General features: G+C 47.1%; 8 protein-coding genes across 20 annotated transcripts; 2 read left to right on the forward strand and 6 right to left on the reverse strand.

Annotated features, from left to right (window-relative positions):
- Positions 1-17535: 17535 nt before the first annotated feature.
- On the reverse strand, positions 17536-31463 carry LOC308070825 (CMP-N-acetylneuraminate-beta-galactosamide-alpha-2,3-sialyltransferase 2-like). Of its 2 annotated transcripts, none has more exons than XM_080405432.1 (8): positions 30433-30681; positions 28602-28730; positions 28181-28447; positions 27701-27891; positions 27207-27386; positions 26725-26770; positions 26416-26535; positions 17536-25051 (listed from the first exon to the last, which is right to left on the reverse strand). In XM_080405432.1, the coding sequence occupies exons 3-8, from the start codon at positions 28433-28435 to the stop codon at positions 25043-25045; spliced, it is 801 nt and encodes a 266-aa protein (XP_080261558.1). In that variant the 5' UTR covers positions 28436-28447; positions 28602-28730; positions 30433-30681; the 3' UTR covers positions 17536-25042. The 2 variants fall into 2 exon arrangements, with proteins under 2 accessions (XP_080261558.1, XP_080261557.1); XM_080405431.1 differs by lacking the exon at positions 17536-25051 and adding an exon at positions 25749-26306 and having other exon boundaries at positions 30433-31463.
- Positions 31464-33403: 1940 nt separating this feature from the next.
- Positions 33404-73927, reverse strand: LOC308070816 (fer-1-like protein 4). Of its 2 annotated transcripts, XM_080405391.1 has the most exons (46): positions 73800-73927; positions 72679-72829; positions 70789-70844; positions 69939-70027; positions 67735-67834; positions 65370-65461; positions 64708-64749; positions 64436-64597; positions 64138-64198; positions 63131-63262; positions 62906-62968; positions 62497-62581; positions 62074-62233; positions 61673-61856; positions 60382-60568; positions 59806-60170; positions 59072-59180; positions 58112-58310; positions 57249-57369; positions 56499-56599; positions 55841-55928; positions 54420-54536; positions 53233-53385; positions 52798-52981; positions 52253-52377; positions 51720-51854; positions 50340-50513; positions 49982-50098; positions 49466-49627; positions 48985-49144; positions 47820-47923; positions 47292-47423; positions 46624-46672; positions 45766-45872; positions 45272-45403; positions 44557-44667; positions 43986-44113; positions 43334-43504; positions 42403-42557; positions 40487-40665; positions 39368-39453; positions 37623-37868; positions 37248-37489; positions 35135-35418; positions 34322-34422; positions 33404-33802 (listed from the first exon to the last, which is right to left on the reverse strand). In XM_080405391.1, exons 1-46 carry the CDS (start codon positions 73839-73841, stop codon positions 33622-33624), a joined length of 6324 nt encoding a protein of 2107 aa, XP_080261517.1. In that variant the 5' UTR covers positions 73842-73927; the 3' UTR covers positions 33404-33621. The 2 variants fall into 2 exon arrangements, with proteins under 2 accessions (XP_080261517.1, XP_080261518.1); XM_080405392.1 differs by having other exon boundaries at positions 37770-37868; positions 70955-73921.
- A 1289-nt stretch (positions 73928-75216) lies between these two features.
- Positions 75217-119351, reverse strand: CPNE1 (copine 1). The gene is given in 20 exon segments (XM_080405896.1): positions 75217-76388; positions 77154-77196; positions 77198-77398; positions 79127-79260; positions 81678-81729; positions 81806-81860; positions 82518-82575; positions 82578-82620; positions 82624-82650; positions 83142-83306; positions 84450-84548; positions 88452-88541; positions 89030-89113; positions 89795-89866; positions 90088-90162; positions 90890-91069; positions 91563-91610; positions 91612-91692; positions 116494-116576; positions 119293-119351. Coding segments are annotated over 18 exon segments (1611 nt in total). The 5' UTR covers positions 116494-116576; positions 119293-119351; the 3' UTR covers positions 75217-76284.
- RBM12 (RNA binding motif protein 12) lies at positions 107393-119348 on the reverse strand. The gene is made up of 3 exons (XM_080405420.1): positions 119293-119348; positions 116494-116576; positions 107393-112076 (listed from the first exon to the last, which is right to left on the reverse strand). The coding sequence occupies exon 3, from the start codon at positions 112052-112054 to the stop codon at positions 109415-109417; it is 2640 nt and encodes an 879-aa protein (XP_080261546.1). The 5' UTR covers positions 112055-112076; positions 116494-116576; positions 119293-119348; the 3' UTR covers positions 107393-109414.
- A 4363-nt stretch (positions 119352-123714) lies between the features above and the next one.
- On the reverse strand, positions 123715-134609 carry NFS1 (NFS1 cysteine desulfurase). The gene is made up of 12 exons (XM_080405424.1): positions 134287-134609; positions 133212-133328; positions 132645-132728; positions 131836-131988; positions 130702-130795; positions 129790-129924; positions 128221-128378; positions 126694-126799; positions 126448-126529; positions 124944-125027; positions 124728-124817; positions 123715-124095 (listed from the first exon to the last, which is right to left on the reverse strand). Exons 1-12 carry the CDS (start codon positions 134545-134547, stop codon positions 124032-124034), a joined length of 1428 nt encoding a protein of 475 aa, XP_080261550.1. The 5' UTR covers positions 134548-134609; the 3' UTR covers positions 123715-124031.
- On the forward strand, positions 134533-137279 carry ROMO1 (reactive oxygen species modulator 1). The gene is made up of 3 exons (XM_080405434.1): positions 134533-134657; positions 135274-135404; positions 137088-137279. The coding sequence occupies exons 2-3, from the start codon at positions 135274-135276 to the stop codon at positions 137194-137196; spliced, it is 240 nt and encodes a 79-aa protein (XP_080261560.1). The 5' UTR covers positions 134533-134657; the 3' UTR covers positions 137197-137279.
- A 2143-nt stretch (positions 137280-139422) lies between these two features.
- RBM39 (RNA binding motif protein 39) lies at positions 139423-171280 on the reverse strand. Of its 5 annotated transcripts, none has more exons than XM_080405422.1 (17): positions 170987-171278; positions 167612-167674; positions 165714-165763; positions 161911-162105; positions 156656-156721; positions 156504-156554; positions 154988-155105; positions 154233-154385; positions 153562-153699; positions 151883-151948; positions 150756-150960; positions 150483-150560; positions 144831-144863; positions 143611-143686; positions 143339-143444; positions 140512-140590; positions 139423-140423 (listed from the first exon to the last, which is right to left on the reverse strand). In XM_080405422.1, exons 2-17 carry the CDS (start codon positions 167660-167662, stop codon positions 140323-140325), a joined length of 1566 nt encoding a protein of 521 aa, XP_080261548.1. In that variant the 5' UTR covers positions 167663-167674; positions 170987-171278; the 3' UTR covers positions 139423-140322. The 5 variants fall into 5 exon arrangements, 3 of the variants coding, with proteins under 3 accessions (XP_080261548.1, XP_080261547.1, XP_080261549.1); XM_080405421.1 differs by having other exon boundaries at positions 156504-156557; positions 170987-171277; XM_080405423.1 differs by lacking the exon at positions 156656-156721 and having other exon boundaries at positions 156504-156557; positions 170987-171280.
- A 185-nt stretch (positions 171281-171465) lies between these two features.
- LOC308070819 (rho GTPase-activating protein 39-like) lies at positions 171466-238978 on the forward strand. Of its 7 annotated transcripts, XM_080405405.1 has the most exons (11): positions 171466-171798; positions 173906-182556; positions 210066-210464; positions 218810-220202; positions 224321-224867; positions 226227-226316; positions 232486-232559; positions 234039-234238; positions 235117-235208; positions 235773-235942; positions 236363-238978. In XM_080405405.1, the coding sequence occupies exons 3-11, from the start codon at positions 210109-210111 to the stop codon at positions 236555-236557; spliced, it is 3117 nt and encodes a 1038-aa protein (XP_080261531.1). In that variant the 5' UTR covers positions 171466-171798; positions 173906-182556; positions 210066-210108; the 3' UTR covers positions 236558-238978. The 7 variants fall into 7 exon arrangements, with proteins under 7 accessions (XP_080261531.1, XP_080261529.1, XP_080261530.1 ...); XM_080405403.1 differs by having other exon boundaries at positions 171466-182556; XM_080405404.1 differs by lacking the exon at positions 173906-182556.
- The last annotated feature ends 5522 nt before the right edge of the window (positions 238979-244500 follow it).

Here is a 244500-nt window from a genome sequence, read left to right on the forward strand (position 1 = left end):
CTTCGGTACCGGTGTGCTAAAGATGTTGTTTTGTTTACCGGATTCATTGGCTGTCGAAGAGCGAGAGGTAAATGTAAACTTTTCACTCCTAGCACTCACTCGGTGACGTGTACCGACTGAGGTATCAATTGCTTATTGCAGTGAAAAACTGCGGCGTTTCTGTGCAGCGTCTGAGATCGAAAATCATTTCAGGCACTGGCATAACCTATCGTACTAATAGATGACCAGCTTTAGTAACGTCATCAAAAAATCGTAATCTGTGATGGAAAGCAGAGTCTGAGGCGTCTGCTACTTGAGCATGTAACGGAGCTGGTACGAAGCGTATGTTGCCGTGCGTAGGTCGTGTACAAAAGATGTATCTAACAGTCCTTAGAGGAAACCTTATTTGAGGTCTTTTGTTTGATTGTCTGTTTGTCCTGTAGTTTTTGGTTTTCTTTCTCCGGGACCTGTGAATTTTGAATGTGGAGTCCTGCATGCTAAGGATGGGCAGCTTACAGACGAGGAAACGTTCGGCGCCGGTGAGTTTTTCACCTTTGTCTCGGCTGAGGGTTGCCTAAGGTGTTGAGCTTCACTGCGAGTACAAACATGCACGGTCCTGACCCTCTTAGGCTTGGTCTTGGGAGCCTTGAAGGCTTGTATACCAATCGAATCGTTACACTGAATAAACTGTTCCTTTTTTTTCTAGCGGGCGTTCCCAGAATGAAGCGGTGTGGAGCTGAAGGGGACTACGATTTCAAGGTTGACGGAGCCATTTGGACCGAGTCTTGAAGATCTCTTCGGTGTTTGTTCAAGGAAACTTAGTCTCGAGACAGTCCTCTGGCTCGCTGGCGAAACGGTAGGAAACTGCTTTGTTGATCCTGACGGTGCAGTCTGTTGGAAAGTAAAGATTCCTTGAGAGATCAGAACCACGTCCGTTGTTTCTCTGATTTAAAGGTGAACAGGCCTGTGTCGTTCAAGGAAAGACTCAGCGTTGGTTTTGTTTCTCTGAAACACAAAGTGCCCCATCTAAAGTGATTACAGAGTCTGAGTTGATTTTTCAAAAGCAGAGACTTGTGCCGTTTGCAAACCGCCTGTCGCACTGCTCAAAGACAAAAGACGTTCACCCGAGAAAGTTTTTGGAAACGAATGCCAAATAGACGTGGGGAAAGAGCTGGAGAGGTTTCTGTCTTGTCTGTCGAATTACCTTCTCTTTAGTGCCCTTACATTTGACAAGAAAAGGTTTCATTGCCTCTTTTATCGTGAAGACAATGTTGCTGGTGTTTTTATAAGGAAAAAAAAAAAAAAAAGTGTATGCCTGGTCTCTCGAGTGATTCTTTTGTTTTTTCTTTTTTTTTTTTTTTTTTTTTTTTTTTTCTCTTTTTCTCTAGACTGGTGGAATTGAATATGTTCACTGGAAGAAGTTGATCCAGCGAGATGTGAAGCCGGGCGACTTGCTAAGGGGCCGTGGGCAGAGTTCCCTTCTCGCTTCCATTCGTCTAATAAAGGGTGCAGTCTGTTAGGTAGACTGGCTGCAGTACCCAAATTTTTTCGCCAGGCGGCAGCAGCGTGGCCGCCCTGCAGAGTAAGGGCAGCGCATGCGCAGACGGGGCTTGAAGCCAAAGGGGGCGTGGTCTGGGGGAGTAGTCGCGTGGTGATGACGCAATTCCGCTTCTGCGCATGCGCAGAAGAGGTACTGGCAAAACTAAGGGCAGCGCATGCGCAGTGCCGGCTTGAAGCCAAAGGGGGCGTGGTCTCCGGCGACGTCGCATGCGTATGACGCAATTCCGCTTTTGCGCGTGCGCGGAAACGGCTTGCCCCCTAGGGGCGGGGCTTCGGCCTCGCACGTACGGGTTACGCAGACGGCCCCGGAAGTGGGGTTCATTTCCAGCCCGCGCGGCGCGCCGCCGCGCCCGTGGCGGTGCGGAGCCTTCGCCGGCAGCCTGGAAGACTTTCGGGCCGGGACGTGCGGCGGCGCGCTGGGTGAGCGCTCGGCCTGAGGGCGGGCGGGCGGGCGGGCGGGGGCCGGCGGGCAGCGGCCGAAGCGGGGGGGGCGGGGCGGGGGATGCGGCGGGCCGGCGCTCGGCCGCGGCGGGGAGCGCCTGGTGCCGGCGGCGGGCGGGCTGAGGCGGGCGGCCCGGCCCGGCCCGGGACCGGCGGGGCTGCCGGCCGTTCTCGTCTCCCCGGCAGCGACGGTGGTCAGCGGGCTCCTCACGGTGCTGCCTATTTTGGGCTGGGTTTTTTTTTTTTTTTTTTTTTTTTTTTGTCTCTCGGGGCTGCGCCGCTACCTCAGCGAGGAGGCGAGGAGCGGCGGCGGGGCGGCCCCGGTGCTCGCCGCTTGTGGCGGCCTGGCGGGGCCCGGGAGAGGGAGGGGTCGGCCCGCGGCGACCTGCCGCCCCCCCCCCCCCCCCCCGCCGCCTCTGGGCTGCCCGGGCAGCCGCCGCAGCTCTGCGCGGGGCTTTGTCTTTCCCCCAGCCGCCGGCCTGAGCCGCGGCAGCGGGCTGGGACTGGAAGCGCCCTGCAAGTCTGACGGGGGTATCGCTGCCGTGCATGTGGTCTGCCTGTCTACCGATCGTTCCTGCCTCTTGTTCTGCTGGGGTAATTCCTTTGGGTAACGCGTCGGGCTCCGAATGGAGTGCATCCTGACTTCCTCCTGACCCCTGCGAGACGTTACCGGTGTTTGCCTTCCTCGTGTTTCACAGGGCCTCGGCTGTCGCGTGCGGAGAAGCTGTCAGCCTTGTCAGAAGAGAGCGTGTAGCCAGCAAGCGCGTCGTGGTGCTTCGGGACCAAGCTGATACCGCAGGCGTCCCTCTTTTGTTTGCGAAAAGGGATCGCGAGGAAACGTGCCGGTCTCGGAGGGGGAAGAGGTAGGAGGCAGCTTTCAACCGCTTTTAGGCTTAACTCCTGTGTTCCTGAGAACGGTTCTGGGCTTTGAGGGGTTTGCTTTTGGCTTTTTGCCTTAAGCTCGTCCTCCGTCACCGCTGTCGGCGTGCGCCGAGCCGCTGCTTAGGGAGCGGTGGCGGTACAGGCTGTGTGCGTGCCGACCGTCCTCGAGGCTGTAGCTGTATCCTACCCTAAAAAAAGCTCTCCGTAATACCCTGCTTCCGTTAGGACGCAATTTTCTCGAGTTCCCCCCCCACCACCACCTCAGGGTGATTTTCCCACACGCCTGCAGGCAGCAGGACTAACGTCATCTCCTTTTGCCCGCCTGGGCTCGGACTAAAATCCCTTCCCTGGCTGTTCTTTAGCTTGTACAGCCTTTGAGCCTTCCCTCGGGCCTGGCTGATGGTCCTTTGCCATTTCACCCCGTTCACAGCCAGCGTGAGTTTCGGTACCGACTATGTCAACGAATTTCAGCTGCACGACAAACCTGCTTTTTTGTCAATTAAATTAATCTCAGCCTTTTAATTGCTTTCGAAGGGAACTACGGGAGATCCTGTCGGCGTGGTGGCCTAGCGTAAGCGATGATGGAGAGGCGCATCGGATGTGACCTCCGTGTCAGCTCGGTGTGCCTCAGACAGACTGCATTTGGCACTCCGTGGCGTGCTGCGCAGCTCCAGAAATTCACGGTAGGGGAAAAAAAAGGGGCGAAAATGACAGTCACGTAGAAACACGAGTTGGGAAGAAATGCTGTACGTGAGGTCTTTCCGTTGAGCGAGGCAGCTGGTCTTGCTTGTGGATCTTTGGGGTACGAGCCTGACGCCGAGCAGCTCGTTTTTCATTTGACGTGCCTGGAGTTGTTTTCAAAGGGATGGAAGAGAAGCTTATGAAATAGGATAGGTTACCGAGTCTTCCTAAAACGCTCACGACAGTTACGTAGAAAGCCGAAGCGAAGGACGAGGGAATAAAGTTCTGTGCTTCCTAAGTAAATACGGTACGCTTAAAAGTGATCTCCGTGCAGGGTCCTAGTTGTTTCTGTTTTTAAAATCAGAAAGAAGTTTAAGAAGTCTCAGCGGTTAGTCGTGTGGGAAATAAATGGCTCTTCCGCAAAAAATTCCACGTCAGCGAGGCTCTTTGAACGATTCTTCTCGCAATCGATTCCGACTACAGCCAGTTCATGGTTTAATGTCGAGGTGTGTGCTCGCTCTCCTCTAAAGCAGTATTTCGTTTGCATTTCAGTCCTGTGGGTCATGACAAATTTGGGAAGAACCCGAAGGAAACTTTTCGTCCTGGGACACAGAAGGTAGGAGGTGAGTTGTTTTGGGGGGTTTTTTTTTTTGTTTGTTTTGTTTCTGTTTGGTTTTTTTTTTTTGGTTGGTCGGTTGTGGCTTTTTATTCTTCTCTGGAAAAATAAGTCGTTACGTAGAAATGCTAGCGGTTTGTTTCTTTCTGTAGCAGGATAATAAGGAGGAGTAGAGTTACAGGTAGAGAATCGGCTGTCTTTATCAGTTGAAGTGGCTACTTTGAAATTAAAACAAATACAGGAGCACATTAACGGGGGGTTTTGCGCTGTGTCTTCGGTACCGGTGTGCTAAAGATGTTGTTTTGTTTACCGGATTCATTGGCTGTCGAAGAGCGAGAGGTAAATGTAAACTTTTCACTCCTAGCACTCACTCGGTGACGTGTACCGACTGAGGTATCAATTGCTTATTGCAGTGAAAAACTGCGGCGTTTCTGTGCAGCGTCTGAGATCGAAAATCATTTCAGGCACTGGCATAACCTATCGTACTAATAGATGACCAGCTTTAGTAACGTCATCAAAAAATCGTAATCTGTGATGGAAAGCAGAGTCTGAGGCGTCTGCTACTTGAGCATGTAACGGAGCTGGTACGAAGCGTATGTTGCCGTGCGTAGGTCGTGTACAAAAGATGTATCTAACAGTCCTTAGAGGAAACCTTATTTGAGGTCTTTTGTTTGATTGTCTGTTTGTCCTGTAGTTTTTGGTTTTCTTTCTCCGGGACCTGTGAATTTTGAATGTGGAGTCCTGCATGCTAAGGATGGGCAGCTTACAGACGAGGAAACGTTCGGCGCCGGTGAGTTTTTCACCTTTGTCTCGGCTGAGGGTTGCCTAAGGTGTTGAGCTTCACTGCGAGTACAAACATGCACGGTCCTGACCCTCTTAGGCTTGGTCTTGGGAGCCTTGAAGGCTTGTATACCAATCGAATCGTTACACTGAATAAACTGTTCCTTTTTTTTCTAGCGGGCGTTCCCAGAATGAAGCGGTGTGGAGCTGAAGGGGACTACGATTTCAAGGTTGACGGAGCCATTTGGACCGAGTCTTGAAGATCTCTTCGGTGTTTGTTCAAGGAAACTTAGTCTCGAGACAGTCCTCTGGCTCGCTGGCGAAACGGTAGGAAACTGCTTTGTTGATCCTGACGGTGCAGTCTGTTGGAAAGTAAAGATTCCTTGAGAGATCAGAACCACGTCCGTTGTTTCTCTGATTTAAAGGTGAACAGGCCTGTGTCGTTCAAGGAAAGACTCAGCGTTGGTTTTGTTTCTCTGAAACACAAAGTGCCCCATCTAAAGTGATTACAGAGTCTGAGTTGATTTTTCAAAAGCAGAGACTTGTGCCGTTTGCAAACCGCCTGTCGCACTGCTCAAAGACAAAAGACGTTCACCCGAGAAAGTTTTTGGAAACGAATGCCAAATAGACGTGGGGAAAGAGCTGGAGAGGTTTCTGTCTTGTCTGTCGAATTACCTTCTCTTTAGTGCCCTTACATTTGACAAGAAAAGGTTTCATTGCCTCTTTTATCGTGAAGACAATGTTGCTGGTGTTTTTATAAGGAAAAAAAAAAAAAAAAGTGTATGCCTGGTCTCTCGAGTGATTCTTTTGTTTTTTCTTTTTTTTTTTTTTTTTTTTTTTTTTTCTCTTTTTCTCTAGACTGGTGGAATTGAATATGTTCACTGGAAGAAGTTGATCCAGCGAGATGTGAAGCCGGGCGACTTGCTAAGGGGCCGTGGGCAGAGTTCCCTTCTCGCTTCCATTCGTCTAATAAAGGGTGCAGTCTGTTAGGTAGACTGGCTGCAGTACCCAAATTTTTTCGCCAGGCGGCAGCAGCGTGGCCGCCCTGCAGAGTAAGGGCAGCGCATGCGCAGACGGGGCTTGAAGCCAAAGGGGGCGTGGTCTGGGGGAGTAGTCGCGTGGTGATGACGCAATTCCGCTTCTGCGCATGCGCAGAAGAGGTACTGGCAAAACTAAGGGCAGCGCATGCGCAGTGCCGGCTTGAAGCCAAAGGGGGCGTGGTCTCCGGCGGCGTCGCATGCGTATGACGCAATTCCGCTTTCGCGCATGCGCAGAAGAGGTACTGGCAAAACTAAGGGCAGCGCATGCGCAGTGCCGGCTTGAAGCCAAAGGGGGCGTGGTCTCCGGCGACGTCGCATGCGTATGACGCAATTCCGCTTTTGCGCGTGCGCGGAAACGGCTTGCCCCCTAGGGGCGGGGCTTCGGCCTCGCACGTACGGGTTACGCAGACGGCCCCGGAAGTGGGGTTCATTTCCAGCCCGCGCGGCGCGCCGCCGCGCCCGTGGCGGTGCGGAGCCTTCGCCGGCAGCCTGGAAGACTTTCGGGCCGGGACGTGCGGCGGCGCGCTGGGTGAGCGCTCGGCCTGAGGGCGGGCGGGCGGGCGGGCGGGGGCCGGCGGGCAGCGGCCGAAGCGGGGGGGGCGGGGCGGGGGATGCGGCGGGCCGGCGCTCGGCCGCGGCGGGGAGCGCCTGGTGCCGGCGGCGGGCGGGCTGAGGCGGGCGGCCCGGCCCGGCCCGGGACCGGCGGGGCTGCCGGCCGTTCTCGTCTCCCCGGCAGCGACGGTGGTCAGCGGGCTCCTCACGGTGCTGCCTATTTTGGGCTGGGTTTTTTTTTTTTTTTTTTTTTTTTTTTGTCTCTCGGGGCTGCGCCGCTACCTCAGCGAGGAGGCGAGGAGCGGCGGCGGGGCGGCCCCGGTGCTCGCCGCTTGTGGCGGCCTGGCGGGGCCCGGGAGAGGGAGGGGTCGGCCCGCGGCGACCTGCCGCCCCCCCCCCCCCCCCCCGCCGCCTCTGGGCTGCCCGGGCAGCCGCCGCAGCTCTGCGCGGGGCTTTGTCTTTCCCCCAGCCGCCGGCCTGAGCCGCGGCAGCGGGCTGGGACTGGAAGCGCCCTGCAAGTCTGACGGGGGTATCGCTGCCGTGCATGTGGTCTGCCTGTCTACCGATCGTTCCTGCCTCTTGTTCTGCTGGGGTAATTCCTTTGGGTAACGCGTCGGGCTCCGAATGGAGTGCATCCTGACTTCCTCCTGACCCCTGCGAGACGTTACCGGTGTTTGCCTTCCTCGTGTTTCACAGGGCCTCGGCTGTCGCGTGCGGAGAAGCTGTCAGCCTTGTCAGAAGAGAGCGTGTAGCCAGCAAGCGCGTCGTGGTGCTTCGGGACCAAGCTGATACCGCAGGCGTCCCTCTTTTGTTTGCGAAAAGGGATCGCGAGGAAACGTGCCGGTCTCGGAGGGGGAAGAGGTAGGAGGCAGCTTTCAACCGCTTTTAGGCTTAACTCCTGTGTTCCTGAGAACGGTTCTGGGCTTTGAGGGGTTTGCTTTTGGCTTTTTGCCTTAAGCTCGTCCTCCGTCACCGCTGTCGGCGTGCGCCGAGCCGCTGCTTAGGGAGCGGTGGCGGTACAGGCTGTGTGCGTGCCGACCGTCCTCGAGGCTGTAGCTGTATCCTACCCTAAAAAAAGCTCTCCGTAATACCCTGCTTCCGTTAGGACGCAATTTTCTCGAGTTCCCCCCCCACCACCACCTCAGGGTGATTTTCCCACACGCCTGCAGGCAGCAGGACTAACGTCATCTCCTTTTGCCCGCCTGGGCTCGGACTAAAATCCCTTCCCTGGCTGTTCTTTAGCTTGTACAGCCTTTGAGCCTTCCCTCGGGCCTGGCTGATGGTCCTTTGCCATTTCACCCCGTTCACAGCCAGCGTGAGTTTCGGTACCGACTATGTCAACGAATTTCAGCTGCACGACAAACCTGCTTTTTTGTCAATTAAATTAATCTCAGCCTTTTAATTGCTTTCGAAGGGAACTACGGGAGATCCTGTCGGCGTGGTGGCCTAGCGTAAGCGATGATGGAGAGGCGCATCGGATGTGACCTCCGTGTCAGCTCGGTGTGCCTCAGACAGACTGCATTTGGCACTCCGTGGCGTGCTGCGCAGCTCCAGAAATTCACGGTAGGGGAAAAAAAAGGGGCGAAAATGACAGTCACGTAGAAACACGAGTTGGGAAGAAATGCTGTACGTGAGGTCTTTCCGTTGAGCGAGGCAGCTGGTCTTGCTTGTGGATCTTTGGGGTACGAGCCTGACGCCGAGCAGCTCGTTTTTCATTTGACGTGCCTGGAGTTGTTTTCAAAGGGATGGAAGAGAAGCTTATGAAATAGGATAGGTTACCGAGTCTTCCTAAAACGCTCACGACAGTTACGTAGAAAGCCGAAGCGAAGGACGAGGGAATAAAGTTCTGTGCTTCCTAAGTAAATACGGTACGCTTAAAAGTGATCTCCGTGCAGGGTCCTAGTTGTTTCTGTTTTTAAAATCAGAAAGAAGTTTAAGAAGTCTCAGCGGTTAGTCGTGTGGGAAATAAATGGCTCTTCCGCAAAAAATTCCACGTCAGCGAGGCTCTTTGAACGATTCTTCTCGCAATCGATTCCGACTACAGCCAGTTCATGGTTTAATGTCGAGGTGTGTGCTCGCTCTCCTCTAAAGCAGTATTTCGTTTGCATTTCAGTCCTGTGGGTCATGACAAATTTGGGAAGAACCCGAAGGAAACTTTTCGTCCTGGGACACAGAAGGTAGGAGGTGAGTTGTTTTGGGGGGTTTTTTTTTTTGTTTGTTTTGTTTCTGTTTGGTTTTTTTTTTTTGGTTGGTCGGTTGTGGCTTTTTATTCTTCTCTGGAAAAATAAGTCGTTACGTAGAAATGCTAGCGGTTTGTTTCTTTCTGTAGCAGGATAATAAGGAGGAGTAGAGTTACAGGTAGAGAATCGGCTGTCTTTATCAGTTGAAGTGGCTACTTTGAAATTAAAACAAATACAGGAGCACATTAACGGGGGGTTTTGCGCTGTGTCTTCGGTACCGGTGTGCTAAAGATGTTGTTTTGTTTACCGGATTCATTGGCTGTCGAAGAGCGAGAGGTAAATGTAAACTTTTCACTCCTAGCACTCACTCGGTGACGTGTACCGACTGAGGTATCAATTGCTTATTGCAGTGAAAAACTGCGGCGTTTCTGTGCAGCGTCTGAGATCGAAAATCATTTCAGGCACTGGCATAACCTATCGTACTAATAGATGACCAGCTTTAGTAACGTCATCAAAAAATCGTAATCTGTGATGGAAAGCAGAGTCTGAGGCGTCTGCTACTTGAGCATGTAACGGAGCTGGTACGAAGCGTATGTTGCCGTGCGTAGGTCGTGTACAAAAGATGTATCTAACAGTCCTTAGAGGAAACCTTATTTGAGGTCTTTTGTTTGATTGTCTGTTTGTCCTGTAGTTTTTGGTTTTCTTTCTCCGGGACCTGTGAATTTTGAATGTGGAGTCCTGCATGCTAAGGATGGGCAGCTTACAGACGAGGAAACGTTCGGCGCCGGTGAGTTTTTCACCTTTGTCTCGGCTGAGGGTTGCCTAAGGTGTTGAGCTTCACTGCGAGTACAAACATGCACGGTCCTGACCCTCTTAGGCTTGGTCTTGGGAGCCTTGAAGGCTTGTATACCAATCGAATCGTTACACTGAATAAACTGTTCCTTTTTTTTCTAGCGGGCGTTCCCAGAATGAAGCGGTGTGGAGCTGAAGGGGACTACGATTTCAAGGTTGACGGAGCCATTTGGACCGAGTCTTGAAGATCTCTTCGGTGTTTGTTCAAGGAAACTTAGTCTCGAGACAGTCCTCTGGCTCGCTGGCGAAACGGTAGGAAACTGCTTTGTTGATCCTGACGGTGCAGTCTGTTGGAAAGTAAAGATTCCTTGAGAGATCAGAACCACGTCCGTTGTTTCTCTGATTTAAAGGTGAACAGGCCTGTGTCGTTCAAGGAAAGACTCAGCGTTGGTTTTGTTTCTCTGAAACACAAAGTGCCCCATCTAAAGTGATTACAGAGTCTGAGTTGATTTTTCAAAAGCAGAGACTTGTGCCGTTTGCAAACCGCCTGTCGCACTGCTCAAAGACAAAAGACGTTCACCCGAGAAAGTTTTTGGAAACGAATGCCAAATAGACGTGGGGAAAGAGCTGGAGAGGTTTCTGTCTTGTCTGTCGAATTACCTTCTCTTTAGTGCCCTTACATTTGACAAGAAAAGGTTTCATTGCCTCTTTTATCGTGAAGACAATGTTGCTGGTGTTTTTATAAGGAAAAAAAAAAAAAAAAGTGTATGCCTGGTCTCTCGAGTGATTCTTTTGTTTTTTCTTTTTTTTTTTTTTTTTTTTTTTTTTTCTCTTTTTCTCTAGACTGGTGGAATTGAATATGTTCACTGGAAGAAGTTGATCCAGCGAGATGTGAAGCCGGGCGACTTGCTAAGGGGCCGTGGGCAGAGTTCCCTTCTCGCTTCCATTCGTCTAATAAAGGGTGCAGTCTGTTAGGTAGACTGGCTGCAGTACCCAAATTTTTTCGCCAGGCGGCAGCAGCGTGGCCGCCCTGCAGAGTAAGGGCAGCGCATGCGCAGACGGGGCTTGAAGCCAAAGGGGGCGTGGTCTGGGGGAGTAGTCGCGTGGTGATGACGCAATTCCGCTTCTGCGCATGCGCAGAAGAGGTACTGGCAAAACTAAGGGCAGCGCATGCGCAGTGCCGGCTTGAAGCCAAAGGGGGCGTGGTCTCCGGCGGCGTCGCATGCGTATGACGCAATTCCGCTTTCGCGCATGCGCAGAAGAGGTACTGGCAAAACTAAGGGCAGCGCATGCGCAGTGCCGGCTTGAAGCCAAAGGGGGCGTGGTCTCCGGCGACGTCGCATGCGTATGACGCAATTCCGCTTTTGCGCGTGCGCGGAAACGGCTTGCCCCCTAGGGGCGGGGCTTCGGCCTCGCACGTACGGGTTACGCAGACGGCCCCGGAAGTGGGGTTCATTTCCAGCCCGCGCGGCGCGCCGCCGCGCCCGTGGCGGTGCGGAGCCTTCGCCGGCAGCCTGGAAGACTTTCGGGCCGGGACGTGCGGCGGCGCGCTGGGTGAGCGCTCGGCCTGAGGGCGGGCGGGCGGGCGGGCGGGGGCCGGCGGGCAGCGGCCGAAGCGGGGGGGGCGGGGCGGGGGATGCGGCGGGCCGGCGCTCGGCCGCGGCGGGGAGCGCCTGGTGCCGGCGGCGGGCGGGCTGAGGCGGGCGGCCCGGCCCGGCCCGGGACCGGCGGGGCTGCCGGCCGTTCTCGTCTCCCCGGCAGCGACGGTGGTCAGCGGGCTCCTCACGGTGCTGCCTATTTTGGGCTGGGTTTTTTTTTTTTTTTTTTTTTTTTTTTGTCTCTCGGGGCTGCGCCGCTACCTCAGCGAGGAGGCGAGGAGCGGCGGCGGGGCGGCCCCGGTGCTCGCCGCTTGTGGCGGCCTGGCGGGGCCCGGGAGAGGGAGGGGTCGGCCCGCGGCGACCTGCCGCCCCCCCCCCCCCCCCCCGCCGCCTCTGGGCTGCCCGGGCAGCCGCCGCAGCTCTGCGCGGGGCTTTGTCTTTCCCCCAGCCGCCGGCCTGAGCCGCGGCAGCGGGCTGGGACTGGAAGCGCCCTGCAAGTCTGACGGGGGTATCGCTGCCGTGCATGTGGTCTGCCTGTCTACCGATCGTTCCTGCCTCTTGTTCTGCTGGGGTAATTCCTTTGGGTAACGCGTCGGGCTCCGAATGGAGTGCATCCTGACTTCCTCCTGACCCCTGCGAGACGTTACCGGTGTTTGCCTTCCTCGTGTTTCACAGGGCCTCGGCTGTCGCGTGCGGAGAAGCTGTCAGCCTTGTCAGAAGAGAGCGTGTAGCCAGCAAGCGCGTCGTGGTGCTTCGGGACCAAGCTGATACCGCAGGCGTCCCTCTTTTGTTTGCGAAAAGGGATCGCGAGGAAACGTGCCGGTCTCGGAGGGGGAAGAGGTAGGAGGCAGCTTTCAACCGCTTTTAGGCTTAACTCCTGTGTTCCTGAGAACGGTTCTGGGCTTTGAGGGGTTTGCTTTTGGCTTTTTGCCTTAAGCTCGTCCTCCGTCACCGCTGTCGGCGTGCGCCGAGCCGCTGCTTAGGGAGCGGTGGCGGTACAGGCTGTGTGCGTGCCGACCGTCCTCGAGGCTGTAGCTGTATCCTACCCTAAAAAAAGCTCTCCGTAATACCCTGCTTCCGTTAGGACGCAATTTTCTCGAGTTCCCCCACCACCACCACCTCAGGGTGATTTTCCCACACGCCTGCAGGCAGCAGGACTAACGTCATCTCCTTTTGCCCGCCTGGGCTCGGACTAAAATCCCTTCCCTGGCTGTTCTTTAGCTTGTACAGCCTTTGAGCCTTCCCTCGGGCCTGGCTGATGGTCCTTTGCCATTTCACCCCGTTCACAGCCAGCGTGAGTTTCGGTACCGACTATGTCAACGAATTTCAGCTGCACGACAAACCTGCTTTTTTGTCAATTAAATTAATCTCAGCCTTTTAATTGCTTTCGAAGGGAACTACGGGAGATCCTGTCGGCGTGGTGGCCTAGCGTAAGCGATGATGGAGAGGCGCATCGGATGTGACCTCCGTGTCAGCTCGGTGTGCCTCAGACAGACTGCATTTGGCACTCCGTGGCGTGCTGCGCAGCTCCAGAAATTCACGGTAGGGGAAAAAAAAGGGGCGAAAATGACAGTCACGTAGAAACACGAGTTGGGAAGAAATGCTGTACGTGAGGTCTTTCCGTTGAGCGAGGCAGCTGGTCTTGCTTGTGGATCTTTGGGGTACGAGCCTGACGCCGAGCAGCTCGTTTTTCATTTGACGTGCCTGGAGTTGTTTTCAAAGGGATGGAAGAGAAGCTTATGAAATAGGATAGGTTACCGAGTCTTCCTAAAACGCTCACGACAGTTACGTAGAAAGCCGAAGCGAAGGACGAGGGAATAAAGTTCTGTGCTTCCTAAGTAAATACGGTACGCTTAAAAGTGATCTCCGTGCAGGGTCCTAGTTGTTTCTGTTTTTAAAATCAGAAAGAAGTTTAAGAAGTCTCAGCGGTTAGTCGTGTGGGAAATAAATGGCTCTTCCGCAAAAAATTCCACGTCAGCGAGGCTCTTTGAACGATTCTTCTCGCAATCGATTCCGACTACAGCCAGTTCATGGTTTAATGTCGAGGTGTGTGCTCGCTCTCCTCTAAAGCAGTATTTCGTTTGCATTTCAGTCCTGTGGGTCATGACAAATTTGGGAAGAACCCGAAGGAAACTTTTCGTCCTGGGACACAGAAGGTAGGAGGTGAGTTGTTTTGGGGGGTTTTTTTTTTTGTTTGTTTTGTTTCTGTTTGGTTTTTTTTTTTTGGTTGGTCGGTTGTGGCTTTTTATTCTTCTCTGGAAAAATAAGTCGTTACGTAGAAATGCTAGCGGTTTGTTTCTTTCTGTAGCAGGATAATAAGGAGGAGTAGAGTTACAGGTAGAGAATCGGCTGTCTTTATCAGTTGAAGTGGCTACTTTGAAATTAAAACAAATACAGGAGCACATTAACGGGGGGTTTTGCGCTGTGTCTTCGGTACCGGTGTGCTAAAGATGTTGTTTTGTTTACCGGATTCATTGGCTGTCGAAGAGCGAGAGGTAAATGTAAACTTTTCACTCCTAGCACTCACTCGGTGACGTGTACCGACTGAGGTATCAATTGCTTATTGCAGTGAAAAACTGCGGCGTTTCTGTGCAGCGTCTGAGATCGAAAATCATTTCAGGCACTGGCATAACCTATCGTACTAATAGATGACCAGCTTTAGTAACGTCATCAAAAAATCGTAATCTGTGATGGAAAGCAGAGTCTGAGGCGTCTGCTACTTGAGCATGTAACGGAGCTGGTACGAAGCGTATGTTGCCGTGCGTAGGTCGTGTACAAAAGATGTATCTAACAGTCCTTAGAGGAAACCTTATTTGAGGTCTTTTGTTTGATTGTCTGTTTGTCCTGTAGTTTTTGGTTTTCTTTCTCCGGGACCTGTGAATTTTGAATGTGGAGTCCTGCATGCTAAGGATGGGCAGCTTACAGACGAGGAAACGTTCGGCGCCGGTGAGTTTTTCACCTTTGTCTCGGCTGAGGGTTGCCTAAGGTGTTGAGCTTCACTGCGAGTACAAACATGCACGGTCCTGACCCTCTTAGGCTTGGTCTTGGGAGCCTTGAAGGCTTGTATACCAATCGAATCGTTACACTGAATAAACTGTTCCTTTTTTTTCTAGCGGGCGTTCCCAGAATGAAGCGGTGTGGAGCTGAAGGGGACTACGATTTCAAGGTTGACGGAGCCATTTGGACCGAGTCTTGAAGATCTCTTCGGTGTTTGTTCAAGGAAACTTAGTCTCGAGACAGTCCTCTGGCTCGCTGGCGAAACGGTAGGAAACTGCTTTGTTGATCCTGACGGTGCAGTCTGTTGGAAAGTAAAGATTCCTTGAGAGATCAGAACCACGTCCGTTGTTTCTCTGATTTAAAGGTGAACAGGCCTGTGTCGTTCAAGGAAAGACTCAGCGTTGGTTTTGTTTCTCTGAAACACAAAGTGCCCCATCTAAAGTGATTACAGAGTCTGAGTTGATTTTTCAAAAGCAGAGACTTGTGCCGTTTGCAAACCGCCTGTCGCACTGCTCAAAGACAAAAGACGTTCACCCGAGAAAGTTTTTGGAAACGAATGCCAAATAGACGTGGGGAAAGAGCTGGAGAGGTTTCTGTCTTGTCTGTCGAATTACCTTCTCTTTAGTGCCCTTACATTTGACAAGAAAAGGTTTCATTGCCTCTTTTATCGTGAAGACAATGTTGCTGGTGTTTTTATAAGGAAAAAAAAAAAAAAAAGTGTATGCCTGGTCTCTCGAGTGATTCTTTTGTTTTTTCTTTTTTTTTTTTTTTTTTTTTTTTTTTCTCTTTTTCTCTAGACTGGTGGAATTGAATATGTTCACTGGAAGAAGTTGATCCAGCGAGATGTGAAGCCGGGCGACTTGCTAAGGGGCCGTGGGCAGAGTTCCCTTCTCGCTTCCATTCGTCTAATAAAGGGTGCAGTCTGTTAGGTAGACTGGCTGCAGTACCCAAATTTTTTCGCCAGGCGGCAGCAGCGTGGCCGCCCTGCAGAGTAAGGGCAGCGCATGCGCAGACGGGGCTTGAAGCCAAAGGATGCAAATTTAGTGATGCAGGGTTTGCATTTCTTTTGGACACTGTCTTCTTCCAGAAGACATTAATTCTTCTCTTCTATCTCCAGCAATGTGCTGCTGAAAGAGTACGGTAACAGAGTCAAAAACAGCACAAGTTTTTCCTCTGCTTGTGTTTTGGAAGGATGGTTTTGAATCGCTAAGAGTTTTACTGTACTACATGTAAGTAGATGTCCTAGGTTTTCTAGCACAGATCTATACAGTTCTTTAAGTATTTTCCCATGCGAGGGAACAACAAGAAGAATGATTTTTAGGGTGTTTGCTCTCTGACTATAGTAACGGTCTTTTTGGAGGGGAGACTCACTATTTGGTCAGTCTGGTCAGCTCAACGGTCCTTGTGCTACAACGGGAAGTAGCGGGACTACAGGGCTGGAACAGGGGAAACACGAGACAACTAGTTTGCTACTTGCTGAAGCTCAGACATGCTTTTCCCCTGGATTATGGGACGCTAGCCCACACATGGTAGTATACTATGACTCCACTGCTGACTCCACTGCTTGCTTCAGGAGAACAACTTTATAGTCGTTAGCTAACCAAAATGAAGCTTACTCAGCTTCAACAAGAATGTTGGGCTGTTGTATTAGACATGTGGGTTCCTAAGCAGCGGTGGCCTTCGGTGCGACAGTCAAAAAGGGCAGGAGAACCTGAAGGGAGGGAAGTGCTTGGCAGCCTTTCCCTGACCTGCTATAGGCTCGAGACTCACAGTTTTACTCAAAAAAGGACAGATTCCCTGGGGATTTAAAAAGCGGCACACAGAATAGAGATTTGAACTCAATTTCCTTCTTCCTAGGTTAAAAAAAAAAAAAATCTATATGTCTCATAGATGAAAAGAATATGTTAAGGGCAAGGGGTAGAGGGGCAGAATGTCTTGCTCTCTTCCCCCCCTCTCCTAGCAGACGGCGACATCATTCTCGCTACAGATGCATTACGAAATGAACTGCGTTACCTTGACACACATTTTCCATTATGGTTAACACGTTATGCCTATGCACCATTTGATAATATCTCTGTATAACTTACATTCTACAAGCTTAGTGACAAGTGACAAAAGGAACCCTTGTTTTTTGCATCGTCACACTTTTCCTCCGGCCATGATAAAAACTTTTAAGCATTTTGTCCTTGAAGTATCTTCAAAAGCTTAAATGTCCTGATAAATTACTGTGATAGCATCGAGGTGCACCATGACTTAACTACTGCTTTGCTGTAATCTCCCACCGGCGATGAGGCATGGATGGCCCGTTAGGAATTACGAGGTGCTCTCTGGGAGGAGTTAGAGGAGACCCGGCACTGCCTGGGTCCTCATTCACTTGCCGGACCCTGCGGAAGGCCACAGCGGTCACAATTAGAAGGCAACACGTGATGGCTGAAAGGAGGGGAAAAACCCTTTTCCTGATATAATGTGTGTAGAAAATAGAATATGTGGCTCTCACTGTCCTGTCCATCTTACAGCTCTCAGCTTTCTTTCTAGGGCTAGCAATACTTTAAAACACTGTCTAAAAGTTTATTCATGTTAACCATCTCCTCCTTCGCTAACCTGTCTTTTCAGGTCTGTTTGTCTTAAGAGTAAGACACCAGATGTTTATATACATTCATGAGTTTGTAAATTAAGCATAACTGCAAAATCCTTCTAGGAGCTCTGACATCCTGCTGAGTTCTCCTCAGCCACAGTGAATAAATGCCTGCCCCATCCTTCCGGTGACTTTGGCCTTGGGAACTGGTTGGTCTCAGCTGTGTCGGAGTTAGGTACAACAGAGTTACACCACGATGAATCACATAAACCTGGGATGTCTCACTAGACCAGGGGTCCTCAAACTACGGCCTGCGGGCCGGATATGATCCCCCAGGGTCCTCAGTCCAGCCCCCGGTATTTACAGGACCCCGCTGCCCCGCCCCTGCTGGGGGTTGGGGGGGAAACCAAGCAGCCGCAGATGACTTCCTGCCGCGTCATCCATGGGCCAGCCCCCTGTTTAGAGTCCTCAACCTTTTTATATTGTATAAATACCCCACAAAGTATTAAATTTGCCTGTTCTCTGAAAAAGAGTTATTAAAACACTAGAAAATGTAAAGTCCTTTGAGTACCAGTTACTCGTATTTGCTTAAGTATTGTCTAGCTACTACTGAAAATACACAGATCTGTGAATCACCTGGATGAGTTGGAAACTGAGCAAAGTATACCAAAAAAGAAAAAAAATCATGGTAGTTCTCCTTTCTTGGGTAGTACATTATACTGTCATGCTTTAAAATTTGTTTTGGACAGCTCGTTGAAAGTAACAGAGTATGTCTAATTAAGGGGGTTTTGCATCCATTTTATCAGTTGCCACAGTAATGTCTTGTGGTTTTATTCGTTTTGCTTTAGGAGTATTTCATTGCTCAGCTGAGGTCAGATGGAGTTGTTCATCTTCCTCGGCGTGTTACCAATGAAATTACAAATAATACTCAATATGAATTTTACACACAAGGAGGAGTCATCTTTGCAACAAGTCGAATCCTTGTGGTAGGTTTCCTGACTGACAGAATTCCTGCAAACCTTATTACTGGTAAGAGTTTAATGAAATAAAGGTAAGACTGTTCTGTTTGAAAATACATAAAGCTTAATTCTATGTGAAGAGTTCTACTAACCGATACTGACAATTATTCCTTTTTTTTTTTCCCCACAAAGCCTGAGGTAAAAGGAACAAATGTGTAGTTTTTTTCAAATGGTTTTCTTTGCTCCAAACTTGTTTGCCTTATTTAATCATACAATTTGAAAACATCCATGTTATGTTTAGATACTGGATCATGTGTTTTTGTGGCTTTCTGATATCAGTTAGTGGCTAGAAAACAAATCAGCAGTTAAATGATGACATTGACATCGGAAACAAAATTTGGACTGGCTTTCTAAGAACAGTTGATTGCACTTGGTGAAATAGTGTCAGATGGCCTATGATTAAAACTGATTTTAGATGTTGTGTTTTGTCAGCCATGCATGCTATCTATTTTTGGCATTAACAAATCACTCCTGATGACTTTCCCTTCAAAAAGTAGCAATACTTTACTAATCTTTGTCTTGACATGCCTTGGACACTATCTAAATAGCAGTATTATGAAGTAATACTGTTATTATCACTGCAAAGATTTTGGGAATAGCTTGTGGCCTTTTTGGTTTTATGTAGAAGTTATACATGAAAGATGTTAGGTTAGCTTTTTCCTCTCATGTTCTGTTCCCCTTCTGTCCCAGCCACCATTGTTTTTATGTTCTTTTCTAAGCTGGAAACCTTGTTGCAGCCTGGAGAGCTAGTAAAATAGATCTCTAAGAGCCAGGGATGTAAGAATATTTTACTGTTATCTAAATGTTAACATCTTAATGGCTAAACGTCACTGAATATTGAACACTTAGAAGAATGTAAGTTTCTGCTTCAAAAGATGTATCTCCTTCCTTTTCGTCCGTGTAGTACAAGCTGTAATCTGTGAAACATTTTGAATTGTTTTATGCTAGACCCAAAGGACACTAGATTTTGTCAATTCTTATAATTTCTAGGTTTAAAAAAGGGAACACATTTTCTGGGCAGCTATTTTAATTTCTGTTCTTACCCTTGACGACGACTTCTTCTGCTTTCTGCCCTACCACAGAAGGAGGGGGCAGAGAAAGAAAACACACCTTTGGACTTTGTCAGGATGAAAAGAAGAAAGGCGCTAAAGATTTTTAAAAAGTCCTGTCCTATAGTGATCCAGAGCTGTTCCAGGTTTTGGATTGCCACTAGAGGTCAGCGTGACAGCAACTTTGAAGACTTGTGGCTTCATTTTAAAATGACCGGGTAACACCTGGTCATGCTGGAAACATCTGTGTGTGAAATTGCAGGACAAAATCCACAAAAAATTGTAATAGTGTTTCTTGAGGAGTTAACATAGCAAAACTGTTTCTAGGCATTATAAATGCTGTGTATAGAATCGGTGTACAACCACTTGTGAATTAGTATCTGATGAACTCATAAATCCAGTGAAATGAGGATAAGAAATTATCACTAGAGTAAAGAAGAATTATTCCTGGTGGTTCTGGCCAAATAGAAATTATGTACTTAATAGCATGGTAAAACTGATGCAGGTTGGTGTAGTAAACAGTGGCAAATTGTTCCTACCGAGGCTTACACAGCAGTATGGATGCACTTCATAAGCTGACATATGTTGGCTGAAAGTAGGGAAGTATTATGAAAAACACCTAGTCTTGCTGATCTCTTTACAAATTCTGTATCTCCTGTAATGTCCTTTGAGTCACATCTTGACAAACTGGAAGATGCTCAGAAACGAGTATGATCATTATTATGTCTTTAAAAATTTGCTTCACAGGAGAGATGGTAAAAGTATCTAGGTAGAAAAATAGCTTTTAGTGGATTATTCCATGACTCGATCGTGAATGGCTAGCAGTTATTTGGAAGTCTTTTACTTATAGATGCCTTTGCATTTGCAAAGCAAAGGCATATTAAAATCAGTGCTTGGGTGCCGAGTTGAAGTAACTTGTACAAATTAAATGCACTGTACGTTTGTCAGCTTGTGTAGGTACAAGGTAAAACTTGTGATGTTTGATGTCCTTTGCTTCCATTTCAGAAAGGCATTTATTATTCCACTGGAAGTTGCGAACGGTTAAAAGTGCCCCATAGGGCTCACCTCACCAGGGGGAGAGTGAAGAAATATAATGCACTATTTAACACAAGCATCAGGAAGCCATTGTTTTAACAGGTCTTGGCTGAGTGGAGTGTAAATCCCAGAAGTATGCACCTCAAATGCTTGATGTAGTCAAACTATTTTTTCACTTCTCTGTACCAAAATGTGCACGATAAATCTTTTTTTCCCTAATATACCCATAGCCATGAAGAAAGTTGGAGGTGTATTCATACAGTTGGCGGTGGTTTCTATCCTCAAGTGTGAAAATGTATTTCACAAGAGGGGGGAAGCAAAATGTTTTCAAAAGTTCTTTGATTATGTAAATACGTGAACTGTTACGAATGAAACTTACTTGACAGCTCTGTTATTCTAGAACTTCTCTTAACAAAATAATACGAATGTCACAATCTTGAACATACCAAACTTGCTTTGTTGTAATAGCACGTTATGTCTTATATTCACTTTTACTCCTTTTAAAAGGCTCAGGTTCAAATTTTGCCTTAGGACTAAAGAATTTTCTAAGTTATATCCTGCCACTCAAGGTTTGTTTTGGGTTGGTGAGTTTTGGGGTTTTTTTGCTAAAGATGCATCGTGAACCCAGTTCTGTTGTTTGGGGATTCCATGGCACTGAAACTGAGGAATGGCTTGGTTTGAACCCTGGAAAGTTTGTTTACTGTTGCTTTAGAATATCTAAATTTCTATTGTACTCTATTTAAGAAAACAATGTTAAAAGACAGTTTTGAGGAAAAAGCTATATAAAATTGGACCTATTTACTTTTTTGTAACTTGAAAACCTTTTATTCTGCCAGGCATTTTGGTATACAAAGCGCACAGAATCATTGAATCCTGTCAGGAGGCATTTATCTTACGACTTTATCGCCAGAACAACAAGCGAGGTTTCATTAAAGCTTTTACAGATAATGCGGTTGCATTTAACGTTGGCTTTTGCCATGTGGAAAAAGTGATGAGAAATCTTTTTGTCAGGAAACTTTATCTGTCGCCAAGGTAAGGCACCTCTTTATTTCATTGGAGAGTTAAACTTACAAAAAAAAAAAATTAACGGTGTTACAATGGGCTCCTAAAACAATGAGGTGTATGCAGTCACGCTACTAATCTGTGTTTCTTCTTGTATTTCCAAACAAATTTAATTCCTTTTTTGACAGAAGAAGAGTTCTTAAATACCCTAAACTTCTGTATTTTTTAAAATAGACCCAAACTAAATCTATAAGGGCTGAACCTTATGGTATAGCTGTCCTTTTAGCCAACAGAAATCACAGCGGAAAGTGACATTCCTAATAGCTTAAGAAAAACTTTACTGATTAAACAGATTATTTAAGCTGTGAAGTAACAGAAGTACATGCTCTCAGTTCTGCCATTCATGGAGGTATTTGTTTCCAGCTGTAATGAAACTCCATGGGTTTCTTTCTACATGTCATTTTTTTTAATCATCTTTTCCATTTATGTTGTGTATGAAGAATATGTCTTGATGACTGATAGAAACCAAATCGCCAAGATTGTGACGTGCATGAAGTCTTGTAGGAGCAGACCCACAAACAGAATTGGGCACTTAGCTGATCACCCATTCAATGCTCTTGCATTGGGCCAAGGAGGTCTGCTCATTTGTTCCTTTAGTCCGGAATGTGTTTCGCTTTATCTTAATGTACTGTTGCATTGTAAACTCTTAACAGTCTTTCTTTCGGTATCACAAAGTAGAAATGGACATAACTAGGATACAAGAGGTTGAATAGAAGCTCTCTTTAAATTTTCTTCCTTGGCATCTGAACCATGCGGAGACCTGTGGGTGCAGCATGCGGTAAGGGAAACACCTGTTGAGTTTGGGGTCAGCAGACATGGCATTTTTTCAGTCTGTTCAGTTAGTAAAAGTCAGGTAGCATCTCTATACCTGTACAACTGGATTGGCTGTAAGGGCAGTGTGTTAACGAGGACCTGCTGCTTATGATCAGAAGCTAGGAACATCACAGAATCTGCTAGTGGAACCATGTGATTCCAAAGGATTTATGAACCCATTCCAGTTTCTCCCTGACAAGATTTTTTTTTTTTGTTTTACTTTAATATTTGTTATGTGTCATAATGATGTAGGATGTAGTGCGGTAACTTTCTAGATGGTTTTCTGAGGCTCTTCCTGAGATTGCAGTCTTCACATGGGTAGAAACTGATTTTGCAATTAACTTCTTTATGTTTAAAGTAATTGTAGTTTATACAAACTTCTGATTAGTTGTAGGTCAAGCAGACGATATATGTAAATCTTAATAAGCTGTTTTCCTCTTAGACTTCATATAGCGGTGAACTCATTTTTAGAGAAGCATAAACCTGAAGTGGTGGAAATACATGTGTCGATGATGCCTGCTATGCTTGCTATTTAGACTTCGATCCTGGATATTTTGAATGCGTGTCTGAGAGAGCTCAAACGTTACAGTCCAGCTCTTGAATTAGATCTATCTTTAGAAAATGCTATTGATAAACCTTTTGACAAGGTAACCATTTTGATTGTTCAGTCAGTTATTTAAATGGCAACTATAGCAGTATTGACTGGTAAAGGAAAAATGCACACAGACGTGATTACCACTGGGCTTGCTTTAGTCACGACTCAGAGCTGGGCCCCCACCCCAGTGAAAGATTCAAAGGGGAGTGCTGTGGGTAGCAAGGGTCCAAGGGTGGGTGTCACTAGGGAAATTTCTGGGGGCCATTGTTAGGCACTTGGACTTTTGCGCATCTCCATTCTCATCAGGTCCGCAGTTAATATATGCGATAGGTTTGCACGGACATTCAAAGGTGTAATGTAGCATGTGAGCTTGATCCATTGAAGTCTTCCAGGGGAGGGTGTATATGAATGCTAGCAAGTGTCAGGGAGGACTGACATCTAATATCTATATCCTTTTTATATTCCAGGTTAAAATACTAATTACCTTTGTCTTTTGGGGGATTTTGGAGATTTTGGTGGGTTTTTGGGGAGTGTGTGTGTTTGTGGTAAGTTTAGTGCTTTATTTTTGAACGCAGCTTGTTTTCATACATAGGACCACTGTTGTTTATTGCATTAAAGGTTTTCTTACCCTGCCAGCTGACCCTCTCAGTTACTTTCGCCTTCCTTTTTGTGATACCTTTTTGTATTTCCTACAGCAGCAGTTAGTTCCCTCCCAGTAGACTTAATTCCGCCTTCTTCCCATTTTCATGTCCACTAAAATACTCTGCATAGAAAAGTTATCAACATCGGTATGTGATTATGGCTTTCCACATGACTGCCTGTGAGGAAGAGGGGAAATTCGTATCTCTTTTAGGACAGTATTTGCTGGTATTGTCACCCATGACAATGAATTGCTTATTGTCTATCTTACTCAAACAAAAATTTGAAAATCCAACTGCTGGTATTGACTGCTTTATTTATGTAGATTCAGGCCTTTTAATGAAAGATTACTGTCTCCTGCAGGTAGCTGGAAATTTCCACTTTGCACCGGCAAAAAGTTTCCAACAGTCTCATGTACATGGTGAAGTATTTTCTTTTCCTGCTTATTGTGACCTTTAGCTTCCAAGTGTTTCAGACCATTTCCTTTGAACATCTTTGCATTGCTATCTGTGGTAACAGCAGCACTGCTTCAGGGGGGAGGACACTGGTGAGAGATGTTTTGAACTATCAGGAACGAATAGAAAAGTGGTTTTGGAAGGTACTGCCACATGGGTGTGGGAGAACCTGGAGGAGAATGTATCTGGGCAGTCTCTCAGCCTCACTTGTTCTACAAAACTTTACTGCCCTGCTGTAAAACAACCTCAGGTACGGGGTTCAGTCAAGGACCTGAGTATCAGTATCTCTGGAAAGGATATTTTGTAGAAAAGCTCTTGAGAATTTCAAGGCAATTCAGAACTTTCAGAGTAAAATTTCAGTTGTGAAGGACTTCAGCTTCCTCAAGTATATATAAATACACAGTGGCTGGAATGACAGTGGTAGTTTACAGAATCATAGAATGGTTTGTGTTGGAAGGGACCTTTAAAGGTCCCCTAGTCCAGCCCCCCTGCAGGAAGCAGTGGCATCTTCAACTAGATCAGGTTGCCTACAGCCCTGTCCAACCTGACCTTGAATGTTCCCTGGCATGGGGCATCTGCCACCTCTCTGTGCAACCTCTCCCAGTTTCACCACCCTCATAATAAAAAAATTCTTCTCTCTATCTAGTCTCTATCTACCTCTTTCAGTTTAAAACCACTAAGCCTTGTCCTATTGCTACAGGCCGCACTAAAACGTTTGTCCCCATCTTTCTTATAAGCCCCCTTTAAGTACTGAAAGGCCACAATAAGGTTTCCCCAGAGCCTCTTCTCCGGGCTGAACAACCCCAATTCTCTCAGCCTGTCTTAGGAGAGGTGCTCCAGCCCTCTGATCGTTTTTGTGGCTCTCCTCTGGACCCGCTTTGCCAAGGACTCCGGAGCCGGATGCAGTACTCCAGGCGGGTCTCGCGAGATCAGAGGGACAGAATCGCTTCCCTCGACCTGCTGGTCACGCTTCCGTTGGATGCAGCCCAGGATATGGGCAGCTTTCTGACCTGCGAGCACAGGTTGCTGGCTCGTGTCCATTTTTTGACCCACCGGTAGCCCGAAGTCCCTCTCTGCAGGGCCGCCGCTACTCCCTTCATGGCGGATGCGCAGTAGCGTTACTGGCAGCCTAAGGGCAGCGCATGCGCAGAACTGGCCTGACGCCTTTGCGTAGGGGGCTCGAGCCCCGCATGCGCAGAAGCGGCCCGGCGCAGAGGCGTGCAGCTTCGAGGTCCGCAAGGGCGGAACCGTGGCGTTGCCGAGCGACGGGGAATTGAAACCGTGGAGGGGCGCAGGCGCTCCGCAACCCCGAGGTCTTCAGGTGGGGGCTTGACGCTAGGGCTTTGCAGCAGCGAGCACCCCCACGGCGCGTTTGGCCCGGGGCTGCAGCGGCGCTGCAGTTTCGTACTCCCGTGCCGAGCGCACGCTGGCAACGTGCTAGGTGGACGGCAGCGGCGCCTCCTTACGGGGAGGCAGCAGCGGGCACCGCGGCACCACCCCGCAGGCAGCGCGAGATCGCGATACCGTTAATGGCCGCCACGGCCGACTTTCGGGGCGCCACCGGGCATGCGCGGCACTGGGGCTGCAGTACCGATTTTCGGCCGCCAGGTGGCAACAGCAGCGCTCCACCAATCGGGCGGCTCCAGTACCGATGCTGGAGATACTGTATTCTGCTTGCCTCCAGGAATGATGTACTCTGTCGTCATGAGACCTGAAATGGATTGCATTTGCCATCAAATATGCTTTCTAGCAAGACCATCTAGCTTTTTAAACTTTTCTTAAAGAGGTCTCTGACTGTGCTGATGCTGTATGCCAGACCTCTGAAAATGTACCGAATCCCACACACTTTCCTTCCACCTGTTCTGGGCGCTTGGGCTGTGCTTACCGTACCATGGAGCATTGCAGTTGCTCCAGATTGCTGCTCTCGTGAAAAATGCAAGTTGATGTATCAGCAAAAAAAGTGTTTGGAGTCTTAATTGATTTTTAAATCTGGTTATGTTTTTCACTTCCCCTGTTTGTATTTTGAAACAAAGTCTGTCCACTGTGTGTTTTGGTAAAGCATTTAGAAGAATTAAATTATTTAAACTAACCCTGGTACTGAATTGGAAATAATAATTAAAAAAACATACCTAGATTGTGGCATAATATGTAGATACAATAATCATGGTGGGGTGGTTTTTTTCTTTTTAATGATCTATACAAGTGAGTAAAAGTGCTTGGTACATGAAATTATATTAGGAGTCATTTTAAGATACTGAGGAAAAATAAAATACTGTGGAGGCAATACTGAGGCAAAACTCATCACTCTTAAATCTTGGCTCTGGATTTTCTGTGGTATTGACTCTAAACTTGGTCCAAGCAGTTGGTCCAACGCTGCCCAGTGAGTGAGTGTGACGCACAGAATCAGATAGTGCAGAAAGAAAGCTATTTTATAAGTAATACATGCTGCAGGGACACATACAGCAGCAGCTCATGGGCTCCATACCCAGCTCCAGCCCCACCACCCCCCCTTTGTCTCTCCCAGCCAGTGTGGGCAGAGCCACGCCCACCCTGTGTCCCACCAAATGCAGCATTCCTAGTGCTTTGGGACCATGTCACCCGGCAACCACAGCGCCCAGCTCGTGGGGACCAGCATAAGAAGCACTGAGACCCTGGGTGGGGTTCCAGGGTGTGTGAGCCCAGGAGTGTGGCAGTGCTGGCGGGGGAGAAGCAAGCTAAAGAGCCAAGGCAGCTGCTGGCAGCGCAGAGGGCTGTTAGTTCCTGCACTAACGACCTGGCTTCAGTTTCTTAGAACTGCATCATTTGTAGAATAAAATCCTGCCTTCCACTGCCAGTGTCTCAATGAGGCTGAACTCAACATCAGCGTCATGGACCCTTGTCCTGCGAAAGGCTCCGGACCAGCGGTTTTTCTCCCAGTAGTGATGCCAGTTCCCTTCACTGTCTGCTCCAAAGCCAAATACAGAGACCTGCACACACAGCAGAAAGAGCCATCGGTGCACAGGTGCTCAGTCGCCCTGAGGGCACACAGACAGAGGTGGTATGGCAGCAGCACCTGGTCATGCTGTCCACACTCACCTGCTGGCAAGCATGCAAGGCGAACAGCAGGGCAGTGAAGCCAGTGGAGGGATACCGTCCATGGTGCTGTGTCCAGTTGTCGTGGATGTACTTGAGGAAAGCTGGGCTTAGGATCAGCACCTGAGTGGGGAGCGGAGAAGCCAGCAGTTGCTCACTGTGCTGGGAATGGGATGGCCAGCCCCCACCACCAGCACTGCCATCAGCCTTCCTGCTTGCCAGTTCTGTCCCTATCCCACTGAAAAACAAGCCTGGTCTCTGCCCAGAGGAGCCCTGCCTGTCCAGGAGGAGTGGAACCCACTGAACCCTTACCTTGTTTCTGTCAGCTTTGATGAACCGTTTCACTCTCACGTATGTGCTGCAAAAGCCAGAGGATAGCAGTGAGGGTGTGGCGCCCCTGCTGCCGGGGCCTCTCCTTCGGAGGCAGCTGGTTTGCAGAGGGTGCTGCTAGCACCTGGCCCCATGGCACCCCAGCCCCTTGGGCTGGCCCAGCAGTATCCCCTGGCCTGGCTCTGGGAAGGGTCACATCAAGGCCGTGGCCCCACAGTGGGGACAGCCATTCCACCCGTAGGAGTTATGGGACTGCAGGATGTCTGAGCCCTGTGGGGACAGGGCAGTGCCTGCTTCCCCAAACTGTGGTGCGGAGAGATGCCAGAACCCTCATCCAGGGGCCCTTTATCCCACCAGGACCATGACGCCAGGGCCCTAGTGAGGCACCAAGGCCCCCAGAACCACCCCGCACTGTCCCCAGGGTCTCTAGCACAAGAGATGCTGTTGCCCCAAAGCTGACGCACTGCGTGAGCTCTCCAGTGGAGAAGGCACTGGCCACCCACTGCAGGTCCAGTGGCTTGAAGGGGACAAGGATGAGGTGGACACCAGGCTGGAGGTTCACTGCGCTCTCTGGGTACATGAAGTGATGGGTTGTTCTTGTGCCAACATCCAGCTCAAAGCCAGCAATCTTCGCTCTGTTCATCCTAGGGGACAGTGGGAAGGCACACCCCAAAATGAAGCTGCAATGCCATGCCAGTCCCAAGCTGCTGGTCCCACCAGGCAGGGACACCAGGTCACTGTAGCCAGCAACAAAGAGGGAACATGGGCTACCCAGGGCAAACGTGTGCCCCGGGGGGGGGGGGGCTCCAGGGAGCAGGGGCAGCAGTCCCTCTCCTCCACCATCACAGGGCTTGTGTTTGTGGACTGGGGGGGGGGGGGGGGGATATGTGATGGGTGACAGGGGCACGTCAGGGCCCTGGGGAGACAGGGAGGGGCAAAGCCCTTCTGGGGCACCCACCTCAGCACCCAGTCGTGCCCATCGATCTGCAGGCCATGGCCAGACCCCTTCAGCCGCCCCGAGTTCCCCACCACTGCACAAGTCCTGCAGCGAGACGGGTCCCACAGGTCACTGGTTGGGACCCGGAAGACAGTGAAGAGCTGCTGAATTATGGCCTGGACTTGGACACTATTTGGGTGACCCTGCAGCGTCTGGGGGAGCAAGGACAGCAACAGGCAGCATTAGTCCCCCAGTAGTACCCCCAGAGGGAGACAGAACCCCAGTCGAACCAGAAGAGCCCTGGGAAAGCCACAGAAAGACCCAATGAGATAATAGGAAAAGGTTACGGGACAGCCCAGAGAGGTGGAAGCAGTGGTGAGCTGGGGTCCCTGCATCTCCTTCATCCCCCAGATTAAGACAGGCCTCTGTCTCCCTGCCCCACCGCAAACAGATTTGGTGACACTGAGAAGAGCCCTGAGTTGCCACTCATGACCCACTCACCAGCCACCATTGAACCACGTCAGAGGAGAGCTCATGGGCTGTGCCCTTCAGCAGAGGCCTCATGGCCATGTCATAGTGGGTGTTGAACCATGCAGAGCCATTGGCAACAGCAGTGCAGCAGGTAGCGGGGGTGTCGAGGAGCAGCGGAGGCCCAGGGAAGGGGCTGAGGCCATCCGTGGGGGCTCGGAAACATTGCCACAGGACCAGCAGCAGGCACAGGATGAGCACCACCTGCATGCACCTCTGGCCCAGCATTGCTCATGCCACCTGCAGTGAGATGTCAGAGGGAACAGTGGTAGTGGCACCACAGAACCCCTTCCCACCCATGCTCCCACCTCCTGGGACGCCCCTTGGCTGCTCACCAACCCTGCAGGGACCTGACATCGCCTGGTACATGTTTCCTTTTCAACCCATTCAATACCTTTATTGCTGTGCTCTGCTTCTGACGCTGTTACAGTTACTCAGGTCCAGGCAGGGCTGGCTGGCAGTATTCACTGGAGGAGGAGCTGCTCTCTGCTGCTGCAACACCTTCAGGGTCTGCAACACGGTCCTGTGAACAAGTGGCAAAGCACTGTCATCCTGGCCACAAGCCAAACTCCAGCTACCTTCCAGAGTGGCAGATGCCTGCACGTGAAGCAGCCCCTCTGCTGATAGCATGCCCTGCCGCTTTCTCCCCACACATGCTGGCACTGCAGAGTGGCCACTGGGCAGAGGAGCCCCTCAGCCTGTTTGCTGCCACCGAGCCCACACAGACGTCTTGCAGCCAGCGAAGCCAGCCCTCCCCAGTGGCCCCGGGGTTTTGCATCTTCAAGGGCACTGAATCATTGCCAGGACGAAGAAGCAGGAGGTACTAACTGCTGTCCATATGCATGAACCTTTCTTAAATACCCATATTTAAGTGACATTTCTGTTCTCCATCTAAAAGCACTCGAGTAAACCCAAAATCAGAAGGAAAAGGGTTTTCTTATCCTCAGGAAGTTCACAAAGTACTCAGCCTCTTAGGACCTGGCTCCCATGGGGCCAAGGTGAGAGTGAGGAGCAAGGATGCAGGGACATCCTCCATTCATTCCAGGGTCAGAAGCAACTGCGGGAGGTTTGGGATGGGGTCCCCTGTGTACTAGGAAAGATGGAGGGAAAACTGCTCCTGTCCTCACAGGAGCACCCTGTGCTTCCACCAGTTCCCTGGGTGCTGATGTGGGACACCAGCTTAGCTTCTCTACATTAACGATTTTCTGCAGCTCCTGCAGCACAGAAATACCTGCTTGCTGTGGTGTCCAACCAGTTGCACTCAAATCTGACTTGCAGGACATGCACCTGACAGCAAAACTGCTGCTCCTGGGGGTCCAAGCAACAAGCAGAGATGGGAGATGGGAGGTGGGGTGTGGACAATCCCAGGTGGCTGCAGCAGGTCATGCTCCCCTGCAAGCCTGTCCTTCAAAAAGCAACTGAACCATCACACCTTCTTGAAGGGAAGCACAAGCAAGCCACCACCAGCACTCCGGAAACACAGATGTGGGTGTTCCCAAGCAGGAAGCAGCCATAGTATGCTGGTTTTTTGTACCACGGGCTCAGGGAGATCCCAGAGGCCCCTGATGCTCTCCCTGCTGGTGGCTGAGAATCCCTGTAAATCCAGCAAAATGCTGTCCTGCAGCAGCCATGAGCATTTGCTACGATGGAGGCAAACAGTGTCCATCTGACATGCCAGTTGGGCCAGGAGCCAGCAGTCCCCCAGCAGGCTGGTTCAGGCACTTGTGGAGCCTTGGGAGTTATTAAGCTGCAGCCCATGGAGAGGTATGAGCTGGCTGGTGGCTGCATGGCTGGTGCCTGCAGCTCCATTAAGCCCAGAGCCGGGGGACCGAGGCAGCGCAGTGAATACCTTTTTGCAGTTGCCAGTCACTGGGGTGGGCAAGGCTTTGAACAGGCAGAGTAGAGCAGCCCCATCTCCCTGCCAGTGCACACACACATCCCCTGCTTTTGCGTGGGACCTCTCCACCTGTACCCGCACCCCCATGCAGCTGAAACAACACCCCAGCCCTGCACCCAGAGGTGCCCTCACCTTGAGGTCCCCCAGCTCAGCACTATCAACTGCACGACACTGTGTCACAGCCATACAGCCACTGCATCAGGCTGCATTCAGTGGCCACAGACGTGTCCCTGCCCCCACTTAGCCCCAAGAGACACTGCCAGGAACTCCCCAGCCCCATGGCCAAGAAAGAGGCCCTGATGGTGTCACTACCCCGTGGTCCCCTCACCTCCTCAAAGTGCTGCTGAGCACGGCCAGGTGAAGGTCTGCTCCCAGGCTCGGTGGCCTCACCAGTGCTCATTGCAAGCTGCAACGGGCCACCACAGGAAGAGGAAGTGTTGCACTGTGATGTGGGGGAGAACACAGCCTTGCAGCAAGTGGCATGGTGAGGTCAGGGCTGCCATCCTTCCCTCCAATGGTGCCCACCAGCCTGGCATCCCAGCACACCCCTCCCATCCATGGCAGCACCATGGTGGCCACCAGTCCTGCTGGAGCCGAATGCCCTGGACACATTCCTAGGGCCGAATCCAGAAATTCATCATTAAAATGTTCCTCTGAGAGTGGAAGAAGTTGCCTCGAGTGGAACTGCCCTCCTGCCCCCGCAGGTCCTGGTAGATGGCTCTACTTCTGCTGACACTGACACCAGCAACACAACCCATCAGCCCTGTCCTGCCCTACCCAGCCCCACAGGCAGCTGCCTGCCCCATCTCTGAGCACCCACCCATCAAGGCAACATCTGCAAGCTGTGGGCAGTGCTGGTCAGAAAGCAAAGGCGTTTGACCACGTAAGTTTTGCATCGGATGCTGCACTCAGCAGCTGGCTCTCACCCCAGCTCTATGAATTTTTGGATCCACTTATGCATTTGGCCTCCGAACACCCCACATCAGCATATCCCACAGCCTGACTCTGGACAAGTGAGGAAGCCATCCTGCCACCCACAAAAATGTCCTTTTATTTTTTTGTTCTGCTTTTAGTTTGATGCTTGTCTGGTCAAAGGGTTCTGTCCTCTCTCTGCCACGTGCTGTGAGCCTGGTATGACATACAGCCTTCCCACACAAACCTCTCCCCCTTTGCTCTTCTCCCCACCAACTAGTGCCTCTCACCTGACCCCCACGACTCATCATCAGCCTTTGCCAAATCTTTGCTTTGACTGTTTAGCGAACGCCTGAAGATGCTCACACCACTCTCCACTCACTGTGACAAATGATACAGTGATGCTTGAACAAAGGTGCAGATCCTGCAGGACCACGACGTGGATGGCCCACTCAACCCCACAGGCTGCACCCTCGTGGCCTCCCCACCCCTGCTTACCTCCTCCAAGCTGTTAGCACTGGCCTTGCAGCAGCCCACGTGGCTGGTGAAGGCAGAGGTTGTGGGGCGAGCTTAGGTCCTCCTGCACCTGCAGCACGAGGTTGTACACCAAGATGAGGGCCACCATGGTGCTGGAGCAAGGTGGCACCAGGAAGGGGAACTGCTGGAAGGAGCCATGATCATGCTGGGGGTGGGAAGGGGGCTGGGGTCACATTGCTGCCAGCAGCAAGGGCAGGAAGGAGCCCCTCGCCTTGCACATACACACACACAAACACATTGAGAGACAGACACCCCCTCAGTGTGCACACTGACACACCCAGGCACACAGCACAGCATGGCTACAAATCCTGCAATTATAAGCTGAAATATTTTAAGGAAGCCTGAGGCAGACACACTTTGAGACGCAGGGAGCCCCAGCCTGGTGGTGCAGTGGAAAGTGTGGCTAAGCACGGCTGTGAGAGCCAAGGAACTCCCTGGGGATGTGCTCTGGGCATGCTGGGGTGTGCTGAGTTATCTGGCACAGACCAGTCACCTCTGAGGTACACCAGATGGGATGTGCTGGGCACTGTTTGTGAAGGCAACATCCCACTGGACAGGCCCTGCAGAGAAGCTGGGGGTGACCCAGCAATGTCGCACTCCAGGGCCCTGCTCTAGCCCCATGCAGGTGCTCCATGACCTGAGCCCTTTGCCGTCTGTTTCATTCCCCCTGTAGCCCAAGGGTGCCCCTGAGGGGGAGAGAGGGCATCCCCTTTACCATTCTGGGGGCCCCCACACAGAAGCTAACTATGGCCCCCCTGGGGGAGTACCATGTCTGCCCCATGCTCACATCTGGCTTCAAGTCCAGCAAGAGTCCTCACCTGCTCCTTACCTGCCTACATGGCTCTGTCCAGCTAGTTTTCTCCCCAAAACTGGCTCTATTCCTACCCCATTCAAAAGACAATCAGGCAGCCATCTTGACTATAAACCCCATTGTCATTTTATTTCTTTGGAAATGCAGCGCTCCCTCTAAGCACCACCTCCTGCACCAGGAATGAGACCCCTCAGAATCTGTGGTCAAATCTGTGCTGTCAAAATTTAGGATGAAGCACCAGTACTAGAGATCAGAGCATGTCAGGGCTTGTCTGTGCAGAAGATGGGAACCCCAGGGCACCAGAGACATGCTGAGAACAAGTTTCATTTAATGTACATCAGCCCAACACCACAACATAGATTCATGCTGATGACGCCATGCCAATGCCCCAGCGCTGTGCTATCTGGGAGGGAGGGTGAAGGGGCATCAGCGAGGAGTACTTACAGCAGGCTGGCCCCTGGCTCCAGAAAGCAGCTACAAAACACAAGCAGCACAGGAGACAACAGCCAAGGAGCTTTTTTATTCCTGTGGAAATGAAAGCCAAGATGAAGTCTGAAGCAAGCCTGAATCCAACCCAGCACATGCAGGAAAAGCTGTTCAGCAACTTGTAAGGAGTGACAACTAGGAAGCCCATGTCTCAGGGTGTGCTACCACATCCAGAGCCAACTTCAACTCAAAGAGCTTTTCCCGTGCTTTTGGCAAGGCAGGAAGCTCATGGCTACCTTGGCTCGGCCATCCTTCTCCCAGGGGAGCCCCATTCAAAGGTATTCCAGGTCCTACCTCCACCAGGAGCTTCCACCATACCTGGCTTCCCCCTGTACAATGTGTTTTGAGGTCTTCAGGCAAAGGCCTGGGAAGTTCCAAGTGTTGCCTAGCTGGGGCATGGATGCCTTGATGTCCCCATCTCTGCCAGAACCACTCTCAATGGCAAGAACTGGTTTCAGCTGCCAGGTCTGTTGGGACGGACTCAGCAGACCCCATTTTCCCCACCCTCCCATGGCAGTCCCACAATGAAGAAATTTTTTCCCAAAGCTGTGACTGTCCTTCAAGGAGGTTGCCTTATTTAATAGGTCGATTACTTGATTTATTAGCATTTCATGGGTACTTAGCATGAAACACGACTCCCCAAACGCTTCTGCAAGTCTCTCATGCTGAAGGTTGCCTCTACACCTGTAGGATTTCCTTAAACTTTGTGGTCCAGTCTCAATTCCTGAAATAATCACCCCCGCCTTTGAGTAGTCCTGTGCTGGAGAGCATTTATCCATTGATGATCTTCTCACTGATGTATCCAGGCATGGTGTAGACCAAAAGAACCAGGAAGATAGTCAGAACAGCGACAATAAATAGCACAATGATGTATTTCTTGTACCGCTTCCAGATAAAGAACACAAAGGTCTTCATGGGATTCACAAACCAGTTGAAAGAAGTTTTTGGCCGGCTGGAACAGGAAAGGAAGAACAGACAAGCACAGGCTCAATCCACAGAGCAGCACACTGGCCCCTCTGTGCTGGTGCCCTGCCACCCTCATGGGTCCGCAGCTCTTCCTGCCACTTCCAGGCAAGATCAGCCTAGGGGCTGCAATAATTACAGTGCCTGTTGCAAGTGCTGGAAACAGGACCTGAGCCTCAAGATGGCCCCGCAGAGCTGTTCTGCATCCATGTGGCCAACGCATTGCGTTCATGTGGTTGAACCAGAGCTGCCCTTTTTGAACAAGCAATGTTACAGCATAGCTGCCTTCAGCACCGAGATCAGCCCTGGCCCAGCTGCTGCAGCCACAAGTCCTGCCAGACCTACTGAAGCTCTGGGAAGCCCTGGCAGCCCCAGTCCCATAGATTCCCACCACCAAGGGCCTCACTGATTGCTCTCAGCTTCCTGACAAGCAGAAGCTGCTCCCTGTCCCCATGCAAACAGCTGCTGAAAACACAGCACGGCCCATCCATGTAACACACATACTCACTTGGGCTTTTCCAGGGGTTCAGGCTCTTTTCGTCCCAAACCAACAGGACTCTTCTCAGCCTCCTCCACAGTCAGCAGCTGGAACTCTGCTTCCACCTTACCCTGGAGGGGGAACATGTCTGAGCCACAGCTGCACATGTTGCTTCGCAGACCAGTGTGCTAACCACACACCCTGCCAAGACTGGGTATTTTTCTCCCAGTTCCACTTAAAGATGCTCAGAGCAATTAACTTTTCTCTCCAGGCATTAGCTACAGTCTCACTCACTTCACAGGCAGCAGAAATTGGACTGGCCAGAAACTGTTTTGCAACCAAGGCACTGTACTGTAATGCACCCCCCCGCATATGGATTTCTTGGCAGTCTCCCAGTCTGGCACTGAGCAAAAAACTTACCCCTGGGGGCAAACAGCGGTCCACTAGCAAGGTCAGCAGCAGCCAGTCTGCCCTGGAACAGTTGGCACCTGCCCGTCTGAGGTAGGCAGAGACCCTTGGACAAGCTTTTGCTGCTGTCCTGTCTGGCTGATGGGGAGCCATGTGCTTTTTGCTTTGCTCCTCTCACTGAGCACTGCTCTATAGGAAGCTCAGAGGAAGGCATGAAGTTGAACACCCCCGCACGCCACTGCAACTGACACTTGTGGGTAGATGAAGTGCTAGGTTTGCAGAAGGGACAAGTCTGCAGGACCTTGCACAAAGTCCTGGCCAGCTAGCTGGGTCATTGCTGCATCTGTAGGTTATGTACATGCCAGACAGGTTCTCACGTTAAGGCAGAGGCAGAACACTGGCTCTCTGCCCACCTGTGCCGGCACCCTGCCTTACCGTCAGGAGGTACTTGTTGCCACTGGAGTCTGTGAACTCCATGTCCTCTGGTTTGACTGAGCGGCTCCCCTTTTTCTTCTTCTTCTTCTTCTGCTTGTCCTCCCTTTCCTCTCTCTCTTCATCCTCTGGATCTTGGAGCTTGATGAAGGGCCACCAGCCCCTCATGCGCTTGTTTCGGAAGATGGAGAAGCGAGGTATTGCATTGTCCTTGGCCATCTTGATGGTGCAATGCTCTGAGCTCTTGGCTGCTCGCACCATGTCATGCAGCTTCAGCTCGATGGAGCCTGCAGGCACAGTGAAGAGGACAGCTCATGGCAAGATCCTGAGGTCAGCCCCATACACCATTTGACTTTCTGTCTCAGCCAATAGGTCCCAGCTGCTGCAATGATCTAACAGAGTCCTGCACATTTACAGGTGGAGAACCTGAAGCTCAGCATAAGAAAAGACTAGCCCAAGAGTTAGAGACAAGAAGCACAAGCCACAGACCTTGTCTCATCTCTGACGTTGCCAGTTCGGTTTGTGTGTGGTACAGTGAGTTATCTTCATGCCTTTACCGTGTCCCACCCTTCTTTCCTCACATGCCCAAGCTCCTCTTCCCAACTCATTCCCGTAAATGTCAATTAAAAACTGTAAAATCTGGGGAACTCTTTTAAAGGTTTCAAGTCTCTCTTACACCTGAAACAGCGTTGGTTTATTTCCCTGCTTGGCCTTACGCCCCTGTCCTCCTTGGAAGGAGGACACTTTGGCACTGAGCCCTTGCAACACATCAGTCTTGCCATGTACTGGTCTGTGTTGGCAAAAGCATAGCCAGCAACCAAGGAGTGTGGGTGTTCTCCTCTGCTCAGCTCTGGTGAGGATGTATCTGCATAGTGTCCAGTTTGGGGCCCTTAACACAAGAAAGGTGTCAGCTAACTACAGAGAGTCCATTGGCTGAGATGGTTGAGGCTAGAGTATGTTCCATAGCAGGTCGGGTTGAGACCCATGCATGTTCAGCCCAGAGAAGAGAGGTCAAGGGAGAGATCTTACTGCATCTCCCACAGCGTAAAGGAAGCTATCGAGTAGACGGAGCTAGACTCTTCTCAGAAGTGGATGATGAAGGCATGCAAAGCAACAGACGTAAGCTGCTGCAAGTTAAAAAACCTGAGAATTATGAGAATGGTGCAGCCAGAAAAAGGGGCCCAAAAGGGTGCTGGAACCTCCATCCTTGGAGATACTCAAAAATCACTCAGACAAGGCCCTGAGGAACCTGACCTACATTACATCTAGCCCTACTTGGAGCAGGAAGTTGCAAAAAGACTGCAGAAGCCCCTTCTTGCCTAGAGGTTCATGGGATTGTACGTGCCAGGAATCGCTGGGATTGCTGTCTAATGCTTTCTTCAGTGCCTGAGCAGCAAGGCTGAACTAATCACCATTGGCAGTGCCTCATGGAGGTAAAGCCCTTTAAATACACCACAGAATGTTGATGAATAAAGAGAATTTTATCCTGCCCAACAGACAGCAGGGAAAAGGGGCTGCTTTTTAATGGGGAGGCCAAAGTTTGGAGAAGGGAGGGACAACTGAACAGAGTTGTTCAGTACAAACTCAGGGATGGCAGAAGCAGGAGAGAAGCAGTACCATTTGTGCTAGCATAGTGTGGGTAGAATCACCACCAGCCCAGCTTTGTCACCAGGCCCTGCTGCATGCCCAGCACATGGTCTCACAAAGGTTGCCAGTCCCTGTGCTCACAAGGTAAACACCTGAGGAAAGCTGCTCTTAGACCAAGTCTTTGAGATCTGCAGGTCTAACTGAGATCAGGGAAAATGAGCACGTTTACCAGAAAGGTTGTGAGGAAGCAGAACCTGGAAGTCCTGCAGTGTGTCAGGCCCTGAAAAAGGACACCAAGGCCCTGGCACAAGTATGCAAACTCAATGTGTCTGTGTAGGAGAGGTATGCATCTCCAGGCTCTGCCTATATCTCCCATGTGAAAAACCAGGCCAGGTGACTGCTGAGCTGAAGACTTTGATCTGATGCTCCTGGTAAACTGTTCTCAGAGAGCTGGGCCCTGGAGGAAATGCTGTACTACTCTAGCAAGGTGAGGGACAGGTCACCCCACTTCGGGCAGGTCACACCATACCTAGAAAGTCATTAGCTGAAATTCTGTCGTAATCCCAGACCTGGAGGACCAGAACAGCCGGTTCCCGAAACTCTGACTCCTCCATGGAGAAGACAGAGTCCTTCTTCTTGTAGGTGATCTCCTTCTCAGTCGGGAGATAGTTGAAGCGGAAGATGAACCTCCAGTTGAAATTGCCCTCCCCGGTCAAGGAGTTAAAGTGAACATCTGTCTCCTGCTTGTTGTGGTCAAGACCCTTTATCCAGCTGCAGGAAAAACTCAGTTATCTCCTACCCCTGTCGGCCAGCCCCAAAGGCACAGCAGAAGGCAGGAGGGGTTGAATGCCATGGGGTAGCAGGAAAGGAAGAGTCAAAGAGCCAAACCAGACCAACAACTGACCAACATCTTTGGGGGTACAGCAGTCCATGCAGGGGACTGGAGTGGGGCACCTCATGCTGAGGCAGGGAAGAGAAGAGGTTCAGAGAAGGTATTGAGGGTGTGGGGCAGGACAGCCAGGCTCTGGCCTCCCTCTGGCTCCCATCAGACCTTTTCACGTAGATGTCACTGGAAGGCTCTCCTGTCACTGGGTTGACATCATCGAGGATCACATCGTCTGTGTTCCAGATAATGACACGCAGCTCATAGCTGTGGGAAGGACACAGGGGTGAGTAGGACACATGCTCTTGCCCCCAGTGCCTGGGAGGACAGGTCAAGCCCATAGTGGCAGAGCAGCAGGACTTGAACCCTCCTAGCACTGTGGTCTCCTGCCAGGGCTCCTTTGGCCAAGCACAGCCCAGCACTCTCACTGCCATGCACAAAGCCCTCTCTGAGGGGCTACAACCCTACAAGGTGGGTTGACCTTGGCTGGGTGCCAGATGCCCACCAAGCCGCTCTATCACTCCCCTCCTCAGCAGAAGGAGGAAGTGATAAGAGAACTTGTGGGTCAAGATAAAGGCAATTTAATGAAGCAATACCAAAAGTTGCACACATGGAAGCAAAGGAAAACAAGAAGTAATTCTCTGCTTCCCATCAGCACGCAATGTTTGGCCACTTCCTGGGAAGCTTTAGTACGCATAGCAGTTGCTCCAGAAGACCAACACCATAAATAACAAATGCCCCCCTTCCTCTGCTTTTACATCCGAGCAGATGTCATATGGTATGGAATAGCCCCTTGGTCACTTTGGGTCAGTTGTCCTGGCTATGTCCCCTCCCAGGACCTTGCCCGCCCCCAGCCTGCTGGGGTCAGGGGGGAAGGTTGGAGAGACAGCCCTCATGCCGTGCAAGCCCTCCTTGGCAGCAGTCAAAGCACTGGTGTGTTATCAGCACCTTCCTAGTTTCCAATACAAGCACAGCACTGTGAGGACTGCTATGGGGCTCAGCCAGACCCAATACACATCCCACAGTCACAACAGGCAGCTTTTGCAAAGCAGATCCCTGGTATGTGGGAAACCCACACAGCACCACTTAGCCATAGGAGCACAGAAAGGCTTAGGCAGGAAGGGACGTCTGCAGTCCCTGCTCCAACCTCTTGCTCTAACTTCATAGTAGCTCAGATTGCTCAGGGCCTTGTCTGCCTGAATTTCAAGTTTTTCCAATGGTGGATATCCCAACACCTCTCTGGGTCACTCTGTTCCTATCCCAGGTAGCTTCATACTCATTGAAATTTGTTTTTCCTTACATCCAGCTGGAATCTCCCTTGCTGCAATTTGTGCCCATTATCTCTTGTCCTTCCACGTGCACTGCTGAGAAGAATCTGGAGCCTCCCTCTCAACAGCCCCATAAGATCACTGAAAACAGCAGATATCCTCCTTCAACTTCACTTCTGCAGGCACCCAGAGGACATCTGCCCACCAGCCAAAATAAAGCTAGATGAGTAGCTCTGAGCTGGGTTTCTATCACCTTCATGTCCAGACTTAAAAGAGATTAACCCTGCCCCCCACATACACTTGCGTAGCTGAAGCACTTACACCCCACCAAAGAGACCATCCCATGGGCAGAGCTGAAGCAGACAGGAAGGCTGCAGCCAGGCTACCACAGACCATCAGCCTGTGCAGGGCTCTGTGGCATATCCCCACAGGCATGGCAAGGGACAGTGACCCTCCATGCAGGCTCACCAGCACCAGCCCCGCTCCTATGGGTGCTACCTGACAGGCAGTCGTGGCTTGATGTTGACAGGCGGCGGTGCGGGGACATCATTTGGAAACATGTCAATCCACATGTGCAAGGAGCCCTATTGAGGTAAGACAGCAGAGAGACTTCAAAGGAGACCACCCTCCAGCTCTTCAAGGAACAAGGGCTTGGTCCTGCAAGGGAAGCTCTCAACAAAAAAACACCGCTTGTCTCTCTCCACCCCCAGCACTTCAAAGTGACATGTGACTGCATTTTAGACAGGGCAAAAATTAAAACTATCAGAAATTGCTTATTTCCCTCCCCACTCTGCTCCCAAGAAAAAACATTTCAGCTCAACTAAATCAGTTTCAAACAGAAGCCAACATGTTCCTCGCTCTTAACAAGCACATGATGATGCAATGCTTCAGCATAATCAAGAATACTAAGAAGTGATGAGTCTTACTCTCCCCTCCCCATGTGCATTTCCAGTGCCGAACAAAGCCAGAGTGACTGCGGAGCTCTGCTTTGTTACAGACCTCTGGTATCTGAGGGAACAGGAGATGTTCAAGTGCAGGACGCTGAAATGGTCAAGTTCAGATTGCTGCACTGCATAAAATGGAGGATGAATGTTTCTCCTCCAGCCAGCAGGGAGAACAGGGCTCTCGCAGGGGTGCAAAAGCAGCCATGACAGGGGACAAAGCAGAGGAAGAGGCAGGGATAGGCAAGGACATTCACCCACCGTGGTGCATGGTGGCAGGGCTTAGAAGGCAGAGCAGGTCCCTTGCCACCCACACAGCATCCTCATCAGAGCACTGCTACACAGCCTGAGAAGACGGGAAGGACTCTGGGCCAGCAGCATTGTGACCACAACATCAATAGACAGAGGTCCCTTAAGGAAAGGGGTGTTCAGAAGCACTGCGAGAGGTCAGAGGGTGGATCTGAGCAAAGGACACCCACGGCCAATACTTCATAGCAGGGCCAGTCACCCACAGACACAGCTCCAGTTGCCCACCCAGGAAGGGACAACGCATGAGATTCATACCATGATGAGGAAATGGAAGGACAACAAGGGATCAGCTAGGGGACTGGGAATCAGCTGCCTGAAGGTCTTTCCTCAGAGCAATGTATAGGCCGGGCAAGGAAACACATCTTACCTGCACAAGTCCAGGGTTCTCCGGGTTGTACAGGGATCGGATCTCCACATGCTCTGGTACCAGCTTGTACCCGTACCCTGGCATCTCTTCCCAGTGCTGCAGGACGTACAAAGCCTTATGTTCATCATCCACTGACCAGTTCTCATCTGACGCTCCTCTCCTGTTCCTCACAGAGGCCTCTGCAGCAGGACACAGCCAGGCAGAAGATGAAGGCATCTGGCCAGCAAGAGCCATGTCAGGACATTAGTCACAGACAGAAGTAAGAGAAGATGATGGACTGGGCAAACAAGCACCTCACCAGAAAAACAAAATGGAGAGAAGCAGGAGAGAAAGGATGAAGGGAATGAGTTCAATATGTTGCAGTGATGAGGAAAACTGTAGGCAGGAAGACAAACAAGCTAAGAGAAGTAAGAGGAAAAGGACAAAAAAGAATTTATTATGGCCCTGGGAAAAGGATGCAGGAGACACTGAGGAGGATGTGACCCTCTGAGTCAGTTTAAGTCCCCATGTCCCTGTGGTAGTGCCAACAGATCCAGATGAGAGGTTTTGCCCTATAAGTGCTCCACTTGGCAGTGACAAGCTGTGCTGTCTGTTAACAGTCTGTGCAATTGACTCATTTGGCACAGTAAAGCCAGGCAGCTCAAGACCAAATCCTGCTGCTGGAGAGAAAAGCAGAAACCAACAGGTGAGGACACAATGACCCACCCCTGTGTTTATGAAAACCACCTGCCCTTTCAGGATCAGTCTGAGACCAAAACGATCTCAAGTGGTCCCTGAGCTCAGCAGATGTTCACGGGGCACCAACTACAGCCACATCTGAACCAGAGCCAGCTTTCAGGGGAACACCAGAGAAGCACCTTGTTTCTCCCTTCTCAGCTACCCAGTGACCTGAGAAAAGGTTAAAAAGGGCTTTTGGAGGCTCCTTGCCCTCTCCCGAGCAAGATTTCTTTCCCCTTCATGACATAAGCCACAGAGGACAGCAAAAAGCTGAGGAACAGCAGCACTGAAATGAACAGAAGGTGAAGTTGGCTGTACACTTAGCTGTCCCCTCTCTGGGCAGGTCAAGCACGGGGATCATCCTTCCTACAGGCTACATAGCATTGCCTTGTAGGGCCCAGCCATCCACAGGTGGGCCACATCTGCTCCATCCTTTCCTCCAGGCTGGATTTGATTGCACAGGTGCTGGCCATTGGAGAGAATGTGCTGAGCAGGACAGACCTGTGCTCAGGGAAGTACTCAATCACTGCTGGTGGAGGGCATGAAAGGTTGATGTGTTCTTGGACATCTGTGCCCCTGGCTCAGGGTTTGTAACGTCAGTAAGGAGGAAAGAAAAACGGCAAAGGAGAAGCAGAAGCTGCCCACAAGGATAAAATCAACAGTCGTGAGAAGCCACGGGGAGTCACCCAATGCACCCAAAGCCAAGAGAGCAGAAAGCATCCCTGAATGACAAAGCCAGCCAAAAACAGGAAAGGAGACTGAACACCCCCCACCCTAAAAAATAATTAAAAAAGGATGCCAGTATCTTGCTCCTGGTGCTCACAAGCAGATGGAGTTAGAGCTTTGTGCCAGCATCAGCCACCAGAATAAGCTACGCCATCAAACCCCTGTGCACATCACTGCTGTGCAAGTGGGTTTACTTAGCTCCACCCGCTGCCCAGGAAGCCACTTTGGGACCTGATGGCCTGGATCATGTCTTCCAGGGCAACATCACTGAAACCAGGCCACTGAGCACTGAGGATGCTTCCCATGGTAACCCAGAAAGCTGGGCCATGCAGGGCATAGAGTGGGGGCAGCTGGACTGGATACTTCAGGGAAGAGAGGCTGGTATGTTCCCAGACCTCTCACCAGCATGTGCACTGCTGAGCACAGACAACTGCTTCAGGGAGCAGTCATTGTGTTCTCCAAGCCCTCTGTACCTTCAGGAAAAGCCTCTGGGGGGACCTTGAATATTTTATTGTCCACTTTGACCTCCTCCCGTCTGTACTCTGGTGCAGGGAGCAAATTTTTCTTGCATAAGCTATCCAAGATCTGTGTGGGTTTGAAAGCATCTCGCCACATGTTGTAGCTGTTCCTGCATGGAAAGGAGAACATCGAGAGCATCTTCAGCTTAGACATGTTTTTTTCCTAGGCTGTGAAATGCCCTGCCTTCCCTACAGCACAGGCAATGCCACCAAATCCCTGCTCAGATTTTCACTGGGAAAACCACGGGGACACAAAAGCTTAATGAATGAAAAGCTTAACAAACTTCTCCTCCCCGAAAGCAAGCCAGGCTTGCACCCCACAGAACCATTAGCTTCAGAGTAGTAACAGGAGAAATTCCAGCCGCAGCTTGGGAGAGAGGTTTTAGCAGTGCTGGGGACTCAACTCCATGCACACAGCTTATTCTCCAGTAGCAGGGTAGGAGAAGTTTACAGAAAGCTGGCCAGCGACACCAGAGAATCGATACTGAATGAGGCCAGAGAAAAACAGATGTCATGAATCTTGCTGCTCACAGAATTAGCTGCTACCAGAGAAATGGCCCTAATTCCTGAAAGAGCTCAAAATCACATCATTGTCAAGGGAGCGCTCTTCTCATAGAACACCAACATGAAAGCATTGAAGAATTTTTTGCTACTGTACACAAAATATGTAAGTCTGCAGTAGAAATGAGAGCTATCACAGGAAGCTGGTAGGAATCTAAAGGAGATGGAGTTATCCATGTAATTTGTAGTCAATCTGTGGAGCACCTGCTCAAAGGATACTGTGGATGCCAGCTCCGTCCTGCAAAACTGGAGGTGCTCTGCTACCCACCCAAGCAGTACATGAGAAGAACGTGTCTTGCGGCCCTAGTGTCACACCGGTACCTACATGTCATACTGAGAAGCCACTCCACAGTTGGCCCTGTGCTTGCTGTAGAATCGATTCTCCAGGTCAATCTTGGTCTCCCCAATCAGATCATCAGATCCAACCAAATCATGGTCAAATATTGCCACAGTGAGTTCTGATTCCATGGGAAAGGACACTGTCAGCTCCACAACTCTGGACAGAAGCAAATGGGGAAAGTACAATCAGCAAAGAGGATGGAAATGAAACACATGCTCTGCTTGGATCATCCTATGCATTTAACAACTGTATTTGACAATTCAAAGATAGAGTTTGGTTCTCTGTAAGTCCAGTGTGTGCAGTTTTCAGTGTGCCTGTTCAGATAAATTAGTTACTTTTCCAGGAACGTATGCCCTTGGATAGAGGTCTTAGAGCTAGGGAAAAAGCTCCCTAATGTTCTGTTGCTGCTTGGCTCGCTACTTTATCTTAATCAAGCCCTTGGGAGTACTCCCTTCCTAACCCAAAACACTTAGGGCTCCTGTGTCAGCTGGAAGCACAAGACATGCCTGGGACCTTTGTGTTACAGCACAAGATTCTCTAGCAGAAAGGAACAGAAGACCACAGATGCTAGGCCACAGCCTGAGCCCAGATTTGTACTATTCCTATTAAACCTGCTAGATGAAAACTTCCTGCATACTCTCCAAACACAGGATTGAGCTGCTTTGGGATGTATCGCTCCTTTGTGTCCTTCTGCTCCTGCCCCACAGTCACCACCACGTAGGGATCTGCCTTGCCATTGGGGTCTGCTGGAGACAGGTTCGTAGCCTAGAATACACAAGAGGTACTGCCATATGTCAGCTGCAGAGAGCAACCTGCACAAGGAACACTGCACAGGCCTGAGACCATCCAAGCCTGCTGCTCAGGTCCCTCCAGCAGCTGCCCCAGAACAGAAACAGTCACGTTTGCACACAAATCCCCACTCAACAAGCTACCGATGTCTTCAGCTGTCGGACCACCTGCTTGCCCATGGACTCAAAGCAGGTAAGCAGAGCCAAGAAACACACATCTGGATTTTTAGCACCTCCTGAAGCTATGCAGCATGGAAAGGTCCCCCTGGACAAGACACAGCTGACTTCCTCTGGGCTGGCAGAGCCTTCAAGCCAGCATCGAGTGTTTCACAGGTGCCACTGTGTATATTTACTGAGCAGAGAATGGCCGGAGGTCCACAGGAAGGGACATCACTGCCACCACCACCACCAGAGACTTACCTTAATGATGTAAACTCTTACAAGAACCTTGATGGGTCTGTTTCTTGGAACGCCCTGGGAGACCTTGGGCTTCGCACCAGCTTCCTCAGTGGGGTAGACATAGAAGGAACCCTGCAGAAAAGACATTGCAAGTAACAATCAGATACAAAAGATAGTATCTCAGACAGGATTGGAGCCACCAAGACCAGCTTCGCCTGCCAAAATGAAAGACTAGAGCCATGCAGACCACAGATACCATGGACCCATGCAGACAGTCCTTTCCAAAGGCATTATCACATCCACATGGCCCAGGTAGTCCCTGTTTGCAAGTTAGGCTGTAGGCTGTCAGACCACTGCCAATGCTGTAAAATCTGAACATTTCCAGGCACACTTTGGACTGCCAAAGGCAGGGGCACCAAAGGTTTTCTAGGGACCTTCTTAAATCAACTTCTGTAGTTGATATTTCAGAGACTTCAAGAGCTCCTGGGTGGGAAGATAGTGCCTCTTTTAAACAAGTCCTTTATGCTTCATGTTTTCTCTTTGCAAGAGCTAAAAAATCTAAATCAACTAACAAAGAACTACAGTATACAACTGCTTCAACAGGTACCAACGGTACCTGGCCATGCTGCACCGTGGCCTCACATCACCTTGCACAAACATGCACTCTCCAAGGCTTTGGTTTTCCTAAGGATTTTCTTACACATGCAGTACATATGTAATTCAAATGATACAGTACCTTGTACTTCCCCACAAAATGTTCATCCTCGTTTCCATCTTCATCCTCACTTGCTTTGCCACGATGAAGGGGGAAAATACACAGCCAGTCTTCAAAATTACCAAACTCACTTTCCAGCTCAGAGTTGTAGATCTGAAATAAGTACAAAGTAATTTTTGGGCCTTTTCCTGCCATCTTAAAGGGGAGGAGAGTCAGAAAGATCATCCTTTCTGCGCTTCAACTATTTCATCTGGTCCTACCTTACCCCTGTATTATTCAGTGCCGAGTGCTATTATTTTCCCTTATCCCCCTAGGTCCCTCCTCACGTACGCACACACATCCCAGCTTGGCTCCAAGGTCTCGCTAGCTGTTTCAAAGCCCAGCAACAATGGGGGCCCAGTGCACACTGCAGGTTCTCCTCCCAGTCTAAATTCCAGTGCAGGGAGGTGAGGACAACAAGGACAAAGAGCCGGGGTTGAAAAAGGCCAGATCTGTCACTCCAATAATCCAACAACCTGAAGGGTGGCGATGAGCTTCCTCTTGGGTCGAGCAGGTTCAGCTTCAATTGCTATCTCATCTTCTGCTTCCACATCTATGGAGTATGCATTTAAATTCCCACCTTCTAGAAATGGCAATAAGAGATTAAGAAATGCTCTGGCCTCTCCCATCATCTCAAGTATCTGTCCATAAAATAACCCCAGCAATAGCTTTTGCTTTCGCCCAGGGCTCTGAACTGCGTCAGGGTAACCAGAGCCATTGCTGTCTAACCAGGTGGCTCTACAGCATCTCAGGTTTCCCAGCAAGGAAAGCCTCTCCTGAAATAGGGTTTACATAATTTCTATACTTACTGTCTCACCTCCCCAGGTCATTCCTAGGTGTGTCACTGCTTACACCTCCACAAACCTGAGCCTGCAGCTTTAACACTGTTCTAGATCACCTGTTTGCTATTACTGTCTTTGTGTTACCTTGAAGTGAATCCTCTAGCCCAGGTGAGTACCCCATGGGCACAGAATCATGTGCAGCTCCTGAACAGTTTTGCCTCTCCACCCCACCTTTGCTTCCTGCTCTCATCTTACCAATCCCATGAGCCTTGCAGCTGATCTTTCTGCGGGTTTTTGCTCACTCAGGAAGGCACTTGCTTCAGCACAATTTTCCATACTTTGCTGAGGAAAGTTTGGTGTTTAAAGTTGAAATAGCCTTTGTTAGCCCTTGCCAATGTTTCCAGTCTCTCTGCTTCCTTTTGTGTTGTTTTTGCTGACTGTTGCAAAGCTGTTGCCTGCTCACATATCATTCCCGCAAGCCCAGCACCCTCTGGGATGGTGCAAGTCCTGACTCTTCCCCACAGAAAAGTTGGATGTTGCTAGAGGACTCACCTGCATCATTCAGGTCATCATTCTCAACATCTTCCTCATCACTGTGTGTCTGAAACACAAACAGTTACCCCACTTCCCTGACAGCAAAGATGTCTGCATCCAAGCACAGGCCTGTCAAAGCTTTCAAGCCAGGAGAGTCAGTAATACCTAGCCTGAGATCATTTAGCATTAACATCATTGCAGGATGGTATCCAGTGAGTGCCTTAATGACTTTTGCTCTTCCCCCAGATCCTCCTGCTGGTTTTTTTGTTGTCGAGATTTAAGGGACACGGGGCAAGGAAAGAAATCTGGGGCAGACCAGCTCCCATAGCACATCCTGGGAAGACAGTCAGGACAGAAAGTAAGCAGCATGAAAGCCCCTGCACCGCAGCTAAAATCAGCAATGTCACATTTTCAGGAGTGCCTCAGTAAAATTCCAGTTGCATTCTCAAAACCACTTGGGCACCTAGCCTCATGGATGTGTCAGCACCCATTGTCTGCTGAAATCAGTCCAGCTGGTGCACGCTTGATACCTGAACACCTCAAATGCGCTTGACACACAAAAGCCCACATCTTCCTGCAGATCCATGCCAGGAGGGCTCCTATGACACTCAGTGCTGTTGAAAGCATGCTCCTCAAGCCAGTGCAGCTACTTTTCCCCTCTGCTGAAAGCTATCACAAAAGGTTACCTGGTTATACAGCTCCTTCAGGGACTCATAGTACTTGGACCACCAATCCAGTTCTTCGAGCTCTGGTTTTTCCTCTTCATATTCATCCTCCTTCTTTACAAGCTTATTGATGCAAATTTTCTTCAAAGGAGCCTCCAAAGAAAGGAGAAAGGGGTTCAGAGGGAGGAAATGACCACCCAGGACACCCATGCACCCTGCTCTAGTACCCTGCGAGCCTCTGGTAGAGGCTCAGCTTTCAGGCAGAGCACAGGAGCTGCAAAGCTACACACAGCCCCAGGTTTGTGCTTTTCTACAAAAGCAGCAGTTTTCAAGGCACTAGGCAATGTAGCTCTCCTCCCTGTGCCAGAGCCTGGACATGCAACGGTGCCAATGAACAGGCAGGAGAGAGAAGTGTTTGAGTCCAGAGCAAAAAATTATGGTTGAAACCTAACTCTGAACTTCTGAACATTATTTTTTGTTTTGAATGCTTGTAACCTTCAGTTTGGCTCTCCAAACTTCAAAATTTGCTGTGTCAAACACATCACTCACCTTCACAAGGCTCAGGGGGTGAGTGCTGGGATGTGGGTCACCAGCTGCTGGGCCAATGTTTACCACAGTCTCAGAAGGAAGATGCTGGGATGAGACTTTCTGAGCTGAGACGAAGAGAAATAGTTTCAAGCTTCCGTGCATTTATTCCTACTTTTTGTCCCGTTGTTATTCCACAGGAAAACCCTCCCTGTTACCTCACTATAGTGTGATTGCTTTGAAAGCCTTTGACAGCAGACTCTACAAAAATATTACAGGAAATACAAGTACAGTGCTGAGACTGGACACCATGATCAACACGCTTGTTGCTGACTCCCAGGAATTCAGATTTATGAGATACACCTTCCGTACTTGGAAATAATCACAGATGTATCAATCCTTTGCTTCTTCCCTTTTGTACTGTATTTATTTGCATACCTCTAGATCAGGAGCTCTGGCTGTCACTATCACAGAACTATTTAGTGAATCCATTACCCAATGAACAGACCCAACGATGGGATGGGAGAGAAGTGTAAACCTTTCAATCCCTGGTCCTAGTGGACCAGCTCCCTAAAGCTTGATGGAGGCCTCACTGGGGACAGATCTCTAGCCTGGCTACACAAGGGGTTGAAACAGCTAAATACAATAGTCCTTCCCAGGCTAAACATCTCAGATTCTATACACAAACTTTCCACAGGGATAAGTTACTGTCTAGTATATAGCCCCAGCTAAACGTCCTTCTGGATAAAGATGTCTTCATGAGCCATTCTCCCTCCTCTACTTTCTACAAATGTAAGGCACACAGTGCCTGGGAAAGAGATCCCAAGGAGGTGCCACATTCACAGATGAACAGTCCTGCCAGTGCGGTAGGGAGCCAAACATTAAGCTAACCTTGGAGAAAACAGTAAGTTGCCCTTTGCCATCCCCAAAGAGGGATGCCAGCCCTTACACAGCACAACTGCTTGGCTGATGCTGCTTCCTGAACACCAGTCTGGAGACAAGTGCTACAGACCAGGATCACAGCCTGCCTCCAGCCCTACCCTGCCCCACGCTGTGCTTTTTCTGGGCATCTTGTGGATCTTGGGAGAGGGCTTTGCTGCCTGGCTAGTAGGGAGTGGAACGGCCACAGATCTCTGCCACTGGCAGAACCTGCCTGCTGCCTCCATGGGAACCTCACCAAGCAGCTCACCTTTGAGCACATATTCTGGCTCCTCCTCCAGCTCTCTGGGAGAGAATTTCATCACATCAGACACAATGTGGGTACCCACCAGCACAGTGCGACCAAACGCCCGCTTCTCCACCACAAAGATACTGAGAGGAGGGTGCAGGTAGACCTGCTCTGGGAGCTCCTGCAAAAGAACCACACATGGGGCTCACAGGAGCAAGGATGATACCCACGGCAGCCTGACCGCAGGCAGTGAGGTCTGATCGCGCACCTTGCGGCACTGCCCAAAAGCCAAAGACTTGTAGTGACAAGTGATGGCTGAGACTGCCCTTGGTGGGCAATTTCATGAAGGTTTTCATGTGCAGCTGAACCACATGGCCACGTGCGAGCAAAACCCAAGGGGCAAGCTCCCCTCCTGTTACCTTGCCACAAGCACACAGGCAGTACATGTGTGCAGGACAGCCACAGCGCACCCTGGCATGGCAGGATCCCCGTTCCCACTCACCACGTCCATGTATTTGACCAGCTCAGTGAAGTTGGGGTTTTCTTTGTAGGCCACAATCACCTCTGACTCCACCTTCTTGCCAGCACATTCAATGATCACCTGGGGCTGATCCACCTCAAACAAGTTCACCCGCTTCAGGTTCCGCAGGCCCCAGAACAGGATCTGAAGCACAACATGAAGCTTCAGAGCTGCTTGAGACAAGCCAGGCATGGCACGGCCATGCAACCTGCAACCTTTCCTTGTGCCGCAACCCACCTCACCTTGCAGGACACAGACCCCAAGAGAGGCATGAGGCAACCCTCCCAAGCCAGCTGCCCAAGGGCTCTGGCTTTTAAACTCCTGAGACTGTTTCTCCCTCATGTCAAGCACCCCCGGTTTTGGCATCTTCTCAGGCCTCAAAGGGACATTTTAGCTCCAAACCCAACTACCCCCCTAAGTCATGCCCTCTGCATAGGCCAGCCGTGCTGTCCAGTTGGGGCAGGCCGGCAGGAGCCAGCCCAGCAGAAGGCAGCGTACCTCTATGCGGAACTCCTTTAGCACCGGGCGGATGCCCTCAGGAATGATGAACCGTCCAGCATGGGGGTCTCCCAGGTAGTCAGGTTCCTTGGGCTCCACGTCCTCAGGCACCGATGGCTGAACAGGTAGAGCCAGAGCACACCAAGTGATGAAAGCCACTTCTACTCCATGCCATGCACCCTCTCCCTCCCCTCTTGATCTGTGCTCACACGCTTTGTCCCTGCAGCCTCCCTTCAGCTGAAAGCCAGATATGGCTTTCACCAGAGAATCCTCTGGTGGGCTGTGCAACAAGCTCCTCACATACACAGCTCTCCCCAGAGAGCTGGCAACCACATGCAGGTTCCTACAAGCCCGTTACCTCCAAATAACCACTGTAATCCAGTTCAATCAGCTCAAAAGTGGCAATGAGCTCTCCCACTGCTTTGGTGCCCTTGTAGAAATCGAAGAACTGCAGGGCAGGTTTGGTGTACGGCTCATCAACCAACTTCACCTGTGGAACGGCAAAGGCCTGGCCAAGGAACTCGGGAGAACCCTGCAGGAAAGAGGGGAATGGGTCAAAGCATCCCTGTGTTATCTCACCACTTCAAAGAAAAGACCACCCCTAATTCCAGCCAACCTGGCACAGTACAAGACTGCTCTTCCACCTTTGCCATCCTCTGATTTCCTCTGCTCCATCCAGAGCCAGAAGCAGATTACATGTGCCTGTAGCAGCTCCTCTTAACCCTCCTGTCCATCTCCATGCAGAACTGGACAAATGGCCTGGGACCATGCAGCAGAGGACATCTAAAGCTAGATCAGGTTTCTCAGTCTCCTCCAGCCCGGGTTTGAATGTCTCCAAGGACAGACAGCCCACAAGCTCTCTGAGGTACAGGCCCAATGTTTTCTGGGTGAAAATTGCTTCCTTATATCAAGCTGGATTTTCTTCTTGTTCCAACTTACATCCATAGTCTATCATCCTGCCCCTGGGTGCCTCCAGAAGAAGTCTGACTTCTCCTTTTCTGCCCTCTCCCATCAGGCAGCTGCAGGCAGCAATAAGACACTGTCTTTGCCTTATCTTCTCCAGGCTGAATATACCCAGCTGTCCACCTCTCCTCACTCTGTCCTGTGCTCCAGTCCCAACCCTCTTGGTGGCCTCCTTTGGACTCACTCCAATATGTCACTGTCTTGCACTGGGACCCAGGAAATGGTCCCAGGAAAGCTGCTCAGGAGAAATCCGGTGTGAGTTACACCGTTTCCCTAACAATAACGAAGGGGGTGCAGGAGAGGAGCGTGACTTCGAAGTACTAATGAAGGCAGACAACAGACTGAGGAGCGATGGAAGATGACACCTGGGAGACAGAGGATAAGGAAGGGCTCCAAGAGCTACATCACCTCCCCTGATTACAAGCCCTCTGCAATGTGAGCCTGCTGAGGAAGTGGGGCAGGCAGCTGGGAGATGTGCAGTGCTTCTCCAGAGAGGAGAGATCTGAGATCCACGAGCACTCATCAAGCCCTGGCTCAGAGCATCTCTGAGCCACCTGCACACTGCAGCCAGCAGCTTCACCCCAGCTTATAGCAGAAGTCTGCAGAAAGTCTCAGCCACAGCCCTCACGACTCACCACCACCAGTGGACCAGGATCAAGCTGCATCATGATCACACCAAACAGAGGTGTGGCTCCTAAATACCTCATGCACACAGAGCTCCTCTGCCTTCTCTGTCCTCGAAAAGACAGCAGGAGGGCAGCAAGGCCATACTTACAAATTTATTGTGGCTGAAAAGGTTGATTATAATGATGGGGGTCTCTGTTTTCAACTCTTCTTTTTTCCCATCAATAATGAGCTGGTCAAACAGAAGTAGCTCATTCCACAAGGGGCTCAGTGTCTCCTCCAGCATCTGCAGACAGACAGGAGGCCTGAGCATACCACAGCCAATGGAAACAAACCACATGCACTTTGTAAAGAGAGTAAGAAAGCACAGGCTGATCCATCCTTCCACGCAGCCACAGGCAGCTGCTGTCTGGCAGCAGGAAAGATGGTTGAAGTGTGAAATCAGCACTTGGGATCAACATGCCAATCAACCTTTGAAACCCTGTTCAAAGACACATGTGTTTTGTCAAGTGTTCCCTGAACATAGTTACACTGCCCAGGGCACACAGATACCCTGTGCCTGGAGATACAAAATTTCCAGGAAGACTGCCCTATCACTGGCCTTCAATGTGTCAGTGAGGACAAGATGACTTTTCTCTTCCCAAGTCCCCAAGAAAGCAGAGGCAAGAGTTCAAGCGGTCTCACCCTGGTGGTCTGGCAATAAGTTGAAAACACCACTCTCACAAATGGATCTGAAAGGCCATTGTCATCTGCAGGGAGTATCCCTCGAGCCTGATACAGATGGGCTCGGAGCTGGAAATAGCTGAAATCTGGCAAGAAAAAGAGAACAGACGTCCCAGTTCCCCAATCCAGCCCTGTGTGAGACCAAAAAACGCATGAAGAAAGAGGGCCAGCCAGGTAGGAGTGGGCACATCCTGCAAGGAATGGGTACCACTTCTAGGGGCACTCACTGTGGTTCTCAGAAGGCCGGCCTATCTCAAAAAGTTTGGCTGAGCAAGACAAGCTCAGCAGGCTCCCCAGAGACCTCTGGTTAGGACATGACATGTGAAATGTGCAGTGATCTGCTGTGAGCACCCTCAGGAGAGCAAATTGGACCTGCTGGTCCCAGTCATGCCTTGGAAATGATAAGCCAGGTCCTGCTTGTTGGACACTGACCCTGGGACAGGCCCTCTCACCCCTCTCCTCTCCTGCTAACAGTGAAGCCATGGAAAAGTGGCATCTGCACTCACCATCCCTGCTGAGCCAGCTGGGAAGACTGTATGCCAAGAGCTGGGCTATCTCCTGTCCACTCTCAGAGAGGTACTTGAACTCCTCAGGCAGCTCCATCAAACAGTTCTTTGCATATTTGGTTACCCCAAGCCACATGTAGATTTCCAATTTGGCAAAGATCTCACCAGTGTGTAAGCCAGGGACCTGGAAGCACAGGAAATTTAGCAGGCTTCCCATCCTATCCATGCCCCCCCTTCAGACCAAGATGATCACCATCAGCCAGTGACCGACCAGAGCATAAGAGACAGAGCACCACACAGGGAGGCAAAACGCAGTGGTGGAGCAAGAGCTGTGTTTCCTTGTGAACTCCCAGATTTCAGGAAGGAAGGCTGGAAGCAAGGAAGGAGAAGCACTGTGAAGCAAGCAAGGGCACACCGTTTTGCTACAAACCCTACCTTCATAAAGACAGTCTGGATCTTTGCACAGTCCTTGCCTTTCTCCTCTTCAACTACCGAGTAGAGAATGTTCTGTGCAGGAATTCTTGCATATGCCACACGCCTGTTGTTGCTGAGCATCCAGACAAGTACATCGGGGAGGGTGCACTGGGGCTGAAGGAAAGAAAGAGAGGAACATCACAGCAGAAGAACAGCACACATCTTGTCTTCCCTCCACTGACGCAGTGAAAGCTTCATCTCCTTGCAGGAAGGACTGCACAGTGCTTTGGAGATCCAGAAGCAAATGGAGGGCCTAATGTTGGGCACATGCTTCTGAGAGTCAGCCCTGCAGGTATCATGGTCTAACACCAGCTGGCAACTAAGCCCCACACAGCCGCTTGCTCAGCACCCTCCCAGTGGGATAGGGGAGAGAATAAAAGTGAGAAAACTTGTGAGTTAAGGACAGTTTAATAGGCAAAGCCAAAGCTGCGTGCACAAGCAAAGCAAAACAAAGAATTCATTCACCATTTCCCATCAGCAGGCAGGTGTTGAGCCATCTCCAGCATGTGTAATAGTTAGTTGGGAAGGCAAATGCCTTGTTTTGCTTTGCTGGCGTGCACGGCTTTTGCTTTACCTATTAAACTGTCTTTATCTCAACCCATGAATTTTCTTACTTCTACTCTTCCAGTCCTCTCCTCCATCCCACTGTGGGGTGAGTGAGCGAGCGAGTGACAGTGTGGGGCTTAGTCACTGGATGGGGTTAATCCATGACAGAGACCTTATTTCAATGCAAGTTTCAATTTGCAGAATGCGTCCAGGGTCAGTCCCTGGTGGGAGTGTGGGTAGCACATGTGAGACTGTTTTCCCAGGCAGACTGCCCACAGTCCCACTGCAGGCACAGCCTTGGGCTGGCCAGGCAGAAAGGGCAGGGAGGCCTGGGTGGCCTGGAGCTGGCCCAGTTCTGCCTCCAGCTCACCACTGAGCTGCTTGGAACCCTGCAGAGCTGCCTAGATTCATCCCTCAAAAGAGCTATTGCATGAAGGAAGGTAACTTCCAGCAGCTGAAACCTGGATTTTACACAGCAAGGAAAGATAGCAGAGGAAAAGCCCCAACTCAAGCTAGCAAGAGCCCTGGCAGCCAGCCCAGAGCCTTCTCCTTGCCTGTACCCTCTCCTGCTCGGAAACAAGGTGCCCTGGGAGCAGCTGTACCTCTTTAGCCATGAAGCGTAGCTTTGCCAGGATCCTCCTTGTCTCCTTAACCTTCTCCTTGACATTGGCTTGAGTCAGCCGCTGCCTCACGCGGAGCCCCTGCTTTGCATACAGGACCTGAACAGAGAGCACAGCTGTCACACAGCCTGTCATGACCCAGGCATGCCACGCTGGCACCCATCATGGGGGCTCTGAAGGGGAGCATCCATGTGCTGATTGTGTCCATCCTGCCCCATCGTGCCTGACCTCCACCACAGCTCGCTTCCCAGCTGCCGAGAGCAAACCTCCATGAACCTGTTAAAAGCCATTTAGTGAAGGGTGCCTAGAACTGGAGACTCCAATAACTCACCAGCTCTGACAATACCAGCTGGTAACAGAAATCCATGGGCTTTTGCATCATTTGGGGCAGAAAGATGTATGAGGAATAAACATTTCAGAAGCTGGTGGTCTAAGGGTCCAGATAGTGCCTGAGGGAGGCTTTGCACAAGGAGCAACTTGGGGCCACAAAAATAGGGGAATACAAAGATGTAGGAAACTGGAAGACGGGGCTAGGCTTTTATGTCCATTAGTTGACAGTGTACACATCTGAGGAAAGACTTTGTGATGAACCAAAACTAATAACATTCCTAAGGAATTCAGGGAGCAAACCCAGTATGGACGGACAAGGCCAGAAACTCATCTCTTCAGCTGGTTCTCTCTTTCAGAGAGTCTCAGACTTAGAAGAGTACCTTCACCATAACTCAGGTGATCTTCAGGGAGGCAGACAGAAGGGAGCTGGGACCCAGACATGCCTAAATTTTACTTCCTGCTGCTGTCATTGCATTTTGGTCAGCTTTTCAAAGGTATGTAGTCTGGCGGGGACTATGAATACAGCCACACTCTGCTGTGTGTGGATGAAAGGTATGTAACTGTGCTGTCATTCAGATAGCTGGTCTCGTCGGCAGGATTACAAGTGCCTACACGTCACCATCCTCAGGCAGATGGATGGCTGTTGTAGATCTTCTGGATGGGTTATCCAGCCTATGGGCTGAGTTTCCAGGGGCAGTGGGTCTCAGTGAGCTTCTGCAAAATGGTCTGCAGTAATAGCCTGTGCCAAAAGGCCTCCAGCAGCCAAATGGGCAGCAACATGCATGTGCTCAGCCACACTGGTCCCACAGGAGAGGAAGGATGGCATCAGAGCACAACAGCATGTGCATAAAACTGGAGGCAGCACGGCCAGTCCCTGCTTCTGTTCCTTGTGCTGGAAGCTGTATTTCTCTGAGCAGAGGTTGGAGATGCTGCAGTAAAAACCTATAACTGATACCATGAGTCTTAGCCCCAACTTTCCTTCCTAGTCTCAGTTCTAGCTGGTCCTCCAGAAGCATTCCCCAGAGTGGGGACTGCACAGGCTCCCACCGCCACCACCAAGCCCCATAGCTTACGATGTTGCGCATCAGGTATTTCATCCGACATCTGTCGAGGTTGTTTGGATGTGCCATTGTTTTTCTCTCTGTGCTGAGTGAATACTGCCTGCAATGAGAAAAGCTGCACAGGCTCTGCATCCCCTGCACCCAGCAAGCAGCACACAGCTCACACAGCAGGGGCACAAGCTCCAAATCCCTGGTACTAATCTGGATGTATCAGAAATCCCCCTCTCTGCAATGCCCTCTCTCCCTCTCCTCTGCAAGCTTTTTAATTCAGAAGGTACACTGGGGATCGCTCAGCACCTGAGGCTCCCTCTCTACTGTCACCATCACAAGGCTGGGGAGTGAAGTGCATATCAGACCCCAGTGGGCAGTCACAGCAATTGAAACACTAGTCCCTTGTCTGTGAAGGAAATGTCCTAACATTTAGGAAACACCCAGGAGTTCAGGAATATGGAGGCTGCATATTCCTGTGACCTCTGTGCTTCCCAGGACTGGGGTCTCCTCTCCAAGCCTGAAGAGCTATAGGATCCTTTCTCCAGGTTGTCCTGGTTTCCTTCTGCTCATCCACCTCAAGAGGACATCCAGAGAGCAGGCTGTGCACAGCCCAGGCAGAACACAATACAACCTCCTAACCTGAAAACAAGAAACCTTAGGAAATCAGGGACATGCTAACCTGCATCCAGCTACAAATTCCTCCAGCACATCTCTGAGCTGCTCTTCTGCTTTAGCCTTTGGCCTTCTCATGAGCTTCTCCACATTGTCCAGCCCCTGCTCCTGTGGGGAAAGCCCAACATTCAGGGAGCTTGTGGCTGTGTGGTGTCAGAGTGAAACATTACAAGGATGCATTTGCCAGAAATTACTTCTGCCTTTCTGCAGAGCTGGGAATTGTGAGAGTGCTGTAGGTCAGCACTGCACAGTCAGGAACTCTCTTGAGCAAGGGGACAGCCTTAACACTGGTTGTTACTCCACCTTCTGTCTCAGTCCTTGAACAGCCACTGAAATACACTTGGCAAGCTCTGTTTTTGCATTTCTAAGCCCAAAAGGGAAAGGCAAGGCTGCAGAAAGAGATCATCCCCTGCCCAATGACAGCCAGAGGCTGAGAGTCTGCTTGCAGCAGCATGTCCCCAGTGCACACCGCAGCTCAGGACTGGCAGCAGAGGAGCTCTTTGTCACAGATACAGTGTCACTCACACCTCCAGGAGCCACTGTCAGGCTGTGGCACAGCATGGGCACTAGCTCTGCACTCACTGCCCTGTCCCACGTGTCTGAAGGGCAGGTAGGACTGAGCCCTGCGAGAGACATGCACTCACACGGGGAGGGTGAGGATGTTTAAGACAAATGTCTTGCAGAGCAACTGCATGGACTACAAGGAAAGCACATCAGGAAGGACCATGCTGCAAACATAACACACTGAACACACTACCAGGCGCTCTGCCAGTTTGACAATCCAGTTGGAAATGCAGAGTCTCCAGGTGTGATCCTCCCAGTAGCTCCACACATACACGCAGGGTTTCTCGTGCGTCATGGGCAGGCAGCTATATGACCTAAGGGCAGCAGACACAGGAGGTTAGAGCTGCTGTTTGCAGAAAGTACACGCCATGTCACAATGCAGCACTTGCACACTCAGCACAGGGAGCAACATCTGGGCACTGTCGTCCTCACAGAGAACCAACTGTTTTGGGCCCTGCACCACCAACATGGTGCAAGCTGCTGGATCTGCCCTTTGCCATCCCAAACTCACACATAGAGCTTGTAGCAGAGAGCAGCACAAGGCTGACGGGAGCATGGGATGCTGCCAAGGTTTCTTACTGCTATGGAACTGAGCAATAGTAGGCACAGGGCTTGCAACACAAACACCAGGACACTGCCAGGCCTGTGGGACAAACAGGCAGCAATCACAGAGCAAACCTATCACCAGAAGAGCCTGTGTATGTGTCTCGCCTGCTCAACATAGGACAGCATATGCTGCAGTACTCCTTCCTCCTCACTAGGCTTGTCCTTAGGATGCTGCTTGTTAACCAGAAAAGGGACCGCTGTTATCAATGTGTCACAGTTTCCCTGGGATCCTGTCCTTGGCCACCTACACACATCAAGCAGACACCATAGGGCCTGTAGGGCTAATGGGCAATGGCAGCCAGCTACGCCATGGCAAGCTGCAGGGTTGCAAAGAGGAGAAACACCTGCACAAGCACTTGCATTGATGAGCTGACTAACATCTGGAATAACCAACCTGGGAAGCTGGGGCAGGACCAGGGCAGGTAGAAAAGAAGGACAAAGAAAACTCACCTGTCATACTCCATGGGCTCTGGTCTCTGGCCTTTTGTCACCGACTTGTTCAGTGCTGCTGAAGCTGGGCCCAAGGCTTCAACATTCAGCTCACCATCTGAACCAGGGTCCAGCAAAGGCTGCTTTTCTTCTTTTGCTTCTCCCTTTTCCACTCTTCTCTGTACTTTGGTCACAACCTCTGCAGCTTTGCCATAGTTTCCTTGAAGTTAAGCATTAAACAGTAAACAAGTAAGTGGGATCACTGTTAAGGAAGTTTGCTAGCTTGCAAAAAGTGCAATCGTCCTGCCAAGAGAAGCACATGAGCATGCACTACTTTTGGAACTAGCAGCTCAGTAGCATCCAACCATCAGAGCATCAGATAGACAATCAGTTCTGAGAGGGAGCCAGGTGATTGCAAGGAAGTCCTTACGTATGCCTTCAAGTTCCAGCAGCTACAGGTGCCTGCTAACTGCTATCTACATCTCCTACACTGGGGTCAGCAGCAGTCACTCAGGAAGATTTCTCAGCATCTCCACCCATCCAGCTTAGCAGGTGGGGGATTGAACCTGCTCTCCTGCAATCGCTTCCCCACCACCCACTGTCATAGCCCCTCAACAAAACATGGCCAACCCCAGTATCCCAGCTTCCCCTCTTTTGCTTTCCTCTTTCTTGCTCCCAAACCCTTCTCACCTCTTATCACCTCACCTTCCCAGAAAAACTTCCAACCACTCTCTCCAAAGAGGCAGTTCATACAAATACTGCAAACGTCCAATCCCATAGGAGAGCATCCAGACTTTTAAAGTAATTAAAGCACTGTGCGCACTCCCTGGCCTCATCCCCCATCCCTCCTGAGCTCCTGTTTTGGAGGCATGAACTGTGGAAGGGCTGGCACCTTAGGACTGCAGTGCTGACTTTGGCTGTCAGAGAGAGATTCACACTGTTCCCATGGTTTCTGGAGACAGGGCCCTAGGGAATACTCACCTATCGAGATTTCAAAGCTGACAAGCTTGGAGCTGAGAGAGGGGTCCATCATAGTGGCTTCAAAGAAGGCAGTGAAGAGGAGGAATTCCTCCTTCCTCCCCAGCGCTTTCTGAACAAGGAGACAGAAATCCACCCAAGAGCCTTGTGCACCAAAACACTGCCTCAGCAAAAATTTGCTGAGCACCAGGCCATGACCAGTGCCTGCCAGTCCCCCTAAGGAACATCAGTGGGATGCTGCTGAGGTCACGCTGGGCTGCCAGACATGGGACAACAGGTCAGTGCAGAGCCACAGCTTCGGCTGATGCTTGCATGAAGCCACTGAGCAGGTTTGTAGGCTAAGGGATTGGTACTGTACCAACACAGCTGCACCTTCCTTGCCTTTCCCAGGCCAAGTAGGGACCCAGAGCCAGCCAACAGCTCCCTGACTCCAGGGGAAAAATAGTACATGCATAAAGGCAGCTGTGTCCCGTGAAGAACACCCACATGTCCTGCTTGTGCCAGGAAGGCAGCGCATGTGGGGGTGCTCCAGCCTTACTGTGGGAGGCAGTTTTGGGGCTGTAGGTGTGGCCTCAGCCATTGCAGAGGTTCAGAAAGCCCTCAACACCCCAGCAATGGACAGGCTGGGTTTGCTCCAGACCGTTACACCAACAACTGATCCCACTGTCTCTTCCCCATGAGGACTGTGTGTGCTACAGGCCAGTGTAGGTCAGCCACACCAGCATGGCAGGACTCACCTCAGGGAGTGGATGAAGCTCTTCCACCTCCACAGTGACCTCCCTAGGCTGCTTGGCATCCTGAGAGCCCCCAGCTTCCTCCTCTCCCTGCAGCTGGTTGAGTTCTTTGGCCTTCTCCTTGAATTTCTTACTTTTCTTCTTCAGCTTCAGTTTGCTTAGGGCACCTTTCATCTTGTTCCCAAGCTTCCTCTCTGCCATGCTGAGGCTGCTGAAGATCTCCACCGTGATGGCCATGAGGATGCGCCCGCGGTAGAAGATCCCCTCACCCATGCCCTCATTGAGGTCTTTGTAGATGTCCCGCAGAGCTGAGTTCTGCGGTGAGCCATACAGGTTCACCCAGGCTGGACCAAACGTCGGGTTAAAGCCTGCAGTGACAGGGACAAGGTCTAATTACACCACAGTGTGCTGCCGCAGAGAGACCTTCCCCCAAGAAGACAGCCCAGGACACAGGGATGTGAGCATGCTTCAGCTACTCCTGCTTGCCACCACCAGGAGACCACCATGGCTGAGCAGAGGGTGCATGGCATGGGGCTTCCCAGGACACCCTGTCCTGCAGGCAGCAATGCCAGGCCTCACCATTCCTGCCAGGGTCTGAGATCTGCTGCAGGTCAATATAGTGTGTAGCAATGGCCACGTCTCCAACACTGGCATCATCCAGGACCTGCACTTTTATCTTCCTGGCCAGAGGTGGGAACATCTCAATAAAGCTGATCTGTTCATTCCACTCAGGCTCAGTGGTGTTGGTCTCCACTGACGTTTCCCCCTAGGAAGGAGAACATGTGAAAGCCATGCAGTCCCTGCTGGTAGCCAGAGTAAGGGATGCCTCAGAGCCTCTCTGGGAATGGCAGGTCCTCCTGTCCCACCTGCAGATGGTGCCAGGCAGGTTCTGGAGGTGGCAGCATCCCTGCTCCTGTCCCTGTACGAGCAACTGCTCTCTGTGCTTCAGTGAAGCCCTTTTAGTAGGGCCTGTAGCAACAGGACAAGGGGGGGATGGTTTTAAACTGAAAGAGGGTATGTGTAGATTAGGTATTAGTAAGAAATTCTTTGCTGTGATGGTGGTGAGGTGCTGGCACAGGCTGCCGAGAGCAGCTGTGGGTGCCCCATCCCTGGCAGCATCCAAGGCCAGCTTGGACGGGGCCTGGAGCAACCTGGTCTAGTGGGAGGTGTCCCTGCCCATGGCAGGGTGGGTGGGAACAAGACAGTCTTTAAAGGTCCCTTCTGACCCAAACCATTCTGTGGTTCTGTGATCAAGGGGACCTGTTACAAAGCCGTGGCCATGCCCTGCACAGCCAAGGGAAATGCTGGAAGCAAGCGGAGAGCACCACCAGATCCAGAGGTGTCACAGGGCCCCCCTGGGAGCACACCCAGGACCACCATGCTGCCCATGCCCAGGGACTGATTCTCATCTTAATGGATGTCACAGGATCTGGAACCCTGGCCTTAGGTGCAAGAAAAAGGCCACTAAAGCTCAGTAAACTCTCCCAAGGGTGTCAGGCTGAGTCCAGGTTTACACAGAGGACTTCTGCTCCAGGATTTATTTGACCCTGTCCTGATGTTCAGGGATATGAAATCTCTGCCTGCAGAGCTAGTAGCTCAGCCAGTGGCTGTGCTCAGGGCTGCAGGTGTCCCCCATGCATATCTCTGCAAAGATAAACATCCCACAAAAGACTTCTCATCCAGACACTGCACTTCCATGGCCACATGGCTCAGGTCACTGCCAAAGACGGTGAGACTTGGGTTCTCCCAGCCTGTCTCCAGTGGGACTGCTGTGTCCCACGGAGGCTCCTGGCAGTCTCAGCCCAGCACATTCTGCCACGCAGCCAAAGGAGGATCAGTCTGGCCCCATGCTGACCCCCAACAGACTCACCTGCTGCCCGCAGAATGAGACCTGCACGTACGGGTCAATAAAGACTTTTTTCTCCCCTATGATCTTGGAGAAACCACCCACGATGCCTGCACTCATGCTGGGCAGGCCCTCAGCACGATACAGCTTGATGCAGACCCTGGCCCAGGGCCTCTCTGCAGGGACTCTCTTAGGCAGCAGCAGGTTCCTGAAAGACAAATTCATATTCTGGCTCTCTCCTGGAGCCCAGAAAACACAGTGCTGGGAAATGCCCTGACTGACAGGAGGTTTGGTTCCTGCCCCATCACAGGTCTCTTTCCCTGGGTCTTTCCACACCAGAAGAGGGGAAAATGGGGCAAAAAATATAGTGCTAAGAGAGATGTGACTGTTTTCCCCAAGGCCACGCAAGACCACACTACACCTACCTTTCAATGTCCTCACCCCGGCTGCTGGAGGAGGTGGGAAGGGAGCCCACAACATCCCCACGTGCAGTGACAGAGATGTTGCACTTCACAAAGCCTTTCACACCTGCCCGGGTGTCCGTGGGGTCACTGATAACAGCCCACTTCTGGAAAAACCTGTGATCTGAGAAGGAAGAGAAGGAGTTCCCTGTGGAGCACCCAGGTTACCATTTCACATCCCAGCTACATCTGCACTAAGATTGCCCTGACCCTGCCTCTGAAGGTGCAGGAAGTGTCACCACCCCTCAGACAGCTGGGAGAAGTGCTCAGATGAACTAAGTGCTTTAAAAGCAGGGCCCTCACCAGACCCAGCAGAGCATGAAGGAAAACATCAGTTTCAGACAAAGCCAAGGTCAGGGAGCAGGTACACAGTGCAGTCAGTCCTACCTGGCTGGCTGTACACTGTTGCAATGTCCATCTTGAACGTTCCTATGCATGTTCCCAGGAATGGTATCTTCTTTGAGTGGAACACCTGCAGACAGCACAAATCCTCCTGAGCACAGAGATGCTTTCCCTTGGTCGAGGAGGATCAGGTTAGAGATCATTTAGGGAAACCTGACACCCACAAATCCATGGGAAGGCAACACTGCCCAGCACTGGCTCAGAGCAGGGCTGGGTCTCTGCTGTGCTGTGGCCACAGGGAGGCCTTTTGGTCTCTCTGCAAGGCAGATGCCTCTGGCTGGAGTACCTGGCTGGTGCTGGTGCCCTTGCTTTGCACATCACTCCCAGCACCTACACACAGAAGCATCTGGCTGTACCAGTCACTGATGAAGGATAAAGAGGAGGACTTACTTACCAAGATCTCTATGAGTCTGTGGAACAAAGTGTCCCTTGGCTCATGGAATTCGAACAAAAAATACTGAAAGAGAAAAGCAAGACAGCTGAGCTCCAGGCTTCCAACATGGCATCACAAGCTCCTCTGCCTGAGAGCAGCTGCATCCTGAGCATTCCCTGCAAGGATGGTCCCAGCCACCTGGGACACTGGTAGGGCAACAACAGAGCCTCTGTCCGTATCACATACTTCATTGTAGAAGGGGCAGTTTGTTGACTTCTGTGTTGCCGTGTGCTTCTTCTCCTCTCCAACCTTGACTACCACAAAGGGGTTAATGTTCACCCCCACCAGCTTCTGCGCTTCAATGATATTAATCCCAACCTACGAAAATGTGGGAGAAAAACCTCTGGATTAGCAATTTCCTCATTTCCAGCTCCATCTTCAGCTTGTTTCAGCAATACCAGTATGCAGCTGGGCAGGGCCCTCACCGCAGGGGTGGATGCTCAGGGCAGGCAAGAGCATGGTAATAGCTTCAAAAAAAGGATCGTAGGAAATTCCACCCCCACAAAAGCTTCCTGCTTGGTTGGCAGGACCCAGCGCTGAAAAGCAGGAGACCCAAATGTGAGTCCATGTTTACTTAGAACAGGGGAAGGATTTAAATCAATAGCTAGGCTGGGAGACCTGCCCTGAAATCCACAAGGCAAAAGATGGGACTGAACTCCATTTCCAAACTTCACAGTGGTTTGAATAAACCCGATGTCAGAGCACTAGCAAGAGCCACAGCTTCATACCAGCCTCCCAGCATCCCCAAGAAAGCCCTTGCAGCAGCCCTCCACCCCCAGCCACGTCCTGCAGATGTCCCTGGGGGCCCAGGTAAAGCCCTGGGGAAGGTGGCAGGTATCAGCTGTGCCTGGGTGCCCTCTGAAGCTCTGCTCAGGCAGTGTTTTTGCAGTAGCACACAGGGCTGGCTGTCAGGCTGATTCTCTTCTCTTGTACATCCATAGCTAGCTACATGGCCCAAAAAGAAACTCTGCTCTGGGTTGGCTGATGCTGGAGCCAGCACTCATGGATGCAATCCATTCAGGGAACCTTACACCTTGCCCAGGGAAGGCATGCAAAGCAAGAAAGTGTCTTCATGCTAGAGGCCTTGCCAGGGTATGTAGCAACTGGAGAAGCCCAGGCCTGCAGCAAAGCCATGAGGGACCAGCTGTGGGGCCAGGGGCAGCTGCAAGGACATTCACCCAATGCTGCATTACCTGGAAACTCTGCGGGGTTGGGGTGGCAAAGAGGTCCCGTGAGAAGCAAAGTCTGGAGCGGCTGCACAGAAAAACAATCTGGGTAAGCAGGTGTCTTCATCTGCATGGACCTTGGAGACTGGAAAACCCTGGCAACAAGCAAATCCCCAGCAGTCCCTGTTTGGGGCCAGTGGAGATTGAAGGTTTCTGACATTCTGCAAAAGCAGAATGCCAAGAGATGCAGGATTTCCCCTATGAGCTAGCACTTTCCATCCCAGGGCCCAAGCAGAGGCAAGAGAGAAGAACACATCATGAATACCTCCTCACAGGGCTGAAGACAATGCCAGAGACCTCCATCTCAGACGCATCATAGAAATCCTCATCCTCCTCTTCCTCGTCAGTCTCCAGGCCTTTCGCTAGCTTCCTGCCCAACACAGCAGCCCTTCTGTCCAGTTCACTTGCTCTTGGACCCTCGGCTGCCCTGCAAACCCCCTGCCATGTCACGCACCACGTCATCAGCCCTGACGAACGGGTTGTGCACTCCCTTCCACCCAGGAGGGTGAGCTGATACACTCAAGTAGGGCTACTTACTGCAGCTCCTCAAATCCAGGATTGTGGATGATTAACTCTGAACTGTAAGAAAAAAAGAGATACTTTTCTGAAAGGGAAAAAAAAAAAAAAAAAGCATGTTGTGTTGTTCACTGATGCATTTAAGTAACAATGCCACAGCCATGCTCCTACTTGACTCTTGGCAGAGACACAAGCATCCTTCTAAGTGATGCTTTTCCACTGTCCTCACTGTACGACTGCTGCTTTGCCTCTGGTACTCCAGAAGTGACGCTCCCTAGACCTTGCTGCTGCCTGTCATCCTGTCTGCTCAGATTCCCACATCTCTCCTGGCTTTGGGCACCACCTGTGTGCAGGAAGCCTGGGGTTGCTGCAGTGCAAAGCCACACTCTGCAACTTTGCAGCCACAAAGTCTTGCTCCCGTCAGCCAGAAAGGCTGCAGAAGTACTCTCAAGTCCAAAAGGACTCCCAGATCACAGAGGATCATTGCACTCATGGGCTGTTTGTAAAGACAAGGTATTTTCTTTGAAAGAGCCCTGCTCATTTATGGCTGCTGTAGAGCAGAGATGCATCATACTGGCCAGAGGTGGAAAGTAAATGAGGCTGGATTGCATCCCAAAGGCTGCCACTGGCAAAAGCACCTACATAAGCGGTATGGAAATTTGTTCCTCACAGGATTTCAATACCTGTCTTTCATTTGATAGACAAAGTCCTCTTCAACCCAGGTTCCAGCAGAGCCATCTGGAGGCAGGTAGCGCAAATCCAACTCAATGTAGATCTACAAACAGAAACTGAAACTGCCTGAGAGCTTGGCAGCCGCAAAACAACTGCAGAAATGTCAGAGAAAAGGGGAAGTGGAGCATGGAAGTAAAAAGGAAGTGAGATGCTGGTGGAAAGAAGGGGGAGGAAGGGGGTCACAACCCCATAAGAGGGCTATTTATACCAGATGCTCCTTGTCTGCCTCCATCAACAAGCTAGAGTTAACCAAACTCCCTCCCCTACAGCTTCCCAAACTCCAGGATTCACTGAAAAAAAGCTCACTCAAGGTTACAAATCTAAAATATACCATGGAGGCACCTCCGAGAGCCACCTCCGGGCATTTTCAACAAGGAAAGTGGGGAGAGCCCTGCAGCAGAGAAAACTAATATGCAGGGGTTTGGAGTGGTCTCTCTGTGGGAGGCACGAGACAGCTGGCAGAGCATCCCCGGGCATGGCAGTTTGGTTTAAAATACCATGACAGCCATAAGCACAGCCAGAGTCTGCATCACAAGACACATCCACTTAGCATTAGTGAGGAAGACAACAGCCAGAGAAGTACGGGGCATGTTGTGTATCAGCACAGCCAGCATGGGTCTGAAAAGATGGATCTGCAAACATGGATCTGCAGGTGACCAGCCTAATCTCAAACCAACACAAACGCACAAGAATTTCCAAGCAGAGGCCAAAATCACAGCCATGAAGGAGGTCACTTCTCAGTAGGCTGAAGGGGATGTACAAGCTGGGTTCATAGTTTAGTCCCTGGGAAAAAAATGTTTCTGGAAGGAGAAATACACACAAAGCAAGCAGTAGCATAGTGGCCGGGAAAGGTAGCAGCAAAGGCTGGATGGATGCAGAAGCCCAAGATAAAGCTGGGTGAATAGCTGAGGCTTGGAAAAAAAACATTCAAACCACTAGGAGAAAAAAGGATGGAAATAACTCAAGTCCCAGAGAAGAATAGGACTTGGAATAGCAGGAAGGGCTTTGTTCCCCCTCTGCTACAGGAGCAGAGATCAAAACATGCCCTTGGGGACATGTCTCTTCCCGGCTATGCTGAGCAAGAGGGCCTCAGGCTGCTCGTGGATGAGTGTCCAGCCTTGCCTGCTCTATTCTGTCCCAGGGCTGCACAATCCAAAACTTAACCTGGTAAAAAAACAAATGTGGTTGGTTTTTCTTTGGAGCAGCTCATCAGCATGAGTGCTGCTGTTAGCGCAAGGCAAGAGGCAGCCAGGGGCAAAGGATTGGGCTACAGAGCAGCTCTGACCTTACAGCAGTGTAAGTGCCCCTAGCTCTGTCCCCTCAAACGATTGCCAGCACAGAGTGCTGCTGAAGGGTGGGTCTAGTCCTTGTCTCTTTGCGGGCATGCATGTTTATGCAGTATGCTGCATCAGGCTAAAAAATCACCCTGGAAATGTTCAGTTTCCACCCAGACCTGCTCCCTGATCCAGCCAGCTCAGCAACATGGGAAAGTTGTGCCTGTGGCACTTGGTCTCATGGTCTGCTGGCCACAGAGCTGCATCCTACATGCCACTGCAGGCGTGAGTCAGGCTGCCCACAAGCAGGGCAAACAGAGGTGCAGCACATTGCAAGACTGCCTGTCTCCGCCTTGCCTCTTCCCAGCCCCACCTGCAGCCCTGGCACCAAGCCCTGGTTGTCTGGCACTTGCTGAACTGTGCCTGCACACACCCAGCTGCCAGGGCACAGCTCGTAATTGTGTTGTGTCCGTTTTCCAGCAGCACAAAGGGCTCAGTGAGCCCCAGTCCTGGGGTGGGAGGAGAGCAGGACTCACTGCACAGAGCAGAGTGGCAGGCAGGTGTCAGAGCTGCTCACACTGCCCCAGCCCATTGTTAAGCTATTCAGTTAGTACTGGTGTTCAACCCAAAAGCTCACTGGGGGTCCCCAAAGCATCCTGCCACCTTCAGCCTCACCCCATCAGCTCCCCTTTGCTTGGCGCCCTGCAGCAGCGCACGTCCACGTGCTGCGTGGTGTAGGAAGCAGGTGAAATACCACCTCCTACATCCATCACCCAGGCTTGGGGAGATTTTACTAAGCCCTTGGCAGGTCTGCAGGACCCCAGGCCCACTCCACACACTTCTGGATGCTTGTAAAATCACTTGATGGATGTCAAGTGGCTGCACCCCCGTGCAGAGAGGGCACAAATGCTGCAGAACTCCCAGGTTCAAACAGCACCTTGGACTCCCCCTCCAGCTCCAAATCCACCTGGGAAGCACCACACAAGGTTTCCCACAATGCCTTCCCGGTTGCTGATAGCTAGGCCACCCACGGAGGACTTACACCAGTGACTCTGTGGTTCCTGTCGACAAGGGCCTCCCGGATGATCAGCCTGCCAGATGTCATCAGGTGCTGAAGGCTGAGGACAAGGGTACCGAGAAGCCTGAGACAAAACCAGAGGCTGCAGCAAAACTGTATATAGCATCAGCACCTACATCATGTGGGAAGAGAGTACCAGGATCTCCGCTCTCCTGCTCACAGCCCCTCCGAGATGCGGCAAAGGCCATCAAATGCTGCAGCACTTTCCATAGGAAGTCTGGCAACCAAAATACCTGAGACCCACTGACCCTGCAGCAGGTCATGCCTCCACCCCAGTCATGCCCAGGCAGCTGCCTGCAACCAAGCTGCCATCAGTGGTTAAAGGCTTGTATGGATCCAGTCTCACGGTGTGTGAGGGAGCTCTCCCCTTCAGCAGAGCTAGGCTTCACAGGAGCCAGCCTGTATGTGGGTGCCCAGCGGAACTGGGGTGACTCTTCCCAGACAAAACTGGGAAGCAGAGACTCCACACAAGGAAATACAGAAATAGGACACAAAGCCATGGCCACAGGGATGTCTGCAGCAAATCAGGCCAAAATTTACCTACTCCAAAAAGGCTTCTGTCTGAGGAAAAGTCATCTGGCTCCCTACCAAGTGGCAGGAACACATGCGGGATCACATTCAGCTGCTCCTAAGCCCACCTTGTGTTACTGCTGTCTGGAACCTGTTTGTATATCGGCCTCCATCTCCCTGTGGCAGTTTTGCCAGCAGCCGAGCTAAGTCCCACATGAAACAGAGCTTCCCATTGTCTGCTGGAAACCACCACTGGGGTGTTTCACTGCCTGCCCAGGCCCATGACAAGAGGAACCATTCCCCAGTCACCTTCAACTGCAAGCTGCTGATCTCTTGGTATTGCCTCTCACCTCTCTCTTTTCTCAGATGCAGGGCCTGCCTGATCCCCTACCCCCAAGGAAGGAATGTCTCCATCATCCCCCTCCTCTTCAGTTTGGTGCTGCTGCCGTAGAAAGGCTGCACACACAGAACTCCAGAGACCATAGATCAATACAGCAAATTTTCTCCTTCTATCCTTCCACAGTCTCTTCCTATTTATTTTTGATCATTCCAGTGCACTGTCCAACTGCTTTTAAACTGCAGCGTCTATTACCTGCCATTACTTTGCTCCCCAGCAGCAGAGGTGTGTGGATAGATGCTGTCAGTGCCTGTCACAAATGGGTCATTTCCCATTGGGCTTCTCTTCTCAGCACAATCAGGTCCTGGTGTTTTGTTACTGTTTGCTTTATTTGTTCTACAGCACTTTCTATTGACATTTCTGTCAGAAACAATTCCTCTAATCCAGCTCCCATAAGGAAAGCATCCAGTAAACAGTGACACAAAGTTCAGCCACATTTTCTGCTCTGGCTTTAACTTTAGGTGTCTCACATGTGCTGCGCTCGTCTGTTTCCTCCACACCCTCTCCGGCAGGGTTGTGATGGTTTTGAAAAGGTCTGCATTATTAGCTGCCTCTAGAAAATTGTTCCTGTTGGTTTTCCCTCACTTCCCACATTTTGCTTATCAGAGCTGACACCTTTCCCTCCATCCTCATGCTTCACTCGTCCTAGAAGGACATGACTCTGCTCCCTTGCTTAGTCTACCACCACTAAATCTGTCCCCTCTACTCTGGAGTCTCCCTGAAGTGTTTTACAACTGATGGAACAGCTGTTGAGTCCACAGCATTGTGCCTGTTGCACCTAGACACATTTTAAATTCTGGCTGATCCTTTAAATTGCTGTAATTTTTAAAGGCTAAACCACACTACCATGAGCTCAGGGCTTTTCCCCACTCGTAGGCGTGTTGAATTTGAGTGCAGCATGGTCAGTCACCACCTAGATCCATAGAGTGAGAGCAGGTCCCCACTTTGCTCTAAGTCTTGCCCTTGTAGCTCTATTTTTTAGGGCTCAATTTTACCTTTGTCCCACCTGGGGGTCTGATCTAGATCCTTACGTAATCTGTTACTGCTGGCACAACTAAATGATTCCACTTATTTAACTTAATATATACAGCACTGCTGCCCCATCAGAACCAGCTCCATCCCTCTTTTATAAAACTTGTATCCTGCTCATCTGCTTCCCATCAGATTTCCAATAAACATTTTCTACTCCCAGTAGAAAATTCAGAGGCCAGTATGTCTCTTACCCCACCTCTGCTTATCACCTGACAACCAAAGGACCTACCTGTTACTGAAAACCTTGCTGCAGTTGTAAACCTTAATGGACAGCACTTCCCCCACGACGAGCTTCCCATAATGAGGCCAGCAAAAGAGCTACAAGCAAACAGAGCAGGAAGAGAGAGTTCATTCCCAGCCACGCTCTCCCATGTTGGCCAATCTCTGCAAAATGACCGAACCAACAAGCATGACAAAAAACTGCTGCAGTGGGAAGTTACGTTCCTGCTGGCCAGGGCAGAAATGGAGGAAGGGTGGGGAGGGGAGCAAGAGCCCCTCCATCAGCACAGAGCTGCAGGTCAGCTACTAAAGAAGTTGGAGCACCATCACCCTGGCTCTTGCCAGGATGATGCTTGTGCCTGCTGAGGTCCCCAAGCCGACAGGTGGTGTGAGACGTGAGACGGGGTGTGGGAAGGTACAGTAACCTGGAGAGAACAGATCACCCAGGGCAGGGAGCCATGAGGCTCAGGCACATCGCCAGGCTGCCCCCTGCCAGGCCGCAATTCACCTGACACACAAACTGGCTGGCTGCCTTGGGGCTGGCAGGAGGGAAATGTCCCTCCTGTCCCCCAGTCCTTCTTCTCCTTTCCTAGGTGACACAGAGGCACCTGGCTGAGACAGGAGACAAGCAATGGGGAGCACCTGCCCGTCTGGCACGGCTGGGCTCTTACAGGGTTCAGGGATGCAACAGCGAAGGTGGGTGCTAGGAGGAACACTTCCCAGCCCACTCCCTGTCCCCGTTACGCCCCTCCTGCCCTACAAGTCATTAACCGAGACGCTGCCATGTCCTGTCCCTGTCCCACGGATGACACTTATGGAGAAGCCCCGGTGCTCCATGCACCCTGTCGGTGTGCTCTCACCTCCCCGAAGGCAGCCTCTGGGCCACAGTGGATCTTCCTCGTCTTCTGAGTGAAGCCTTGGAAAGGAGAGGGGAGGCGTGAGATGCCAGCAGGGCAGCACAGCCCACCCAGCTGCCACAGGGAAAGCAGACCCCATTCCCTCCATCTCTCCCTGGCCAGGGCCCACCTCGGAAGCTGAGTTGCACCTGCCGCTCGCCATGGCCAGGCAGCCAGGAGAGACGCCGGACACCAACGCTGAGCGCCATGGAGCCAGTGACAGGCAGTGCTGCCCAGCTCGCCCTGCTCCGCCTGCCTGTGGTGACTCAGCCGTGACTCGCCCGGCCGGTTTGGCCACCCGCTCCCTGCCCCAGAACCCCACGGACCCAGCAGGGCAGCCCTGGCTGCTCCATCAACCTCAACCCTGGGGCACTGAGCTGGCTCTGGGCCAGGGGACAGCCCCTGCAGGTCAACCAGCCCGAGCCCCCCGGGGCCACAGCACAGCTGGGCACAGGGGAGCACCAAGCCACAGGGGGCTCGGGAAGGCACCTCACAGACATCTGCCCCGTGCCCTGCAATGAACAGACCCTGACGGCTGTCCCCTCATGCTCCGCGGCAGGCACAGGCCTGCTGGAGACAGGGAGCTGGGGCGCACAGCGCTGGGCACTCTCCCTTCCCTGGACCACGAAAGGAAGGAGAAATGAAAATTGCCCAGCGGAGGCCATCACACAGCTGCACTTCAACACTGGACTAATGCCCTATGGGGGTGAGGGCCTTAGAAAGCCAGGACTGGAAGATGCGGGCCCAAGTGCTGCGGCGATGACAGGAGCCTGGCTCTGTTTTTGATCCCCCTCCTCCAGCACAAAATCATGGCTTCTGCAGTTAAAACCCTCCAAAGCAAACAGAGGGAGGGTGGGGAAGGGAAGCTGGCCAGGCCAGCTCCCAGTCTTCTAATGAGGAGGGCTAGGCTTCCTGACAGGAGGAAACAGCGCTCAGGCTGGCGCGTGCTCAGCAGCCTTCGCTCACCTCCCCCCTGCCCCACAGAGCAGCACACCAACACAACGGGTCAGAGCGGCTAAGCTGGTATAGGTGGGAAGCCAGGACACTTTGGGAGACAGAGGCTGCAGCCCAGGTGCTTGTCTCTGCCCTGCAGAGCTGGCATTAAAACCCACAAGCTCCAGCTGCTCCACAGAGCACTGACTCCGGCCCCCCTGCAGCAGCAAGGCTGCAGGAGGGAGGCCTGAGGCACATCATGCCAGGAGCTGGCTGTGCTCACAGCTGCACTCACCAGCTTGGCCTAATCAAGCTCATCTGCATGAGAACTAGTAAATGAGAGATCTGGGAGCCCTTCCAGGCTGGATTCAGGCCAGATTAAAGCAATTGTACAGTCATGAGCTCAGCAGAGTTTGGAAAGCATTTCTCCCTCCTGCAGGACAGCTCTCCCACTTGGTGCCCAGCATATCCATACAGAGCATAAAGGGCACCTTGCAGCAGGCCAGGGTGACTAATCCAGCTCTGCAAACACAGAGAAGTGAATCATGCCTGAGCAATGCCAGGCTGCTTCCAAGCAAGCCCTGCAGTTATTTCTCTCTTACACAAAAGCTTCCTGGAGTGCCAGGGAAGCAGTGCTGGCTGGCGGCAGTGGAAACAAGCCACGGTGCAGAGGATGCCACTTCACAGTGCAGCAACAAAACATAGCAGGCCGGCAGCATTCAGCACCACTTCTGTGAGCCCAAATGAGCAAGCCCATCACCTCAGGGCAGCAGAGAAAGCTCAGTGCACTGACCCCACACGCAGTCACCGCTGGAAGGGGGCAACAGATGTCATTTAGGCTGTTTAATGAGACACTCATACCGAAGTGTGGTACTGATGGGTGGATGAAGTATTTCCTCAAAGCTGATCAAAAGTGATTACCTCCCAATGGAGTCTGTGTCTCTTCCTCAAACACTTGCATGCAAGTGATGTGACTGCTCCACCTGAAGCAGGTGCCTTGTTTTGGTGAAACAGTCCCCGAGGGAATCAAGCATTTCAGAGCTTGAGTAGGGCCCTCAGCCCAACAAGCTGTCTGGGAAAAGGTGGTGGTGGATGGAGCATTATCTCCTATAAAGGACAGAGCTCTGTCAAGTAGCATGGCATAATCCAGCATGAAATGTCACCAGTATTTATTGCCAGGTGTCCTAGAAGCAAGAGGAACCCGCCCTGATGAGCTCCCACGCACAATAGCTTTTGATTTATACAAAGCCCCAAGGCTGAAATATCTTTGGGGACTGCTAGTACAAGGGTGCTTGCTCAATCTCAGCCAAGGCCAGAGTAAAGAGACTTCTGGGGTGTTCCCAGTGCTTACCATGGAGATAAAGCAAAAGTGTGATCTACAACAAAGGAGAGTGTGCACTGCACTGGGCAAGAATCACACGATCTCCTGAAGAAGAAAACCTCAGCTCAGGCCTGAGCTTGTCTACCTCAAGCAACAACCGTGCTGCAAATCTAAATTCCAGCTACATCCAGGGCAGCACATACCTCCCAGCCTCTCACCAAAGCACCCAGCAGCTGCCTTCACTGCCTCTGAAACTAGCAAGATACAAGAATGCAAGAAAATGGGCAAAACTGTGCTGTCCCAGTTCAGCACCTTCCAAGCTTGACCCTCCTCCCATGGCTTTTCACCTGGGCCCACACACATGAAGCTCTTGTTCTCAACTGACAACCACGGGACTTGCACTCCTTTGCTCATTCACATTTCAGCCACTAACCTGCAGGTAAACAGCATCTCCAAATTCTCCTCTGCTCCCACAGGGAGAAGAATTTCCTCAGATTTACCTCTACCATGTCTTGACCTCCTCCTCCCCAAAACAGGGAAGGTCTCTCCTACCATCAGTAAGTCCAGCACCTGGAGACCTCAGCTAGCTGCAGAACAGACAGCGACTCCACTCCTCGTAGTCAGTGCAGAGACACAGGATTCACTCTCTTCGAGTGGCAACTAGTAGAGATTTAAGAAGCAGAGGATTTCCCACTATGCATTCTACTATCTCAGAGCTCACCTTCTGCCCTCTCAAGGCTGGAGCAAAGGGAAGTCCCAACATGCTTTCAGTGCCTTGTCAAAGAAACCATCCACTGAAGCAGAGCAGTACACACTGCCACTGGTCCAAACAAGGGATTGTTGAGCCTTCAGAACTACTGCTGTAAATATTTTTTACAGAAAAAATTATTAAAAAGATAGACATACACAAAGACACTCTCTTAGGTTTTCTTGTACATGTAATACAGGAAAGGAGAGCTCTGCCTACAGGTTGTAAGCAGCTGAAAACATAAGTAAAGGATGGTGTAAACCAAAGTGCAGTTTCTCGAAAGACGAGTTGGCAGTTTTCCTCCCTCTTTTCCACACTTGTAACACATTTTAGTTTAGGCAGCCACTCAAGAACAGAGGTTGCTTAGTTTCCTTCAAGGATCTAAGTGCAAGAAAAATTTGTGCTGCAAGCTAGATGGAGGATTTCAGGAAAGACAGCCCAGCTTTCCCTGGAGGAAGCCATCTGCTGCCTGTGGAACCCAGGAAGACACACTGTGGTCAAAACTAGGTTTGAATAAAAAACTAGCATAAAAATTCATCTTTGCTCAGCAGTAGTCCTAGACCCACAGCCCTTCAAGCACAAGTTACATACTAGTTTGGTGGCAGACACCATCCAGAACAACTAGTCTAGCTGAGGATGTGGATTCAAGTCCAGGTTCTGCTTTCACACAGGTGTGTACCCTACAGTTTCACAGCCTGAATCACCACGGCAGTCTTCCCATGCATTCTCACCATATCCTGGTTTACCTGGTGCAACAGACAAGTTTATTCATAATTTCACAGTAAGAAACAGCTCATCTTACTGAAGGACATACATTAAGCAGTCTTAGTGATTAAAAAGTAACAGAAAAAACGATGATGGAAAATGTGCTCTGCTTCTGCAGCTCTTCACACTCAACCTAGGCTAACTCAGATGCTGAATCACCACCAGGCTAGTACTATAGCTAAGACCTACCATAAACCATAACATCCACATGGCTGGATGTGGATAACTGGCTAGCTGAAAAAGGTCTCATAGTCATAGTTCAGCTGGCTGGACAAAAATGCACATCGCTCCCAGCTTATCTGAAGTAAAGCAAAAATACACTGTCTTTGGCTGTTCTTGTTACACAATAACAGGAAGATTTCGGTGGGAAAAGAATGTTGCAGGTGGGAACAGATAACTACAGAAGAGAAACTAGGGGCGGGCTTGGTATTTAGGCAACTAACCAATAATGAGCTTAACTTTTGTAGTATGTATGAGCTAATTATAAGAAGGCATAAAAGGTGACTGTAAGAGACAATAAACGAAGTCTGCTGATCACTCATATTGAGTGACTGTGTCTTCCCTCCGTCGCAACAGCTGGAAAACAAAAGGAAAAGCACAGAAAGGAAATAAAAGTCCAAACACATTATGTAAGTCAAAGCAGATTATTTATTTACGAAACTGAAATTGATGACCGCTTTGTAGTGCAATGACAAGCACAAGTTTCTTTATCTCTATTTTGAAATGAACCATCCCCTGCCACCTCCCCAAACAATTGTGCTTTGTTACCATGTGATACACACTTCACATTTTTGAGGACAAGGAAGCACCTCTTTGGAGTTCCACAGATAGTTACTTTTTCATTTCATAACTTCTGTGACAAAGAAATAACTCAAATCATCTTTATTTCAATGTTCCTCGTTGCTGGGTTTTGAAAGTCACATTAATGTGACTCATTAATTCCAATCTTGATTAATTAACAATTAATCCTCATTAATCTCCCCACTAATAAGCAGACCGCAGTGTTCTTAAACTGCAACAGTGGCTCCAAGCAAGAGACTATCACAGAAGAAATTTTTGCTGATAGAAAAACGTGATTAAGAAGACTGCAAAGTATGGTCACTGAAATTTAAAAATAAACCTCTGTATACAACAATATACTGGCACTTTATGAGGGCACAACAGGAACTACCGCAGGCATCTGACCAACAGACTTCAGTACCCATCATGACAGAAGGGTCCCTGTTCCCACAGAAAAAAAAAGAAAAAAACCCAACAAAACAAACCATATCAAGGAACACACGGTAAGTATCATTACAGCAAACATGACTGCAGTACTTCTCCTATGAAACTCAGCACAGCAAAGCAGCGTTGCATGAGCAGCCCAGTGCACATGCCCATCGTGATACCATGCAGCAGATGGGCTGTGTCAAGCAATGATGCATGGTATGATGTGTCGCTGTTGCAAGGTGGAAAACCAGCAAGGTCTATTTTTCTGTGACGAACTGCCAGCAGCTGTGGGTTTCTCCTTATATACAGTTCTTCCTATTAGGAACAGGAAAGATCAAAGATACAGAGCACAAGCAGGTGAAAGAATTAGTGTGAATGGTACGATCTTGAGGCACTGAGCACTGACAGTGTGTGCAAGGGAGAGCATGGGTGCAGACAGCTTTCTTCATGTCCGTGATACAGGTGGCCAGGGTCAGGCTGCAATCTACTTCATCATTATTTCTGACCATTTCACAGGTGGCCATCCCTGCCACTTACAGTATGACACCAGCTGCTTAGGCACTTCAGCCAGAACCATCTGGGAAAGTGCTTACTGGGGAGCCCACAAGAACAAGGAGAATAAACCAGAAATACTGCAGAGAAAGGATTTATCAGCCCAGTGACAAGCACTCTTACAGAACGCAGAGCACAGCCCCCACCCCATTTCATCTCACTCCCTGTTGCAAGAGTTCTTTGCTGCCGTTTTAGCACTGCTGACGAAAATCACTTGTTCTCACCCCTGCAAGCCTAGGCTCACACAGCCTTTATATGGCCCTGATCTGGGTGGGGTGCTACCTAGCCACTAGCAATTTCTCTTATTTTGGGTTTTCATTTGACTCCATTCTTCAACCCAATTCACTGTGCAATGTGCATGAATGCTAGAGCCAACAGTGAAAGCAGGGAGGAGCTGCAGAATGACAGGATTGCTTTCAGAAAACAGGGAAGACTTGGCTTAAATCACTCACGGGACTCTCAGCATCAGAGACTGACAATATGATCTCATTTCCTTGCCTAATAAATGTTTTGTATCCCAGGAAAGATATCATCTCATCTACTCCTTTAACTCTGCAATAGCCAAGAGACAGTATATTAAATCAATGATACAAGAGCTCTTTAAGAAAGAGCTGCAAAAGAGCTGTGACTAGGCACACAGTTTCAAACACACAAGCAAACATCCCAACTCTCACTGGTATCAAGCACTGGGACAGCAATTTGAGCATGCAACTTGCTGCCTTGTCTAGACCCATGCTTATTTTTTAGATGTAATTGCTGCATATACACTGGCATCAGGACTCTTCTGAAGTTAAAGATAACTTACATTTTTTAACTGTCTGAAAGGCACAAACTGGACACAAACTGTCTTGTGCAACTGGCTTTCCTGTCAGAGACTTCAAGACACCATTGTCTCCATCAAGGAACTCCACTGCTTTGAAATCAGCTTTATCAACTCCAACAATAATGATGGACATTGGCAGCTTAGAGGCATGAACAATCGCTTGCCTAGTTTGATCCAGGTCAGTGATCTCTCCACCTGTGATGATCAGCAAGATAAAATATTGCTGAAAAACATTAGAAAGCACCCAGTTAGGGAATTCAACACCAAAGCTCACATAACTGAACGCAAATGGGGCAATTTCTTAGAGCAGGAAAGAAATTAGATGGTGCGGCAGATAAGACAAAACCCAGAACATTAAAGAAGCTTATGCTTATTCACATTTTTCATATGCGTAGCACCTTTTATTGTGCACTTAGAATTTCCTCTGTACTAGAAAAAAGGTAGTCTTAAATTTAATTTATGAAAAACAATTACATCAATTGGGAGAAAGTACTACTAAATCAATAAAGCTGCACACAGAATTCACTGATAAGATGCTGTTTTACTCACTGATAACTCAAAAAGGCTAGTATGTAGTATCCCTGCAGTGTAACTCAAAGTCATCTTTTTTTAGTTATCAGTAATTTACATTGTAAGCATTAAAAATCTCAAAATACAGCAGTGACAAACGTCATGACACAAAGACACTCTAGACATAACAAGAGGGGAAGAATACAGGACCTTTTCAAGAAGAAGAAAAAAATACCTCACACCAACAAATATGCACAGTAAAGTGTTTAAAATTTCCCTCCTTTTCCAGAGGGTAATGTTTGTACCTGGTTCTGAAATGAGCAACCACTGTTTTACAGCAGCTATCTATAGAATTCAAATGAAGACAGAAAGTGAGACACGCACAATTAAAATAAAACTGAATTTCCAATTCCAAAACCCAGTTAACACAAGGGTTACTATGGTTGTACCCCATTACTGGTTCTTTATTTAAATAGTTAGGTTTTCATCTGTAAGAAAAAATAGAGATATTTAACATATAAAGAGAAATAAGATTCCCCCAAGTGTTGGGAAGGCTGAATAATACCCTCAGAAATGTAGGAAACTGATTTCCCTAGACCAAGCACCTCACAGTGTGGGAAATTTGACATACACACAAACCTAAGTAGAACCAAAAATACTGGCACAGCTAGACCATAAAGCAAGTATCTGAGGGTACATCCAAATTCTTTCTGATCCGTCTGTCAGAAAGGAACCAGTTAAATCTATAAGGAAATAAGAGTCCTTAAGCAAAAGGATTAAGTTTATAAAGTTGAATTTTAACAGCAGCCACAGCCATGCAAGCACACAAATGAGACATGCAACACAACTGTAGGGTAGCATAGATTCTCTGCAATACAGTTAGCATGCTGATTTAACAGTTCCCAGACTCCTTTGTTAATCCGGTCCTCTAGATAACCCTATTCTGCATGCTATCATGGTGGGACAGATAGTCGGGCCCTCTGGTATTTTTCTTGGAAGCAGTCTTTGTGCACATTCTTAAAAGCAAAATTGTTTGGAATAAAATACACAGGGCCCCTCCATACTGTGTGTACTCCCTACAGGTGATAGAGCTTGGCAAGATTGGTTAGAGGCAATTGCTGACAGAGTCCAACTGGTCTCAAAGCCAACACAGCACCTCTGTATACTTCAATAGTTAAGTGCAACGCTAGCAAACTGTGAAAAAGAGAAATAAACAGCACTTGAGCAATGTAAACTAGAGTCAAATGTCTATCATACAGGTTCATACCAATAGGTATCAAGACAGTACCATTACCCTCTCTGTAGGTTGGTAAGAGAGGACCAAACTTGGGATCCTAAGGAAGGACGACAACACCACTTTACCATTCCATTCTATCCCACCACGAACACAGAAAAACAGAATCAGCCCAACGCAGATCCACAGGAAAGGGCGTGCACTCACTGAAGGAGTTCCCTGTTGTGCCCAGTGCGCTGCAAACCTTGCCACGAGGTTTATAATAGGAGAGAAATCGGTTGGCCCATAGAGTCGAATTTGAGGCAGGATCTGGTGGTAGGCACTCACTATTCCTTGGATCCCTGTAACACAAAAAAGGCAAGCTGCCAGAAGAGCTTCACAAGTTCTGCAGTAATTATTTTGTAAGCACTACTAAATAGTATGGCGAAAGGATAACAACTCTCACACAGCTGTAAACTCCTGAAGGGCAAATAAGCAGCAGGATAACAGCAAACACACAAAGCACAAGGCCGGAACCAGTGGACAGCCGCAGAGACAGGATTTGCAGATTTCTCCCCCATTCTACATCCTTCATATCACTTTGGGCATCTAACATCACAGAACTCATGGAAGTTGTGGGAAAAGTGATCCAGTGAAGGCACTGATCACTATGTTTATGTTGCCCTTTCTACCTTGCATCCAATTTGCCTAGTTTAATTGCCTATAGTCTCACTAGACAACAAGGTCAGAAGTTCTCTGGAACAGTAACTTTTCATTTTCCTCGTATGCAAGTTAGACAATGATCCCTGATTCAGGATTCAAACATTTCTGTAACAGAAATAGCAATCCCTAAGATTTTTCCCAGGTAAGAAGTTTTCCTCAGGTTAACTAAGCAACATATTTTTAAAAGTCTGATTTTAAATGATGCATATTATTCTGTGGATCCATCTAAATTGTCCTATTCCTGGCTTTTATCAATATAGCTTCATTTGCAACAACTGCTGCCTGTGTTGTTCACCATGCAGATTTTACTGCAATACCTCTCAAAACTACCACACAGGGACATTTAAAGAGCAAAGACACAGATCCCAGTGAGGCAGACAAAAATGAACTGTCCGAGGGAACGCTTGGATTTTCACACTGAATCTTGGATTCCATTTTTTGTTGGCCTTAGGCCAGAGGCCAGGTACTTTAGTCCTAAAAGGTCATAATCCGGCTTAGAGAGCAGCCATTAAAAAAAGCTGTGTGGTGGGCTGACCCTGGCTGGATGCCAGGCACCCACCAAAGCCACTCTATCACTCCCCTCCTCATCCGGACAGGGGAGAGAAAATATAATGAAACGCTCATGGGTTGAGGTAAGGACAGAGAGATGACTCAGCAATTATCATCACAGGCAAAACAGACTTGACCTGGGAAAAATTAGTTTGATTTATTACTAGAGTAGGATACTGAGACATAAAACCTAAATCATAAAAGACCTTCCTCCACCCCTCCCTTCTTCCCAGGCTTTACTCCCAATTCCTCTACTACTTCCCCCCACAGCAGTGCAGGTGGATGGGGAATGGGGGTTGTGATCAGTTCATCACACATTGTCCCTGCCACTCCTTTTCCTGCAGGGAGAGGACTCCTCACACTCTTGCCCTGTGTGGGGTCCCTCCCACAGGAGACAGCCCTCCACAAACTTGTCCAAAATGAGTCCTTCCCATGGGCTGCAGTTCTTCACAAACTGCTCCAGCATGAGCCCCACATTGCAGTCAGAAGTCCTGCCAGCAAACCTGCTCCAGCATGGGCTCCTCTGTCCACAGGTCCTGACAGGAGCCTGCTCCAGCGTTGGGCTTCCCACAGGGTCACAGCCTCCTTCAGGCATCCACCTGCTATGGTGTGGGATCCTCCATAGACTGCAGGAGGGTATCTGCTCCACCATGGGCCTCCATAGGCTTTGGGCGACAGCCTGCCTCACCATGGGCTTCACCACTGGCTGCCAGGGAACCTCTGCTCTGGCACCTGGAGCATCTCCTTCCCTCCTGCACCGACACTGGTGTCTGCAGGGCTGCTCCTCTCATATTCCCACTCCTCTCTCCAGCTGGAATTGCTGTTGCACAGCTGTGGGTTTCTTTCCCCTCCTCCTTAAATGCATTATCTCCAAAGTGCTACCACCATCGCTGATGGGCTCAGCCTGGGCCAGCAGTGGGTCTGTTTTGGAGCTGGCTGGCATTGGCTCCATCTGACATAGGGGAAGCTTCTAACAGCTTCTCAAGGAAGCCACCCCTGTAGCCTGCACCCCACCAAAATGTTGCCATGCAAACCCAATCCAGTCTGAAACAATCTCCACTAAAGGAGATGGCTATAAAGAAAATAAGCTTTAAGGACAAGCCTTTAAAAGATTACATTTGTACATAGACACACTGCTGATGAAGTAACAATGGTCTCCAACAGCCTTAGCAGATGGTCACTCTAGAAACATGACTAGCACAGGCACATTGCTGACCTGAATCCACTGCCACCTATAACATACCAGAAGCAACCAAGTTGCAGCAACAAAAATTCCAGCACAGACTAACAATCAAATTAAAACCCAGACCCCTTCACTGGAGCGTATAAAGACCGCACAGAAATCTGCATCAACACACATCCATTTTTGTCCGTATCCAGGTGAGAGTAAATCCAGTTTTCTGCATATCTTGGCGCTGCATATAGTTTTCACCAGTTATGAAAGAAATACAACACTTCAAACATCTGTCCATCTCACAGTGAAGTATTAATAAAGAGGTGTCCTCACCCTGACAACAAGGGTTGCTGGGGTTGAAGTTCAAAGCGAACTCATGAGATACCTAGGAAAGGGGACATTACAAACAGTTACGGAATGCAGACAGACAGAGCAACTGCCCAACGTTGCAAAGGCCCTACCTGCCAGCTAGAAGGAATCTGAGCTCCAAACCCAAATGCAGGAAACAGCTTGTCCCTGAAGAGAAAGGACAACAAGAAATAAGAAAGCAATTTTTCATAACTCACTACTCTGTTTTATTCCCAGAAAGCAGTTGCGGACCAAGGTTCAATTCCTGCCATACAGAATGCACGCACCATCTAGCTCCCCGTGGCCAGTCACCCAAAGGTTTCAGGCTTTGGCTTGACAGTTTCAGCACGTCTTTCAGTGCAGCACCCCACAGGACTCCTAGGAAATTTCAAAGTAGCAAAAGAAAAGCCAACCCAACCACAGCCTGGCTAAAGGACAGAACAGACAAACACGTTCCCACTGAATCAAACAGGGCATTCACGTTTGAAATGCACTGTCAGTAACAAGGGATTAGTGACCAGCTAAAGCAGCATTACAGAGTAACCCAAGGCCATAAAAGGGCAGACCTGGAGGGAGACAAACCAAGCAAATATGCCAATTATTTGCATATATTGCAAAAAATTACAAAGGGCTGCCACTGCGCTCCCTGGCAGTGACAGAAGCAGGAGAAAGCAGTAGCACCTCCTGCAGGCATTTCCCAAGGAAAGGCAGCACTTCAGTCACTCAGACACTACAAGTCAGAAACAAGCTATCAACCCTGATCACTGACACCTGCTGTGACACATTTTTGACACAGTGGCTAGATCAGTTAAGATCATTACATACATGTCATAATCTTGGACTACACTTCCCACACTCCAGATGGCATTCAGGTACTCATTATCCCATCTGGGCTGATGTAGTGAAGAGAATCTGGTGACTTGGGATCTCAGTTGGAGCCAGTGAAGTCCACGCCCACCTAACCAGCCACAATGACAGCAAGTCACTGATGCATCACCATAAGCAAATGAGAAGAACTAACCACACCCAGAAATGGAGGGTTAGACAAGGCCCACAGAGCTCCCCTTCTCCCAGGCACACAGGCAGTCCTACACAGCAGCAGGCAGATAAATCTGTGTACCTTTTCCCACTGGGGTACATGCATGTTTAATAAATACTAATCTTTTCCACTGATAGACTGAACTGATTTCTCAGAAGAAATTTAAGGAAACCCTAGTTCCACTGAGGTTGCTACTTGATCACAAAAAGTAAAAATATAACCTCATTTGGGTTTTGCAGTCTTCATCACTGCAAATAAAAGTACTAATCACAACTTCATTGCTCCTGCCACCTGTCACACCAAGAGGTACAGTGGGGAAACAACCCACTGTAAAGTTAATCTGGTAGCCTCCCATGATGTAGTCAAGAAACTAATATTGTGCCTCAATCCAGAGGAACAGAGTGTTACACCTCCTCCCCACAAGAACAGATTTCATTACAATCAGAAAATAAAAGAGAAAGAAAAAAAATCAACAAAAATCTTCCTACCTTGCAAGATTTTATCCTAATAATGTCAGAGTTTTTGTAGCTCTTTTTCTTTCTGTTTTTCTCAGGATTAATGCATTCAAATTCCACCTACAGAAAGCAAGAATGCAAGAAGCACATTCCCAAATATCTGCATTTACGACAGGGCATATTACTGAAACAGAAGTGTGTCACACATCTCACAGTTACACAAATACTGAGCAGAATTCTGAAACTTAGTATTAAAAAGGTCTGCAACTACTTTGGCTGCTATCTGACAAGTTAAACACTATGCTTTTGCTACTAGCACTGGGCAGAACACAAGGAAAGGCCTCAGAAAATCATTCTCCTCAGCAACGTAACTGTTACTCTATACGCAATTATGAAACAGTGTCAATTTTATCAGAGGGAAAAAAAAGTTGATCACAAATAAGATCATTCCTCTTAACATAATCAGGTTCTTTTTCCGTTAAGGGAAAGGAATGCACTCAAACTGAAGACGAGGCAAAACCTCAGCGTGGGATAGCCTAAATTCACAGGCTCCCAATGGCAGTGTTTCACTTCAATTAGTTCTGATTTCATGTAAGCTAGGGAAAGAGCCAAGAATCTTCCACAAACTTCAGGATTACAACCACAGAAGTCAAGCTGGCAGGCAACTGGAAGCAGTCCTAGGCTATCTGCTGTGTGGGAATTCATCTGTGAATTCTGATGAGACACTTCCACAATGAGAGTTCAGGTGCAGACAAGAGAGAAACTGGCATGACCAGCAAGTGATTCAACTTAGTCTAAACTGGATGCCCAAGACAAGGTAAGAAGAAGAGTGCCCCTGGAAGAGCTGCTTCTCTCTGTCAGCTAGAAAGGCAACCAAGAAAGGGTGACCAGCTCAAGCACAAATGTTACCTGAGACAAGCCCTACCTCTGGGCTCATCCGTTAAAACATGAACAAGCCCTTTTATTTCCACTTGACTCGGCAGAGGCAAAAGCAAGCTGAACTGCTGGCCAAAGTGGCTGGTGGCCAGCAGAAAATGGGCTCAAGGATGTCTTTAGGAAAAGGAATAGTAACAGTACCGAGGCAAGTAATTCCCACACCAGGTTTTATTTTTCCCAGATGTTAGCTTAGTAATACAAAGATACACACAGAAAAATTCACTTTTGGAGGCAACAACTGAAAATGTATCTCTGAGGTCCATATTAAAAAGGATTTCTGAAAGACTGACTTATGGACTGAGTTAGTGGGGGATTGAGAAAGCTCATCGGAGAGGCATCACTGGCTTTGTTTAGCTGAGTCAGGTTAGTTTCAAAACTGCCTATTGAGTCATGTGGCCCATCACTGTCATAATCTGCACACCGTACCTGAAAGGGAAGAGAGCAAGCAATGGGCAAAGTGTACTGCATTAGGGAGAATGGCAGCTGCTCACCACATGATCTCCCATTTCTGACAGCTTTGCAGCGATGCTAGTGAACTCCCCTATCACATCTGAACCAGTGGTGTCATCCATATCACTAACTGAAACCTGATAGTAAGAGACACTCTGAGCGAACTGCTCAAAAAGGAAGAAGTTGAATTGCTCACCCACTGCATACCCATAAGCACGCACAGTGAAAGTTATAATTAAAAGCCTTCCACAGTTTAAATATAAACAAAACCAAAAAAAACCCAACACTTCACAGCCTAGATGTATAAATGCAAGGTCATTCATGACAAGATATGCAGCTGGGGTAATGGGAAGAAGCAATTAAAAATTTCTTATCTAAGCACTTTTTGAACATACTCTTTTCTTCTGCCCAGCAATATCATCGCTTTACAAAGTAATGGCAATTTCCACAGAGCACTAAGTCTTTTTCTGCATCTTATACCAATCAGATTAGAGACAATTAATAACCAGTCACGTTTAAATCAGCATGAAAGCTTCAGAAACAGATAATGCAAGAGAGCAATGCATTTAAAAATACAAAATATGCTAACAGCTATGCCTTAGAGCAAACACAATAAGGCTTATATTATCAATAGATCCCCACAAAATCAACTATACAGGGCATTTATAACATGCAAGATACACACAACTGTAGAACACAATTCCAGAAGCAGTCAACCAAGAAACAGTTGTAAACAGCTGCTTTCTCCCCTGCTGAAATTCACATTCTACACAGATTCAAAGGCTCTCTTTTCCCATGATCTGCCTTTAGCAATCAATAAACTGATGTTAATCCAGTATAAACCACAGTGACAGCTTTTTCCTCAGGACAAAGGGACAAGATGAACCCATGGGTAACACCTGAGTAAGGATGTCTAATTCAATAGCCAGATACCTGAATTTGAGACAGTGTTCTTTTAGGACTACTTTGATTCATCAGGAATATTCCATAGGTATCAGTGGGAAACCTGTACAAAAGTCCGGTGGATTATGGCCTAATCCAGCACCTAAATGGGAAGCACCACGTCATCCTTCAGTCTCTTAACGGGAAAACAAGATCACCTTAGATTCTGTGCCCCACTTCTCCCTCTATCCATCCCAAGCCACTACCTTTCCATTCATCTCTTCTGCATGCTCCAACATGAAGCAACTCTCACCTTCCCGCCTGAACTCCACCCCACCTCTCTCAACAATTCCGACATTTCAACATCACTCAGAAGCACCTGGATTGTGTGAGGGAGGAAAACGAAGGAGGCTATCATGCTGAACCCAGGGTGCAACCTCCTGGTGCAGGGTCTGCTTTGCACAATACACCTGAGAGCTGCAGAGAATTCAGCAGCTGCTGCCTCCATGCACCTCCTCCCCACCCCACTTGCTCCCATTCCCCCTCTCAGCCACTCCAATAAAACTGTATTTAGGACCAGTTTAGTTACTAGTTCACAGCAGGATATGCCTTAAAACAAACCTCTTTTTGCAAAGGTTTTCTAAAACTGGCCGAGAATCACTGTACACAGCCCAAAGAGTGGTGCTGCTCCAAACAAAATCTTAGCAATACTGCTGGACACTGTATATAGTTATTTAATGATTAATTAATCCTTCGTAAATGAACTATCCAATATACACTATAAGCCTTCAAATACAGTCAGCAGGTAAAATGCCCCTTTCATCTACAGGAGGAGCTTCCTCACAGAAAATGGATGTGCCTTTACATATATGCCATCAAGCACTTGGACTGGCAGCTTTAGTCTCAGTACCAACACCCACAAATTTCACATTTGCTATTTCCATTTAGATAACTATGGTGGAGATATGCTACTTTCATTTGCCCCTACTGTTAATGAAACTATCAAGAAGATTAGGCTGTGTCACAAATCAAAGCTGCTCTTAACACATAACAAGGAGAACATCACTCTGCATCACAATGAATAAAGAATTACCATTGTTAGTAGCATCATTAATTTGAACCAAAGATTGATGTTCACACATATATTCGGTACAGAATCCTCACACATAGCTGGCAAAACTGATATTTAGGGGATGCATCAAAATGGCTGTTTCTACTGTGCTGCAGTACAAGTTCTCCCTTCACTGAAGACTGTTATTTCATGTAATTGTTCCTATGTAAATTTTTGGAAGCCTCAAACCAGAGGTTCAAAGCAGCAAATGCCATATGAAAAATGAAACACCAGAGTAATATTATAATCTTTAGTGCTGCTAGTGAAACTCCTCCTGTGAGCCTGGATTCCCCTTTCTGACTTCCCTAACTTCTTAAATACAAGAACAGTATAATCCTTTTTTCACAGCTGTGTTGTGAAATTTAATAGATTATTTGCATATGCATCGAGAATTTTGGCTGAAACAAACTAAGAGCAAAAATCTATCTTTTTTTAGAAGCAGTCCATTACAAAACTAATTCCAAAGGACAGAAAGCTTCTGAAAAACAAACCAACCCCCCAAAACAAACCAAAGAGGGAAAAAATCCTTCCCCCCCCTCCCCCAAAAAAATCCACCAACCACTACCACACTAATCTTTTTTGGACTATAGCAAATGCAGCCTCATATAACAGAATGCGTAAAACATGCCATCTCATGTCAGTTTTGACAAATAATAATATGCATCTTTTTGCCTTCTTTTTTCGAGGTCTGCTGCTCACTTGGACCAAGAGGACTTCTTTCTGACCTGAGACTGTTAATTCCCCAACAAGAAAAGCTCACAAACACTACTTACAACACTGCTATGCATCAACAAGTGCAGTAGACCTGAACACCTATTTATAGGTTTACTTTTACTTTTTTTTTTTACTATTTTTATATTGTATTTATAAATTTAGTATTACTGAGGTTAATAATCTCAGTAGTTTTCAAACCCATCATGCTGCACAAAATCACATTAGCACGCATGCTTTTTGCTAAACCTTTCAGATCAAACTTCCAGCATGAGATTTCTTCACAGACAGGATGAGGCAGGAAAATTCTGCAAATGGAAGGCGTTTAGGAGTTGGATAGGCAGAAAGAGGCTATAATCACATAGAACTATCTATACATTTAAATGTGTTTACATTATCAATGCATTTCTTAGAACAGAAATTAATTTGCTATCAGTTTTTTTTTTCTATAAACTTATTAAAAGATGTAATTGTTCTGCTACCACTTCCATTAAGCCAGGTCCAGAGAGAATTAGTCACTGCATGCAGGACCACAAGGAATCACAGTTCTGACTCAAAAACATTAATAGATTGGAAAAGACTTGGGACAAGCCCGCCAGTCTCATGAATGGATGAAACTGACAGATGCATTAATGTCCTCTCTTTGTCAGTATCCTAAGGCACTCAAGCTCGTACAACATAGATTAACTTCTCTGATAATTTAGAAACAGTGCTAGAAAGCCATAATTAAAAAAAAAAAAAAACAGAACAACAAAAACACAAACAAAAAAACCCCAACCAAAAAAACACAAACCACACAAAAAAACCCCACCAAACAAACAAAAAAAAAAAACAAACAAAGGAAAAAAAAACCCCAACCACCACCAAAAGCCAATCTGAAACCCTGGCCAGAATAGTGAAAAAAAGAAAAACAAACACCAAACCAATTATTACTCTTCTTATGACTAATCATTAGAAAGTATGTCACTTCTGCATTTCCTGACTTCTCAATTTGACAGTTCATAATGTTTTAATACAGACTTCAATAGACATATAATCATTTATCTGCCACACTACTATTCTAGAAAGGCAATCTAAAAATTTAAATGTGACCAGACAACCTGATAACTCATAGGTTTAACAGCAACAGAGACTGAATTACTTGTAACAACAAAGAGAATTTCTGAAGGCTGTACCTTGATAGGTTTATTAAAATCTCCGCCACAGAACATCTGCAAGGGAACACTGAATTTCCTCCAGCATGTATTTAAGTTGTTCTTAATCACCTTAAAAAAATTACACATACAAGCACAACATCATGCAAGGGATGCAGTGTGCAAGACACTAAGAAACATAACACAAGGGTTCTGTACAGCTATCTAAGAACAGCCTCAGTCAGTTCAACCCTGACATGCATAGACAGCCAAGCAAAAGCTCTGTAAGAAATAAAAGCTTTTAAGTTCAGGGTAAAGTTTAGATTTTAGAGCCAAGCCAAGCCAATCTAACAGCTCATCACCACTGAAAGGGAGAAAGAAGACTCCTGCCCTGTTCTCACTTGTTGCATGGCCACTCTTCACCGAGCCAGTGTAATCCAGTCACCAGGCAGCAAATAAACAATCTGCTGCCAGGATGGTGAGCAGAATCCATTTTTTAGGACACAAGACAACTTCTACTGCAAAACCGGTACAAAGTGTGAGCAGGAGCAGGACTCCCGCTTTTTTAAGGAATAAGCCGTCTGATCTACTCAAGAAAGACATCAGCATAGAAATACTACCTCTGATCTGTATACCAGCTGCCACATTCCAGCATCACTCTGCTTGTAAAACTCCAAAAATGGATCTGATTTACCTAAGAAATCCTGCAAACAAAAACCCAACAGAAGTAATCAGCTACCTATATTTTACTCAGATGAGAGAAGAGCTGGTTAATCAGTATACAATAAATACTTCAAACAACGAAGTCAAACAAACTGTGCATTTGTTTTCCTCTATTTTACTTTTCTCTTTTAAACTGCTGCACTTTCTAAGTCATCAGAGTTTATTACCTCTGATTCCAAGACCGCCTCCTCAGACCATTTTGGTCACTACAAATCACATCATTTTGCTGACTGAGCAGTGGTGTCATTAAAGCCCTGGATTGGTCTTTGGCTTAAAATAACGTCAAAGCAGCATACCTAAACATTCACCTTTTCTTCCTTAGTAACATTACAGAAAGCTCAGTTCACAGCTGCAATATTCATTGGAGGAAAATATATAAATGAACTGTATTAATATACAGAATATTCCAAAGCCAAAATAATCTCCTAAAACCTAAACATGGCAGTTGAGTTTCTGATTTGACATTGTGGTTTTCAACATGAAATTATGTCTCCAGTTTACTCCATTGTAAGCAATGAAACACAGAGAGCCCTTCTTCATACATGGATTACCTAGCTTAGTTAAACATCTGCAAATAACAGAGATATTCCTGGCCAAAAGGTACTAACTGTAAATATTGCAGAAGCATGCAATAGAGTTTTTTTTAAAAAAAAGATTAGTACCTTTTTGTCCAAGTTTTGGCCTTCCATTTCCAAGTGCACAACCCTGGTATCTTTGATCTCCTCTGCTGAAATCTGTACCACAGAAATTGGGGGTGGGGGGGTGGAGAGGAGTTAAACAAGAAACCCCACAGAGTTCATTGTTCATGAAAAAAACTGTGGTTACAAACACCTAACTTTTCTTGTAGAAATATAGCATCTGAAGATACACTGACAGAAAACCAGAAACGTTACTTGGTCCCGGACAACATATGAAAAATGAGAAACCATTTTTTCCACACAAAAACCTTATTTAGCGTAACAGTCCCCTTTCCAGCTGGCTTCCCCTGCTTCAATTCCAGCGGCCAAGTGAACACAGAGCTGGAAACAACCTAAGATTAAAAGATAGGTAATATATAAATAAGAATAAAGAACTACTCAGGAGCAAAATTTTCAAACTTTCTTAAAAGATTTAAAAATATTTAAATACATTTCCAACAGCAACTGCCATCAGAGTCTGTGCTCCCTAATAGCTGAAAATTATCTCTTCTCACTATCTACAAAACAGTACCCACTACTGTGTCTCCAAACTTAACTTTACCCTCTTGGTTTTGCTACCCCCAAACAAGACGCAATAGGCATTTTCATTATAAGTAGCCAAAAAACGCTAATAAACAACAGAAACCTACTATCAAGTCTTTCTTTAGTAACATGAACCCCACTTTTCCTCTCATACCTAGCTATACAAACTCTTCCCGAGGAAATGAATACAGAATCTTGTATAGCTTTATTTCCCTAAATTTAATGTCTGATGATCGCTTCGCGGAAAGGAAACTCCATCAGGGCTCCCTGCACACCATGCCTTCCTTACTCCTGTACTACTTTCAGTTTTACAAGTGCTTCCTAACTTAAAAAACTAATTGCAAACCATGGACACCATTAACCTTCACTTTGTGACTGACACAATTATTTCTGTAACTAACGCAAGCTAACCTATTCGATGTTTTCAAATTTGAATGTGTTAAAGGATTTGATAAAGCAACCTTTCACCCCATTTATCATAATAATCCCAACACTTGCTACGACTTTGTACATCACTTAACATGCCTCTATGCATACCTGTCCCAGGGTGAACTCGATCCCTCCCAGGTAGTCATCGTCACTTAAATCAAAGCACTTGTTATCAGTATCATACACTCCGAATTTCAGCTTCTGCACTTTCTCAAAGTAGCAGTCCACAACGAGGTTCTTGCAGAAATCCAGGTTTTGGCAGTTCTGGATCCTCTCTGTGCGATCTAGCTGTGCAAACACAGAAGCAAAGCCACTGGTGGTGAGCAAGAGGGGCTGCCCTCGCACTCAGCTTCTCACCCACAGCCCCTGCCCCCAGCTCACCCATGAACCCAGCCACTGCCACCCAGCCGAGCCACAACTTGCCGGGAAAGGGAGTTGCACTGGGCAGCAAAGGGCACCACAGGGAACATTCTGGGAGTTAAGGGAAAAGAGGCTGGTGAAGCGCTATATGCTGGAGCGCGTGCTCTGGGGTACAGGGAAGTGGACAGGCCGTATCACACCAGGGAGGCAAACAAACATCTCAACACAGCTCTGAGCAAACGTGTAAGCAACAACGCCAATAAACGTCAAACCCTAGAGTTTATGAGCATGGACACTGCTTGCTGAATGCAAGCCTGGATTTGATGTATCACACACCTGCTGGGAAAGCCGGTGGGACGGAAAGGGCAAAAACCCAGCGTGTTGGCACCCGAGGGCAAAGCGGGGCCGACATCCGCCTTACCTCAACCCATAGGCCTCCACCCACCTCCTGCAGCAAGACGCAGAGGGGGATCCGACCTGGAGCCCAGGTCCCTGTCGAGGAGGCTCCGGCAAGACACCGACAGCTCCACCCTGGACACGCACCCGGCCATCTGCGGGCAGAGCACAGTGTCACCCGCCGCCCATCGCCGCTCCCGCCCCACAGGTGCTGGCGGAGGCACGGGGGGGCGGGGCCGGGGCGCCTCGCAGCGCGCCCGCAGCGCCGGGGCGGCGGGAGGCTCGGCCCCGCGGCCCGCTCGCCACCGCGCGGGCGCGCGGCCTGCGCGCCGCCGCCATGGGCCCGGCGCCGCTCCCCGCCTCTCACGCCCGCCTCTGCCTCGGGCTCTGCCCGCAGCTCCCAGCGGCCCCGGTTCCCCAGGGCCGGGGCGAAGGGCCCTTCCCTCCGCCGGGCGCGTCTCGCTGCCGCCCTGCGCTCCCCGGCGGGAAACGGCCTTTTAAACGCTGTCGCGTATCGTCGCTTCGCCGGGGCAGCGGCCGGTGACGGCAGGGCTGGCGCGCAAGGCCTGCCCGCGCTGCCGCCGCGGGGAACGGCGGCCTTACAGCCCGTGGGCCGCCCGTGCCCGGCAGGGGCTCCCGACGCGGCGCAAGAACTGCAGAAGCGCCCCAGCCTGCAAGACCTCCCTCCCCGCCAGCCTGACACGATCGGCCACGGCAGCTACCGAGCCCGGCAGCTGCGGTGCTGCCTTCAGGAAAAAACGGTAGCGAGCCTGTCACAAGGGGACAGCTAAGCTTTGTTGGACACCAAGGTGCAGACACTTCTGTTCCAGGAACAGCTACAATGCTCAGAATTGAATTTAGAAGATAAGCCTCCAGGTATCAGAACGCTCGAGAGACTGGACAGCTGCAGAGCTCCAACAACTACTTTAAACATGGCTGTTTGATGGAGAAGCCCTCTCAGGAGCTCAGAAAGCAGGGAAGCAATTGTTTGGTCTTTCCAGTATCCAAGTAGCTACACTGCTTTCTTATACTTACAGGGTGTAAACACTTATCTCAATGAAGAGATGAGCTTTTATTAGACAACATTTAGTCCCTTAGACCTCCCAGTGCAAACTATCCCAGACAGATGTTAACGATGTCACTTAATAAGCTACTGCATGGCACTCAGATACTCCAGTGATGGTGGCAGGGCAAAACCGGTGCTCAGCAATAATTAGCAAAGCTTTAGGCAAAGAGGATCATAGGTCAGCTTTCTACCAAGGTCGTCATCATAATCTGCTTTAATGCCAGCACTTTCAAAGATGCAAGTTTGAAGTAGTCGGGTCAATTGTTCAAACTACGAGTTAGAGCCATCCATCTTCAGCTTCAAGTTGCCTTCAACCCCAGAAGAAACCACTGCCTTTAATACATACATTTCTCCTAAAATCACAAGTCACAGGTATCAGGTTTTTTCCTTTACCTACACATAGTATTCTACCAGACCAGCTTACATCAGTCTCTCATCTGCACGATCTGCAGTTCTACAGACAGCCATTCACATTTGTATGACAAGACAGAAGAGACCAGGACTGCCAGCCTTGGCTCCTGTGCCAACACTTCTGTTTTTCTCTACTGCAACAGGGACTTCTGTACCAAGAAGAGACAGAACCAGGAGCCACCTTTCCTCCCCAATAGAACACAGGACCAGGAAGAGTAAAGTTAACCTCAAATAAACTGCTCCTTGTAAGCTTTAGCATCCCCAAAGAGCAGCAATCCCTTTCTGGGAGGAAACCATTACTACAGGTCTCAAGCTGCAGGCAGGACAAGTCTGTACATATTGGTGTCTTTGTAACATGCAATAAATAAGGAAAAGTTAAAAGTTTGAGATTGGAATTGTTAAACCACACAACAAAGCCAGGAAGTGAAATGACCCAAGTCCTCAAACCTGAGGACCTCCCATCTACTATAAAAATCTCTTCTCCAGATCAGTAACAATGAAATCATGGTAATACTCAACTGTTTCAAGAATTTATCTTTCAATACACTAATACCCTGAAGGGTGTCTCACCCTACTGTTTTGGATTTAGTAATGGCATAGAACTTCCCTTTAAACACAGCCCAGATATTCTCCTGAACTCCTGGCAAGTTACAAACCACAAAGGACCCTTTCCCACTACATCCTCCTGCTGCACCCAGAGATCAAAGGTGCATGTCACAGCCAGGCTGGCAGTGTAGAGCAGCAGAGCAGAAACTGTTCTTCTAACAGGCTGTACTCCCTCCTCACCAACTCGTGGGATAACAAGAAAGCAGGTTTAACAACTATAGATGGAACCCTTATAGAAAAAAGAGGGATAGCTCCTTAACAGATTCAGATTTTAAAAATTCACATTTAATCTGAAAACATCATGTTCAACCTCAGACAGCAATTGTTTATATATTGCTGCCTACAGACATTCTTGAAGAGCCCACACAAAGATTTTTTTCACTTCACAGCTTTCCAAATACGCTGTATGTTCTCCAGTTTTAATCAATTCCTTGAATATTAGCAGCAGAAACTCTTGATCATAGACTAGTCTAGGTGTCCCAGGAGCAAAAGCAAGGAGTAGGTGGTCTGTTAAGACACAACATCCATTTCCGTAAAGCCTGAAGATCTGCTCAACCTATAGGTAAACACCATAACCCAGTTACCCTGCTTGTGCAGTAAGTGGGAGAAGCACGAATCTCTTGAAACCTGCCTGCATCAGAAAAGCTTAAGAAAATCAGCTGCTTAATAATATTTTCACTCCAAACACACACATTCAAAAAAACTGAATGGAGAAGAAAGGAGTTTCTCAGCAATTAGGAAAACTAGGCCCAACTTCAGTTATCAGCTGTTTCTAAACAGGATTTAGAAATGATGAGCACTGGCTCAAATACTCTTTTCCTCCCTAAAGCAAGAATTCTGTTTTTTTTAAAGGATTTTTTTTTTTTATTAAAGGAATTCACTTTCATTCTTCATAGTAAACTGCATTTTACTATAGCATTTCTCTTCCTATTAAAAAAAAGAATAATTGTTTATGTGAAATGTATCAGTTGACTTTCATCTGCACCTCTCTCCACAAAGGCTCTGTTCACTTCCTTCGGCAGGAGTGACAGTCCTGCAAGCTTTGAAAATGCCAGCAGTTGGCACCTGTACTTAGAACAACCCCATGCCTAATACAATGTCTCATCCTGTTTCTCTTTAAGCAGAAGCCTGCAATGCTTTCTCTTTTCTCTTAAGATTCTGTGTTCTGAGCTTTCACACAACCCTGCAGCATCTTCTTGATATTTCATCACTAAGTTTCCAAGCTGACACATGCCAGCTTACTCCCAACCACTGCACCATCAAGTATGGTTTTGAATACCACCAACCAAGCAGTAATGCTTCATCACTTACCAGAGCTGTGTAAAAGACACATGATGAGAAAAAGGTTTTAGTGGTTACTGTGCTCAAGCAGTGCACAAAGGCTCTGATCCCAGGCTATGATTACAGTTTTGTGTAATTAAACTGAAGTAACTTGGGGCTTTATTATTTTCTTAAGAGCCTTCCTTTTTTCCCTGGCATGCACTCAAAAGAACACCAATCTCATTCAGCTTGCAGATTTGAGTCAACATTTCAAAACCAAGTTTCACATTGTTTCACTGAGTTTTTGTAGAGCATACTTATATTTATATCCATTCATACACATAAATTTATCTTAGACTTGCAACAATTAATCTTTACTGTGACAGAGTATTATTTATACTTGTTATGTAACATTCAAATTTTTCTATTTTCCAACAGTTCCAGAAACTCTAAAGATCATTGATTTCTTATTCTCTCCCTCACAACCACTCTTGACATCCATTATTTGGAACTTCTGGTTTACAGAAGACACTGGCTATTTCCAAAGCAAAACCAGCAACTAAAGCAAACTGCTTTCCATAAAGGTATGAAAACACATTCAATTTATAAAGGATTTATTATAGACAGAACCTTAACAGCTTGCAAGGACTACAATTTAATACACAATCTCCCCAATCTACTCACCTCTGGCAGATTAAGTTACAGCATGGTCTGGAAGTCACAAAACTATTCTAAAGCAGAATTTCCGTTTGCCAAGTAGAAAAACTCCCAACTGTAATAATAAATTCAAACTATTTAAAATGCATAAAACAGAGCCACTGGGTGCATCCCAGCATAGTGGGTTCAAGAGAAAAGGCAACATACCAAAGCCACTGGGTAAGTTCTGTTGTTAGAAACAGCCTGTAAAATCGTAACTGATGTTATGTTATACCCCCACAATCTGCAACTTATATTGACAGTAGCCTCACACATCTGACCCAAAGCTCTCGCAACACAGGGGTCTCACTTTTGAGAGTCATCACCTGTGATGTTTCACCTTGAGCTGAATTCTGCACATTCCTTTTGCAAGGGAAGAGTTTCCAACACTCAGCTTCAGATCCATCAGGTACCTACATATTTTGCCTAGAACTGCACATGACAGAACATGACAGTTTGAGGAAAAATAATACATCACCCATGTTATCCCTATGAACGCTAGAGCAAAATACTATCCACAGAGGTCTGTGAGATCCTGAGTGCATGCTTCAGAGAAGTCTTTCACTGCTCAACCAGATGTCACTCCCAGTTATTCAAGCAAAAGACAGAATGGCTCCAGACTAAGTCCGCTTTAAGAAGTGCTGAGACAACTAAACTGAGGTCCAGCTTAAAAAGTCAAAATTATTTCTGCTATGCATACCACTTCTTCCCTGTACAGAAGATCAAAAAGTCCAATAGTTTTGTAATACACATGGAAAGATAAATCTTGTATTTCCAAAGTTGTTCTACACAGAACTGGAAGCGCACCAGTAAAGAAGTTGGTCCTAAATAATCAAACCAAGACCAAAAAAATGCTGCATTCCAGGAAAATCACATAGGAGATCCATGTTACATATTCATAAGAACTACCTTCTTAAGTTTTATATAAGCATTTCAGAAGTTCCAACACTTCTCACATTTTCTACAAAAAATCAATTTCCTTTCATACAGAACATTCCCCAATGTAAACAAAACCAACTCTACAGATAAGTCTGATATTAATTTATAAATATTCTTCAGTGATTCAGCTTAACCAAAGCTTAAAAGCAAATCAGATGTAGAGAAGAAAATACTGTCCACCTAGGCTTGAAGAAAGCTCCAGAACAAGAGTGCTAAAAGATTCAAACAGTCAGAATTCAGAGCTTTGGAGGGTCGGGGGGGGGGGGGGGGGGGCATTTCCCCAAAATGCCACATATAAGTGTCTGAAGCATAAACCAACTCCTCTGTACTTATACCTCTGCAGTAGGAATGCCACCATTTAGTTGACTAAATATCAAGTGTCGGACTCCATAAGGTGAGAATTACTGAATTACAACATTTGTTTTTATAGGCTTCCATACTGCAGTAAGCCTGAAAGCCAGAGGGTCCCCTTTCCCTTTAGGCTGGGGAAGACAGGATGAAGGGCAGCACAGTACGAGAATGGAGGCTGTGACTCAGAGCACCCCAGTATGGCAGATCATGGAACCCATGGAGTCACCCAGAAGACAGGAAAAATCTCATGGCATCAAACACCACCAGCAGTATTTTTAGTAGTGCCAGGAGTTACGTTTTCTGGAGAGAAAATGTCAGCATTATTGCAGTATCCAGTTTGTGGGTCAGCCTGGTTTCACTGCTCCATGTAAGATGGAATATAAGCAAGGATTCAGCACAAGAAAACCTGCAATTTGTTCCTAATCACACTAATAAATTCTCATCAACCACATCACTCTACAGGATACCCAACATGCTGTATTTCAGCATACACCAAATATCACACATTAAGAACTTGGTTAACTCAAGCTCGAGGCTTTAATACATGTGCTTAAGGACAGATGATTTCCAATGAGCTTATTTTGTACCAGATTAATTATAGCTTCTGTCTTACATGCTGCTTACAAACACAACACAAATGCCATCGATCCTGCCAGCAGTATGTACCAACTGAAATTTTCACCATCTTGGCCTTATGTTACCGAACAACTCAAGAAATATATCCAACACATCTAACAGACCATCCCAGTTAACGAATCTTTCACTTCCCAACAACCTAACACAGTCCCCTCCTTGTCCATTGTTTAGTTTAATCCCACATCTTGCAGTTATCACCCTACTTCAAGAAGGAAGTTTCTGCTGTGATCCCTGAATATGCAGGCCATCAGAAGCAATGCTTTCTCTAATTACTAGCTCAATTTTCAGGGGGCAGCCTGTTACATTTCAGGTTTTGATATTATAAAGGTGATGCTGGTGCCAAGGCAGCATCAGCATCACTTTCTAAATGGATCATCAAAATAAAAATTCTCATGTGATCCTACTTTCTTGAACTCCAAAAGGCTCTTAAAAAAAAACCCAACCATAAAACTAGGTTTTATCACTAGATGAACTAAAGAGCATCTTAATTTTAAGACAAGATTACAAGAATCTCACAAGAAAGACCACAGTCCACAAAAATTATTAGTAAATACAGCCTCCTTCCAGCATACCAGCTCTTCCATGAGCCACAGAGCCTCATCCCACAGCCCAGAAGCTCTGCAGGGAATATCAACGGCTACAATTTTTTCTACCATTTTATTATTCCTGGGCATTTGGAGCGGAGATGCTTAAGACCAGCATTACTACAGGCAGATAATAAATCAGTATTCTCTACACCATGTTCTAAAGTTATCTGTCATCATACATTTTGATGGATGAATCAAAACTTTGCGGGAAAGGGGGTTAATTAACTGTTCTTAAAAATTTGATGTAAGACACAAAACAAAAGGCATCTCCTAACTGGTAAAAGAGAATCAGAATACTGAATACTATTAAGAACAACCTTTCTAACCAAACTGCTTTGGAAGCTTGATTAATCCTGGTAAGACGTGTCCATGTTCCATCAGACAGCCTTAATTTCAGGGACAAGAACTCCCAGGGACTCCAAACCACGACCAGCCACCAGCCCAGACACCCTTTTCCAAGCTCTGAACATGACTACAAGCTTTATACAAAGGGGTTATCGACTATTGTGCACCTAAGGCACTACTGAATATGCATGGAAGTTATGGCCTAGCTCTACTCACAGAGTTGTCTGTCTCCACATGAACCCTGAAGCTCCAGTATCACAAGAATTTGCAGGTTTTGTATCTGAAGTCAGCCCATGGGTACAAAAGCTGAGCATGCACTGTGGCAACCTGACCTCCAAGACACTCACAGAAACCAACTAAGAACACAAAGCTACCGTTTATGATTAAAAAAAAAAAACAAGTTTAGGACAGTTAAAAAAACCCACTGAAATAAAGCACAAAAAATCATAAATGAGATTGTGATTTCAGGCAGAAAATGCTAACATGAATTTCAGTCATTTCATCGTATTTACTGTAGCTTCCCCCCTGCCCACGATGAACAAGAGCCAAGTCCCAACTCTAGGGAAACACTACCTTTACTTTTACACTGTTCAACATTCACCTTTAACTTACGCATTACTAATATCCCCCCCTTAATCACAATCACCAAGCTCAAAGAAAGGCCTGTGCATGCCTCTACTATACATATATATATATATTCTTCACTTTTTTGAGAAATAAGTGAACAAACTGATAGGTCAACGTTGATTTAATTTCAAATATTAGTTTGTAATTTATTAAATTACAATTAGGTTCAAAATAGCAATTGAACTTAAACAAAACCTAAGTTACCTTTTCAAGCTCTTCATACAAAAGAAAATGTGTTTCAAAGTTTTTTACATCATTTAGTAGCAGAATAAAAAAAACCAACCAAACAAACAAACAGTTCCTTGAACAACTAAAAGCAGCTTGGGAGCTTTGGAGTCAATTATTCATTTGGCTTAAGTCAAAACAGTAACTGCAGTTCTAGAAGTGGTCACTCATCTCACAAAGTAAAATTTTTTCATTCCTTTCATATTTTCATTCAGCTGCTTCCCCCACCCCGCATGATTCTCAAGTATTTTATTACTGAAACGTAAAGAACTTAATTGAAAAACAGACATAAAAGTTCAACCACACTGAACTTTGTAACAACCCAAAACACACCGTTTTACATTGTAAATCATCTTTGCCTTTCTCAAGTAAGGCCTCACTTTTCCTTAGAACTCTGGAGCTCTTCCCATCTTGGGCACAAACAGCTAAACATTCTGTCCTATGCCTCAGAAACTCTGCTGCCTATGGCTCAGTCCTCCACTTCTCAGTCTGAACTCCTTAACAGAGACTGAACACTACACCATATTCCTCCTCTTTGGTTCTTCTACTACACTGCAGCTTCACCTGCAAGTACCTCAACATACCACTCCTTATTTACACACACCTACAATTTTTGCAGCAACATCTTGGCATTAATTCTGCTGATCCCTTTTGCAACCTCTACCCTGCCCAATGGCTGGAAATCTAAACCATCTTGTACCTACTGCAGAGCCTTCGTGATTATACACATTCCCCCAGACACAGCCATGACATTACACAGGTGACCAAGGCAGAAACTTATTAAGGCCCATCTGTCTAGACCAGTATATACTGTATGAACACCATGAGTTCAGGAGTCAACTTTAAAAAGATATATGCCAGCAACACATTTTACCAATCTTTGCTGTTTTATCAAATGCACATTACACAAGAATTTTGCTGACTACATAGCACCAATAGACACGTAATGAAAAGTTTGCCATACTTCTTGTTTGCCTTGCACTGCTAAATGATCACCAAAAAAAAAGGCTGAGACACCCCAGATGATTTCCTCTGTTCTCAGTTGCCCTGGAGTTACTACTGCACAGTGACAACTCTTGCCAAAAAAAACTACGAGTAAGCAGAAGCAGCCTTTTAAGTTCCCATGCATTACAGAATCACACTCTCTCTCACATTCTATAATTCAGGCTTTCTTCTTGGTGGATTTTAATCTTGAATCTAGCTCCTCATGAAACATGATCCTGGAAAAAATGCCCTAATATTCCTTCTGCAGTACTCACAAGAAATTGATTGGATTTATTCATTGCAAGTTCAGCCCTCCTTATGCCAGTGCTGTCTGTCATTTATTTTTTCTCCTTTCGAGTATTTGCTTCTTTATAAGAGATTCACACCCCCATAATACTTTTCTGCCACTTAATTATTACCACCTGCAGTACGAACATCTTCACTTTTCCATCCTAATCTGTTACAGAATGATGCTTCAAAAAAGAAAAACATATTAAAAAAGGCACCACGACAAAAACCTGACATCAAGGTAGCAGAACAAAGGAAAGGATAGGGCAAGGGATTTTAAAAGCTCTTTTTTCCTCTCCCCTACCCAGACTAACAAAAGTATTTAAAGGCCACAAAACACCACACTGACCTCATGCCCCTTTCCTGTTCTCCTCCAGATCCAACTTCTGCTGCCAGGGTACCTTTCCAAAAGCACAAACCCATTGCTACAACAGATTCAAGCTATTCTGCTTGTCTCAGCACCAAGTGGGCCAAAATAACCAATCTCCCTGCATTAAGGGAGAAGAGATTCCACAACTGCAAACGTATTTTTGAGTGCTTCTTCCGTGTCTGCTATCCACAGTATATGTACTGCAATACTTTTCAACATATACCCTTTAAAAGCCTGTTGTCATTAATTTTGACTTTGCTACAAAAGTATTCCACACCCTTTAGAAAATATACCTCTGCAAGTTCAGAATCTGGAAAACACTATAACCCAATACTGGTAAGCCTCAGATACTCCCACGGTACGCATCCTTATTTTCTCAAAGTCAAATTAACAGTTCCAACACATTTTTAATAAACATGACAAAACAAAGTCAGAGAGAAGTTCTCTGTGCAAAAATCCCTCTGTCGAAAAATCCCGAGTAAATTTAACAGCCATAGAAGCATGAATTGAATTACATTTACTCTAAATAGAGAGACTTGGAGTTATCACCATTAGGTGGAACCTGGAAACTGGTTACAAATAGTACCTTCTCTGTTCAGCACTGCGCTATCTGCAAAGTAAGCGAATAGCTGAGTAACTGTGACAGGCAGCAGTCAGGACCAAGCATTAGACAGGCTCAGCACCTTACCAGTCTGTTGATGACAGATTCTTCACCAACAGGGCTTTTATGTGTACCTAATGCAGTAGCAGAGGGATCTGAAGACCACAAAAGGATTAAAACGTTATCTGGTTTTGTTACACATGTAAGTGACCTTGGGAGTGTGGGCTGCTCTAAAACATTCAAAACAACAGGTTCTTACCACCTTTTCAAGACTAAACAAGATTGAGAGGAAGGTTATATACTATACCACCATACCATGGCTGGTGCAAAACTCTGATAGCAGGGATTCCTGTCACCTTTCACACTAACAGAATTAAATGATGATACTATGGTCATATTCAGCCAAGTCACTGCACTGAAACCAGCTGATATTTCATACAGACAGAACATTGTCCCCAGGCTCATATTAGGATTTTTATTACATTGCTTTATTATCGTTTTTCTTTAAACCAAAGCATTATTGGTTTCAGAAAACTTACTCTTGTTTCTGCTTGAAGTTATTTTTACAGGCACAACTAAGGATAAATTTTAACATTAAAAGTAGCACAAGCCACCCCGCAGAAGGAAAACACTGTTTGCACACTCTCCTTTCTGCTCCTGGAGAAATCAGGGTAGCCAAGTACTACCTTCTCATTCAAAGAAACAGCATGACATACTGCTTGCACTGCAAGGAAGAAATGCCATTTGCATTATCGCCTTAACAAAACCATGGTGTCAGTTACCCAAAAGGAGTGGTAAATGTCCAGATGACAAAAGGCCTTAAAAAAATCCAGGACATTTGAGCAGTATGTCATGGTGGTGTGTACATAATTTTTCAGATGTATTTGAAAAGTTTTTTCTTTAAGAAATGCATCCAGCTTACTCAAAATGTTTTCATATGCATACAGGGGTTATCACTGACTTAAGTGACAACCACCAGTTGTCTTTAAAAACCTTAACACAGACTTGACCATAGAAAGCAACTTTGATTTACAAGGTAAGAATACAAAATAATGTGCAGGGCTCACGTTTAACAGCAAATCATTTAGATCAATTACATCTCATACATTCCATTATTAACAACTGAATTTAAATTTCAGATTAATTTAGGAATTTAACTCACTGTTTTATTCTGCTCCTTTTCACACAAGCTCAACACTGAAGTCTCTGAACCACAAACATTCCTCATTAGATGAGGATATCCCTTGGTTGTTTTTAGTAAAGTTGAAGACTGAAAGTTTGGCCTCAGAACCTTTCAACCTCAACCCTATGCCACTTCACTGAGGTTAATACTGACGTGCCTTTAACATGAGGATGAAAACACTCTCCCACTGGCTTACTAGTTATTCAGAAACAAATGAGCTATACACCACCCTGCATACACACCTCTTAAAAGCACTCAAGTCCACTGATGAAGAGAGCTCTAAGTGCTATAAAACTCATTCCATTTATCCATGAGACTGGACCTATAACACAAGACTGGCTCTGCAGCAATGCTGGAATGTAGTGGGGTAATCCTAAGCAAGTGAATTTGTAATATTTAACTTGCCTCCCCTCCTTAGAGAAGGGGGCTTCCCCTACCTTCAGTCAATGAACTACCAGTGCCTAGTTTTACTTTAATTAGCCTCTTTGCTTTTGTAGCTGGTTGCATTAGTGTTCCTCAAGAACACAGGATTTAGAAATAGTGCCCTTTTATTAGAAACATTTGGCTAATAATGAAATAGTAACCATAATTTTCACTTTTAAGCTGAGCTTCCTGTTCAAACAAGCAAGGACTTCACATTCCATATCCATCCTCCTGTCAAAACAAGCAGCAATGCTTTGGTTATATCGCTGAAAACAAGTGTCTTGTAAAAAGCTTGCATTATGGAGCATCACCACAGCAAGGTAGCTAAGCAAACAGATGCTACACAGAGGTTTGAAATCTTAGTGACAGCGGTCCTGTGAATTTTATCATAAAAACCAAAGTTACCTAAAAGAAATTATTGAAGTTGTTTAGGTTCCGACTATGTTACTGTTTTCCTCTGCAAATCTGAGCGACTAGAAAGCATTTCAAAGCTTCCTACTGTCACACAGAGCAATGCTACATCAACATAGTCACATTTAATGGGAAATGGTTGAAATTAAACTATTTGTTCAAAACTATGAAATAGCTGGAAGTTCCACTGACCTTCAGGTGATCAGAAATCTAGGCAATACCATTCTACCGATTCTTTGGTTAACAATACTATACTGGTCCGAAAAGCCAGGCTACGCCAACCAAGAGAGTTTTAGGCAGCATCAAGTCCTGGTTTCCCTGTGCAAGCCTTCCAAGTCCTAAATTTTCAGTTCTGAACTTTACAGGGGGTTTTATTCTCTAACCACGCACTGTAAAAGCAATCCCCACTCTAACATGAAGTTATCCTGGCTGTGATCTGTTATCAACTGAATAAGGAACTACAGTCTAGTTCACTGGTAGCTCACAACAGAAGACCACCCTAAAGTTGGGGGGAAAAATGAAGCTGGTGTAGGAATAGTAAATACTGAGTTACAAAATTAACTTTGTGGAAATTGGACTCATTAAAAATATATTCACCAGTTCTGAAAGCTTACTTTAATATATCAGGGAAGCACCTAGTAAGACCATTTGAATTTAAGGCTACAGACATGCGAGCATACAAGAGAGAAACAGTCACAAAGGAGTAAGCTTTAACTCTGCAGAAGCAGAAAAGGAACTCGGGTCAGAATTCATCAGGTTGTTTCTCTTCTAAGCTGCCATGCTATGAATACATACTTAAGAAGAATAATAACAAGGGAAGCTGCACAGGAGTGAGCGTCAGCAAGTCAAAAGTCACAGCTAAACCATCCAACACCCACATTCAGTCTGCAGCTATGGACAAGGAACACTTTTAGGGTTGCTCTCTTACATACGGTATTTATACCCACGAGTGAAGAGTATCCCAGTCAAGAAGCTGGAAAGCACACCCTACACAAACACCCCCCAAACATTTCATGTAGTAACAAAGCTCCAAGAAAATTACTGACAAAGTCATCTGTATAGAAAACAAGCTGCAGTATACCTACCTGATCATAAGATAGGGAAAGAGTAGCAGAGTTCAGTACGCAGCCACAAACCTTAAGCTGAATGCATACTACCAACCAACAGATTTAATTCCATGGGAAAGCCCTATCTTTCAACTACAATCACATTCTCACTGCCAAAAACAGATGGGAAGAGAACCCCTTGAAGTTACTCCTCCTGAAAAAGCATTTAACCATCAGTTTCACTTCCACCAGGAGTAAGAGTCATTTGTTCTGTACACAAACTCTAGCTCTGTTTTCCCAAAACCATGAAAGAACATACAGTCACAGAACAGAAGGAAGCATCAGCAAACCTGCAAAAGGGCACACATGAGCAAACATATTTGATACCACTGCTTCCAGGCCCAAGGCACTGTTTCTGAAAAACCTTTTAAAGCAACCCGAATTCAGCATCTTTTTTCTTCTTAAAGACCTGCACAATATCTACAGAAGCAAACTGACATAAAACTGATCTGTGTATGTCTCTAGCTTCAACTTAAATGTCTCCTAATATACCAGTCCAGTTTCAAAACCGCTTCCTTCCAACCAATTATCCTGTCAAAGACAGAAACTAGTCTTCTCCTTGCACTACAGTCTGTATTAAACAGGAACTGTAATCCTTTGATTCAGGGTCTAATCCATACATTTGGATAATCATGCTAAAACAACTGCTCTCAGAGTGGCCCGTTGTCCTGCCAGAGGCTTTAAGTGGTCTATAATAATGTAGTAGTTTCAATTTTGCAGATCAGAAGGCCAACACTGTTCAGAGGCACACACTGCCCAACAACAAGCTGACGACTGACAGCATTTGCTGTAAGAGCAGCAGCTTTGGAACCACCACAGCAGAACCAAGGCGGAACAAAATACAGAAACTGAAATAGTTATTTAGAGTTAATGCACCACTGGTGTGCCTAGGTAACTGGAAAAATACTTTCTACAGTCTGCTGTCTTTAGTGCACCAAAATACCCTCAGCAAAACAAGCTGGTAATTTCACACAGTACAACTTGAGGACAGCCTGAGCAATTTCACAGAACTGACCAGCAGGTACATTGTTTAGATGGTAGACCTTCAGTGTCAACTGGCACATGGCTATAGTCTTCAGTATCGCATTATCTTCCTCTCCACTAACAACAAATTAAGAGCATAGACATTCAAGGAAAACATTAAATGCTATGAAAGGAACATGACTTAGAATAAAAAGAAGTATCCTTCAGGTTTTTTTAAACCTACAAACCTTCAAACCTACAAACCTTCAAGCCTCTCAAATCTACGTTTAGAACATGGCAACAATTCATCAATAAAGAACTGGCTTTAATGTTGTCTGTGACATTACAGAATTAACTTGTGTTGAAAACAACATCTGTGACATTCACGTGTAACTGCTTGAAAACTCAGTAATTTTAAAAGCCACGCCTTCATCTAACCATTGCAGTTCTTCCATATGTCACAAATTTATCATTGAATAATTATATTCATACTTTCTCTTATGAATGGGATGACAAAAATATGTACATTTAACAGAAATCACATCGTGAATGTAACACTTTACCACTTAGTTTTTTAGAAGTGGTACTTAAGACACCAACACTTGAAGAACTGCTAAAAAAACCAACTCAGCCAGTTATATAAACACAAGTACCTTCTTTCCATAACTTGAAGAAACTGGGGACATCAGTGTCACAGACTGTATTGCTCCAACGAGGCTAAGCAGGATGTTAGTTCCTGACACTCAAAACATCAAGGCCAAAACAACTGCAAGTATGAGCAGTGTCCATTAGCTGATTCTTTCTGTTGCTACCTCTTGTTAGCAGCCAGCCTTGAAGTGTGTATGCAAGGGCGGTTACATACCTTTCCACATTGGAGATGGGACCTCAGAGGTCCTACCCCTTATTTTTAAAGCTGTTCATTACTATAGAAATACAAAGTAAGCAATTATATCAAATCTAGCCACAAAGTCTGTTAATGCAACAGTACTCCTCATAATTTAGCACAACATGCAGTTTAAGGCTGCTTCTAACATGAAAGGAAGTTGTTACAGAAAACTTCTTCCATTTCCAAGTTACACTTGGCAATGCACTGCTCTATATAAGCTTTAAAGAAGCAACCGTAACTATTTGGGACAGCAGCTGTACTGCTTACGATACATACAGAAATTCCAAATATGCTAGAACTTCCTATTTTTTCCAAGAGCCTACTCTCAAGAAAGAGCAGATACTTACTAATTTACTACTACTTTATGCTAAAATACATGGAGCATCAACTGCTTGGCAAATAAGAGCCCCTTCCCCACCCCAAATCCTCTACTTAAGCATTCCATCCGTGTCAATGTTCCCAAAACCAATGGCTTTTTGTATAGGTTTGCACTTTTTTTTTTTTTTAAGGTAAGCATTTAAACATCTTTAGACCATACAGGAAAAAAAAAAATAAAAAAAATCAAGAATCAGGAAATGAAAGATTTCCAAAACAAACCTGCACTTTTATAAAAAGTCCAAAGGAACAGGCACACAAGCATGTTTTGCAGCATATGCCGTGTCTAACACAAACACTAATAACCCTGTATCCATTACCAAGAGGATCAAGAGGTGAAATCAAAAGACAGTAACATAGAACTGTGTATCTAATTCCAGACACCTGTAGTAGAAATTATATTTCACAACAAGGCAAGCATTGTTGCGATTCATTTGATCTTGAAAAAACAGTTATCACCAGTGTCCACAAGTCAACACACACTAAAATCTTAAATCAATTCTGTGAACAATGAAGCCAAGTTTTCCTTTTCATTAATTTTATTCTAATGTGAAACATGAAGAAACAAGCACCCAAATAACTCCAATATATATGAAACTTTAATAAAAGCTGTTTAAAAAACAAAGAGTAAAATTTTAAAAATAAACTGAAAGGCTTGACTCCTAATCACACATCTTTCTGACATCAGCAAGAGTACTTTCAGACTTTCAAAGAAAGAAAAAAACAACAAAAAAACAACCAAAAAAACAAATCTGCTGTTGAAACATCACTCCCAAAGACTGTTGAAACGCGTAACATGAAGCTTCAGAGACAGACAGTTTTATTAACAGGAGGCTTAATTTTAAACAGTATATACAAATCACATTACTTTTCCAAAGTTGGGACCACCTAGTAATCTGTCAAAACAAAATTACGCTAATGAATTACAGAAGCATCTGTATAATGCGACCGCCTCTTTATTGAAGTACACCTTTATACAATCCTTCCACATATTCCTGTACTGTGAAATCCTCTCAGGATGCAGCGCTGCACAGGTTTTCAAATCTCTCCTACACACCACATGAATAAAACTGTTGCCACTTGCACCTCTCAATTTTGCCTGACCATACACTTCAGTGTTCCATGATATGCAACACCAAAAGGCACTGTTTTTCTCTGTCCAAAAAACAAAACATTTCAAAGTTTACTATGTTTAAGTACAATGATTTGCAGGGAATAGCAAGATTTTTCAGGCAATGCCCAAGACTTCAAATTTATCATAAACCAAGCAAGGATGAACAAAAAAAAAAAAAAAAAAAAACCCAACCAAAAACACAAACAGAAAGTCTACTTTTCACTTGTGTCATTACTTCCTTTCCAATTCTCTGTTTTTTTTCATGGAAGGTTTTACTGCACAGCAAAGAAAATGGCAACTCTTTACAGACTTTGAATACAACAGCACAACTTTATTGGAAAAATATATTGTAAACTCAGTATTTTCAAGTTTTGGAGAAAAATAAACTCAATCTCTGGATTCACTCATAGCAGTAATTCACGACAGAGTTGCTGAAGTTAAAAGTTTCTTTCATATATAAACTAATTTAAAACTTTAGCTGGACTCCAATCTCCTACTAATCACCACTTTGATTCTCTTAGCAGAGACTATGTAAGGAGTTCAAGAGACACATGAGAAATACAACATCGATATCCAACTAGTGTCAGAGATCCTATGCCAACTGATTCACATAATCCTAACAAATCAAGCTACTTAAACAATAATGAGTATTTTCAAGTTGTTACTTCTACTGCAAATGTTTTATAAGTGTACTGTAAAACTCATAATGTTTGAGGTTAGCTATACTTGTGGCAAAAGTCTTATTCTGCACAGTTATAATTGCAATATATAAATAACTAAAGGTTATTCCACAAAGAACAGCTTGAATTTTACAGAACGATTCTGCTCATACTTATAGGAATTAGTTTGGTAGACACATCAGCAATGGGCATAATTCAACTGTTCATACAGTGAGAATCTTGGAAAAAATAGATACATACACAAAACAATTAATGTGTGTACACTGAGAATTCGTTCAGTTGCAGAGTAAAATCAGGACTTTAAACAAAGCTTTGACCTGTAAACAAAGCAAATTCAGCCAGCTTTTAACCAAATCTAGAAATAGCTATCTATTTTACAATGGCTTACAAGAGCACCCACTGAAGAGCTTCACTGACTTCATCTTTTCCCTTATCCAAAACTATGTAAAACCAATCTAGATTCCTTGATAAGCACGGTGTCCAGTCTAGTTTACCAAACTTCTACTATGAATAACAATCTGTCTAGCTTCTCCACATATTTGTACGGGAAAATCCACTGCACATCTATCCTCACACTGTTTCTTATGTAAAGGCTAACCCAATGCTCCGTGTCTCATCAAAACCAATCTGTTTTACAATTTAAACAATCCACAGGTTCTATCCTGGAAATACTATAAAAACCAATCCAGATGCATTTATCACACCACTATGAATACCTATTCTACAACTACTTCACATTAACAGCTACCCTAAAACAAGTTTTACTTTTCTGGAGCCTATAGGCCTATCATTTAAATCAACAACAGCTGCCATAGCTTCATCACGAGACTCAAATGCAACCATTGCTTCTCCAGTGGGCATGCCTTTTTCATTGTATTTTAAGCACACCGAACCAGGGATCACTTGGTAACCGTAAAAGAAATCCAAAATTTCATCCACTGAAACAGTAAAGGGCATATTTTGCACTTTGATGACAGTTGGTCCTGGCTTCCCAGACCCTGTACCAAAACCTGGGGGTCCACTAATATGTATATTTCCTGGTCCAGGTCCAAACCCTGGAGGTCCACTTAAGTGTCCAAGACCACCAGCAATTCCTGGAGGACCAGCCCCAAAGGCAGGGGGTCCACTTAAATTGCCAGGACCATTACCAAAAGCCTGAGGAGCCCCCGCAAAACCTGCCGGTCCACTCAAATTACCAGGACCACCTGCAAAACCTGGGACTTCAATACCTGTACCAGGTAAACCACTAGTTGCGACTGTAGGTATTCCTGGTCTAGAATCAGGAAAGCCACTTATTCCAGGTGGTGGTAGAGGGGGACCAAATGTGCCAGACCCACTGAAGTTACCAGGGAAATTAAACGGAGGACCATTGCTTGTATCTTTAGAATTTCCCCCCAAGAAGGCATGCTCATCCCCACCAGCACCCTGTGCTCCTGGCACAGTCGCATTTCCTTGTATCGGTATTTTCAGTATCTTTTTCCCTTGAGATGGTGGGTTTCTCTCAATATCTCTCATTTCTTCTACAGTTATCAAACGCAAAACAACATCTCTTCCATTCAGTTTTTTACGGTGCAAACGCTCTGCCTTACGAGCATCATCTTCAGCTTTAAACTGAACCAGCGCTTGTCCTAAACCTTGCCCGTTATTATCAACAAGAATCTGTACAGAGTTTTCTTCTACTGCCAGTCCCTCTAGAAACTGAAGGATTTCCATTTTTGTTATGTTGTATGGAATATTAGATATATGTGCACACAGTTTTGGTGAGCCTGGCTCTCCCTCAGCATTCATGAGGATTTCTCTCTGGTCATAGTTGAAGTTCTGCAGTCTTTTACGAATCATGTCTATCTTTTCTAACATTGCCTTTTTAGTAATTGGATGAACTTGAATAAAGCGATTCCCTATGTACTGCTTATGATGACACAAAGCTGCTTTATAATCAGCTTCATTCCTGAACTCAACAAAACCCTCTCCAATTGCCTTCCCATTAGGTCCATAAGCTATGTAAATGCTGTCCTCAACTATGTCCAGCTTTTTAAAAAAGTCTATCACATGTTTGTTCTCTGATTCAAAGGGGAGACCTTTCAGATAAACACAGAAGCCCTGCTCATGGGGAGATCTTGACCGTGACCTTTTCTGTCCACTAGGAGATTTGGACCTAGAATGAGCCTGGGGAGGAGGAGGGTGAGACGGCCCAGAGGGACCCATGGTTTGCTTGAAAGTTATGTGGCCTCCAGCAGCCACCCACTGTCTCTCTGTTGCAGGACTAACTTCAACATAGCGCTGAATCATCAGCATTCTGTTTCGTTTCAGTGCTTCAAATGTATCTTGAGGAGAAAAAAACTTAACTAGTCCATTTCCATTATTTCGACCTACATGATCCTTCAGCATATGGACTGCATCCACACGGAGCCCAAGGAAAAAGTCTTTCACATCAGATTCTGTTGCAGAAAAGGGCATTCCATGAACGCTGACATACAAATCATCTGGATTGATTGGAATCGGCTTGACACTACTTTGAGAATTCATCTGGATAGGATTTACAGGATTCATGGGACCAATAAACAATGGATTCAAGCCGCTGTTCATATTCACTGCTGCTCCAGACCCATTCATTCCAGTGGGTAAAGGTGCTACGGGTGGAGGATTCATAGGAGGCATTCCTGATATGGGAGGCATAGGTGTCATTGGAGGTACAGGGGGCACAGGGGGTATCGGAGGAACTGGAGGAACAGGAGGTAGTGTGGGTACAGGAGGAGGAACAGGTATTGGTGGAATAGAAGGCATTGGCGGCAAAGTTGGCATAGCTGGGATCGGAGGGATTGGTGGAGGAGGTACTGTGTTCATAGGGGATGCTGTGCTAGGTATAGTTGAGCTAAATGTTGGGCTACCAAAGGTACTCCCAAGATTTGGAGGTGCAGTCCCCATACTGGCAGTAGAAAACGTGGATATGCTTTTATTGCTTTCATGCACAGTAGTAGAAGCGGTTACTACACTAGAGGGATTATTGAAGTTAGGTACAGTAGTAGGTAAGTTAACCCTTCCACTCATTCCAGAACTAGGTGGTGGTCCTGACCTGCTAGCATTTGCTGGTGGCATATCTAGATTGGCAGTTTCAAAACGCCTACGACTGAGTTCTATCATGTTCTGCATTTCAGTTTTACTACTCAGCAATAGCGTTACTTTTGACCCTTTAATTGTACCACCTGTGCGCATCATACCAAGCCTTGCATCTTCATCAGTGGCAAAAACGATGAAAGCCTCACCCAGTTCACCCCCTACAATATGCACGCCCCCATCAGGAATGGTCAATCCAGAGAAGAAGTGGCGAATGTCCATGGTCCCCGCCACAATCGGGAGACCTTGCAAGCGGATGACCACAGCCATGCTGCGCTGAAACAACACACACCTGCAGATGAGAAAAGGCAACGGCTATGTCAGACTACTGTTTATGACACCATGCAATTACCTACAGACACCATCTACTATATTTGTTTATATATACCTAACAACATCCTGCAAACATTAAGCATGCTTATATTCCAAGTTCCTTATTCATGTTTACTTCATACAGATTGAAGTATTAAACATTTACCAACACAATCAGTATACATTTTGCACTAGAAATTCCAAAATAACTGTTAAACTAAGACCCACAAACATCAGTAAAAAAAACCAGACAATCTGAGGAACATCAAAAATCAGAACTATTATATCAGTAGTTGAATATTTAATGGAACATAAGCAAAATGAGTAGTTTAGCCAAACTGAATTTACCATACACTGATATGGTATCCACTGTACCTGGCAAAGTGACTGCAAAAAATTCTGCACACCTATGGGAAATAAACAGTTGTCTTTCATTTGGGGAGGGATTTTACCTCCTGCCAGGTCAAGACAACTAGGAACGTAACAGTGGATTGGTTACAAACAAAACCCCATTATGGACAGCTAGCAACAGTGAGACTCACATGACATCCTGAAAGGGACCATCTAGATTACACTGATCTTGTCTTTTTCTCAAAGCAAAGGGAAAAGGCCTAAGGTGACCATGAAGCTAGCTAACAGTTATAAACAAGCCCCAGACATTTTGTGACCATACAGGCTTCACCTAAAGTATATCCTAGCTAGATACTTGGCCTTTACAACTTTCAAGAACAATGTGTAGTTTCTAGTAGTTGCAGGTGTTCTAAGATTACACCTTCTGTCACGAGCACAAGTAAATGACTTTTACCTCTGCAGCTGAGGTTAATGGACACATCAACTGTTAACAGCTAGATCTTGACAGTTCTCTTGCACACATTCTACAAAACAGCCTGAGGTTTTCTCAGAAGTTCAAGATAAACAGAAAACTAGGTAATCCTCTCTTATTCTTGACAAACCTTCAGTAAAGATTAAAAGCATCATATTAATACTAGCACAATTCAGCAGTTCAGAAGTCAAGTCTCTCACACTAAACCATGAACAGCAGTACCTCATTTCACCTGAGCCACTTAATCTCTGAAACTTTTTGACTTCCTAAGCACAAGCCAGTTCAGTATCTGTAGGGAAGACCTCCAAGGCTCCAAGTAGTCACATACAAATGGTGTTAACTAAACATTTGAAATGAAGAATGAACCAGATCACATAATTGTTCAGGTTGGAAAAGACCTTTAGGATTGAGCCCAACCAGATGATACAATGCATCACCAGACGGCAGTGCACTGAAGACTTCTGGCCACATACCAAAGCTGTGACCAACTACAATCAGTAACTAACACCCAATATTTCACATTCAGCTAAGTATTGTATCCCAGCATATAGTCATGTCTTTAAGCCAGCTGCGTTTGCCTATGTCTCCCAATCACCCTAGAGTAGACATGTCTTGAAAACATCCTTAACGACCAGGTAAAGCCACTATCCAACCACATAACTATGCCAGGTAAGGCTGAATTCAGTACTTAAAACAGGAATAACATTTCTTCTACAGAGGGAGGAAAAAAACAGCAATTCTTTTGTCTGCATGACAGAACTTCAGATTACTCAAATGGGTACTTAAGTATTGTATTGCCCAATAAACCACAGCTAACCCCTTCCATACACTAATGAACTCAGGCAACAAACTGGGGTATTACAGGACATTGGCCCAGATCTAGCTGACACCAGAAAAATGCAGAGAACTTTTCTCCCTCAGGGAAACAGCAGACAAGCCCATTGGCAAAAAGACAGCTCTGCTGCTCTAGCTGCTGCGAATGAACATCTGATTCCTGACTAGACCATCCTGAAAGAGAGACTGGAACTTGCAAAACAAACATGAGAAGGTCTGAACAAAAATTAAAATTCAGCTGTGCATACCACTAAGAAAACCCCTACTCCACCAAGGGACAGCAGCAACAGAAAGCGGGGTATATACTAAACTTCAGGGATCATTTTTTTAAAAAGCAACTTTCCCATCTCCATGGCAAGGTAACAAAAGCAACATCCTTGCATTTCTCTTGCAGTGACACACTTAACTTGAAAATAAGAGTTCACTGCCCAGTCATATTCCAACAGCAAAATATCTCGCCCATGTGAAAAAAAACAGGTCAAACTAAGAACTACGCTATGTACACATCTAAGTAAGTATGTAAGACTTTTTGCACCATTTCTAAAAACAGCAGTATTTCTCAATGATTCTGATTTTAAATTTGCCTAACTTTGATAGCAATCTCTGAAACTAAAGTTAAAACGAAAATTCTGCCTACTTTAATGAAGCCATACCAAATGGTACTGTAAAACTGAAGTTTACTACATTATGCTACAGGACTGCTTCTGAATTAGATTATCCTCAGGCAAGCAAGTGGTATAAAAGCATCCCTGGTTTTCTACCTATACTTTGAAAACTACAATACTACTAATAGCAAATCTTGCTGGGAAGCTTACATTTTCGCTATTATTTATACAAAGAAATGAGTTTCAGAAATTTTCATGCATCAGGAGTTAAGACATTTAAAGTGTTTTGTGCTAAATGGGAGATAACTTTTAGTTATTTCTTTACTTATGTAAAAAGGGTGACAATCTAATAGAGCCATTAGTTGAGGAAAGGCAAGATAAGTCAGCAGGTAAGGTCACAAAGAATTCGTAAGACTTCAAGCATTTGAACATTTACGTAACTTCTAGGATACTGCAAGCATTTCAATCTTGCACTAAATTCAAACTTAATTATAAACACTAAAGGTATCTTTAAGTTTTATTACTAACTAGTCTATTCAGATCCACTAAATCACTACTGTCAAAAAAACCCCAAACAGCTGCTTCGACCTACAGTTGCTAGAAAAGCTAGCTGCAATGAACTTCTGTGTAGTTAACTCCATGCATGATATTAAGCAAGTGCCTGCTATTAGGCAAAAACTAACAGTAATATGAATAAAAAGAATTTGAAGGACTTTACTCATCAAATATTTTTGGCAAAAGAGTACTTTGTCAACTCAGCACATAACTGCCACAATTTTTTCAGGATTTCAGTGCTTACCTGAAGTATTAGTTTAACTTCTGTGATTTAAAGAAAAATCACAAGGACCAAAAGGGCCAATTTTTTCATTTCTGAACACTCACAAGTCTGATTTTTTCCAAAATGCCAATACCCACTATAGGACACAATAACCCACTCACTCAATTTTTCCAACTAATAAAAAAGCAAAGCTTGCCGAAATATTTTATTGTTCATTTGTCAAGATCAATATACATGCAGAGGCAACATCAGCTTCAGACACAGGATGAGCTACACGCCTGTTAAGTGTGCACTGAAGGTTTTTTGGTGAGCTCTTAGCAGTGTTCTCAGGCTGCCTGCTTTTCCCCCTGTACAAAAAGTTACTTAAAGGCAAAAGCAAGTTTTGGTGTCATTTTGCATGTCTGGTATATATATGTCTGTCCTATAGTTGTGCTAAAGACAATCCATCCCCATTAGCAAGATGAGATGAAAAATGGAAAGGGCTGCCAACAATAAATCTGACTCAACTCATCTAATTAACCTTAACAGCATCTTTGTCTTGACTGAAATGTCCTTAAAAACATTGATGTTACATTTGAAAAAGGTATACAAGATTATTTCTTGCACGTATGTGCTAGTCAATAAAATAAGAATAATTTCGATCATATGAATAAATTAATAAAAACACCAGACTAGCCTTTTAAAATACTTGCATTTTTCGAGTTGAGGTAATTTTGGAAGATTCAGCCTAGTCCCTGGAGAGTGTTAAAAGTATAATACCCACACAATACACGCACACACAACATATCTGGCAATTCTTGGACGAAGACTGGGAACTGGAATAACACCAGCATTGTAGGAGGAATTTTAAGTATCCAGGCTGAGACTGTCTAGCAAAAGCTGAAACTGCAGACCACAATTTTGCCTTTTTTTTTAAATCACTTTTAAGAAGGCTAAAAATCAACCTGGTAGATTAAGACAGCCATCTCTGAGCTAATTTGAAACTCTGATCCCTTTAAATGCTGCAAAATCTAATAAGAATCAACTGCTGCACATTTCTAAACTCCCAACAGTTAGAAACATGCAGACCTGTGGCCTGCCGCAAAGTAGCAACATTTTCCAACAGTGCAAAATAATCAGGAGAGTGTCCCAGACTACCACGTGTTGATGAAGCAACAAAACATTAGTTTGGCTGAAAACTGTTTATAGGAACAACACTGCCAGAACCTCTATCAGCGCAGTGGGAATTAAAGAGACTAGCTACATACTACTTGCCCCAAGTGTTCTGATACCAATTCACAGATTCCAAAAGCTTCAAATATTTCTTAAGATATACTCAATATGCATATAAAGAAGTCTTCAATTCAAAGGCTCTTACCTGCAAAGACAGATGTTTTTTTCTTAACAAGTAGCAGAAGCCAAGCCAATCCTGTGGGCAACCAATTAAAACCAACTTTTAGACTGCAATAAAGAATAAATGGAGGCAAAAATCAATGCAGGCAACACAACAGCAGTAACAGTCCACAAAGAACTGTATATATAGAAAGTTCAAACCTGAGACCACCACAAGGCACTGCAACATAGAGCAACCACAGGAGTGCGTTTTCTAATACCTTATCGCTGTGTGACTTGTTGGCAACTGCACTGCACAGGTTTTGTATAGTTTCAAGACATGAATATGCCTTCCACAAAGAAGGTAAGACACCAGAAAACATTCAAAGGATCTTTCAAATTTTCCCATCACCAATAGGCAAACAAATCACTCTTTCAAAGGCAAAAAAAGGTAATTAAATACTTCAAATCCCTGAATTTTAACAAACCCTTGCTCCACCATGATGTTCCCTTCCTCCAAATGCAGATCTTCTTACTTGCATAAAGCAACGTAAGCCAAACTTCAGAAAACCTCCCTATAGCTGCATATGAGTAATTTTTCAGGAGTGACAAAAACCGGTGAAACTAAGTGACATTTCACAGCCACCTCCAGGCACTCACCTCCACAGAGCACACAGTAAGAACTGCCCACCAAGAAATGCCCATTTTTTTCATCCCTCTATAAAAAAATTGTCTGCCTGGGATTACAACTCAACAGAACAGCCAAAATTTTAAGCAGCAACATATGCATTTAGTATTTAAAGAAGGGATGGAAAACTCTTATTCTTTCACTGCTTAGTAAACCACCTCAGACTAAAATTGTGATTCTTTGGAAAACTACCTAGGAATGAATCACACCAAGAACTGTTAACTGCCGCCTCCTCACACAACCCAAACAAGCCATTTTCAGTTATAAACATCATTACCAAAGTGAACTCAGAGAAAGAAGTACTACTAAACCATCCACAAACTCCTTAAGAGAGAGAATTACACCAGATATTCACAGATCTTCCAGGACATTAAGAACAGAGTTACAAGTGAGAAAGATACAACTACACTCTTCAGACTTACATTACAAAGGCAAATTCATTTAAAAAAGAGACGACCTTGGGGCTTTTTATTAGAACTTTAAGAGAAACAAGCAATCCTGTATTAGAAGGAAACAACTATATACTTTCATATATAGTGGTGTCAAACAATAGCTTACAATGCAGGAAAGCATGTAATCACCTGAAAAACAGTTTCATGCAAACACACACCTGCTTCAAAAAGCACATAAACCTGTCATGCACAAGGAACTTTCCATTTAAAAGAAAAACCCAAATAATTTTATACATTTCCAGTACAGCAACCACAGTGTTGCACATGTTCCTCTTCATGACTCTGAAAACAAGCTGAAGATTTGCAGTGGACTAAGACAACATGCTATAATGTGAAACAACATAAACAAAACCAAGCACCATTCTTCAGAAAAGGTGCAAAGCTGCACTCTGCTACGTTTAATCTTTCCACCAAACACCATCTACTTTCGTTTGCAAGTCTCTATTCTCTCAACTTTAAAAGAAAGCCATCCATCACTCTCGTAGATGAAGACATCCCTTCCAATCAACCGATGCGCAAGAGCGTATTAACTAGGCAAACATCGACTTGAGCACAGGTACTCCCCACACAACGCCGACGCCACTCCTCTGGGACTTCATAGGAGAGAATCTCCGCAGCACCCTATCAGCTATACAGAAAGAAGCACCATTCCCTGGAGACAAAACAACTGAGGAAATTACAAAGAGTCCACCCAGGAAACAACCTGCCGACTTTTCTGCTTAACCCCAGCAGATCGAGATGGGTAAGAAAATTACTAGAGGAGTAAATTTGAGTAAAACCAAGGCCAAGAGTTTTTTCAAAAGAAAGCTCACACAGACTCCTGGTAGTACTGGGACCCCCTCCAACACTAGTTTGGGGGGGTGCGTGTTGGTTTTGTTTTACAGAGCTGATTTTTATTAGTAGAGAAGAGCACTGCGTTACGTTACTGCACGGCAACTTCACTGGCTTTTACAGGGTAACCCCAAAGAGCTGCGGCAGCGCCACAGGCCCCAGGGACCTTCTTCCCCACGAAGTGCAGAGCGTTTGCCTCGCTCGCCTAGCCTCCCGGGGCCGGGCGAGCAGTCACCACCGGCGCCCCGCCGAGCGCCCCCCGGGACCGGCCCCGCACCGCTTCCTCCCGGCCGAAGGGCGAGGCGCCGACAACGGGACCGCGCCGCCGCCCCGCCGCTCGGGGCCCGCCAGGTGCCGCTCCCGGCCTGCGCCACCCCCACACCGCCGTCGCGCCCGCCCAACACCGGCCGCCGCCAGCAGAGCCCCCGCGCTGCGGCCCGGGCTCCGGCCCCGGCGCCGCCGCCGCAAGGTCACTCGGCCGCCCCCGCCGGCCGGGCCCTCGGCGCCTGCGCCCGGCCCGCACATACTCACCTGCCCGCGCCGGCCGCGCAGCTCCGCGGGCCGCCGGGCGCGGGCGGAGGCGCGGCGAGAGGGAGGGAAGGAGCGGGCGGCCGGCCGACGGCGCGGACCGGCGCACGGCCCCAGCTCCCCGGCCTCGGCGCGCCAGGCCGCGGCGAGGCGGGTGCGGCCCCCGCTCGGTGCCCCGGGCCGGCAGCGCGGGAGGCGCCGCCCTGCCCGGCCCTTTGTGCGCGGGGACGCGTGCCAGTCGCGCCGCGCCCGCCCGGCCTCCCTCCCCTCGCCTCGCCACGCCGCGGGCCCGCAGCGCGGGGCAGGTTAGGCGGCCCGGCCCGCCCAGGCGCCGCCGCGCTCTTACCGAGGGATCTGTACGAGAAAAAGGGCTAGAACGGAGCCGAATGGCCCCAGGCCCCCCTACGCACCGAGCCCAACGCCAGCGACCGCGCAGGGCCACAAAATGGCCGCCTCGATGCGGCGCCGCCAGGGAGGGGCGGGGCGGCTCGAGGAGGGCGGAGCCCGCGGCTCGCGCAGGGCTCCTGCCGCTCGCGCTGCCTGGGACGCGGCCGGCGCGGGGAGCCCGCGCGCCCGCTCCGCGCCCCGGAAGGCAATGGCACAGCCGGGGGCTGAGGGGAGAGGGGCGGGGGCTGAGGCTGAGGGGAGAGGGGCGGGGGCTCGGCCCGCAGCGGGGCTTTAGCACAGTTGCCTGTGGTACAGCAGCGACACGTTGACGGTTTGAGGCATTTTCTGGAAATTAGTGGTGAGGAAACCTGGACTCCAAAGGAGGCGTTGATCTTCCAGCGAACAAAAAGCCCTGAGAGAGGTTGTGTCGTCTTCTTCACATAGGACCAGGTTGCAGAATTAAAATGAAAGATTACCTTGGGCCAGTGCCCTCTTTGAGTGTAACTGCCCTGCGCTGTGTCTGTCCTTCGTTCGCTTGACCGAGTACATGTGCAGCACAAATGACTGTCCCACACTGAAGCATGGCGATGCACAGCTGGGGAGATGCCCCACCACATTTCAGCGGATGCGGGTGCTGCAGCAGCATCCAATTCCAATGAAAAAAAGAGCCTGCATAGTCTGCTGCAAGAAACTGATGAAAAGAAATCATCACCTAACATGGCAAAATGCTTTTCCAGCAAATCTGGGCGTTCAGCAATTCAGTTTACTTAGTTGTTTTTCACCACTGAACAGAAACTAGGGCTGAGCTGTGTGATGGGTGTGCTGTCTGGAGGCAATGGGATCAGGTCAGGCCTGGGGCTGCTGGGCCCCACAGTAGCCCCCACTCCATGATTTGTTTCCCTGTATATTCCCTGTTTCTACTCTCAAATTCTCCTTTACCACCCACATCCCCTCCCCAAAAAAACAGCCCACGCTTGCTCATCTTCTTCCTATAATCCCTGGGTTTACAGATTTTGTACTCTATTTGGTATTTATGGTAAAGGTGCCCTGAAAATGCATCAGTTCCATCGAGCTAACACATCCTTTCTGTGTTGCAACGTGTGCCACCTGCTTACACATCACACTGATGGCTATAAGTAATATCCAGTAATTTGTAGTTTTATCACACTGGGCAGGGTCAGCTGTCAGCATGCACCCCTCAACATAACTGAGAGAAGCAGGTGACTGAAGTCACCAGCAGTATCCACAGCCAGGCTTGGCCAAGATACACAACTGGGAGCAGGAGCACCTGCAGCTCAGAGCCTCACTCTGCAGCACTTCCCAAGCTGTAATAGCCACGCTGCAGTGGGAAGAAGATATAAGATAACAGAAAAGCAGCACTGGAGTATCCCAGGTCAGAAAAAAAACCTAAGACTTTTCAGCTTTTGAGAACGTGATGAGTCACCACGTTGCTTTTTATCGCTGAAATAAAGTCTGGTGGAGAGACTTGTGACGTTTACTGTGTGGACCAGCAAAAAAGCCAGGACAAAACCACATAATCTTCAGCAGGCCTCTAGCCAGCGTCTGTACTGACTCCACAAAGGTGCACTGAAAAGCAAACCCTGATGCTCTGGACAGCTGCTGCAGATCATCACGTGTCCTTGCACCTCAAGTGTTCTGGTCTATGCTGCAGCTTAGCTGGGGCAGTCTGAAACAAATGTCTGCGACTCAGGTTACCTGCACATGTCTCCAACTGCCTCCTCAGCCATACCCCAATTTTCATGGGAAGTAAATACATAGTTCACTCAAGATTAACAGAAACAGATTTACTGCAGATTGTATGAGGGGGAACAACATCCTGGACTAGTTATTAGGAGCATGCCTAGTGACCAAGGGTACCAAAGAGGAGTTGGCAGCATGATGCAGTTAGGTACCAATAGCAGGGGGAAAAGTGGCTCTGGAAAGCAAAACACTGGTAGGCAGGTTAAAAGACAGGGATCATAGGTAACAGTGTCCAATATGCTCCCCCGTAATATGCACATGGTGGAAGGCAGACAGAATGCTAGAAAAGAATGGGATTTGCCTTTATTAGGTACGAGGAAACTGTTGAGAGAGTGCCAATTTATCTGTCTCCCCCACCTAAACTGAAAGTGAAGCAGGATGCTAAGTACATAACAGGGGGGTAGGGGTGGCGGTGTGGAATTTATACAGGATGCTTTAAAGTAAAGTGTGAGGGAACAAACACCCATTGTGCCACTAAGAAGAACGAGTAAGTTTGAGTAAAACCAAGGCCAAGAGCTTTTCGAAAGAAAGCTCACACAGACTCCTGGTGTACTGGGACACCCTCCAGCACTGGCTTGGGCGGGGTGCATGTTGGTTTTGTTCTACAGAGCTGATTTTTATTAGTAGAGAAGAGCATTGCGTTACGTTACTGCACGGTCACTTCACTGGCTTTTACAGGGTAACCCCAACAAGGCCCCAGGCGTTTGCCTCGCTTGCTTCACCTCCTGGGCCAGGTGAGCAGCCACCACCAGTGCCCTGCTGAGCACCCCCCAGGACCTTGGGTTTACTTCTTTCTGTCATGGAGAAAAGTTATGTCCACTATAAATTTTTCCTCATCTTGCTATACAAGCATTCTCAAACAAACATTTTTTAACAGTGTGAATGAGTTTCCCAAGTCTTTATATATAGAACTGATGTTTTATATCTTAGTACATAAAAGAGGTGGTGAGAATCTTCAGGATCTGGGGCTCCCTCTTCTCAAAATAATCATAAATCTAAACTATTTGAGTTTTTTTTTAAATTAGCTCAGATCAGCCATTGAGTTTGAGAAGAATGACTCATCAAAAGTCAAATGCTGACTTGATGCCAGAGTGAGTTTCTAACAGTGTTCACAGAAAACTCAGGAGTTCTTTCTCTATTCTCTAATAAAAGGCTACACTTTAGCCACTTACTGATAATGCTGCATAATTCAGCCAGAAAGGCAGATCCAAAATGACTGGAAGTAGCCAAGTTTAAGTCTTCTCTATAATTTTTTATCATCCATGAAATACAAAGAACAATTTCACAAACATATAGATCTAAAACATGCTGGCAGTGTTATCAAGTGCTTAACCCAGGAAACAGTACATATAACACCTCTAAAACCTATTTATGCATATGGTAGTTTCAAAAATGTTTTGAAGAAATAGGTGCCAGCCCTACAAAATTAAAACTGCCAAAGCTAATAATTTCCAATAGAACAACTGAGGATTAGCTTTGCGTTATAACCAACCAGATCCATCCCTGGTAACAAAAAAAAAAAGCAAACAAACCAAGCTTTTGTAACACAATCCACCTTGTGAGACTTAGCTTCAGCTTTTACGTTACATGGTTCATCTTCGAGGTAGATACCATCCAGACTGGAGGCTTACTGTCTAAAGGGTATATTAAATTCAGCAGCTAATACAGCATCTGTCAAACAAACTACTTTGAGAGCTGTCAGCTTATGCAACTGAAAAAAAGGCACTTTGTAATGCAGGGTTACGTTTCCTACTGCGAAGACCAACAAAGGTAAGAAAGGAGAAATGATACAAATTAATCTCATCAAACCCTTTTTAACAGACATTCCCCCAGCATTTGCATGGAACAGGAAACGGATTCCCATGCAAGTCTCTAGTGAGACAGAAGTACAGACTGTCATGCAGAGACAACTCCAGAGCCTCACGTTCCTGTCTCCAGGTAAAATATACAGGCTCAACTGGGCAAGACTCCCTAAAGTGATAGAAGCCAACAGCCCACAGGCAAACTCTTGAGTAACAGCAAAGGACTCATTACAAGGGGAGGAAAAAAAACCCAACAAAACAAAAAAACAGACTGCATTAAGACTTTATCTGCTCTCCCCCACCAATCATGTTCCAACCCAACTAGTGCTGCAACTGAAGCTTGCATATTCTGCCTATGCCACTCCCCCAATCATTCAACTTGTCTTTCCTTACTTAGAAAAACATCGCATGGAGAAACACAATGGAGGGGACAGCAAAGTGCATCATCATTGTACATAAACTGTGTAACGCTGAAGAATGTTTTAGATTAATGCACACTGGTCTGTACAAGCATCACCCAAAAAAAGGCTAAAACCAAGGCAAAAAGAACACAAAATACTCAGTTTCGGGTGAGGGAGTTCTTAACTGCACGTACACCTCAACTGTGAAGGCACACAGCCATGCTGAGGCATCCTTTTCCTCTAGAAATGCCAAGCTTCTTCCTATCTGAGAGTTTCTCAGAGTACAATGCATTTGAGCAACACAAAACCAGCGACAGGATGTCCACCTCAAAATAGAAAGAGCAGGAGGCCTGGCAATAGGTCTGTGCTACAAACAGAACAGCTACGCAGGATGTTTTACACGGAGAAACAACCACCTCTCGCCAGGATTCCACTGGCCCAGAAGTAACACACTGATTTAATTTCCTTATTAGAAAATACATTTCCAAATAAATTATGTTTTAGCATAAACTGCTGTGAATCAATATAAACACAGTGGGTGTTATATCATCCTGCCTTTCTTCAGGATAGTCTAAGAAGCCATAAATTAAACTAGTCTTTGTGATCAGAAAGGGTAGTTTTCCAGCCAAACTGCAAGTGTCAAAAACCATAAGTGCTGCATAATTTGTTCAAGAATGTACAGAAAACGCATTTTAATCCACATCTGCATCTAGTCCATGGGTAGTGATGTTTTCTCAGTGCTGACTCCATTTAATGCTTTTGAGGTCAATTCCATCCTGCACCATTTCCCAGAGGGGGCTGTAAAGAAAGGAGAAGAATGAGGACTAAAATGTACAGGACAATATCAAAAACAACCACCAAACAGACAGTTTCATCAACTACACAATAAATTAGGACATACCCATCTACCCATCTTCTTCTGGAGGTCAGGAAGCTTCAGACAATCAGTCCTCAACTGTGTCCTCACCCCAAAATACAAGAGGTGAGAGAGCAGGGCACCTCATTTCCTGCCCCCATTTTAGGCATAAACTACTGCTGTCTCTTAGAGACTGAGCCCTCACATTTGACACTGTCCAGATGAGTCAGGAGTCTTTCAGTTTCACCAAAAAAACCCCCCACCAACCTTATTGATACATAAACTCAGTAATATCACCTCTGGCTTAGAAACTTCTAGGTATTGCCCTACATCCTTGCCCTACTCATATTCTTTCCCTGACAAAGGCAGGATCTGGGAGAAGGTTTGTTACCAGGTCTGTTTCCTTCAAAAATTTCTCACTACTGTTAAAATCAGGCTCACTACCCACTCTGGCAATACCACTCGCTTATATACAGACACCACCAGATTTCTGAAGCAAACAATTATTTTCAGCTAAATCCAGCTCTTCAAATATTACCATACTGAAGTCTTTACATTCAGTAAGATGGCTCACCTCATTTCCCTCAGCCTCCTAACATGCTGTATGCACTTCTGCACCGTATAATCCACTTCTTCTTCTGTAGTGAAACGACCAATGCCAAATCTAAACCAAAAGAAAACCATTAAGGACTAGAATAATGTGCATATGTAAGGGTGGAACAAATCCATCACCTACTGCTAGCAGAAAAGAAGAATGTTTGGAAGCATTAGGGAAGACCACTCCACGCACCTTATAGATGAGTGAGCCAAGTCTTCATCTGTTCCGATAGCCCGCAAAACATAGGAAGGCTCCAGAGAAGCTGATGTGCAAGCACTGGGGACAGGGAAAGCAGGCAAGTTTCAAACTTCTCTTCATATGCAGATGCTACACTGAAATAACACTTCACTAATCTCCAACAAGGAACAGGTCATTTACAGGCATTTAATATTACTGTGACCCTACAACAACCTGTACCAGCTTCCTCAGCCTCTTAGAAACCACCAGTGAATACAAGCAAGAAGAGTGGTATTTCTGCTCCTGAAGAATGGAAGGAGTGGGCATTAGAGGGGAATGAGTGTAATAAAATAGGAGCACAAAGTAAGAAGAGAGAACGCATAATGCAGGAAGAATAAATACAATGCCAAACAGAAGCAGCAAGAATGCAGACTAAGAGGTAGCTGAAATGAAAGCCATGAAAAAAGACAAAGGATCAAAGACAGAATTAGCCAGAGAAGGTAACATACCAACAGAAACATTAAAAAAAAAAAAAAAAAAAAAAAAGGCTTCACAAGCTGTTGTTTTGCAGCAAAACAATTAAATGAAACACAGCGTGCAGAGGAATCCAGAGCAAGATGACCTAGTTATAGTCATCACTAGAGAAAACTTCCATCTTCAAGCAGCAGGCAAAACTGGTTATATGTTGTTACTCAATTTTTACAGGTAGCAACATGCAGCATGAACTGGAAAGCCATTTACAGCTCTCTGGTGTGCAAAGCAGAGCCTCAGAAGAGATTTTTAAATTACAGAAGTGTCTGGCTTCAGAGACAGTCATGTGCAGACTTGTTCTTCCTGTTCACAGTGCCAACATATTTCTAATTAAAGACACACTGACCACTTTGTTCCCAAAGGTTAGGAAAGGAGGGCATCTTGACACTCAGTTACCTTCATCACAACCATCAAGTTCATCTTAGTAACAGAAACATTACTCATCACTCCTGTAGAGCCAACAGAGCTCCATAAAAGCATATTCAATTTTCTTTCTGCTTTTGCATTAAACACAGGTACTAGAAGCTAATTTAATTCAGATATTTGCCCAACCTCACTAGATTCTAGTTACTATCTGCCACTTGTGTGTAATCCTGCTGAAGGACAGACGCTGCTCAAATGCTGGTAGCCTTTAGAATGAAAGCGTCACGGGCAGTTACAAGTCAAGGCTACTCAGGCTGCATTTAACCAGTCTGCAAGGCTAGCAGGTAGGAATTTCTAGGCTGTTATTTTCTGGTGGTTTTGGAGGGTTTTTTTGTGTTTGGGTTTGTTTTTTTTTTTTTTTGCTTTCAGTATGAGTAAATTAGACCTTCATTTAAAATGTGCCACTTAAACACCATCTTAGAATGCAATCAATGTCAGGCTGACTCACTAACCAAATACACAAATACATGGCACAGAGGAGATCACTCCTTACTTTGTACATCCATTAGCAGATGTTATTTTCTCACCAAAATGTACTGCTATCCTCCCACACATTCCACCTTACCTTCCTGAAGACAGAGCCACATCTTTCAAAGCCATCAGAAGACTCTCCCCTTCCACATATGCAAAAGATAAATTGATGCATCCTACACACAAATAAATGAAATAGAAAAAAACTTCCATCAACTGAAATCTAGGGCAAATCCTACCCCACATGGCAGTACTTGCAAAACATGTAGCTGAAGTGCATTATTCAGTCATGGTCATTAACACTGAGGAGCTAAGGGGCTCTGGATCTTGCTAATGTTACCTGGATAGCGATGCTCTCTATCTCCATTCATAAGCACATCAGGAACTTCAGTCATTATTTTTGTAACCAGTCGTTCTGCCAGTTGAGAGATTCGCTTATGGTCGTACTAGCAAAGAAACCAGAAAAGAGACCAAAATAATGAACAGCGTACAGTTTGACCTCACTCGAACTGCTTTGTGTCACCAGCCATGAGCAAACTGAAGTAGTTGGGTTTGTAGTTTGGTTAGACTAGGGAGAGAACACATCTGAAACTTAAAAAGAAACTGTCAAACTTTGCCTACTCTACAGACTGTTTTAGAAGAGAACTACCAGCTTGGTTCTAGCTAGCTCAGCCTTCAAAAATATTCCAAACCATTCAGAAAGATCTATATATACACAAGCTGCCAAACAGGCTTTCACAAAAGCACAGAGTCCTTTACGTTTAAAGACAAATTAGGCAGTGCATAAGATGACACATTTTGCAACAGAAGTGCATCTATTATGGTAAGTGCCCCTTATTTCCCTAGGGGCTCTCAAACTATACTACATAAACACATGGACTCGCAAATTACTGTGAACTCAACTTGGCAATGAGAACTGTCCACGTGCACTGTCTCGTTCCAGACTAAAAAATGAGGTCACTTACACTAAAAAAAACCAGCATTAAGGTACGGTATCAGCTCTGGTGTAGAGAAATGGCTGGATGCACACATGCAATGCATGCTTATAAAAAGAGGCTATCTCAAATGTTACTTGGTGTACAAATGCCAGAACTCTGCAGGCAAGGAATAGAATCCAGATCTGAGGATCATGCAGAATTCAAGCTCTGCAGGCTCTCCAATCTTTAACAAGGCTTCCCTAATCACCCATCTCAGATGGAGATCTCTGCCTGCCCCCCAGGAAGAAGCTTGATCCTACATGTACAGGTATCTGGCTTATGCATCCCACTGGCACTGTATTAGAGGATTTTTACATTCCAGCTGTAAGGAATGGATTGGTGCCCACAAACAGATGTAGCAGCACACAAAGGCTTAGTTAGAGACCAGACCTAGCAAATAAAAACTCTACTGTCCAAGCTAGGAAAAAAAAAAAAAAAAAAAAGTAGTAATTCTTAGTTGCAAAGCTGCAGTAAACTTGAACTTACATACATTTAACAGGTATGATAATGGACTCTGGAATTTTTATTTTTTTCAATATAGATTACACAAACATGGAGTTATACCATTTCAGAGATGCTGCTAATACATGTGCACAGAATGGAGAGATGAGTGTAAGCACTTAAAGCTGTATTTTACTAGAACTGTCAACAATAAACCTGTTGTAGAAAACCATGATTCAAACCATTTCAAGTAAAAAAGAAACTTAAGAAAGAACTTCCAATTACCCAAAAAATCCTTGAAAAATGCCAAAACATTTACTTAATGTTACAACACGAAAATCAAATTTAATTCATGCACATGGACACAAAAAGACCTAAAGAATCTAAGACTTAACTGGCCCTCTAATATTCTTTTCTGGAATCCAAAACAAATATCTCCTCCCACATACCTCCATCTCTTCCTGTGCCACTTCACATGCTGCCCCCAGGCCCACTGCCAAAGGAGTAGGCACAGTCCCAGACCGCAGTCCTCTCTCCTGGCCTCCCCCACTTTGCAGGGGTTCTAGCCTGACGCGCGGTCGACGGCGAACATAGAGAGCACCAACCCCTTGAAAACAAGGAAAGCTGTTTTAGTATGCAACCACCATTCTGAAATTATGCAAAGGGACTCCAAGGTTTGGAAACATTCCTTATTTCCACAGCAAACACATATTTGGACACCTCACTGGAAGAAAAAAAAAATTAGTGAACATATACAGAAGCACAGTATTTTCTAGGAAATGCTGTTCGTCCCCATCATTCGCATTTCTCTTTGCTCAGGCTCCCAGAGCTTTAGCCATGGGAGAAGCTCAGTTTCCACCAGCATGCTTCAGCCACCTAAGGAGTCCGTACTTCCCTTACTTCTCAATTCCTGTGCACAGCTGAAGTTCATCCCTTTGCACTGAAGTTTTTATGTGCAGGTATTTCATTCATATATGTTCCCTTACTGACTTCCAACTGAAAGCTCTAGAAGAACTCCTTTCTCTGGTTTACCAGGCCACCACTAGTCCCAGTTCTCTCCCATCCTTATTAGGGAGACTAATCAGTGGCACCGATTTCCAACAGGCAGATTAGATATGCCAGCCAGTTCCACTGTCTACTCTCCTCATCTGTGAACTTGATTTCCATGTCTTCACGTGCCTTGGCATACCTAACAAGTAACTGTCACCACATGAAGAATGTTTGCAACTTCTGTTCATAACAAGTTGTGAAAATTTATGTCTGTCACCTGCTCAAAGTTACTGGTTGAAAACTTAGTCCTCATCCAGAGAGGACTTCAGCTCTGAAGAGAGCTCATGCATAAAGAGACAACATATTGAAAAAAATAATTTTGTCTTTTGTTTCTGAATAGCACACAGAATACAGCAAACCTGCTTTCTGTCTTTCTGCATCCAGTGTTACAAACTAAATTGATCGTGACAGTGATAATAGCTGAACTTTTACTATTTGGGAACCAACTAAAAAATCCATAGCCAGATTTTAAACCCCACTCCGCAAAGAAGATGCACAAATGGAGCTGGGGGGGAAGAAGCCATTGGAAGTACAAGACAACCAAAATGACTAAGCATTTAAGCTTTCCAGTTACCTTTTGATCTCCCCATTGCAAGTTACACTCAGGACTAAACATTACCATGTAACCCAATCATTTTATTTCAACTGTTTCAGCATCAATAGTGCTTCACACCAAGCAGACAACTCCTGAAAAGCCACTCCTCCTAATGCTGCCACCATTATAAGATACTGTTTCTTCCTTCAGTGAAACGACCTCACAACCCATCTGCACTGAAGATCCGCACACCACAGCACAGCTCTAAGTCTGGCAGTGGTGCCTGAACTACTCCAAAATCAGTCCAACACCAGTCTTAGAAGATATTTCCTGTCACTAAGACAGGTAGGTTTTACTTCATACGCTGCATAGTTACCTTAAGGTAGGCAGGCATGGAAGCAACAATTCTCTAGAAAAGCATTTTGGTACGTACCTTTGGGCCCATAAATTTTATGGCCACTGATGCTCATTAGATCAATTTTCATGTTGTTGACATCCATAGGAATTTTACCAATTGCTTGTGCAGCATCTGTGTGGAAGAAAACCTTATGCACACGGCAGATCTCACCTGTAATAAACACACAAAAGCAAAAAAACCCCATGTAATCTCATCTAATGGTTATGATTCCAATGACTCCAACAATGAATCTAAAGCATCAGTTTATAGCAGGGACAGGTTCTAAGGTGACAAAGGAAGAAACAGGCACTGTCATGTTTCTTTTACAGTAGCGTCTAAAGCTGCATAGGAGCTATTCTGGCTGGTGCCTAGCTGGGCACAGGTTTAGGCAGGTCAGCAGGTAAGACTGCAGTGAATTTCTTTCAGTTAAGTAGTTAAAAAAGCCTGCTGCTGCTAAGAAGTAAGACTGCTTCCAAAACCACACCTACCAAGTTTAAGTACAAATGGCTGCATGGGTTCATGACCATATACAACATTACTGGGGGAGAAGGGGTGTCCAAGTGTGGTGCTCACCATCCCCTCCAGCCCCAAATTCTGCATATTTCTCTTCTTAAACACTACAAGTCCACAAAGTCTACAATAAACCATTATAGGATGTAAACTCAATTTGGCCAGTTACCTGTGCAATTTTTTCATCCATCAATGAAACTAGAAACACTGCAGCTGATCTGTACAAGGCTATAATTGCTGCAATACTCACTGTAGAAGTACTATATTTCATCCTTATTTCCCCTTTAAAGTAAGTTTTCATTTGGGACAGCATTATTATTTATTCCTTAACTATACTACATCTAATTTGTTGCATCAGTAGTACTTGGGTATGAAAATATTAAGTAAAATGAAGCAGATGTGACATTAGTTGGCCTCTGGAAGCCATGGTGTACTTACCAATGTCATGAATTGGCTGCTTTACTCCTATTTCATTATTCACAGTCATTACAGAAACCAAACTTGTATCTGGCTGGAATGCATTCTCCAAATCCTGGTGAAATATACATACAGAAGTTGTGACTAATGGCAGAAGCAAGATTCCTGTGCACACCGTCAATTTGCTAGCAAATCTTAACCACCAGCCTCCTAACTAGCACGTTATGGAGAAACCCCTTGGGTTCTGACAAACAGTCCTGGCAAGAACACTAATCCATGTGAAATTCCTGTAGGAAGAGGAGCACGATCAATGATCAATTGCATTTCTGCATATCCTAACCCTGGTATGCACTGTGCCACCTGACTTGATTTAATCACGTCAGAACAGGCTTTTGCCATGTCTTGTATATTCCTCTGAACTATTTTCTTTAATAAATTAACCACCCACAAAACAGCTTAAGCCACATCTAGACAAAGTGGCTGGCTATAAAGGAACTGCATTATATACAAGAAAGCATTGTGCAAAGAAGGAGTCTGCCAGCAAAGTTCTCAGAGAACACAGCTAAGACTCCTGCGCCTGCAGGCCTAATCCCTCTACCCCACCACATACACACAACACCTCTCCAAGTCAGATGACAGGGCTAGAAATAAAACTGACGCTGTCCTGTATTACAGGACACAAATCATGAAATAAGCATATACAACATCTAAATCCCAGGACTGCAGCCAGTACAGCCAGAAGGGTCAGTTCATGGACAGCAATCAGAAGGGAGTATGGTAATCACTGATGCCTTGAGTAGCTCAGGTCATGGAATTTCACCAGTATCTCCTGCATCAAAGCCAGCTCCATCCTAGTCATGTACTGGGCTCTCTATAAGGGTATGCACAGCTCCACCTGCATGGGTGTGAAGCATGAAGGCACAGCAGGTGAACTATGGGATGAGAGATGAATGTTTTGGTTGAGAAAAAGTCTAAAGCAGACAGAATAGAATATCTTTCCCCAGCCGTGACAGATTTGACTGTGACCCATTCCACATTGTGATATTTACCATCCTTTCCTCTTTATCATCACGAGGACACAAGGCCCTCTTAAGCATCAATGTGAAGCAGAAACCTCTTCTATTTTCACTTTCTTTCTGTCAGTAAACAACCTACCTTCAAATCTATAAGCCCATTCTTTTTAACGGGTAGATATGTGACCCGAAAACCTTCTGTCTCCAAGGAACGGCAAGAATCCAACACGCACTTGTGCTCTGTTTGTGTAGTAATTATATGCTTTTTTCTGGATTTATAGAACCTTGCAACACCCTGTCAGGCACAATCCATCAACAAAAAAATTGCTGTTAGATCACGGAAGAAAGCGAGCTTTACACAAAACAATCAGAAATAAGAAATCACTATTCAGATATAATTCATTTGGATCTTCCCCGTTTTCCCCAAAGTGATGAATCTAAAAGGTAATGACATGCAATTCACACTACATATTTCCATCAGCACTCATTTTTCAAAAGGCCTGCAAAAATGTTAGCCAACATAAGCTCTAGACACTATTAAAATAAATACTTTTAAAAAAAACATTTGCAATGGAGTCCTATACAATGACAAAGTCTGAACAAGCACACACTAAAGGTTAGAACACTACCTGATCCTAGTCAGAAAAAGGTTTGTGATCAGCATCTCCGCTATATTTCATTATAAAGATTTTAATTACGTAAGCAGAAGGACTGCACTTGGTGCATATAAGGTAAACACCAAGTATTATACTCTGTCCTCAAAACCATGTCCTGGGCACTAAAACACCCCAGTATTTTCTCCACTTACGTAGTAGAGTACCACAAGGAATAAATCCAGGAACTTGAATATCTGCTAACTGGGCCAACATATTAACACCTAAACTATTGAAAAACGCATACAGTTCTTAAGAGCATAATCTTAACAAATAACTATCAGCATAAACCTTTTACCTTTATTGCCATATTATTTGATTCTGTTGCACCACTGGTAAATATAATTTCCCTTGAATCAGCTCCAATTAAATCTGCAACTTGCTGTTTAAAAAGAAATACAAATTTGACTTGTTAAGATAAAATATAATGAACTCATCAGAGCAAAACACATGCAAAATGTTTTCAAGAATCCACCCTTGCGCCTGTCATAAAAAGAACGTAAACCCCAGTAAGTATTGCTTCCCCCAAAAATGACAGACTCACACCTAAGACTAGCAGAATAGATAAAATATGGAGTTAGCTCAGTTATTGCAGCAGCATGCTTGTGACCTCAGGAAACCAAAAATTTTGAGGCACTTTCACCTTAAGTATTGGTTTCTGCCATTTCAGTTGCTCTAACCTCATTATTTTTTCTCACAACAAATCTGCTTAAGTACAACTATGCGAAGAGAAAGCTGCTATAATACAGCCCACAGAGAACTAACTAACTACAACAGCCTTATTGTTAATTTTGATTTTCTTTTGACACTGGCATTTGCTCGCCAGCAGGAAAACCACTAGGACTGCAGAGAGCTGAAGACTCACCTGCCTTGCTTTCTCCATGGCAGCCTCACTCTCCCAGCCATAGGCATGGGTCCTGGAGTGGGGATTGCCGTAGTAGGCTGTCAGATATGGGAGCATGCTGTCCAGGACTCTGGGATCCTGCAAGACATGAACCACACAGACTTAGAAAAGGAGAAGGAAAAGCATCTCTGTCCCCTCTACACCCCCCTGATCCCTCTGTCCCAGGATTCGCAGCACTTCTTCTGCAATGTCTAGATTTAGCTCAGGCCAGACCTTGAAAGCTTGAGGTTGTTACACCTTATATACAACGCTGCCTCCAGTGAATACAAGCATCTGGCAATCACGTTCTGCACCCTCACACGTAACCTCGATCTGCCTCAAGACAACCATGCAAGAATAGGATTTTCTGGGCATACAGAATCACAGAATGGTCTGGGTTGGGAGGGACTTTACAGACCACCTAGTTCCAACCCGCTGTCCCAAAGGACACCTTCCACTAGACCAGGGTGTGCCAAGCCCCAACCAGCCTTGGCCTTCCAAGCAGAAGCAACACCAAGTCTTAAAAAGTCAGGAAAAACTACGCAGGTAAGCATCTCGATCAGATTAACTCCTTGCTGCCCCTAAAAGCAATACTCGTACCCGCAGCTGCCGGTGCGAGCTCTGCCGTGGCTCCCACCGTGCGGCGGCCCGGCAGAGCACGGAGCGGGCACCGAGCCTCTGTACAGCGGCGGCGAGGCAGGAGAGCAGGGCCGCGGCGGGGCTGAGCTGCTGCCCAGGCGGGAGACCGGCGGCGTCGGAGCGGCGCGGCTAAAAGGCCTGCGGCGGCCCGGCCTCCCCGCCGCCGCCCGGCCTCCGCCGTTACAGCTCCCTCTAACTGACGCTGCTTCGGGCGCGGCCGCGAGCGCAGGGAGAACCTCACGCCCGGGAAGACGCGGCCGCGCCAGGGGGAGGCAGAGGCGGCGGAGGGCGAAGGCCGGAGACCGGAGCAGAGGCTGGGCCTCCCCTGCCCCGTGCCGCCTGCGCGCCGGGCGGCGCCGTAGCTTCGCGGGTCGAAGCAGCGGCGGCAGCAGCGCGGGCGGGGGAGACGCACTCTTACCAGCGGGGTGGTGGCCTGCACGTCCATGTAGAGCGGCCGCAGGGCGCCGCCTCCATCGCCGCTTCGTCCCGAAGAGGGGGGGGACGGCCGGGACGGTGCTTCACCGCCCCCCCCCGGAGCCTCGGGCGCCGCTGCCGCCGCCTCCGGCCTGGGCAGCAGTTCTGCCCCCGCCGCAGCCCTGCTCGGCGCTGGCGCGACCATCGGAAACCACCGAGAGGCGGGAGCCGCCCGCAAAGCCGCCAGGCGCCGCCACCCCGACATAGCCTCGGTGCTGGGCGCACCCGCCCCTTCCGACTACGTCAGGGCACGCGCCGGAAGCGGAGACCGGAGCGGGCAGCGGTGGTGGGTGCGGTGCGGCCGGAGGGAGCGAGGTACGGGCGGGGTGCCGGCCCTCGCCCCTCCCCAGGGGGTTGGCGGTGGAGGCTCGGGTCTCCGGGGCGGGGTGCGGGCGGCGGTCGGAGCACCTGCGAGGTGAGGCGGACGTGGAGGGCCCTGGTGCGGCGGGGGCGAGGCCTGGCGGCGGGCGGGAGGCGGAGGCCGCCCCTCCCGGGGGGGCCGCAGGGCCGTGCGCAGCCTGAGCCCTCGCCTCGGCCTCGGGCCCTGCGGGGCGGGTTCGCTGCCCCGCTCCGACGTCGGTGGCAGCTCCGGAGGACGGGCCCGGCAGCAGAAGCATTGCTACGTGACGCCGTGCGCTGCTCACGGGGAACTGAAGAGCACGGAGGGGGGTCCTAAACAGCTCTCGGAAACACAGCGGCACTCCCCGGAGCTTGCCGAGGGCGAAACAGGGCCGTCATCGAGGCACTGGCATTCCCTTCCTGCCTTTTCCTGCTTGATGAGTGAGGAGACGAGCCTGAAAGCCTGCAAACCATCCGACACTACACTTAGGAGACGCTCGGAAGTGTGCAGGCTGGCTTTCCAGCCCAGTTTGGTTATAGAAGTGTTAGTCAAAGCAGTAAATCCATGCAGGTGTTTTGTTTTCTTTTCCAGATGCCTGTGACCATGGGCCCATACGGGCAATCGCAGCCCAGCTGCTTTGACAGAGTAAAGATGGGTTTCATGATGGGCTTTGCAGTAGGCATGGCAGCAGGAGCACTATTCGGCACGTTTTCCTGCCTCAGGTACGCTGAGGAAACAGCTTCTGTGAACAGGTCATGATACAGCGAGAGCCAGAGAAATGCTGCCACTGTGGGATTGGGAAGGGAGGTGCGGATCTCCGGGTCCTGTGTCATCACACAGGTGAAACTTTGTTAGTGGCTACAAATTAACCACAGTTGAAGAGCCCCTTGTCAGCCCTAGCCTCAAATGAGAAAGTCTAGTGGTGGTGGAGCATCACCTCTGGGTCAGCTGTGTATGAGGAGGTCATGGTTTCACTGACCTTTTCCTGCCGCTTGTAAGGGGGATTGCATTGGGAAGCTGAAGCTGGAAGATCAGCTCCAGGAAGAGCTGGATGAATTGGCTGTGCAGATAAACGTGTAGCCCTCTCCTTGCTCTAAAGCTTCCTAAGGTATTCTGCAAGCTCTTGGGTATGGGCATCATGGTTGCTTTGGGTGTCCCATCCCCCTGCATGGAGACAATCACTTATATGGACCCCGAGTCTTAATTGCAAGAGTGTAGGCAGAGCTGTGGATGGCACTGGCACAATACCACTGTGAATGAGAGAGGGACACCTTTCCCCAGCACTCCCCGGCATGCTGGCAGGGAAACAAACAATGCTCGCTGCTCCAAGATAGCCCTTGCACTGCATACTGACTGGTTTTGGCACGCATCATCTGTGAAAAGGAATTCCTGAAATAAGCTCTTTAATATTTTGCAGAACGTTTTATGCTTGAGGTTTTTCATCTGTGATTAAATATGGGCGATGATTTGTTGTGAACCTAAAAGGAGGAAAAGGCACAAAGTCTAATCTGATAGTTTAAAGAGTTTTCTGATCTCTCTCAGGTTCTGGAGGGTATTTGGAAGTGGTACAATGCTAGCAGAAAATACAGATTTAAGGTATTCAGAAGAAGCAGTGACAGTGGTTCTATCGTACTTAAATGACACAACTACGTTACTTCTGCTGTACCGTTTTTGAGGGGAAATCTCCATGTTTAAAAATCAGGTGCATGAAGTTCCTTAGACTGTATAGTCACTGCCGTGCTTAGAAGTCAAATATCATGAGAGCTTCCTGAGATGGAACAATTTGTTTCAGTCTGACCTTAGGTAAGTGGGAACTGGAGAACAGAAATTCCTCTGGACACCTCTAGGCCTTTCATGTTTCTCTCATATTAAAATATGGTGTCAGCAGTGAATAGGAAGAGTTTACAACATGATTTTAAGTTGGTGATACGGAAACCAGTGCCACTGCAGCCAGACAGGATAGTAATGCAACAGCCTATCCCCTTTTTATTCTCTGGCAAGTCAAATATTTGAACAGCACAATTTTTTCCCAAAAAAATTAAGGGTATTTAGGGCACTAGAAGGTAAAGCTGTTCCTGCTAGTGGTGTGGCAGGAGGGTACAGCATCAGGTGGTACTGCTGCAGGAAAAAAACCACACATGGGCCATTGGCGAGGGTCACTCAAGTGCCCAAAGAGTACAGCTCCTTACCCCACCCACCCCCACCCCCTGCCCGCTGTAGCTCAGGCACAGGGCACTGCAGCCAGTCTCGTTGTGAAGGCAGGAGTATCATTTAAATTTAGACTGAAGAGGAGGTATTTGATTTGGGCATTCAGTCTGCATGTATCAGATGTTTCCTGTTGCAGATCTGTTGTTACCTGTCAGGCTTCAGCTTTTATGTAATTTCTTTGTTTTTCTTTATCTCAGGATTGGCATGAGAGGACGAGAGCTGATGGGTGGAGTTGGCAAAACCATGATGCAAAGTGGTGGGACCTTTGGGACATTCATGGCTATTGGTATGGGAATCCGCTGCTAACCTGGCACTTGGGTTTTATCTTGGAATGCCCCTGTCCAGCCATTCCTTCTCTGTACCATAATAAAATCTTTAGATATCTAGAAGTGAGAGCTCTTCATGAAACAGTGAAGCACTGTCTTCCCTGCTCTTCTGACTGTAAACATGCTTTTAACCAAATTTCTACTTTCCTCCTATCTCAGTCTCATGACAATGAGAATTAATAATGCATTGTACTATGTTAAAGTTCCTATTTCACAGACATAAGTACAGCACACACATTTCACCCTTTGGTACTCGGGCAGCTCACCTTCCCCGTGTGTCAAGGTGGAGCTGCTCTGGCTAATTCAGATCAACTATCAAATTCCTCTCTTACTGCAAAAATAGGGGGATTGAAGCTTATCCCATTTCCAAGTGCCAGGTAATATGGGGCAAGTGCCCTCACAAAGAGCAAGGGACCCCAGAAGGACTTGGGCAAGTCCTTCTCCAGCTGAAGGCAAACTACAGCAGCCTGGACACTTTCCAGCCAGCCTGGCAGCACATGGGTGCAGGAAGCAGCCATGGAGCAGCACAGAACAGTTACAGCTGTGTTGCTGGAAACTGTTAAAATTGCTGGAAAATGGGAAACTGCTTGTGTCACATGACAGGTAGTTAGTGATGAGTCACAAGGATGACTTCAACACCAGACATGGGAGAGGTACTCCTTGGTCAGGCCTTGAGTGACACCTTTCCCAAAGCTCTCCCTTCAGGACTAGCTGTGCTGCAAGTTGCTGTGCTATTGAGCACAGAAGAGGACAGCCTGACTGTGTTGCCTCTCACAGCTCTGAAGGTCCAAAGGGTGCAGTCTCGCACACCTTGTGAGGGGAAGGGCATGCTGCTGTACAGCCCTTCTGGAAAAGGGATGGGCAGAAGTGGTTGCAGCTGCCTCCAGCAATAGGAACTTGCAATAGCTTTTTTCCATTCCCTTAGCAAGGGCAGGGGGCTTCTACCTGTAGGAGACCTGCTACTAGAAATGAGGTCTTCTACAGCCTGCCTTAACAGGCCTACAGGGTGCTCAGTGCTTCCCAGGGAGAACAGACGATTACTCCCTGCATCTCTAGCACTGCCTACAGCATAACTATCACATTTAGTGTTGCAAGCCCCTATTATCTGCCTTTTGAAACAAGGCTTATCTTTGCTCCTTTATTTCTGTTTAAGGATAGGACAGGTTAGCAGCAGAACCTCAACCAGCACTTGTACAACCTTTACTTGGTATGAGTGCCATCCTCCCAGTTTTTCAGGGAGAAACACAAATCTGCCACTAAAAGCGTGTTCTGTTGGCTGTCAGGTTGACTTTGTAACCCCTGAGAAACTGTGCCAATCATCAAGCCAAGCAACACAGCTGCTCTGGAACAGCTCAGGTTTTACTCCAGCTGGCACAGATGGATTTAATACTGGCAACTAAAAAAATATGGGCAGACAAAAGGGGAGAGCAGCTTTGCTTGGCTGGCTTCAGTTTTGTCGCATACATATTCTTCAACCAGTATGTTCCTGCCTCCTCCCCACATCTGCCTTTATGCTACACCTAGTTGCCCAGACCCATTTTCTCCCATGGCTCGCTCCTGGACTACTGGAGATTGCCTCCTGCCATACTGCAGCTCAGCCACAGCCACACACCCCCAAATGGACACTCTCAAGGCCAGAAACCAGCCACCACAACATTCCATCTCAAAGCACTGGCAGCATCCCTGCGTAGCCCCCTTTCACCCACCTGGGTGGAACATATACTGTCTACATCTTTGTCAAACACAGCTTTTGTTAGCCACTGGTTAAAAATGACAGAGAGGTAGGGAAAAGGGTACTAAGAGGGCAATCCACTTGGGCAGGCTTCCCTACAGAAGCCAGACTAAAAGCCAATGTACCTCGCTTGTACATCATACCTTACTTGTACATCCCTGTAATTCACAACCATTTGAGATGGGGGCAGAGGCAGGCAGGGGGGAAGTGATCTCTCTTTTGAATCTGCAGCAGGCCCAAGTAAGGGCAAGAGCTGTCAACGGCCCAGGCAGCAAGAAAACCCACAGGCCCTTCACCACCCACTTCTGCAGTATGCATAGGGTTTCAAACAGCAGGAACCAGCTCCTGCATCTCCTGAAGGAGTGGTATTCCAAACACCCACCCTCCTTCCCAAGCATCTTTCGCTCACCTCCAATCTACAGCACACACTGCTTAGTCACATCAGGAGAGCAGAGAAATACAAGATTCATGAAAGCCTTTTTAAGAGAATTTTATTTGAGTGGTTCTTACAAAGATTGTTGCAATATGAAAGTCTTTGTTTGATAGAAATATCAAGCTGTCTTGTCAAACACACTGAAGTAACCCAAAAATATATTTCAGAGCTCACAGAGCTTAAAAAGAGCAAAGATTATATGCAACCAGAACAAAACATGTTTCTGTATTTCCTACCAATTTTCAGACTCTACTGAAATCCTTCAACTGTGCCACACCACATACATAGAAACTTACTGGAAATGCAGAGATTGTTTTGTTTGGAAACTTAGACACACCTCACACAGTATTTACAAAGAAACTTTTACAGATACATTAATCAAAAGTTACCATCAAGAAATAAAACCCTTCAATCCTTCTATTCTTACCAATTATTCAGCACAGAGCAAGCTGAGTGGCTGCCTAGAGTCAGCTTTCAGTAGCCTTTTGAATCTTCTATTTATACAAAACACTAAGTATGTCCCTTCATAAAGTCTGTCTCTGATATTAACCTTTAGCAGATCACCTACATTTAGTGAAATGTAAAATGTAATTGCTGCATTAAAAGAAAGGCTTGTGAAACATTAAAAATGTCATCATGTCCCATCTGCCTTTTACAGAGAACTTGTTTTCTATTAGCTACTTCTCAGTTCCTACAGATCACCTTAGTCAATGTACAAGAATTACAAGGCAGAACAAGAAGTCAACAGCTTTGTATACAGTGGAAATGCTAGTTAGGGAGAATGAACACACTGCATTTCTGCTTACTTCATTTTATTTTTAAAGGTAGCAGGAAGTGTACACAAAATGACATTAAATCCTTTCCTTTAGTTTTATCTAAATAAAAGATAACTCAATCTTCCTCCAAAAAATAACTATGTACAAAACTGACTAAATCCATCTTCATCGTCGAACAGGAACCAGTAGTTGGGTTGCAGTCATAGAATCTGGGAAAAGGCTGTGGTATGTTGGAAGAGGTACATACGCTGCTGTAATCATTTTACCTGATCAGAAGATAAAGAAGTTAAATCAGCATTTGGTCATTCCTGCAATTAATCAATCAATGCAGTTCTCTACATGAAATCCACTCACCTGCAAACCACCTCCCATGCAACGCATTTACAGCTGCAATGGCAGCAGCAATTGAAGGACATTTGACATACACGTTGCCCTGTAATACAGAAGTGTTAAGAGTCTATTAGAAGCTTGAGAAACACCCCACAATATCTGTTCTCCAGACACTTCCTTGGCGTGGCTGCAGTGGAAGCAAACCTGCCTCGCTATGTTCCTACTGGCATCAACTGATAATGCAGAATAAGCATGAAAAAACGGGAGTAGTGGACAGGTTTTTTTACTGACTGGCATTACCATACATCTTGGCATTAAAATTTTCTAAATAGGATTTTGCAACACAGACCAAACGTTGATTTCAGATCAAGCTCACAAATAACCGATTGCTTATTTGGTCGCAATAACCCTTCCAATGGCTCCTGACTGCAAATCTCGTGTGAAACAGGGAAGTGCAAGGAGTTTGGCTACCTCTACTGCAGGCTAGCCATCAAGTCCTGTAAATCACAAACTTTAACCACAAATGCTTAAATAGATATGCGAGTTCACAGCCTGGTTTTCAAATAAATGGGTTAAGCACTCCCCATTCCCTGGGGCAAGCACATTCAGCACTTCAAGGAAGACTGGTACTGTAAAAATTCTCCAACATGAAAACTTTAGTATGTATCTCAGTCCTCTGTTCCAGTAAAGCCCAAGATGTATCTAACATGAATGACAGACTGATCTTTTAACTTCACCAGATATCTGAAGTTTTCTGTCTGCAAATTAAGCACTAAAACAGCCTAATCCAGAGTACTGCAATATTCACATTCAACAACTGCAAGATGTACAGATGCTCACAGTAGTGTGAATGCATTTTCCTGGCTACCTACTTAAACATAGACTACTACCAGTAATTTTTGAATCAGATCAGATTCCAGCTGAAACGGATTTTACAGGAAAAGAATATGTTAAGAAACCAAATCCAGCTTTCCCTTTAGCAGCCTTCACCAGCCTGTACTAACTGTACAGTTAGAAGTGCTAACTCTTCTCAGTGCAATCTAACTCATTCCTTCACAGGGAGAAACCTGAGATTAGGGGCTCATGGTTAAGGGACTAAGCAACCAACACACACAGTTCTGTTCTGTCTCCCCCTGCACAGGCATCCAAGCTGCTTAAACCTTGAAATGAGATACAGCAACATTAAAGCTCTGTTTTCCTTAACATACCACAGTGTAGACTGGTGTGGTACATGAGACCATGTATTCAGCTGGGACTGCAAAATTTTACCCTCAACAAATTACACCTTCATGGCTGATTACTGATGGCCCTTAGCCTGGGAAGTATGGCTGTCTGGGAAATAACCCTAAAAAGATGGGAGATTAAACACTTAAAAGATAATATTACCAGAATCTAATCCTAGAAAACAGCACAGCACAGTGGAAACTTCAAATACAGTGTTTTTAAATATGTGTGGGTATTTTGTATCTGGGTCATTGCTATTCTATATGAAATCTGTTTTGTCACAGTAACAAACAGCTAACTCATGACATAGTAGCTGTAGTTTGTTTTTTTTTTTCTTTTAAATCCACTTGCTAACATGAGCCACATATGCAGCTCTATGTGCTCAGAACCTATGGGAGGTATGTTACTGGCTGTTGCATTCTCTGGGGTTTGGGGGTGGTGGGTTTTTTGGGGTCTGTATGTTTGGTTATTTTGTTGCTGGGTTTACTTCTCCCCTCCCTACTCCCCCATCTCCTGAGGGACACTTTGTTTCCTCTAAGATAGTAATAGACTAAGATAACTGTGGGAAAGGTTTCTACCTCCCATTAGCCCAGATTAAAAAATGCCAGGGAAGACTGTATGTTGTTTTATGTACTAGACTGCAGCTCATCTCTCATCTAATCTCTCGGTAATCCCCATTAAAGGATTTCAGGTGACAGGAGTCTTCTGTAGAAGCAGCACAAGATAACAAAGGTTTGTGAATGCCAAGTGCATTACAGAGCACAACAATCCCATCTAAGCAATACTGAGAAGGACAGTAGTGTAGATTTCAGCCTTGCACAATCAAATGGAACACAACAGAACACTTCCAAGGTCTGATGGCTGGAAATTAATCTGACTACAAGAGCATTTGAAACCTGTGCTTCAGTTTGGGCAGTAAATTCCATATAAAAAGGGTTCTAAGCCAATCTGTATTTACAGAGCTTCCACAGTTTATATTCCAAGAGCTGAAGTACAAGGGAAGAGATAATCAGTCTGGGGATTGCATAAACAAAGTGAACACAGAAGAAAAATGTATTAGCCTTTTTAAGATGCAGGCTGAAGAGTCCCTCAAACAGGCGCTAACCTGTAACTAAGTCTGCATCAGTAGCCCTTTTTCTTCTCCTCCCCGTTATAACTGCAGACACTTACACTACTAGTGAGCACAACTGTTCGCAAGTGTGGTATTATTAGGCAGGCATTTAACCACATATCAAGTACGCTGGAGCAGGGTGTCCTTTGTGCTAAAGCCTGTCTTCTCCAGAAACAGAAGAAACTGGAAGTCCCTGGCTTTTGGGAAATGCACAGCTTAAGGGAGAAGCCAAATGCCAGAATGAAAGTGGTTGCTACTCTTCAGCCTGCGTTTCCACAGTAATTTCAGCTGTGTAAAACTCTAAGAGAGGACTGCAGCACCAGAAAACTGCTCTCATATCTGCATTTGAGCTACACACAATGGTTCAAAACAGGGGGGAACCACCTATGTTCTGCAAAAACTGCAAAGCAACTTCAAGAAATTTAGATTCAGTTTAGAAAAAAAACCCACAACCCAGCAGTATTTATTTATTATGCTCCCTCTATACACTACAAAGCAACAAAACTCTCAACATACCTGAGCTGAGTTTTTGTCTACATAGATGTGGATAACTCCTCCATGTTTGTTACACTCCTCAATCACATCATCTTTAATTTCTGTATCCCAGCCAGCTTCTTCTTCACTATAGGGGGTGGAAAAAGAAGAGGACAAAGATGGAAATGTTATCACTTAAACAAAACCCATGCTGAAAGTCATCAAAATAAGTTCTGCAACATTCCGATTCCTTTCTCAGATGTTAAAGTCATCAACAAATGCCAAACAGAAGCACACAACGGTAAATCACTTACGTTTGAGGATTAAACATGTTGGAAAGCTGGAAGCACTGTGTTGCAAGTGGTTGTACGGAAGCAGCTGCAGCCAGAACTGTTGTAATAGGAAAAAAAACAGTACCAAATCTAAGAACCTGCTATGCATGGCTCCAATTTAAATCAGTATCTTTACCTATTTTTTAAAATCACAACATTCAGCAGTAACCGCGGAAGTTTAAACAGAAAACAAAAACCAGGAAAGCAAAACTCATAACTAAACACTACATATTATAGAGAAAATTTTAATTGATCAATGCAGAAAACAGCACAGATGCACTACAGTTGAAGCTGAAAAGTGTTAAGATAACCCCAGGCACTTTTTCTGCATAGATTTTCAGTATTAACATTTAAATGCAGATATATGCATCTTCACATGCATCTAAAAATTCTGCCCGAGTTGTATGCCAGCAGCACCTTTAATTTTTTTTCTCCTCTTGGAAGTCAAGCAGCAGCTCAGGGTGGAGTGACACCACCCCATTAGACTCCACAGGAGTGACATAACATCTTACGAGAGTTCTCAAAATGTATTTTAAGCATGTTGAATTATCCTTCAAAAAGTGTATCTATACTTTTGTCCCCTGGAAACGCGTAACTTAAGAAATACTTGACGACTAAAATTTTAAACATTTTAGCTGTAGAACAGATTGATACTCTTCCCCAATAACTGTGAAATTATTTGTCATTTATTGTTGCTCATCACAGTACATCTTATTAAAGATAAGCACAGTCCTATAGGCTGCAAGCTTCTCCTAGTTTAGTTGAAATATGAGTCACCTTCTCTGTACATGTGCATGCATTAAGGTTTGACCCTCAGAGTAAGATGATGACTAATACTGGGACAATAACACCATCCTCCTGATTCTCAAATGACTCCTCTAGTCCCTGCCCTGAAGGCAGTAAAAAAACCCCAAACTCAACCACACTAAACCCATAAAACCCACAAAAATACAAACCCACACATTTTCTAGGACTAACATATGGCTGGGGAACATTACCAACACTGAGGAAATGCTACAGAAAGGCAAAAGTGTTTTCACATACGTTGTTATTTTCAGTCAATAATCAATATGTAGTATGATTGCTACAGACAAGTACAATACAGTTCCTCGGGCTGCTGGCAAACTATACCAGAAGCATTTAATTTATAGACATCTGCAACAAGAACTACTTGTGACAGGTTATATCAAATGCTAGTTTACCTTCATTCTGCTGAGATAGTCTCGTTTGCAAATCTAAAGAAAAATATACAGAAGTTGATTAGTGTGCTTTCTAGCATTATTGTATTACCTGTCAGCCAGGTGGCTCAGCTTGTATTTTTGTGGTTAAGAGGTTGTTCAAGTACCTCAACCCACTCTCACTGTTCCTCTCTAGCTGTGAGTAGTTTCACTCATTTCAACTTCTCAGATAGAATATTCTGTACTTGACAGAAATTCCAAGACCAAAGGTAAGCATACTTTAAAAAGAAACAATACCTTAAAAGGAAAGACATGACCATGTCCTTTAATTCAGTACTATCATTTCCACCTTGCCTTTGCTGTGCTTGAACTCTTCATAAGATGTTATTTTGTTTCACAAGAAAGTAATTACAGAAATCCTTACAAGCATTAGACATTTGGCATCTTTACCAACAGAAAGCACTTATGCACAGTTACCCAAACATGACATTTTGAAAGCAGTTATCAAATTTAATTTTCAGTAGATTAAGGTAGTATTTCACCTGTTATCTTTTCATATAAACGTCGTAACAACATGAGTTAGTTTGGCATTTTTCAAACTCAAAACATATTCAAGTGTTAAGAACATATAATTTGCCAAGAAAATGCTAATTACTTGTTTAATAACATACAACTGACTTTCTACCTACTTCCAAGTATATGACTCCAATACTTAACATCTTTAAACCACAGAAAAATTCAGAATGCAAGAGATCTTAAGCATGAGCCTCTTCATTTATGTTCCAATTCAATCTACACAAACACAAGGAGTCAGAACCATCACCTTAATTCACTTGTTTAGCAAGCAGTGAAGTGCTGGACCCCAAGTAAGCTTCCAAGCTTACTGGGAAATACCTGAATGTATCAGTTATCAACTTTCTAATAAAGCCTCCTCCAAAACACTGGGGGACCAACAGGAGGGCATCTTTTTTGCTCTAAGTATTAGGCAGTGAGAGTCCCAAAGACAAGTCTTCCTCAAAGTTGCCTTCCCTAGTGACTTGCACAGAAAAACACATACATACTCAGAACCATACAGAAAAAGTAAGAGATGGAAGGAACAAGTTCTGAAGGCTGAGCTGTAGCAAGAATTCGTTATGTTTAGCACGTTTTCCCTCTGGATCTGAACACAAAGAAATCCTCAACTACAGAGTAAGAAATACCATAATGACCAAGACTGTCTCAGCTTGTATTCTCCACAGAAGCTGCATGGATTTGGCCAAATCCATGCAACTAATTACCTAGCAAATTAGTATCCAAACTTCTTTTGCGAACAAGTGTATTTAAGAAAATTGCAAAAACCCTGATCTCATAAATCACTCTAGTTAGATGAGAGCAGAAACTTTCCCTCTGCAATTTTGACACAATTGCACATACACATCATGTACAGCCAAACTCACCAAATGTCAGTCAGCCTGGGGCTCTATAGCCAAATGCTCCAGGCCACCTGCAACCAGATCTGCACGGATTCTCAGTTCCAGTTCTGTCTAGGGCCAAATCTCAAATTGTTATAGTAAGATCAGCTACCAGTATCTCGGAGCAACAAGTTTCATGGGTTAATTATCTACTACCTCTGAAACATAACCCGCAGTCCATCAAATCTTTCATCAACTAACTGCATTTTCTTGTTGCTCACAACTGAATAATGGTTCTCTCTCCCACTGCTAAACGCACTCAGAATTTAGAAATTCATTGTCACTCTTCACTTTCAACTCTTAATTCTTCCCTATGTGTCGTTTTAAATAGTATACGGAAAATAGAATACATCTGTCAAGTAAAGATCAACGTAATAGCAGTGACTTTAGCATGATGTAAGAATGTGCTTAGTACAGAGAAATCAGGAATACAGAAACATTTATCAAAGCATTTTGTGTTTTAAAACAAAATGAAGTTGTGGTTTATTTTGAAACACAGCTAGCTTTAAATAAGCAAAAGCCTGCCAAGTATTCTCCAGTTTAAGTAATTACTTGCAACAGTACAGCAGATCGAATGGAGGTCCTGCACATTAACACCTGTTCATCCCTCTCCTGCACCACACTATCTCAAATCTTTTTCAGAAACAGATAGTTCCTTCTCAAAAGTAAGGAATGTTTTGTCCCACAAAGCATTAGAAGAATGCACTATTGCTTTGTGGTTATTTTAAGACTCAGATTTTCAGACAGTATTTACTAGAGAACAGAAAGTATGCAGCTACAACTGTTTAGCTTAAGTTCTTTTTCCTGCTGGATATTATTCCCATGGAGAAAATTCAAAGTTCTCAGGTGTCCCGTGAAAATAACCCTTTAGCTTCCTGATTTTAGTTTGATTGAACCCACCTTGAACATGGCTGACCAAAACTGTACACGAATGCATATGTGATCTCAGATGCTCAAGTACTCTACCTCTAAGAACATAGTTGCCCTTTCAAACATGCATCACCCTGAAAGCTCATATTTACTCACTGATGAACAGTAGTATTCAGGTAATTTCCTCCTCCTTGACAATCTTTCACTGCTAAGCTCCCCAAATTATATAACTAGAATTTATTTCGATCCTGAATAGATGAACAATGCACAACACCCCAAGAAACCATCACTTCCAGCATCTCCATATTTACTCACCTCACTCCTACTGTTGTTGACTATTGTTATTTATGCAAATATTAACCAGTATCAGCCCAACACCTGAATGTTAGCTTCAACAACAGCTTCTAACCTTCTCAGGTTTCACCTTAAAAAAAACCACTCCTCTTCCTTTGAGCCAGCTTTCCCACTCCCACCCCCCCTATACAACTTGTACTTCCCAATGCTCTAGTTTAATAACTTCCAAATGACACAACTCAACAGCAGTTGAGAGAGGTGAGTTCTACTACTGTTCCTCTGCCTAGGAAAGCCCATTTTAGCAAATATTGTTAGTCTTTAAATGCTATACTTTAATAACATTCTGCAGTTTGCCCATCTTTAGTATGACTTTTGAGTAAGTGAAGTCAGAGTAACAGGACTGAAAACTGGCCAGATTAATTCTAGATTGCCTTCACTTAAAAAGAGAGAAGAAAATAATGTTCCAGCTGTGTCACAGACTTAAAATATTCATTGACAATACCAGATATCAGAACTCTATTTTATATACCTATTCCTCACAAATTTGATGGGAGTTTTCTTACTACTCTGAACTGAGTATGTTCAGCTATTACTTTTAGCTTTGCTTCCACCTTGTGAGTAATTTCCTTTTTTTAAAAAAAACAAAAAACAAAAAAAACCCAAACAAACCTATGTCTAGCTTACCTTCCTCAAATTGCAAACTTTATGACCAGTGCCCCTACTACAACCCAAGACAATGAGATTCTTTTGAAACATCTCAGGAATATTTTTTTCCTTCAACCTCAGCCCTGCTTCCTTTTCGTTCTCTTCAAGAGTTGGTAAATCTTTATCTATGCTTTCACGTCTTTTACAAGGTCTAACTCAATCTGACTGTTGGCAGGTAATTTTCATTTTATCTATTTCCCAAACTAAAAATCTTGGTTTATTGTCAGTCCTTTTTCCTATTCTTCACAGGCTCTGTGCTCATTCCTTATTTCTTTCAAGGTAGTTAACCACCCAGTTCAGTGTGGAGCCCATTTCTAACAGGACTGTTTCTTCTTTCTGTGGAAGACAGATCCAATACGGCATTAGCAATTTGGAACCGAAGAAACATTCGACATCCTGCCTGTTCAAAATACTCTAGTTAGACCAGATGACTTTATTGCCCTGTTTCTTCAACCACCACTTTTGAAATCAGAAGCCTTAGTTACAGACCTGTTTTGTTTATCCTCCCATTTAAACTTGAGCAACTAATGATCTCTCAAGTCAATGGTCATTTCTATTCTCATCCATAACATCTTCATTACTTACCAAAATGAGTTTAAAATAGCATCCCCTCTTCATGAGTCAGTGAGTGTTTGATGAAGAAATTTGTCGGATATCACATCCAGGAATATCTGGGCCCCACCATTATTACTAGCATTTCTTCTCCAATCTGTATCAGGGAAGTTAAAGTCTCCCATAATGACATAATTCCTGGTAGTAATTTTCTCTAACAAGAGTAAAGAGATCTTTAATCCATAACCAAATCTCACTCTGGGGATAGCTCATGACTATGGTTGGAAAAAGATAAAGCTTTTTACTAAGTTACTTAAGTTGCACATCTGCATTATTCCTTTTGTACAATACAAGTAGAATAAACAGTGCTGTTCCTACCAATTTCTACAGGTACTAAACATGCATACTCTTCAAAAAACCATATTCTGCCTTATCATTTATTCCTTCACAGCCATGTTGTCTCATACTGATTCCATGCTATCCCAACAGTTCAGTTGTGTCAGACAGTTTTGGCCATGTTCTTGATTTGGGGAGTCTGGATTTCTTTGGCTTGTTCATTTCAAATATGGGGGTGGGGAAAAGGATCGGCATTTTATTTTACAACTATTTCTGTCACAACACTTTATCAAGCACATTAAAGGTGATCTGACTTCAGTGTTGTTTATCCATCCTTCTCTTTCTGGACTAGATAGGAAAAACTATCTTTGTCTTTTTCATCTTTTCCTTCTCAAGTAGAAAAACCTCAACCTTTCTTCCTCAACCCAGATTTTTCTTTCACTAGCCAGTTCCTTTTCCTTCCAAGACTGTTCTCTATAAGAAAACCCTATTGCATTCTTTTAGCAAGTGTCTGCAAGTTTCATGTGTATGCTCTTCTCAAAACTACACCTGAACTTCAGTAACGTGATCCAGGTGTTATCTTAAGACTGAATCCCTTGTCACAAACTCTGCTGGAAGACAAACAAACCAATGCTACCTATTCTTTGTTGATTTCCTAACACTTTTCACACATTCCAGCCTCAAGTTATTTGTGATATTCAAGTCTTTTCTACTGCTATGACAGTTTCATGCCCTTTATTCTCATATTAATAAAAAACTAAGAGCAAGACATTCCACTGTACATTACTTATTTCCTCTAGGACACTACTCATGGCTCCAGTTCTGAAGCCCTCTTGAAGAGTTTTGTTGTTCAGGCCACCTATGAACTAGCAGCAGCCATCATATGCTCAGCATCATTCCCTCTCACAACAAAATAAAGTCTCAGTGACAACTTCCAACATACCCACTTGCAGAACAGTCAAACTATAGCAAATTCCAAGCAACACACAAATTCCCTAACACAGTGTCCTTCCTCACCAGGACACACGCTGTATAAACCTAACACTACCATAGTCTTAGTTGCCATGTCTCCCATGAACCTTCTTGCTCCTGGCACAGCTGTTTTTTCAGAGGGGTCAATCCCCTTCGAATTATGAGCCTACCAGTTTTAAGAGTCAACATTTACACTGCAGTAGAACATAAAAGTCCCCATTAGTACAGGGAATAGTAAAGATAGAGATGAAGGTTTGGGATGAATTAAGTAAACAGACTTGCCAAAAATAATGCTAAGTGAATCACGCCCATCAAAGCTGTCATACACTGTCACTTTTCATTTGCTCGTGGATTTGCAACATTTTACAGTTTGTAAAACATGCTGCAATACCTATGTTCCCATTTTAAGAGATCACAAAATACATGTCTGTATCTCGTCTCAAAATTATAAAGCATAAAGTATTTCTGAAAAATAAAACGGCTAATTGTTTCTTACCTGCCACAGCTCCAAAAGCCAAAGATCCGCTCATCTGCAGAGCCTGCTGTGCAGCTGGGGGAATCTGCAAACCAGTACCTAAAACAGAACGTGAAAGTACCTTGTAGCAAGCACTTTTCACTCAGTTAGGGATGCAGTAACATGGGTATCAAAAACTGTTGTCAAAAGTTTAAATACACCTTCCATGCGTTCAGCATAATATTCTGTGGGGTATAATAATTCAAATCCTGTTAACTTCTGTATTTTCACACCTCTATTAATTATCATACATACCTTCTGCAAGTCTTGCCATCAACTGAAGGCGACCAGTTGTTCCCAAGTCAATTCCAGTCCGTTCCAACTCATCACTGTCCAAAAATGAACTAGCACTGGAAGCATCAGTGCGCTCAGTTACATGTCCAACTTTCATTGGCCTACCAGCCAGCTCAAATCCATTGAGCTGCTCCAAGGCCTTCTTGGCACACTCAGAGTCTGAGAACTGTAGATTAGAAAAACATAAATTCAGTAATACTGCCTACAGGATTCAGCAACAATTCTACTGCATGTTTACATAACTCTGGATATTAACATGAGAAACACTAAATTTAAGGTAACAATAGCTACAGGCCAACTTAAGTGTGCTCCATATTTTCCATTTAAACCAAACACACACAAGTTTGTACATTTATTTTCTCATATTTAGATAAGAATATATTTAAATATGTATTATCATTGGAGTTCGAATTACCTAGATCTTGCAATCAACAGAAGTCATAACTACAGTTCTCTTTCAACACTCTCCAAGAATGACAGTCACCTCCTTTGTAACCTTGTCACTGCCATACACTTACTGGCTATTCCTAACAGATGTTGTGCTTTATGCTGCTTAACACCAAATTAAACATACAAATATTTTGTCACTGTTAAAACCATCAAATATTAGCATACATTTAGTTTGGTTTTATTTGTCTCCAAGTGCCAGATGATCCAAACAAGACTTTCCCCCCCCCGCCCCCCCCCCCATGACAAACAGTCAAGAAACCCAAGTTCACAAAATTACGTACCTGAGGGTAAAGAGGAAAGATGTTTTCAACTGATTTTAGCCTCTAAAATTTTACTTCCTCTAAAAAGCTCAAATTCAATAATTTTCACAGCACTGTGAAAATGCCAGTCTTTACTAGTATCTTTGCCTGCAGAAGACAGCATTGCTTTACCAGGCAGTGATTTCAAAGTACACTATTCCATTCTGAACGTGTGCATTGTTCAACCACAACATGCACAGAGGGACTGGCAGAAACAAAGAAAAAGGCCAGTGTTGCATGCCCTGCAACATGATGTTTCTAAGCTGAAACTTAAGATTAAGCACTACTTGGGAAGATTACACTCAAATTGTCTAAGTTGTCTGGCAATTCTAGTCATACCGTAATAAATCCATATCCTTTTGAGCGTCCAGTTTCACTATCCATCATCAGCTGAATGCTTTCGATCTAAAAATAAGAATAAAGCTATTTATTATCAAGACATTTTGGAGCAAAGCACAAGATACAGCCTGGCCAAATGTACACATACGAATGTGAAATCACTTTTTTTTTTTTTTTTTTTTTTTTTTTTTTTTTTTTACAAAAAATAATCCATTCCTCATTCCTTCCTCAAGTCAAAATTAGTGTATAGGCAACCAGATACTTATTTGATACCAAAACAGAAGCATGATGTACAATTTATCCTTTTGAGTCCAGCTACAGGCAGAGGCTTGGTCCTGATGCAACATTCCAGCAGACAATGAGCATGCAGACATCATCAAATCCTAAGTGAAACACTATAGTCATGGCCTCTTGTATGCTGCGAAACTCCTTTTTACCCAGTAAGAAAAAAGTTGCATGACTTTGACCAGGGGCTTAAAAAAAAATAAAAATGCATATTTGAAATAATTATTGGCATATGGGAACTCCTTGAAGTCTAGAGTTACCGAATTTAAAACATATTAGTAACTCAACCATAAGCCATCAAACAGTGTTTGGAAGAGACAGCAACACAGAAGTAAGAGAAATTTAGTTCTTCAAGACCGGAGTACATCGAATCAAGAAAAGGAAACACTTTCACAGCTCTACATGTAAGCCTCCTAAACTACATTAATCCCACTGCCAGACCTTGAGAGAAAACAAAACAAGAACACCCATGGAGATTAAAATTTAATGAATTACTGCAATTTTGCAGGCTTTTGCACAACTGAACTAAAGGTATACACATACTGAATCCGAATAAAGCCCCTGACAAGTACTGTTACAGTATGTATGAAGCAGGGTTAATATCCAAATGGGGGGGGAAAATCAATGCACTTAAATAGAAAAAATAAGTTTTAAAACCAAGCAGCATATTAAATATATTACTTTTTCCCCTAGGTCATCTAGGTAGTAATGATATACCCATGATACCTTAGTTAGCACAGTGGGGCTAATATTTATTATAACTCCCCTGGGAACTTCAGATTTGATCTGCTCACTTTCATAACTCTCTCTGCAAAAACAATACTATGCAGCAAACTGGGGCCTAATGATCAGGAGTGGAAGGAGCCTTCTGTCAGAGCTGTATGGGATATACCCTAGATCACTGTAGTAACATGAGCTGAATCTTCAGCAAAATTCCTCAGAAACAGATGAAACCATGACATGCACAGTGAACAGAACTCAGACCCGATTCTGTTCTTTGTGCTTTAACCTATGATATGCAGCCCCTACTCACAATCACATAGCAGGGGGCAGATACTTACATGCTACAGAAGCAGGATATGACACAGGGATTCATTCCTTTTGTTTGTTTTGTTTTAATAATTTTAGGTACTCACTGAATTCTCAGTTTTCCTTTGTAAAGCCTACCATTCAAAATCACTGGACAACACCACAAATCAGGGTTCTCATTTGTTCTCCAGTACTAACTATGGATCTAAAGCCTTGTGGATGTAAAAAGCACTGAAGAGCAAGAAAAATAAAGAAGTGTTTTTGCAGGAGTGAAGCCAAATTGTTTCCAGAGGTTGAGTGCTCTGCAATTAATCTAGGTTTTCCAAATAAACTACCGTAATGCAACATGCCAAATTAAAATTTACCCTGCCAAATGGCTCAAAAATTCCTCGAAGCATATCTTCAGTTATGTTGAAGTGTAACGATCCCACATACAGCCTCATAGGACCAGCACTGCCCTTCTGCAGGTTATTTGCCATTGCTGCTGCTCTGTTTTTCTCTGCCTAAGGAAAAAAAAAGAAAAACTCACCTTCTATAAAAATCTAATTAAAAATCCTAACATAAGCAGTATACATTTACCAGATTCACCAAGATACAAGCTGTTTTCTAATCTGCACAATATCCATCAGACTCACTTAAAACCTACAAAATCCAAGACCACAACCAAGTACAGAGGGCACAGCTTCCAAATTGCACAACCTTATGCAGAATTCTGGCTTCTATCTAGTTAACACTTTAATTTGTACATATGCTGGAAAGCGTACATAATAGATACTACAATCCTGTAACACTATTAGTTTCCTTATTACTACCTTCTTAACATCTGTGTTTTCAAAATTCATTTCTATCACTTTGAAATGCTTTCATTGCCTGTCAACTATGGGAGGCAAAGGTCCATTTATAATGATCTTCAATAATCATTCTAGTTAAGGTTTTCCAAACATTCAATGATAACCAAATTTTCAAACAGTAAGTTTTCCGGCAAGATAGAGGAACCAACTCAACATGAATAAAAATGAGGTTTACAATTCCTTACCTGTGATGCTTGTACTATGATTGGTACACCCAAGACTCTCTGACCAGTTAGTCCTATTGCCAGAGGCACTGAACTAACATCAACAAATTCTACATAAGCAATTCCCTTTGAACGCCTGGAATTTCTATCTGAAATCATTCGCACATCACGAACCTGAAAGGCAAGTACAGAAACACTTTTAGAGAAAAAGGAAAAAACAATGCAGTCCATTTCTCAGAAAGGTATTAATAACCAGAAAATTATTTGCCAAGCCAATGGCTTTGTAATTATGCTGCAAAAATAGAACTGCATAAAGCTATAACGAACATATCCCAGAGGCAAGCTAGCATTAAAAGCTGCTGTTCAAAGTCAAATCTAGGATGCTACTGGAACAGCAGCAATAGAATACTTGCAGCACTGTAGTGCTTTAAGCCAGAAGTTTACAGCTGATGGAACAAAACAAGTTCAAACTGGAGGTTAAACACATTTTTAAATTACACTGTAACTGGCAGATCTATCTGCAAAAGACTCAAACTTCTAAAAAATGAAGTTGCTGGAATCAGAATTCAATTGCCATGTTTTGCAGCACATCATATGCTGAACAATGAACTCCTGATAAATTACTTTTTAATGTTCAGTCTTTATGAATTAGTTGGTAGTTTCGCCCTTTTCACCTAGATAGAAAGCCACTTGCTTACAATTCTGCAGAATATTCTTTCTGTACCAAGACAGCATGAAGAAGTATTCAGAATCATTTCAACCTCCCTATTATTTACCTTCCCTACTGTAGAGAAAAATTCTTCCAGGTCTCTAGGCCGAATTCTTGCAGCCAGCTGCATGCAGAATACTGTTCGAGCATCCCTCTCTTCTGGGGTAAGATTATCAATAGGTTCTCTGGAAAGAGGAAAGTTCAGTTAAAAAATAATCTGATTTAAGAGAAGTCATCTCTGGGCCATGCATTAAACTTGAAATAATCAGTACTTCAAAACCTGATGGGGGGGGGGGGGGGGGGGGAAATGCCTGCCATATTAAAAAAAGGCAGGGTCAAGATCTGAAGGAAATACCCCCAATATTAACACATTTAATTCCTCAACATGACTAAACATCTTGTTTCAACTGTAAGCATTAAACATGACTGGAAATCTGTACAGAGACCATAAAACTGAGGTGCCATTTTGCTACTCTCCAGAACAGCTAACAGTACCACTATAGAACTTGCAGTCAAAAACATGAGATGAAAGGACAGGAAAACAAAGGAAAACAGGATTAATTACAACACACTATCTTTCTGAACTCTCAGACAAGTAGCATGAACTTTTTGTGGCTTTGCAAACTAAAATCTTACATCTATGCAGTCACCTCAGTCACTACAGCCACCACAAACAATACATCTCTACAAACAGAGCTCCCAGTCCTCATTTTATAGTCTCAGCTTGTTAACCCACAAATAAGTATGAATTGTGAGTAATTATGCTCATCCTCGACACCAGAAACACTAGATTAATTTTATTTCAATACTGAGGCTAGCTGGAATTAGATGCATTGCTTTTGAGGTGTTAAAGCTTCAAAATATAAATTAAGTACAGGACGGAATTAGCATGCCAGATCCTCAACTAAATTTCCAGTCATGTAATAAGTATTTACATTTTTATAAGGGGGGGGGGGGGAAATCACTGAGAATACAGAAGAAAAATTTAAACTAAATTATCTCAGTAAGAGTTGGCTAATAGTTAAAAGAACAAAGCAAGATTGGTTAAATTTAACTGCATTAATTTAAGAGAATAATCTCATTAGCAGCTATCTAAATCCAATTCCCTTAAATAAGAAGCCTAAGAATGGATAAGCACCTCGTGGATTTTAAAAGTACCTGGCTTCTCTATAAATAACATTAATACATACTCAATAGGAAAAAGAAGCATTTGTACTATACTCTTCCATTCCATACTTAAGATTCTTAAGTAAGATTGTGCAGAAAAGCTAGCTAATTTAAATGTCAAGTAACAGGGAAAAGACTGAGAATACAGAAACACAAAAAAACATGTGTTTTGCAAACTGACGTTATTTACAATTGCACACAGTTATTGGCGGGGAGGTGGGGAGAAAGCAATGTATCTTGAATACTCTCCTCTCATGGGCTTTCTGAATGAATCCCTGCATTACTTGTGAGCATAAGCCACAAAGCAAGTAGGCATGCATTATTTCAGCATTACTTTTCCAACTTCAATTGGGAAAAAAAAAACCACAAACAAAAAACCCACAAACCCAACCCTCAAATGTACATAAAATTCCTACCTAACAGGGCTCTTGTCTTTTCTGAAAGGACTTTTGCTTCTGGAGCGTCGTCTGCTATAAAGAGATATCAAGAAGATAAGAAAAACTTTATCAGTCCGATTTTAAACAAAACCTATTAACAAAGCAATAAAAAGCAGAGAAAACTCAGAAACCTTAATTTGATGCTGTGAGGCAGACCAATCTTCCCTCTGATGGCACTGTTGAATTTTGGACCAGAACTACGGCAGAAGCAAAGACAGACATTACTCACCAGCATACCTGCAATCAGTATTTCCTGTTTGTATTCAAATTCCACTGCAAGTGCTCACCCACCCTTGCACCTGACTTTGCAAACATTTTCCATTAGCAGCACCCACAGCATGCATAAGCTACATGCAGTACTCCAAACCATAAGGCACAGAATATGCTCCCTGCTCAGTTTCATCTGTATCACAAAATTCCAGAATATGCAGGACTCCAAGTAAGAACTGAATCACGAGCCAGCCAGACACATCGAGCTGTATGTGCAGAATATTCTGGGCTACAGTTACTGCTGTAATCTTCTTTACATGTTTTTTTGTCCACATGCCTATTCTACCTACTGATGACCACCAAAGTAGTACCTTAATGGCCTGGAACTCAGTCTTGGAGTTTTAAGCAAAGTGATACTGACAGGACTATTTGCTCCAATGTAGCATTTTAAAACTGAAAGTTTCATGAAGCGTAAGGCACAAGTGGAAACCAAAGTAGCCTCCAGCAGACATCCGCAGAGGACACATTCGCTAATGTCTCAGCTCTAGCCACTTAAGTGCTACGTATACATAAATGCAGCTTCCTTTAAAGTTCTTAACAGACATCAAAACACATAATCATTTAAGCCAGCAGTAAACTTTATACAGGCAGGTCACCACAGAAGGAACCCAATCTGTTGGCTGAATCTAATTTTAGTTCTCCAGACTTCAGAGGCTGTTAGAACAAATGGCAACCTGCCCACTGCTTCCATGTAAGACAGTTCTCTTGCCAGTTACTGTGGCACAGGCTAACAGACTGTGATGTGAACAGCAAGATTCATCCTATCTCCCTGAACTTGATCCTTGCAGATACAAGGCAAAGAACACCACCTGTTAAATTCTTCCTGTGCTTCCACCAAACAGCAGAGGCAGTGCTGCAGACTGAATGCTAGGGGGTTTGCCTTTCCACCTGCACAGAACTGATTCTTTCTGCTGTAGCTATAAATTGATGTGAAAACACCCTGAAAGACACAGCAGTCTAAAGACATTAAGTGGCCCTTCACTAAATTCATTTAGCCAACAAATTTGTCTGAGAAAATGTCTTCTGGCTACTCAGAGGAGCAGCAATGCTTATAGTTTAACTCAGCATCCACAACAAGGAGGAGGATGCCCATTTTTAAACATGTTATGGGGAAGTAGTGGGCCAAGATCCAAAGCCATACTTGTCAGGTTAAAGCAAGGGAAATAAGGCCCTGTGTAACACTGGGGAAACAATAATAATAAAAAATAATTTAGAAACTACTTATTAAGATAAAATAAGACAAAACCCACGCACGTGTTGAGATGAGATCACTATTGATCAAAAACAGGTGGTTTTTTTCCCCTAGGATAAATTATTCCATTTCCTACTCAAGTTCAAACAAATGACTGCTGAGAGGATCCATTCACATTCTCCAATGTCTGTGACACATACTGCCAAAAGCTGCATCTGGAAATGCTGATACTAATTCCAGAAGCTGGCTTCTTATCAGAGATAGGATTACCTTGCATCTTCACACATCCTGATATAGAACATTGTGTTCGTCTCAACTCAAATGCAGCAAGGCAAACCAATTACAGTGACTCCAGAATATTAACATGCAGACCAACTAAATTATGGTCAGTAAGACCACGAGCTTTTAAGGAAACCATGGAAGAAACGTTCTATTTGTCTAAACCTAATGAAAAAAACCTGAGAGGATACACAGTACCAGTCTTCAAATGTACAGCTTCAGGGAAACAACAAAAAACTAACACAACTCCAAAAGTATCTTTCAGGTTTCACTCTTGACAAACAAGTAGTACCTTATTTACATGACTTCATGGGAGAAATATTAAAAAAAACCCAGCAGACTGAAGTTGTAACAGACCACTGGAACAGACCGAGCACCCAAGCTACCTTCTGAAGATCCTTTTTTAACAGTGTCCTGCAGGACGGTTTTTCTATAGAGAATTGCTTGCACCAAGTCACAATTGATTTATCTTTATGTCTACGGGTTATCTTCTTTATAAGCCAAAGTGCACTAAGTCCTGTGTGCGGCCAAAGCACAGCTAGGTACACATTTTCCTAACCCTATGTGATGCCATGTGGCCCCAAGAACAATAGTCAGGTCAGAAGACAGACAGTAAAATATCAGCTTTCACCTGCTCAGTCATATCCAAGACTTTCAACAAAAGAGACAAGGCAAGCTTTGGCTAACAAGAGTCCAAGAGAATCACAACAAACTTTCAGTCCTCATGTCATGACCCCATTTTCCTAGCAGCTTTGCCCAAATTCTGGATTCTAGAATAGCAACAGGACAGTGACTTCTACTGTACATCAGCAGTAGCTGGGATGTCAGATAGGTGTCTAAGCAAGAATACGTGGTCCAGTTCTTCCTCCTAAGAGTCCTAATAATAACTGTAGAAGACATAAGGGACAATATATGCGAGAAGAGTAACATTTAAAAACCCTGTGAACACAAAGCAATGCAAGCCAATCACTCCATTTTAAAACATTATAACATTTAATCACTGTCATGTTTAAGCATAAGATAAATTCAAAGTCCTCAGGTACTCTGTAAGCACTCGTCTCCTTTTCCTTCATAATCACCTATACTACACCCTCTCTTCCCACTACTGCAGATGCTTCCACATCACCCCCAACAGCAAAAATAACTCTGCTTAGAGCTACTGGCTTGGAAAAGGGCCTTTATAAAGCAAAAAAGATAACAAGGATGAAAGAGGAGTGAAAAAAAAATAAAATACAGCCATCAAGCATTTTGAACTAGATGTTGTAGTCAGCTACAACACTTCTTGCAGTAATACTGACTCAGAACTGTGTGAAGAGCCCCAAGATGAGATTCCAGATACAAATTCTCCAGTCAGTGAGAGCATCCTCATAGTCACTTCTGAAACACCGAGTTGATGGTGCTGCTATGGAGACTGTTTGGTGATACAGGAGGCTTAATCTCCAGAACTTGTGTCTCCCAGAAAGTCAGTACCTGTTAAACAGCTTTTAAAGGCAAGTCTCTGCATTGAAGAGTCCTGAACACGAAATTAAGAGTTCTTTTCCCTCATATCTTCTGCGGTCCTTCTCCTTCACACCTTCTGAGCCAAAACTGGAATTTTTGAATACTTTAGCATGTGTATCACTTCAACAGCATCATCCGTGACCTACAAGTTAGCAACAACCAACTGTTGGCTACACAACAGTCAGCACCAATGCCTCTGGGATGCATACAGTCATCCTATACCAGTCTTCCACTAAGCTATTTTAAAAACTAAAATTCTAATTGGTTAAATGATAGCAACAATTCAACAACTGAAGCAGAGAACACAAGGTTGCCAAACCAGTAAGTACAACCTTGTATCCTCAGAGGATACTAGATTATTTCACCTTTTTGTTCACTGTCTCTCAATACCAAAGAAATTGCCTCAACAGCTATGGAAGAGTATCAGAACAATGAAAAAGACCCCTCATAATCATTTACCCTCCTGGCACAACATACCTTAATGCATTAAAATGGGCATGGGTTATTGCAGTGATGTCCAGATTTCAACCTCTACTTGAGGAAATTATTTCAAAGACCCAAAACACTGAAACTCCCAAATTTCTCCAGGTGAAGAAAATTCTCACCCAGTGACAACAGAAAACAAACAAACAAAAAGAAAACATTCCAATAAAGCTAGGAGAATGCAGCAACTCCCAACCAAGTGATGAGATAAAGGACATCCTCTCCACAAAACTCCACATTGGAGTTGAGAAGACTGGCAGGTTCCACATATCTTGATCAAGATCCTCTGTTTATGAGGCAGTCTGGCATCAGTGGCACCAGCACAACTCAACTAGCTACTGTAATCTTACAGGTAACAAAGAGCTGTAGAAAACATGAACTGTGCACAGCTGAAGCTCAGAGCAGCTTCACAGAGGCCCTGACAGGCCTGATACTTGAGACAGAGTTAAGAGCAGGGCTGATATGCTCTATGATCCCCAAGCACACACTATTGATGGAAACACAGGATGCCACTGCATCTTAGCAGAGCCCAGAGTTGCATTATGTTGCATTACAAAAATGCCAACATCCAGATCACTTAGTGCAAAATGAGACCCTGAGATCTCAGGCAACTTTTGTTTACATTCCATGAGTACTAAAAGGAATGCAATGAGACCCAGCCACTTAGAAAAACATTAATTTGCAGAAACCCATAGAAGTTTGCAATGTATTAAAGGTAAACACCGTCTTCTCAAATATCTCAAGAGATTTCTCCATCACATATCACGTTACATGCCACGATTTAAAAAATAGATCCTTTTCATACGCCTGCCTCTGACACGATCTTGCATTCTGAGAACTGACAGAAGTTGAGATGAGACCCAGACAAAAGCAGACACAAACAGCAGCCTCAGGTAAACAATGAAAGCCAAGCATACAGCCCAGTTCTCATTGTTTTTCTACTTTGAAGGCAAAAAAAAGGTGATGGGGAGCAAATGGGAGAGCAGGAGTACAGAACAGCAGAATCACAGAATAAATACCAATGAAGAAATGTTTTGAGAAATCATTTACGACTGTCAGGGACTACCTATAGCAGAACTTCTATCAAGCCACAGATCTGAGAGGAACTGAAGAATCCTTCCACAGCCTCTGAACAAGTCTGAGAAAAAGCAGGGCAAATATGCAATGCATGGGCATTACTAAAACAAAACACTTCCAGTCTGGATGCATAAACACAGCAAGTGCTTATGCAGTAAGTGTTTAAGAGCAGCAACCCAGAAAAACTCTTCACTAATGCAAGCAAAAGGATGTATGAGCTTGTAACCAATGTCAGATGACTACTTATTTTTTGACAGTTAAAACTGTCAGATCCGTATAGTGAAGATAGTTAGGACGGGAAAAACTTACTATTTTAATTCTGTGACTAACTGTTTTTCAGTCAGTTGTACACATTCTTTCACTTGCTTTTGTATCTTTCTGTGTTCAGATAAGAATGAAAACTAGCAGGAGGAAGTGGATACATTACTGTCCTCTTTTTCACTCTATACTTCTTGACACTCTTCAACCTTAACCTCTCACCTTCTTTTCTGAGATGATTCACAACCAATTTAGAAAGAGTGAAACTTTAAACTTCCACATCAAACACTACAGCAGCACACATTCAACACTACATAAATAACCTACTAAGGACTTCTATAGCGGCCTCTGAATCTGCGATCTCTACTTCTAGAACGGCTGCGTCTGCGTTCTTTGCTTCTGCTCCGTTTCCTTTCCCGGCTTCTGCTCTTTTTCCTTTCCCGATCTCGGCTCCGTTTGCGTTCCTTACTTCTGCTCCTCTTCCTGTCATGGCTTCGACTTCGGCTCTTGCTCTTTTTTCTCCTGAGAAAGAAAAACACATCTTTGGTTACACATGTAGCTCAGTGTTACTATCGACATCACATGCCACAGTTCCTCTAACCTGATGTCACAGACACCAATAGGAAAAAGTATAAAAGTTTATTTTGTTAAATAGGTGGTTAAGCACATCAGCAATCTCTTAAAAAGTATAATGAGCAACATAAAGGGCTCCAAAGCACTTTTTTATTTTAAATTTTGTAATTATTAAAGAATGCTTCCAGGAAGAGTAAAAAGGACTCTAAGTATTTACTGCATTAGATCTAGTATATACTAAATACAGTACTTCATCTGTCTTTCAAACATACTTTAAATTCACCATCAAGATGCTAAAGTGAAACAAAACAACAAAATAGAAAGAGGCAAGTCTGAAGGAAAGGAAGGTTGTTTTCTCTTGATATTCCCTGCCACCAGTCTTAAACTGCCTACAAGTTTTGCTTCCAACTTGTTACTCCCATTCATAAGCCACCTACTTTTTCAAGTCTGTGGCTCTTACAGGTTTGAGGCAAACTGCAGATCTTCATAATCTTAACCACTAAAAAACTAAACTTCTAAAATCTCCAAGTCAATTATACTTCATATTTGAAAGCCAGTGAGCCACTGTTTCATTCTTGGCAGACTATTTTTGGGTTATTTGCAACTTCCTTTTTTCCCTCTCTATCTCAGTCCATAAAAACTTACAATCTCCTGGTTTTTAAAATACATGTATATGTATACACAAAACACACATTAAACAGATGCTCAAGCTCAAGCAATTACTTCAGACAGTAATTTATCTCAAGCTAGATTTTGGGAATAACAAACTTTGCTAAACTTTTGAAATTCAAAACATCCTTTGGTATTGAATTTTTCCTCTCCTCCTTTTGGGCCTTCTGATTACATATACCATCTTTTTTCCAAAGTGGTCACTCATACACTTAAAAATTATGTATGCCACCCCCTCCTTTTTTAAAAGCAGTTCATCCCTGTTACTTTCCATGGCCATGATTATAATCTAAGACTTCTAGTTATTTTCAATCACTAAAGTAAAAATCTCTCAGCTACCACATCTAACTAAGCCTAATCATCACTGGCAGCTTTTCTCTCCAAACTCCACCTTGGGAGACTCATTAAAACTATCTTAGTATTGCTCTCACAAGAAGCATCTTGTGACTTGGTTTTAAAAACTGGAATATTTTTAATTGATTATTCATCTACAGTACACTATCAGTTTCTCTAACGTTTTGTATGGACAGAGAAGCTGCTGAATCAAAGCCAGATTATTCAAAAGCTTCACAATCTCTGATGACACCACTCAAATCCAGAATGATTTACATCAACATCACTTAACTACACTTCCTACTGTAATGCACTCTGTGACAGGCACACATAGTCTCTCTCCTCTAGGATCCATCACTTCCTACTATCTCCCCTAAGTTAAAACCCTAAAACACTACCATTATAGCTCCAAAAATTACTAACTTGTAGCTCAATATACTGCCTAGTACCAGTAGCTAGTAACCGCAGCTAGTCTTCAGTAAAGACAGTAACTATTCAGTATCCAAATGTGAGCTGAGCCCTCTTTGTATGCAAAGACTCCCGACAGTAGAGATCTACGTTCTGCCTTCCAATCACAAATAAAACTGGACATACAGCACAGACTTCTAGTAAAAATGCAGATTCTTAATCCTTCCAAGTCCTAAACCAGAACGTATCATCTGGTTGGGCTCAATCATCTTAAAGGTCTTCTCCAACCTAAACAATTCCCTTTGACAATTATCGTAAGCTGTGAATCAAGCATTATTTTTTAGTTGCTGATGTTTGCCACGGATTACGGTTTTCCTGACAGTTTGAATCTTCTTTCAGTGTTGCCCAATTGCAGTATATAAAGACACTCCAACAATTTCATACATAAGCAAAGCAAGAAGTCTTGTAAAGCCTATATACACCTTAGTCCTCAGCAAGAGTACACTGTCAAAAGTCACATAAAAAAACCTGGAGCGGTTCCCTTAAATCTCTAAAGAACAAACAACAGCCATATCAAATCAAAGTTCTCAGACAAAAAGCTTCATATTATCAGAGAACTGCAGGACAACAATAACATTCCAGTAATTGCTAACCCAAAAACTGGAATCAGGAGATACCACTGGAGCAATATTTCTGAACACAAGGGTACGATTAGGAAAGCAGAAAGAGATGAAACTCCACACATCAAATAACATTGCAAGACTAACACCTTGACTTTCCTGTATTTTACAATGTAATTTTTTTCCTAAATTTAGTTTACTGTTTTTCTGAATTAGAAATGCAAATTCAAGAGTAAACAGGTCCCACTTGAAAATGGGACTGTGGGCAGAAAGATAACTAATGTAATTGCTTAGCAACTAAGAAAATTAACCGAAATACGTTCCAGTGTTCTCATCATTCTACCATGAACCAAGGTCAGAATCAGTTGTAAAATTTAAAAAACACTGCTTTTCTTTTAGATCCCCGTTTATATTTTGAGACTAGTCATCAAAACAGAAGCAGGGTTTTACATGCCATGTAGATACTTTTTAAAGCAATAAAAATTCAGAACTTAAAAATACTGAGAGGTGCTGCCTTTGATGAGGTTTTAGGGGTCTCAGTATTTAGCAAGTGAATAATGTTCACGGTATTTTTTAGAACGCGGATATAATGTACAATCAATGCTACATTATTAAGAGTCCGACGTAAGGCTGACATTGGAACTGAACTCATTTGCCAAATATTTATATACCTAGAAACGAATGTTCTTTGTATTCCTTCAGCATTCCATCTGTATGATTTCAGATCATGACAACAGCACACAAGCTGACTTAAGTTTGCTGTATATTACAAAAATGCACTGGCTACTGTTTACTCAACTATCAAATTCATATTTAGTGTTCCTATATCAACTATCTCATCACCAAATGATGCCTGTAAGGTAAGGAGTTTATTTGACAGACTTGAAAAATCTTCCATTTTTGAGGGATGTTTAAGACATGCTACTATGCAAGGCACTTTTCCTCAAACTTCAAATTTGATTTCAGACTGTTTAGGTCATCATCAGATGTGCAGACCCCAGAATTATGCTTCTTGAAACGTATGCTTGTACTCCGGTTCTTTAAACAGGTTATAGTATAATTTAATAAAATTTAGATTGGAAACAAAAAGTTTAGAAGATTTTGGAGCAGAAAAGGATAGAGGGAGGGGTTCCAACACCCCACACCTTTTCAAGAAGGCACCAGTATCTTTAAATGTTTTTAACTGTTCCAAATCACATAAAATGGTACACCAAAGACATTTTTAAAATGCAATTACACTCCATTGCTAAAGCAACAAAAAAGAAACTAAGTATGTTGAACCTACCAAGTCTGTATATTTATCTGCTAACGTTAAATGTTTCCACAACTTTTATGACATCAGTGACAACGGCATAACTACATTTGTAAACAAAAGAAAATTTCAAAATCGCTGTGGTTGCAGCAACTACAAGTACCAAACTTACCCATTTTTCCCTTTTATTTCCCTAAACACTACTGACATGCATTCACAAGTTCACAAAAATCAGCAGCCTCCCCCTAAAAGCAGAGAATTGAGAAAATACTTACTTCTTGCTGCGTTCTTCATGGCCATTGGCACTGCTCAATTTGTTCTCATCCTAAGCAGGGTTGATAGAAGAACATCGTGAGGACGAAGTGGAAACATTTCAAGTGGTCAAAGGGTAATGGGAATAGGAATAAGAAAATACAAAACAAAAATTTTAATACTAAATTACTTGTTTACAGTTTAATGTGGAAAGATTTAGAAAATTTAGGTAGGCATGTTTAACCACTTTGCTGCTTAAATTTAAGTCATACAAATACAAAATACAAGACTTACATCGTTTAAAAGTGTGTATTAAATTGTAGATACTTCCTTACATGCTTCAGAGAGCAAGTTATCCTGTAGAATTCAGCACTCAAGTGGTTAAATGTTATTTCTATAAAGTGTAAGAGGAAGTTTCAGGTTTGTGTGCCCCTCTGATCAGTACCAAGGCTATCTCTGCCTAAGCCCCAGTGGCTACGCTAGCAGCCAGCCACTATGGTTTTCTTGTGACCGATGCCATTCCCGAGATCTTCACTCATTTTCGCTGAAGGGTTGTAAGAGCTTGATGTCACCTCTGTCACACATCTCGCCCTGAAGCAAACAGGGATTCACACTGCTTTAGTAAGGTCGACTCCCAAGAAAGTCATCAATAATCCACCAGTCCAGCCTAAACATTCCCTATTTCCATACCTGTTTACATGGAAAATATCCATGTTAAACCAGGACACAAGAATTTTAACATAATTTACAAATTTCTCTTCAAGATTTTAACGTAACTGCTAAATATTACATAAACTAAATATACCACTTAAAACTTACAAATGCTCATCCAAAATTCATGACATGGCTGTAATAAACACTGCAGAATAGACTAACAATAGCTGCTATATAATTTATATACTTGCTTTACAGTTTAATCACATCAGTTACATCAAAAGTACAATTCCTAAGTGACTTAAACTTAATATACATTTCTTGCGAAACCAGAGCTAAAGCATGCATAGTGTTAACACTTCACCATTTGGTGAAAAACAAAAAAAGACAGTATTCATTTGCTGCTGGCTTATATAAGACATCGCTATGCTAATTGATAAAAATTTTGCATAAGAATTGACATTTCCTAATTAAACAACTAGGACAGAATACAAAAGCTTATTTTAGAATGATACCGCAGACTGTGATACTGTCTTTTGCTTGCTAAGAACATTCTATTCAGGGATCCAAGAATTTCAGTAAATTCGTTCACTCAGCAATTGATTTTCATCTGCCCTGTTAAAAGATTAACCGCCACCAGTCTTCTGCATTAAAAGTAAGTCTCACTCTTCTTGCACCGAGCAGACTGTTCAAGTATTTACTTGCCATGGGACTGGTGAAAAAGTTATTCTTGGAACCCTGCTGTTTTCCCAAACCACTGCATTCACCTTGTTGCTATACCAAACTGGACGTGGCAATTTTAGGAGAGATTTTTGCGGTTTTTTGTTCTGGGGGTTTTGTTTTGGTTTGTTTTGTTTTGGTTGGTCGGTGATTGTGTGTTTTTGTTGTTGTTGGTTTTGGTTTGTTTTGTTTTGGTTTTGTGTTTTTAAACCTAGGGGACCACGGTACAGCGATACGTCACTCAATTACTACCTTATGATTGACAGTTCACACTGGAATCAAAGGTGAATTCATGGGAGTAGAGGTGAGATATCGTTAGGCAAGTCTACAAAGAGAGATAGATGGGCATTTATTCATCACGCTGAAGTGAAACTACTGCACAATATAATTACATTAACAGTATATATTTACTTGTAAGTTACATGTAATGCATCTCCAGTAAGATAAATCATGAGGGCTCCAGGGATGTTAGTTTACAGTTCAGCAGTAGTTTCATGAATAATGCTAATTTAAGGTAAACAGGACCCCACTGGCACATCTTCCTCACCTTCTTGTAAGGAGCTTCAAGCATTGCTTCAATATCAATATCATCAGCCATTTTTCAGGACACCTGAAAGAAGAAGCAAAATCCACTTGAGACAGTAAACACCCCTGTGCTTTAGATCCCAAAGGCTTTTGCCTAAGAGGCCATCACTACAGTAGCTCAAATTCACAGAGCAGTGTCTCAGAAGACGTTTCCATTAAGAACTAGAATGAAGCTTTGCCCAATGAGATAATAAAAGAACATGACACAAAGCAATTGTAGCTGTAAACATCAAAAATGCTATTCAACACAGTTAGCCAGTGGAAACCCGAGAGGTATTCCACCTATTTCTTTCAAAACAAATCGCACAGATCATTTATGGTACAGAAAGGATGGTCTGGCAGCCATCTTGAGAAGTACTACAACTTGACCAAAGGACCCAAGAGAGGCATGTAAAGAACACACACATTCAGGCAAACCTGTTCATAGCTTCTGAGCATTTACTACCATCACATTTAGTAATCTGTGGACTTAAAAGTGAACACTATGGCCTTTAAGAAATGCAGCTTCCTGTATAATGGGGGGGCACAGAAGAAACAGTTATGATTCAAGCATTAAGAGCTATTAAAGCATACGCAAGATCCATCCAGTCTGAGATCCACCATGCCATGTAACACTAGCCACCACAAAGTTGTTGTTTTTTTTTAAACATCATTGCTCTTATTTTTCAACTTCAACCCCCTAATAAAATTTTGTGTTTATTATACTCTGGATCCCTTTGACCTTTGACTTTCTTTCCCTATGCAGGTATGCTGTAAGTACCTCTCAAGACTCTTTGCATTAGAGTATAGAGACTCAACTTCCCCAAATCTCTTATTAAAACAGACTCTCTCCTTTTTCTTTAAGCTCAAAAATGGCAAGGCCTCTAGATCCAGCTCAGATGGCCCAAGAGTGAAGATTCTCCTGCATGTGTGCCATAAAATGAATTTTTAATCATACAAGTTAATTCTTGCACCTTGGTTACAGGCATTGCCACATAACTGTGCTGTTCTGAGACTTGACCAGTATAATGAAATTGCTCCAACATTCAAAGATACTTTTAAGTTGTTCACTCACAGCCTCATAACAGAGTATTATACCAGAGCTATAACACGTGTAAGAACCAAGTCATTCCCCCACTTACATCTGATCATCACCCATTAATACAATCAAGAATAAAACATAATCCTTTAGCAATATCAGAGCACTGGAAGTTCATACTCAATTACTTAACCAAGGTACGCTAATCTTATTTTCAAGTTATTACCTCTCGGGGTATAGTACTATCACAAATACAATCCTCCTTAGTTTATGTAATGGCTCAATTTTACTTTTCACTGCAGTATTTACATACAGCTTTTGAAGTCACCTAATTCACTACCATTCTACTTGTATTTGGTATGAACAAGTATATCAGTATGATTAAGCACCATGAAACAGCACCAGGCCAAACCCAGGATTCTGCAATGAAATTCCCACCAGTGACCCACAATTGTATTTTCATGCATGTAATTTACCTAACATATCTAGCTACACCTGGGGTGGGATTCTTCATCCTGAGGAGGGGTAGCCAAAGGATGGGATGGGGGCCATTACAGAGACTGCCAAATCATGAGTGGCTTAGAAAAGTGAATAGGGAATGACTATTGCTGCATTCACCCAAATAGTAAGAGTGAACGAACTATATCATCCAGTGGGTTCAAAACAAAGGTCCTTATTCACACAGCATTTAGCCATGGAATTCACTGTTATAGAGCACTGTGGATGCTAACAAAGAAAAAAAAACACAGGCAGGGTTAAAAAAAAAACCACACAAAATCTCACAGAAAAAGCTTTTAATTAAACAAAGACATGCTTTGTGACCCTGAACCACAGCTAGCTGACAACTAAGAGCAGAGAAAAAAGTATCACTGTATGATTGCCCTGTGTTTGTTTTTTCTTATGCACTTCCTGCTTGCCACCATCACAGTCAAGATTCTGAGTTACACGGACCTTTGATCTCGCCCCGTGCAATATGTGCCCTTTGTACGCTGTACAAACTGAGTGGTACACTACCACGTTTTTGTCACACCTTCTGTTCACATGACACAGACCTACTATCGATGTAATTAATGTAATACATATAACGATGCTCCACATAAAGCTGATTTTTTAAAAAGAATCACAAATAGAGTTCAATTCCAAGTGAGCAGAATATCATGACAAGTTTTCAAGTATCTTTCATTAAACACTGAAGAAGCTCAAAATAATTTTAGTAAAAGCCCTTCAGCTTCAGAAAAGCTGCATATATCTGACAACTCTATACAGAAAACAAACATCACCACCCCAAAACAAAAACCAAAACCCAGCGACCACCTCTCCCCCACCAACATCAAAACAACCAAGGGGAAAAAACACTTGAAACTTTGTGGGCCTACAGAAAACCCAAAGGGACGTGAAATTTATTGCTACTAATCTAGCCACTATTTACGGCTGATTTCATTTATTTTTGCTGTGTTGTATTAGATAAAGGGAATTAAAAAGTCCTCTTGAAATTATCTGCTTTGGAAATTGCACGAAATGACAATTCCACACTTGGTTTGCAAGGAATCTGCTGGAAAAGCATCAAAAAAGTTCAGGGAGAACGTCGATGGGAGGCGAGCTCAGCTCTCAGCAGCACACGCACCTTTGTTCAGCAGGTTCCCGCCAACAATCCTCCGCACACTCCCTACACCACCGTAACATAACGGGTTCGGGTCCTCAAACAGACTGCTGCGCTAGAACCAAGCCTCTATTCCGCCGGGGCACCTTACCCGCACACTCCAAAGGCCTTCAGCCCCTGCGTGCGCCGGCCGCCAAGCCCCGAGAGCCGCCCGCTCGCGGCGGCCCGCCTCTCGCCACTCCCCGCCCCGCGTCCCAACGTAAACAGCCCAGAGCCGCTCCCTGCCGCGCCGCCTGGGCCGTCAGCTCCGGCCGCGATAGCGGCAGCACGGCCGGAACCCCGCGCCGGCCGGGGCTGGCCGCCCCGCACAGCGCCATCGTGGGGGGACTCGGGGAGGGACAACGCCGCGGCGGAGACAGCCGGATTCGCCCGCTACGTGGCCACAGAAACACCCAAACCCCGCACGGCCAGGCCGCGGCCTTGGGGCGGGAACAGCTCGCCCGGCGCTCGGGCCCCAAAGGGGCGCGGGGCGGATACCGGCGGGGAAGCCAGGAGCGACCCTCGCGGACGAAGGACGGGGCCGCCCAACCAGAGACGCGAGCATGGCGGCGGGAGGGGCGCAGGCCTCCCGGGCCTCCCTCAGGCCAGGCCCACAGCCCTCCGCAGGCCAGGCCGCGGCTCGCCCAGCGGCGGGGCCCAGTCCCCCGCCCGGCAGTTACCTGCGCTGCGGGTGGGTGCTGTCCTCGTTCGGGCGCCCGAGGTCCAGCGGCGGCAGAAACGACTCCCGGTTCCGGCGCTGGCTGTGCTGACGTTGGGGGATGGGCCTGAGGACTCAGGAGCCCTCTCCAGGCGTCTAATCCCCAGATGAACGGCGCCGCTCGGCCAGCTCCGAGGCGGCAGGTGGCAAAGGGCGGCGCGACCGTGGCGGGCAATCCCCGGACCCGGGCTGGGCCCCGGCTCTGGCACCTGCGGCTGCTCCCCGAAATGGCGCCCGCCGCGTCTCGCCGCTCGCAGACTCCGCGCACGGCACGGGGGCGCCCAGCGCACGGCGCAGGGGCTCTCGCGAGACTCAGGGCCAGACAAGGCCCCCTGTGCCCGCCGCCTCTCGCGAGATGTCGTGCCCGGAAGGGGTGACTCAAGCGCTCGCGAGACTTGGGCAGACAGGAGGGGCTGTTATGTGTTTTTGCGCTCTCGCGAGAGCGCTCCCGCTCTCTTGTCTGGGGCGGGGCGGGAGGGGGGTAGTGGACGGGTGGGTGGGGTACTCCCTCGCAGTCATTCTGAGGGAGGTCTGCGCCGTCCTTGGGCCAGCGAGTCCCTTCCCTTGTGGCGTCGGAGTGCTGCGGCTTCCACCCGGCCCATGCCCAGTCCCCCTCCTCCCCTCGGCGCCTCTGCGGGGCGGTGTGGGGCCCCGGGAGTCACCCCATATGTAGCCCAAGTATAACTTGTCAGTGACCTGGCATTCTGGTGCGGCTTTTGGTCCAAGCCTCTGCAGGTTACTGGAGCCTTGAAGCTGAAAGGTTTAACTCAAAAAGTAAGTAGTGTTTTGTGAAACAAAACCTGCTTGTCTCATTAGCAGTGCTTTTTTTTTCCCGTGGGTGCCCAGAAAATGTCTCATTTTTATTTAAATTTAATAATATGCAGTAAGTTTTTGCCAATTGTTCACCATAGTACAGATAACATTGGGTGGGTGTCCTGTTGAAATCAGCACAAAGTAAGCAATAACGGCTGGGGGGTTTAGGTTATTCCTTCTTTGTCCTGCAAATCTGAAACAGTGTAAAGAGAACTTCTAAACAGACTTTGCCTCCTGAAATTATAATTTTGCTATTGCATATGGAAATATTTAAACCAATTAAGGTGTAAGGACTCAAGCCCGTAGATTTCCGAATGAAAACCTGTTTATGAGAAACTCTTAGGCTACTGCATCATTTAATGTCATTTCTAACAGAGTTCCTGAAATGTCAATAGCTTGAAAAGTTCCAGAAGCTCTTGCACAGTTTCCATGTCTTTCTAAGCCAGGGGTCCTCAAACTACAGCCCGTGGGCTGGATACAGCCCCCCAGGGTCCTCAATCCGGCCCCCGGTATTTACAGAAACACCCCTCCTGCCCCCCCACCCCCCCTGGGGTTTGGGGGGGGGGGGGGGAAACCAAGCAGCCCCAGATCACTTCCTGCCACTTAATCCGCGTGCTGGCCCCCTGTTTAAAAAGTTTGAGGACCCCTGTTCTAAGCTGAACTGGTCAACTTGAGTTTGGGGCAAATGGAAAAATGAGCTGTTCAAAAATAAAAAACCAGCATGACTATAATAGCTATTCCAACCTAATCATGTTTGTACAGTTTGGTTGTAAACAAAATTAACAATTTTCTCACAGGCAAAATGAGGTTTATTGTAGTTGTTCTGGTAGCACTGCAATGGCTGCGTGTCCCTCACTGCACTGCAGTTACTTGCTGCTCCCAGTCAGCCACCCAAAGGTCAGGTCTAACCAGCTCCACATTCCTTGTTCCCTCATTGTATGATTGTGACTGAAGTATGTGCTTAGGCTCATGTTGGTGCATTTTCCTAAGGGTTTTCTCTCACATTGCCTGTGAAGCCAGGCTCTGGAAGGAGGCCATGGGAGGTGTCTTTTTTTGTCTACTCCATGCGCACACCCTTCACCCTCAGCTGATGCTCTGGCAGTGTGGGAGGAAGGATGAACCCAACACACATAGGGTTGAGTTCTTACAGGGTGGGGGTGGCTAATAAGGGACCTTGACTGGCAGGCAGCTGCACCAGCTCCGTGTCCAGCCCCGACCCTGGTATGTTGTGCTACCCTGGCTGGCTGGCTGTGGATGTTCAGCTCTGCAGGGCTGATGGCATGGTTAGTATGCCTCTGGCTGGATTCGCCTCTGGAGATGATGGGAGGGCCAGGAGGAAGCTCTCAGTAACACATTACCCAACAGAAGTTTACTCCCGGTTGTAGACTGGCTTGATCTGTAGGAGAGACTGGCTCTGCAGTGCTGCAGGGGAAATGCCAGCCATGGCTGGTGTTTCTTCATCATCCTTATCTCTACTGTGAGCACCAGGGTGTTCACTTAATGGACTTCCCTGGGCAGGTGCAGGGAATCCGGTGTGGGCGTCGTTCATGTTACCCCGTGCTGCAGATGATGGAAGGCATCTCGCAGAATTAACAAATACGGGGGGGTGGGGGGTGAAAAAAAAACTGTCGTTTCCCACACCGGGAGTCGAACCCGGGCCGCCTGGGTGAAAACCAGGAATCCTAACCGCTAGACCATGTGGGACTGCGTAGTACTTTTCTCGCACCGCTTCCTGTCTCTTCGGCCGGCCGCGCTGCTCGTGCTGCCTGCCTGCAGAGCGGGGGTGCGCAGGAAGTGCTCCCCCTCTGCAAAGGCTGCGAGAAGCTGCGCTGGGACGCGCTTTCCCCCGCAGACGTGCCCGAATGAAGTAATTAACCCTCGGGACTGAGGGTGCCAGGGAGGTCCCGCTGGCAAGAGCCTAAGCGGGTTGTGGGGATCGCGATCGCGTCGCGGGAATAAGGGCGCGAGCTGCTCCTGCAGGAGTCGGGCTGCCCACGCTTCACCAAGTTACAGGGGATTTTTTGAACTAAGTGAAGTCGACTGATCTGAAAAACCCCACGAAATTTAGGGTCATCCTTCTCGAAGTTATTAAAATGCTCTTAGTTAGAAGATGAGGATGGAGGCTGACAAAACCGAAGCAGGAGGACATGACCAACGGGAGGATGAACAAATGAAGTCCAGCCAAAAAAAGGTACAGAAACTGGGTAACAGCAACAAATGTGCTTCTGTACAAATTCTAGCAATAAAAAATAAGCAGCAATAACTGGACTACCCAGTTTTGACTGAGAACAACCTTATCAGAAATTGGTGCAAGGCAGATAATCAGTGGGACAGTGCAGTAGCAGGCTACAGGTTATACATGAAGAACCAACTAAATTGTGCTTGTGGTGATGCTGGATGCTAAAGAAGCCTTGTCAATGTGCCTAAACGATTTTAATCTTCCAACATACAACACTGAACCCCTATAGTTAAAAAAATCACATCTTGACGTGGTTTAACCCCAGCCAGTAACTAAGTACCATGCAGCTGCTCACTTACCCTGAGGGATGGGGAAGAAAATCAGAAGGGAATGTAAAACTCAAGGGCTGAGAAAAGAACAACTTAGTAATTGAAACAAAATAAAACCAACAATAACAATAATAACAACAATTATAATGAAAAGGCAGGAGGAGGGGAGAAGAATGAAATCCCAAGGGAATGGAGGAAAGAAAACAAATTATGCACAATACAGTTGTTTACCATCCACTGACTTAGGCCCAGCCAGTCTCCAAGCAGCAATCACCATGCCCCAGCCAACTCCCCCCAGTTTATATACCCAGCATGATGTCCCACAGTAATGAATACCCCTTTGGCTAGTTCTCCCCACCCAATTTCTTGTGTCCCTCCAGCCTTCTGCCTGGCAGGGCCTGAGAAACTGAGAAGTCCTTGAGGTACTATAAACATTACCTGGCAACAGCTAAACCCATCAGTGTGCTATCAACATTGCTCTCACACCAAATACAAAATACATCACTGCACCGGCCTCTAAGAACAGAATTAACTCTATCACAGCTGAAACCAGAACACACAAATAGTTTGCTCTCAGTAAGTTTGCAGACGACACCAAGTTGGGGGGAGCATTGGTGTCCCGGCGGGGCAGGAGGCTCTGCAGGGGGCTCTGGGCAGGCTGGGCCGATGGGCCAAGGCCAAATGTATGAGGTTCGACAGGGCTGAATGCCGGATCTTGCCCTTGGGTCACACCAGCCCCAGGCAGCTGCGGGCTGGGGGCAGAGCAAAGTCTGCTTGGCAGGAAAGGGCCTGGGGAGGGGCTGGCTGATGTCCGCCTGAACGTGAGCCAGCAGCGTGCCCAGGTGGCCAAGGTGGCCAGCAGCATCCTGGCTTGTATCTGAAAGTGTGGCCAGCTGGTGCAGCCGCATCTGGAACCCTGTCTGCAGGATTGGGCCCCTCGCTGCAGGGGGAACGCTGAGGGGCTGGAGCATGTTCAGAGCTGGGCAGGGGGCTGGGGAAGGGTCTGAGGCACAAGGCTGGTGGGGGGTGGCTGGGGGAGCTGCGGGTGCTCAGCCTGGAGAGGAGGGGGCTCAGGGGGGACTTTGTTGCTCCCTACAGCTGCCTGGCAGGGACTGTAGCGAGGTGGGGGTCGGTTTCTGCTCCCAGAAAAGTAGTGACAGGCCAAGGGGAAATGGCCTCGAGCTACACCAGGGGAGGTTTAGACTGGACATTAGGAAAAATTTCTTCATGGAATGGGTGGTCAGGCCTTGGAGCAGGCTGCCCAGGGAGGCAGTGGAATCACCATCCCTGGAGGCGTTTGAAAAACATGTAGATGTGGTGCTTAGGGGTAGGGTTTAGTGGTGGACATGGCAGTCCTGGGCTAACGGCTGGACTTGAAGATTTCAAAGGTCTTTTCCAACCTACATGATTCTGTGATTCTATGGGATGCACGCATTCAGGTTGTCAGCAGCCAGCCTGTGTGTATAGTACTCAAAAGACAAGAACATGTTTGTTGAGTTGGTCGGCTTAGTAGATAGTGAAGACGTTTAAAAAACTAGCAAAGAACAGCTTTCCAAGTGGTTTGCCTAAAGCTGAATACCTGGATGCTGAGAGGAACAGCTCACCTGACAAATCATAGCAAATGCAAACAGGGACATTTGGCATCACAATACTGGCAACCACATGTTCAGAAACTTCTCTCTGCGGTTATGTGGTAGAGCAATGAACTTGCCACTGTTCCCACTGACTTCAGCAGGAGCATGGCTGGTCCTCAAACTCTTGACTGTATGAGAAAGGATAAAAGATAAAGAGTAATAAAACCACTTCTTGTGCTCATCATAGGAGTTTTGGTTATCAGTATGTATTGGTAAGTAGGCAGTTTGCAGTCAGAACTCAAGATACTACCTGAGGGCAAAAGGAATTAAGTTAAAGTTTTAAAAAATCAAATCTGTATTATTTCACGGAAACAATACAGTGAGAAATAACAGCCTGCAGATATTTCAGTTGGGGACATCTATAAACAACAAAATAAAGCAAAATATATATATTTTTTTTTTTTTGGTGGTAGTTAAGAAGAACAGGAATAATGGGATGAAGCTGAGAAAACTTAGGCAGATTATAATGCAAAACACCCTGAGAGGACCTCAGATAGATGTCTAAATAATTGTCCCAGGAGACAACAAGGCCAGCAAGGAATACCCCCAGAAAAGCCTCTGCACTGGTGAGAAATGCTGTAGGCGACCTCGCAAATTCCCATCTTTCTTTAACTCCCGAGTCCTGACTGTGGGACTTTCCTTCCAGCTTTCTCACAGAAATGGAGATTCAATTAATTTGTCAAAGCTTGTGAGAAAAAAACACCAGACTGCTGGGATAGCTTGAGGAATTACAAGTTCTGTCTGTGGCTTAAAAATAAACTCCGTTCTTGACAACTACCTACAACAACATTACATAGTCTGGCACAAACAGCCACAGCAAAGCCAGGCAGCTCATGCAGCCTGGTGGGTGAGGGAGCAGGGCGTTACAGTGAGGTGGGACAGCTGTGCCAGCACCACTCATGCTGCTGTTTGGGTGCATGTGGTGGTGACAGCTCAGTCTCATGTCATCAGCCTTGGCCACCAGCCTCTCAGCAAGTGTCCTCTGCTCTGGGCAGCTGTCCCTCAGCTCAAGACAGCTGACGGTGGGACTCATGTGGCCAACCCACACAGGTTTGTGTTTTCCAGTGTATTACCTCTTCTGTGAGGGAGAGAGCACCATTGCTCAGCTCATGCATTTGGACAGATTGGTAAATCCTTAGAGGATATAGGTTGAGAGCAGCAGAGCTCTTATCAGACACAAAGAGGTGTGAAAGGCTGTGATAGAGCTGAAGTCCTTTGGGAACCTGTAACTGATATGATGACAGTGACATATGCACCTTATTTTGGAGAGTTTTCATCCCACAGGAATTTTGAAGCAATGCAGGTAAACCTCCACTGTGGACAATTTCCTGATCTTCATGCCACCAGCCTCAAAGTTTGGCTCATAGAAAGTGACCTGGGAGCATGGACTTCCCCTTCCTGTGTATGCCTAGCTTTGGGACAAGGACTTCCCAAGACAACAGAGTTATCTCCTGGCTCACAAGGGACAGGCCCATCTCTATCTTCCTCCCCTGTTCTTCCCTCCTCCTGGCCCATTCTGGTGTGTGGCTCTGCTCCTCCTCCTTGTCCCAGTGCTTGTCTGATCATCCATCAGGCCAGTTCAGGTTACTAGCCTGGCAAAACACTGCTTTTGTTTTGTGCCAGTTTAATGAGCTGATGTGGTTCACTCGGGCCCAGAGAACAAAGACTCGGACCAGTAAAAGGGGCAGGACTTGATGCATGGGGAGCCCTCTGCTCAGTTCAGCCATCTTGCCCACTGCACCCTTCTTTCGCCTGTGAGGGCTTGTAATCATTGCATCTGATGTCCTTCCCACTTTGCAGCTCCCCTCCAAAGAGGCAGAGCTCTCCTTTGCTGTGGGGAGCAGTGACACCTGCTAGAGCTCATCCCATAGCTTTGTCAGCAGCTGGGGAGCCACGGTAGCAGGGAAGATGGCAGAAACCTCTCCCGTATGTTTTTAGTCACAATCTGTTTTAGAAAGCAGGAGAGGAAACAGAGCATTTGCTGCTCCATCTGTCTCCGCATCCCATGCTGCCAAGGTTGGGTTACAGCCAGCTGCTGCTGTTGCCAACTGGTAACACAATAGCATGGCTGCTTACTTTGCAAGGGAGCTAAAGACAGTAAGATGGAAAACATTAGGACAGGATGACTTTAAAAAAGCCCCATTGCAGAACACCTGGCTTGTTATATAAATTTACATCATGCCCACTATAAAGAAACCTGCTGACTGCTGCTTAAAAACATGTATTTTTACAAATAGCCGAGTATCTCCAACTAGCCCTTCCCATAGGACTGTCCTGGGCTATTTGATACCTTCAGTCAGCTTCAAAACAGAGACAGGGTTAATTAAGAACAGGGATGTTTTTTTCTTTACCTCATACATGCCAAGACCATTTGTTGGAGAGGACTCTCACTGTGCACAATCCAGAGAACTTCAGCCAGCAAGTCTTGTATCCAGGTCAGCCTGGTCCTGTTCAATAAGGTATCTGAGACATTTGGTAGAAGATGTCTGTGTGCTGAAATAATGGAGAATTCACCACATCTGCCTGCTCAGCTCAAACCTCAAGCCCCTTGACACAGAATTACAGATGTGTTGATTGGAAAGGCCTTTGGAGGGCATTAGCCCAAACTCTTGCTTGAAGTGAGACCATCACCGACACTAGATCAGGTCAACCATGGCTTTGCATAGCCAAATACTGAAAATATCTCTCCAGGGGCGGAGATCCCACCACCCATGTGTGTGAACTATGTCCCTGGCTCAACCTAGCACTTTATGTTTCCTGTTGCAGCAAAGAGCTGCCCACAGGAAGAAATCTTGCCCACATGCAGGCACTCACAGTAGTAGCTTGGTGGTAGTTTGACCTATTTAACATACGGCTTTCACAGTACACAACTTTTTCTGGTATTATTCACTTCCTCAGCACAAGAGTGCACAGAGCCACTCCTGCTCCTGTATGGGGCTCCAGCCATGGGGGCTCATGGTGCTGGGGGCAGTAGGAGGTGGCAGGCAAGCTGGAATGAGGTGACAGCATGGCAGCGCCAACCCACCATGCAAGAGAAGCAGAGGAGGTTTGGTGATGGTAACAAAGGTCAGCCACATTTGAGCAACTGCTGACCAAGTTGGTGGGTTGCACTCAACAAGGCGCCAGGCCTGGCACAAGCTTCACTGGAACATAGTTCAGGTGGGGCCAAGGGTGAGGACTTTAGTTTTGACGCAGCTCCCGAGCAGAGCAGGGAGCCCCTGGTGAAGAATCTCCTAGCTCATCCTCCCACCCTCAGTAGTACCCTGGAAGGCTGCAGTGGGTCAGTGCTGGCCATAAGCCCAGACAGCCAAATCTTGCCAAGCTTTTCAGGTGTCTACTCCCAGTATCACCAGTCTCTCCTCAACACAGGGTTTGTTCACACCTGACTGGAGCTGTTACTTCCCCCTTGCCTGTATAGGGAGACACTTACCATGGGGCTGGTACTGGGCTGGGCTGGTTCCAGGCGCAGTCCAGTCTGTTAACAGAGGCAGAGCAAGGGCAGTGCCTGCTGGCCCAAACCTGCAGGGCACCATGCTGGCTGCGCTCACAGCGGTAGCACATCTGCCTGGGCGCTGCCCCATCTCCCCAGCCCCGTATCTGCAGGCAAGGCAGTAGCAGCACGATACCGAGCTTTCCTTACCTTTAGCATCCAGTTCTTCCACACCCACAGATAAGGAAGACCCCTCATGCAAGGTCCTCCACCTGCCATTTCCTGACATGGAGTGCATGCACACGTATGAACATCCACCAACTGAACAGCTTCATGAGAGGGGGGTGGGTGTATGCCTCCAGATCCGGTTTCTTCCACCTGAAGAAATGATATAGGCATGATCTCATGGAGCTGGCTCCTTTTGCAGTTCTTCAGTGCCAGCTGTAGGAAATATCCTTCAGCCAAGAACAGGCAGCAAGGGGATACTTTGGCCTGGAAACACTGATCATACATCTCCTTAATTCATCTTACAGTGATTTGTTGTTTACAGCCTCACAATTCATGAAGGCTGTTTCTTCTTGTAGGCAGTGTGGTTTTGTTATTAGCAAAAGAGCCAGGGTTTATAACCCTCTGTTCTCAGACACTGTTGCATCTTTGCCATGCTCTCAGACTATTCAGACACTTCACATTCACCTTCTGCTGCCATCTTTGGTGTATTGATGGTAGGCATCATGACTGGTGGGCTTGATCTCCCATGTATGTGTCACAGAGTAAGCCACCCGCATCTCTGGCAGAGGACCTCCTTGTGTGATTGTACAAGCTACTACTAGTAGAAGTTTTCCCCAGCCTGTGACTACCTGCAGTGTGAAAGCCTCTGAAAAAGTCACTTCAGAGATCCCACAAAAGTTTTTCCCTTAGCTGCTTCATTTTTCCCCTCTGGGATTTCTCTCCCCCTCCCTCAGTCACTGGTGTGGACACAGCTCATGTCCACCAGCGCCCTCTAGCCCTCCTGAAAAGGTGGACCTGGTCTGGCAGCTTTGCACTCGTGCAACATGCAGCCCCACAACCATCTGTTGTGCCTGGTAATTGAACCCCCATTCACCAAGCTTTCCTCTTCCAGCAGTGGAGATCTCTGCTCCCAGGAGCGTCCTTGGTAGCCAGTGGGTCTGTGACCATACTCTGGTGGGAAGGTTCTGCCTTCTTCGTGGTTTCCTTACTCTTCATTTTAATGCCCTCCTGCTGCATGACATTGTGCAGGACAGCACGGGGCTGCTAGCCCATGAGTAGGACTGATCTCAGATGTCCTCTGTGTCCTTGAGTGCCTCCAGCTCACCTGCTTTGGCTTGAAAAGAGAGGGAAACTCTTCAGCACGCTATGTGCAATATCATGTCCCAAGAGTTTTAGCGGCACCAGCTATGCAACAAAGTTACAGGTTCTCCAGCAAGCCTGCCAGAGCTGTAGGCTGAAAACAGCTTACACATTATCATCAAGCCCTGAATCACACAAAACAAAATGAGAGCATTGCAGAAAACCTGAATGTTTGTTTGGTCCCTCCTGTAGCCAACTTCCTGTGTACTGTGTCAGGTCACTCGTTTTTGGGGGGGGCCCTGAAACTGGGGCCTTTGCAATCTCCCCTCTCCCCAGCTTCTGTTTTCAGTCTGTCCAAAGGCTGTTGCTAGCACAGTAATGTCAATCGTGTTAAAATTTTGATACACCAAGTCTGTATCTACAAAAGCCCTTGAACAGAGACTGTCAGGCTGCTATAAGCACTTCCCCAGTATCACTGTTTCCCTCAGAGGACAGATACAGCCCTTACTGGCAAAGGCAAATAATAGCTGCATCTCCACAAGGAAAGCTGTCAATTTAACCTCACTGGAGCTACACCAGCAAACTTTTGTTTCCAGCGCAGACCTGGTTTAACTCTTCCTTTCTTTCCCAGCTGGCCTATGCCTCTGTCCCCAAACTGTGCAGCCCTGCAAAGCTCAGCCTTCCCTGCCTGCTCGCCTGCATCATGGGCATCTCCAGCAGCTTCGAAGCCCCTGCGGGGCCCCCCTCTTTCTACCGCCCCCCGCCACATGGAGCCCCCAGTAAGCACAATGCAGCTGTGTGTCCAGCCAGTGAGTGAGTGGCCACGATCTCACTGTCTCTCTATTCGTTATTTAAAAGTGCACTGGGACTTTCATGTGAATGTCTTCAGATTAAGTTACTCTGAAGTTCTTCAGCAGTGCCAAAATGCCTTCTGTGAGAGAGCACCGTGAGTGCGGGTATCACTCTGTGCAGGGACCCCATGCGCTGACTCACCTGGGGTGATTAATGAGCTGAACAGACTCATTTCTGACTGTAGCAGAAATTTGCTGCATGGTGTGATACGGGCCAAAAATCACTGTTAGTAGCAAAATTCACTGAGTATCTGCCAAGCCTTGCACCCCCAGCTAAAGGTGTCTGAGGCATCCAGGCAGCTCAGCCCCCAGGATTTGTCTCTGCATGGTGTTGTTCCTACTCTGGAATAACAGGACCCAATATGAGATTCATTGGGAGCATTGCCATGTTGCAGCAGTCACTGAGATAGCAGGGGCTCTGCTGTGCCACTGCACCAAGTGACATACTCCAAACTGGTGACTGGCAGAAGCTGATCTACTGGAGCTGTCCTTTAGTGCACAACTTGTGTATTTGGACTGCTGATGCTGCTGGAGGAGTAGGGCTCGCCACCCTTTCCCAAGGCCTCTGCGCTGCTGTTTCTATGTAGACGGTTGACCCATGCATGTGTGGGGGACAAATCTGTCTTCCCGCACAGCCCTGACCAGGCTGCTACAGGCTCGAACACAGAAAGTCCCTAGAATCTGCCCAGACAAAGCTGCCGGGGCACGGAAGAGGGCACATCCGGGCAAACGCGGGCGTGTGGCAGCCCTGCACCACGGGCCAGCCTGGTCCCCCATCGTGGGGACAGGCGATTTGCCGGGGCAGCAGCGGTCCGGGTGCAGGGGCGGGCTGCGCCTGCGACCCGTACCAACTCCAAGCGGTCTCCGGCCCCTATCGCGGGGGAAGGCTCCTGGGCCGCCAGGGACGGTGTGGCTCCTGCCGCGAACGACGCCCTCCCTCGCAAGCCTGGGCACGGCAGCTCAGCGCCGCCGCGGGTCTGTAACTCAGGTAACGCTTCAGCCTCCCCGGCACGGAGCTCCCGGCTCCGCGCCCTCCCGCCTCGGGCCGGGCCGGGGCTCTGCGATGCCTGAGGCTTGGCGGGCCCGGGGAGGCCCCGGAACGGCCGCAGCCGCCACCAGGGGCTGCCCTCGGCCCGCGGGCCCGGCCCCTGCGCGTCCCTCCCGCCCCGACGCTGCCCGGCGCAGCGGCCCCAGCAGAGGGACCCGGGGAGCGGTCGGGGGTCCCGGCTGCCGGGCCGGACCGCACCGCCCCCGGGCGGGGCCGGGGTCGGATTTCACATCCTGCCCCGCTCGCAAGCAGAGCGGGCGGCGCTGCCGAGCGGACCATGGCGGAGAGGTGAGTGCGGCGGCCGCGCACCTGTTGAGGCGAGGGAGGGGGGCGGGCGGGTGGGTCTCGCCTCGCCCGCCCCGTCGTGGCCTGCAGGGCTGCGGCCCGGTCGGGGGACGCCACTGGTCGGGGAGGGCGGCAGCCGCGGGCCCGGGCCGGCCCAGCCGCGGGCCCTGAGGGGCAGGTGAGGGGCGGCGGGGCCGGGCCCTGTGGCGGTGGCGGGGCCGGGGCCGGGCCGGGCCGGGCCGGGCTGGGCTGGGCTGGGCTGGGCTGAGCTGAGCTGAGCCGAGCCGAGCCGGGCGGCCTGTGCGAGGAGCGGCTCCGCCGCGGCAGGTCCCCGGGCCGCTGCGGGGAGCAGCTCCTGGCCCCGCGCGGCTGCACCCGTCCGGCCCCCCGCAGGGCCCGGCTCCCGCGGGGGCACGCCGGCCGCGGCCCAGCCCGTTCGCAGCCTCCGAGCAAGGCAGTTGACTCCGAGGTCTGTTGAGCGGAGCTGGCCCGACCCCGGCCCTCTGCTGTCGGGGCGCTCGGGGTCCGGCGGGGCGGCGGCCGGCAACATCGCCCCCCGGCGGTCGCGCAGGGCTCTGCCAGGCGCCGCTGCAGCCGCGCGGGCGCGGAGGCGTGCCTTCTGATTCTGTGCCTGCCTGGGACCTGGTTGGCAGGCTCCGAGGAGGGCTGCTTGAGCGGGTTGTCTGCGTCGCTTAAAAAAACCAAACGCGGTGACAAAATAACAGTGCTTTAGTGGTCAAGCACAGGGCTGGCTCACCTGGGGTCAGGTAGGGAGCCAGGATCATCTGTTGGCAGTGAACGTGGAGGGACGGGGAGCTGGGCCAGTGTCCCAAGCAGCATCCTGCTTCCGACAAACGCAGGAAGATTTCGTGGCTCCTCTGAATAACCCCATTCAAGGAGAACAAAGTCCTGCTTGCTCTCTACCTTGGCTCATCGGCCAGAAGCGGTTGAATTAAGTTTGGCTCTGCTGGAAGGTATGCTGCACACCGTGGCAGGAGCATGGTCCTCGCTGGGGCTGATGCTAGTTGCTGTTGCGCTGTTTGGCCAGCATTTTTTTTTTTTTTCATCCTAGATGAAAAGCTCAAAATGATTTAAAGTTCGATTTAACATTCCTGGGAGCACAGCTCTCCCCCAGGGGCACCAGATTTCAGCTGGCTTTTCACATTCTCTTTGTCTGGTGGAGAGGAGGGAGGACCATGCTGGCATTTTGCCCGGTACCTCAGTGATGGTGCAAGGTGTTAAGAATAATTTTTTCATTGCTCTTATATTTGCAGGTGTATTTTTCTCTTCTGTCTCTTCTGTATCTTCTCCAACAGAATGTGGTTTGAGTTAGTCTGTAAAAGTGTCTTGGGAAGGGAGAGCAAATGTCCTTGAACATGGATGATGGAATACTAGAATTCATCCAGAGCAAAATGATTAGCACAGCAGTGTGCTCTTGGCCTGCTAGCAGCAGCAAGTCATAGTCGCTGCTTCTGCTTGTGACAGCCAAGGGCACTTGGTGCTCAGGGATTGAGGTTGCAGGTTGCTCACTTCAGGGGATAAACTGGAAAACCTGACAAAGCCATGTAGATTTGGAGCCGTCGTTCTGCTAGCCAGTGTAGAGGAGTACAGTGCTTCTTGCACTGGATTTCAGCGTAAGTTTTCCAGCGTATCCCCACTGACTGGAGTATCTCTGATGCTTTTTGGGTCTGGTGTTTGCTGGGTTGATGAGACGGGTTTTTTCCTGTCAGTCAGATGGAGGCTATTTGGAGTGATGATGATATCAGAGTGGATTATAGGAATGCAGATTTTGAAGCCAGCTTTTTGGTCAGATAGTTCACATGTTTTCTGTATTTGCAACAGGTTTGCTTAGCTGAAACAGATGTCTTGGCCTTAGCTGGAAGCACATAAGCTACAGGGAGATCTAAGTGTAGTGGCCTGGTATGTTTTGTAACCAAGAGCATTTTATAGTTGCCCTTGTGATGCAAAAGACAGCTTTTGGCCTGACCCTTGCTGGGTCCGCAGCTGAAAACCTCATGAGAGACTTGCATGTTTAATCTACCAACAAGACATGTAGAATCTGGTTTGTTGAACACTGCCCTGCTTTGGGGGTAGAGAAGGCAAATGTGTCCTGTTCAAATGATTTTCCTGATCTGTAGAAAAATGTAGTGTGCTGTGGTGCAAAGATGAGAGGAGGAGAGACTGAGACTCTGTAGTGAACTGCCTAATGTATAAGAAAATCTTGCAAATTTCAGTGTGTTTGTGTCTGAGCTTTGAGTCATTTCTTCAATCAATTCTGTTATTCTTCTGGGTTTGGCTTCATAGGATTGGATTGGCTGCTTGCTGGCAACCAGGTAAAAGTTTTGTAAACCAGGGAACAGTTGAGTTTCATTTTTTTCCCCACAGAGCCATGGAGGAAGAACTATTAGCATCGTGGAAGGACTATAAGATCTGAATCAGCTTTAATAGAATCACTTCTGTAATTAAAGATAACAAAGCATAAACTGCCATGGGATTCTGGCTTTTTGGCTCATGAGGGTGGGTTTTTTGTTTGTTTTTTTTTTTTTTTTTCTCCTGGCAGTGCAGTTTAGTAAAAATTCATATTCATGAACCCTTTCTTTGCAGTTGTGAAAAGATGTGTCAAAGCTGTATTTCTTGATAGGTAAAAACATTAGTAAGAATACTACTTGGTTGCCATTTTACCTGTGGAGAAGAAAGCTTTTCAGTTTGGACTTAGAGTTTTAGCAGCATGTTTTTGGCTATTTGCTCATGTCCCGAGGCTGTTTAATTCAGAGGGAGATACTCCAGCCTGTGCCAGAAGTACTGGGGATTGCTGAAGTCCTGTTAGGTGGGTGGGTAGATGGTACTGAGCGTACTTGTTCAGTGGGAAACCTCCTGGTCTGGCTGGCCGTTTTAATTTGGTTAATACAAAATATAAAGGATTAATGTGCTTCATGTTCTGATTGCAATGAAAACTCTTAATTTTGTTATTGAATCTCAGTATCTTGAGTTTGTTGCATGCAGTTGATTCATATTAGTTAAGGTTTTAATTTGTCTTTGCCTGAATACTATTTCTGTGGTTTTTTTCAGAAGCTTTAATTTAGGAACAGGCCAGAATTTCCACACTTCATCAGCCTGCCCTGGAGCTGCTGATTGACTCCTTGTGTCTGCACTCAGCCGTGGCTTTGCAGCATAGGGGTTTTCAGGTTTTGGCAGAGCACCTGAATATCCTGCTGTTTGGTATTCAGTGCAGAGCCCCTCACACCTGCTGAACTGGGTCCATGTGCCCTGTCCTTAACTGGCTTAAATAAGGCCATAAATATCCTCTCTGTAGCTCACTGTGACCGCAGGACAATCTTCTGCTCCCAGTAGGTTGTCCTGCTGGATGAGCCTATTCCTGGATGATGAGCATTGTGGTAACTCACTTGACAGTAGATGAGCTGGGGTAGTGAAGGGCTCTGTTTGTTCTCGGGCATCACCACTGATGTGATAACCTCTCTCACCTGCCTTTATTGGCAGCCTGACCTCTGCCACATGCTCCTGGTGTTGTCCCTGCTCCTTTGAACATGCTGCTGGAGCTATTGGTGAGCTTGCCAGGGCAGTTGGGATGAAAGACCTGGCTTTAAATGAAACCAGGGCTCTGTTTTTGCTGCAGTAACTCTGCTGGCAGAGGCTGAAGAGGGGTGATAAGCTGTGGAGGACAAGGTAGTCAACTTGTCCACTATCACTGCCATATCCTTTTTAAGCTGCAGCCCTCAGCAGGCCCAGCACAGCCTGGAGCTAGCTCCTGAGGTGGAGTCGTGCCTTCAGTTACAGTGTTTGACTCTGTACAGGTAGAGCCTGGTCCTTGGGAAATGCCTTCAGACACACCAAAGTCTTCTGATGGAAACTAATCAGAAATTCAAATGAAAGAAGCTGCATTTCCTCCTTCCCTGTGGTCTCCTTTCCCAGTGTTTCCATTCCTGTTGTGCTACCAAGATGGCTTTCTCAGTGGATGATGCAATTAGGAGGAGATGCTGCAAGCTTTCAGCAAGTAAATATGTCAGAATTTGAAATGCTTTGTTTAGGCTCCGTCAGTCCTTCCCAGGTGGAGCCCAATTATTTGTGCCTTGTTGTGACATGTATTTGCTTGTGTTTCTTTATACAAATCTGCCTGGAGGGCTTTTTAATTAGTGAAGTGCCTCTTATTTGTAATAAAAATAAATTCCAGAGCAGACACTGGGATTTCGGTTTAGCTGAATTCATAAAGGGTTTCTGAGCTTTTCTGTCATTACTTAAACATGTGATGTTAATTTTTGCCTGTGTCAAGGTGCGCAGGAAGGCATCCTCTGTAGGAAGGATGGCTTTAATGACCAAGCAATTTCTCATGCTTTTTAGTAGCTCAGTCCTAAGTGTCCACTGAAGCAAGCAGTCGGTCTAATTGTGTTTTTATACTTTTCATGGGGAAGAGTTGTCTTCTGCTTTGGGCAATTTCTTAAAGCAGTCAGTTTTTGGAGTGGCAGAAAAATATTGACTAAAACAGCAGGTGTGAGGTCCATCTTACTTGTACATCTGGAACGAGATACTGTAGGTAAAGAGAAACTTTTTTTGCACTTGGTCTTTGTCTCATGGGAAGATGAAAAAAATACCATTTGGGATATATTCTCTCATCCTAATTACCATTCCAAGCATTTGAGGTTACTTATATAAGGAATAAGTGTTTTGTCTTTCCAGTTGAATATTGACCAGTGAATTCCAGTGTAGTTGGTGTCAACCATCCTCCAGCTACTCTCCCAAGCTTTTTTCTTTGTGTGTTCTCAGCTGCCATTTTTTGTTTATGCAATGGATAGAGCCAAAAGATGTTTGGGAAGTTTATAATGAGGATGCTGAAGATCCACATTACTTGTTTGCAGCTAAGCATGGGAGATGGAAAGGACTTAGTGATCCCTGGGGGGAGCATTGTTACGGCTTGTGTAGCAGCTCGAGGTGTATCTGGCCTCCCACAGTTATACACTTCAGGTGAAAAGAGGGGGCTTGGGTTGGATAATATCAACTTCAGAAAATTCCCCCTGGAAAAAAAAAAAAAGCTGAAAGACCAAAGCACTGGAGATGCTGAGATTATTTTTTTTCAGGCTATTCTGTCTTTTTGGACTTAAGGTCTTGTATGAAATTCCACAGAGCACTTTATGCTGCAGAGCGCTGGGGAGCTTCTGAAATAGAGAGGTCCAAATAAAATTATTCATTGGCATCTTCGTCAGCCATCAGAGGCAAACAGAAGGCAAGTTCTACATAAAGGATGTATTTTCTTCCCCCCGCTTGTATTCTGGTTGTGACCAGTTCCCCAAGCCAAGCTGTCACTGCCCTTGGCCTTGCTTGGTGGAAACCGCTCTGGTAAGAGATGAAACAAAGATGATGGTGAGCACCCCATGCTCCCCAGACTTGCTGCACATTCCTGTCACAGCCTGAAGTGGAGCAGAGCAGTCCTGGTCCCCTCTAAACTGACCTTTTTCTTAGCCACAGGGTTTATGATCCACCAAAACCAAACAACTCAAGCAGGGGGGAGGGCGGGGACAGGACAGGACGGGACACACATGACACCAAACCTGTGCTGGGCTCATTTGTGTAACTTGACAGATGTGGGACGCTGCCATAAGGCACTTGGCTTTGGCAGACAGGGCTGTTTCCTACCGGAGCAAACAAGTTCACTGCTTTCTGACTGGAAACCTGTTACAGAAGCAGAAAAGACTCTGTGTAGTGGGATTTTGTGTCATCTTGGACATCGTGAACCAGTGGCCCAGGGCCAGATGCACTGTAGCAGGGATGCCTTCTTTGTTCTGTAGCTCTGGTTTTTCTGTTTGGTTTTGTTTGTGGCTGTGTGGGTTTTCTCCCCAGAAGAATGACAAAGAGGCTTACTGTCTTCATCAGCAGTGATACCAAGAAAAGCCCTGCACACTGGTGCCTGACAAGTTGGAACTGAGCTCAGCAAATCCCCTTTAACCACATGGAGTTCAACTGTCTTGGTTTTTTTGACTCTGAGGCAGTACAGTTTCTTGTGCATGAGTTTTCATGTGCAGCAGCAGCTAGGGCTTGGTTTAGAAGGAAAAATGGCATAAAATATTTCCGGTAACGAAGTGAAGTGAGAGAAAAAGTTATCTGAGGAGACTTTATAGCTGATTGAAATACAGACCCAGGGAACGCAATGGGTGAGCAGTGTTGTGTAGTGTTGCCTGGAAAGATGCCACTCCAGAGGCTGTGGCCAGACCAGGTGGTGGGTGTTGGCTGCAGTTTCCAGCGCGTCTGCACAGGCTGCTGGGCCATTGTGGTGGTTGGTTTGGTTCTATTGTCAGGACTCCGACCTGCTTTAGCCTACTCATCCTGGCTACCCCAGCTGCTCCAGTGCCTGGTCCTCACCCATCTGCTAATCTGCTTGTACAGTTGTGCTCCCACACACAGCCTTATCTACTCTGGGCTGGTCCCCCATGTGCTTTTGGTGCTGTGTAGGAAATAGCAAGTGCAGGGTTGTTTCCAGATGTGAGGTAAGCTGTGGGTGGTCACACACTGTAATCCAGTCTCTGACTCGCACTTACGTGCATTTAAACAGTAACTCAGTCCAACTGTTAATTTTAACATGTTTGGTCTGAGGTAAAACTGTAAATGCCATATTTGGTCCTCTTGTGGCCCGGTGACTGTTTCTTTCTCATCTATACTGTAGTTCTTTGATAGTCCTTTGATAGCTACAAATATCCAGCTGTGTATTAGCCACACAGTTTAGCTTTTCTTTGCTCCCTAGCTACAGTAATTAGGCTTGGGTTTTTTTTTTGTTAGGCCATTCAAGCATTGCTCTAAGTTATGGTGAAAGGAGAAGCTCCAAGTGTTTTATGAATTCTTGGTAATGAATCAACATCAAGCAAAACAGAGAGATGGCAAAAGGGCTGTGAGCTGAGGTGCAGAGCCTGGAGTGCGTGTGGCATGAGAAACACTTAATGTAGGCCTAAGGACAAATGCTAAACATGTTGTAATATGAAAGTAAATTTTCTTAGCAATTTATACCGTTGTAATACAATGGATAGTTTGTCTGGGGTATGGCTGAGTTGCATTTAGTCAGTACAGTAAAATGAATATGAAGCAAGTAGTATTAGGGCTTAGAGGGCAGCTTTGTGCTTGGGTCAGTGCTGCCCTTGGGCTCTCACCTGCAGGCCTGCGTTAGAGCACAAATGGCAGAAGAGTTCCAGTTTTGGCTTGGAAACTCCTTAGAAAGCTTGGCCCTGAAATGAGCGACTTCAGTTTTCATTAGATTAGTTTTAAAATCACTGAAAATGAGGGTGAAAAGCAGGTGTTGCGTTCCTTTCTGTACTGCAGGTTTAGAAGCTGCTGAGGAAATGCCTGGTGGTCTGACAACTCTGCCAGACTGCACTGAAGCTGTAATTTGAAATTAGTTTAAAACAGAGGTTTGAGGTTCTGGAGACTGAAGGCTTTTCCAAAGCAGAACTCTAGTTTTGGGATGGCAATAAACATATAAAAGATCAAGATAGTGATGATGTTCCAGGCGTGAAGCTGTGCACTGCCACCCTCTTTTTTTTTTTTTTTTTTTTTTTTTTCCCCCCTCTCTCCTGGCCCTGGGTCCTTTTCACCAGGATAGTTGAGTTCACTAAAGCAAGAGAACACTGGCTGCTTTTTAGTTAGCAAGCTCCATGAGGTATTTGAGGAGCTTTAGTGTCCTTGTGTGAGGAGTGCCGGGGATGCACCATGGGAAAAGAATAGGGATGAATGGGCATGGAGGGGGCCCCCTCCTTCCAGCAGCAGCAAGGCACTGGATCCATTCTGTTTTCAGTGTACCATGATGTAATTCAGTTCCCTCTCCTGTGGTTCATCGGACACTGAGCTGCAGGGGTGACTTTGGGTATGTTGCTGAGACTTTGTCCTTGAATGTCAAAACCTTACTGTGAGCTGGAGGCTGGCAGAGAGCTGCTGCAGGGCAGAGCTTCCTTTAGTGGAGGACACTTGTTCAGGTTGCCTTTTTTCTGGAGAGGAGGAGGGCTGGATGGAGTCTGGCAAAGGGCGAGGTGTTGGTGATTCAGCCTTTCGGGCTCCCCAGAGCTCTTCTGTGGCAAGGCAGCCTCTTGGGGTGCGGTGGCAGAGTCCCTAGCTGGCCATCCAGCACTGCCTGTAACATGTGAGCAATTGTGCGCTTAAACGTTATGCGGTCTCGGTGGGATGAAATCACTTGTTTTTGTCTCTATCTGGATAAGGAAAGCTTTTGCTGAGCTGCAAGAACTGTCTGTACTTGGGGGAGGAGAAGTTTTTTGGTAACCCAATGTGTTCAGTGCAAGGCATGCTTGCTGCAGGGCTAGAGGGAAATGTCATGTTGGTCTACTTTCTGGGTCTACCCTGCTGTCTCTGGAGCACAGACTGCAGGTGGTAAAGGGTGAACAGTGTGGTGATCACCAAATGGCTTAGTGAAACAGCCCAGAGTTCAGCTCAAAATATAAAAATGGGCGACTTCCAGTAGCTGATGTGCTCATTCCTACCTGGCCTGGATGGCTTGGGTGGTGAGCTGCACTTGTGGCATGTTGATTTTGGGCTGCATCTTGCACCAGAGGCTCTTTGGGGAAGAGCACTGTTTCCTATTTGAGAGTGTTCCCTGATATGTGTACATCTTGTACTCTGGGCACTGAAATGAAATAGCCCTTGCAGCTGGCCGCAGCAGCTCCCATTACTGCAATCCTGGCAGCACGTGCAGCACCTGCCCAAAGCAGAATTTGGCCCCCAGGAGTGGCACGCTGCAGGCCCTTGGCACAGGCAGGGGAGGGCATGTGTTTAATTCCTGTTATGTTGCTTAAACCTTTGCTGTTTGCAGCAGCAGCCATTTCTTCAAGTGAATGTGTGGGGATGCTCAGAGAACAAATTTATTGTGGGGCTGCCTGTGATGCTGCTTTCTTGCCCTCCATGTCCTAGCCAGACCTGGGTTAAACCTGGAGGTTCCATGGACAGCAGAAAGGATTTAAGGGGCTTGACATTGAGTTAACAGTATTCCCCTGAAATTGCCATTTTGGGGCTATTACCTGCAATAGGAATTTGTGCTGCTTTGCCTCAAGGGATATAGCTCAAAACCCTCCTAATGTTGCAGCTGTTTTCCCTGGGAAAGGCAAATGACATCTGTGGGCGTAAACATAGCTTTAATGGTGAGATGTATCTGTATTAGAGCTTGGACTGTTTGTTGGTCCTTGTGGAAGTACAGCCTTTCGTTAGGACAGGCAGTACATGGGCCTGCAGATGAAGAGCAGTGTCAGTGTGGCTGGCTGTGAAAAGTGGGTGCTGCTGGGGGGGACATGTTCAGCCAGCCCCTTTCTGGGCTGTGGCCCTGTCTGTCATGACAGAGCTGTCTGTACTGCTCAAGATGCAGAAGAGTATCAGGCTTCATCTCTTTCAATTTCACACCTGCTAAGCTGTGACAGTGAACATCAAGAGGAGTGAACAGCTGGGCAGTGCAAACCCTCGTTTTTCCTGTGCTTCAGGCAAAAATTGATCAGTGAATTTTTTAATTTTTTTTAAATTAAAACCTGTTGCTCACTAAACCTGTTTTGCAGTTTGTTAGCAATTTGAGCTCTGCCTCTTGTCTCTGGCAGGAATGTGGCAGGAGTTGGGCAAGCTTTGACCCTTACAGCAGCTCTGTGTGCTCAGCAGTGCTGAGAACAAAGGAGAAAGCCCAGGCTGTGGCTGTTCTGTGGAAGGGAGACGTTGCCACAGAGCACTGCTCTCCTGGGATCTTGGCTGCCCTTTGATGTGGTCCTGTGTTCCCCCAGGAAGGAGTAGCCTTGAACCCTGTGCCTCTCATGTGGTGGGTGCCTTGGGAGGTGCTTTGGTCATGTAATATGTTTCCGGCTCGAAACCTATCTTCAGTTTGGGCATCTGGAAACTGGGAATATGCAGCTGCCTGTGAAAACTCAGTATGTATGTGCCCAGGAACAATCATGATAACACTGAGCTTGTGGTTATGATGGGCACTGTATGACTGGCAGCATTAATAAAATTAATGAGACTTAATGTCTGCTGTGTTGTAGAGGTAGTGTTTGCTCCCGAGTTTGCCAAAAATGGGCTGTCTGTTTCGTAAGAGCCCTGATACCGTCTGTCTTGTACAACTGTCCCTCTGCTAAAGAGTAGCTGGTAGGACCAGAGGTGGTATGGTGACACTGGCGGCTCAGAAGGAATGGATGCGCCTCTACTGAGAAAGTATCAAAGTGGGTTTTTTTCCCCCTGTTGTTTTTTGGGGTTTTTTTTGTCTTTTTAAGAAAGATGGAAAACAAAAGGAAATGTTCAGGGGAAATAAGGCTAATGGAATGAGAAGGATGTTGGTCAAAAAGGGGAAGCTGAGTCCTTACAAGAGGACCAAAAAAAAAGTATATGCTTCAGCAGATCACATGTAAAATCAAAATGAGGCAGGCCAGAATAATACTTGAAGAGTGAATTTGCCAATATGATTACTTGTCAAATATATCAGAAACCTTTTGGAGACAGGCAGAAGAAGGGATCAGGGTGTGAGAGGTACGGAAGATAAAGGCATCACAGAAAGATCTAAACCATTTTTTTGGCTGTCTTGACTCCTGTGGAGGAGCTTTGTAGCTTTGAAAACTACAGGCTCTCTACATAAGAGCTGTCTGAGAAGTTGTCTGACATTGAATGTCAGTAGAAATGGCTTTAGAGCAAACAGAGGAACTGATAAGAAACTGTAAGGAACAGATAGTGTTTACTCAAGAGTACTATAGGTTCTTAAATCTGAAATTGCTGAGATACTTTTGTGTGTATCCTGTTGCTTAAGTGCCCTTGGTATCACAGAAATGGATGGTGGCAAATGTGATGGCATTTTTTAAAAGAGGGGAGTCTTGAGGAAATTGGGGAGGTACACATCAGGTAGCTCAATATCTGTGCCAGGCCCACTGCTAGGGAAGGGCTGTAGAGAGGATCCTGGGGACCACAGACCAGTGGGTCTGACCTCCATGCTTGGGCCTCTGCACAAGATCACTGAAGGCATGGCCAAGTGCGGTCTCTTGGAAGACGGTTAACAAGGCTAACGTAAAGGCATGCCCTGCCTCATCGATCTACCAGAGGCTGATGAGCACGTGGGTGGCAAGCCCAATAGATTTCCCATATCTGGGTTTTCAAACAGCCTTTGACAAGGTTCTCCACCAAAGGCTTTCAAGAAGCTAAGTCACCATGGGCATGGGGGAAAGGTCTTGTTATGGACTGAGAGCTAGTGGAAGATTAGGATGCAAAGAACAGGGCTTAATAGCCTTTTTTCACCGTGGGTAGGAGTCAGCAGTGAGGCCCCAGGGCCTGGTGTTGGGACTGGTATTCATTCTGTGGGTGACCTTAGGCATGGAGGGGTGCGGTGAAGTCCCCAAGACTGCAGAGGACCCTCGATTCCTTCAGGTGTTTGGATACCTCATTGAAGGTAAAGAAATCCAGAAGGACTCACAGGACTGAGCAAGTGGATGAATAAATGGCAGAGGAACTTCAGTGTAAGATGATGTGGGGTACTCCCAGGGGAAAATTACCTGTACCAGGCCTGTATGATACTAAACCTGGAACTGGTGGTTACAGCTCGGGAAGGAGCTCGGAATCATCAGCTCTGTGTGTGTGAGCCAGAAAAGCCAATGTATTTTGGTCACCATCAGCAAAGGACATAATAAAAAGACAGAGGGCATCATTTTGACCCTGTAACACCTTGGTGCATATCTTAGGGGCTGCATGCAGTTCTGGTTTCTGCATCTTGAGAAGGACAGTGGTGGTGGAGAGGCTGTAGAGAAGACAGTTAAAATGGCTTGAGAGACAGAGCACCTGTCTTATGGGGGGTGAGGGTGGGTGGAAATCGTGACTCCCTGGTTTGGAATAGAAGTCTGGCGTAGCATATGATCAAGGTATACAAAATCATGAAGGCACTGATTACGTTGAATTTTATCTACCAAATCTTATGGCACTAGAACCAGGGGCACTTGATGAAACTTGATACAGGAGATTGGTTTAAAGTAGGTAGAAGGAAGTACTTTTATTTTATACAATGTGTGCTGAAATTCTGAATTCTTTGTCCTGGGAGGCTGTGGATGCAAAAGGCATCAGCAGGTTTAAAGAGCATTTGGGTAAACTTATGGGCAGCCAGTCTGAAACAGATACTGGGAAGAACAGGCAGGGATATACCTATAGCATCCATAATACAAGTGTGGATTCTGGGGGAATAAGGAAGAAGCTGGAGATGAGGGCATGACTAGACTCATGTGCTTTGCCGAACAGTTCTCTCCTGTTGGCCTGGCTGTAGGCAGGATGGAGGAGCAGCTGGATTCTAAGGTGTGTATCTTAGTTTTAGAAAGTTTCCAGAAACTGACATTAAGTAGGAACAAAGGTAGATATGACATGTTGCGGAAGAGCCAGCATGGCTTTTGTAGACCAAAATTGAGCCATATGACTCCTTTGGTATTTGGAAGGTGTTTGTGAGAACATGGCAGGGCTGATGCAGTGGAGTGGTCTAGGGGACCTCTCTGAAAGGTTTCAGCATGGGGTATCCAAAAGAAGTCCATCATGGGATGCATGGGTGAATAAATGCATAAAAGATAGGCTATGAAAATGAGGAGTAGACTGTCAAACCTCACAGTGGAGGGAAGTCCCTTGGGGAGACAGGCTGGGATCTCTGCTGCTCACAGCATTTGTATGTGACCTAGAAACGGGGATGGTAGTGATGCCCGGGGAAGAGCATGCTGTGGTCCATGTGCACAGTGATGGGCTCCAAGCAAACGAGGGAAGAAATTTTGAGCACTGAAATTCAGGAATGAGGTCAGGGGTAACAGGTGTTTCTGCGGAAGTACGGGCCTGCGTTCAGCAGCACTGCAGAAAGGGAGGAAGAGATTGTGAACAGCAAAGACGGGAGCAGTGGACAGAATGAAAAAGTCATGACACCACTCTGGTCCTCTGTCATGTTGAATATTGAATATCAGTTCATCCCATCTTAGAAAAGTCCTTGCTTCTAACTGCTGGAAGTAGAATAAGTGCCACTGTGGTTTTTTGCTCTTTTTTAATTTTTTTGTAAGTGAAAAGCTCAGTTTTGGACTGAACACAAGCTAATAAATGCTAGGTCTTTTGCTGAGAAAAAACAAAAGAACTTGTTTTGGGCACCAAATCAAAAAGTAAATTGTTCTCACACCACTGTTCACTGTTACCATGTATAGCAATTACTGCCATGGCAACAGATATTTTCAAGATCCAGCCAAGATCTTCCAGGGCTGCAGTGTAACTTTTCATACTTGCTCATTGTGGTGCTATTAATAACCGTAGCCAGGAAGTTTCTTCTTCCTCATGTACCATGTACCAAGTGCGAGGGATAAGCTCATTTTAGATCAGTTGTGGGGAGAAGTGACACTGAGGGTTTCCTGGATTTTTTTTTTTTTTTTTTTTGTTCTGGAGATTCTGTCTAGCGCTGCCAGCTCTGCAGCTGCCTCCTGAACTAAGCTGTGTCTCTTGTGCTATTTCTAAGAAAGCAGAGTCTGATTTTTTTATTCCTTTTCTTTTTTCTGCTCTGCCTTCCCCCGCCCCCCACCCCTGACAATTGTGACACATATTTACTCTTCCAGCTATGCATGGAAGCTTAAGTGTTTATTTCAGGCTGACTTGGTCAAGGGGAGAACCTGCTGCCAGTTAAACATGATCTGGGCCAGTCTCTGGTCTGCACGATTTCTTAACTTATCTCTCAGTCATTTAAGCAAGATAAACCATGTGTATTCAAATTTGCAGTTCAACTGTCCTTGGCAGTAGTTGAATTTAGCTATGTTTAAAATCTCCAAGTGCACATCCGCTTTTTCCCAGCCACGTTACCACACCCGGATGAATCTCCTTTGAGGTGGAAGTGTGTCAGAAATACCACTGCCAGGTCTTTTGGCACCTTCTGAAGAGCTGTGGAAAAGGTCAGACTTGTCTTTTGCTTGTGCCGGCAGTTCCTCTTGAGCCTGAGCATTTGTGATGCACTGCAGTGGATGGGCATCAGGATCATGAGTCTGTCCCCAGCTCTGGTTCAGGTAGTACACAAGTCACAGCTGTACAGTCACCCACTTTCATCCGTGTAAGGAATGAGTTGTTTTGCCAGGCCAATTGCCTCTTCCCCAGGGAGTTTGGTTTTCTTCCTCAGAAGTGTAGCTGTTAACTGTAAAAGCCTCACTGCCCCCTTTCCTCACCAACTTGAGAGTTAAAAGGAAAATCAGAGTGCTCATAGAATGTGTTCCTTATTTTACGGCGCTGTCGAGTCTTGCAGCTTCTTCTGATGCAACAGTTTTTGACGTCACCCTTCCCCCAATCTCCCGAACCTGCTGGATTGACAGCTTAACATTGTAACAGAGAGAAAAAGACTTAATAGAAAACACAGCATCTTTCATCCTACCAGCCTCCATGGAGAAACTGAAGAAATGAGCATATGCCCTGCAAAAGCTTGGTCCAAGGCAAGAAATAATTCAGTCTTATCTGCAGGGAGCAACTGGATCCTTCTTCTGTTGCTGCCCTACCTGTTTCTTGGGAGGTCTGTTGAACGCAGTAGCACTGGAGGCGCTGCCTACGGCTGCGGCTCCCAGGGGGTGGCTGCACACGCAATGCAGAGTTCAGCCAAGTGAACCTGGCTGGGATGGTACCAGCTCACACAGCCCAGCTGGTTTTTCTCATGGATGCCTCCAAGAAATAACGTGACACCCTTTTCGAGAGCCTTGGGTGACTGACACAACTGTTCACCAATAACTGGCTTATTTCTGACTCTTAGGAAGGTTAATTCCACCTTTGCTTCTTTGACATGAGCAAAGGTGAGCTTCTTTGATGTGAGCAAAGGCAGATTTTGGGCTTTAACTAATTGCACTTTGTTCCAACATGTGAGGTTTCAGAAATGTCTAGCTTTAAAAAGGCTGTGACTGCGTTGTAAGGCAAGGTTGAGCGACTCTGTCTTTTTCTCATTAAATCAAGCCAGATCCTGTTAATGACAAAGCATCAGAACTATACATAACTAGTATTTTTGTTTATTTGGAGTTCGAAGGTGTTGCTGTAGCCACTGCTAACCCTACAGATGCAAGTGTGTCGTGCCCAAAAGCAGAGGTTGAAATGCAGCTCACGGGATGTGACTCCTACCTTCACCATAACATTTTGAGACAATTAGGAAAAGAATGTCAGTTTGGAGAAACACTTAAACATGCCTTTCCTTTCAGAGGAAACTTTTTTTTCATTGTTCATTACATCAGAATTAAAAACAATGGAAAAAATCAAGGATGGGCTGTGTTTTTCATACAAACTGCTAATTCAGTCATCAATAGGTGAGCTTTTTGGGGATCAAGGTGTGCATGGAGTAGGGAACTGTGTGCTGCTCCATGGGGCAAGCATGCAGGAGGGGACTGGTGCAGTCCAGTTCATTGGCTTTGCAGCGTCCTTACTCTGTCATGTCTGATGTGCTTTTTGTTCAGTGAGTGCTGTAGGCAAAACAAATATAAGAAATTAATTTCTCATGGAAAAGAGGTTTTTTTGCTTATTGTTTTGTGAAGGGTTTATGAACTCTGTGGCTGCGGTTTTCAGCTGTTTATTTACTGCCTCTCTTCCCTTGCCAGAGGAAATTAGTGTGCTTTGGGCTGGGGAAAATGACAACTCTGAAGCAGCTTTTCTGCATGGAGTCCTGTCAGGATGAGTTTCCTGATGGCCGCTCTGGGCGCAGGGGAGAGGTAATCGTTTGTGGACTTTGTGTTTCCTGTTGCCTTTGACTTGATGCCAAATTCCTTTGCCATCCCGGCATTGTAAGGGTTGAGTCATTCTTAACAAACTTGGATAGCTAATACTTTCAAGAGCCCCTCTGTTTGTTCCTGCTTAGTTTTCTCAACAGAGTCGGCAGATAGCTGCAGCTAGAGAGGCTTGCAAGAGACGGGAATGGCTTTAAAATGTTATGATGAAACACTGTTATCTTTGTTTTATACTTTTAGTCACCGTTGTCTTGTAGGCTCTGCTAGCTGAGAAAAATAACCTGGTCCCTTGCAAACCGTGTCTGTGTTGTGCATGAATTTTCAAGGGACGCTGTGTTTCAGCTAATAAATGACTGGCAGCCCTTTAAATGAAAAGAGACAGAGGGCCATTATTTTGCTAATGCCATTTAGGAATGTAGCTGTTTCAGATATGTAGCTTTGCAGGCTGGTGCTTGAAAGCCTTAGGCTCTGCAGTCTGCCTGTTTGTAGGGAGTCAGCAGCTGGCACCCTTGGTGACACCAGGCCATTTATTTATGGCCTTGCCTTGTAGGTGCTCTACCCTCTAATTACAACCTTGGCTTCCTCCAGCCCCCACTGCTGCTGGCTCCTGTGCCTCCTTTAGGAAAGCTGAAGTTGTGGGCTTTTTGTGGTCTGGCAGGGTTATTTTAGACCTGAGGTGGGTGTCTCAAGAGGTCCATTCAGTCCCCATCCCTGCATGCTCTTGCTAAGGTGGCGGCTCGGTCCCAAGATGCCAGCTGACGGTTTCCCTTTTCTGGCTTTGTAGGCTTCTTTTCTGTTCCTGTCTTCCCAGTCTTCTGCATCGGCCTCATTCGGAAACCTCTGTAAATGTTTTCTTCTTGTTGCTCAGTATTCCCTTGTGTAGAAAATGAATGTCTCTGGCACTTGGCTGTTTGCTCTTTCATGGTTGCTATGGACTCTTCCCTTCGATGAAGATAGTAGAAAAATTATTCTTTTCCCCTCCTATATCGGGAAACTACATGCTCTGTAGCAGTGCAGTATGTCTGTGGCTGTGCAATGCCTCTCATGGTTTCACCAAGCCTAGGATGATCTATCCATACACAGAAATGACAAAAATCAGGTGACTGCAGAGCCATGTTCCTCATGCAGCGTGAGTGACTTGGGCTGCTGCTGGGGTGGTGGAGCAGTTACTGTGTTTATGTGGTGGGGCAGCTTTTCCTACAACGGCTTCTGATTGTGGAGCCTGCTGTTCCTGGGCTAGTCTCCTTGGCATCAATTGGCTGAGGCAGCAGCTGCAGGGTCCCTGTCTGCAAGGGCTTCATGGTAATGCTGGGAGGAATCCCTGGAATTGGTAGTGGTGACATACGAGGCTGTGAAGAGTAAATATCAGTTCTGAAGCAGCTGGGCAGCAAGCTAGATAAATCAGGACCGTTGTCAGTAATTCCTAGAATGACAGAGAGGGCAGCAGGTGCTGCTGTGTACTTGAAATAGCAGGGATACCATCTGTGTGACATTACTTGCTTTGGCTTCGGGAGAGCACTTGATGTGTGCTGCTTCTCCAGGACTCTGGGCTTTTGCCCTTCATCCTTTTGGCAGGTACATCTTCTCTGCCTCATTCCTGCAGTGGTATCAGCAGAAAGCTCTTTGCCCTGGGCACAGCCTTGTCAGCATTGGGAAATGTCGACCTGCTTAGGTCTGATGAGTGTCTGATGAGTCACTGCTCTGGTGAGAGGTGGAGGGGACTTAGGGGTCCATGGAAATAGCAACAAGCCATGTTCAGCTTTCTGGTCACTGACCAGGGTTTCAATCAGCAGGGAGCCACATGGTGCTGGAGCTTATTGGGAAGGCAGGAAACCCATGCTCTGTCCCTCCCTCCTGTCCTGTATCCATCCTCATGATAAAAATGGGAACAGCCTAGGCTTAATTTTGGGTTTATGTTCATGCTGGGGGGCTCTTAGGTGCTTTGGGCCCTATCTGGGGCAGATCCTGTATGACTCAGTGCCAGCACACACTCCTGGAGGTGGATTTATTTATTACTCCTAGCTCTGCTCCAGCTGGGAGCATCTGTCATAGTTTGGTGTGTCCCAAGAAGACATAAGGGGAAAGCAGATGTGTGAGCTTCAGTACCTCACTGCAGAGATCTGCATGCCTGAAAGGATCCAGCTGGTGCAGGCCTCATGTGAATGCTGGCTGCCTGCTTCAGGGGGTCCATGTACAGGTGGGGTGGCAGCAATGGATGCTCATCAAGCTGTGCTTACAGCATATGTGTCCGGGCAAATCCTCCCTGAAACCAGGGACATTGTCTCTGGGGCCAATGGGAAGGCTCCAGGCTGCTGCCCGAGGGCTGAGCTTCGTATGCCTTGGTGGGGCAGCACTAGGGGGTGGAGGAAGGACAGGATACTTCCCAGCCATAGTGGTCAATTGTTGCTGAACTTGCAGGTTGTCCCCTAATACTTTCACCTAAGCAACTGTGAAGTATTTCCTCTCTAGGATCCTGCTAAAATTGAGGATTTCCCATGTAAATCCTGTTTGTGGGGACAAAGTCTGGTCACGAGTGTATTGAGATGGAATACAGTCACTGTCTTGAGTGCAGTGCTGCTGGTATCACTCTTGAGTCCCAATGGCAACAGACCTGACCACGTGTCCTGTGGCTGTACAGGCAGGAGGACAGCACCAAGCTGCACCAGGCCTCAGCTCCCCTACAGGGCACCCAGTGCCCCCTGGCTGGCACCAAGCCTCCCCCACAGCAGCTGGGATGTGGATGGGCCTGTGGATCCATGCAGCATGTTTGGAAGGAGAGAGAGGGGGTGAAAACTGCCAGGACTCTGCCCGCCGCCCCCCCCCCCCCAATTCCCCCTTGTTCTCAAATGCTCAGCCCTTATAAGTAAAAATGACTCTGCTGAAGCCTTCACTGAGCTTAGGAGGTGCCACTGCAGCTGGGGCAAAGCAGAGCTTCAGGGCAGATGTTTAAGGACTGGGGGTTTGGGCTGTGGTCTGATGTACAAAACATGATGTCAGGAGTGATCCAGAGAATGCTGTGGCAGCAGCTCAAGGGCTGGATGGGTTGTCTGGGCAGATCCTGTAGCCCAAGGAAACTTGTCTCACTGCTCTGTTGTGGCCAGGGGCTCAGGCTCTCCAAGGGATTGGGTTGTCTGGGACAGACACAGGAGAGGCTGTCTGGCCGGATCCATGTCCCTGGCCAGCTTGGGGCCCCTTACAAAGAGCAGAGGGAAGGGCTTGTAACCATTTTCACATCTTATGCCTCTCACCTTCTGCCCAGGCTGCAGTGGCCACAGCTGGACTCCAGCCATAATACACTCCATGGTGCTCATCCTCACTGACAATTTGGGGATAGAGAGAAGTGGGAGGCCCTTGGTCTTCAACGGAACAGTGGGTCCTTTCCCCAGGCACAGCAGCCAGCCCTGCTTTGTGCCTCCAACAGGGGAGCTGTGGCAAGAGCCTGTGTTTACCCTAGCTGTGCAAGTGCGGGCAGAGCTATGTACAGTCTGCATCGTTGAGATTTTGTTAATGGGAGCGGATTTTACTTCTCCTCCTGCCCTCAGGTGCAGTTTCCTTTAGTGTTGGTTTGTGCAGTCCCCTGATGACTGTGTCTGCATCTCCAGTGCCTGAACTCCTGTTCTGTTAGAGCCCATTCAGCAGGTGCTTCATGCTCTGTCCCAAAGCCATGAAAAAAACGAGGATGTTTCCTGCCCCTTGCTTTTCCATCTGTTGCAGAACCCCTGTCCTCTGGAGGAGGGATGGAGAATGGGGTGGGGTTGAGCAGCACTTCAAGTCTCTCTGTCCTTAGCTTCCTGTGGGGTGCCCTATGCATGACTCCAGGACTTGCCTGGGAGTGGTTTCAGGGTCCAGATCTGTATGAGCCTGGGGCTGCGCAAGTCCTGGTGGGTGGTGCTCAGTGCAGAGTGGATGATGGAAAGCATGAAGGTTGGTGTGGTGGGAGTTCCTGTGCTGCCCTCCCTTCTCCCAACTGAGGTGCAGTGCTTTGAGATGCCTGTGCATCCGTCCCACCCAAGGTGCTGGTGCCAGGCTGTAGGACCTTATGCCTTTGGGGCTGTTCTGGGCTTTATTTTAAGCTGATTATCTTTGTAGTGTGACTTGGCATGATGTCTGTCTTCCCTCAGGGAAGATTCCCCTCTGCCCCTCCAGGTCCTCTTGTAGAAAATCTCAGTCATGTCCTGAACGGCCTTGTTACTTACTACTTTCTCTCCAAGACAGGACCTTAGTGGGATCTTCTATTAATTTTGGTGCTGCCCTGACTCGTTCTTGTGGGATGAGCTGCCCCATTGCTCTCAGTTCTGCTCTGGAGCTGGGGTGAATTGGGAAACTCAAAGCAGCAAAATAGGAGCCAGCAGTGCTGGTACAGGGGGTGGGGGAAAGTTTGGGAACGACCAGGGAAGAAGTAAGAACCAGCAGGGTCTGAGCAACCAAAAGGCCACAAAGTTTCTCATCTGACGTCTTTATCTTTGAAAATACGACTTAGCAGAAGGCTTGGGGCTTTGGTTGTGTTTTGGTGGTAGTGGGTTTTTTTTTGTTTTGGTTTGTTTTTTTTTTTTTTTTTTTTAAACTAAAACCACCAAAGTAACAAGATAGTTTGTGTGACAGGACCTCTTCCAGACTTTTACCTCTAACTCATCCAAGTCATGGTGCTGTGCTCTCTTCTGCTCTCTGTAATGTGTTGCTGGGCTGCACTCTGCTTTCAGGGGGCTGTCCCCATTCTGCTCTTGCTGGAGCTGAGCACATGTGTTCAGGCTTTGAGCAATTGCAGCCATTTGTTCTGTATTTTCAGTCTGGTCTGTCTCCTGCAAAACGGAGGTTGGTTTGTTTGCATAATACTTATTTTCAGAAGCAGAGGAGTTTTAGGAATAGGCTGACATTATATTTATTTTAGTTCCTCTATAATTTTTGTTTTGAAAGATGCATGTGTATTCAAAAAAAGTTCATATATATATGGGTGAGGAGGGTTGTTTTGGGTATTTTCATTCCCCCAAGTTCTAAATGACAGCTTTTCTGGACTTGGCTGAGAGAACGCAGTGAGTAAAGCCTAAATTGACTGGGTCAGCTGGTGGAGCATTGCCACAAGGAGCTGGTGCTAGAGGCCTTTTTGGAGGCCTTCTCAGCTCCAGGATACAGATGAGTGTTAGGGTCTTGTCCTGGCTTTGTGCAAATCTGAGCAATGTGGGGCCCCCCAGGGGTTGCACTGTATTGCTCAGCATCTGCACTGAGTGACATTTTTCTAAAGGGAGTCCATCTGACAAGCCACCCAGTGTGCTGGGATGCTGTGCTGGGGTGGCTTTGCCTGTTGTGCAGAAGGTGAAGGGGCAAGCACAATCCTCTTGAAAGCTGTGCTGATGTTGGGGTGCTTGAGCACAGCCCGTCTGTTCTTCAGCCAGCTGGGAGCCTGGACCTGCATAGGAGGACCAATGTCAGCAGCTTTGGTGCCTTTGGGCTGGTATCCACTCCCTGTTCCTTAACTGGTTTGCCTTGGTCTGCTACTGGGGCCTCCCTTTGGAGCAGTAGGGGTTGTAAACATGGCTTTGTTCTCTGTAAGGCTGCTTCTGCTCCCTCTCGTGGGGCCCCTCGTCACCGTTAGCAGCAAATGAAGGAGGCTCTGAACTCCCTGTCTCTGTAGGACAGGTCATTTCAGATGCCCGTCCGCATCACCCCAGCTGCTTGCTGCAGTAAGGAGCTCTGGGCCCCATGCACATGTCCCTGCCCCTGACCAGTGTCACAGTATGACTGGTCTCTGAGAGTTGTACTTAAGTCTCTGTGTGTCTGATGACGAAACTCTTCATCCCTCATCCTCAAGGAGGACCACTTAATAGGTACTTGGTCTTGGTATTGACGTGCCCTCAGTTAAATGACCTCTGATGATGGGATCTGCCTGGTCCTGGGGCCCCACCACCCCCTGGGGCTTCACAGAAGCTTCAGCATCCCTGGCTTGGAGCCATAGGCAAAGAACTGCAGCTCTTCGTTCGAGGACACAGCAAGCTGCCTGCCCCTGCAGGGCATGGTAGCAGTGCCTTGTGCATGCGAGGTATGGAGATACAAAGGAAAGCATCAGCGCTCATAGAGGTCATATTGGCCTACGGCCCCTCAAGTTCTTCAGTTTCGTGCTGTCCAGGAAGGTCCCCTGTCCTCTGAGTGCAGCCACCCTTCTGTGATATTAAGTACAAGATTGTACACTGGCTGTGTTCAAACTTCTGTTTCCTGGAGGAAGAGGTTAATTTCCCAGTTGCTTGCTTTTGTGTTGGGGCCACCTTTGAGCAGGCTGCAGGCTCCCTTTGGGAGCATTAGTTGTCAAAAATCCCTCTGTATGGAGTTGTGTTTGGTTAAGAAGGACTTGGTAATGCCCCAGCTCTCTTCAGGGCTCATCCTAAAGGAGGGAAGTGGGGTGAGGAGGTGGGATCTTGACTCAGGGCACAGAAACCCAAAAATTATAGAATATGGAAGTGAAATGGCAGATCAAGCTGGAAGAGCTCTTCTTGGAGCCACACGGAGGGGTGTACTTGCAGGCTGGTTGAAGCTCCCTGAGGCAGGGGTTTCCTGTGGCTTTCCTTGAGGCCCCCTCACCCTTGTCAGGTGAATGCCTCCCTGAGTTGTTGCTGAGCAGTGCGCACAGGTAATGGGTGGAGAGAAGGCTTCATGCAGTGGGCTGGGTGATCACATCGCATTGGTCTGAAGCTGACAGCTCCGTTTGAGGAAACATCTCTCTACTATTCTTATCTATGGATGGTCTTGTGAAGAACTTGTGGTGTCCAAGGACTGTGCTTGGCTGTCCAGGCTGTGGTGTCACTTGGGTGATGGTGGCAAGAAAACCAGCTGTCCTGTGGAGTAGTGCCTGTTCAACAACTTGTGGTTTCTCAGCTCTTCCTGTAAGTGACTCTTCTCTTCTGTATCTGGTCCCTTCCATTTCTAGTCCTGCTTCCTTCTCTTTAATTAAAACAATTTTATTCTTTCTTGGCCCTCGTGCTAACATTTATAGCCTTTGTGAGAAGATCTAATCAGAAGATGCTAGCAGGGTGCTCTTTCAGACTGAAACCCTTTTTAATAACTTAATAATATTTTTAATTCTCAGGCAGGACTGGCAGCCAGGAGGGACCAAAGCTCTCTTTGGAGGAGCAAAGTTTGTGAATGTCTGTCACCTCAGTCCCAGAGGCTGGCAGGACAGAGCACAGCTGCTTGGCCTCTTACCTGCTCTTTCTATACAACACTTAAAAACCAAGCTGCTGACCTGCGAGGACTTGAGCCTTCAGGTGGGAACAAATCTGTCTGCCCATGTGAGATGAAGTTGTGCATAAAAAGCCCTACGCTTCCTCCTGCTTTTTGCATGCCTGGTGTACCATACCCCTCATGGCACCTCGCTGCTTGGGGACTGAGCCTCCCCCATAGCCTCGCATCCCTCTGAAGAAAGAGCGAGCCCAAGGCAAGTACCTTTGCAGTCAGGTGGGGCTTGGGCTACTTGGATGAGCAGCTGGTGCTGTGGCCAACTTACAGGCTGCAAGGCATTGAAGCTATTTGTGTATTTGCTCAGGACACAGAGGAAACTCCTGAAATCTCTCTGACAATGCAGGAGGGTGCACACTGGGTATGTGGGCGCACTTTTTTTTCTTAAACAAGTGGGGGTGTTGAAATTGTCCTGTGTTGTGGCCTCTGGTGACCAGGTTAGTTCCCTGATGCTGTCACAATGCCAGTGGGCTGTGTGCCCCCATGCTCGGGCTGTAGTTGGAGGGGTTTGGTCTGGGTTTGCAAACTGGGCTTGCGGGGAAATCCTGTGCCTGGGGCCACTGAGTCCCAAGAGGTGAGATCGATTGAAACCACCACAGCGATCCCCCCATTGTGACCATGGCTAGGCACTGCCTTACTGGTGAGAGTGGATACAACATGCTCCATGGCTGCTCTGTTGCCCAGCACTTGGAGCTGAGAGGACAGGGAAAAGCGTTATTCAGACGTTTGCCAGGAAAGAACTTCTTGAACCCTGTGAAGGGGAGCTGGAGTTAATTTTTTTGATCTCCAAGTTACAGCCTTACCTCTCTGTGATCCTGGGTTTATCACGTTTTTCCAGAGTTCCTGATGTTGTGTTCAAGCCTTGTGTGGCAGCCTGCAGCTGGCCCTGCTCCAGGAATGTGCTCCTTGCTTTTCCTTTTCTGTCTTTACATATGAATGTGATTGTACTTTGGTATTTCAATGTGTCCTGTGCAGTTTTTTTCCCCTAGTTAAACTCTACCTCAGTCATCCTCAGCCCCTCAATTTTAAGGGGACCAAACAGGTCACCAACCCAGGTCATCCACTTACATGTCTTTACATGCAAAGATAAATGTAAGCTTATTAAAACAGAAGGGTATAGTTAGCAACATATGCTCAGTCATGGCCAAGTGCCATCAGAAGAATTCATTATTTTCAATAGCTTGCACTTAACAGAAAATAGCTGACTTTTCCTCTCTCCTGAGGAGCAGCAGTGGTGGTATAGCAGTCAGTGTTTCGGAGTGTTGTTAATCCAGGTACTGGCAAAACAGATCAAAACCAGTGTGCTCTTGAACGTTAAAAAGATTGATCACTCAACTGTCTTGATCACTCAGCTGGGCCTTGCAGAGTTGGTTTGTTGTGTTTTGGTTTTTTCCTTGCTGCTCCATAAGTACTTCCTGTCTCCCCCAAGCTCATCAGTGTGTGTGTGTCGCTTTTGCAGTGTGGCGTGTCCCACCATGCCTGCTCTCCTGCTCCCCTGCCTTTCCCCTCCCGAGGACAGTGTGCCGTGCTCCCCTTCTTTGGGTGAAGCCTCCCCCCTTCCCAGCGGCAGCCCCTGCTCAAGTTGCCACTCTGCCACCTGGGTCTAAGTCCCCTGTGCCCCACTTCCTAGTGACTGCCTGTCCTTGTGAAGAGTTATGGTGCTCTCAGAGGTTGCTGCTCCTCATGTCCCCTCTGACCTGTCCCTTGGACCCTCTTTGCCAGTTCCTTATCTTACTTGCACTTCTTTGCTGCTGTGTCTGTGAATGTGTTCATCTCTTCCCAGCACTGCTGGGCTCTGCTGCTGCCCTGGTTTTCTCCTTTTATGCCATTTATGGATGGCGTCTCTTTACAGTTGACAATGCCCTTGATAATGGCAGTGACTTGCTGATTTGATCCTGTGTCTATGGTTTGTCATTGCAACTGCATGGAAATAATCAGGCTGGCTCTGTGATTCCTACCCCAAGCCATGGCATGAGGTACTGGTACAGCTGTTTCTTTCACCTTAAATCAAATAGGAGAACTGACGTAGTTTTGACCAAAAAATACTGAACAACAAACCAGATGTTTTCTGGACACAGGGTTTCCCAAGTGGGACGCACTTGCAGGCATGCTCTTGGCAGCACCCTGCCCAGCTCTGGCAATGGTGGGAGCCCAGCAGGAATCGGTGCCATGGGGAAAGGTGACGTTCTGTGTTCCCAGCTGCTTGTTGGACCAGTGCAAATGCTCGTGGTGGTAATAGCCTGGGCTGGGTGAGCAGATCTGGCTGAAAATGGAACTATACCACAAAAAAAGTGGCTTTCACCTGAATCAGCTTCCCCAGCCAGCCTGTCTGGTAGCCTGAACATCAGCCCTGTGTGAGACTGCATGGAGGTCAGCATTACACGGTAAGTGTTGTGGCAGGGAGAATTGCACCTTTTCAGAGGCAGTTCAGGTTTATTTTGTGTTGAACTCACACTGTACTTGGCAATTTTGCATCCTCAAAGAGCTGAGGAGCAGGCTGCTTTTCAGGGGTGCGTGGCAGACTGTTCAGCATTGAATGCACCCATGGTTTTCCTAGCAGGGCAGTGTGATCTGCAATTTAAATGCTCTCCCAGACTTGACTGGTGGGATGGGACATGCTGACCTTCCCCAGAAAGCCCAGGCAGAGCCGAGGGCTGTGCTGCCCTGCCAGCAGATGCCTCTGCTCCCATGGTTGTGCCAGCAGGGCCGAGTACCAAGCTGACATTTCAAACACTGCAGTGCTGCCACTGTCAGCCCAGATGCCTCTGAGAAACCGCAGACCAGCAGCAGAGGGTGTGTGAGAGGGATGCAATGGGATCTCCCTTCTGCTGTTCCTCTGGGAATGGCTCCTGTTGCCTTGCCTTTGCCAGGGAGTGGCTGGAGGCTGTCAGGGCGAGCCCCCAGGGCACCCGACAGGGGTGGGTTTCAAGGATGGCTCTGAACCTGTCCTGTTCACATGGCTTTTATTAATAACAGAAATAACTTGTGTTAAGTCCAGCCTCCTTCCTGCAGCCTCTACCTCTGTGGTGAGGAGGAGGAGGGTGGAGGGCCAGGACTTGGCGTGTGCGAGGAGGTGCTGGGGGGCACAGTGTAGATCTTATCCCTGTTTTCAGCTGCACACTTGAGCATACTGCCAGGGGTGAGATCACTTTAGTGGCAGCATCTCTCCCATGCAGGAGGAGGTCCTGTTGGCGTTTGCACCTCCTTCTTCTTTTATCTGGGCTAGCCAAAAATGTTTTGGCTACAGCACCATGGAGATACTGGCTTTGCTGAGCTCCTCTGCTCTCACCTGGGCCAGCTTTTTGGGGTAGGTGGGTTACTGTTGAAGGCTGATGTGCCATGTATGAGGACTTAGCAGGCCAACACCTCTGTTGCCACAAAACCATCATGCTGTTCTGCCTGAAAACCAGCCCTACAGCACTGCCTGCGTTGCTTTCTCGCTAAGCCCTAGGCTGGGCCAGCATGGGTGCTGGTGAGGGGCTTCTCTGGGCAGCAGAGGGGTATGGATCAGTGGCAGGCTGTGCCTGTCCTTTGGGTCACCTTACACCTGAAGGGTCACCAAGGGGGGGAGAGGAGGAACCTGCAGTGGAGATGCTCTCATCCACCAGTCACTCCCCATGTATATCTTTTGGCCAAGCGAGTGTGGGCTTCAAGCAGGGACTGGGTGATCCAGAGATCCCTTCCAGACCTGTGGCATGTGAGCCCTGCAGACAGGCACTTGCATGGGCAGGCTGCCTGCAGGGTTAGGAGCCAGGGGTTTGGTCTCCCAAGGTGGTATTGACAACAGGCTGCAGCTCCCAAAAGGAGCAGATCCTGCCTTTGCAGAGCCTCCTGCTCTTGAGAGTGAGTTTCCCTGTACATCTCACCAGGCGCCAGCACTCCTGCATGCTAGCCCTTGATGTGAGTTCTCAGAGCATCAGCAGGTGATGTTCACCCATCCTGTGCTGCTAGACCCAGACTTGTGAGTGGTGTGAGCTGATGTCAGGGCTGGACTAGGTGGGGAGACCTCCCCTTCCTTGTGCCAGGGAGTTGCTGATTCGGCTCAGCCCCATCTCTAACCCTTCCCCTTGTTTTTCCCCTGAACCCCTTAGTTAGATTGCTGGATTACTGAATGGCCCTAAGCAATGCTTTGATCTGTAGCACAGCTTCCTGGCCTAGAAGCAGCAGATCTGTAGGACTCCCAGACAGCCCATTTGCCTCGAGCCTCTGGCCCAGACTAATGCAGCTTTCTTGTTCCTGCAGCTCGGATTGGGTGGAGATCATCGAGCCCCGCTCCCAGGAGCGGATGTATGTTAACCTGACCACGGGTGAGTGTGGCTGGGAGCCTCCTCCCAACCTGAAGGTGCGCCAGTCGGACCAAAAGCAGTGGTGGGAGCTCTTCGACCAAAACAACAGCCGCTTCTACTACTACAATGCTATCACACAGCAGACAGTGTGGCACCGGCCCCAGGGCTGTGACATCGTGCCCTTGGCACAGCTCCAGGCCATGAAGCGCAGCTCCCAGCCTGACTGCAGGGCCCAGCAGCACCGGGGCAGCACAGGCAGTGATGGCAGAAGCACCCCAATCCAAACGGTCCTGTTGCAGGAGATGGAAAAGGGCAAGAGGGACTGTTCTGCAGAGAAGAGGAAAGAGCCTGGCAGGTAGGGAGAGCTGTAGCCCTCTCTGTTTGTGTTTGATGGGTGGCTTCAGTTGCCATGCAGGCACCTGCCTGGCCAATGGGCTGGGAAGCCATGCTGCCCCGAGAGGGTGCAGTGCTGGGACAAAGTGCTGCCAGGCCAGTGATCACCACTGCGTGCCCTCTTCCCAGAATACAGCTGTACACTTTCACCACTGTGGTACCACTTGAATGTCCCCAGTCTGGGCCAGGCCTTGTTTGTGTGAGGCACCACAAAAACACACATCAAAAGATAATTGTCACTCCAGAGCCCTTTGTGCTGAACAGAAGGAGTGGGGATAGGCAAGAATGTTACACAGTGACGAGAGCTCTGTCAGACGCTTATGATGGGGTTTGCTGGGATGGCTGAGCCCCTGTGCGAGGGGTTAGGCTGCTGCAGAGTATGGGTAAGCCTGGCTGCTCTCTTTTCCTCCCCATTCATTTGTCTGCTTGCATGTGCTTGTAGCTTCAGCCAGGGCAGGAGGTGGGGCTGCGGGGACAGAGTTCCTGGGCACAGTTATTTGGTCTGTCAAGCCTGGAACGATAATGGGATGCTAGTTTTTTTTTTTGGCTAAAAGATCTTCTTAAACTCAAACCAGTCTGACAACAAGGGGGGGGGGTGCTGGTGTATTGAAACTTTGCCAGCTTCAGCTGCACAAAAGCATCCCGTCCCCAGGCTCTGTGGGGTTGGGCCATCTGCCTGGGCCACTGCCTGGGGCTGCGCTGCATCCTTCTTGCCATGTCTGGGTGTCGTTCTGCCCTGGAGAATGTGGTACCAACAGCTGGGGAGGCCATGCAGCAAGCCCAGTTGAGTCACGCTGAGAAGTGACTCACCCAAGGGCTAGAGCAGAGCTCAGGCTGGGACTTCTGCTGTCTATGCCAGTGCTCCTTGTCCCCTCTTCTGGGTAATGCAGTGAGCCAGGCTTTTTTTAACAGCTTGGGTTTTGAATTGAGGTTGTCTCTCTGTGTGCCTGGTGCAGTCAAGGAGATAATAAAAAAGTCAAGATGATAAAACCCGTGTAGGATGGTGATTCTGGAAAATACATACCTAGAGTGCCCTACGCTGAGATTTATCGCTTGTCTTCTGCCCCCTATGAGATGCTTCTGTATTCACTTCAGATCTGCATGACTGGGAAACACTGGTGATGCACATAAAGTGCCTGTGATGCTTCCATTGCCTCCTGCCCCAGGAGCTGCCCCTCTGAGCTTCAGACCCATCCAGAGCATGATCCCTGCTCTGCCAGGAGAAACCCAAAGAGTGAGAAATGCCTTAAGCTGAACCTCAGTAGCTCCCAGTTCCCTCTGGTGTGTGTCCCCCGCCAGTGACCACAGGCACGTGGGATTTGCCGTGAACCGACTGGCTTCCCCTCCTTGTCCCTCTGCAGCCTGGTATTCTGGGACAGTTGGGACAGGTGCCAGCAAACTAAGTCTTTCCAGAGGGGCGAGTACAAGGTCCTTGCACAGGGCGTAAGATACCCTGAGCTATGCGGGGTCCAAAATACTTCTGATTTGGCTCTCAGGAGGGAAACATGGACTCCTCAGCCTTGGTCCAGGTAACAGCTGTGCCTCAAGGGATAAGCGATGCCAGCTCTGGCCCATCCCTCAGCTCTCTGGCCCTCTTGGCAGGGAGGACCCCATGCAGCATCCCTCATATAGGAGGAAGGGGAGTGAGGTGATGTGGCCAGCAGTTTGCTTTACTTTTCCTTGCCAGCCAAACTGGTGCCAGGTAGCATCTTGGGTGTCCCTGCTGGTTCTCCTGCAAGTAAGGGGAGTGGGAAGGCGTCCTCCCTCACTCCATTCCAAGCCCAAGTTTTTGCAGCAACCTTGGGGCACTTTGAGCCTGCAACAAACTCCGTTGAAAGTCAAGCACTGGGAAGGGTTTGAGTGGCAGCTCGTCTGGGGAACTAACAGACTGCTTGGACATGTGAGGCTTTTCCAGATCCTTGCACCGGTATTTGCCTGTGGAAGCTGCTTTCTTGGAAGCAGGAGACTGAGCACTGTTTTCTTGCCCATCCATCATGTGTTGTCACCGCTGTTCGTGAGTGGGGGTTGCATGTCTGGTTATGGTGCAGAGAATGATTTCCCTACCTGAGTCTTGACACCCAGGGAGAGATTTCTTCCCTTTTGCTAGCTTGTAAAATGTTGAGTAAAGAGCTGAGCCTAAAGCAAGTGTTCCCAGGTGGGATCTAATGCCCTTGCTGGTGTGCTTTTGCTGTTACTAGACAAGACACCTCAAGCTTGTCAGCTCTGCTGTCTGTGGTGCTCTCCAAGGACAAAGTGTGTCCTCTTCCCCTTCTTGGCAGGGTTGCAGCTCTATAAACAGAGGGTGAATACGTTGAATGCTGTTGGTAGCATCTGACTTCTTTATAGGTACCTGTACCCAATATAGTTTTGTTTTTGTCTCTAACAGGAGCATGAAAGATTTGTTCTTCTTCGCTATGTTTGTCATTCTGTGATAGATGAAGAGACCAGCATGGTCCCCAAGATGGGCCTCCTGCAAGCACATGCCACAGGGAGCTGGGGGAAGGGATTTTGTCCTTTTTCCAGTAATACTTTGTGGTTGAGTTTTTTTTTTCTTTTAGCAGACTGTTTTTTTCCCACCCTTCTTCTCTCGTGCCTTCTGTCAACACTGCTAAATCTGCTGTGTCCGCTGCCATGTTTCAGTGCTTCCAAACCCTCTGCACACTGTTTTCAACAGCCTCAGGCAGAGTGGAGACACTCCCCAGACAGGTGGATGCTGCACTGCTCTGCCTTGCTGCCTGTTCCCTCAGTCTACATGCCAATCCCACCTTCTCCCTCACCACCCCACTGCTTGATGCTGCTCTTGCAGCTCTCTGAAGCACACCAGCTTGGAGCAGCCTTCTCTAGACACTGGCCCTTGGCTTCCCTGGGCAGATGGGTAGGTCGACCGCCCCCTGGGAAGTGGCAGCTGCTTGCTAAGGGGGAGATGCTGCTGTGATCCCCAGAGCCTCTTGGGGAAGCTCTTCTGCCCATGCACATACTCTTGTTTCTGTGCTTCCCGCTGCTGCCCAGCCCAGTGCCAGTTCTGTTCCTCCCTCACCAGAGCAAGGACAGTGGGCAGCACTTGCCTTACAGCTCCAGACCCATCCTGAGCACTTGGGATACTAGCAGGAGGGAAGACTGACTCTCTCCAGGGATGATGGAGGCCAAATGCTCCTTTCACACACTGGAAAGATCTCTAAATGATTGATGTGTTCCCCTGGGGACTGTGAGACCAGCCTGGGGCTGAAAGCAGTTGGTAGCATTCTGGGAATGTCTTGTGAGCCACTGCAGCCATGCTGGCGTTTGCTGAAGCTCCTCAGGCCTCATGGATGAGAAGGGGCTGGGCATGGCAGAGGGCCGAGGTCTGAAGAGGACAGTCTTGCTGGGAGCAGAGCCTGTGTGCTCGTCTTCAGCATTAGGGCATGCCACCAGTCAGGGCTGCAAGTGGACTCTGCCATCCCCAGCTCTGCTGTCTGTGCAGACTGGACTTTTTTTCTCCTCTTCCCATGGTTCTCCCTGGGTCGGGGACTTGTTTTCAGAGTGGTGTTTTGAGGTTCCCCTTGCGATAACAATGCACTTCAAAGTCGTTCAGGTCGAAATCCGCTGTCCCTAGGAACATCCTGTCCCCCAGAACAGGAGAGGCATGGATTCCTTCTGCATGGGCAGCAGACTGTGCTGCCTGTCCCCTCCTCACCCACCTTCCCCGCAGCTCGGCATCCAGGGCTGGGACGGAGAAGGGGCTTGGTTTCACTGTGCCAGGAAGGTGTGCTAGAAGCAGGGTCAGAGGGGTTGTGTGACACGAAGCCTGTGAAGGTGGTTATGAGGGCACCTCTGCCTCTTACAAGTCTGGTTTGCCTCATCATATGCTTATGTCCCTTGAGGCCCTGTGTAAGTAATGCCAATATTAAGTTCTTTACAATCGGGCAAGAAACACCATAATGCAGCCTTGTTTCCTTCTTAAGCTGCTGGGCTTGGGGCAGGGCGTGCAAACACAATGCACTTTGCACAGGTCTGCAGAGCTGTCCTCTGGGCCATGCACGCCTGGGTTTGGGTGGGTTGCCTCTATGGGGTCTCTATCCCTGCCTCTGGCGTGGCCATCGGAGGCAGCAGCAGCAGCGCCGCAGAAATACAAACATCCCTGTTCATCTGCCTCTGTCAAAGCACCAGGAAAACGACTGCTGGAAAGGACAGAGCTGAGGTCCAGGGCCTTTTCTCCAGGCTTCTGGGAGGGAAGAGCAAACAATGGAGCTCTGGAGCCTGGGAAAATCTGCCGGATACACTGGGTCCGCTGGCGCTGGGTGCGGACTGGGAAAGCCAGCGCTGGGTTGTGGTGTTTATATTGGAGCTACTTGAAAGCATTCCTCGAAGGAACCATCTTGGGGAGCTCCACAGGGTCTCTGCTGCTGGTGGCTGAAGAGCATGGCCGAGAGGCTGCACTGGGAGATTTCTCCAGTGCTGGCTTTGCTTACTGTTAGGGCTTTCACTGCCCAGAAGGACAAGGCTGGACCTTTTTCCGTGCTGGGGAGTCAGGAAGTCCCAGTTCTCTTCTGCTTAGTCTCTTCAACAGCAGGGGGAAAGAACTGAGGGAAGCTGTATCCGGACATAGCCTCAAGGGATCATTCATGGCTGTGGAAACAGTCCTTTCAAAAAAGCTTCTATGCTGTGATGTTGCCTCTTTCCTCTGTCTCCAGCCGCCCTGCCACTGGAGATCAGCATGTTGTGTCCAAGAGGAAACTGACAGGCAAAGTGGGATAGGGCACACATTTGGAGGTTTCACTTCTCCATCATGTTCACTTACAAACCTTCTGGTCAGGGGGAGCATGGTGGTCATGGTCTGGCTGGAGCTTGGCTCCCTCTTCCCTCAATGATATTGGACTGGTGGAGCTCTACTGTCTCCTCTGGTCCTGTGAGGCACCACACACACCCTTCCCGCCCCCCCCCCCCCCCCCCCCCCCCCCCCCCCCCCCGATATCATGGTGGAACGATGCAGGGACACTACCATGTCATGAAGAACATGCCTGAGTCCCACACAAGCCCTGAAGGCAAAGCTCCGGGGTGCAGTACCCTCTCCTTGAAGTAGGAGTGCCTGTGGGCATGCAGAAGGCATTGGAGAGCTCTGCGGAGGTACCAAGGAACCCCTGGCAAATGCTTGTGTTCCTGGACTGCTCCTCACATCCTGAATTGTGGCCCCTTGCTTGTCTCCTGCTTCTGACTGACAGCCCACCTTGCTTGGTTGCCCTACATGGCCATCATGCAAAAGGTCCCTGTGCCATCATCCCCCAAGAGCTGCCTGAGCACTGCTGGGCTCTGTCAGCTCCAGGAGCTCGCAGCAGTTGGTCTGAAACAGTGTGGGATGGGCTAGGTCCTAGCGCAGGCTTTGCCTCTCAGCCTAAAGGAGGGAGCGTGAGTGCAGAGGTAGTGGAGCCCGTTTCTCTGGCCTTGTTGCCTGTCAGGGCACAGACTGCGAGTGCCAAAGCCCTGCTGTAGGGCAGCTTGCTGCTTGTGACAGAACCCATTGTCTCATTACCTTGCTGTGGCCTTCCGAATAACCTGTCCTGCTGGCGGGTCTTGGGGCATCCGTGGAGCTGGCACAGGGAGAGCCCTGTGTGAGGATGGGGCTCCTGCTGCTCCCCACTGTCCCCCATCCATGGACTGAGCCGATGCTGGGGCCCCACCCCGTCCTCCCATCCCGGGCAGGGCCAAGGCATGGGATGTCTTCCTCCCACCCCAGCGAAGTGACTCAGGGCAGTGAGGAGCTGTCGCGCTTTGGGCACCCTCGCCTTCCTGCTAGCAATGGGTTACAGGTAGGCATCTTGGCTTGTCCTCCAGGAAGAGTCTGTGAGCACAGCACCCCCTTTTCTTTTCCCTGTTAAATGTCTCATTGCTCATCTGAAGACCAAAATGTGGGCTTTGCTCTTTTACACAGATGTGGGGGTGGGGAGGTCATTACTAGCTGGGGTCCCATGGCACCCTAACATCATAATGCCATACTGGGACAGGAGCCTGTCTCTGGAGGCCAGGCTGGTGATACTGCTTGGCTATTCAGCCCTGCACCTGAGCAGGGACAGATGGGGCCACGTGCGGCGCTGCAGTGTGGGTGTGAATTGACAGGACTGTTACAGCTGATCATGCAGGAGGTGGTGTGGCTGCCAGCTGTGCAGGCAGGGAGAGGCTGCTCACTGCAGCGCAGCACTGAGCGAGGAGGTGGCAGGGCTTCAGGCTGAGCTCCTGCTGCCCCACGTCAGCGGGTGTTTGGCAAGTACCGGAGTGGCATGCACTGGTGGGCCTGTCGATGCCATGTAGCACCAGCACATGCTGAGCCTGTGCGGTGGGACGAGCGTGGTCGTGTGGTGCTGTGCCTGCCAGGCCTCCACTGAGTGGGTGGTTTAGCTGTGCATGGAGCTGGCTGGAGGTGCAGTATTGGAGGTCAGGGAGAGGAATAACACTAGGCCGGTGGCTCACAGTATGTTGGGTCCAGTGCCTTCCCATAGAGTGCAGGGTTATTTTCCAACCATGCTAGGGCTGAGGATCTCTGAAGGCAGGGGGATATGCCTACAGCTCAGGGGCTGCGGTGCTGCTGAGCTGTGGCTGTTCTCCCCTGAGATCCAACAGCTGGGTAGTGCTGGTCCAGATGCAGTGCTGCTCCAGCCGTAGCACTGTGTTAAAGATCACTCCTGACCTGCCTGCCAAGTCAGGAGCCTGTGAGTAGCTCTGTTCTGATTGTCTTTGATGTGGTTCTTTACCAGTTTCACTTCCCTGCTGTGAAATGAGCTGCTGGTACAGCCAAGCAGGGGGATAGGTGAACTAGTGTTAGAAATGCTCATTTAAAAGCCTACCAAATGTTGCTGCTTTGGTTCTTCCCATTAGTCCGGGAGCTCTTCAAGGAACAACTGCGTCTTTAGCAGCACCTGTGGTTGGGATCGGAGCTTGGCCGTGTGCAGGAGGGATGCATAAGTGTGAGGAGCCTCCCCAGGGAGGGATGCCTGGTGGGTTGCAAGGCCACGTGTGCTCAGGAATGCCACCCCTATCCTGCCATTACTACTGGCCATTCCCTGCCCATGTCCTTGCCTAGCGCCGCTGGTGTGCTGCTTCAGGCATCGTGCCTCTGGGAAGAAGCACACACAGGATAAGCTTCTGATAGCAAAACAGGAGTTGGAAGAGCAGGGGCTGTGCTTCATGGCAGCTTGGGCAGGTGGAAGGAGGCCAATCCCAAATCCCTCAGTGTTTCCCAAGCAGCTGCTCTTGGGACAGGGCTTGGGTCAGTCCTGAGCAGTGACGCTGTGAGCAAGAGGCAATGACTGCGGGACAGCCCTTCCTCATAGTGATGGCATATCATCTTGAAGTACTGTCAGGAGTTCCCTGACAGGACAGGGCATGTGCAACATGGCCTCAGGACTTACCCAGTCACAGCTGGGAGCAGATACATGGAGGGAGGGCACAAAATGAGGCCAGGTTCAAGGGGACCTTCCTGGGAACAATGGTGCCTTTGAAGACCTGGAAGCTCAGGCTGATTTAAGAGCCTTTCCATTCCCTTTTTGCCAGAGCTCATGAACACATACCAGCTATAGCCACTGCAGAATGTGCCTTTGGGACTGGGATGCTGCAATGGGCACGGTGGGTTGTAGTGGATCCTGAGTAGTACTACCATGGGTCAGAGGATACTCCCAGCAGATGAGGATTTCACAGCCGTGAGAGCTGAGCAGGGCCAGTAGGTTTGGCCAAGGGAACCAGATCTGATGGCATCTGGACTAGACTGGGAGGATCCCTACACAGAGGCTTGGTGGGTTGCATGGGAGTAAGCCAGGGACATCAGCCCCTGTAAATCTCCCATTGATGTTGTAGGTTTTTCTGCAAATTAAATATGCATTTGGAAACTTAGATCAAAAAAACAATATGGTCTGTAAGGACTGTCATTATAGTTTGACAATCTAAAGGCAGGCACTTGGGATTATTTTCCAGCTTGAGTGGTCCAGAATAGTTTACTGGTCCTTAGCTGGTCATTCTGGGTGCTGTGCTAGCTAATGAGCCTTGGGAAGTGTAGGCTGTTTCCTATCTCAGTGCTGCTGATACCAGATGGGTTATAGTATGATTAATTTGTTTCATCCCAGTGTTCTGCTGTTCACAACTCAGAAATTTTTCATGTGTGTAACAATGATGTGTTTCTGTTTCAGGAAGGGGAATCTCTAGGGAAAAATGAGGAGTTGATATAACTTGCGGAATCTCCAGGCACTTTGAGATTAACAATCTGATATTTGGGTAAAAGTGCAGGATAATTCAGTTAATATAATTCATAAATAATTCCCTGTATTTCTATCTTTCTTCCTTTAGGGAGACTCCTACCCACTGGCAGCCTCTGCCAGGCACGAAAGCAGCCATGTTGGTCAAAATGAACAGTTTGAGGAAGATGCAGAGCTCTTCAAACAGTTTGCTTCAGCTGCAGAGTGCTCCAGAGCCCAACAGCCAAAAATCTCTTCCAAAACCAGCCATATATGCTCAGCCTCAGTCCATGTCCCAGAGCCCTGGTGCCACAAACCAAACGCCTACAGGAGAAACACAGCAGTCTATGCAGGTCAAAAAGACAGAGAATGGTGGGTTTTGCCTGGTGCTGTTGAATGGTCCGACTTCTCGAACACCTCCAAGGAGCCAGACAGGAACACCCCAGCCTACATCCCCCAAGTATGCCTCCCCTGCACCTATATACGATGAGCCATCTTTAGAGTCTCCAATTTATGATGAGCCACCAGTAGATATGGACACTGAAAGCATTGGTATCAGTAGGATTTCTCCACCAAGGTCACCAAGCAATAGCTTAAAAAAGCAGCTGCAACCAACCAAATTATTACAGTATCCAGGTATGCAACAGCAGCAAGCTGCAAAGAAGCATGCAAGAAATCCTTCTTCAACTGAATACAGTCCAGCTGGCAAAGAATACATAAAACACATGGTCAATGTTGATCAGTCTTGCAAACTCTCCCACTCTTCTACTGCAACATCGGATGCCTCTACTAAACTGCCTGGTCAGCTTACTTCAAAGGACAGCTTCAAGCAGTCTTGGAGGATCTTGGAAGCCAACGTCCTCAAGAACATGGAAGCCCTCCACAGTCGGCAGAGCAGCCTGCAAGCTCAAGAGTACCCAGCTGGTATAAGCCATCAGGATTCTGGTTATTCAACTGGTCCTTCTCCAAGTTTGAGAAAAAGGAAAGGAAGGAGGCAAGGGACAGGTCAAGGAAGACCTGGCTCTGTGGGCAGCAGTAGTGAGCTCACAGCTTTGAATGATAAGCTCATCGCTGAGATGCGTGCTGTGGTGGGCAGGTCAGCAGCTTGCAGGGGAAGCAAAGCCAGCCTTGATGCTGAAAGTCTGGAGAGCAGCATCACAGCAGAGAGCAACAAAGTCAGATTTCAGTCTGACCACTTGAAAAAATGCATCAGCCAGAGCTCAAGGGACGACGTCTCAGCTAGCAATAGGTCTCTGTATAGACAGGGCCTGGACAGCAGGGGCAGCTTTCCCAATGAAGTGGCTGCTCCACAGGACACAGTGAGGCAGAAGAGGACTTTTGAGAAAATAGATTCTTTAGAAAAAAATGTGACCAGCCAGACAAGCTTGGCTTCATCAGATGCTACATGCCACTCCTCCCAGGTACCTCTCCATCTACACTGGGTTAAATCGCATGCCTTTGCTGGATGGTCGTGGTGCAGAGCCAGATACCTGGTCTGCTCCCGGGTGGGTTTAGGGGATGTGCTGCAGGCAGAACATGTCTGTGCCTGCAGAACAGCAAACAGGTCACAGAGCCTCACAGGTTTCACAGAATCACGGAACGGTCAGGGTGGGAAGGGAGATCACCTAGTCCAACCCCATGCTGAAGCAGATTATCCTAGAGCTGGTTGCACAGGATCATGTCCAGGAGGTTTTGAATGTCTCCAGAGAAGGAGACACCACAGCCTCTCTGGGCAGCCTGTGTCAGCACTCACTCACCTTGGGTAAAGAAGCCTTTCCTCATACCCAGATGGAAGTTCTCATATTGCAGTTTGTGCTTGTTGCCCCTTGTCCTGAAAAGAGCCTTGCCCCTTCCTCCCGACACTCACCTTTAAGACATTTGTAGACACTGATAAGATCCCCTGCTCAGTGATCTCTTCTCCAGGCTAAACAGGCCCAGCTCTCTCGGCCTCTGCTCTCAAGGGAGATGCTCCAGCCCCCTCCTCATCTTTGTAGCCTCCGCTGAACCCTCTCCAGCAGTTCCCTGTCTCTCTGGAACTGGGGAGCCCAGAACCGGACAGAGTGGTGGAGACCCCATTTCAGGCCAGTGGTATGAGAGGAGCAGGAATTGTGCCAGAGTTGCTGGGGTACAGGACGCAGTTGTCAGAATTTGTATGGCCACGTGGGCAGTGTTTTATGTTTTTTCCTCTCTCTCCTTTTTCTAATAGTTCCTCTTCCTGTGTTCTCCCTCCCAGTCATTCCTGAGCATTGAATGGAAATATTCAGAAAACCAGTGACAGTGACCCTAGCATCTTCTTGTTGGAAAAGCTATTTTAAAACCTACTTGTGTGCCTGCACAAGTGAAGCCGTTTTTCTCTGTAACACAGCACTCTTGCAGAATTTAGTTTGCCATCTTTTCTCCTGTTTTCTCCCATGATGGAAACTTGTCCTTCATGGTTTTAGTTAAGATTTAGGTTCTATATAAGTGACTTTTATATCCTGTGAAGGTTTTGTCCTTTTCCTCTTTGCTCACTCTTCCGACTATTTGACTCCTGCTGAACAGCCTGAGTCTCTGCATCTCCTCTGTGAGGCACAGCTGATAACAGTCCTCCAGAGTGAAAAGTGACTATTTTAATGTGTTGTTGTCTTCTCCTGTTTGCTAGCACACAACCTTTAATGAAGAAACTTGGCAAAGCTGCTTGACCATTTCAGATTGCTCCATTTCAGTAGACATGAGGTATAACTTCTCTCTAAAACTCAGGCTGACACCTCCCCACTGTATTGGATTTATATGTATTCGTTCTCCTCTTTATCGTAATTTCTGATCAATAGGGCCTTGCTTTCACCAGAAACCCTTTTTAAAACTGATGTCATGTTCTCACGTTTTCTGTTTTTCAGACACAGGGCCAGTTTGAGTTTACAGAACTCGCACGTTACTGTTCATAGTTCAGCAGTTTCATTTCACAAGCTCTTTAGGCTTCTTGGAAGACTGCTGTCCAGTGCTCAGGATGTGTTACACCTTGTTGCATTGATGGGGAGAGCTGAGACTTGATGTCTTGATTATGCACAGGAGGTGGTGGGTTGGGGATAGGCTGTGAATGGCCTTGAAGATGCAGAAAAATTTTCTGTGTGGTAGGATGGAGAAGGAGAATACAGTGGAAATTGTAAGAAGATGGATGTTGTGGTAAAGGCAACAAGTCAATAAATAGTGTATTTACAGAAATACTCTGAGTTGTAAGGGTCCAAGTAAGGAGGGGAGGAGGCTGCAGAGAATACGGCAGCAAAATCACTGCCTTGCTTGAAAATGGCAGTGCGTGGCTTGAGTCACCAGCAATGTCCTGTGCTGGGCCTGCACGATGGAGAGGAGAATTGGGAGACAAGGAAGTTCTGCCCATCCTCCTTGGATAATGAAGTTCTAGGACAGGCTGAACAGAGGTGGATGTGTCTTGTCAGTGCAAAGATAACAGCTGGGTAGTTGCATGAATGAGATTTGAGAGATAAACTCTAGAGAGTATGAGGAGGTGGATCCTCAGAAGTAATGTGCTGAAGGAGCAGTTAGGGTGGTAGGAGGAAAACCAACCCTGGGCATGGAAGGTGGAGTGAAGGAGATAAAGGATGGAGACAGCAGAGAACTGCAGGCAGGGATTTTTAGTTAGGGTGTTGAGTGAATTCAGAGAGGGTGAGGAGGGAGAGGGGTAACTCAAAGGGTAAAAAACCAAAACAAAGTAGAAAAGCAGGAGAAATGATTGTGCCTCAGACTGGCAATAAGAGGTGGAGTGTGATGTGTGCTAATCCTGCCATCCACATGTAGGTACATGTTAGGTGTATGATATGGAAGGGTTAGACTGCACAAGCCTTTGATGTGAGTTCAGCAGTTCCTCCTTACTAAGAAAAAAACACTGACTTACTCTAAACATTTAAGAACTAACATGTATTTTGGAGTTGCCTGTGGGCAAGGACTGGAATGGAGCATGGCGCACAAGTTAAAGGTGATCTGCAAAGAAGGAAAATGCATGTCTTATTTCACTTTTTCTATTGCCAAACCAAAATTTACAGGATTTTTGTTTCTTTATCTTCCTTTAAAAACCAAAAATGTCAAGATTATCTTGTTTGGCTTTTTCCTATTTACTGGAGATCTCCTTGGAGAACACAATGTGAAGTGTTTTAGCTCTTAGTTGCTGTATGTGGGAATTTCAAGTCTAACAAAAAAAGTCTGTTTCCTAAAACAACTTCTTGGGTGTTTGAGTTCAATATGTGTCCCAGGCTGCCACTTCCATCCAAACTAGAGAATTCTGGATGGGCAAAATAAGTGTCTTAATCCCACAAGTAATTATTACACACCATTTTCTTGGGATCAGTACTACCAAAGCTTTAATTATGTAGTTATCTGTATGGATCGCTGGGGAAGGATGGACAAGGGCTGCATGTAAAAACTGTGTCCAAAGTCTGGAAGGAAGGTCTTTGTCTCTGCTGCTTGTGTCTGTAAACTTGTGATCAGTGAACTTGTCCCTGGAGCAAAGGAGTTTGATGACTGCAGGCTGTGGACGGGGAGCTGCTGTCCCTAGTTCTCCGAGAAGAAAAAACAACCCAGTACTTGTGAACAATTCTGATTTGGGGAGGGTTAAGCCTGTCTTGGATAGGAAAACGTGGTAGGAGCCCATCGCAGGGGTGCACTTGAGTCCAGTGCAGTGGTACTCACAGATGCATTGGGTCTGTAGCCACAGCCTGTATCTTCCCCGTGGATGCTGAGGATTTGGCAGGAGGCTGCGCTGCATCTGTAGGGTACGGTGAGAGCCAGCTCCGTTGGTGGTGGAAGTTGACTGATGCAGATATCCAGTCTCCTTCGCTTCACCAACTCAGACATGATTTATCCTATCTGGGTGAGAGCCTAGCCATCAAAATAACTGTGCCCATGCTCCGCTGAGCCTCTCTTTGCTTCTCCTGCCCCATTTGTGTGTCTGGCCAGTGTTTCCATTAGGAAAGTCATGGTGGAATGGAGATGCATGTTTTCAATGCCTCAGTGCAGAGGCTGTCCAGGCACAGGCTGCCCAGAGGTCAGCAGCTCCTCATGGCTGCCAGACATGTTGATTTGGTTTTGTCTTTCTTGGTTTTTTTCTTGCTAGAACTTGGGAAAATAGTAAAGGCAGGAACCATCTATGGGATTGTAGTGGCCACAAAGGGTAAAGGTGAGAGGAAAACAGTGCTAATAGTGCTGCGGCTGTCTAGTCTCTACCACCTCCTGGTGTTCCCTGCCCACCTCCTGGGCTCCTGTGGCTCCACAGAAACTGAGACATAAAGAGTGAGGAGAAACCTGTGGCTCCTTGGTGCCACAGAGCTGTAGTGCTTCTCTGGGAGTTAGCCCAGCTCCTGCTTGGGCTGTCCTCTGGAGCTCTGGGACAAGCTGGACAATCAGGCCTGTTACTCCATGTCCCAGTGCTTCCCTCAGGGACAGCATCAGTGTACAGCTGTGCCAGCCAGGCTCTTGCAGAACTACAGATGTCAGACACCAATTCGTACAAAGTCATGTTTTGTACAGATTCAATGCTTTGCAGTTGCTGGTAGCTTTATGACTCACCGCTGATAATTTTCCTGGCAGAGTAAGGGGTCATCTAAGTTGCTTTTAACATGTCTGTTCTCCATTGCAGCCCAGGACAATAGAATTGGACACCAAGCAGGAGAGCAGTGGCCAGCCTGGTGGCTGTGTAGGATATAATTTCCCTTACAATACTCTACGGAAGCCCATATCTCAGAGCAGCATGGCAGACTGGGCTTCTAAAAACCTGAACATGCACACGCAGGGAATCTTCCGCCGAAGGATCTCTATCTCCAACATGCTGTCCTGGAATGGTGGCTCTATCAAAAAGCCAATGCTTATCACTAGCAACCACACCATCAAAAAAGAGGCATGTGAGATGTTCAAACTGGTACAGAGCTACATGGGAGATCGTCAGACTCGCATGGACCGCAATCATGTGGCATTGGTCACAGTCACCAAGTGCTGGAGCATGCAAGGTTTACGGGATGAACTCTACATACAATTGATCCGGCAGACAACAGATAATACATGCTACCGAAGTCTGGCATGGGGCTGGGAACTGATGGCCATAAGTTTGGCCTTTTTCTCCCCATCACCCAAATTTCAGTCTTACCTGGAAGGTTACATTTATCGCCACCTTGACAGTGATGAAAACAGTAAGTGCCTCGTGCACACGGACTCCGTCCCCAGCAGCATTCTGGCAGGTTGTGCCACTTACTCAGGGTTGTCTGGTTTTTAAGACTACAGGTAGTCAGTCACCAGCCAGTGCTGTCGTTTCCATGTGTTGGGCGAGAGCATCATGTGCTGGGCAAGTTCATCCTTCCTTGGTGGGATGAAGCTGCCACCAGCTCATGTCCCTGTGGTTCTCACTTGTGTCTGGCAAAGAAATGCAAGCCCTAGACTGTGCTCATCTCGCCAGTTAGTATGGCAGGATCAGCACTGAAAAGAGCTTATTTGGACCTGCCATGGGCAGAGTTTCTTTGGGTTCTCCAAAGACATGATTTACCTCAAAGTTCCTTAAAGCAGGCAAAAAAAAAAAAAAAAAAGAATGTTAATATAAAAATTTTTAAGGGAGCCATTGCAAACATTACAAACAGATCTTGGCTTGGCAAATAGTTGGGGATCCTGAAGGATGCTGGCTTTTGTTGTAAACAGGTGCAATTTATCTGCCTTTCAGAAGCTTTGGGGACCAGCCCAGCATATATTCAGTTATTAGCTCAATCGTAAGTTGCTATAGCACCCTGGGGGGGAAAAACAAGAAGAAGAAAAAAAAAAAAAAAAAAAGCCAGGTGCCAGTCTGGAGGGTATTTATTGGCTTATTTGTCACTGTTTCAACAGTGGACCCTGTGTCTTGTCCAGTCTCAGGTGAGAAATCAGAGCATCTATTTCCACTTGGGGCTTCAAACGCAGGTTAAAGTCCCCTCAGATCTCCAGGGCAGGTTCTGCCTGCCCTGCTAGTTCTGCCCTTGCTAGTGAGTGTGGCAGTGGAGGTGGGTCCTAGGGGCAGCAGTGGGGCAATGCCAACCTTTGCTTTTCATGCTTGTAGCCTTAAGGTGGGGTTCCTTCTCTGAACTGCTGAATGGGCAGCACTGGTTTAGGTTTTCATGAGGATCGTAAACCCTTTTCCCTTCTCCCCAAAACACTTCCCTCCAGCTACACTTGGCCCAGGAGCGAAAAATCACACTGCCAGCACCAGGGTCCAGGCAGCAAGAAGGAGTAATCTGAACTATTTGAGTGGGTTGTTCCTTCCGCTGGTGTTTAGACAGTTAAGTTTATTTAGGTATAAGCTTGCTTATATATACACCCCTTCTCAGCTATTTTGCCTTTTGGAGAACTTGGCTGGTGTTCTGGGCCCCTCACTTGTGTGCGTTTGGAGCTGGCTGTGGTACAGGACCTTTCCCCTAGCAGACCTCCTTGTGCTGGAGTTAGGCTGGCTACCGTGTCTAAGGGCAGTTCTGGGCTTTGGTATTTTATTATTTCACATTATTAATCCAAAGCCTCTTCTGAATTTTCAGTTGCCCAGCGCATCAAGGAGCTTGTGGATCTGAAAAACAAGAAGAACTCAAAATCCAGGAAAAAGAGGAAACAAAACACCGAGGATGAAGGTAAGGGGAGGCAGAGCATGCAGGGAGCTAAGAGGGAGGACTGCACTGACATCAGACAGGCAGGGATGCTGAGCTCCACTGAAAATCAGACTGTTTCTTTAACTGCATATATTTAGATTTGGGAAACTTTACTGCAGGTAGCTGGTGTGAGAGGTTTGACCAGGGCATAGGTGAGCAGTATGAGTGGTAGCTGGGCAGCACATGGGACAGGTAGCAGTGTGGTAGCAGGGGAGGACCCCTTTCACTCACAATTGTGTGAGAAAAGGGATTTTAATTTGAATGCAGACCTGGAACTGTAATTCAACTGGTCTGTGTATGCCATGGAGTTTCCTATAGCATGTTACAGTGCTAAAAGCCATACAAGCCAGCCCGCTGAAAAGAACGTGTCTCACTTGTAGCGGTGGATTGTGTAAATCACCACCCAGCCTGAGGACCTTCAGGGAGGACACTGATACCTGGCAAAGAATACTGCCTTTTTCTGTCCGGTATTGGCTTCCCCATGTCCACACTTCCTGGACTCTGCAGTCCAGGGCTTGCAATAGCATCTCTGCTGAATGAATAAGAGCTCACATATTCCTCCAGCCTCAGGTTTTAACTGCTGACTGCAGGATAATACTTTATCTGGCTAAAGTCTTGCTAGACAAAGTCCATTCAATTTTTTTTTAATATTGCTTTCAGGAAGCTTGAGCCAACCCTGTGAATTCATGTCAAGCAGCAGTTTACATCATGTGGCCTTGGTGTTTTTAATCTGGGAGAGCTGGAGTCCAGCTTCCTGCATTGCTTAGCCTTACCTGATGCCAGCAGGCAGGTGTGTGAAACACGGACACCACAGCTTTGCTGTCCTGCAGTGCCTTCCTTGTGTCACTGCTCCTCTGAGGCAGCTGCAAGCCTGGGAAGTGACTGAGGAGGCCCTTTGGTTGCAGCCCCTCCAATAAAAGTGTCTTTTGCTTCTCTGTCTCCAGTGGCATTCAGAGCAGAGACCTGAAATTGCACAGAGGGATTATATTTGTGATAGGGTTATGTCTTTTTGCTTTCTTGTTCAGGCCCAGGAGAGGTCAGCTCATTCTGAGCCTTTGAAAAGTCATTTTGCATGTACTTAGACGGACTTTGAGCTCTTTATGGGACAACTCCCTGGAGATTGCTCTGTGCAGGGCATGCTCTGTCTGTGGGCTGAGCAGGTTCTTTTGTGCAATTGCTTGTCTGTATTGCATGTGCTGGAGTTGTGCTTAGGAAGACAGAGGTAGTTTTTACCTAAAAGTAAGTTTTAAATTAATTATGTATAGGTATATGAAAGTGCACCACGATAACTTCATAAAGTTTCCAGAACGAAAGTCAGAAGTGCCTGTGTGGCCTCAGCTGGGGCTCTGGTGACAGGTCACACACTGTTCCCTTTGCTGGACTGTGTCTGCTTTCTGGCACACAGAAGACAGTGAACTGGCAGTGAATGTGGGCTTTAGAATAAATGAGCTGGTTTGCAGGTTCCTGCTGGCTTCTGCAAAGATGGCAAGGGGCACAGCAAAGGAGGCAGGAGGGCTAGCAGGTCACTTAAACCAGCTTTTTCACAAGCGACCGATAACACTGAGGGTTTTTTCTGGGGCCTGACCTCAGAGCTGCATCTGAAGTAAGGGGAGGTCCTGCAGGAGCATGCCAGGTTCTTTCTGCTGCTGGCAGGAACCGTCCGGCTTTCCCTCGGGATACCTATGTCTGCTCCAGCAGCCCTGCTTGCCAGATGTGTGAGGGGTGAGTAGGATGCAGTTCTCTGACGTTGCAGAGCTGTTGTGAGAAGTTCATTATTAGCTCTGAAATACTTGGATGCTTATGGCTGTAGCAGTAATTTAGCAGACACACAGAGACATCCTTAAGTGCAGAGGCTTGTAAAAAAACACTCGCGTGAGTACATTTACCATCTGACATGCACCCAAAGAAATAGTTTTGAAGTTTCCCATGCTTAATCTTTGTTTTCTAGTGTAATTCTCTTCAAGTAAATGAAATGTGAAGGTGGTGCGAGATCTTTCCATGGATCAATAACCCACTGAAAGGCAGAAGAATAGCAGGTAGAAATAAATGATGTGTTTTCAGAAGGAGTATTGTCTGTTGATCCTGCAGGAATGTAAGCAGGGCTATGGGTCTATACAAGGAAGCAAATAATGAGCTGGCAGCTCAGTGTTGGTACAAAACTATTCAGGATTATAAAAACTAAAGGTGCAGAGGGATCTTGCAAGGGTAACTGAGCAATCAAGCAGCAGAGAAAGTTGTGTCAACAAAAGCAAAGTATTGGACATGGGGGAGATGTCCCTAACTGCATATGCAGCATCAGGCTGCTACGTAGCCGATTCTAGGAAAAAAAGACATTTTGCAGCCCATATATGAATTTCCAGAAATGTATACATGGTGCTGGGAAGCAGTTAGAAAACAGGGTTAGAAGCTTGTAGAAAAGAGACAGAGAGCAAATTAACACTTGGCTGTAGTCATACTGTGCCCGCTCCGCACAGTGGTCTCTCCAGGGCTGATGGATGTGGTAGGGGAAGCCTCACAGGAGCTCGACCTGGAGAAGAGGGGGAGAAGGTCAGTGGGTTGAAACAAATGGCAGGTCATCTGTGGGGAAAGCAAGATGAAGAAAATTTCTCGTCATTTATCTCAGCAGAACAGGAAACTGCCCAGTTTTGTTGTGGGCAGCAGGCTTAAGAGCGCTCTGTCCTGAAGCACAAAATAAATCATTAAGAGTCAGCAAAGCAAGCTGTTGTGCAAATTAGGAGCATAAACAGGTTTAGGAGGAAATGGGACAATTCAAAGAAGGGAGGTCTGTCAGTTGATAGTTAATGGTCCAGGTGCAGCACTGCCTCGGGGTATCTCCCACCTGCTGTTAGCCAGGAGATTTTCACAAGGCAATATTAATTTTTGAAACATTATTTCTGTTTCTTATCCTCCTGGTGGCAGATGCAGGCTGGTGACTCATAAGGCCCTTCAGGCTGACAAAGCACAGCATTTCCCGCATAGGGAGTGGTGATGGAGCAGAATTTGGGATGGAGAAGAATGACTGGTGGTGTAGGAAGAGGGGCCAAACCAGTGCAGTAAAATGGGGATGCTTGGGCAGATCAAAGCCAGGAGAGCGGCACTGGTGCAAAGCCCAGCTGAGCTGTTCAGGAGGTGCCTACACCTGTGGGGAAGAGCACAGCAAGATGGGCCCCCAGTCTGAGAGCCTGCACTATGCCAGGCTGATGCCAGTGAGAGGCCACGTTAGATCTGAGAAATACCAAGACAGCAGCTACAGCTGTGCTAAAGTATGTGTCCCGTGGCTAGGTCCTGAATCCACATTGTTTGCTGCATTTTTTAAGGCATTTTTTGGCAGGAGAGTGTTCCGGTAGGTATGTTCTTGCATGTGCCCTGCCTGGATTTTAACTTGTTATAAAAGGAGAGGTTCTTTAAGAAGCTCTTCACATGTGTTTCTAGGCCAGCATATGGAAAAATATTTTCCTTTGCAAACTATTTTTCACTGTGTGGTTTTTTAGTAGTCTTCTGTTCCCAAGCTCCTGGGGCTACTGTGGTACCACAGGAAATAACAGGTCAGCTTGGATTTCACAGATCCATGATGTGCTCAGAGAAGTGGAATTGCCTTTAGTATTAGCCCTTTCCAACCCATGTAGGCAGAGCTGCTCGTTCCTGCACGAAAGGGTGTGAGCTGGGGAGCAGAGGGAGTACCTGGCCCACTTCTTAGGAGAACTGACAATGCACAGTAAGCTAAATGCCAGGAGCCAGTCTCTAGCTGAGCATTTTAAAAGCAGCCAGATGGTTGACTCGGTCGCTGGTTTCAAAGAGTGGAGGCTAAAGCTAAATTCTGCCTCTCCCTCGTGTTTCTCTCTGCAGCTCACTGGTTGCCTCCCAGCTTCTCCACATCTCCTTCACCCATCTCACTCGGCATGTGCCCTGGGAGCCGGGAGCGCTGGTGCTCGGGCAGGTGACTTCCACTGCGTAGCAGGGAGGCTGCACGCTGTGCGTTTAAGGTGTGAGCCCCTGTGGGAGCCATTTGTTCTTTGCCCGCTGTGGCAGTGTGCCGGTCACCCCATTCCTCAGGGCTCCTTCTACTTTTTTGGTGATTCAGGTCCATGGGCAGTAATCAGTCCAGCCCCTTGCATATGGGGCAAGTTTAGTTTTCAGTTTATTTGCCTGAAATTTGGTCAGCTCCACGCACGGCCCCAGCAGTCTCCTGTGGGTCGGAGGCTACAGCTTGGTTGTCACTGGGAGCAGGATGCCTCGCTGCAGACTGTGCATGATGCAGGTTTTAGGTGTTTCCCAGGATCAGGGAACTTTCTGAGAAAGTACAAAACAGGCTTCAAGCAAACATGTCTGGCTGCTGCCCATGCATCAGCCGTGCAGGCTCTTCAATGCAACCAGTTTCTTTGCAAACCTCGTTAAACTCTTAGGGTGATTATGAGTTTCATGGTCTAATTACAGTGTGAAAAAGCATTTCCTATTACTAGTTTTGAATGTGCTGCTTCCTGCGTAATTGTTGTGATGCAGAGCCACAGTCCAGTCTTTTCCCCATTCCCTCCTTTGTGAAGTGGATGCCACTGCAGTGGGGCGTGTAGGTGTGTCTGCGCATTTTAACAACAGAAGCCTTAACCTGGAATAGGGAAGCATCACCAAGCAGCTGACTGGTTTTGTTTTCTTTAATCCTTAAACATTTCCAGTATAAATAATGCCTGGGATTAGCAGGATTTTTGCATATGGGGAATATTTTGCTTTAGATGTTCCCAAGAGAGAAATTCTTAAAACTAACTTTCGTTCCCATTGTCTGCGGGAGTGGGGTATGCTGTTGTACCTCCTTTGGCATTGCTCCACTGTTACGGAGAGGCCTCGCTCCAGCTGTCAAGCAGATTGATTGAAGTGGGGGTGCTTGTTCCGTTGTGGGGAGCCAAGGACTGTGGTTTGTCTGCAGGATGAGAGGAGAACAGGTAAAGCACATCTGTCACCTTTGTGACTTGTAGTTCTGCTTGGGAAGAGCTTGTCCTCCCTGTGCATTGAGAGGATTTGAAGAACTCCAGGCTCCTGACCAGCTTACCTAAGCTGTAGGGTGTGTGAAAGGCTGATCTGAAACACACAGCATCTGACCAGAATGTAGATTTTTAAAAGCCACAAGTATTTTGAACTCTGCTGCAAGCTTTGAGCCTGGCAGGGAATCAAATAAGGCAGATCTATTCACTGCTTTCAGCAAGTAATTTGGACTTGACTCAAAAAAGAACAAAAGGCCAATGGTTTTGGGAAAACTCTCCCAGCAATCAGTGCAAACATTTCTCTTGGGGATTAGCTCTGTGAATCCTGGCTCTGCTCATCCTCAGAGTTCACTGAACCAAACGCAACCGGAGCAGCCATTCTTGCAGAGGGCTGCAGCTTTTGCAGTAAAGTTCCCAAGTTCTGTTGTGTCTGATTTTCATCATATTGCAGAGCATGCCCAAGCCTCACAGTACAAGGTTAGGAGGCTGCAGGCAGAAGAGTGAGGAAGTCTGCAAGGCTTTGAGAAGACGAGAGAGACCCTGCCATCTCCCCACGCCTTGCCTTGCATCCTGAGCTCACTGCTGGTGCTGCCTCTTCAGCCCCACACACCTTTCTGTGCTGCTGTCTCTTTCACTAGCCCAGGACTGCAGTTCTTGAATCATAAGCAATTTGTTTAAAACGCTTTGAAATCTTTCCTGGCAGGAGGCTGGCTCTGCATGCTCCTTAGCTGAGATGTGGCAATATGTAAATACCCAGCCCTGTGTCTGGGAGCCATGTAACTCCAGCCATGATGCTGGGAGCAAGACCTCACTTTTGCATGCACGCCCGGGCTGTGAGTGTTGAGCATGTGCCTTGCATTGAGTCAGGACAGGGTCAGGCTGCCAGTGTAAGAGGTGGAGATCTGCAGGAGCGGGGCTGGGAGGTGCAGAGCTGTGAGCCTTGACTTAGAATACTAATCCCTCCAACCCTAAGCACCAGCTTGCACTGATGCTGCCTGCCATGGGACTGCAGGGCATTTGGTGTGAGGTTTTGACAATCTCTGCCCTGCCCGCACAACAGGCTGTGCAGAAAGGGGTGGCTGTTTATGCTGAACTGCTGCACTGGTGCTCTCTGAAGGGCTCTGGTGTGGTGGGTGCGCAGTGCTGTGGGCTGACCACTTGTTTCTCCTTCCCACCAGGCCTGCCCATCAGCACCTATGCTAAATACTGCTACCGGAAGCTCCAGAAAGTAGCTGTCACCGGAGGCAAAAAGGTGAGCAGCTGCCCCAGCTCCAGGGCCTGTGGACTGTGTGGCAGTTTGCTTCCCAGACCCCAGAGCAGTCAGTCCTGTGGCTCTGGGAATTCACCACTGATTCAGTGATGGTAATAGCAGATAGAGTGAGCGGTGGAGGCTTGCTCAGGGCTTATCTCTCCATGAACCTGTGGGAGAAGGTTGCTGCCCAGGTCCCACCATCCTCCTGGCAGACAGCAACGCAGGCCACGCTGGCAGCTGCGTGGCTGTGTGCTTCCTGGCCTTGGGGACGTGGGGGACAAACCTGATGTTTACTTGTTTCCAGGGTAAGAGGAGCTGTTGGTGCAGGGGATGCCCATCATTTGGTTTCTTCAGGTGAGGGAAGAATCTTTCTCTGCCATAGAGAGCTTGGATGGGCCAGGTCTTGCGGCTGATTTACTGCAGAGTTCCCACTTCAGAAAATCACACAGTGGAGGTGGCTAGCATGGAGGGGAGCCTCGGTGCTCTGCATTATCTGGAAATCCCCCTCTTCCCTTTCCTCTGCATGGGGCTGTGAAAGCTGGCAGGTGGCCTCAGCCTGTCCTAGACCTCATCCTGGGTCTTCAAGCCAGATCCGGTCATCTTTTATTTCTGCAAATCCCTCTGAGGCCTCCCTGCCATCTCGATTCCATGTACAGCAAGCATATAGCTAAAATACCTCAGGAGGGGTGAAGGCCCCTGGCATCCCTGCAGGGATGGGACAGGAAACCTTTGGACACTCATTGCACGCAACTGCGGCCCTGGCAGCTGCCGCTCTCCAAGGGGCTGGTGGGAGCTTGGCCCTGTTGCGTCTCTTGCTTGGATGCAGAGTCACTGCCAAGTAGCCACTGCAGTGGGCAGCCTGGTGCCCCGCTGGCAGCACTCTGCATTTCTCTGAATCTCTGCCAGGAGAGATTCAAAGCCCCTTTCGAGTGTCAGTGTCTTTCAGAAGCAACAGGCCCCAGCATTGGCTTTCTAGAGAGCTTTTGCACCTCTAAGAACAAAGCTTTCCCTGGAGCTGGACATACCTGGAATTCCCTTCTCCAAAGGGCTGTTTTTCAGCTGTCAGCAAGTGGTCATCCAGTGCTGGGCTGGTGTACATGTGCTGACCTCACTATGGCCAGGGGCAGGCTGGGCTCCATTCTTCCACCTGCCATGCCAGCAGGTAGAGCTACAGCTGGAGTTGTGCAGTGTGCAAAACAGCAACAGAATCCCTGCAGAGACAGCCCAAACTCTCCAGAACAGTATTCTGCCAACAGGCAGCAGCTTCTCCACTCCTCTTGGGCCTGATGAGTTGACCCTCCCCTGATTTTAGGAGGTAGAGGCTGCAGAGAGAGAACCATGCTGCCAGGAGGCCAGAAAGGTGTCCACGTACGTGGGTGGTCCTCTCCATCCTGGCCACTCACTACCACTGTCCCTAGGTCACTGTTTCTCTGTGGGCTGGCTGCGCCACAGGTGCACTGAGCTCTCCTCTGTCCTCAGGGCCTCCGTAAACCAACAGTGGAAGAGATAACACATGCCAGGAATGCCATCGTGACTCCATCACTCTTTGGCAGCTCCCTGGAGGAAATCATGCTACGGCAGCAGGACATGTACCCGGGTAACAAGCTGCCCTGGGTGCAGACGCAGCTATCACAGCAGGTGCTGGCTCTGGGAGGAGAACAGACGGAAGGGATTTTCAGGTGAGCTTTTGGGCACTGTATTATTTTTGAGCCACCCACATGTCAGTTCTCAAAACCAAGCAAATACTGGCCTCCACATGCTTCCTCTTCCCTGAGAATAGCACTCTGGCACAGAATGGACAAAACCCCCACCTTTCCCATGTTCAGGAATCACCTCTTAAAGTAGCATTAGCCATTTACATACATTAGTACAGAGGGGACAGCATAGATGTGACTTGAACTATTTAGGAGAGCATGTACACGGGCAAGGCACTGAACTTTCATCAGCTTCAATGCTGGTAGTTGTGGGGAAGAGATAAGCTCTTGGGTCCCTGGCAGAGCCACTCATCAAATGCAGCACATCAGCCTTGATGATGGACCAGACATGAGGAGCTGAGAGACACATAGAATCCATATGGTGAATGTAGGGGATCCTGGTTTGGTGTTGGGTTTTTTTGTTTGGGTTTTGGGTTTGTTTTTTTTTTAATTTAGATTTGTGCTAGGTAGCTAAACTTGATTTAAAGTAGCTAGCAAAAGATTCAACTTTGCCTTGAAAGGGTTTCTAATATCTTGGTATGTTTAGTCAGAGATGCTTCTTATCTTTGGACTGAACATGCTGCAGAGAGGCCTAGTTACAGAAAATAATCACTTCTGAGGACAGAACGATAGTTGATGCCTGAGCTAGTGGGAAGGAGACAAGTGTTTCTTCTACCCCTCACTTTAAAGCTGTGTCTAAAAACAGGCAACCTGTTCTTTGAGGATCTGCTTCTGTAGCTACCACTGGTGTGTGTTCCCTTCTCCCTGGGGCCCCAGAAGCAGATTCAGAGCCACCGGCTGCCACGCCAGGCACATTGCCCTGCTTGCTCTCTAAAGCATCTTTGCTGCATCTCTGTTCGCAGGATACCTGGTGACATAGATGAAGTCAATGCATTGAAGTTGCAGGTGGATCAGTGGAGAATCCCAAGCAGCCTTGGTGACCCAAACATCCCAGGTACGGGAACGAGGCTGGCATGTGTGCTGCAGCCTCAGCCTGGGTACAGTGCAGAGGGGAAGGTACAGGAGCCGCCCAGGAAGTGTGCTGCTGCTTGGGGATGCGTACACAGGGTGTCTTCACCAACTGGGCTCTCAGTCTGTGTATTTCCACTGCCTTTCCAAATACTGCCTATAGAAAAACACCGGGGGCAGTGGGGGAACCTTTGCCTCCAGCTGGCTCTGGCGCAGTCAGGCTGTGCAAGCTAAGCAGCATGCAGAGCAGCTTGGAGTCATTTAGGAGCAGTGCTCTAGCTCCAGGGTCTCATTGTCCTCTCCTTTAGGCAACTTCAGAACCGCTTCCTGGAGGAGCAGGTAGGTAAGAGCTAGCATTTCCCTCTAACTGGCCAGTTTGGCTGCCTGAGCATTTTAGAGCCAAGACTGAAATAAGGTGAAACAGCATGAGTGCAGAATCCCTTCTCTGCCCTCTGTTTCCTGAGACATTGAGTCTTGCTGACAAGTTTTGCCTCTGAAGGTGGTGGGGAGGCCACCAGAGCTGTTCTCATGCACCCTGCTTTCTGCCCAGCCTCTCTTCTCAAGCTTTGGTATCGGGAGCTGGAGGAGCCTGTGATCCCCCAGCAGTTCTACAAAGAGTGTATCAGCAACTACGAGAACCCTGATGCTGCTGTGGCCGTAGTGCAACTTTTGCCGGAGCTCAACAGGCTGGTGCTGTGTTACCTCATACACTTCCTGCAGGTAGGCAGCCCCTGCTGCCAGACAGGAGCCTGGAGCCCGTGGGGCGTGGTTACTGGGAAGGCTGTGGTGGGCAGTCAACAGGTTTTTAGGATCTCTGACGTGTATTTAAGGTGGGATTGATGGAGGGCAGTCTGCTGGCCTTGTCCCTTATAGGAGAAATAAACCATGTTCCTGATCTTGTAGAGCATGGGGCCAGTCTCAGAGGTTGAGATCAGCAAGTTGTTCCCTGTCTGCTGAGGCTCCCACACTGCTGGCTATGTCAGAGCACAGTGGTGGTCTTCTGTGAATGTTTGGCCATTGGGGTATTGACCTTCAGGCAGGGCACATCTCTGCTCTCCTTGCATCTCTTCTTAGGCCATGTGTTTGGAATCTCTTGCCCTTTTCTGCTGCTTCCGCTGAATGTCATCTTCTTATCTGCAGATCTTTGCTCAGCCATCAAATGTGGGCAGAACGAAGATGGATGTGAATAACCTGGCCATGGTGATGGCCCCCAATTGCCTGCGCTGCCAGTCTGATGACCCTCGCATTATCTTTGAGAACACACGCAAAGAAATGTCTTTTCTTCGCATGCTGATAGTGCACTTGGACACAAGCTTCATCAAAGGACTGGTTTGAGCTGCTGGCCCTGGAGTCCAAAACACCGCTCTGGGGAGTTGCTGAGTGCCCAAAGTATTCTCCCCTTCACTTAGGTTTCTTCCATTGTCCTTGTTGTTTATCATACCCTGGGTTAGCCCCTGAGCATCTCCCAGCATATGACCTGGAGGGCAAGGACTAGACACTCTTGGAAGGCTCAGGCTGCCTTCCAAGCAGCACCAGGTAGTCCTTGGACATGCCAGGCCAGATTTAGTGGTTCCTGGCCTTCCAGTGTGAGTCAGAGGGGGGCAGCCCTCCTCAGAGCCACAGAACTGGTTGCTCATTGAAAGGGCTGTGATGTCCATGAGAAATTGCTGCCTGAGGCATTGACACTCTCCATCTCCCTTCTGGAGGCAGAGTTGGCTTTGGGTCGGAGGATATCACTCCTGCATTGCAGCATGAGCTAGTCATGGGTGAGATGCTGCCTATTACTGGGGATAATCCTACTGCTCTGGAGCCAGCCTGGTTCACCTCTGCATACTGTTGGTTGGAGGCATGAGGATTGTTCTGACACCCCATGATGCTGTTGGTAGAGGAGTGTGAAAGTGCAGGGGGTTCGCTGAGGCAGAGTCGTTCCTTGGACTGCCCTGGTCAGTGGGAGCATATTGCAGCTCAGGGAGAGGAGGTGTTTGAACCTCTGCTACTGGTGGCTGGATAGGCAGGCATTCCACAGCTGGGAGCCCTGGCAGGCCAGATCTACATAGCGTCCACCTCGCCTTCTCCTTTAGGCAGCTTCAGAGACACACAGATGGTCAGTGTGTGGGACCAGCCCTTTGCTGAGCTAAACCAGCACACACCTATGCTGGAACCTGACAACAATCAGATAAACAATCTCTTTGGCATCCTCCTAATGAGGGCCGTATCCTCTGGAGGGGTAACCCTAGCGGTCTTGCAGCATCCTTCTGCTACAGGCAGTGTGAGCTGACACCAGCTTTCCTGAATAGCATCTCAGCTGCTCAGAGCAGGCTCCACAGCTCTGGCACCGCCCCTTGCTGGTACCACATCCCTCTCAGACTGCGCTGCCAGGGAACTGAATACCAATTTTGACCACCTTCCTGGTTCAGCCCAGGTCTAAAGGTAGCTGGAAGGTCCCCCAGCAGGTCAGACTGTTGACCTGGAGTCAACTGTGGCACCTGTTCCCACCAAATTCCCACCAGAGTTGCAGAGGGGTTGGGAAGGAAGGGAAGAGAACGGCAAGAGGCAGGTCTGAGTGGCTGATGTGTGATGGAGCCTGCATAGGGATGGTGTGAGGTAGGCAGCTCAGCGTTTTCACTGCTGCTGGTAAATCCCTGCGACTTTCTGTGTGCCCCCAGAAGCAGGGCATGGCAAGGATAGTGTCTTTCAGAGGAAGCACCTGGATTTCCCTGCAGCCTCTGGATTCTATTGCATGTTCCTTAGCAAGCAGCAGATTCTAATTCTGTGGCATCCTGGTGGTACTCTTCCTTTGAAGTGTCTTCCCTGCTGGAGGCAGGGCTGCTGCTGAAAGCTGCATGTTGGGATTACTCATGTGATGCTAAGTCTGCCGGTAGCATCCAAGGTTGCGTTTGCATTTCTGCAGCCCTTTCCCTTTAAAGTGGGGACCTGAGATCATCCTTTCTTGATTGCAGTGGGGACCCAAGCCTTCCTGGCAGTGACATCTGAATCTGTACCAAAATTTTGGGCACAAGGCACCACATGCAGAGAGTGCCCCAAGCCTGCTGGCTGCTTGGATCTCTTAATGTGAATGAGTGGGGTTCCCAGGGCGCGTGTTTGCTTGGATGAACTCCACAGTAGTTCAGTTTGTGCCCAGGTGAACAGGAGTCATGGTTCCTCTCCTTGTACCAGATGCTTCTGTGGTCCAGTGGCCCATTAACTCTTGCTCCCATGTCAGGATTGGCTCTGTCAAACATGCCTTCAAAAATGTTTCACCCACCCATCCCCTCTCATCCCATGCCATCCCAGTGCTTCGAAGCCATTCATCTTGGTTTGGCCTTCTAAAGAACTGAACGATTTGTACTTCAGGTGTGGAGCTACTTTCCCAGAAATGTAGATACAGAGCATTACCAGCTCTGCCACATTGTACTGAAGTTTGAATTGTTGAACAGGCTTGGGATGCTGTGTCCTTCCCTGCCGTGGGCTGGAGCAGCCGTGTGGTGTTTGCCCTCCTTTTTGGGCTGCAGATGCATGTTCCTCACCTGCAGCCAGCCACTGCGTAGGTGATCTAGGTTATTCCTTGCACTTAGTGGTAGCAGTCAATCAAACCATAGGCATCTGCTGCCATTGCAAATGAATGCTTCTTGCCAGGGCTGTAAAATAGGCTAATAAATGACACTGGATATTATTTTCTTTGCCAACAGATTTGTAAATACAAATCAGTAAAGCAGCCTCTTCTCTGTTATGATAATAAATACAATCCGCATGGTTGTCTCTTGTCTTTTTTGTGAATTTCTGAAGCATGATCATGTCCACCTGGAGCTGCAGATTTTAGCATTCACGAGTAACGTTTGGGAATTGGCAGTGACGTAAGCACTTAGAAACCAAACCGTGGGCTGGTTCTGCTGTTCTTAATTAGGCAGCTACTAAGGGGCACTCAATGAAACTTGGAAAAGAATGGGTTAAACCAGAGAAAGGGTAGTACTTGTTTACACTGGATCTTCTGGAGCCTTTCAGAGAAGTTTGTGGGCAATAGGTCCACAAATGGGCAGTCAGAAGATGAGAGGGACACTGCTGATGTCCCTTACCTCGCAGCAGTGGGTGCTGCAAGTGGACTGCACGCACGTGCTTCCCCTTTGTAGTCTGCTGTTGGAGATGTGATTAGACAGGCTGCCAGGCTGACCTACCCGGGACATTTTTATGTTCAGACTGGAGGATTCTCTGATGTTTTCTCCATCCTAGCTCCAGGGAGCAGCTGGGAGCAGTCTGTGTTGGTGCTCCAGACTTGCACTGGCTGTACTCTGCGGTGGGGCTGCAGTGCAAGTGCTGGCTGTGCCACTTCAGCCGTGCTGGAGGAGGCACCTGCAGCCTGGAGACTTGCCACCAATAGTGGAAGTGTAATGTGTCCTGACGGGGCTGGCATCCTTGCAGTGGTGGGTGGTCTTCCGGGTGCTGCTGAGTGTCTCGCTGGTTTTTTGTCTTCTCTTCACAGAGCCTGGTGTGAGCCTTTTGCCATCTCTGCGATTGTGTCCTAGAAATCTGCAAACAGAAATGGTAAAAGCAATTCTCCCAGTTGCTGGTTGCAGCTGATAGGTGCCATGTCCTCAGGTCTGCCGTCCACACTCCACTCCAGCTCCTGAAGAGGTTGGCAGCTGTTGGGGAATCACAGGTGAATTTTGGACCCGTCTAGGTTCAGCTTGAGATGGAGGAAGGTAGGGCTCAGCTTTGGCAACTGCTTGTTGTTTTACAGGACATGGTGACCAGGAGGCCACCCCTCCTGGTAGAGAAGCTTCTGGCAGTTTCTCCTCTTGCAAATGTGAGAAGTCTCCCTCCTGGCCCACCAGAGGCACTCAGAAGCTGTGCCACCTCCCCAGAAATCCAGGGCAGTTGGAGGCCAGTTTTTAGCCTAATTCTCATGTAGTTTTTTTTGCCTAATCCTCATGTCGAGCTTTGCACTAAATTGGCCCTGTGGGAAGACGGAGACCAGAGGAACAGGCAGGCCTGGGCCAGGAGCCCTGCAGCACTAGAGGGAGGCGGAGACGGGAGGATCCCTGTCCTGACGCTGCCCCAGCGTGGGTTTGACATGAGCTCTGCAAAGCACTGGTGGGTTTAGCAGGACAGGCTGGTGGAGCTGAGCTGGGGCTCTGCAGAGCAGGGCTTGGGCTGCGGCACACCCACTGACTGTGGCACAACCATGGAGAAGTCTGGTTTAGCAGCTGAACATTGCTGCTTTCAGGGTTCCCGATGACCTGTTGCATTTGTCAGTCATGTTAATGGTGGAGAGAACTAGGCATGGGTGCAGGCAGCTGGGGATCCATCTCAGACAATTGAGAGAGGACAGGGAAAAGCCCAGGTGTTCAGAGTGAGGTAGACCATGTACAGACCCCGCTGGAGTTGGGTGCTTCCAGGTGGCTGTGCAGGAAAACTTTTGGGATGTACTGAGGCACTCATCAGCTGGACTTTTCCTTTCAAAACAGAGGCATCAGCTGGAGACTCTGCCCAGCCCAAAAAGGTTTGAATCTGCATCTCCCAAGGGCTCCTACTGCCCTGGCCTCTATCTCTCTACCTGGAGCTTCTCCTATCTCACCATCAAAATCATCCTGCTTTGTCTGAAGCATTTAGTGTTTACTGGTGCCGTAAAGGGAGCTTGTGTCTGAGGGCTGAGGACTTGAGGACTGTGCAGCCTCAGCTAGTTGGGCTTGGAGGCTGGCAGGATTCGGGGCCCAAATCTGTGATGATATTCACAAGCCCGAGCCCAGGGCTGGTCTTACAAACTACTGTTCTCCAAGGAGAACTAGTGACTTAGGTCAGCTTGTCTCCACTCATGGCCCCATTTTCTCCATCCTGTCTATGCCAGGTCTGCTGCTTCATTCAGATCACAAGCAACAGGTGAGACAGAGTGGGTTGCGGGGGGGATGTGGGCGGCAGGGTTTGGAGGAGGAGCAGGGCCCCCTCTTTCAAGGCAGTGAGCTGTTGGATTGTTCCAGCTGTGAGGTACAGCTTCCCCTGAAATGACCCAGCCTTGGTGCCTGCTGGGGAAGACGAAGGTGCTGCAATTGCAAACAGTACAGCACAAAAGGCTGGAGCATCCCTGTGGTGTGTGCTACCTCCCTACTCTCAGGGCAGGATAACTGTTCAGAAGAATGCAGGACAGCCAGACCCTATGGCCCCAGGGACCACAGAAAGGCCTATGAAGCAGAGTCTCTATTGCCCGCAGGCAGACAGCCCCCAAGAGGAGGAGACAGAGGGGGCTGCAGCCTCTGAATCGGCAGGGGCGGAAGTCTCGGTGCATGGATGCAGCAGTGCCTGCTTGCTTGCCTGTCTCTCTCACATGGTGCCATGGATGGGGCTGTGCCTGCCCTGACCGAGGGCATAGGCTGAGGGTGGACATCCTTCCCTGGAGATCTGCAGCCAGTTCCCAGCCTCTCTGGATGCTCTGGCCAGTGAAGAAGAGGTGAGAAACTGTCCTGAGGTAGAAACTGCCCAGATGCGGAGTGCTGTTGTGACAAGGGCACATGGGCTTGGTGAGTCTTATCTCCTGCCCTCATGTGTACCTTGGGGCCAGGCCTGGACGTCACCCAGACTGGTGGGGGCCTCCAGTAAGGCTCTGGCAGGAGCTGGTATGAGCATGGTGAGGCATGGCGGGGAGAGCAGGACATGGACAACTCATCCCTGGACTGCTGTACATACTTTGGTGCAGAGGGCAGGGACTATGCCCAGATGAGTCCGCAAATCCCCCTGACCCGTGCTGGCCCTCACCTAATCCCCACCAGGGCTGATGAACTATACAACACACCACCTCTGCGCAACAGAGCAGCCAGCTGCTGCAGTCGTGCAGATGGCGGTGACCCTGGGTGGGCTGTGCAGAGGCAGGTGGGGGCTCCCTGCCTGTGGCTGGCAGAGGCTCTTGTGCAGGTGAAGATAAACTCCTGTGTGTACAGAGCTGCCCCTTCCCAGCTGCCATGCTGGCCCCTTGGGGAGCTGGTCAGTGAGGAGGGGAGAGTCTCCCACAAGGGACTACTCCAGCCAAGTGCCAGAGCTGGACTTGCAGATCGGTCGCTGGTGCTGGGTTGGCCTCCTTTTATAGTCAATGCAAGAGGTGTTTTCTGAGCACATTTCCTCTGGTGCCAAAGTGGAAGCAGAAAGCTGGCCAGCTGTGTTGCCCTTGCCACGTGCCTGATTGTCTATGTTGAGATACCAAGAGGCTGGCCAACAAGCCCGGCTCTCTGCAGGCAAGGGAAGTGCCAGCAGAGTGGCTGCCCGCACTCAAGGCTTCGATAGCACAGTTGCAGAGCTGGCCTTGAAGGGAAAGAGCTGGAGGACACCTCACCGGAAGCTTCCTTCCTCTTTCCCAGGAATGTTGCCTAACAGCAGCCCCTTGACCTTGGGTCTCTGCCCAGGCTGGGTCAGCCATTCCTGTGCTGATCTGGACCCTGACCCCAACCCACCAACCGGCTTCCTTCCTTGACCTCAGTCCTGTCTCATCGCTGTGGGACTCGCATGCTCAGCTTGTCACTGTCACTGGGCGTGCTCTGCTCTCACTTACTGCTGGCCTGCACCGTGCCACTGCCAGTTTGGCTCCAGTTCACGTGCCTCGGCACAGCACCTGACTCCTGCCACTCCCCAACAGCGAGCCAGGTGGTGTTCATGGCACTGCTTACACTGAACATAAATAAAGGCTTTGCAGGCGAGACCCCAATTGCTTTCCAGAGAAGGCAGGCAGATTCTTCCTGGGCTGCAAAGCTTAATTTGTCCACATTTATGTTTTCCCTGATGCATGGGGAAACACTGGATCCCAACTGATCCATCTGAGCCAAGCAGAAACTCTTGGATGGGGCAAGGATCTGTGTGAGACACAGCCGAGAGGAGGCAGAGGCAGCACTGGTGTTCATGGTGGCCGCCAGCACAGGAGTGCATTCCCTGGGAAGGGCTGCCACTCCGTGGTCACCCAAAACGGGCAGGTATGTCTAATGTCTGAGGATTTCTGATAATGTTAACCATGGATGCTGACATCAAATACCGACGCTGGAGTCCTGGACAGTGCACAGGGGGGAACATCACGAACTGGCACAGACACATCCTTGGACTGCCAAAAGCTGTGCACTCTCAGTGGGAACAGCAGAACAAAGGATCACTTCCTACATCGCAAAACCAGTGGGTTCTAGCAAGACATTTCTGTGGAGAACAAAGTGGTTTCTGACATGTGCCTTCTCATGACAGATGTGCTCAGATTCTGTGTTTTTTTTAATTTTTAAATTATGAATTTAAACTCCTGAATGAAATACAGCGCACTCAAAAAAACCCAATACACAAACACTATGCTGTTGTTTTGATAAAAAGCCAATAAACACCTATTTCCCTCAAAACTTCCTAATTGCTTTGATTCCTTCTGCAGTTTTTTCTTTTTCTTCTAGAAACCTGCAAGGTTAAATCCCATGTGGGATTTCCAGGTTAAAAAAATAAAACCAAACTGAGAACTACACTTTCTGCCACAATTTTGTTCCTGTCACCGTGTTTTCAGCAAGCCACTCTGCTTCCAGAAATTCACAGTACACATCCAGTGAAGCATTATCACACAAGTTGCTTGAAGCCATCCTTTGGACTGTCCATGGCGCTGGGCTGAGGCTGCTGTTGGGGAACAGCCAGATGTGTGCAATGACAGCAGTCCTGGCTGTTCATGGGGAAGCAGGGAGGGGAGAAAAGTGCTTGCGCTGGGGGCTGTGCCCTCCTCAGCGACCTGGCAGCACCCCAGCCCTGCTTCTGCTACTCTTTTGATACTGAAATCTGGCGGGCAACAAGCATCTGCTGTTCTGTGGCGTCTAAGCAGAAAATGATGGATTATCCCAGGAAAACCACCTGAACTGGAAGCGTTCATTCACCCCGTGACAAATGCTCTAACATTTGGCGTTAAGAACCTCAGCCTGCAAAGATTCTTTGCTCCCCTGTGTCCGTCTGGTTTTGGCTTTAACCTAGCATAAACTAAAATAAAAAAAATTTAATTGGAAACATTACTTGCCCGTGTACAGCCGCGTATCTGCAAAGGGCGGCCCAGGTCCTTGTGGGGCCGGCGCTGCCGAGGGCCCGCGGGGGGGTTGTCTGTGCAGCCCGGTGCAACGGACGCCCGCGCAGGCGCCGAGACGGGCAGGGGAGCGAGTGGGCGAACAGGAGACCGAGCAGGAGGCGGCGCGGGAGGGGGGGCGGGGCGCAGCGCCACACTGCGCGGTGCTGGCCCGTGTGCCGCCACTGCGGGGGCTCCCGCTGCCCTGGCACCCCGCCCGCTGCCGCCCGTAGAG

Source organism: Falco punctatus (assembly GCF_963210335.1).
Source record: "Falco punctatus genome assembly, chromosome: 10".
NCBI lineage: Eukaryota > Metazoa > Chordata > Aves > Falconiformes > Falconidae > Falco > Falco punctatus.

What these genes read in the sequence shown, in the direction of transcription:
- LOC308070825 (XM_080405431.1), bottom strand. Translation starts at nt 28,435, where the DNA reads ATGCTGGGCCAGAGGTGCATGCAGGTGGTGCTCATCCTGTGCCTGCTG. An exon ending in ACGTGGTTCAATGGTGGCTG is followed by an intron (nt 27,892 to 28,180) that starts GTGAGTGGGTCA and finishes TTGCTCCCCCAG; the next exon opens with ACGCTGCAGGGTCACCCAAA. An exon ending in GGGCACGACTGGGTGCTGAG is followed by an intron (nt 27,387 to 27,700) that starts GTGGGTGCCCCA and finishes ACTGTCCCCTAG; the next exon opens with GATGAACAGAGCGAAGATTG.
- LOC308070816 (XM_080405391.1), bottom strand. Translation starts at nt 73,841, where the DNA reads ATGTTGGGACTTCCCTTTGCTCCAGCCTTGAGAGGGCAGAAG. An exon ending in AGCTTCATCCACTCCCTGAG is followed by an intron (nt 59,181 to 59,805) that starts GTGAGTCCTGCC and finishes CTCCTTGTTCAG; the next exon opens with AAAGCGCTGGGGAGGAAGGA. An exon ending in CCCAGAGGCTTTTCCTGAAG is followed by an intron (nt 40,666 to 42,402) that starts GTACAGAGGGCT and finishes GTCCTGCTGCAG; the next exon opens with AGGCCTCTGTGAGGAACAGG.
- RBM12 (XM_080405420.1), bottom strand. Translation starts at nt 112,054, where the DNA reads ATGGCTGTGGTCATCCGCTTGCAAGGTCTCCCGATTGTGGCGGGGACC.
- NFS1 (XM_080405424.1), bottom strand. Translation starts at nt 134,547, where the DNA reads ATGTCGGGGTGGCGGCGCCTGGCGGCTTTGCGGGCGGCTCCCGCCTCT. An exon ending in ATGGGCTTATAGATTTGAAG is followed by an intron (nt 130,796 to 131,835) that starts GTAGGTTGTTTA and finishes ATATTTCACCAG; the next exon opens with GATTTGGAGAATGCATTCCA. An exon ending in GCAGCCAATTCATGACATTG is followed by an intron (nt 129,925 to 130,701) that starts GTAAGTACACCA and finishes TGTTTATTACAG; the next exon opens with GTGAGATCTGCCGTGTGCAT.
- ROMO1 (XM_080405434.1), top strand. Translation starts at nt 135,274, where the DNA reads ATGCCTGTGACCATGGGCCCATACGGGCAATCGCAGCCCAGCTGCTTT. An exon ending in GGCACGTTTTCCTGCCTCAG is followed by an intron (nt 135,405 to 137,087) that starts GTACGCTGAGGA and finishes TCTTTATCTCAG; the next exon opens with GATTGGCATGAGAGGACGAG.
- RBM39 (XM_080405421.1), bottom strand. Translation starts at nt 167,662, where the DNA reads ATGGCTGATGATATTGATATTGAAGCAATGCTTGAAGCTCCTTACAAG. An exon ending in AAAGACAAGAGCCCTGTTAG is followed by an intron (nt 155,106 to 156,503) that starts GTAGGAATTTTA and finishes TCCTCTTTCCAG; the next exon opens with AGAACCTATTGATAATCTTA. An exon ending in TCATAGTACAAGCATCACAG is followed by an intron (nt 153,700 to 154,232) that starts GTAAGGAATTGT and finishes TTTTTTCCTTAG; the next exon opens with GCAGAGAAAAACAGAGCAGC.
- LOC308070819 (XM_080405402.1), top strand. An exon ending in AAGAGGAAAGAGCCTGGCAG is followed by an intron (nt 210,465 to 218,809) that starts GTAGGGAGAGCT and finishes TTCTTCCTTTAG; the next exon opens with GGAGACTCCTACCCACTGGC. An exon ending in ACCTCATACACTTCCTGCAG is followed by an intron (nt 235,943 to 236,362) that starts GTAGGCAGCCCC and finishes TCTTATCTGCAG; the next exon opens with ATCTTTGCTCAGCCATCAAA.